Source organism: Aquarana catesbeiana, linkage group LG02 (assembly GCF_042186555.1).
Source record: "Aquarana catesbeiana isolate 2022-GZ linkage group LG02, ASM4218655v1, whole genome shotgun sequence".
NCBI lineage: Eukaryota > Metazoa > Chordata > Amphibia > Anura > Ranidae > Aquarana > Aquarana catesbeiana.
The window spans coordinates 757,428,223-757,716,580 of NC_133325.1; the positions used below are offsets into that span (position 1 = coordinate 757,428,223).

The 288,358-nt window shown below is 44.0% G+C and overlaps 1 protein-coding gene and 1 pseudogene across 2 annotated transcripts; both read left to right on the plus strand.

Annotated features, from left to right (window-relative positions):
* Positions 1 to 13,295: 13,295 nt before the first annotated feature.
* DOP1B (DOP1 leucine zipper like protein B) lies at positions 13,296 to 201,148 on the plus strand. Of its 2 annotated transcripts, none has more exons than XM_073617190.1 (37): positions 13,296 to 13,531; positions 58,258 to 58,419; positions 92,042 to 92,223; positions 94,493 to 94,663; positions 101,211 to 101,400; positions 103,066 to 103,164; positions 104,843 to 104,966; positions 106,894 to 107,003; positions 114,875 to 114,989; positions 118,691 to 118,811; positions 120,229 to 120,348; positions 123,991 to 124,090; positions 131,488 to 131,676; positions 136,920 to 137,580; positions 141,884 to 142,155; positions 144,331 to 144,483; positions 146,012 to 146,112; positions 147,153 to 147,343; positions 148,966 to 150,547; positions 151,577 to 151,691; positions 154,903 to 155,088; positions 155,381 to 155,506; positions 167,785 to 167,919; positions 168,025 to 168,080; positions 171,389 to 171,493; positions 172,386 to 172,452; positions 175,432 to 175,576; positions 176,939 to 177,024; positions 183,201 to 183,310; positions 185,435 to 185,581; positions 188,676 to 188,737; positions 189,523 to 189,651; positions 191,543 to 191,679; positions 194,448 to 194,503; positions 196,839 to 196,997; positions 198,141 to 198,270; positions 199,477 to 201,148. In XM_073617190.1, exons 2-37 carry the CDS (start codon positions 58,282 to 58,284, stop codon positions 199,729 to 199,731), a joined length of 6,825 nt encoding a protein of 2,274 aa, XP_073473291.1. In that variant the 5' UTR covers positions 13,296 to 13,531; positions 58,258 to 58,281; the 3' UTR covers positions 199,732 to 201,148. The 2 variants fall into 2 exon arrangements, with proteins under 2 accessions (XP_073473291.1, XP_073473292.1); XM_073617191.1 differs by having other exon boundaries at positions 13,297 to 13,531; positions 151,580 to 151,691.
* Positions 47,146 to 47,844, plus strand: LOC141130104 (ferritin heavy chain, oocyte isoform-like; annotated as a pseudogene).
* Positions 201,149 to 288,358: the final 87,210 nt, after the last annotated feature.

Here is a 288,358-nt window from a genome sequence, read left to right on the forward strand (position 1 = left end):
TTTTAAATACCATTTTCACTTTTATTTCTCCTTTTTTACATCTTAGTTCGATAATCTTGCACAGCCTCCTCCAGCCATTTCCTGCCTAAATGCATTCACACAATCAACAACACTGTCAACTTGACATGTATATGTTCCCCCTGTGTTCATATGGGTTATGTCTTGGCTGTTTTTAATCTGAATAGTTTTTTGTAATATGTTAGCACTATGTAAGGGTTTATGGCATAACACCATATCATATACAGTATTATATCACATCACACTATAAAATAACGGAAAATTTATTATCAAATACTTACTGTAATTTTCCTTTCCTGATGGACTCCATGGCAGCCTACGTGTGGGTTAACCCCACCTCCTCTCCAATGCTATAGGACCCGATACCCATAAATTTGAACTCACCACTAGGGACTGCGTTCCGTAACTAGCCAACTCTTTGACCAAATGGGTGGGAACTCCGTCTGCCATGGAGTCCATCAGGAAAGGAAAATTATGGTAAGTATTTGATAATACATTTTCCGTTTTCCTGACAGACTCCATGGCAGCCTACATGTGGGAAATAACTAGCCAGACCACACGGTGTGGGTATGCTGAACAAAAAGATTTAATTTGCCCTATCAACCGACGGGATTTTTAAACCAAAATTCACAGAAGATAGAGAAGCAGGATCTATACAGTAATGCGACATAAAAGGTATTAATGGAGGCCCAGGAGGCCACTTTGCAGATGACGCCTGGAGCCACGTGCCGGGCTGCTGCCCATGACGCCGCCATACCCCTGGTGGAATGTGTCGTCACCACCTCCGGAGGAGCCAAGCCCTTAGCTCTATAAGCCTGCTGAATGGACTGGACGATCCAGGCCACAATCGTTCTGGTTGTAGCTCGCTTCCCTCTGTTACTGCAGGAGTACAGAATGAACAGGTATTCAGAGCGTCTGAAGGAGGAAGTAGCTTGCAGGTATTCCTTCAGTATTTCACCAATATCCAGAGGATGAACCTCGGTAGATCCCGGAGACCTGAATGTAGGCAGGACGATTTCCTGGTTCTCATGGAACACTGAAGAGACTTTCAGATTTGAGCCGAGCATAGGGATGAGGACCACCTGGTCCGGGAAAAAAGTCAGGAATGGTTCTTCATGACCCAAGGAACTGATCTCAGAGATCCTCTTGGCCGAAGTGATAGCGACCAAGAAGGCGACTTTTACAGAGAGGCCTTTGATAGGAAGTGGGTTAGATCCCGTAATACTGAGTCCAGACAATGAGTCAAGAAGGAGGGGAAGATCCCGATGGGGAATCTTGGTCTCCTTTGGGGCCTGAGTCTTGATGCCCCACGAAAGAACTGCCGGATTAGTGGGTGAACAGACCATGATGTTCCGGAGAAGGCCGATAAAGCTGAGACTTGGACTCTAAGAGAGCTGATGGACAGAGACAGATCTAGGCCGGATTGAAGAAAGCTGAAGATATCTTGGATCTCTGGAACCCTAAATGATCTGCCCGTAGAGGATGAAAATTCGACAAACTTGGCCCATATTCTCTTATATATTTTATTTGTGCTTGCCTTTCTTGAGCCCATGAGGGTAGAAATTACTCTTGAAGCACACCCGAGAGATTCCAGCCTCTCCCTCTCAAGAACCAGACCATCAGTTTCAGTAATGCTGGACATGGGTGCAGGACTGCCCCCTGAGCAAGAAGGTCCGGCCTGAGAGGGAGAGGCACCGTGTCCCGGAAGTTGAGCTGGGTCAGGAGGGGAAACCATGGCCTGTTGGCCAGTAAGGTGCAATTACCACCACCTCGGCCGATTCTGCTTGAAGTCTCCGTAAGAACTTGAGGATGATCAGGAGAGGGGGAAACCCGTATGCCCTGAAGAAACTCCACTGATCTGTCAAGGCATCTATCCTGAAGGCCTGGCTGCAGCGGATTTGAGTATAGTACTTCTTGACCTTGAAGTTGCAGGGGGGTACGAATAGATCCACTTCGGGATCGACTCCCAGGGACAGGATCCACTCAAACGTCTGCACATGAAGAGACCACTCGTTGACCAGCTGGGACAAGAAGTCTGCCTGAACGTTCTGGGCTCCTGGGATGAAGACTGACGAAATATTGGCCAGGTTTTTCTTGGGCCCAAGACATAATGGGTTTGACCTCTTGGAGAAGGGTGGAGCTCCGAGTGCTCCCTTGTCCCCTCACATAGGAGACCGCTAGTACTAGATGGCTTTTCTCCAGGTTTAGGAGCCACCTGAAGTCGATCAGTGTGGAGATAACCTTCTCCTTGTGGAGCAACAATAGCTCCTTGTCCTGGGACAACAACAGAAGGTCGTCGAGGTAATGGTACAAGCGTATCCCTCTTGTTCTGATGAGAGCCACCATGGCCAGTAGAACCTTCTAAAACACTCGGGGAGAGGTTGTCAGCCCGAAAGGGAGGCAGGTAAACTGCAGATGTTCTTGCCCGACTTGGAACTGGAGGTATTTGCGTAATTGTCCTGCCACAGTCACATGGAAGTAAGCATCTTTTAGGTCGATTGAGATCAGCCAATCGCCTGGCTGCACAGCTTGCTGGATGGGAGACAGGGTCTCCATTTTGAACCTTTCGTACTTCATGAATTTGTTGAGGTAAGTTAGAGCTATTACTGGACACCATGAACCGTTTTTTATCCTTACTAAGAAAAGAGGGGAGTACACCCACTGGAACTCTTCGTCCGCTGGAACAAGCACCACCGCTTCCTGTGTTCTCAGCGAATCCACCTGCTTCTTTTCTTTTGATCGTGGTAGCAGGGTGGAAATAAATCTGGGGGGAAGAATACTGGGGAAGGACAATGTGTGGCCTGAGGATACCGTCTTCATGGTCCAGTAATCCGAGATTGAGGCCACCCAGAAGTGCCGGAAGAGAAGCAAACGAGCCCCCACCCGACGCGCCTGGGCAAGCCCAATCTCAAAATGGCTTAGCCGGCTCTTGTCCGCTGGACACCTGGCTTTTAGCAGACTTTCAGAAGGGAACCTGCCCTCTGTTCCAATTCCTTCTGAAGTCCTGGCCGGGCCTGTAAGAGCGTGCTTCCCTTGAACGCTCGTTACTGAGTCTTCTAAACTGAGGTCTCTTTTGACCAAACAGGCACCTATCCTGAAGCAGGAAGCCCGACTTCCTGCCGGTGGCCTGGGCTATAGCGCTGTCCAGCCTGTTACCAAATAGGGAATCCTACACCAGGCTTGTTTAGACACCAGATCAGCGGCCCAAGGCCCGCTTAGCCTTGACTGAGGACAGCATAGTCCAGGCCAGCAGATGGATACAATCGATAGAAGCCTTCCCCAGGAAGGCCGCTGCCAGTTTCAGTTCCTGGACTGCCGAGCCTGGGACTAACTCTTCTGAAACCCCTCTGAGTATGGAGTCCACATTCTCTGTCCAGGTTTCCATAGCCTTGGACATAGCCACTAGGGCCAGGGCGGGCTTGCAAGCCATACTGGCTAGCCCGTAGATTCTCTTGAGTTCTTGGTCTATTCTTCTCTCAAGACAGTCCTTGAAGGATACCGCATCCTGCAGGGGAAGAGTGACGTGTTTTGCCAGACGCATTAGTGCTGCATCCACGAGAGGAGTGTTTTCCAGATGTTTCACTTCCTCTGCCTTGAAGGGATAAAATCTAGAGGTTTTGCGTGACATAGAGGCTTTCTTATCTAATTTGCTCCATTCCTCGTCAATGACATCCCTCAATTCTGAAAGGAGCGGAAAGTTAGAACGTTACTTTCCCAAGTGTTTAAAGAACTTCCTTTGCTTAGCCGGCGGAGTAGAAGGGTCTTCCCATTTCAGGGCCTCCTTGACCGCTTTGACTACTGGGGGAACAAGAGCAAAGTCGAAACCCCTGGCAAACTCGTCTCCCTCTAGCTCACTGTCTGAAGATCTGGGAGAAGCATCGTAGGGCTGGAATGGGCCTGGATACTCCTGGGCCTCGTCAGCCAGGGAGCCAGATAGTGTGGTGGATTGGCTCCAAGTGCGGGTTGTACCCCACTCTTTTGGGAACTGCTGGACCACACGCTTGACAAGAGACTCCATCTGCTGGTTTTCTGTCTCTTTGCTTCCAACCTCACGGGCAAAGCATGAGTCACACAGTGACTTGCCCTCCGGAACATCCCCAGCAGGCTCTGCAATCAGAGCGGCTGTCCTGGCGGTGGGTGCAGTGACTGGAGGAGGAATGGGAACATCTCCTCTGATTATAGGAGCAATGGAAACATCTCCTCTGATTGGAGGAGGTATGGGAACATCTCCTCTGCTGTTGGGTCCAAGACGGAGAATCACGTCGGGACCTGAATGATGAGTGGTGATGTTGTGGCCTGGCAAGGTCTCTGTTGTTTTGAACCACGATTTGGCGGTCTTATCTGGAAGGGCTGAAGGAGAATAAAAACAGGGGGTGGGGGGGTGAGAACTGATGTTAAATGCATTCTCAGCCAATGGAAAGAATCTCAGTCCCACCCCCTCATCTGCACATACCTTGTGCGAGAGGGCTGGCCGCACGAAGGCGGTGACCTGTCCATGACTCCTGGATGGAACCCAAAGGAAGGAATCGCACGGGATTGCGGCAATATGCGGATATCGCTAGGACAAGCTACGGCACTAACAAAAACAAAGGGTAACCAAAAGGAACAAATTACATATTTGTATTTCCCCACACCTTTTTTTAAATTTATTTATTTATATATGCATATATAATTTTTTAAATATATCGATAGATAGAGATATATATATATATATATATATATATAGATAGAGAGATATATATATATATATATATATATATATATAGATATAGATATAGATATAGATATAGATATATATATATATATATATATATATATATAGATATATATATATAGATCTATATATAGATATATATATATATATATATCTATATATAGAGATATATATATATCTATATATAGATATATATATATCTATATATAGATATATAGATCTATATATAGATATATAGATCTATATATCTATATATATATCTATATATATATATATATATACAGGGGCTTACCTTGTCCCATGCAAAAAACCTGGGCTTCGGGGAGGCTGCAGCTCACTGCCTGTAGGAATCCCCACTAGGTAGAGGCTGACAGCTCTTTAAATCCCCCACCCGGATGACGTCACCGCCATCACCTCGCACCTGCCAAACGGCGCCTGTGCGACCTCTGGGTGCTCCGCCGTTCTGCGCATGCACGAGCCAAGCCTAGTGGTGAGTTAAAATGTATGCGTATAGGGTCCTATAGCATTGGAGAGGAGGCGGGGTTAACCCACATGTAGGCTGCCATGGAGTCTGTAAAAAAAAGTCTGCCATGGAGTCAGGAAATTGTAAACTTTAAGAACTATACACTTGTGTGTAGTTCCTCTAAAATACCCTAGATGGCAGCACAACATTTTATATATTGTTTCCCAGTTTCCCTAAAGAAGTGTCTTCCACCACATTTCTGTTGCATGTTTTTTGTAAGAATGAATAATCAATATGTCTGTAAATATTTTTCTATATAAGGCAGGGGTAGGCAACCTTTTGAGGACAGTGTGCCTAAAATGTTTTCAAAGTAATTGAGCGTGCCGATTTTATAACAAAAAAATGTCAACTTCACACTCTCAATCATGAAAAGGATTTTTTATAAAGTAAATGCTGTAAACTACTTCAGTAGTAGTGAGAAGTTAACATCCTGCACTCTCACGCCTCAGATCAGCCCCAATTCATGCACCTTCACACCTCAGATCACTGCCCCCCCTTCTCATCTGTCCCACCTCCGTACCACCCTGCTCTTCTGTCTCACCACTGTAACCCCCCTTCTCATCCCTCCTAACACTGAACTTATCTGCTCATCTGCCCCACCACTGTAACCCCCTTTCTGATCTGCTCCACCACTGTACCTCCTGCACATCTGTCCCGCCTCTGTTCCCCCTGCTCTTCTGCCCCACCACTGTAACCCCATGCTCATGTGTTTCACCGATGTACCTCCTTTCTCTCTGCACCCCTTTCTAATATACCCCATCACTGTACCCCCCCTCCTTTTCTGTCCCACCGCTGAACCCCTTCTCATCCCTCCCACCACTGTAAACCCTTGCTCTTCTGTCCCATCAATGTACCCCTTTTCTCATCTGTCCCACCACTGTACCTCCCTGCACATCTGCTCCACCGCCGTATCCCCATCCCCTTCTTCTCCACAGTGATTGTTTCCCTTGAGCCCTGTATATCTGCATCTCCATCTCAATAGGGGCATGGTCTGATGTTGTGATTATTCCTATTTTTGAGCCTACTATCCTGTCTAAAAGTCTATGGTCTACTAAGATGTAATCAATCCTAGAGTACGTCCGGTGCACAGGGGAGTAAAACGTATAGTCTCGTGTTTTACCATTCATGATCCTCCAAATGTCTACCAGTTGATTTTTATGTAGTTCCTGTTTTATCTTCTTCATCTGTCCGTTATTCGTCCCCTGTGCCCCGGACGTACTATCGATCTCTGGTTCCAAGCACATATTGAGGTCACCCATTACTATAAGTTCCCCCTTCCTAAAATCCATTAATTTCTCCAGTGTGTCCTTCAGGAACCTTACTGGGTTTTTATTAGGGGCGTATATGTTGGCGAGGGTGCATTCTATTTCTCCAAGTATTCCTCTGATGAATAAAAATCTCCCTCCTGGGTCCTGCATCATACCTCCTAATTTAAATTGTACTCCTTTAGCCAATCCTATCGCTACTCCCCTTGCTCTTTTCGATATTGCATCTCCATAGAACCAATTCGGGAATTCTTTTGATCTTAATCTAATATTTGATTCGTGTGTTAAATGGGTCTCCTGCAGGGACACCACCCCTGCTCCATAGGTTTTAAGTTCCCTCAAAATTTTATGCCTTTTTAAGTTTGAGTTTAACCCTTTTACGTTATAGGATAGGAATTTAAATGCTGTCATTTTTCTGGGTTTGCTATCTTTTGTACCTCTGGCCTACCTTGAATTACCCCTTTTTCTATCAATGCATATGCACAAATTACCCCCCCCACTCCCCATTCCCCCTCCTCCCCCCCCCTCCCTCCATCCATCCTCCCCCCTCCCCCCCCCCTCCCCTCCTGGCCCCAAGTGGGTCCCTAGTTTTCTCCATGCCCCGAACATCAGGGCAACCAACAGACCTGTTTGTACCACAATATGGGGCTCAGTATCCCCTCTCCCCCCCTCCCCCCCCTCCCCCTCCTCCCTCCATCCCCACCCATCCACCTTCCCCCTCCTCTCCCCACCTGGCCCTATATGAGCCCCTAGTTTGTCCGGCGCCCTGAAAATCAAGGTGTCTGACAAACCCACTTGTCCCAAGGTGTGGGACCCAGTGTAGCCTCTCACCCCTTCTTTAGATTGAAAATTTGAAGGGGTGTTAATCAGCCATCCTCTATTTTTAATGATCTGTGCATTCTATTTTTAATAATCCTCCTCCCCTCCCCCCTGAACAAGTAAAGCTTCTCCCCTCATATATTTTTTTTTTTTTTTTTTTTTCCCCTTTCTCCCCCCCCTCCCCCCTAGTCCCCCCCCATCCAACCCGGTATATCTGGTATCTGTAAGTCCAGTTTTCTACAGAACTCTTCTAGATCTTCTGGGAAGCGCAATTTTACTGATCTCCCCTCTTTGTATCCTATCAGGCAGGCTGGGAACCCCCAGCTGTATCTGATGTTTTGTTGTCTCATTTTTTCTAAGAGGGGTTTGAGGCATCTTCTTCTTGTCAAGGTTTCTTGGGATAAATCGGCATACACCTGTAACTCCGCTCCTTCATATGTCAAGGGTGGTTTTCCTCTTAATTTTCTCCAGATCTCCATTTTATCCTCATAAAATCTAAATCTAATAATAATGTCCCGTGGTCTCTCTTCTGGGTTTCGCCGGTATCCAACCCGATGTATTCTTTCTATTCTTAGGGGTTCTTCATCCTTTTTATCTATAAGGGAGCCTAGCAACATTATGCACATTTTCCTCAAATCTTCTCCCTCTTTTTCTGGGACTGATCGTAACCTTATATTCTGTCTTCTATTTCTATTTTCCTGGTCTTCCAGCTTATAGAGAATTTCCTTCTGGGTTTGTTGTGCTATTTTCATTTGCTGTTTAAGGGTTTCTAGTTCTTTCTTTTGATTTTCTACTATTTTTTCTGTTTCTTCTACCCTATCCAGGAGGCTTCCCAGATCTCCTCTCATCATATTGATGTCTGCTTTAATCGACTTTTCCAGTCTCAGTAACATCTCATTCATCTCTCCTTTTGTGGGGGGGAGAGACTCGGATGGTCTCCCCTCTATCCTACTACTTTCGGACTCCCCTTCTGATATAAAATCTTCCCTGGAGTGTTCTGGGGTCTCACCCGCCTTCTTATCTGTCCCTTTTTTATTTTCCACCTTTGCTTTTCCCTGCTTCTCCGCTTCCATATTTCTTGGGCTGGCTCCTTGTGTCATGTACTGCTTCAATGTACTGACCCCTGGTTTGTCTTTTGGAGATTTAGGGGCGCCCCCTCTTGTTGTTTTATTTGTGCTTTTACTCATCTTTGCCCTTCTTATCTCTCTTATCCGTTTACCCAGCCTTAATTCCCTGCTCTCCCTTAATTAGGGGGGAGCAGAATGTCTTACTGGAGCAGGGGGTACCGAGAGAGGTTTATGGGGATGGGTAGTAGAGGCAGAAGGTAAGAGAGCTGTTCCAGGGTTTACCTCCATCTAGGGATGTCCCATATGTCAATCCTGTTGTGTTTTATAGTGATTTAGATGTTTTCCCAGCTGATTATGTTTATTTATTTATTTATTTTTAAATGTTATACTTCTGGTGGTTTGTTGGTTCTTCCTAAACTTAGTTCTCCCTCTCTCCTCTACCCCTCTCCCACCACAGCTCTAATACAGATTTTAACCATTTATCTCTTATGCCGGTATGTATTCCTTTATCCTCCACAACTCAGCTACTTTATGCTGACAACATTAATGAGCTGATGATCACATATATTCTTTTATACTTCCCTGGCGTTTTTAAATGCAGTCCCTTGATGTTTTATCACAATTACCAACTTTCTCAATGATGTTCAGTTAAGTTATTTTCACTCAGAGTTTAAACTTCAGTATCTCCAGAATACACTTGACTTCTGTCCTTTAAGACTTTCACTTTTCATGCTGTTAATCAGTTCTCTCTCATCCATCCACCTCTCACCCTCTCCACTCTCCACTCTTACAGGTTCTGTGTCTCAGAGAAAAACTTCCTTTGATTCCTCCAGTGCTAATGGCTGAGGGCTACTGCAGACAATAAATCTTCTAGCCTGCCGTTTGGGAGACAGGGACGACGAGGGGGAGGAGGGGATCCCCATCCCCTTCTGTCACACTACTGAATCACCTTCTCATCTGTCCTAACACTGAATCCATCTGCTTATCTACCGGACCACTGTAACCTGCTTTCTCATCTGCCCCACCACTGTAATCCCCTGCTCATCTGTCCCACCAATACACCTCTTTTTACATCTGCCCCACTGCTCTACCCCCCTGCATTTCTTTCCCACTGCTGAACCCCCTTCTCATCTGCCCCAACACTGAAGCCCCCTGCTCTTCTGTCCCACTGCTGAACCCCCTTCTCATCTCTTCCACCACTGTACCCTCTTTTCACCTATGATATGTGTGATATGCAGAGTGGTGAAAGGAAGCAGAGATGAGACATCTACCTGTCCTGGCACATTCGACCTGCTGATCCAACTCTCATGTCCAGCCCACGTGGATGTATGTGATGTATGTGATGTATGTGATGTATGGGATGTATGTGATGTATGTGATGTCACATACAAGCATCTGGATTGGATGCGCAATGATGAGCTCAGGTCAGGGGTATTTTCTGAAAGCAGTGGGCCTGTATGCAGGATCATAAGTTGAGTCCCCGCAGCTGAGAAAAAGTGCAGCGCTCTGCGCCACAGGAAAAGTTGGGTGTGATTTTCATTGCGCTGAATACTGGCTGTGGCTTAAAGGAACACAAAGTGCCGGGGTTCAGTAGTAAGTGACGCAAAGGTTCAGGAATAATTTCAACAAAGTTCCCAGAAGCTCAACAGTAATTCCACAAACTGTCACCTGATTGGGGTTTTCTCAATCACAGTGAAATCCCTTCTTTCTGAGGTTGGTAGTGGCAACCAATCGAGTCATCTTCCTCCAGATGGTGGACAGGGCTAGCAGGACTGTGATTGGCTTTAGCAGTGGCCAATGACAGTCCTCCTCCTGGAAACAGGGGCCACCTCCCCTAGCAGAACTGCACCTAATCTCTTCCCATCACAAAAGCTGACGATCGCAGCTACAGCAAAGTTAGAGAACCAAACAATGTTTCTCATCTTTTACAATGTTGGTGGGCACAGAGCCTCCCCCTCAGTGCAGGTGCATTGTGGGGAATTCTGAAACTGGAATGCATTAGTGTCTCACTGACACTTCCCTGCACTGCTCTGCTGATGGGGAGGGTGTCGAGTGCCGGCAAAAGAGGCTTCGTGTGCTGGGGGTTGCCTACCCCTGATATAAGGATATGTTATAATTATATAGAAGCAATGATTACAGCTGTTGATAAACTGACTACAAGCATACCTCCACAACATTTTGAGATGGGAATGAAGGACACTTACTAGCAAATGTATGTAGGCATAGGACACGCCACCCGTCACACCCCCTTAAAGGAGAATTGACCTTTTTTTTTTTGTTAATTAAATCCACAAGTGCTTTTTTTTTAACCACTACTATTTCTTTATATTGGCTGTTAAAATTTACAAATGCAGCAATTTAGAATTTGGATGAAAGGTTTAACACTGGGAAACACTTTTTGAAGGATAAAAAGTGCATTTTATATACAACTATATAGATCAGACCAAAATGAGGGACTAATGAGGAGGAATGAGGGACAGAGGGACATTGTTCCAAATCACGAACAGTCCCTCGAAATCTGGGACAGTTGCTGTGTAAAGCGTCCAATTGTGACTAATCAAAATCCGCCGCACACACACACACACACACACACACAGGTCCCAGAAGATGGAAGGACCATCCAGAAAGTGCAGCCTGACTCACGCATGCGCAGGCTTCAATGGCTCATGGCTTCAATGCCAATTTCTCTTAGGCCACTTTCACACTGGGGCGCTTTACAGGCGTTTTAGCGCTAAAAATAGCTCCTGTAAAGCACCTCTCCTGTCACTCCAGTGTGAAAGTCCGAGTGCTTTCACATTGGGGCGGGAAAAAGTACCGCAAGCTGCATCTTTGGGGTGGTTTAGGAGCGGTGTATACACCGCTCCTAAACCGCTCTGCCCATTGAAATAAATGGGCAGCCCTGCCAAAGTGCCTGCAAAGCGCTTCAACAGCAGCGCTACATGGGTGGTATTAACCCCTTCTTCGGCCACTAGCGGGGCTTAAAAGCGCCCCGCTAGCCACCAAAAAGTGCAGCTAAAACTACGGTAAAGCACAGCTAAAACTAGCAGAGCTTTACCACCGACGCTCTCACAGCCCCAGTGTGAAAGTAGCCATAGTGAAGATGTCAGTGCCTGCACCTGAAGCTGATTTAAGAATTGGCTCTAGGTGCCGACATCGCGGGATCTCTGGACAGGTAAGTGTCCTTATATTAAAAGTCATCAACTACAGTATTTATATCTGCTGACTTTTTATTTGTTTTTTGGCCATCTAAATGCATCAAAAATACACCAGAGTGCATCTAAACGCATCAAAAATACACCACAGTGCATCTAAATGCATCAAAAATACACCATAGTGCATCTAAATGCATCAAAAATACACCAGAAAGCATTTAAAAGCATCAAAAATACACCAGAGAGCATCTAAACGCATCAAAAATATATCAGAGCACATCTAAATGCATCAAAATACACCACAGTGCATCTAAATGCATTTAAAATACACCATGCATGCATCTAAATGCATCGGAAATACACCAGAATGCATCTAAACGCATCAGAAATACACCAGAGTGCTTCTAAATGCATCAAAAATACACCAGAGAGCATTTAAAAATATCTAAATGCATCAAAAACACACCAGAGTGCATCTAAACGCATCACAAGTACACCACAGTGCATCTAAATGCATCAGAAATAAACCAGAGTGAATCTAAACGCATCAAAATACACAAGAGAGCATCTAAATGGCAGTTTAATGCATTTTCTGCATTAAGATAAAAAAGGTCCCAGTTTTTGTATCGCCCCTCCCCTGTATACTTTCCTGAGTCCTATCTCGATCCAGCTCTCTCCTCTGCCAGAGGCAGCAGAGAGAGAGAGCCATTGGCTGCTGCTGTCAATCCAATCCTGAGAGGAGGGAGCAGGGGGCGGGGCCCCAAGCTGTATGTGTCTATAGATGCACACAACCTGCCTCAGAAGCGAGTCCACAGGTGTACCCCAGTGGGAAGTGACTTCCTATGGTGGAGCTTAGACTGCTGGTGGGGGACCCCAAAATAAGAGGATCGGGGCCAATTTGTGCAATAACATTTCCCGATCTCTGCAGCTGTGCATCAGGAAATGTCTCACTGCTTGTGATTAGCGCTGTGCAGTGTCGACTTCCTGGCGGGCTCGGCGCGTGCAGCATGCGAACACGCCGGAGCTCATCCTTAGTTAAGGCAGTGCTGGAAAATAATGGTGACCACATAAAGTATTGACACTTTGGGCCGAATTTGGACATTTTCACTTAGGGGTGTACTCACTTTTGTTGCCAGCAGTTTAGACATTAATGGCTGTGTGTTGAGTTATTTTGAGGGGACAGCAAATTTACACTGTTATACAAGCTGTACACTCACTACTTTACATTGTAACAAAGTGTCATTTCTTCAGTGTTGTCACATGAAAAGATAGAAGAAAATATTTACAAAAATGTGAGGGGTGTACTCACTTGTGTGAGATATTGTATATCTATATATATATATATATATATATATATATATATATATATATACACACACACACACATCATCATCATCAGAAGATTTATAGAAATAAGAGCGTAGTGTCAGCCTGGAAATCAGGACACTGATTCCTCTTCTAGTAATCCCACAGCATCTGTCCAGCCTGCCTATAATCTGTACTGTACACAGTGCATGGGAGACTGGGAGCAATGCAGCCTCCATCACCCACATCTCTGCCTATATATATATATTTGTACACATATACAGTACAGGGTGCTCAGTGTCTGTGTTGGGAGGTGAACTGTGACATCACCAACAGAACCTGAACTACCAGCCTGCCTGGCAGACTGTACCATCTGCTCCACAGGGGGAGTTCTGGAGGACTGCCTCTAAACACAATCCGTCCTCCTCCCTGTTTTATAATGTTATCACAGTCTGGAAAGGAGTATGAGAGGGGGAAGTGACTGATACAGACATCCCAGTCCTTCGTGAGATCAGGATCTGTTTATGGTGATGTGTATTCCTGGTCCCCCCTCCTGATGGGAGTGGTTCGGTCCCCAGGCTGGCTGTGCTGTGCTGTCAGACCGGTAGTGTGGAGAGTGGAGAGGTGGATGAGTGTCCGGGGGAGAAGCCGGATCCGGGAGAGTGCAGGTGAGTGATCAGAGGACAGGTGTATCCTAATCATCCTCTACATACCGGCAATATACCCTGTGCTGTGCATTACCACCCCCCACCCTACTAATATCCCCTCCCATTACACTGACTCTGTAATACCCCCTTCTACTGCTTGTGCTTATATACCCCCCCATCCCTTTAAACCTGAACACGTATTAATTATATAGGCTCTGTGGCTAATTAAGGTGGTAATTAAATTCACTTGGTGCCTTATCTGCATTCAATTATCCTCCGAACCTGTGTAATTATTATGTGTTCGGGTTTAAAGGGATGAGGTGGCAACACCCCCCCCCCCCCCCCCCAACTACAGTGATTGTACTAATGCACCACCCATTACACTGATCGTATCAATATCCTCCATACTGACAGTTCTACAACCCCCCATTACACTGACTGTACCAATACCCCCCCCATACCGACTGTACTAATACCCTGATTGTACTAATAATGCCCCCACTACACTGATTGTACTAACACCCCCTCCCATTACACTGACTATACTAATACCCCCCCTATTATTATTATTATTATTATTCACGATTTATATAGCGCCAATAGTTTGCGCAGCGCTTTACATTGTAGAGTGGGGGGACAACACAATTACAATACAGTTCAATACAGAGGGGCTCTGCTTGTAGAGCTTACATTCTAAAGGGAGGGGGTGGTGGTACAAAAGTAATAGCTGCAGAGGATGATTTGATGGGGGTGGCTCAGGGACAGTTGTTAGGTGGGTGTGGGATAGGCTTCCCTGAATAAATGAGTTTTCAGGGATACACTGACCTACACTGACTATACCAGTACCCCCCATACTGACTGTACTAATACCACTCCCCCCCCCCACTACAGTGATGGCACTACTACCCCCTCTACACTGACTGTACTAATAATGCCCACCCTCCACTACACTGATTGTATTTTTACCCCCCCCCCCCCAACTCCAGTGATTGTACTACTACTTCCACCACACTGATTGTACTAACACCCCCTCCCATTACACTGACTGTACTAATACCCTCCCCACACTGACTACTAATATGCCTCCCCCCAACTACGGTGATAGCACTACTACCCCCACTACACTGATTCTAATACCCCCTTCCCCCCAACTACATTGATTTTACTACTACCCCCCCCCCCCCCCCCCCAAGTTACACTGATTATATTACTATCCATGCCCCCACATGTATCAATGCCCTCACTACATTACCACCTACACTAATGGTACTAATAGCCCCCCCCATCTACACTAATTGTACTAATAACCCCCACCTACACTGATTGTACTAATACCCCCCCCCATCTACACTAATTGTACCAATGCTCCCCACTCACTAGTAATCCTGGTGTCCACATGCTCTAGGCACCACAGGGGACACAGCTGATCGTCAGCTTTCATGAAACATCTGTAATAGATCAATTATTTATATTTACTATTTTTATCCTAATTGTTAAAGCTGAACTCTGGAGAAGAAGTAATTCCTTGTAGTGGTGCTCTGCCTGCACTGCAAGGGACAAATTGATTGTTTTATGTCTGGGGTACCAGCAACAAGGACTTTCACTTACCTGACCCTTCACACCCCCCCAGAAGTCAGCACTCCCCTCTTCTCCCTGACCCTCAGTGTCCTCATGTACAATGCAGAACTATTGGTCCTACGTTGTACTTTATATGAGAGTGCCAACCAGCACCTTGGAGAAGAGGCTGTGGGGGCTGAAGGGAAGGGTGGAGTTCAGCTTTTCATTACAACTGCATTATCTCTCTCTTTCTCTCTCTCTATATCTTTTTATCTATATATATATATATATATATATATATATATATATATATATATCTAGATATATATCTAGATATATATCTAGATATATATCTAGATATATTACAAGGCCTTTCACATGATTTCGCCAGAAATATTTCCCCATACGGGTAAAAAGTCATGAAAACAAAGTAGAGCTGCACAATTCTGGCCAAAATTAGAATCATGATTTTTTTTCTTTGAATAAAAAGATCACGATTCTCGCGACGTAAAATCTTTTATACTAGCAAAAAAATGGGCTAACTTTACTGGTTCATTTTTTTTTTTTAATTCATTAAAGTAATTTTTTCTATATAATGTTTGGGGTTTCTAGCAAAAAAAAATTTTTTAACTTGAAACCAACAAATGTCAGAAAAAGGTTTAGTGTTTAAGTGGTTAAACTTTTTTCACTTACACGAAGTCTATTCCATTGACAAATTGTTACAATGTTTATACTTAAGTTCAACTGATAAAAAATGTTTTGATTCTTGGCAGACTGCCCAACTTTTCTCTTCCTTTCGTTTGATGGCTGTGGCTTCAGAAGAGCAGAGAGAATTCTTTGCATAGGAAAGAATTGTGAAACACTTTAGTCAAGATCGCGATAACAATTCTTGATGATTAATTGTGCAGCTCTAAAACAAAGCAAGAAAACTGATAACTATGTAGATAAAGGTAAAGCACCCATTTGGGTCAGAGAAAACCGTTTAACTGCTTCCCGACCGCGCGCAGCTCTCGTTGCGGGCGGACGTCATATGACGTCCTCGCTTTCCTAGGCCACCAGGGGGCGCGCGCGCCGCCGGCGATCGCGCGCGCCCGCCGTGTCACTAGGCACCCGGTCCGCGTGCCCGGCGGCCGCGATGTCCGCCGGGCACCCGCGATTACCGGTAACACAGCAGGACCATGGATCTGTGTGTGTAAACACACAGATCCACGATCCTGTCAGAGGAGAGGAGACCGATGATGTGTTCCCAGTACAGCGGAACACTGATCGGTCTCCTCCCCCTACAGTTAGAATCACTCCCTAGCAACACAGTTAACCCCTCGATCACCACCCAGTGTTAACCCCTTCACTGCCTGTCACATTTATACAGTAATCAATGCATTTTTATAGCACGGATCGCTGTTTAAATGTGAATGGTCCCAAATATGTGTCAAAAGTGTCCGATGTGTCCGCCGCAATATCGCAGTCACAATAAAAATCGCAGATCGCCGCCATTACCAGTAAAAAAATTTAAAAAAAATAAAAATGTTATAAAACTATCCCCTATTTTGTAGACGCTATAACTTTTGCGCAAACCAATCAATATATGCTTATTGCGATTTTTTTTTTTACCAAAAATATGTACAAGAATACATATCGGCCTAAACTGAGAAAAAATTTGTTTTAAAGAAAAAAAAATTGGATATTTATTATCGCAAAAGGTCAAAATTATTGTGTTTTTTTTTAAACTTGTCACTCTTCTTTTGTTTATAGCGCAAAAAATAAAAAACGCAGAGGTGATCAAATACCACTAAAAGAAAGCTCTATTTGTGGGGAAAAAACAATAACAATATCATTTGGGTACAGTGTTGTATGACCGCGCAATTGTCATTCAAAGTGCGACAGCGCTGAAAGCTGAAAAATGGCTTGGGCAGGAAGGGGGCGAAAATGCCCAGTATTGAGGTGGTTAAAAATGTTGAATGTCACAAGCATCACATACTCTGACTATATTTTGCTTATAGCGGAGGTTTACACAAATATGATCCTCCACATTTCAGAACCCTCCCCCTTTCCGGTGTCACATTTAGCACCTTTCAGGGGGAAGGGGGTGCAGATACCTGTCTAAGACAGGTATTTGCACCCACTTCCAGGGATAGACTCCCACGGGAGTCTACGCCACTTCCCGCCCCCCCCCCCCCGCGCTGTCTGCTGGGACACACACGGGTCCCAAAGACAGCAGGGACCATTCGGATTGCGCAGCGTGACTCGCGCATGCGCAGTAGGGAACCGGGAAGTGAAGCCGCAAGGCTTCATTTCCTGATTCCCTTACCGAAGATGGCGGCGGCAGCATCCGAGGACCAAGGGACGGTTCGGCCCCGACATCTCTGGACCCTGGGACAGGTAAGTGTCCTTATTTTTAAAGTCAGCAGCTGCAGTATTTATAGCTGCTGACTTAAAAAAAAAAAAATTGCGGGACTTCCGCTTTAATCTGTTGATTTTCTATGAGTGTCGGCTCCGTCTAGTGCCCATAATGCAATATTTTCTTGATTGAAGTAAGTCATGAAAAAAACACACATTATAGCCACTAGATGGAGCTTACGATCATTGAAAATCAACATATAACAAATAGTGTAATCACTGAATTTTAGTAAAAGGAAACTTACCTGTCCAGGGATCCAGCGATGTCCTCAATTCTTCAATCGGCTTTGGGTGCAGACGCCGGCATCTGAAGTAAGGGAAACAGGAAGTGAAACTGATTCCCTACTGCGTATTCATGAGTTCTCTGCAACCTGTGATGTATCCCAGAAGACTACGGGGGAAGGCCGCGGCGATCCGAGCCAGAAATGGGTACCTGTCAAAATCAGCTGCCCTCTCACCCCCCCCCCCCCAAAAAAATGTGCCAAATGTGGCAGTGAAGGGCAGAAGGGTGCAAACAAACAAACGTCCCCTTTTGGGTGGAGCTCAGCGCCCACAGTATCTCATGCACAGGTACGTCATTTCGCACAGCCGGCCGCTCTGCCGCAATATATGTGCGGTGGGCGGTTCGGAAGTGGTTAAAGTTAATTTAAGGGGCACAAAGACACAATAAATTACCCAATTTTCTTGGCAAAATATAAAAGTTGAGGCTGCACCGAGTAAATAGATACCCAACATGTCAAACCTTAAATTTGTGTGCACCTGTGAAATGGCTTCAGTACCCTATATTTTCCAAAGGCAACACTTTAAAAACCCCCTATAGGTTTATCAGTTTAGTGTTACGGAGGAGGTCTGGTGCTGGAATTATTGCTCTCATTCCAGCATGTGCGTCGATGTGTAACATGTGTATCGCAATCAATGTTTTCATTAGTAGTCGCCCCGACGCAGGCATTTACGCTTGTAAGTGCATATTTGTGGGGAGGTGGGGTAATTTTATGTGCTTAGGTGTAACAATAATTTTTTACAATTAAACATTTTTTTTGTTTTTTTGTTTTTTTTATCACATAGGGGGACAAAAAGTCTTCTATGTGATGATTTTTTTTGGTGACAGGTTCTCTTTAAAACAAACAAACCTGCCTATGCAGGTAAGGGATTTTTGTAGATTAAAACAAACTGTGCAGCTCTGACTAAAGATGAATAATACCTTTTTGCTGTAGGTGTAGGCCTTTTACCTCATGAAGCCTGACTGGAATACAAACAGGAAGTTGCTAAGTACCTCCAGGATGTTGCTAAGTGAGGCCTAGTCATTACTGCTCACCTCCACCATGACAGGAGTGAGCTCTTTCTCTGGTTCCAACCCCCCTCACATACTCTTTCTCCCCCCTCACATACTCTTTCTCCCCCCTGATGCAGTAGCTCTGAGCTCAGCATTTGAGAGCTCACTCCTGTCATGGTGGAGGTGAGCAGTGATGGCTGGGCCTCACTTAGCAACATCCTGGTAGTATTCCAGGCATTATAAGTTATGAAAAATGGCCTACATCTATAGCAAGGGCTTTATTCAACTTTAGTCAGAGCTGCACAGATTGTTTTTAGCTACAATTGCCCCTTATCTGCATAGGCAGTTTTGTGGTAAAGGTAAAATATCCCTTTAACTACTTGCCACCCGTAGGACGTCCATGGACGTCCTCAAGTTGCAGTAGTTTTGCCGGGATGATGCCTACACCTACAGGCATCATCCCAGTATGGATCTATGGATCTCCTCCCTCTCTCCCCGGGTCCCTGGGTCCTCCTCCCTCTCTCCGGTGTCCTCCTCCCTTCTCTCCGGTGTCCTCCTCCCCTCTCTCTCGGGTGTCCTCCTCCCCTCTCTCTCGGGCGTCCTCCTCCCCCCTCTCTCGGGCGTCCTCCTCCCCTCTCTCTCGGGCGTCCTCCTCCCCTCTCTCTCGGGCGTCCTCCTCCCCTCTCTCTCGGGCGTCCTCCTCCCCTCTCTCTCGGGCGTCCTCCTCCCCTCTCTCTCGGGCGTCCTCCTCCCCTCTCTCTCGGGCGTCCTCCTCCCCTCTCTCTCGGGCGTCCTCCTCCCCTCTCTCTCGGGCGTCCTCCTCCCCTCCCTCTCGGGCGTCCTCCTCCCCTCCCTCTCGGGCGTCCTCCTCCCCTCCCTCTCGGGCGTCCTCCTCCCCTCCCTCTCGGGCGTCCTTCTCCCCCCCCTCTCTCGGGTGTCCGTCTCCCCCCCCCTCTCTCGGGTGTCCGTCTCCCCCCCCTCTCTCGGGTGTCCTTCTCCCCCCCCCTCTCTCGGGTGTCCTTCTCCCCCCCCCTCTCTCGGGTGTCCTTCTCCCCCCCCCCCTCTCTCGGGTGTCCTTCTCCCCCCCCCTCTCTCGGGTGTCCTTCTCCCCCCCCCCTCTCTCGGGTGTCCGTCTCCCCCCCCCCCCTCTCTCGGGTGTCCTTCTCCCCCCCCTCTCTCGGGTGTCCTTCTTCTCCCCCCCCCCTCTCTCGGGTGTCCTTCTCCCCCCCCCCTCTCGGGTGTCCTTCTCCCCCCCCCCTCTCTCGGGTGTCCTTCTCCCCCCCCCCTCTCTCGGGTGTCCTTCTCCCCCCCCCCTCTCTCGGGTGTCCTTCTCCCCCCCCCCTCTCTCGGGTGTCCTTCTCCCCCCCCCTCTCTCGGGTGTCCTTCTCCCCCCCCCCTCTCTCGGGTGTCCTTCTCCCTTCTCTCGGGTAGAGGTTGACCGATATGGGTTTTTCTCTGGCCGATGCCGATATTTAGAAATCGCGATGGCCGATTCTGATATGTGATGCCGATTTTTTTTTTTTTTTTTTTTTTCCCTTCATCTCATAAAATCTAACAGTTAGACCCCTTTCGCACTGGGGCGTTTTTCAGGCGCTTTTGGGCTAAAAATAGCGCCTGTAAAGTGCCTGCAAAACGACTCCCCTGCAGTCTCATAGGCGATGCGCTGGCAGGATGTTAAAAAAAAAGTCCTGCAAGCAGCATCTTTGGAGCGGTGCATACCGCTGCTCCACCACTCCTGCCCATTGAAATGAATGCTCACCGCTGACGAAGCGCTTGCTTCAGGGGAGCATTTAACCCCTTCCTCGGCTGCTAGCTGGGTTATAAGCGCTCCGCTAGCAGCCGAATAGCGCCGCTAAAATGACGGTAAAGCGCCGCTAAAACTAGCAGCGTTTTACCGTCAACGCATGCCTGCTCCAGTGTGCAAGCAACCTTAAGTAATAAGTGATACAGAAAATTTATTACATTTAAACATTTATCAAACAAAACCTCCAATCAGTTCGCTTGTATGTATAATTTAGATAACAAAAAAAAAAACTATATCGTAAATATTAAATACACAAGAACAGGTAATCAAAACTTTTGGACGAAAAAAAATGGGCTAACTTTCGTGCTTAGTTTTTTTTTAAATCTTTTTTTTTTTTTTTTTGTTAATTGTGTTTGAAAGACCGCAAATACCGTGTGACATAAAATATTGCAACAACCGCTATTTTATTCCCTAGGGTCTCTGCTAAAAAAAAATATATATATATATATATATATATATATATATATATAATGTTTGGGGTTCTAAGTGATTTTCTAGCAGAAAATACAGGATTTTTACTTGTAAGCAACAAATGTCAGAAAAGATTTAGTCTTTAAATGGTTAAACTGAGAACTTCTACACATGAAGTTCAGCTCATTGATAAAAGAACCTGAAGAGATACAATGTTTCTTCTCTCCTCCTCTGGGCAGCCTGCCAAATCTGATAAGAAGTCTCTTCAGAGAAAACTTCAGGCAACTTGCATTGACTTCTATTACAGAAGTCATTTGCAAGTCAAGGTGAAGTTATATCGGCCTTTTTTATCATCACAATCGGCCGATACAGATTAAGTAAAAAACGCCAAATATCGGCCGATATATCGGTCGACCTCTACACTCGGGTGTCCTTCTCCCCTCTCTCTCGGGTGTCCTCCTCCCCTCTCTCTCGGGTGTCCTCCTCCCCTCTCTCTCTCGGGTGTCCTTCTCCCTTCTCTCGGGTGTCCTCCTCCCCTCTCTCTCTCGGGTGTCCTTCTCCCTTCTCTCGGGTGTCCTCCTCCCCTCTCTCTCGGGTGTCCTCCTCCCCTCTCTCTTGGGTGTCGTCCTCCCCTCTCTCTCGGGTGTCGTCCTCCTCCCCTCTCTCTCGGGTGTCGTCCTCCTCCCCTCTCTCTCGGGTGTCGTCCTCCTCCCCTCTCTCTCGGGTGTCCTCCTTCCCTTCTCTGATGTCCCCCCCCTAAGCTGAGCCTGCTGAGTAAAGGCCTGGGGAATCTGTGTCCTTAGTTAGTCCCTTTGTCTGTCTTAAAGGAGAGATGTCAGGGGTCTGTTTAGACACCTGATATCTCACTAAAGCCCCCCCCCCCCCAACTGGGCTGATAAAAAAAAAAAAAAAAGAATTGTAATAAATAAATATTTAAAAATGAAACTGTAAAAACAATAAAAAAAAAACACACTGACACCTTCCACCACCCCACCACAAAAAAAAAGAAAGCATTGTAAAAAAAAATAACAAAATAATAAAAAAAAATTGTAAAAAATAGAATTGTAAAAATAAATTAAACTAGAAAAGGTACAATTTCTGGGGAAATTGTGAAAGTGTTCTTGCCTCTACAACTGGAGTGGGCGGAGTAACTGGGTGGGGTGGCTTGAGTAACTGTGAAAAGTGTTAAAAAGCTTAATATTTTAAAAAGTATAAATAGTAGTAAAACAGTTGAAGTCCCATGAGAGCTGAAAGAGCTGAACATTTTTTTCAAAAATAATATTTTTTTTTATAAATGAATTTTTTTTCAAAAAAGATTTTTTTTTTTCAAAAATGATTTTTTTTTTAAATGATTTTTTTTTTCAAAAATGATTTTTTTATTTTTTCAAAAAATTTTTTTTTCAAAAATATTTTTTTTTTCAAAAATATTTTTTTTTCAAAAATGATTTTATTTGTATTTTTTTCAAAAATTATTATTTTTTTTCAAAAATATTTTTTTTTTCAAAAATAATTTTTTTTTTTTCAAAAATATTTTTTTTTTTTTCAAAAATATTTTTTTTTTCAAAAATATTTTTTTTTTTTTTCAAAAATGATTTTTTTTTTTCAAAAATTATTTTTTTACTTTTTTCAAAAATTTTTTTTTTTTTTCAAAAATATTTTTTTTTTTACATGGGGCGGTCATAATGTTTTGGCTGATCATGGGGTGGTCATAATGTTTTGGCTGATCATGGGGTTGTCAGCTTTTGTCACTTCCCACTCTAGTTTTGAACATTTCGCCATTCATTCCTATGGGACCAATTTCGCCGCAAAAACGTCATTTCGTGAACCATTCGGCGAAACGTTCCACAAAGTAATAGCACACCATTCGGGAACAATCCGCACGTTTCGGTATATTACTTGTCTATGTAGTGTAAAAACTGTGGGAGGAGTTAGGGTGGTAAATTTGGCTATAATAATAAGAATAATATATATGTGAGATAACAGTAAGTGGTCTTGCTATGCAAGAACACTTAACTACTGACACAATCCACGCCTCATGAGTGCCCATCAGTGCTACATATTGGTGCCACTGTCACACGACATTAAAAAAAGTATCGGTAATCAGTATCGGCGAGTACTTGAAAAAAGTATCGATACTTGGACATGGTCTTAAAAAAGTGGTGTCTGTGCAACCTCATTAGGCATCTATTTACTAGGTGTAACATCATCTTTCACATTATACATTAAAATTGGGGTAAATATTGTGTTTTGTTTTTATTTAATTCATTAAAGTATTTTTTCCCCATTTTTTTTTTGTCCGCTCTCTTCCCTCCCCTCTACCCAGTGACGCCCACTATGCTTGTCCTTGGCCCGCAGATGACCAAGCGGAGCCTTGGATACATGGTGGGGCGGCGCAAGCGCTGGGTGTGTGGAAGCATTTGGGTGGGAAGCCCAGGCGCCAGGACACAATTTCTTGTCACCATGGCGACCTGGTACCTGTGATTTTTTTTCGAGCCCTGTATTAAGCAAAATACAGTCAGAAATCAAGATGGCTGGGGAAATGCTTGTGACATTTGTTCAGCAATGTTTTTCTCTTAAGAAATAGATCTCCATGTTTCCTCGTCTCCACCGACCCAGGTCCTTTGGTATGACGTGTAAAGTGGTAAAGTGGCAGAGCTCAACACTGTTCCCCTGTCCTTTGTACTCAGGTCCTCCACTGATCAATAAAATGGCAGTGCTCAGCATTATTCTACACATTACATTTCATGGCACAGAACTATTCAACTCCATTGTTACAAGTGAAAAGCTCAAATATGACACTAACGTTTATGATCACCCTTTCAGAAAAAAATAGACTAACGTTGTACAGCCTGCCCAGCACCCCCCCCCCCCCCAGTCCCCTTTGTACTGGAGATTTGAAATCCCCGCTCTTCTCCCTCTTCCCTGGACAGATCAGAGTGATGCTGATTGGTTAGCACTGGCACAGAGCATCGCTCCGTTCTGTCTCAGAAGTGCTGGACTGCTGCATCGGCTGTGTGGGCACCGGGGGGGGGTGTTGTACGGTGGTAATTTATAGTGGTGCACCAAAATAAAAATTATGGTGCCAAAAGAGTTTTTAAAAAAATATATATTTTTATAAATGTATTCTATTCGACTTTTTAATTAGTATCTTGAATTTAAATGAAAATATGAATTCATTTTGGTCTATTATCAGCACCTTTTTGAAGCGGTGTTAAAAATCCTGCTTGCTGTATTTTTGGCAAACCACACCAAAAACGCGCCTCCCCATTGAAATGCATTGAAAACGCAGTAAGAATGCATCAAAAATGCACCCATGTTGAGGTTTTTATGCATTTTTTGAGTCATGACCTATGAAAAACATTGCAGCAAAATCGCTGGCGTTTTTGGCAGCCATTATCAGCAATTTTTTTTTTCTTTCGGCACAATGCTGAAAACCCTATTCCTGGCCCATAAATTTCAGCGGCCAAAATTTTGGTGCATCACTAGTAATTAACTTTTCAATTTTTTTCTGAAAAGGTGAGCTAACCCTTTAACTGCCTCACATTCAGCCCCAGCATCCCTTTAAGTGTTTGTTTTTTTATGCCCAGAGGGCGAGAGGGACTGACTGATCACATGACCACGGAGATCGGCTGTCACAGTGGTCACATCGGGAGCCTGTCCCGCCGGCTCCCATCATTACTACAGACCAAAAGCTGTCTATGACATCTTGGTTACTGTGCTGGGAGTGTTGTTTTGGGTTTTTTCAAGTGTGGATTTTTTTTTTTTTTTTATTCAATTGGAAGTTAGTTTCTGGCAGGGGATGGGCAAGAAATTATGCAAAAACATGTGTTTTCAGGCGTTCTTATTTAAGTCTAGAGGGGCCAAAAATCCATTCCCCAAAGAAGCCTATGGAGCAACAAGCTTCTTTCAACACAGCGCTCAAGTTGACTAAGCCCATTTGAGTAAAACGTATTAGAGAGGCAGAGATTCTGATGTACACTGTCTTGCTGGAATAAAGTTTTGAAGGAAGTGATGTCACCGGGTTTCCTTACTATGGTGCTTATGAGGAGTGGGAATAGGCTGCACAGATCGGCATTTAATGCGCCCACAGCAGGGGGCAGTGTTGTGGAGCTTGGAAGCAGTGAGGCCCTCGAGAACCCACTCTTGATTGTAATTACAGCTTTAAGTCCTTTGGGGCCTCTACCTGCTGGACCTTGTAATGTTTGTCTATTCTTTGCTTTCGGAATGTCGGAAGAACAGTAGTTTCCAAGTCCTGCCACAGATTCTCAATTGGATTCTAAGATATTATGGTTCTTGGTTGTAAACCATCCAGTACACAGCTGGTCTTGTATGTTGAGGGTCGTTGTCCTGGTGGAAGATGAGCCTTTGCCCCAGCCATGGATCTCTTACAGACTAGAACATGTTTTCCTCTGCAATTGTTCTGTATTTGGCTCTATCCATCTTGCCTTCAACCCTGGTTGGTTTTCCAGTCTATGTGAATGAATAGTATCTCCACAAAATGTCCTGCCACCACCATGATCCATCACTGAGATGGTCTTCTCAAGTCAAGAATTGGTGGCATTCCACCACAACACAGCTTTTTTCACTTAGGCCAAAAATTTTAATTTTCATCTTACCAGAGCAGAAAATCTTGTTCCACCTTAGTCATGTCTTCCAAATGAGCAATGGCTTTCTTCTGTTGCTCCTCCATAAAGCCCAACTTTGTTTGATGAACGAGCTACATTTGTCTGATGTATGGTATCTACTATCTCTGCAATACTTCACAGTTACCCTGGACCTCCCTGGTTGCTTTTCTAATTGATGTCCACCTTCCCAGTCACCAAGTTTTGGAGGATGGTCTGCTCTAAGCTGAGCCATGGTTGTGCCATATCCTTTCTGTTTTATATTGGATTCAGTAATGCTCTGGAAACATTCAAGGTTTGATATTTTTTTCATTCCTTGCCTCTGGTTGATACTTTTCCAGATCTTTATCCCTGATTTTTTTTTTTTTTATTTCATCATAATTTCTTATTCTTTATGTGTGATAATGTTTAGTATGTTCTCTAACAAATTCTGATTGATTTGAGGTGGAGGCGGCGTGGTGACATCATGCTCTCCACCTCATCCAATCAGAGAATGCTTTGCGTCCATTGAGAAATTGCAAAGCGTTCTCCGAATGGTGCCTATGGAAAGCTGCAGCCTCAGTGTTCACAATGCAGCAGGGCAGCCACCCGATAGAATACCCGTAAGCTAAAGGAGATCACTGGAGTATAGTGATGTCTACTACATCGATTTCCAGCTTTTAGAGGGATCCCACTGGCATGGTATATGCATAGTTACATTGTTGCAAGCTGGTAAAAAAATGCCATACCTGGAATTCTTCTTTAACCACTTCCCGCCCGCCATACGTATATAAATATCCTCGGATGGGAAGGGTGCCATCACCCTCCCGCCGCCGCCACCTTCACTGGGCACTCCCATGCAATCGGGTATTACGGTAAGGATGCAACCGGTGGAATCTGGTTCCTGGGACACAGTGAGAGGAACAGATGTTGTTCCTTCCACTGTGTGACGTCAGAAACCAGAAGTGACGAGGAGTTTGTCTCTTCCGGTTTCGGTCCCATGTAAACAAGCTGTTACTGGCTTGTGAAAGCATCAGATCAAACTGATCTTGTTTCAAATGCAATTTAAAGAAAAAAAAAAAAAAAGAAAGAATTTTCATGAATGAATAAAAAAAAAAACCAGTAAAGTTAGCCCAGTTTTTTTGTATAATGTGAAAGATGATGTTACACCGAGTAAATAGATACCTAACATATAATGTTTCAAAAAATGCACACGCTCGTGGCATGACGACAAACTACGGTATAAATCTTTAAAAAAAAATTTTTACAGGTTACATGTTTAAAGTTACAGAGAAGGTCTAGTGCTAGAATTATTACATGTGTGGTTTGAACACCGTTTACATATGTGGGCGTGACTTACGTATGCGTTTGCTTCTGCGCGTGAGCTAAGAAAAAAAATGATTAAAGAGTGAAACAAGGATGGGGATTACATACCTAAAAAATGCTCCATTAAAAACAAATCGGCATCTTTCATATTTCATGGACTTCTTTTAAACCTTTTAACATTTCAGTTGAGTGATGGTCACACAAACATGGGGATTGTGCTAACTCCATGTATATAGTGACGCTACTGGAAAGTAAATCCATGACCCCAAGGCTGCAAGTTATTAAAGTACTAAAGTATTAAAGTAAGAACTGCACTAAATCTGAGCACCACATACCAAAAACACTATTTAAAGGGGTTGTAAAGGTTCGTGGTTTTTCACCTTAATGCATCCTATGCATTAAGTTGAGAAAACATCTGGCAGTCACCGGCCCCCCAGCTCCCCCATTTTACTTACCTGAACCCCTTAATCTTCTTCAGTGGGGATGCACCATCCTTCTCTCCACTGAGTCCCGGCTTTGATTGGATAGATTGATAGCAGCGCAGCCATTGGCTCCCGCTGCTGTCAATCAAGTCAATTGACCCGGGGACGGGGCTGAGTCATACATTCAGCTTCTGAATGACTCGGGAGCGCGCCCGCAAGGTAACCCCCCCGGGAGAGCGCTTCTCCTAGGGGGTTATCTGAAGTGAGGAGGAGCCGCGAGAGCCACCGGAGGACCCCAGAAGAGGATGTTCGGGGCCGCTCTGTGCAAAACGAGCTGCACAGTGGAGGTAATTATGACGTTTGTTATTTAAAAAAAACCAAAAAAACAAAGCTTTGGTATCACTTTAATTCATTTTTAATATTTAAAGCAAAATCCCCCATCCATCCATGTCTCTATGCTTTATTCTGCTAAGAAATTATTTTGAAAAACGCCCCCTGGCATTTCTAAGAGGGGCCATCTTAAATAAGGGCAGATGATTTCCAGTAGCAGGTACTTCCTGGAATCCATCTGCCCTTAGCTCAGGCATAGGCTGAGCTGAGAACCCTCCCTCCCCTCTTGAAGATTCCTGGGATGTATGACAACATTTGCCTAGGCCTGGAAATCAGGAAGTAACTGAAGAAATGTAAAAAAAAAAAGTTTAAAACAAGTAAATATAATATAATTTCCTATCTATTTACTAATGCTAGCAGTACGATGAAAAATAATCAATGTTGATTGAAAGAGTGAAGTTCCACTTTAACCACTTCCCTTACCCGCCCATAGTAATATGACGTCCGCAGGAGGGATCTCCCATCGGGAGCCGGTGCGCGTGCCCGGCGAAGTCCGCCGGGCACACGCGATTGCCCGATAACAGAGCAGGACCGTGGATCTGTGTGTGTAAATGCACAGATCCACGTCCTGTCAGGGGATTGGAGACTCATCGTGTGTTCCCAGTACAGAGGAACACCGATCGGTCTCCTCCCCTTGTGAGTCCCCTCCCCCTACAGTTAGAATCACTCCCTAGGTAACACATTTAACCCCTTGATCGCCCCCTAGTTTTAACTCCTTCCCTGCCAGTGACATTTATACAGTAATCAGTGCATTTTTATAGCAGTGATCGCTGTATAAATGTGAATGGTCCCAAAATAATGTCAAATGTGTCCGCCGCAGATCGCCGCCATTCATAGTAAAAAATAAAAATGCTATAAATCTATCCCCTATTTTGTAGACGCTATAACTTTTGCTCAAACCAAATCGATATACGCTTATTGCGATTTTATTTATTTTACCAAAAATATGTAGAAGAATACATATTGGACTAAACTGAGGAAAAAAATATATATCTGTTTTTTTTTTTTAAATTGGGATATTTATTATAGCAAAACGTAAAAAATATTGTGTTTTTTCTTTTTTCAAACTTGTCACTCTTCTTTTGTTTATAGCACAAACAATAAAAACCGCAGAGGTGATCAAATACCACCAAAAGAAAGCTCTATTTGTGGGGAAAAAAAAATGATAAAAAGTTCATATTGGTACTGTAATGAGCCCCTTGCTCGCTCGATTCCACTCTCCCGACACTCCTCTGCAGCTATAGAATCAGATTGCAGATCGCAACATCTGATTGTTCGGTCATCCGATGCTCCAGGATTAGAACTACAGCTATGTGCCGTTCTAGTCCAGTTGTGATAGCTCAGAACAAACACCAGGCAGGCTGTATGTAAGTTCAACCAGGAATATATCTTTATTGACAGGAATACAGTCTTATTTATACAATAAAAGAGGAGGTGCTGACCTCCTGCTCATATTACTCTAACAATACAGCTGTAACCTAATTAACCTAATTAACATGAGCTAATTAACTAATCCCTTTAGACAGCCTAGATGACTCAGACATGACCTTTTAAGCCAGACTGGCCGTCTTGTAGTTCAGAAAATCCAATCAACATTATCACAATAGCAGAGTTAATTAACACAAACAACAATGGGGATCTAATGAATCTTAGATCCCATACTAGAGACTTATTTACAATACACATTTTAGCAGACAACAGACAGGTAGCTGGAATTGATGACATTAGCATTTAACAGTAGGAGTCCCAACGGTATGAATCAGTCACTATTCCAATATGGCAAATCCAGAGTCCCCAGAGTCTGTGTGTCCTGGGGGACCAGGACCCGAATCCACAGTAATACCACCTCAAGGGTCCCCAGGCATACAGCTCACAAAGAGCACCGTTCCCCCAAATGCCAGGGCCCACGATCGATCGGCAAGAGTCTAGCATACAGTCCCCTCCAAAAGTCTCTCTCCCGGCTAGGTCTGTCACAGGTACAGTGTTGCATGACCGTGCAAATTGTCATTCAAAGTGCGGCAGCGCTGAAAACTGAAAATTGGCCTGGGCAGGAAGGGGGTGAAAATGCCCGGTATTGAAGTGGTTAAATCGGATCACTCTAGAATACAACTAGTGATATTACACGGGGCACTGATCATTCTTTGCAGAAGTCTTGCTCATGTACTGGGATTCTATGCCTTTCTGCATAGATAAGTGTGAGGCTCCTTCGTGGAAAATCCCTAATTGCACACAAATCGCAGCGTTCAGCTCATGTATTATTTTCCACTCACTAGCAAAAGAACTGTAATACATATTCAGTGATGATGTATATTCACAGAGTAATTATACATTCACCTGGAATTATTTTTTAATGCCCCTCTTATCTTTCCACTCCATTCTTCTTACGGTTGGTTGATAGTGAGGCGCATAGCACGCAAGGTACCCGATATTCGGAATTCTCCTCTCCGATGCTCTGGGTTGATGTAATTGATGACATTGGTGTGCAGCCGCCCTCCAGCTGGAGTGTCTTATAAAAGAGGCTTTGGGGGGGAACGACGCCCCCATGGAGGAGGCGGGCTGGAGCGAGGAATAATGTATTGCACCCTATTCTTCTACCCCTAAACGTAACTAGCATTGAACACTTTCAGTGTAGCAGGGGGGGGGGTGCAAGGGTCGTTTTTTGTAATTTACGGACTTCAGTTCACACTGCAATGCGGGAAACTGTTTCCTGTGCGTTTTCTGAACCGCATAGCAATCGCACTGTGTTCATTTGTTCTGCTGCGGGTGTCAATTAAAAGTTAACAACACCCTGAAGGAAGCACGCAAAATGCAGTGCGTTTGCCTAAACCAGTTCGAACAAAGAAAAGCTGCACCTTATTCATGCGGATGCGGTGCAATTTGTGCCATTCAAAATGAATGGCTCAAATCGCACCGCAGAGAATCACATGTGAATTGCATAGCTTTAACCACTTCAATACAGGGCACTTATACACCTTCCTGCCCAAGCCAATTTTCAGCTTTCAGCGCTGTCACACTTTGAATGACAATTGCGCGGTCATGCTACACTGTACCCAGATGAATTTTTTTATCGTTTTGTTCCCTTAAATAGAGCTTTCATTTGGTGGTATTTGATCACCTCTGCGATTTTTATTTTTTGCGCAACAAATAAAAAAAGACCGACAATTTTGAAAAAGAAAAGTTTTTCTTTTGTTTCTGTTAAAATTTTTTGAAAATTAGTATGTTTTCTTCTTCAATGACGGGCACTGGCACCGATGAGGGGCACTGATAGGTGGCACTGATAGATGGCACTGATAGGTGGCACGGATGGGCACTGATAGGTGGCACTGATGGACACTGATGGGTGGCATTGCTGGGCATCACTAATTTTTATTGTGCCATAGAGGTGCCAGTCAGTGCCCATTTGTGGGCACTGATTGGCATATGTTGGGTATTGATTTTCACATGTGGATGGCCATGAGGGATGTACCTGGCCATTCACATGTTAGGAGCTTCCCTGGTGGTCCTAGCGGCTTCCCTGGTGGTCTAGTGTGGGCATCCGAGGGGGGGTACCTTGATAAACAATCAGCGCAGACCCCCCCCCCCTGTCAGGAGAGCCACCGATCGGCTCTCCTCTACTCATATGATGCCCAGTCAGGATAACTGAACCACCACCCGGCCGTCATTTTGCCATAGGCCGGGCGGGAAGTGGTTAAGCACACTTTTTTTGTTTGTGTTTTACTCTTTCACTGCCTGAGCTGTTTTTATTTTGTGTACACATTTAAAAAATAATTTTAGGCCTGAAGATTACTTAAAACCCCCAAAACATTATAACTGAGTATTTTGGGAAAGCATAAAAGCAGAGACCCTGGAAAATAAAATGGTGGTAATTTCATTTTTTTAATGTCAATGGTTTTCCAAGCACAAAATTCCAGTAAAAAATAAACTAGTTATTTTTTTTTATTCTTTATTTTGATTTTCAACATACAACTTAAAGAGGAAGTAAACCCTGATTGGTTTTACTTCCTCTTAATTTTGTAGCCCATTATGTGTCACTTACCTGAAACCGAAGACTGCGATGTCACCACAGTCCCCACTAACAGCGAGCGTCCATCTTCACCCCTTTTCCTTCTGGGGCCGCGAACTCCGGCTCTGTGACTGGCCGGAGTCGCGGAACGTCACTCCCGCACATGTGTGCGGGAGCCGCCAGTCACGACATGGCACAATCTGCCCTTTTTAAAGTGCGCATGCGCCGTAGACATCGGCGCTCGTCTTTTTTATAAATATCTCCTAAACTGTGGAGGTTTCCAGCACCTACAGGTAAGCCTTAATATATGTTTTCCTGTAAGTAAAAGTGGTTGTACAGGGTGTACAACCACTTGAAGATCATTAAGAGCTATGTATTCAGAAAGGGGTAAACTTATTGGGTAGTTATCTACCTACGTTTGAAGGGTTAAACTTGATGTATCAACCTAACTGCTTACAGTGCCTTGAAAAAGTGTTCATACTATTCGTGCTAGGATGATTTTTATTTCCAGTGCCTGTGATTACAGTTTTGTTGTAAGTAGTTTTTGAATGGGCAGCTTCGGCAGCGCTGCCCATTCATTTGAAAGGGCAGGGCGGTTTGGGAGCGGTAAATGCAGCGCCCCAAAGATGCTGCTTGCAGGACTTTTTTTCCCGTTCCGCAAGTAAGGCTGAGGAAAAAATCGATTTAAAGCTTTTTTTAAGAAAATCGCAGATTTAAAAAAAAAAAAAAAAAATCTCTGAGCCCTACCCGCAAGCGCACCGCTCCAGTGTGAGAGCACTCGGACTTTCACACTGGGGTGGCTTGAGAGGCAGTTTTCAGGCGCTTTACAGGCGCTATTTCTAGCGCTAAAACACCTGAAAACTGCCTCAGTGTGTAAGGGGTCTTAGGGGTATCAGAGTAAAGGGGCTGAATACAAATGCACGCCACACTTTTCACATATTTATTTGTAAAAAATTTTGAAAACCATTTATCATTTTCCTTCCACTTCACAATTATGTGTCACTTTGTGTTGGTCTATCACATAAAATCCCAATAAAATACATTGACGTTTTTGGTTGTAATATGACAAAATATATGGACAATTTCAAGGGATATGAAGGCACTGTATGTATGAAAATGTCTCATCATATTATCCATTGTTTTTGGCCATGGTGGACTGAGGGATGCTTACTATAGACTGCCTCCTGGGTACTTTCAGGATTACTGGTAAGATGTGCATGTAGCATTGGGGGTTATTTACTAAAGGCAAATCCACTTTGCACTACAAGTGCAAAGTACACTTAAAATTGCACTGAAAGTGCACTTGGAAGTGCAGTCGCTGTAGATCCGAGAGGGACATGCAAGGAAAATAAAAAAAAACAGCATTTTAGCTTGGACATGATTGGATAATAAAATCAGCAGAGCTTCCCCTCATTTCAGATCTACCCCGTAGATTTACAGCAACTGCACTTCCAAGTGCACTTTCAGTGCAATTTTAAGTGCACTTTGCACTTGTAGTGCAAAGTGGATTTGCCTTTCGTAAATAACCCCCATTGTCTCTCCCCACAATAATGGCTTTAATTTGGTTATTTTTGGTTTTGATAAGCTCCCCAGATCCCTTATTCTATTTCCAGGCCATGTCCTCTTTTTCTAGTTATAGTAATTATTGTGTTTAATATCAAATACAGCTAATACACAGGAAGTACATTGCTAATATTTACTAGGGCCTTGCCCTTGTTCAGCAGCCTGCCTTTATAATAAATAGTGTGGTCTACCTTTAGTTACGTTATTTTGTGTAGCCTACAATGCTGCAGTCTAATTTTTTTTCTTTTTGTCCTTGGTAGGGCTATACGCAAACTTTTACCCCAGTTTAAGCGCAACTCCACCTTCATATCCCATTTTAAAATATGTCCATCCTCATACAAATATAAAAGACGCCTGCTGGGCTTTCCCATTGCTCAACCCAGGAGCTTAAAGAACGGGGCGTGCTAATGTTTTCTATGGTTGCAGTCTTGGTCCTACCACCTTCTGTTTTCTGCAGTGGTAATTTTGTTGCCGAAAATATTTTCGTCATAATTTTGATCAAAGGCGTGTTTCAACTGATGAAAATCTATTCCGAACGAACAAAAACAGAATAAAAATGTGGGGGAGGGATGTTTGCTAGATAAATATTTGCATGAATACTTGTACTCGTGCAAATGCTTCGATACTGCGGTGCGTTGTGATTTGAGCCCATACAATATGAATGGGTTCAAATCGCACTGCAAAGAATTGCATGTGATTTGAAAAGGAGTGTGGTGCAATTCCTGTCCAAATCGCATGCGGTTTCCTGCACCGCTCCAACCCAGGCTCAGGGGCTCAGCTGGGGGAAGAAGAGAAGGAGGAGGAGGTGGCCCTGACATCACTCGGCTACACCAAATTAACCCCGCTTGAGGAATGTGTAATCCCTGGGGACACCAGCACCGCGCCCCCTACTGGAACTACAGGCCGAGGTGTGCGTTGGAGGACTCGGGATCCGGAGTGTGCTGAGATCAATGGAGGAGATCATCCAGGCAGACTATGACTAAAACAAAAATTTAAATTTTACATCAAAATTCACACTGGTTTTCTGCAGTTCACTATGAGCCCATGAAAGGGTTGGGCAGCCTCAATGGGCAGTAATGAGGTATGGAAGGCTGGAGGGATGGTGGCACAAATGACTTGGTACTTCAATGTTACTGAAGTTCTTCATAGGAGGTCACTACAAACAAGTGGACTTGTATATGGCTACTTGTTGAACAGTGGTGGCTGGTGCTCCATTTTTTGGGGGTGGTCGGTCCGTCAGTCAAACCCCCCCCATCGCTTGGTTATCCAAACCCCCCCCATTGCTCACCCATCCGCCGACCAGCCCCGCACTTACCCCATCTAGGTTCCGGGCAGCTTCGGCTTCCCCCTGCATCCCCTCCTCTGCGTCTTCCCCCTGCATCTCCTCCTCTGCGTCTTCCCCCTGCATCTCCTCCTCTGCATCTTCCCCCTGCATCTCCTCCTCTGCGTCTTCCCCCTGCATCCCCTCCTCTGCGTCTTCCCCCTGCATCTCCTCCTCAGTGGCTTGCTCCTCGGCGGCCAATACGGTCGCTTCTTCTCTTGGCCAATCGGGTCTTTAAAGCCGCTTCCTGATTGGTCAGGAGGAAAGTCAGGAAAACAATAGGGAATATTATTCCCTTTTGTCACACAACTGGGTTGGCTCAGGGCGCAGTGCTTTGCACCCCGAGTCCACCCTTTTTTGAAGCCAATTGGAACCCCAGGCTCTAAACATGCGCTTAAAAAAACCCAAAAAAACCCATTGAAATCCATGCATCCCGTGTCCTGCGTGTAGATTAGGGGCGTGGCACATGGATTAGGAATGACAGTTCAGTGAATATTACTGCTCTACAATCCAGGTCGGGCTACTCTTGCTTGGAGGGTGACTGTCCAGCTCGACACTGAGAGGTCCGGGTGATGGCACTCCAGTATAATAGTTTAGAGAAGGGGATTCCAAACTTCCTAAACAAGGGGCCAGTTTATTGTCCTTCAGAGTTTGGGGGAGGTAGACTGGGTGGAGTCCTGAGGTCATTGGGAGTAAAGAGTGCCTCATCCTTCGTATTAGAGAGAGAAATAGTGTCCTATCATTGGTGTCAGTGTGAGAAATAGCGTCACATTGTTTTTTGTCAGTGGGGGGAAAAGTGCCTCATCATTGGTGTCAGTGGGAGGAATAGTGCCTCATCATTGGTGTCAGTGGGAGGAATAGTGCCCCATCATTGGTGTCAGTGGGAGGAATAGTGCCCCATCATTGGTGTCAGTGGGAGGAATAGTGCCCCATCATTGGTGTCAGTGGGAGGAATAGTACCCCAAGGGCTGGATAAAGACATGCAGATGGCCCAGTTTGGAGACCACTGGTCTAGTGCAAAATATAGTAAAATAATGTAGATAATCTTCTGAAGTGTTTTGGTCACCATATAGATCAGGATATCAGTCTGTGAATAAACGTTGGCAGCAGTATTGACTCATTACATTTGCATAGTACATACTGTATGCTGGCTGAGCTACCTGCTTCACAGTGCTACACAGCGACGGTCACAAAAGTAGATATTTCATTCAGGTGTATGCATCTTATGGCTATGAACAAAGCCTGCAAGGGCTGAAAGTGTCAGAAGTTTTGTAAATGGGATCTTTTACTCGATGGAAATTCGATAAATTAGTCTTTTAGGAGTATCAAACCCTGGGTCGCCGACCTTCCTTTAGGCCCGGTTCACACTGATGTGATAATCGCCTTAACTTTAGAGCACTTATCGCATCAGAAGTCGGACCCCATTCTGTGAAATGGAACCGTTCTAATCAGTGCAACTTGAGTCGCTCCGACTTCGACAAAAGGTTCCTGCACTACTTTTGGTCGGACTTTGGCACAACTTGCATTGGTTTCTGTTAAAGAAGTCGCATGCACGTCGTGCCGAGGTCGCGCTGGGGTCTGACTTCAAAGGCGTGTGACTTTGAAGTTGCAGGCAGTGTGAACCCAGCCTTAAAGTGGAGTTCCACACAAAAATGGAACTTCCACTTTTCGGAATCCTCCCCCCCTCCGGTGTCACATTTGGTACCTTTTCAGGGGGGAGCAGATGCGTGTCTAATACAGGTACTTTGCTCCCACTTCCGGGCATAGATAGCCGAGCCACCCGCGGGTATCTACACCACTTCCGGTGCCTTCTCCATCCCCCCCGCTGTCTTCTGGGAGACACACAGGTCCCAGAAGACAGCAGGGACCAGTGGGATTGTGCAGCACGAGTCGCGCATGCGCAGTAGGGAACCATGCTTCACTTCCTGATTCCACCCGAGAGACGGGTCGGTTTTCGGGTGCCGACATCGCGGGCGCCCTGGACAGGTAAGTGTCCTTATGTTAAAAGTCAGCAGCTGCAGTATTTGTAGCTGCTGACTTTAAAAAAATAAATACATTCAACGGAACTCCGCTCCGAACTGGGTGCCTGGTTTAAACAGCTTGTGGTTTCAACACAGGTGCTGATCTTTGCACCCAAAATAGGCAAAGAGGAGGCAACATACTCTATATTGTCAAAAGTATTGGGACGCCTGCCTTTACACACACATGAACTTTAATGACATCCCAGTCTTAGCCCGTAGGATTCAATATTGAGTTGGTCCACCCTTTGCAGCTATAACAGCTTCAACTCTTCTGGGAAGGCCGTCCACAAGGTTTAGGAGTGTGTCTATGGGAATGTTTGACCATTTCTCCAGAAGCGTATTTGTGAGGTCAGGCACTGATGTGGACTCGCAGTCACCACTCGAATTTAGAATTTATCCCAAAGGTGTTCTATCAGTTTGAGGTCAGGACTCTGTGCAGGCCAGTCAAGTTCTTCCACCCCAAACTCGCTCATCCATGTCTTTATGGACCTTGCTTTGTGCACTGGTCCAAATCATTTGGTGGAGGGGGGATTATGGTGAGGGGTTGTTTTTCAGGGGTTGAGCTTAACCCCTTAGTTCCAGTGAAGGGAACTCTTAAGGCATCAGCATACCAAGACATTTTGGACAATTTCATGCTCCCAACTTTGGGGATGTCCCCTTCCTGTTCTAACATGACTGCACACCAGTGCACAAAGCAAGGTCCATAAAGACATGGATGAGCGAGTTTGGGGTGGAAGAACTTGACTGTCCTGCGCAGAGTCCTGACCGCAACCCGATAGAACAACTTTGGGATGAATTAGAGTGGAGACTGTGAGCCAGGCCTTCTCGTCCAACATCAGTGCCTGACCTCACAAATGTGCTTCTGGAAGAATGGTCAAACATTCCCATAGACACACTCCTAAACCTTGTGGACAGCCTTCCCAGAAGAGTTGAAGCTGTTATAGCTGCAAAGGGTGGGCCAACTCAATATTGAACCCTACAGACTAAGACTGGGATGTCATTAAAGTTCATGTGCGTGTAAAGGCAGGCGTCCCAATACTTTTGACATTACAGTGTATCACCTCCCCTGTCCAATGCCTTCTGAAAAGTGCTCCATCACGGATCTCTTTTCAGAGGATTATCTGTGTTAGCCCCATGTATGACTGAGCCAAGGGAATTCTCCTTACTTTGGGAGATCTCCTCTCTACCTCCACATACATCCCTGGGACGGGAAGTGAAGGGAAATTTCCCCAGTGGTACACAGACAGCAAAAAAAAAAAAAAAAAACCCGGCAAGGGTTTCAACCCTTCCCTACACTATTCAAAATGAAAAAAAAACATTTTGTCTGTACTTGGACTTTACGCCTTGTTTGGAGCTGACTTGATGTGATAATGGAAGTACACAGAGCTGGTATTCCCGTGGTATGGAATATACCGGAAGTGCCTTATCTGTAGGCAGTATTGTGGATCTCAGACAAATATAAGTAGTTAATTATTTTACAAAGACTGATATCTGTACCATTCACCACCAGACCCCTTATCTTCACTTCTATTACTACAAGGAGGAAGTAGATCTTCTGTGAGGTTTTCGGTTCTGTGTGTGTCCCCAGAGAGATCTCTATTTCAGTGAGAATTCCCCTATGGGGGGGACACAGGTGGAAATGATGGAGTTTCTTCAAAACTAAAAACAGTTTGGCTGGTATAAAGTGAGCTTGGCATGTGCCACCCTGTGAATTCGAAGGCAGAGTAAATTAAACTTTCTTAGAAGAATCGAAGATCAGAACATTATTTATTTTTTTTTTTTTTTACCATTATTAAGTCAACATATTTAATTGGAATGCCCTTAATTTAACCACTTCAGCCCCGGAAGGATTTGCCCCCTTAATGACCAGAGCATTTTTTGCAATACGGCACTGCGTCGCTTTAACTGACAATTGCGCGGTCGTGCGATGCTGTATCCAAACAATTGATGCCATTTTTTTTCCACAAATAGAGCTTTCTTTTGGTGGTATTTGATCACCTCTGCGTTTTTTATTTTTTGCGCTGTAAACAAAAAAATTAGTTTTTTTTATTTATTTTTTTTATATGTATTATAGCAGAAAGTAAAAAAAAAATTTTTTTTTTTTTTAAATTGTCGTCAGAACATTATTTTTTTTTACCATTATTAAGTCAACATATTTGGAAAAAAAAAAAAAAACATTTTTTTTTACTTTCTGCTATAATACATATCCAAAAAAATCTACAAAAAAAACAAATTTATTCATCAGTTTAGGCCGATATATATTCTTCTACATATTTTTGGTAAAAAAAATCGCAATAGGCGTACAGTGTATATTGATTGGTTTGCGCAAAAGTTATCTCATCTACAAACTACAGGATAGATTTAGGGACTCTTATTTTTTTTTTACTGGTAATGGCGGCGGTCTGCAATTTATTTATTTTTTTTTATTAGCAGGACTGCAAAATTGTGGCGGACAATCTGACCCCAAATTACTCTTTATGGGGACCAGTGACATTATTACATTGATCGGTGCTAAAATAAAATGTACTGATCAATGTAAAATAAAAATGACACTGGCAGGGAAGAGATTAACACTAGGGGGCAATCAAGGGGTTAAGTGTGTTCTAACTGTAGGGGGGATGGGCTTACCGAAACATGACAGAGATCACTGCTCTCGATCACTGGGAACACTAGATCCCTGTCATGTCACTAGACAGAACAGGGAAATGCAATCGCCGGTCGTCGGCGGACATCGAGTCCGCGGGCATGCTCCCGCAGACTGCGGCAAGCGCATGCCCGCTATCATGCTTCTATGGAGGGACATACAAGTACACCCATTTGCGCAGCGGTGCCACTCTGCCAATGTATAGGCAGCACCAGTCGGCAAGTGGTTAAAGTGGTATTAAACCCAAAACCAAATAAAGGTATATAATGCAGCTTGGCAATCATTAGATGTGATGGCTGCATTCGTTTTCTGTTTTTTTTTTTTTTTTTTAGGCTTTTTTTTTCCCCCTCTGTTTTTACCTGGTGATCTGGCCAGTAACATAGCTCTTTTATTAAAGTGCCTCCACTCAAGTATGCTTTGTTATACCCATCTGTGGAACGGATTCATCCTCCGCATTGTGTAAAAAGTCTGTTTTTATTCCTGTCTTCTCTGTTCCTTCCCTTATTCCACTGTCTCCAACCCATCTCTTGATAGTACAGAGGCTAGGGGACAAGCTGCACATGCTCAGTTTGGTTTGTATTGCTAGAGAGTTTTTTTTTTTGGGGGGGGGGGGGTGCATGTGATCAGCACAGGGCCAATCGGCACTGTCCAGACAGAGGGTCAGGAGTCCTGCAGCCTCATAGGACAGTTAGAGTAGAATGAAAATTCCTCCTACAAGCTTTAACCAGAAACTAAATTAGAAAAAAATAGCTGTGTAGTACAGACTTACAGACTGTAGGAAGCAGGCACTACAGGAAGGGGGGAGGATTGGGGCGCTCCCTTGTCTCCCCCCCCCCCTTTCCTGACCTGCCGGGCTGCGTGCTCGGATAAGGGTCTGGTATGTATTTAGGGGGATTTTAAGGGGAACCCCCACGCCCAAAAAAAAAAAAAAAAAATCTTGCGAGGGTTCCCCTTAAAATTCATACCAAACTTGTGGCTTTTTTTTTTTTATTTAGGCGTCAGGTTCCCCTTCAAGATCCTCAGAGCACAAGTCACATGCCAAAGTCAGACCGGTTAAGATGATGATCCAACTTTGATCCGACTTCAGTGATATTCAATGGGCTGAAGTCGGACCAAAGTAGTATAGAAACCTTTTTCAAAGTCGGACCGACTTGTGTCGGACCAGTTAAGACGGCTCTCATAGTGAACTATTGATTTCTACACGTCATGCGACATGAGCTCTCAATGTTGGAGCGTTTGTTGTACCAGTTTTGAACCCAGCCTAAGGCCCCTTTCACACTTGTGTGACTTGTCCTGCCACTTGGGACCGCAAAGTCGCATGACAAGTCGTACCCCATGATTTCCAATGAATAACATTCATATCTGTGCGACTTCAAGTCACACTGATTTCAAAGTAGTCCTTGTACTACTTTGGTCTGACTTTTGATGCGAGTTGTGGTCCATAGACCTCAAGTTTACACAGGCATTCCTTGAAACTGCGGCAAAATCGCAGCCGCGAAATCGCGATAAGATTGCGTGACTTTCAATTTGCGGTAGTGTGAAAGGGGTCTTATGCAGTGTTTTAGCTGGAGGCAGATGGAAAAGGAATTCCTAGTTACATTTGTGTTTTTATTTCATATCTAAAGTTTAGTCACACTTCTTCTACACTACATTTTTCAACACTATGTTCTATAATAGTCTAATATATGGGGAAAAAACGCTGATTATTATGAGGAAATAAGGAGAAATTCAGAAAACAAAAAAGCAGTTATCTGGGGGAAAAAAAATACAGTACAAATGCCTCAGTATTTACACAGCCATCAAGAATAACCCGTTATGTGTCTAATGTGTGTATTTCCTATGACTGTCAGCTCCATCTAGAGGCCATAATGCAGTTTTTTTCCTTTTGATAATGTCATCAGGAAAATACTGTATTATGGTCACTAGATGGAGCTAACGATCATAGGAAATACACATGTGGGGATTATTTTTGATGGTTGTGCTAATGCAGTTACACAGTTCTTCTTTCTTCCTTCTTCTTCTTCTTCTTCTTCTTCTTTCTTCTTTCTTCTTTCTTCTTTCTTCCTTCTTCTTCTTCTTCTTTCTTCTTTCTTCTTTCTTCTTTCTTCTTTCTTCTTTCTTCTTTCTTCTTTCTTCTTTCTTCTTTCTTCTTCTTTCTTCTTTTCTTTCTTTCTTTTCTTTCTTCTTTTCTTTCTTTCTTTTCTTTCTTCTTTTCTTTCTTCTTTCTTCTTTTCTTTCTTCTTTCTTCTTTTCTTTCTTCTTTCTTCCTTTTCTTTTTTCTTCTTTTTCTTTATTTGGCTTTTCTGTTTCTGAAAATACTCTGAATTGAATTTTTATAATAAACGGAGAAGTGGGTACAAAAAAAAAAAAATAATAATGTAGTTTTAGTGTTTATAAGTAATATTATTTGAAATATTTTCTATTATTTACGCTGAGTACAGAGACATACATACGTCAGTACTGTACGATCAAATAAGCGTATATATTTTACAATAAGCACGAATATTTTAGATTTCATGATTGTTTGTTGTGGAGGGGAGGCTGCAAACATTCCTTTGGTTACCATGATTTGTTAACCACTTACCTACTGGGCACTTCCCCGCCTTCCTGCCCAGGGCAATTTTCAGCTTTCAGGGCTGTCACAGTTTGAATGACAATTGCGCGGTCATACAACACTGTACCCATATGACATTTTTATCATTTTCTTCACACAAATAGAGCTTTCTTTTGGGTTTTTTTTTTTACTAAAAAAAAAAAGGAAAAAAGACGGAAAATTAAAAAAAAAACGTTTTTCTGCATTTTGTCAGTAAATTTTGTAAATAAGAAATTGTTCTCCTTCACTGATGGGTGCTGATAGGCTGCACTGATGAGGTGGCACTTATGGGCACTGATTAGGTGGCACTGATGAGGAGATACTAATATGCTACACTGATAGGCAGGACTGATGGGTACGGGTAGGTTGCACTGATGGGTACGGATAGGCGGCACTGATGGGCAGCACGGATTGACGGCACTGATGGACACTGAAAGGTAGCAGTGACTGGCATCACTGATGGGCAGTGATTGGTGGCACTAGGGGGCTTTACTGTAATCAGGGCACTGATGATCTGTGCCCTGATCACAGATCCGGGTGTTTCCTACAAGAAGATGCTGCTGATCTGCTCTCCTCACCAAACACACTGTCAGTGGAGGCGATGAGAGCCTATCACCGGCACTTCCGTGTTTACATGTGACCAGCTGTGATTGGACACAGGCAATCACATGGTAAAAGAGCTGCGTGATCGGCTGTTTACAGAGCGGCCGTTCTTGGTGCCGCCATGTGACGTCCACCCAGAAGGAGAGCCGCACCGTCCCTCTGTCATTTGACGGTGGGCTGGCGGCAAGCAGTTAATCAGGTGTCTGTACAACTGTGCAAGATTGAAGGGATAGCTAGAGCTTTAAATCCAGACTAAAGCTTCGTACACACAATGAGAATATCGGACGAATGATCATCCGCTTTTCATTTTCTTTTTTTTTTTTTTTTTTTGTTTTTTTTTTTGTTACAAAAGTTCTCATATGACAGAATACAACTTCGGAAGTGATGTGATGTGTTGTATTGTAATCTTTTGTTTCTGAAAATGCGTGGTTTTGCTTTTACTGTGCTGAGTAAATGAAAATCATACGATCTGGTGTCATACGGGAATATTTTTTGTGTTTTGTCCCTTTTGGATAATTTCAGATGAACTGTCACGATCGGCTCTCAGAAGCTGTGTACTAACCATCAGATTATCGTATGATCACTTTGAGAGCGGTGTTTTTTTGTACGATTTTCTGATCACATGTACTAAACATGAGGGCTAGCCCACACTACAGAAACGCAGTCCAGATGTGTTCCAGATGTGTTTCTGCATGCACATTTTTTATGCATTTTTGATGCGTTACGGTGCATTTTTCTCCCCTCATTCTTTTTCTCCAAAGTTTTCGTTTTTTTTTTTTTTTTTTTTTTTTTTTTGCTGTAATGCACTCTGGTGTGGACTGTGAAAGCTATGTGACCACCGTACATGCTTTTTTGATGCAGGAAAAAAAAATGATCACGATTGGCTTTCGAAAGCTGTGTACTAACAATCACATTATCGTACGATCGCTTAAAAAGAGGTGTTTTTAGTTCAATTTTCTGATTGCGTTTACTAGGCATAAGGGCTAGTTCACACTACAGAAACAAAGTCCAGATGTGTTTCTGCATGCCATGCACATTTTTTAGGATTTTTTGATGCATTCTGGTGCATTTTTCCTCTTATTCTTTTTCTCCAAGGTTTCCTTTTTTTTTTTTTTTGTTTTGTTTTTTTGCTGTAATGCACACCTGTGTGAACTTTTCCATTGAAATCCATGTAACTTACTGTCCATGCATTTTTGTAGCAGAAAACAAACTGCACCAGACTGCATGTGGTATGAATTGGCCCTTAGGCTTGGCTCAACAGGCTGCCCTATGCACGAGAAACACAGAAAATAAAGTCTCTGGCCCTTTTTCAAAAACGCACCTCACCGAACCACCTTGTGTGCTCAAACACACCATGAACCTAACCATGTTGAGCACGTGAAAATGCGTGCATTTGCCGATGCGTGGGATTGCCATTAAAGTGGTTGTAAAATTCAGACATGAAATATGAACAAAGCAAATCCCTCTATAGTGGGGGGTTAGCAGCCTGTAGATCGCGATCGACCAGTGGATCGTGTCCAGGTGACTGGTAGATCACGGTCTGGGCTTGCTGACCCGCCATTCCAGAGCATTAAACAGAGTGCAATACAGAGGGACTACTTGTAAAGTTGGCGCTGTATTAGGAGCGCCGCATAGGCCGATGTCTCCTCTGTAGTGTCGACTCCTGTCCCATGCGGAGTGATACTCACTTCACTTCACCTCTTATTCCTGCTAGCGGTCTCCGGAGTGGTGCTAGCAGCAGGAAAGAAGAGATCTTCAGGTCAGTGTGAAGCAATACACCGGGCATAATAGTATAGGGCTGCTTTCACACTGATGTCCTGCGGTCTACCCTCACAGCGTGTGCAACCTTGTGCAGTACAGCAAATAAGCAGTTAAAGCAGGCAGTGTTGTGTTTCTTTCTCACCACCTGTTGTTAACCCCTTGGACCCTGCACCAGGTGACAGGTGGTGAAAATGCTATTAGTTGCCTCACCACTTGAGTTAAACCCATGATTGCTATGCAATTCACTTAATTGCAACACAGTAGTATGGCAATTAGAGCGTTTTTCTTTTTTTTTTGTTTTTTTTAAATTTCTTTTTATTAATGTTTTGCACAGTACAAAAATAAAAAGTAAACAACCCCACCACGCAGGGCGGGAATCGTGGAAAAGACCTAAACATCCCCCCAATCCAGGTTCACCACCCTGTGGACAAATCCACCTGCTCAGGTGCAAGTTCCTTAGACAAAATGGGGAAGTATTCCCACATCATAACATAGACATTAATACAGTGGAACCTTGGATCACAAGCACATTTTGTTCCAGAAAAATGCTTGTAATCCAAAGCACTTGTATATCAAAGAGAGTTTCCCCATTGGAGTCAATGGAAACAATGCAACGATAATTCGTTCCACAGTGACTGCTATTATATGCAGTACCGCATGTGGCCAGAGGTGGGGGGGCACCAGAGACACTCGGGAACGGAGTGTTTCCGAGTGTCTCCTAGCGGCTCAGAGTGACTTCGAGTGTAATGGGCGCCCCCCCGCACCTCTGGCCAAATGCAGTACTGCACACCCCATTGGCTTGAATCCTGCTCGTCTTGCGAGACAACGCTCGCGAACCAAGTCAGGATTTTTAAAAAATAATAGCTTGTATTGCGAAACGCTCGTAAACCGTGTTACTCGCAATCCGAGGTATTACTGTATAGCAACTTCACAGTTCTTATAATAGTAAGGCCAGCAATCATCTCCATATACATCTATCAAAGCAGCAGGCAATCTCCTAATAGCCCCAATGGTAGTGCAAGAATGAGCGAGCCCCATAGGCCCAAATCCATCACCATGCAGATAACCTCCTTCTTCATAATGGAATTTATACAGTCATTAGGCTACCAAAAGATCACCGTCTGACCAAATCTTCCAGACTTTGTCCAATTTCTTAGGACACCCTCCGCTCAGGTATGTTGCTTTAAAGAATGGAATTACTCTATTGGTGATTAGAGGTTTAAATCAGGTGTGAGGAGGCGACACTGTGCCCGGTGATCTTTGACTTCTCCCGTGTTGTTCCGGTAGATCTCCACCTTTTTAACCACTTCCAGCCCAAGGACGTCCTATGAGGGGACCCAGAGAAAGAATCTGCCGTCACCGGATGACGAGCATAGAGATTTCCGGTGACCAGATGGTCAGCAGTCATCTCTATGACCGTCGGATGCCCGGGCGTGACGTTATGACGTCACATCTGGGCCGCGGTTGCAGCTGAAAAGCACAGGATTGTTCTTTTTTTTTTTTTTTTTTTTTTTTGATCTCATGCTTTTCAGCCTGGAGGAGAGATGTGGGGTCTTATAGATTTATTTATTTATTATAGCAAAATGTAAAAAATATTGCGTTTTTTTCCAAATTGTCGCTCTTATTTTGTTTATAGCGCAAAAAATAAAAATCGCAGAGGCGATCAAATACCACCAAAAGAAAGCTCTATTTGTGGGGAAAAAAGGACGTCAATTTTGTTTGGGAGACACGTCGCACGACCGCGCAATTGTCAGTTAAAGCGACACAGTGCTCAATCGCAAAAAACGCTCTGGTCAGAAAGGGGGTAAAATCTTCTGGGGCTGAAGTGGTTAACTCAGGCCCATGATGTTGTTTCACATTCATGCAGCAGAGATAAGGAGCAGATATGGGTGGTAGCTGATCACACCCTCCATGTGGAATGTCCTTTCACATTGATCTGTAGCAGAACGTGAAGAATTGGCTTCATCAGTGCTTTTAAAATAGTCCCATTAATTCCGATAACAGAGCTGCATGGATTCCTGTCCTGGCGTCCTCCTCCATAGTGCTATCCCCTATAGAGCTCCGTCCCCTATAGAGCTCCGTCCCCTATAGAGCTCTGTCCCCTATAGAGCTCCATCCCAGCGGGAGGCTCTGTGTGCTGATAGGGAAGTCCCAGCATTGGTAAATATTTGATTGAAGTCCTCCCTGTATTTGATCTGTCTTTGTGACATCTGGAGAATATAGACACAGGACTGTGTTGAGAAATGTTTATGACGGGCGTATCTAAAAGAATAGGCGCGCTTTTAACACACCTAACCTCCTCTGCTACAGTGGGGACGAAAAGTATTCAGACCCCCTTAAATTTTTCACTCTTTGTTATATTGCAGCCATTTGCTAAAATCATTTAAGTTCATTTTTTTCCTCATTAATGTACACACAGCACCCCATATTGACAGAAAAACACAGAATTGTTGACATTTTTGCAGATTTATTAAAAAAGAAAAACTGAAATATCACATGGTCCTAAGTATTCAGACCCTTTGCTCAATATTTAGTAGAAGCCCCTTTTGATCTAATACAGCCATGAGTCTTTTTGGGAAAGATGCAACAAGTTTTTCACACCTGGATTTGGGGATCCTCTGCCATTCCTCCTTGCAGATCCTCTCCAGTTCTGTCAGGTTGGATGGTAAACGTTGGTGGACAGCCATTTTTAGGTCTCTCCAGAGATGCTCAATTGGGTTTAAGTCAGGGCTCTGGCTGGGCCATTCATGAACAGTCACGGAGTTGTTGTGAAGCCACTCCTTCGTTATTTTAGCTGTGTGCTTAGGGTCATTGTCTTGTTGGAAGGTAAACCTTCGGCCCAGTCTGAGGTCCTGAGCACTCTGGAGAAGGTTTTTGTCCAGGATATCCCTGTACTTGGCCGCATTCATCTTTCCCTCCATTGCAACCAGTCGTCCTGTCCCTGCAGCTGAAAAACACCCCCACCAGATTGCTCGTTCGTTGTAAAGATTATTGGGTTGGCGCTTCAACAGTGATTGAACGGAACCCGCCATTGGACACCATGAACTCCCAGGTTCGTCAGAATTTCCGCCAGGACTGCGAGGCCGCCCTCAACCGGCAGGTCAATCTGATCGTGACGATGTGGCATTGAGGAACTTTGCAAAATATTTTCTGCACCAATCCCATGAAGAACGTGAGCATGCAGAAAAACTTATGAAGATGCAGAATAAACGTGGAGGAAGGATATTTTTGCAGGGTGTGAAGAAGCCAGACCGTGATGAGTGGGGCAGTGGTTTGGAGGCTCTTGAATGTGCTCTGCAGCTGGAGAAAAATGTTAACCAGTCCCTTTTGGATGTGCACAAATTGGCTACAGAATACAATGACCCTCATCTTTGTGACTTCTTGGAAACCCATTACTTGGATGAGCAAGTGAAATCCATAAAGGAGCTTGGTGATCATGTGACCAACCTGCGCAAGATGGGAGCCCCACAAAGTGGCATGGTTGAATACCTCTTTGACAAACACACACTAGGGGAGTCCCATGACTGAGCTGTGTCCTGCTTCCTGCCCTCTTTATCTGTTCTATTTGTGAAATCTTTATTTATGTTTCTCTGCTATATTTTTGACACTAATAAAATTGTACAAGGTGAAAAAAAAAAAAAAAACACCCCCACAGCATGATGCTGCCACCACCATGCTTCCCTGTTGGGACTGTATTGGACAGGTGATGAGCAGTGCCTGGTTTTCGCCACACATACCGCTTAGAATTAAAGCCAAAAAGTTCTATCTTGGTCTCATCAGACCAGAGAATCTTATTTCTCACCATCTTGGAGTCCTTCAGGCGTTTTTTAGTAAACTCCATGTGGGCTTTCATGTGTCTTGCACTGAGGAGAGGCTTCCATCGGACCACTCTGCCATAAAGCCCCGACTGGTGGAGGGCTGCAGTGATGGTTGACTTTCTACAACTTTCTCCCATCTCCCGACTGCATCTCTGGAGCTCAGCCACAGCGATCTTTGGGTTCTTCTTTACCTCTCTCACCAAGGCTCTTCTCCCCCGATATACAAATACCGTACTGGTGACCCCTCAATAGGGATAAAACTTTTTCGCAGAAGAGAGTTTAACAAGACTCGTGGCCACTCATTAAAATTAGAAGAAAAGGCAGTGGTCTCAGCGGGGAACATTGATAGCTTCAAGAAACTATTAGATAAGCACCTGAATGACCGCAACATACAGGGATATATAATGTAATACTGACACATAATCACACACATAGGTTGGACTTGATGGACTTGTGTCTTTTTTCAACCTCACCTACTATGTAACTATGTAGCTCAGTTTGGCCAGACGGCCAGCTCTAGGAAGGGTTCTGGTCGTCCCAAACGTCTTCCATTTAAGGATTATGGAGGCCACTGTGCTCTTAGGAACCTTAAATGCAGCAGAAATTTTTTTGTAACCTTGGCCAGATCTGTGCCTTGCCACAATTCTGTCTCTGAGCTCTTCAGGCAGTTCCTTTGACCTCATGATTCTCATTTGCTCTGACATGCACTGTGAGCTGTAAGGTCTTATATAGATAGGTGTGTGGCTTTCCTAATCAAGTCCAATCAGTATAATCAAACACAGCTGGACTCAAATGAAGGTGTAGAACCATCTCAAGGATGATCAGAAGAAATGGACAGCACCTGAGTTAAATATATGAGTGTCACAGCAAAGGGTCTGAATACTTAGGACCATGTGATATTTCAGTTTTTCTTTTTTAATAAATCTGCAAAAATGTCAACAATTCTGTGTTTCTCTGTCAATATGGGGTGCTGTGTGTACATTAATGAGGAAAAAAATGAACTTAAGAGCCCTTTCACAATGAGCCGCCCATAGCAGCGGCGTTTTACCGTCGGATTAGCGGCGCATTTCGGCCGCTAGCGGGGCGCTTTTACCCCCCCGCTAGCAGCCAAGAAAGGGTTAAAACTGCCCGCAATGCACCGCAATAACGGCGTTTTGCTGGCGGTATCCCAGCGCTGCCCCATTGATTTCAATGGGGAACAGCGGTGGAGGAGCGGTAAACACACCGCTCCTTCACCGCTCCAAAGAAGCTGCTGGCAGGACTTTTTTTCCCGTCCTGCCAGCGCAGCGCTCCGGTGTGAAAGCCCTCAGGTTTTCACACTAGAGACAATGCTGCAGCTGTTTGAGGGCGGATTGCAGGCGCTATTTTTAACGCTATAGCGCCTGCAAAACGCCCTCGGTGTGAAAGGGGTCTTAATGATTTTAGCAAATGGCTGCAATATAACAAAGAGTGAAAAATTTAAGGGGGTCTGAATACTTTCCGTCCCCACTGTGTATCCAACCAAATCAGCAAGTTTGCAAGGGCAATGTTTTTTTCCTTGCTCTGGCTGTCCACGTAGAGCTGTGCCGACAGTTTGCAGTTGCACAGATGTTCTGCTGTGTTTTCCATAAAAAACAAAACTAGTTGTGAGGACACAACATCTGCTATGGTTGTAAATTGGAAACTCCGTCTGCCTCTGAGCTGTGAACAGAAATACCCAAATAGTGACAAAAGTCAGCCAGCCTTTGAAGTATTACGTAATACAGTTTTGAACTTTTGAATGTCCACTGGAGTTTTGATTCTTTTCTTTTTTTGTTTTGTTTTTTGTTTTTAGGTGTGTAACACCTCATTCATTTGTGCAGCTGCCACTGCTACCCCTCTGAAAAGCAATCCACTATATGTTGCTTTTCAGAGGCAGTTTGCAAGCGTTCAGGAGGCGATAGTCCCATCCCCTGAATAGCTTTTTTTTCCAGTCGAGGGAGATTTTGCATTAAAGTGTCACTAAACCCACATCATAAAAAAACTATGAATAGATGATGTATTACTCAGTCACTATGAGATTTGATTTCTGTGTTCTCCAAAAAAACCTGGTTGATCCCGCTGCTCTCTATCTCCACCTTCTGTCCATGTCCCCAATTCAGCTCAGGATTTTGCAGCTGTGGTGACAACGCTGCACATGCTCAGTATTCAGTGAGTTTCTATTCCCTATCAGATATAAGCAACCCATGTAACTATAGAGTCACACATTGGTAAATGACAGTCCGCTCCCTCCCGCCTCTATGCCCACTAACCAGCTAAACACAATGGGGGTGGGATATTACATGTAGATTAATAGAGACTTCACCTCCCTCTTATTCTAAGACACAGGCTGGAGGGGCGTGCCACAGCCTGTGACCGGCAGAAATCCGCCTACAACATGTTATTTCCACAAAATAATAAAGAATTTATTTCATATATATATATATATATATATCTATATCTATATAGATATAGATATATAGATATAGATATAGATATAGATATATATCTATATCTATATATATATATATATATATATATATATATATATATATAGAGAGAGAGAGAGATATAGATATCTATCTATCTATCTATATATATATATATATATATATATATATATATATATATTTGTATGACAGTTTAACCACCTTGCGTTGGTGCTATAGCCGAAAGACGGATGCAGCATGGACTTAATTTGCCGGGAGGGCGTCCATGGAAAAAAAGCCGATCACCGGCGGCTGTGAGAGGGACATCAGTCCCGATCGTGGAGAGCCTCTGCAGAGGCTTCTGTGGCCACCAGCACCACCTACCAGTGCCACCTACCAATGCCCATCATTGCCACCTACCAGTGCCCATCAGTGCCATCTTATCAGTGCCCATCAGTGCAGCCTCCTCAGCAAATATCAATGAAGGAGAAAAATGACCCGTTTGCAAAATTTTATAACAAACTATGAAACATAATTTTTTTTTTTTTCAAAAATTTCTGTCTTTTTTTTGTTTGATTAGCAAAAAATAAAAACCCAAGTGGTGATTAAATATCACCAAAAGAAAGCTCTAATTGTGTGAAAAAATGATAAAAATGTCATTTGAGTACAGTGTAGTATGACCGCGCAATTGTCATTCAAAGTGTGACAGCGCTGAAAGCTGAAGATTGGTCTGGGCAGGAGGGGGGTTTAAGTGCCCAGTAAGCAAGTGGTTAAAACAGTTTGATATTATTTATTTATTTATTTTTACTCGGTATTCCAAAGGCTGTTTTTTTTTTTTTTTTTTTTTTTTTGAACATGTGACCAGCAGCAGAGGACTAGAAGCTCCTCCTGCTTATGTTTCCCTGCAGACAGGCTGGGAAAGAGCTGGGTCATGTGACAGCTGTATATCGATTACGAAAAAGGTACTTCGATTGTAATTATTTTAATTAAAAAAAAAAAAAAAAAAAGTGTCATCATCCACATACAGAAATAGAAGGGAAAGTGTGTGTGTTTAGTATCAGTTTAAAATACCACACCGCAACCGAGAGCTTAGCGTTCGGCTTACGGTTGCATGGAGGTCCTCTTGCCCTCAGTGGGGTAGTTCTACAGATGGTGCCGCCTGTCCAGCTTGGACAGTGTTGTTGGCTTTTTTAAAGTGAGGTTCCACCCAAAAAAACAAATACCTGAAAAATTCTAAAAAAACAAAACAAAAAAACATTTGGATATTTTTTTTTTCACTTACATCTAAATGCTAGGTGGTCCCTCGTAGTCTGCCTCTTCCTTTGCCTGGGCTGGTGACATCACTTCCCCCTCGGCACAGGAAGGGCTCGGCTCTGCTCCCTCCCCCTTGTCAATCATCTGGGACCCATTACAGGTCCCAGGTGATTGAGCGGCCAATCGCGGCGCCGCTCACGCATGCGCAGTGGGTGCCAGGCTGTGAAGCCACAGCCCGGCGCCCACAGTTGAAATGCCGGCACTGACGAGCAGAGGGGGGGGGACGAGCGGGGCTTCGATCCCCTGCATCGCTGGACCCAGGGACAGGTAAGTGTCCAATTAAAAGTCAGCAGCTGCAGTATTTGTAGCTGCTGACTTTTAATTTTTTTTTTAATGGGCCCCCTGGGTGGAACTCCTCCTTTTAAGTTTAATGATATCCACCCAGAGGCAGCTAGATTTATTTACTGCGTCTGAGGAAATGACGGGCTGTCTGCCCACTCATATGCAGAATGAATGTAGAAACTAAAGGAGGGGGAGTTTCAGATAAGTTCTAGCTACATACATTGCTTTTTTTGCATAATGGGAAATCTTATTTATTAGCCGCTCAGGGGTAAACTGAATAAATTGACAGGTTTAGTAGAAAATCCTGTTAATTACAAATAGTCACACATTACCCTTCAATGAAGGTTGCACAGCTAGAATATTTATAAACCGATTAGCTGGATTACATCTGATTTCTATAGGGATTCATTTCTGTATTCTGTAAATCCACGAAGCCCATTATAATCCTAGAAAAAGGGCTGACCAGGAAACTTTCCTGTAGCTCAGACTGTCATCTTTGAGCTGCGGTGATATACAGCTGATTACTTCTGATCTGGATGGTAATGGATGGATGGGGTAAGGAGGACCAGGTCACATCTTGCACCAGGGCCCTCTGACTTTTAATTAGGTCTTTGCACAATATGAGGTCTTCACCAGCACAGACAGTCACAGATTGCAGTACAGCACTAGGGGAAGTGAGAAAGTCAACTGATTTTGAAACTCTATGCTGTTGACATATTAACCAAATCACAGAGAAGGAAGCATTATGTCACCAGCACACACCATGGCTCTGTAATCCAGCCTTTCTCAACTAGTGTTCCTTCCAGGGTGAATCTGATTTAACCACTTAAGGACCGAGCCTCTTTTTGAGATTTTGTAGTTTACAAGTTAAAAACTTTTTTTGCTAGAAAATTACTTAGAACCCCCAAACATTCTACATTTTTTTTTCTAACACCCTAGAGAATAAAATGGCGGTCGTTGCAATACTTTCTGTCACACTGTATTTGCACAGCGGTCTTACAAGCGCATTTTTTTTTTGGTACAAATACACTTTTTTTTTAATTCTCCCACGCGTGGAATGGCGACAAACTTTTACCCTTAAAAATCTCCATAGGCGACGTTTAAACAATTGTACAGGTTGCATGTTTTAAATTACAGAGAATTATTGCTCTTGCTCTACTGATTGCGTGGATACCTCTCACATGTGTGGTTTGAACACCGTTTTCATACTCACGTATGCGTTCGCTTCTGCACGCGAGCTCGGCGGGACGGGGCGCGTTTAAAACATTTTTTTTTCTTATTTATTTTACCTTTTTATTTTATTTTTTTTACACTGTTTTATAAAAATAAATTAAAAAAGTGTCACTTTTATTCCTATTACAACAAATGTAATAACCCTTGTAATAGAAAAAAAGCATGACAGGACCTCTTAAATATGAGATCTGGGGTCAAAAAGACCTCAGATTTCATATTTACACTAAAATGCATTAAAAGAAAAATTGTCATTTAAAAAACAAAAATTAAAAATGGCCCTTTAAGAGCTATGGGTGGAAGTGACGTTTTGACGTCACTTCCGCCCTGCAATGTTATGGAGACGGGTGGGGGCCATCTTCCCCTCACTGGTCTCCATGCCCAGCAAGGGTGAAGATCTGATCGCCTCCGCCGCTGCCGACGGCTCCGGGAAAGAGGCAGAGGGCATCGGAGTGTGGCGGGGGGGGGGGGGGGGGGGGCACCTCTCCCGCCGCCGATAAAAGTAAAAGAGACCACTCTTATCGGAAAGCAGACCACCGGACGAAGAAGAGGATACCGGGGTTATGGCAGCTAGTTGGTGCCATAACAACAATATTCCTCTTCAAAGTTTGGATGTATATTGGCGTGCGGCGGTCTGGAAGTGATTATATCATGATTTAAATCACTAGTAAAAAGGCTTGATTTAAATCATAGTTTCTAAAGAGCAACTGTCATCTCTGTCCTGCAGCGGCTCCTCCTCTGACCCGCTGTTGACTCACCAACAGTCCCATTCACTTTAATGGGACAGGTGGTGATGTGGCAGTGACACAACAAGGTGAGGGACATGGCGGCAGCAGGTGAGTGGATCCCCGCTAACAGGCGCTTCCATGATGCATCTGAAATGACAGGTGCTCTTTAAATGTAAGGACTTATGCTTGCTGGTAGTTAGGAAACCTTAATTTTGTTTGCAAATATTAAAGATTCTATTTGGAATAATAAGCTGTCGGGTTAGTAAAACAGCGATATCAGAACCGATTCAATCATACAGTTTGTAGTGTACATAGATTTGCAAAACAATGGGATAAAGGAATATTCCTGAATTTTGGTTTATCTCATGGTTACTGTGACATTGTGTGACTGCATCAATGTAGTGCATGTTATCTCAGTTTGCAGAGCTTGGATTCATTGAATAAGTTTACCAAACATTTTAATATTGCAGAATATACAGCCTCATGCTCCATTTCATGCTGAATAAACTAATTTATTAATGTATCTTAAATAGAAAACTATCTTTATATAGACTTTTGCTCCAAAAGCATTTTATTAAAATAAATTTGATAAAAATAAAAAAAAAAAAAAGCTATTTAAATCCAAAAAAATCTGATTTTTTTTATTTTTTATTTTTTTTAATCATTGATTTATATCCACCCTGGTTCCTTCAGAGGTCTCCGGGGGTTCAGCAACTTCTGCCTCTGCAATAAATAACCAATGACACCAGTGATGTTTTGGCTATCTGTAAGGGTTGGGGGGGTTTATTCCATCTTGTAACTAATGTAAAGAGCACTGACCACAAAAGTGAGTGACATTCTTCCCATTGAACACCAGTGCAATGAACCCTTCTTCCCATGGACCACCAGTGCAATGAGCCCTTCTGCTATTGACCACCAGTGCAATAAGCCCTTCTGTGTATTGACCACCATAGAAACATACAAAAGTGATGGCAGAAAAAGACCAAGTAGTCCATTGAGTCTGCCCGTTTTTTTCTTTGCTTTTTTTTTTGTTTTGTTTTGAGTATAGATCTACATTTTTTCCAAGCATGTTTGAAGCCATTTACTGTTGACTGACTCACTACGTCTGCTGGAAGTTTATTTCAAACATTAACTAACCTTTCAGTAAAATAATACTTTCTAAGATTAGTTTTGAACTTTCCTCCAGTGCAATGAGCCCTTCTTTCCACTGACCAGCAGTGACCACCCTGATTTATGCAGAATGGCCAACAAGCCCACAATTAAAAGCAAAGGTTGTTCTTCTCCCATTATCCACCAAAGTAAGGGCGTCCTTCACTGACCTTCAATGTAGGGTGGGCATCCTTCTCCACTGAGCTTCAATGTAGGGTGTCCTTCTCCACTGACCTTCAATGTAGGGGGTCCTTCTCCCCTGACCTTCAATGTAGGGGGTCCTTCTCCCCTGACCTTCAATGTAGGGGGTCCTTCTCCCCTGACCTTCAATGTAGGGGGTCCTTCTCCCCTGACCTTCAATGTAGGGGGTCCTTCTCCCCTGACCTTCAATGTAGGGGGTCCTTCTCCCCTGACCATCAATGTAGGGGGTCCTTCTCCCCTGACCATCAATGTAGGGGGTCCTTCTCCCCTGACCATCAATGTAGGGGGTCCTTCTCCCCTGACCATCAATGTAGGGGGTCCTTCTCCCCTGACCTTCAATGTAGGGTGGGCATCCTTCTCCACTGACCTTCATAGGGCATCCTTCTCCACTGACCTTCAATAGGGCATCCTTCTCCACTGAGCTTCAATGTAGGGTGTCCTTCTCCACTGACCTTCAATGTAGGGCGTCCGTCTCGCCTGTCCACCAAAGTAATTGGTCCTTCTCCACTGACCTTCAATAGGGCATCCTTCTCCACTGACTTTTAAAGTAGGGTGTCCTTGTCAACTGTTCACCAATGTAAGTGGTCCTTCTTCCCTGACCTTCAATGTAGGGCGTCCTCCATCACTGACCTTCAATGTAAGGAGGTCCTTCTCAACTGTCCACCAATGTAGGGGGTCCTTTTCCAGTGGCCTGCAATGAAAAGGGGTCCCAGTCTTTCTCAACTAGGGTTCCTCCCTGAGGTTGCTGGGGGAGGGTCCCTGAGCAATTGGGAACTTCTGCCTCTTAGATAGCCAAAACATCATTATTTGGTTAGTTATCTGTAAGGGATGGGGGGGGGGGAGGCATTGTTCCCTCTTGTGACTAATGTAAAGAGCATTCTTGACACTGACCACGAAATTGATTGGCGTTCTTCCCACTGACCACCAGTCCAATGAGCCCTTCTTTCCATGAATCTGTACAGAATGGCCAACAATTAAAAGCAAAAGTTGTTCTTTTCTCCCATTGTTCCCCGATGTAGGGGTCACTGACCTTCAATGTAAGGGGGTCGTTCTCCACTGTCCACCAATGAAGGGGGTCCTTTTTTACTGACATTCAATAAAAGGGTCCTTCTCCTTTGACTTTCAATGTAGAGGGGATCTTCTCCACTTTCCACCCTTGTACGGGGTCCTTCTCCACTGATCTTTAATGCAGGGGGTCCATTGTAGGAGGCCCTTCATTTAAGGGAATGCTGCAATTTTCACTTTCTGTATTGTGTTTCAAGCCATTTTTATTAGTTGAATGTAACTATTATTACCGAAAATAATTTTGTTGTACAGAGCAGTGTTTGATGTAAAATATACGAACTACACCATATTCCTGTTTTTTATTTATTCTTGTATGTCAGCTTACTGTTCATGCTAATGAACCCTGAGCTGTTGATATAGTAATTATTAGTAGTCCTGAGTCCTGGAAGTTTTCGATACAGGTGAAGGGGTCAACACAGGTGTGTTGCAATGCATGGCAGTGAACCATAGTGCACTGTGGCCTGTTACAGCAAACATTTTGTAACATCCAATTTTGAGACATTTTGATGTGGTGGAAGCTCATTTATTTCAATGGGCTGCCTTAATGCAACGCATGTTAACAGCAAGCATAAAGCATATGCATTAACTCACCACACAAATGTAAATGGTCTCTTAAAGTAGAAGGAAAGGCAATACAACTACAAGCTTTTAAATGTAGCCCTAGTGTTTTCTTTCTTTCACACAGTTTGGAATAAATCTCAATGCAAATACCCTTTTTAAAACATTTTTCCAAGCAGTCAAGCTATGGTCTGCAGTGGGATGACATCACAGCTCTAGGGATAACACCCTTATGTGCTCCTATGGGGGAGACTTGATATCTGACTTTATTCAATTACCCACTGCAGTTCTCCTATGCACTTGAGATGCCTTCTGGTCCACAGTGGCGCTTTTTTTAACTTTTTAAAAAAAATTTCAATTCTAGAATAGACACACATGATTTTTTTTTAACTTGCTTATCTCCTCAAGAAGTAGACCTTTGGTCCAAAAAATGCATAGAGCAGGGATGTCTGACTCGATTTAATCGTGGGCCGCATCAGCAGTATGTTTGTCCTCAAAGGGCCAGTTGTATCTGGGGTGCGCTATGCATAGATTGCAGGGTCCAGGATTACGCTATGCACAAAGTGTAGAGCACAAGAGTGCATTAAGTGCAGGGTTCAGGGGTGCCCTATGTGCAGGGTTCAGGGGTGCCCTATGTGCAGAGTTCAGGGGTGCCGTATGTGCAGAGTGCAGAGTTCAGGGGTGCCGTATGTGCAGAGTGCAGAGTTCAGGGGTGCCGTATGTAGAGAGTGCAGGGTTTAGGGGTGCGCAACATACAGAGTGCAGGGTTTAGGGGTACACCATGTACAAAGCTATCCCTTGTAAACACAGAAGACTTCTGTGTTTACAAGTAACAGTGGGGAGCGGGAGCAGAGGGTGAGAGTTGGAGGTGGCAGAATGGAGTTCTCCCACGTTCCAGCTGCAAAAATTGGTGGGAGGGCCGGATTTGGCCCACGGCCATGTGGCTTAGAAAGTTGGATACATACAGGCCTATCTGATACAATGGATAACGATTGTTACAATATATAATATATATATATTGTATATATAATATATATACAACCATTTCCTTACTACTATAATGTTGTAATGATAGGTTGATGGGTGTAAACCAGGTGGTGACAGCTCCAATACTGATGTTGGGTATTGTGCCAATAGTTTTATTATTGTCCTCTTTTAACAGATCTTTGGTTTCTAAAGAAAGAAGTTGAGTGTTTTTGAGATTTGGTACTGTGAATGTCCCATTCCTTTATTTTTTAAGCGAATATTGTACCTCAAGACAAACACACCTTTTGTTCTGTTTGTAGGGTGTCCTCCGGCAAGGATGAAAGATGGACCCAGAAGAGCAGGAGCTGCTGGGGGATTACAGATATAGAAATTACTCCTCAGTCATTGAAAAGGCTTTGAGAAACTTCGAGTCCTCTACAGAATGGGCTGATCTCATCTCATCGCTTGGAAAACTCAACAAGGTACGGGGAGGGCAAACGTAATTTTTACGGGAGTTCTGGGGAATGTGCCTAACAAAATGAGGAGCCATTTGTGGCTTATGGAAATTGTAGTCCTACCATTTAAAATACAAATTAACCCCTTGATCGCCCCCTAGTGTTAACCCCTTCCCTGCCAGTGACATTTATACAGTAATCAGCATTTTTATAGCACTGATCGCTGTATAATTGTCAATCGTCCCAAAAATGTGTCAGAAGTGTCAGATGTGTCCGCCATAATGTCGCAGTCATGATAAAAATGGCAGATCGCTGCCATTACTAGTAAAAAAAAAAAATAATAATAATAAAAATGCCATAAATGTATCTCCTATTTTGTAGACGCTATAACTTTTTTGCGCAAACCAATCAATTTACGCTTATTGTGATTTTTTTATTACCAAAAATATGTAGAAGAATATATATCAGCCTAAACTGAGAAAAAATGTGCTTTTTTTAAAAAAAAAAAAATTGGGGATATTCATTATAGCAAAAAGTACAAAATATTGTGTGTGGTTTTTTTTTTCAAAATTGTCGCTCTATTTTTTGTTTTTTAGTGCAAAAAAACCCCACAGAGGTGATCAAATACCACCAAAATAAAGCTCTATTTGTGGTAAAAAAAGGACGTCAATTTTGTTTGGGTACAGTGTCGCACGACCGCACAATTGTCAGTTAAAACAACACAGTGCCGTATCGCAAAAAAATGCTCTGGTCATTGAGCAGCCAAATTTTCCGGGGCTGAAGTGGTTAAAAATAGAAGAAGGTCTTTCCTCTTTGTTAATTGTGTAGGTATAGCACATAACCATCTTGCTGCCCTCTCAGGACTGTGGGTGTCCCTAGGCAAACTATAAAACAACAATAGAGAGGGCGCACCAACCTAGCGTATTACCATAACTCAATTTTATTAAATAAATAAGTAACAAGTGAATACTCACGAAGTCATGTCATGCATAGGCATATTTAAAAAGCTGATGAGACTGCCTCCAAACGTACGTCGCTGGACTTTCGTTGGTTATACCAGGATGATGCCTGCAGCTGCAGGCATCGCCCCAGTATCGTTTTTTAGAGCCGGTGGTTGGCTCTCTAGTAATAGCAATCATAACGGCTCACCAGCCACTTGATTGCTATTACAAGCAGCGGGAAGGGACAGCCCCCTCCCCCCCCGCCGCCTTCCGCGGCTCTCCCGTCCAACTGGGAGACCCGAGCATCGCTGGCTGGCCCGAAAGCCAAGGAAAGCCTGGATCGGCTTTGATCGGCTGTTCGTTATAGTAAATCAAAAGCGATGACGTAACATCATTTCCAGTTTATCTTCGGCACCATTTTTGGAAAATCAGAAGCATTTAAAAATACCAATCTTGGTGTTTTGAATGCTTTTAAGTACAGAGGAGAGATTTGGGCTCTCATAGACCTCAGATCTCTCCATAAAGAGGACCTGTCACATGCCTATTGCTGTCACAAGAATGTTTACATTCCTTGTGATAGCAATAAAAGTGATAATAAAAAAAAATGCCCCTGTCCTCCTGTGTTTGCACACAAAGACGAACGCGCGCTTTGGTCCCACACGCACGCAAACACTGATCATCCCACACATGTGAGGTATCGCCGCGAACGTCAGGTCATGGGCAGTAATTCTAGCACTAGACCTCCTCTGTAAATCTAAAGTGGTAACCTGTAAAGGCTTTCAAAGCGTCGCTTATGAATAGTAAATTTTACATCATTTGTCGCCTTTGTACGGGTGTGCGCAATTTTAAAGCATGACATGTTTGGTATCTATTTACTCGGTGTAGCTTCAGCTTTTATATTTTACAAAAATATTGGGTTATGTATTCAGTTTTTTGCATTATAATTTAAAAAAGTGATTTTTTTTTCCCCCCCGAGAAAAAATGCTTTTGATAAACTGCTGCGCAAATAACATGTGGCATAAAAAATTGCAAAACCCACCATATTCTCTAGGGCCTCTGCTTTAAAAAAAAAATATATAATGTTTGGGGGGCTCAAAGTAATTTTATAGCAAAAAAATACTGATTGTTACATGTGAAAAAAAGTGTGAGAAAAGGCCCGGACTTGAGGTAGTCAAAGCGGAGTTCCACCCAAAAGTGGAACTTCCACTCATTTGTCTCCTCTCCCCCTCTGGTGCCACAATTGGCACCTTTCAGGGGAGGGGGGACAGGATACCTGTCTTTGACAGGTATCCTGTTCCCACTCCTGGGAGACTGGGCCGCGGCCCGTGACATCACTGTGGGACTCCCTCCTCCTCTCCTAGTCGCCGGGCCAGTAGGAGAAAGGAGCGGAGCCTCGCGCATGTGCAGCAGGGTTTCCGGCGTGAAGCTGTAAGGCTATGCTGCCGGGTACCCTTACCCGCAATGGCTGCGTTGCCAACATTGCTGGACTCCAGGACAGGTAAGTGTCCTATTAAAATCCAGCAGCTGCAGTATGTGTAGCTGCTGGCTTTTAATTTTTTTTTTTTTTTTTTTTTTTTTGGGCGGAAAACCGCTTTAAACAGGCACTTATTTAAAAAAAAATGTACATAGCTATACTTGCGAAAGGGACCAGCCTGAAGTGATGTAACAGGACTTCATTTTCTGACTAAAGTTACACTTTAAGGGAAAAAAAAGATCACTTGTTCCCTGAATTGAAGTGAGGACACATCGCTCCATTGTGCTGGTCTGCATCCTGTTTGCACGCTTCAGCTTCCTGGTTTGAACTGTTTGTGTTTCCATGCATGAAGTCATCTCACCTCCCTGGGTTTCACCTATTCTTTGTATGGTTGTCAGACTGCACAGCACTCCGTGTCAGGGTGTCAGAGTATGCCAAGCTCCAAACTTGAAGAGGAGCCCCAGAGGCCCCCCCCCCCCAAAAAAAAAATTTAAGTCAGCAACTACAAATACTGTAGCTGCTGACTTTTAACATACGGACACTGTGCAGGGATCCAGCGATGTCCTCACCCGAGATGGTACTTGAATCAGCTTCGGGTGCAGGTGCCGGCATCTCAAATAAGGGAAACAGCCTAAAGTTGAATACTGTTTGCACATTTTGCATGAGCTGCAGCCATGTAGCCACATTCACTCCTCCTGGGATTGCACAGCTATGTTTACTTTCCTGGGTCAACAGAAAGTGAGGGGAATTCCCGTCTTAGAACATGTGTCCCCGTTGGAAGCTTTCCCCTTAAATATTGCTCTGGGGACAACTTTTTCGGCGTTAAAGGAATAGGTCCGTAGACAATATGGGGGTTAACGCAAATGCCGGTGCATACCCGCACACAACCATCCATTTCTAAGGGTGGCTATATGCAACACCTGGGCCTCCTGGCCACGGAAACGCACCCTTTTTTTAACGCTGTACGCGGCCCCACATGCCCGTCTGCGTTTGAAGGTTTGTTATCCAAGTCATGTTTTTCTTAGCACTTCACCAGCCTTTACTATACATAATACACTTTCATTTTCCCAGTAGATGTTTTCGTAATGCCACAAGGATGAGTCACGGGTCATTCCGCTGTAATGAAATCCTGGCACTGAGTCTAATGTCCAGGATGGAGTCAATGTGCATTCTTACTAATATCTGCTTGGCAGCTACTGTATAAAGTCAGCACTGAACCAGCCTGGAAAACATATTCTGGAAATATTAGTGGTGGAGTTATTTAAAAGTCTAAATATAACCTAGAACCTATTTTGTTTCAGAAGCCGAAAGGGCTGTTTTATATGAAAATTAGATGATCTTCTAAACCAGTGTTTCTCAATGTTTTTTCAATCGCCGCAGCCTTTAAAAGTATGCAAAATCCCAAGGCGCACCAAGTCTAAAATGGAATAATGTAAATGTTTCTTATCAATAGGAACCTGAGCCTGGGACGATGTACACTTTGATTAAATTAACTTCACATTAGGAACTCTCCTTCACGTCGGAGGTCCCCCCCCCCCTTCACGTCGGAGGTCCCCCCCCCCTTCACGTCGGAGGTTCCCCCCCCTTCACGTCGGAGGTTCCCCCCCCCCTTCACGTCAGAGGTTCCCCCCCCTTCACGTCAGAGGTTCCCCCCCCTTCACGTCGGAGGTTCCCCCCCCTTCACGTCGGAGGTTCCCCCCCCTTCACGTCTGAGGTTCCCCCTTCGTTTCATGGGCTCCCCCTTTGCGTCAGGGGTTCCCCCTTTGCGTCAGAGGTTCCCCCTTTGCGTCAGAGGCTCCCCCTTTGCGTCAGAGGCTCCCCCTTCTCATCAGGGGGAAGCCCCCCTTCGCGCCAGAGGTCCCCCATTTGCGCCAGAGGTTCCCTCTCTTTCCTCGTCAGAATTTCCTACTATGTCAGAGGACCCTCTATACATGAGAGCCCCCATCACACCAGAGTATTCCCATGACAGGGTACCTCCATCACATAATCCTTCTTCACATGAGAGCCCTACTTTTTGGCTGCAGCAGCAAGGCAAAGGGTGGGAGGTTGAGCAGGTCTGAAGGAGGCAGACTTCCATCCTCTCCTGAATGATCAGGGTAGCAATTCATGCTACCTGCTCTGGGTCAGCATCATGCCATGGTGTAAGCCAGGGGTCTCAAACTGGCGGCCCTCCAGCTGTTGCGAAACTACAAGTCCCATGACAGTTACAAGCATGACTCCCTCAGGCAGAGGCATGATGGGGCTTGTAGTTCCGCAACAGCTGGAGAGCCACCAGTTTGAGACCCCTTGTGTAGGCAGTAACACCATAGCAATGAATGACACTTTGTGTCCTGTCCAAGAGCATCATTGGTTGTTATGTTGCTAGTTCTGTGCTCGTAGCATCCCTGATGGTGGAGATAAGCCAAAAGCCCTTTTCTGTGTGCTGGTATAAAGTCTCGGCCCTCAGGATCAACCCACCAAGAGGCGAGCAATGACAAGAAAGTTTTGGTGGGGAAACTGTACAATATGGGAACAGCAAGAAAATAGTTATGTCCAGGCAGAGGTTGCAGCAATCAGTAGTCAAGGGACTGGTCCGGTCAAGGCAGGCGGCAATTTGGAGAGTAATCAGGTCCAGGCAGGGGTCAAGCCAGATGGCAAACAAGAGAGTAGTCAAGTTGAGGCAGTCAGCAAACAAGAGTGTAGTAGGGCCAGTCCAGGTTAGCAGGCAATGGGCAGGCAATCTTGCAGGTAAGTGTTATAGCTCTTTGTAACAAGGGGTAGCAGGTGAGAAGAAACAGCACCAGCTACTTTCAGGGCTGACACTTAAATACATTTTGGGCCAGAGGACAAAGGCCGTGTTGTTTCAGGGAGTTTTGGAGTCCTCTGCAAATACCACTGGAAGAACTGGCCAAGATTCCACAAGTAACATTGGATGTACTATCATAAGTTCTGGCGGTACTGTGAGGCCTCATTCACACATGGCGTTTCAATGGGTGCCCTACGTGAGACCTGTGTTTACCCGCATGGGGATGCACAGGTGTTCCATGCATCTCCGTGTAGACAGTCTCAATGCTGTCAATTGGGATGCAGTGGCTGCATGGACACAGCCGCTGCTCCCAATGTGACATTCATGTGGGTGCACAGCTCGAATGCATCCAGGATGTGTTTGGGGCCATGTACCCACACAGATGTCACATTGGTAGCAGCAGCTGTATCCATGCAGCCGCTGCGTCCCAATTGACAGGAATGGGACTGCCTGCACAAGGATGCACAGGTGTTCCATGCATCCCTGTGAAGGCCATCACATTGCTGTCAATTGGGACGCAGCGGCTGCATGGACATAGCCGTTGTCAATTGACCTGGCCGAGATTTTGCGAGTACCATTGAAAGTACTGGTGGGTACACAGGGATGCACAAGTGTTCTGTGTATCCTCATGCAGGCAGTATTAATGCTGTCAATTGGGACACAGTGGCTGCTCCAGTGTTAATTTCGTCAACGAAAACGTTTTTGTCAGCTGCATTTTTACAGTGGCGAAACTTAAACAAAAAATACATGCACGTTTTCACCCACTGACGAAAACTATGACGAAAGTCAAATCTGTTTTCATCAACTAATGAAAACGTGACAAAAATGTGAGTCGGGGACGTTTACCCTCGTGAACTAACTTCCGGTTTTCATGGAGCTCCACCTGCTTCCGCAGTCCGCTTCCAGCAAGAAAGCACACCGTGACAACTGCCAGAGACCTGGGAGAGAGAGCAGCACTATGCATTACAGGCCAGCCAGGCTGAGGTCTCCCGAGTCTCGACTCACGAGATGAACGCGCCGCCAGACGCCCAGGGCAGAGCAGACTGTGAGTGTGTACAGTTGTGAATTACAATTACAGCACAGCAGGCCTGAGGCCTCCCCTCAGGTCAGACTATTGTCCTGAGCACTGTGTGTGCAACTGTGCATTATAGGCCTCCTCTGACCACTGGCAGTGGCATCCAGGGCACTGTGGATTACAGGCCATCCCTTAGACCACCATCCAGTACTATGCAGCATTACAGGTCTCCTCAGTCCACCGTCCAGAGCACAGTGCAGCTTTACAGGCCTCCTCAGACCACCGTCCAGAGCACTATGCAGCATTACAGGCCTCCTCAGACCACCATCCAGAGCACTGTGCAGCATTACAGGCCTTGCACTGTGCGGCATTACAGGCCTCCTCAGACCACCATCCAGAGCACTGTGCAGCATTACAGGCCTCCTCAGACCACTGTCCAAAGCACTGTGCAGCATTACAGGCCTCCCCAGACCACCGTGCAGCATTACAGGTCTCCCCAGATCACTGTCCAGAGCACTGTGCAGCATTATAGGCCTCTTCAGACCACCATCCAGAGCACTGTGCAGCATTACAGGCCTCCTCAGACCACCATCCAGAGCACTGTGCAGCATTACAGGCCTCCTCAGACCACCGTCCAGAGCACTGTGCAGCATTACAGGCCTCCTCAGACCACCATCCAGAGTGGCTAAATATGAATCTGTGAGTTTGTTCAAACCTTAATACCATAAATAATAACATGATATTCATTTTTTTTTACTCCAGAACTGTATAATATATACTGTGTTTTAAAATTCTAGAGAAATGCTTAAAAAATACATTATTTAACTAAACACTGCCTCCACACTGCCAAACAGACCTACTTTATCACACTCGTTAACACCTTCTTATCCAGTCCACGTCAACTCTTCTCTACCTTCAACACTCTACTCTGTCCTTCACTGCCTCCATCCTCTAACTCACTCACTGCCCAGGAGATCGCCAATCACTTCAAAAATAAGATTGATACAATTCATGAGGAGATCTCCAACGCGCAGTAACCTCTCCCACTTAACACCTCATGTCCACAGATACAATCATTACTTCCCTCATTCAACCCTGCTAGTATTAATGAGGTTGCTAAACTTTTATCTAAAACTCATCTAACCACCTGCCCCCCTGGATCCTGCTCCCTCGAAAAATGCTACGCTCGCCCTCTGACTCGATTCTACACTCTCTAACTCACATTTTCAACCTCTCCCTCTCTTGTGGCATCTTCCCAAACTCTCTAAAACATATGCTAGTCACCCCCATACTTAAAAAGCCCTCACTGTACCCCACCAATCTCCTTACTCACCTTCTCCTCCAAACTTCTTGAAAGACTAGTCTACAACCGACTGAGCGACCATCTGACCATGAACAAACTTCTTGATCCCCTTCAGTCCAACACTTCATGGAAACTGCTCTCCTTAAAGTCTCACATGACCTACTAACGGCTAAAACCAGCGGACACTATTCTGTACTACTTCTCCTGGATCTATCTGCTGCCTTTGACACAGTGGACCACCCCCTCCACCTCAATAAACTCCACTCCTTTGGTCTCTGTGACTGTACTCTTCGTTGGTTCTCATCCTACTTATCCCACCGCTTCTTCAGTGTCCATTACAACTCTACTTTCTTCTCCTCTCTTCCTTTCTCCGTTGGGGTCCCCCAAGGTTCTGTTCTTGGACCTCTCCTTTTCTCAATCTACACCACCTCCCTGGGGCAGTTGATTGCCTCCCATGGCTTTCAATATCTCTACGCTGATGACACCGAAATCTATCTCTCCACCCCCCCCCAGCTCTCTTCATCGGTCTCCTCAGGCATCACCAACTTACTAGCAGACATATCAGCCTGGATGTCACATCACTTCCTCAAACTCAACCTATCCAAAACCGAGCTCATATTTCCTCCCCAAGGTGCCACTTCCCCTGATTTCTCTGTCAATATCAAAGGCTCAACTATCAACTTGTCCCCCCACGCCAAGGTCTTAGGTGTAATCCTGGACTCTGAACTAACCTTTTGGTCCCACATCCTATCGCTATCCAAAATTTGCCGCCTCAACCTCCGCAACATCTCCAAGATACACACCTTCCCAACCAATGTCACCACAAAGCTTCTAATCCACTCCCTGGTCATCTCTCGCCTTGACTACCGCAACTACCTCCTCATTGGTTTACCTCTAAATAGGCTATCCCCACTTCAGTCCATCATGAACGCTGTTGCCAGGCTCATCCACCTAACAAACGGCTTAGCGCCTGCTTTACCCCTCTGCCAATCCCTCCATTGGATGCCACTCAGCCAACTAATTAAATTCAAGATACTAACTATAACTTACAAAGCCATCCACAACCTGGCCCCCAGCTACATCACTAACCTAGTCTCAAAATACCAACGTAATCGTTCTCTTCCCTCCTCCCAAGACCTCCTGCTCTCAAACTCCCTTGTTACCTCATCCCATGCTTGCCTTCAGGACTTCTCCAGAGCCTCTCCTATCCTCTGGAATAATCTACCCTAATCTGTCCGATTTTCTCTTTGTCCACTTTCAGACGATCCCTGAAAACTCATCTCTTCAGAGAAGCCTATCTGGCCCCCACCTAACAACTGTACATTTATCTTCTCCATCAGCACATCGCCCACAGTTATTACCTCTTGTATCTCTTGACCTTCCCTCTTATATTATAAGCTCTAAGGAGCAGGGCCCTCTGATTTCTACTGTATTAAAGTGCATTGTATTTCTACCCTCAAGTTGTACAGCACTGCGTAAACTGTTGGCACTATATAAATCCTGTATAATAATAATCTAAAAAAAACAGATTCGATTTTAGTCGACTAAAATGTACTGCAGATTTAGTCTACTAAATACGACTAAAACAATTGCAGAAGACTAAAATGGGACTAAAATGACATTTTAATCCTAAGACTAAAACAAAATCGAAATTTGCTGCCAAAATTAACACTATGCTACTCCCAATGTTGCATTCGTGTGGGTACACAGCCCCGAATACCTGCACAGATGTCACATTGGGAGCAGCAGCTGTGTCTATGCAGCTCTATGTCACATTGGTTTCTATGCAGAGCTGTACCAGATTTTGCACTCTCCAGTTTTAGTACATCAAACCGGATATGTTTACAGTTGTAGTTGTATATGGAACAGCTTTCATGTTCCTCAGTCATCTAACATTCGTTCATGTTTTAATCCGGATTGCTTTCCCTATTAATGTGTTTACTGTTGGAGTTGGCCTTAGTCCTCTCTCGCTTGTAATGACGGGGTGTGCCTGGCAGTGTAAACACTCTTCAGCAGGATGTGGAAGGCTATTGTCCTGACTAACATGCTCTAGCAGCTTTTTGGAATGAAATTAAAGGGATATTCTCTTTCTGTGGGGTAAGCCTTTTCTGGCCCTTATTTAGTGCACTTATCCTTTCGTGCACCCTACCCAGTGCTCTCAAAAAAGGTCCTCCTAGATCAGTGATGGCGAACCTTGGCACCCCAGATGTTTTTGAACTACATTTCCCATGATACTCATGCACTCTGCAGTGTAGTTGAGCGTCATGGGAAATGAAGCTCCAAAACATCTGGGGTGCCAAGGTTCGCCATCACTGTCCTAGATCCTTATGTGCAGCCCACCTGGTATGTGCTCTATGGTCTCCATTCACTTTATTAGAAAGTCCTGTGCTGGTCTCTTTGGAGATGCAGAGGCTGTGTGGCATTGAGAAAGTGACACAGTGAAGACCACTGATACATCCACCTTTGCTGGGGGGGGGGGGGGGGGGTAGGCTCTGTAAGAGGTCCTGATTGTCTGACCCTACCGGAGTAGCCAGCCAGCACCTCCAGGGCACACCCCACTCCTTTTCAGACTGTATTTTTCTTGACATCAAAAGATCACGAGACCTAAAGTTTATGGTTAAAGCTGAACTCCAGGCATGACCTTTATTGCATATTTACATGGGTCCATCTTGGCACAATGTAAGTATGTGAGTAATATATCTCATACCTGATGGACTGCTGGAGAAGCTGACCATCCCTGTAGTACTCGGTGCTGCAATCTTCTGGGCCCTGTATTGAGCAGCTTGACCACAGAGGGTCACTTGCTTGGCTCTAGTGCATTTTAAAGAATGGTTTGTCTTTTTTTTTTTTTTTCCAAAGAATACAAGGCCTTCTTTGATTGGACAAGGTGAAAATAATGTCAGTGGCAGCAGTGCCAAGCAAGTGATCCCCTGTGGCCAGTGTGCAGAGGAAATGCCACTTGGCACAGGTAATTAAAGTGGGGTTCCATCCAAAAAAACAAACATAACTGAAAAATTCAAAAAAACAAAACAAAAAAAGATTTGGATATTTTTTTTTTTTAATTACCTCTAAATGCCTGTTGCTAGGTGGTCCCTCGTAGTCTGTCTCTTCCTTTGCCTGGGCTGGTGACATCACTTCCCCCCCAGGCACAGGAAGGGCTTAGCTCTGCTCCCTCCCTCCTGTCAATCATCTGGGACCCATTACAGGTCCCAGGTGATTGAGCGGCCAATCACGGCGCGCGGCGCCGCTCGCGCATGCGCAGTGGGTGCCAGGCTGTGAAGCCACAGCCCGGCGCCCACAGTTAAAATGCCGGAGCCGACGAGCGGAGGGGGGGGACGAGCGGGGCTTCGATCCCCCGCATCGCTGGACCCAGGGACAGGTAAGTGTCCAATTAAAGGTCAGCAGCTGCAGTATTTGTAGCTGCTGACTTTTAATTTTTTTTTTTTTTTTAATGGACCCCCTGGGTGGAACTCCTCTTTAAGGACCCTGAAGATTGTAGCTATCACTGTAGATGTCAATTTATGACAGTATGCAAAAAAAAGTTTGGCTTAATCTCAAGTCTGCTTTAAAGGAAACCTTTAATGGCTTTGGATCAATTATATTTCATATGTTCAATCTTTTTTTATCCAAAAATGTCGTTAGTGAGAAAGGATTCCCAGAGCATCATGGGGTAGCTTTACAGACAGCAAAACAGTAATCGTCTTATCTTAAGCAGCCCATAGACTGTGATTACTGCTGGCGGCTATAGCCACTGGTAGTAATCGCATATAAAAAATCCGACAGGCTGGTTGTACCGAAAACAGTCGATGGATCGACTTTGGTACAACCAGCCTGCCCATAGATAGATCAAATTGTGGCTGGTCCCTGCTGAACCGGCTGAGATTCGATCCATCTGTCGCCGACTTTGTTTTGTACAGCATGGGGCTGTAGTCATAGACTATGGGTTATATGCAGGCAAACATGGTCTAAGCCACGTGACCCGTGACACCACGTGTAGGGACAGGCACTGCCCACTGTCAGCAGTGTATGAGCTCGCCGCTAGTTTGGATACACTGTACTGCTCGTTTTTAACTATGTGAGTACCCTGTACATTGCTTATGTGAAATAAAGCCTTAAACTTACTTAAATTACTACACTATGGTACCTTCATCTCTCTATTTACCATGATGCCCCCAATGGATCTGAGGTCTGGTTAATGACAGTTCTAGGACCCCCCTGCACAGGAGACATCACAAGTGCTGTTTGATCTATGCTGTAACCTCAGTATAGTGAGGTAAGGGGCCACTATCTATCATTAGAGGATTGTTGCATGGAGAAGATCCCATTGTACACTGCACATCCACCACTCTTCTAAAGCATTATAGTTTTAATCCAGCTGCCCTCTGCACGTTTTTGTTTATTAAGCACAAACTGAAGCATTGAAGTCGCTCTTTTATGTTGCACTAAGTCACTGTTATTGAACTGTGTTATTTCAAGTTGGAGCACCCCCTGCTGGTGCTGGACACTTTATTTGCATGAAGCACATTTATGAAGATCACTTTGGACATCCAATGTAACACTGTATTTTATGGCATTTTTCGTTTTTAATTACTGAGTTGCTTTATCATCTTTTTATTTACTTATAAGAATCACTATTTATTGTATATTATTTACTCCTTAGCGCTTTATACTAGGATTTACCATCTCAGTGGCAATTTTTTATTTGTTAGAATTTTTATAGTCCATCCTTTACTTTACTTTTCTACTCAATTTTTTTCTCTCCGGACCCGAGCAGAGTCTTCACTATCATTGTACGCTGTAGTTAAACTGAGATTGTTATGCACACTGTTTTTTTTTTTTTTGGCGGACATCACCATTTTACACACTCATTATCTTTATGATTTTTTAATGTTGAATTTTCTATGCACTTATTGCTTGCACGTTTACATAGAGGCATACCTCTTTAGTATGATCTAGATTACCGCCCGTTGCCCCACTACAGGCAGCTAGCAAGCCCCTACCCATTACATCCTAGTACATCGAGATATTGCAGCACATTTTATTATTAGCGCAGCACCATCCCCACTTAACAGTTTATTTTAACACCAGGGTTTTAGGCTGGACCCCATGCGGTGCATGCTGCTTTTCCCTATCTAATATCATCCTACCACCTTTCCTTGGTAGCGCAGGAATAATATCTCCTACAAATATGGTCTTATACTATAGCCCTGTGTCCTGTACTGTACTCTAAGATAATGGGAATTTTGAATAACCTGTAAATTCCTTATCTTATTGGTACAATACAGAACACAGGGCTGTAACTCTAGACCATGGTAGCATGCATATGACCCATTGTATGACTACAGCCCTGTGTTCTGTACTGTACCAAAATAAGAAATTTACAAGTAAAGCCGGCCATAGACTGTTCGAATCTCGGCCGATTTCAGCAGGAATTGGCCAAGATTGGGATCATGTATGGGCAGGCTGAATGTACCCAAGTTGATGAATCAATCCATCAACTTGGGTCCAAGCAGCCCGTTGGATTTGACATGCAATTATTGCTAGTGACTATTATAGCAGCTAGCAGTAATCACTGTGTCCCCCCCCCCCCCCCCCCCACTGGGAGAACACAATGGCTCTGCAGGAGGTATTCCTCTATCAGCACAGTGTGCAACCCGTGGTTGCAGGAAAGAAAATTGCTCTATGGCTGGCTTAAAGCTTTTGTTACCCCAACACTTCAAATTCCTGATATGTGCCTGCTGTACCATGTACTTGTATGAGAAAGTATCCTGTTCTCTTTGTGGTGATCGTTTAGAATCACTTAAAGTGGTAGTAAACCCTGTCCTACCACTTGTACCTACAGGAAAACCTATAATAAGGCTTACCTGATAGTACTGTTAATATCTCCTAAACTTGCACAGTTTACGGCATCAATGCAGTGCCAGTTCTTACAATGCCGGACCTTAAGAGCCCGTGCCAGGAACGGCGGCTCCCACGTACATGTGCAGGAGTGACGTCATTGCGGCTTTGGCCAATCACATAGCTCGCGAACCTGGAAGACAGACAGGGGGGACACGTCAGCCCTCTCAGCAGTGACATTACAGCGCTGAAGGGCTTAGTTCCAAAGTGAGTATTTCATAATGTGCTAGTATGTGATGCATGCTAGCACATTATGCCATTGCCTTGCAGGTTTTTTTTTTTTTTTTTTTTGAACATCGGCTGTTTACAACTACTTTAAAGTGGAACTTCAGTCGTTTTTTCATCTTTCCATGTATTAAATCTTCTGCCCTTGTTGTTTTAACTTTGCATATTAAAACATTTTTTTCCTGCCAGTAAATACCTTATACAGCCCACTTCCTGTTTCTTGTCTGGAAAACAGCCTAGGCTTATGACATCACGCACAGCTCTCTCTTGTGAAAGTTTGCCAGGAAGGGAGGGGGGATGAGTCATAAGAGGGCTAATGAGAGCTGCAGAGCTGGAGGTGTGCCTCTGCGTGACTGTGTAAATCCAGGAAGTGAACAGGCAGCAGCTTCAGTTGCCCACAGTTAAAATTATTGCAGCCAGACTCAGTGGAGGGAGATTTTCTGCAGCATATTTGGCAAGTACAGAATCACAGTATATATACAGATATATATCTATATATTAAAAATATGCAAAGTGGTTGGAGGGAAGCTTCAGAATGGCAAATTATGTGAGCAGACTGCAGATCCCTTTTAAGTCAAAGTTAGCTTTTTTTTTTTCTGGTAGGCTGTCCCTCTGTGAAATCTCAACCTGAGGCCCTTGATTAGAGAGGAGTTGTTCACTTGTGTATATGAATCTCTTAGCTTGAGCTATTTAGTTCTGTTAACACCAAGAACAGATAGAGACAGAATAACCTGTTTTCTCAAACTAAGAATAGAAAATAGCAATATGCAGTATTTCATATTTACTCCGCCAAAAAATACGGTAGTTATACAGAAAAACAAACCTTAAAAAATGAAGGTTGTGTGGAAAAAAAAAAACAAAGTTTCAGTTGGCGGCTGTGCGTCTCTTTTCCAGCTGTTGTACCTAGAAAACCCTGCACATGCTGTACTTCCCCATACAAATTCAGCTGGTTTTCTGTTTTCTGTACTTCCCCTTAAAACCTTTGTTCTCAGAAAACAGCAAGCTCTTGAGTTTGTAGAAAACAATTGGGGGATTTGTGATTTCTGTTTAAAACTTGGAACCATTCAATGTTTTCATACGCCCTCCTTTTATTTACACTTTATTGAAATTTTTGCAGTAACAATACATGCAAAATGTATCACCGGGCAGAAGAAAGAGCAGGATAAGGCATAGAAAATGAGTTCTGTTCAGGGAATTAGATACAGGCATTTGTGAAAATAACAATACGTGTCAAAGTTCTGCTCTTTACTGGAAAATGTCACAGGAGAAAGTATTGCAGTAAAACCTTGGTTTGAGAGTAACTTGGTTAGAGAGCGTTTTGCAAGACAAGCGAAACTTGTAACTAAATTTTGACTTGATATACAAGTAGCGTCATGTCACAACTGAGTATAAAAGAGAAGAGAGGCGCCTCTAAGTGTAGCAATATGGTTACATTTAATGAACGTACAACATTTAGCAACTCACATGGTTGATGATTAAAAGAGGCACATATAAGTATGCAGGCATCTGGGGTAAAGCTGTCCACATAGACCATCCTACGCACCGCCATCGACGTCATTACTTCCACGCTGTGCGCCTCGCTTTCAGATCGTTCTACTGCAGGGTAGTCTTCTCGGTCACAATTGCAGACTGACAGCGGTGAGAGCCAGCCGCGCGGAGGATGATCTATGTAGACAGCTTTACCCCGGATGCCTGCATACTTAGATGTACCTCTTTTAATCGATCATGTGAGTTGCTAAATGTAGTACCTTCAGTAAATGTAACTAAAAAGGCTACACAAAGGCCTCATGCACACAAGACGCCGGTGCAAACTCTGCTGAACACGTTTTTAAAAGCTGAAACCGGCGTTTAGAAATGCCCGGTTTGCCTCGTTTAGCCGCGTTTTACCGAGTTTGCGTCTAGAAGCATCTGCAGAGCAGAGAATGACATTTTGCGACCCAACTTTGGGGCCCTGTATCTCGGGGCCAATTGGTGCTAGGAACCCCAAATTTGCATATGTTATAGTGTTAGCACACTAAATTTGGGGTTCCTAGCACCAAGTGACCCCGAGATACAGGGCCCCAAAGTCGGGTCGTAAAATGTTTAGCCGCTGAAACGTGGAAAACTTTTGCGTCTGAACCCATTTTTTTGCTTCTGGAAAAACGAGGTTAAACGCAACTGCCTAAAAACACCAAAAAACTAGACTGAGTACATGGACACATAGGATAACATTGAATTGGTTCAGGGGCAGTTGAAAAAAGTGTCCAAATGCCTCTGTACACGAGTTTAACAGCGTCTCATGTGCATGAGGCCTTAGAGGCGCCTCTCTTCTCTTTTATACTCTGTAGCTCCTGCTAGATTTTTCTTCTAATCCCCTTGTGGAGGCTTCCATTTGTGGATGGACATTTTATGGTTATACAACCTATCACATTGCTATAATCTTTTTATACGGACTATAAACTGAAGGACTTATGAATAAATGGTTGCGGAACGAATCATCTGAGTTTCCATTATTTCTTATGGGAAAATTCGCTTTGATTGAAGTGCTTTGGATTACAAGCATGTTTCCGAGAACGAATTATGCTCACAATCCAAGGTTTTACTGTAGTAAACCAGAAAATGATCATATCTGTGAGTGTGGTGCTATAAATGTGTGTGTCCTAAACTGGGCAGAAGCTTATAGATGGGAATGTACCCAGGGGAAGGTGCTGGCAACAAAGAACATGATCTAAGCTAGAATAATGTGGAGAGAATACACCTGCGGTATCTGTCCAGGGCCCCCAGATTTTTTGAAAAATTCATCTTCTCCAGTTTTACTGTGCAATTCATGAGATAAATGCATTCCATGAAGGATGGAGAGGGGTTGTTGCTTTCCAGTATATAAGGAGTGGTTTTCGAACCTGGAACAGTGCTCTATTAAGAGACAAAATGTTGTCCTTATCGGATATGAGCTAAGAGGTAAGGAGCAGAAAACGGATTTTGTGGTCGGATGGAATGGTCACATGAAAGACCATTTGCAAAATGTGTAGAACATCTTTAATTCATTTAAGCAGTGCCATATTCTATGGAGAAAAATTTACTTTTTTTGCATTTGGGACCGTCTGGCTCCTCAACCCTACCAAAGTCATATAAGTGCTTTTGGAGTATGGTGGGACCTAAGAACAATATACAGTTGTGCAAGTTTGCTTTTATACTTTTAAACCAACAGTATTGCGTTAAGTCATGCTGCCTCGTGTATGAAAGTGTTGGTTCTTCTGTCCTGGATATCACAGTATATCAGGCTGCCGTAGGCACAGATACATAGTTGAAGTGTAATTTATACTTAAATGCCATTACTATACAACACCACTATGGCAGCATTTGCTCCCTCTTGTACTAAAGTTCGGTGCTGCAAAGCCCTGCCCCTTCTCACCTTTATGCTTAGACTTACCCCCTCCCTCCATATTGCAAAGTTGTAGCAGAATACTAGAGTGCAACATCACACATTGGAGGACAATGTAGGAAATGGTCCTCCCTTACTAGGAATGCATGCATGTTTCAGGCTGGGTTCACACCATTGCGATTTGGATGCGGTTTCCCTGCATCCAATTCGCAAGAGAAGAGATTTTGACCGGCTCTCTAAGGAGCTGGTTAACATATCTCCGCTGCGGCTCCAGTGCGAATTTGCACATTAGCCCTGTGCGTCTTTTGGTCCGTTTCAGATCCGAATTCAGTCAATGGTGGTCAATGGGAAGAATGCTTTTTCTTCAGTTGGTGGTCAATGGGAAGAATGCTTCTTCTTCAGTTGGTGGTCAATGGGAAGAATGCTTCTTCTTCAGTTGGTGGTCAATGGGAAGAATGCTTCTTCTTCAGTTGGTGGTCAATGGGAAGAATGCTTCTTCTTCAGTTGGTGGTCAATGGGAAGAATGCTTCTTCTTCAGTTGGTGGTCAATGGGAAGAATGCTTCTTCCGTTGGAGGTCAATGGGAAGAATGCTTCTTCCGTTGGTCGTCAATGGGAAGAATGCTTCTTCCGTTGGTGGTCAATGGGAAGAATGCTTCTTCCGTTGGTGGTCAATGGGAAGAATGCTTCTTATAGTAGAAAACACCTGTAGTAATTCCAGGAGGTGGTGAGCAGTCTGTGCACTGGCTTGTAGTGTCCTCCTAGCACCTGAGCAAACCTGTAGATCAAAGAAAGCTGGCAGTTTGATCTTCCGCGATAAATGAGTTTATTCATCCAGGTCTGGTACAAAATAATACAGGGCTTACGCCTTTTTTGGCATGTAGACTTAATCATAGCCAATAACCAATAGCTATGATTAAGGCTACGCGCCAAAGAAAGGTCCCCCTGCAGCTGCACGTCCATGCTGTCCCTTGAATGGGTGTGTAAGTGTGTGTAGAAAAATTGGAATACCCTCAATTGGGACTTTAAATTAGCAACAACACTAGAAAGTGTAAGTGTGTGAGTGACAACCTCAGCCTGGACTCTGATCAGGCCACACCCACAACACGTTTCACTCCACTCCTGAAAGCTTAGTCATGGGAAACATGTATTATTTTGTACCACACCTGGATTAATTAACTCCTTTATTGCTGAAAATCAAGCTGCTCAGTGTGGTCTTTATGCCCAGTGTTTCAATGAGCACTACAAGATCCTAGTTGTGATGCCCATGTTAACAGTGTCTAATGAGCGTGCCTGGTCTTCTGTACCAACCAAGGAAAGAAAATTTGAGTAGTTACATATAGAAGTCAACGAGAACCCAGTTGTCTTTAGCCAGTCTGCACTTCAAAATGACAAATAAAATCTGATTGGTTGCTTTAGGTGTGAGATCCTTCCTTTTCTGGTCTTTTTAATTTTTTTTAGCAGCCTAAATATTAGATTTATAACTGTAATTTAAAAAAGAAGAGAAAAATACAGAATAAGCCTTCCTCGAAGTGTCACGTAATCCGATGCAAGAGTGGCAAGGCACCTTATGTAGGTCAAGTTGGTTCTGAACATAAAATTCAATGATCAGATAAGGGTTATCAGCATACTTCCTCTTCAGACTGAACTACATAGACTGGAGTGTTTGATAATTGTATTTCAGAACCAGACAAGATAGCCAACCAGCAAAAAGCCTTCCACTAGACCACTAGAAAGTATAGCATCTTGTCTTCACCACAAATCAAAAATCTAAACAAGAGATTTGTTCCTTGTTTAAAGCTGAACTCCAGGAAGATATAAAGCTCTCTCATTCACACATTAACCACTTCAGCCCCGGACCATTTGGCTGCCCAAAGACCAGAGCACTTTTTGCGACTCGGCACTGCATTGTTTTAACTGACGATTGCGCGGTCGTGCGACGTTGCTCCCAAACAAAATTGACGTCCTTTTTTCCCTACAAATGGAGCTTTCTTTTGGTGGTATTTGATCACGTTTGCGGTTTTTATTTTTTGCGCTATAAACAAAAATAGACGCAATATTTTTAACTTTTTGCTATAATAAATATCCCCCCAAAAAATATATAAAAAAACATTTTTTTCCCTCAGTTTAGGCCGATATGTATTTTTCTACATATTTTTGGTTAAAAAAAATCGCAATAAGCGTTTATTGATTGGTTTGCGCAAAAGTTATTGCGTCTACAAAATAGGGGATAGTTTTATGGCATTTTTATTAATATTTTTTTTTTTTACTAGTAATGACGGCGATCTGCGATTTTTATCATGACTGCGACATTATGGCGGACAGATAGGATACTTTTGGCGCTTTTTTGGGACCATTCACATTTATACAGCGATCAGTGCGATTTAAAAATGTACTGATTACTGTGTAAATGTGAATGGCAGTGAAGAGGTTAACCAGTAGGGGGTGCTGCAGGGGTTAAGTGTGTCCTAGGGATGTGTTCTAACTGTGGGGGGGATGGGCTACGTGTGACACGACACTGATCACCACTCCCGATTTACAGGGAGCTGTGATCAGTGTCCTCTCACTAGGAAGAATGGGGAAATGCCTTGGTTACATCGGCATTTCCCTGTTCTTCCTCTCTGTGAGACGGGTATCCCCGCGGACAACGAGTCCACAGGACCATCGATCACACTCGCGGAGCTCACGGCGGGCGTGCGCCCACAATGCTGCATCTCAAAGGGCAACATACAGGTACGTTAATATGCCTGTACGTGCCATTCTGCCGTCGTATATCTGCGTGAGCCGGTCGGCAAGTGGTTAAAGGCTAAGTTCACCTTTTTTTTTTTTTCTTCTAAATTCCAGCTCCCCTATGCACCAATATAGCATTCATGTACTTTTTTTTGCAAAAATATGAAAGCTTTCCATAAAATCTACAGTCACGTATCTTACTGTCCTCCATCCATGATTCCAAACGTATCTATTGCTTCTTTCTTGCGTCCTTACAGACTGTAGGTCATGACACCGGAAGGAGTTGACCAGCTGACCTCATTGGCACACACCCTGCATCATCCACCCTCCCACTCCCAGGTGCACATTTTTTAAATGAAATGCAATCAATCAGTGATCACCCTTCTCACTAAATACACAATATACAATCAGATTGCATAGTGTATGGCCATCTTTATACAAGTACATAGAAGGGAGTGGACAGAAACAATCAGCTGTCAAGCCCCGTTCACATCTCTGCATAGCGGGAACTCGCATTTCCCACATGCGTTTTTCTTACTGCGATTTTTGGTGCAGTGCATTTCTGAAATGCAAGGAAATGCACAGATGTGAATGGAGCCTCGTTGTTCTTGTGTTATCGCACCAATTTCACTTTCAGGCCCCATTCACATCCAGCATAGTGGGAGCGCACATTTTGTGTCTCCCTTTTCCTGTGACATGAATAGGGCAGCCTGCTGACTTCAATGGGCTGTGCTATATGTGGCTAATAGGACATGTTGGCGTTTTGTGGGGTGCGTGTTTTTTTACTGTGCATTTTTTACTGTGCATTTTGCAGCATTTGCCATTTGTTTTTTCACATACCAAAATGTGTGTTTGGTGTCTTGTTAATTAATGGCACTGAAAGCGCAACTAGTAATTTTAGGTGTATAAAGGTGGTCATACACTATGCAATCTCCTTTAGATCTGCCATCAATTATGTAGTGCAAGGGCCTGCCTGATTGGATACAGAGTGATTGGCTTGATAGGTGTTTCTTCCTATTATATAAATTTGGTGAATCTAAAGGAGATTGTACAATCAGATTGTATAGTGTATGGCCACCTTTATACACCTAGAATTACTAGTTGGGCTTTCAGTGCCATTAATTGGTAATGGCACATCTAACACAGAAGCAAACCTACATTTTGGCATGTGAAAAAACGAGTGGCAAATGCTGCAAAACGCACAGTAAAAACACGCACCCCACAAAACGCCAACGTGTCCTATTAGCCACGTATAGCACAGCCCTTTGAAGTCAGCAGGCTGCCCTATGCATGTCACAGGAAAAACGAAAAATGTGCGCTCCCACTATGCTAGATGTGAATGGGGCCTGAAAGTGAAATTAGTGCGATAACACAAGAACAACGAGATTTCATTCACATCTGTGTGTTTTCTTGCATTTTAGAAATGCACTACACCAAAAATCGCAGTAAAAAAACGCACCAAGCTCCGCTCTAAAAAAAAAGTTCTTTGGGGCGATTGCTGCGTGTAGGGCAGCCCATTCAGGTGGATGGGCTGCCCTATGTGTGATGAGTGAAAATGCTCCAAAACTCCTCCCCACCTCGCTAAAGAAAAAGAGATGTGAACGGGGCTTGACAGGTGAGTGTTTCTCTCCACTCCTTTCTATGTACTTGTATAAAGATGGCCATACACTATGCAATCTGATTGTGTATTTAGTGAGAAGGGTGATCACTGATTGATTGCATTTCATTTAAAAAAAAATGTGCACCTGGGAGTGGGTGGGTGGATGATGCAGAGTGTGTGCTAATGAGATCAGCTGGTCAACTCCTTCCTGTGTCATGACCTACAGTCTGTAAGGATGTAAGACAGAAGCAATAGATATGTTTGGAATCATGGACGGAGGACAGTAAGGTAGGTGTCTGTAGATTTTATGGAAAGCTTTGATATTTTTGAAAAAAAAAGTACATGAATGCTATATTGGTACATAGGGGAGCTGGAATTTAGAAAAAAAAAAAAAGGCGAACTTAGCCTTTAAATGTTCATTGTTTTAATTGCAAACAGTGCAAGTGTCAGAAACCATGAAATCAGACCGAGACAGAAGTACAGTTAAATCACACTTGTTTAATTATAAAAGTAAATAGAACACACGTAGTCAAAACATAGCCAGAGTTCAGGAACCGGAACGGATAGTCAGACAAGCCAAACGTCAGGGAGCCGGAGATGAGCGTAGTAAAACAGCAAGCAGGATCTAGAGCCAGAAGGGGTGTCAGCCAAGCAAGTCTTTTAACAGGAATGCAGGAGAGCGTCTCTGTGATGTTGACCAAGGCAAAGGCAGAGATCCTCTGGGCTGGACGGCTTAAGTAGGCAGGACTGACGAGCAGGATATCATCAACAGCTGAGTAACTGTGGAGAGATAGGAGCTGACAATTAGCCGACAGCTGAGCGGCCAGCTCAGAGAAGGAAGGGCTGAGTACAGCCCTGACAGCAAGTGCCTGAATTTGACTGGTTATCACACTCTTACAGTCCCTGTACAGCAGAGATCCAACTGGAAGAGGAAGAAGCCGCAGCACATAGAGCCAATCAGTGTGCTACAGTGCCCATGTGCTAAAAAGGGACATGCTCATAAGAGGAGAGTGTAGAGAAAGGAGCTTATTGATATGCTGCTTCTGTTTTCACTTTCCAGTTACAGGCCTGGGGAGGGACAAGACCTGTAGTGGTTACTTAACTGCAGCAAAGAAACATCAGGTCTCCTGCCCAGACAGAGCCATTTATTTCAGGCTTGTCGCTCTTCACCAGTGCAAGATATCGGAGGCACAGGTTCTATGCAGTAGGACTTCTACGGAGTCAGATCTGGATGCACAGGTTGACCCCAGGGGCAATAAATGAATTATTTGAATTGTTCGTTTATAATTCATGAATGAGGAATGGATATCTTACGTTTAGGATCTGTGATGGAAGCGATGACCAAAATGCTTTTTCCCAGAGAACAGATTTTCATCATGTAGGACTTGTACAGATGAGCTCTGATGGAGTCATTGGGGCTGAAAGGTCCGCTCTGCTAACTTTTGGCACAGAGATGTCGGCACAAGTGTGAGAATTTGGTGTGATTCTTCACTGTGCGGGATGAAGTTATGGTTGTCTTTTGTTTTAGAAGTTTGTGATTTTTAAACATTTTTTATTTACCCCTAAGCATTTATGATGTGCACAGCAGTGGTGGCCCGTCCATTAGGGGCGCCCGGGCTCCACCCCCTCTCTCCACGCCACCCCCCCCCCCCTATATGCAGTGGCTAGATCCATGCATAGCATGAATCCATCTACGGCCGCCGCAACCGCCCCCTATTCATGTGTCCACCCCCTATTCATGTGTCCGCCCCCTATTCATGTGTCCGCCCCCTATTCATGTGTCCGAACCCTTTCAGGGCACCGGACACTTGAATTACAGTGGGCAGGTTTTTTTTTTAAGCACCTGATTAGAGCCAGAGGCTCTAATAGGCCTCAAAATGGGGTGGGCTCAGGTCGCCGAGGATGCGCTCTGATCCCACCCCAGGTGTGTTGCAGGAGCAGGTAGGAAACCCATTTCCCGATTGGCTGAAATGTCAGGCGATCCTATTGGATGCCTAGCGCCGGGAGGAGCCGAGGGGAGACGCACCGCGGAAGCTGTTCCAGGAGAGGACACCGGAGCAGCTTTCCCCCGAGCCCACCGCGCTTAAGGGCGGGCGACCGCGCTGGAAGATGGCCGCATCAGCTTCAACCGCTGCTCTCACCACCGCCCGCATCCAGGGTAAGGACAGCGGGTGGGTTTTTTTTTGCTGGGAATGCCCGGGGTAGGGGCAGTTGTGCTAGTGCCGCGCCACCGGTGGCCCGGGGGGGGGGGGATGGTTGTTTGCCACCCCCAAAAAAGACCCTACCAGCCGCCACTGGTGCACAGCCTATTGCATTAGTGTGTGCACCCCAAAGTTTAAACACATAAGCGTGTGCATGTGTATATATGCTGCTGGTGTCAGTAGGGCAGAGTTTGGTATCAGTAGTTTTTATTATTTAATTCTTTGTTATTTTTTACAATTTTTTTTAGGAGCCCTGTTAAGGTGCTTTGGTGAAATATCAGGGGTCTAAAAAGGGGAAAGCTGCAGCACACCGGGTGATTAGAGTGTGTCCAGGCACACCTGGCGCACCCTGTGCGCAAGCCTATGGATGTACCTACATTCAATTAGCATAACTGTTTAAAATTGTATTTAAAAAGGGGACAATTATTGTGTTTGAACTGGTACCAAAAAGTTAACTTTTCCAAATATTAATTTAGTAATCCTGTGGGTATAATTGAGAAAAAGGCGCCACTACTCAAAATACTGCCACTGCGCCTCTGGATAGATAAAGAATATGTGGAAGCTGCCACTTAAAAGGATCAAATATAAAAGCTGAATTTTAACTACTGGTCAATCTGGGATAATGACACAAAGTCAAAATAGCGGCGCTAAATGTTTGTGCACAAGGAATATTAAATCCCCTAAAGTGACTGAAAAAAAACTCAAAATTACAAATGAGAATATAACTGACATGTACTAAAATATAATAAATGCTAAAGCAAAAAATTAACAATAGCACTAAACACCCTGTGACAAGTGAAGTGATATGATGTAGCTAGTAAAGCCACAAAAAAAAGAAAAAAAGTTTATATAAAATATTTAAAAAAAATTCCATAAATTATTGAAGAGGATCTATAGTCGATGTGAAGATCTCTTAATCCATTCACCACACCAATGTGTCTGTGATTCCACTCCCCTAAAGAAACGCACTCACCGAATTCCAATGCCTACATTCTCATGTTAGGCTAAAACGCATTTAAACCACATGGATAGGGTTTTAGAGCAAGCATCCAAAATCCAGCCGTGCGTCTCATATAATCTCCACATGTGAATGAAAGAAGTGTACCAATAGTGTAATACCGTAAAAAAAGCTTTATTGAAAACACTAAACAGCCTCCAAGATTTAAACTCGCATGGTAAAAGTTAAAAGATAGCAAAAGTGACTAAGGTAAGCCTTTCAAAGCTTCCAGAGCAGTGGATAAAACGGCCACGGTGGACCCAAGGTGTGCAGGCATAAGGTTGAATCTCACCCCTCCCTTGGTCCTGGATCTAAACCTGCTCGTCAACTTGCTGGTGTGTCAAGCACCGTCCTGCCTCAATGGTGTTGATTGACTAACAGCCACGCCCCCGACATGTTTCGTCACAAGGACTTACTCATGGGATTGGCTGAACGGCACGACAATCAGTCCTTATATACCCTAGTAGTAGGTCAGTGTTAGTACATACTCACGAAAAACAAAATAGTATCAGCGTTGTACGTAAATCGAAGGGTCCTCTGATTCAAATGGATGTCATATAACTACCTGACATGTTTCGGGGGGATGGTCCCCCTTCATCAGAGCAAATTTCCAGTTTTGCTCTGATGAAGGGGGGCTAAAAGAGTGTGTTTTGACTTCTCTAAACACTGAGAGTCACATACTGTATATTCTGGTAAGCGTATATATGTGCTTTGGTGGATGTAGCACAGGGTGTCTCACATATAAGAACATTTGAAGAGCGCTTCTCTTTGCAAAAGAGGCTTTTCATATTGGTGGATATAAACTTTTCGCTCTTCCATCGACATTTTATGCAGTACTGTTTATTTTTATGTATGTTTATTGTTGTACTTGATTTTCTATGAGTGCGGCATATGTTTATATTCGATCCATGTACATTGCAAGGATTTTAACAAACTTTGTTGCAAATTCCTGTCTTTTTGTTATTCTGAAGAAACAGCCGTTTATCTGTGTCCATGTGCTAAGTGAATGTGACTGGGAGTGATTTATAATTACATATCAACTGCTGCACTTGCAGGGTTCTAATGAGGAAAGTGGCAGGGTCTGCATCTTTTTAGATTAGGAATTCCCTTTGGGAGTATCTAAACTAAAATGTTTTTTGCGATAATGTCAAAAATCTGACTTGTACAGGCGGTCCCTGGGTTACGAACGATATAGGGGACTGTAGGTTTGTTCTGAAGTTGAATTTGTTTGTAAGTCGGAACTGTACATTTTTAAGTGTAACTCCAGCCTGTGCAGTGATGTGGGATGTTCCGGAAAAGATATATAAAAAAAATGGTTATGGTGAAAAGAATATTAAAATTGACTCAAAACTATTATAGTTTTCCTTGAAGCGGTGACTTTAATTCTGTTCTTAGAAGTGATGAACTTAGAAGTGATCAGACCTCTTGTAACTACAGTAGATGGATAATTGGATTTTGAATAGACTTCTCAGACGGATGTTCCTGGCTCGAGGTTCTGCTGAGGTCATCCATTTCTGACATGTTGCAATAAAATCTGTGTTTATCAGAGTCTGAAGGTGGAAGGGCGATTTGTGCCCTTAAGTTTGTCCGATCGATTATCGCACTTCGCTGTGTCATTTAGAGGCACCGTGAGAAATGCAGGAATTTTAATGGTCTGCGGCTTGTTCGCTAAGTATAGAATTCTCAGCCCGATGCCAAGTGGTCTTTGTTTAGAATCTGCTGAAGGTGTGCGGCTCCTAGCAAGGGATGATGGGAAATTTCTCTCAGGACTTATTCACACTAGTGGCGGCATGTTAAGGTGCCCGCTGGTGTGTGTTATACATACAGTGCCTTGCAAAAGTATTCACCCCCCCCCCCCTTGGCTTTTTACCTATTTTGTTACATCACAGCCTTTGGTTCAATGTTTTTTTAATCTGAATTATATGTGATGGATCAGAACACAATAGTCTAAGTTGGTGAAATAAAATTAGAAAAATACATACATAAAACTATTTTTCAGAAATAAAAAACTGTTAATTGGCATGTGCGCATGTATTCACCCCCTTTGTTATGAAGCCCATAAAAAGCTCTGGTGCAACCAATTACCTTCAGAAGTCACATAATCAGTGAAATGATGTCCACCTGTGTGCAATCTAAGTGTCACATGATCTGTCATTACATATACACACCTTTTTTGAAAGGCCCCAGAGGCTGCAACACCTAAGCAAGAGGCGCCACTAACAAAACACTGCCATGAAGACCAAGGAACTCTCCAAACAAGTAAGGGACAATGTTGTTGAGAAGTACAAGTCAGGATGATCCCTAGGAGCACCATCAAATCTATCATAACCAAATGGAAAGAACATGGCACAACAGCTAACCTGCCAAGAGACGGCCGCACACCAAAACTCACGGACCGGGCAAGGAGGGCATTAATCAGAGAGGCAGCACAGAGACCTAAGGTAACCCTGGAGGAGCTGCAGAGTTCCACAGCAGAGACTGGAGTATCTGTACATAGGACGACAATAAGCCGTACCCTCCATAGAGTTGGGCTTTATGGCAGAGTGGCCAGAAGAAAGCCATTACTTTCAAAAGAAAACAAAATGTCATGTTTTGAGTTTGCGAAAAGTCATGTGGGAGACTCCCAAAATGTATGGAGGAAGGTGCTCTGGTCTGATGAGACTAAATTTAAACTTTTTGGCCATCAAAGAAAACGTTATGTCTGGCACAAACCCAACACATCACATCACCCAAAGAACACCATCCCCACCATGAAACATGGCGGTGGCAGCATCATGCTGTGGGGATGTTTTTCAGCAGTTGGGACTGGGAAACTGGTCAGAGTTGAGGGAAAGATGGATGGTGCTAAATACAGGGATATTCTTGAGCAAAACCTGTACCACTCTGTGTGTGATTTGAGGCTAGGACGGAGGTTCACCTTCCAGAAGGACAATGACCCCAAACACACCGCTAAAGCAACACTTGAGTGGTTTAAGGGGAAACATGTAAATGTGTTGGAATGGCCTAGTCAAAGCCCAGACCCCAATCCAATAGAAAATCTGTGGTCAGACTTAGATTGCTGTTCACAAGCGCAAACAATCCAACTTGAAGAAGCTGGAGCAGTTTTGCAAGGAGGAATGGGCAAAAATCCCAGTGGTAAGATGTGGCAAGCTCATAGAAACTAATCCAAAGCGACTTGGAGCTGTGATAGCCGCAAAAGGTGGCTGTACAAAGTATTGACTTTAGGGGGTGGATAGTTATGCACATTGACTTTTTCTGTTATTTTGTCCTATTTGTTGTTTGCTTCACAATATAAAAAAAAAACATCTTCAAAAGTGTGGGCATGTTCTGTAAATGAAATGATGCAAATCCTCAAACAATCCATGGTAATTCCAGGTTGTGAGGCAACAAAACACGAAAAATGCCAAGGGGGTGAATACTTTTGCAAGGCACTGTACGTACTGCGATACATCTTAAAAAGCTTTTATTGCACTTTTTTTTAATGTTGTTCAACTTCACATTCTACGGAATGTGGCAAAACAGAATGTGCTACACAAAAATGCAACCTGCCATGCTTTTTTCACTGTGTTGTGTAATTAGCTTACCTATAGTATGTTGGGAATGTTTTGTCCAGTGATGTAATAGCCATAGCGGCCCATGCAGCTGCTATGGGGCCTGGAATCGGAGGGACCCTATTAGGGGTCAGGGGTCTTGCAGTCTCAGAGGTCAGTGAGAAAACTCCTTCTACAACAGGGGTAGGCAACCTGGGGCCCTCCAGCTGTTGCAGAACTACAACTCCCATCATGCCTCTGGGAGTAATTGCAACTGCCAGCCTTGCAATGCCTCATGGGAAATGTAGTTCCACAACAGCTGGAGGGCCTCAGGTTGCCTACCTCTGTTCTACAAGCTTTAACCTGTGCTTGGCTGAACACCGATAGAAGTCACAAGACTGTTATTAACTGCTGATGAGAAAAGGTATTTAGCAGTTTATATTTACTAAAATAATTGCATTTCCATGTTCTGTGTACTGTGGGAGACCAGATATAGTGAATGCAGGGTCCTGGGTTTAGTAACACTTTAATGCATACAAGGAAAAAAAAATGAAGGAAAACCTTGCTGCCTTGCCCAAAAAGTGAATCTTTAGACAGGCAAAGACCCAGCATGTTCAGAAGGAGGTCAGCAACAGCGGCCTATATAACGTTCATCTCAAAGGTTTCCTTTAAAGCCTCGTATACACGATCCAACAAAACCACTGACTTTTGTCCGAAGGGCGTTGGCCCAAACTTGTCTTGCATACAAACGGCAAGGAATTGTTGGCCAACAAATACAAACATAGTGACGTACTATGTTGTTTTTCAGCTCTTTAGCGCCACCCTTTGGGCTCCTTCTGCTAATTTCGTGTTAGTAGAAGTTTGGCGAGTGTTGATTCGTGCTTTTCATTCCGCGCTTTTCATTTCGTTTCTGAACGGCCATTCGCCAACCAGGCATGTTGTGGAATCGGAGGAGATAACGTGTTATTTATTATTGGCCTTGGAGTTATTGACATTATTTTTTGGTTGAATAATAATGATTTGATTTGGTATATTTTCTATATTTTTCTTCATTATTATGCCATTAAAAAAGAAGAGAAGGTACGCTGCATTTCTAGATTTCATAATTTGCCACGTCACGAATGTTAATTCTCCATTATGAACGCTAGTTTACAAGACCGACCGCTTCCGGCTCGTCCTTGCTTCCGAGCATGCGTGTTTGTACTTTAGACTTTTGTCCGACGGACTTGCGTACACACGCTCGGAAAGTTCAACAACAGACATTTGTCCGCGGAAAATTAGAAAACCTGCCATCCAACATTTGTCCGCGGAAAATCCGACAACAATTGTCCGATGGAGCGTACACACGGTCAGATTTACCACCAACAGGCTGTCATCGAACATTTCCCGTCGGAAAGTCCGATCGTGTGTACGCGGCTTTAGCACTTTCCACAGCCCACCAAGACATCACCGTAATTTTGTCAATATTTGGCACGCTATAACATCATTTTGGTTGGTGATCTGTAAAATATGGTAAAACATGGACAGTTCCTTTAAATACATCCACTGCTCCCCTCCCCCCAATGCCGGAATATTTGTGATTTACAAAGAAACAGAAGCAGGTTCTTCCACTGTGAAATCTGAAATGACAGCTTTTGTGAATACATGTGTGGGTCACGCCTCAGGCCGGTGCTATTAAAGAAAATAGGAAGTGAAGATTAACTAAAATGAAAGGTTTCTTTCTGTAGGCTGGAACCTGGTTTAGAGATGAAGTCATTGGTGTCAGTCATCCTCCACCTGTGTAGTGTGTGTCAGTGCTGATCAGTGCATGCGCTGCGTGTTCTGGGCGATCTGTTTACATTACATGGACACGCCGGAGCTGATTGTCACGAGCTGCAGACTGGATGAGCGAACCCAACATTTATTTGTATAGACCGGTGTTTCTCAACTCCAGTCCTCAAGGGGCCCCAACAGGTCATGTTTTCAGGATTTCCCTCAGATGAAACGGCTGTGGTAGTTACTAAGGCAGTAAAACTGATCAAATCACCTGTGCAAAATAGAAGGCCTGAAAACATGACCTGTTTCGTCAGATTAGGCGACCCGTCAGAATTTGTGACGTTCCGTCCCAGCCTCGAGGACTGGAGTTGAGAAACACTGGTATAGTGTGATGTAGTAACGCTCTTCAGGATTTGAACATACACAGCCTAGGAGAGGCTCAACAGAAGCCATGCTAACTTCGGTATACATGCTGTTTTGGGCTTAGCTAAATTAACCGATTGCCGCCCCCGCGTAACGTCATATGACGTCACGGACTTTGAGCGGTGATATCTGAATGATGCCTGTGTTTCATCAGATTTAGCAACCCGTCAGAATGATCGTTCTTATGGTGAAGGGAATCGCCGGTGTAGCGTCACATATGGCGACCCATCACATTTGGCTACCCGCTGGACTGCGCATGCGTGAAGCCGCCATATGCGTTCCAACACTGCGGCGATCTGCGCTTGCGCAGAATTTTGTGGCTACACCCCTGAGTCCAGGTTCAAGCCCCACCATCCAAGTGGACATAGAGTCAGATTATAATTTATGCTGAGCGAAGCGAGGCCGTGCCCGAAGCATGGCGAGCGAAGCGTGCCCGCGAGGGGCCCTGTGGCAAAGTGGTCTTGCAAACAGTGTTGGAACGCATATGGCGGCGTCACGCATGCGCACTCCAGTCGGTAGCAAAATGTGATGGGTAGCTGAATGTGACGTGACACCGGCTCTAAAAGACGCTATCTGAATGATGCCTGTAGCTGCAGATGTTTCGTCAGATTAGGCAACCTGTCAGAATTTGTAACGGAAGTGAGGTTCTGTCGCCGCCATCTTGCTACACCCCGCACTCCTCCACAGTAAGGATACACTGAGAAGGTGGCAGGCGGACATCTTGTTTCACCCACCGGAGTCTTGCATTTCACACTTATTTTTTACATTAAACTAAGCTTATATCGTGAAATACAGTATTTTGAAATCCGTCTGACTGTTTACAAGTTGAATTATAAAATCAGAGGTGTTCTGTCAGATTAGCAAACCTGTGGCATCAGCAGGTTTGTCTCTGCTTTAACGCATTTCGTCATCAAGACGTCATCTGACTTTTGATGTGCAGACCATCCAGCACGCTCCAGAAAGCTACACAGTGGCTAAATTATGGTTTGCTGCATAATTATTGTATGGGTGTAATTCATCACTTTGACACCCACCAGAGGGTGCAACACACCTATTCCACTTATTGTTTCTGGCGTACATCTTTATCTTTTAATTCATCACATAACTTTATATTACCAGGAACATTAAATTGTTTGCTGCATGATTATTGTATGGGTGCAGCTCATCACTATAACACCCACCAGAGGGTGTAACACGCTTATTTTATTTGTGATTTTTGGCGTATATTTTTATAATTTTAGTTACACAAATTTATATTATTAGGAACACTAAATTCCACCTTTTGTACACTTTGCTTTGTGACAGGCAGGGGGTGCAATCTTCTGATTTTAAAGCTGGTTAGAGATCCGAGTTTATCATTTTTTCCACCAATACATAAATCTTTCTGGCATAGGGCCTGACCCTATTAGGCAGAGGGTATAAAACCGGGTTTTACAGCTTCACTACGTCCTTTTTTTTTTTCTCACTTTTTATTTTTTCTCATCTGATATTTTGACATCTCACTATCTCTGCATAAGATTAGTGTTAAGCCAAAGGCACAGTTAAATCATCAGGCACTTTATCAAGAGGAGAATAGCACCATTCCTACACAGCTTTGTGACATGGTGCATTATCCTGCTGGAAGGAGCCATCAGAAGATGTGTACACTGTAGTCATAAAGGGATGGACATGGTCAGCAACAATACTCAGGTAGGCCGTGGTGTTTAAAAAATGCTCAATTGGTACCAAGGGGCCCAAAGTGTGCCAAGAAAATATCTCCCCCACCATTACACCCCCACCAGCCTGAACCGGTGATACAAGGCGGGATGGATCCATTATTTCATGTTGATTACGCCAAATTCTGACCCGACCATCTGAATGTCGCAGCTGAAATTGAGACTCATCAGACCAGGCAATGTATTCCCAATCTTCTATTGTCCAATTTCACTGATCCTGTGCGAATTGTAGCCTCAGTTTCCTGTTCTTAGCTAACAGGAGTGGCCCCCCGGTGTGGTCTTCTGCTGCTGTATCTTCTTCAAGGTTGGATGTGTTGTGAATTCAGAGATGGTATTCTGCATACCTTGGGTGTAACGAGGGGTTATTTTGAGTTACTGTTGCCTTTCTATCATCTCCAACCAGTCTGCCCCATTCTCCTCTGACATCAACAAGGCATTTCCATCCCACATCTGCCGCTCACTGGATATTTTCTCTTTTTCGGACCGTTCTCTGTAAACCCGAGAGATGGTTGTGCGTGATAATCCCAGTAGATCAGCAGTTTTTTAAACACTCAGGCCACCTGTCTGGCACCAACGACCATACCATGTTCAAAGTCACTTAAATCCCCTTTTTTCTCCATTCTGATGCTTGGTTTGACCCTCAGCAAGTCGTCTTCACAATGTCTAGATACCTAAATGCATTGAGTTGCTGCTATGTGATTGGCTGATTAGCAATTTGTGTTACCAAGCAATTGAACAGGTATGTACAAGTGTAAATAGCAAATACAAATAATAGAACACCAGACATGAATGTGGAAAAATGTGGGGTGCATCCTTTTATTGGGGTTTAAATCAAACTTCAAAGAGGTTCTTCAGTCTCTAGAAAAAAAAAAAAAAAAACAACAGCTACAAAAAATACTGTATGTATGCTGACTTAATATAAGGACACTTACCTGTCCAGGGATCCAGCGCGTGGTTGCAGCCAGACTCAGTGGAGGGAGATTTCTGCAGCATATTTGGCAAGTACAGAATCACAGTATATATAATATAATATGCAAAGTGGTTGGAGGGAAGCTTCAGAATGGCAAAGATGTTTTTATTACAAATTATGTGTATTTGACAAATATGCGGCAAAAATCTCCCTTCACTGAGTCTGGCTGCAACCATTTTAAATGTGGGCAGCTGAAGCTGCAGTCTGTTCACTTCCTGGATTTACACAGACACACAGAGGCACACCTCCAGCTCTGCAGCTCTCATTGGCCCTCTTATGACTCATTCCCCTTCCCTTCCTGGCAAACTCTCATGAGAGTGAGAGAGAGAGCGGTGCATGATGTGATAAGCCTAGGCTTTTTACCAGACAAGAAACATGAAGTGGGCTGTATAAGGGATTTACTGGCAGAAAAAAAAAATGTTTTACTATCCAAAGTTAAAACAACAAGGGCAGAAGATTTAATAGATGGAAAGATGAAAAAATGACCGAAGTTCCGTTTTAAGACTTGTGAAGCGAGGAGCTGGGGCAGCGCGGTGACATAACTACGTTGCAGATGGATAACCTTTACGAGCCATTTACCAGCTCCAGTAATCCTTTGTAAACACATAAATCGGTCCTGGTTTAGCATTATTCTCATTTGCTCTCACCATGTGACAAGAAATTGACAGCTTTTCGCTGACAAGAAATAAAGTTCACACCTTCAACCTTTTTTTTTTTTTATTTCGCAGGCCCTGCAGAGTAACTTGAAGTACTGCTTACTGCCAAGGCGTCTGATAATTAGCAAGAGGTTGGCACAATGCTTGCACCCAGCTCTACCCAGTGGAGTCCACCTGAAAGCCCTGGAGACCTATGAGATTATCTTCAAAATCATCGGAACAAAATGGCTGTCCAGAGACCTTTTCCTGTACAGGTAAAATATGTGTAAGGATTTACAAAGCAGGGCATATTCTCAAAGTGGTATTAAACGCAAAATGTATTATATTGCAGCTTTACCAATCATTAGATATGGTGGCTGCATAAGTTTTTCTTTTCTTTGGCTTTTTTCTCCTCTGTTTTTACCTGGTGATCTGGCCAGTAACACCGCTCCTGTATTAGTGAGACACAACTCTGGAGGAATGAGCTGGAGAGGCACACCAGGCAGCAGCAATGGAAGTCGGGGGGAAGGGGTGCTTAGAGTTACAGTGGAACCTTGGATTACAAGCATAATCCGTTCCAGGAGAATGCTTGTAATCCAAAGCACTTGCATAGCAAAGTGAGTTTCCCCATAGAAGTCAATGGAAATTAAGATAATTTGTTCCGCATTGACTTCTTTTACATGCAATACCGCATGTGGCCAGAAGGGGGGGGGGGGGCGCCGGAGGGCCTCAGAAATACTTGGGGACAGAGTGTTTCCGAGTATTTCTGAGTCATTCCGAGTATTTCCGAAGGGCTCCGAACCGTTCCGAGTGTCCCCAGCGCCCCCGCACCTCTGGCCAAATGCAGTACTGCACGCCCCATTAGCTTGAATTCTGCTCACTTTGCGAGACCACACTCGCAAACCAAGTCCGAATTTTAAAAAGTTGCTCGTCTCTCAAAACGCTTGTTAACCGCATGACTCGTAAACCAAGGTTCCACTGTGAATGAGTTAATAGATGTAGAACCACTAACAAACTGAAGCCAATTTCCAGCTCAGACTTTATAATCAGTTACATCAAACAGTTTTTTTTTTTTTTCTTTTGGGATAAAGGTTCTACATAAATACATAAAAGTTGATCATCATTTTAACCAACCCTTCTGTTAAGTGGTTTGTCTCGGCCATGTAAACTGATACATTCTGCTGGAGAGTTTGTGCGGTGATAAAGCGACAGATTTGCTGGCTGGATCACCAGGCAGAAATAGAAGAAAGAAAGCCTAAAAAAGAAAACGACTGCAGCCATCACATCTAAGAATTGGTGAGCTGCAATGTAATAAATATTTGCTATTGGGTTTAATACCACTTTAAAATACTGTATATCTAAATACATTTTTATTCATTTTAAAGGGATTTAGGAATTGTTTATACCCCTGTTGTTTTTTTTTTTTTTTTTTCTATGTCCCACTGAGGAGATTTCCTTTCATATTGTGTCCTGTAGGCAAAAATGGAGCGATGGGAAATCTCTCCAAATTGCGGGAAATCTCCTCTTTAGATATGTGGCCCTGGAACAGGTGCTGCTATATTAAAGTGATTGTAAAGGTTTGTTTTAAAAACTATGTGCGCTGGCCTGCGTTTTTCCACACTAGATAAATGCGGGGCACCGTTAGGGCACATAGAAAACAATTGTACTCTATTTGTTCTGTTCACACCACAATGCTGGCGTGACGTGCTGTGCGTAGTAGTGCCAAAACATGCAGCATGTCTGCATTTTTTTTTTTTTTTCACTGCATTGGATGGCACCATATTTCTAAGCACAGCAGCGCAATACACCACACTGCTGTGCAGGGACAATAATGAAGTATCATTGTGTTAGACTTAAAGCTGAGAAAAAAACAAGCAGTGTAGATGCCCTCTATCACAGTGCCTTAGATGATCTCACACTGCAGATATATAGCTATGAGGTTATATTCACAGTAGTGCTGAGGCATAGAAAGTGCACTACTGTTCTTTGATTAGGAATTCAAGGCAGCCCATAGATAGAGTGTGGTTTTTGTTTAACCAAAAGGTTGAATGGAAAAAAAAAAAAAAAAAAACTTGACTCGATTCCCCGGTCCACACACTCAATGTGGATGAAGGAATCCTCCTCCTTGAGCTATTGTATTCTGACAGCGGGATTTCCCCGCTGTCAGAATACAATGATCAGCATTGCAGGCTATAGCCTGCAGAGCTGATCGAGCAGAGAAAATCTGACAGAGCGGTTGTACAGAAGTGGAACAGAAGATTGACATCTGTACAACCGCAGATGTCTATACATGGATTGAAATTCATCCGGTCCCTGCTAAACCAGCCAAATTTCAATCCATGCATGGCCGACTTAAAACAAAAGGTAGATTTTTCAGGGTACCAGTTGGGCACAATTAACATTTCTACGTAGATGTTCCGTATATCATAGCAAATTTTCCGTTTTTGACTTTAGGTGAACTTTAACCTCAACTCTGTTCCTTGTTAATATACATTTTAGGATTTGCAGCTCTTAATCTTGTTTAATTGATGTTTTTTTCTACAGTTCGGGCCTCTTTCCACTGCTGTTCCATGCAGCCATGTCTGTGAAGCCCATTCTTCTGGGTCTGTATGAGACTTATTTCCTACCTCTTCAGAGGTCATTGCTGCCCAGTCTCCAGGCGTTCATCACTGGACTACTCCCGGGCCTGGAAGAAGGATCAGAAATTTATGACAGGTGGGAACTGAATGTCTGATTAATAGAGTTCTTGTCTAATGTACTTACTAGGAGTAGGAAAGCAAGGAGAAGCAGCATTTTCTAATTAAACCGTACACATAAGTATCAATTACAGAGGCTGTCATTGCTGATATCTTATAAAATACTAGTTGCCTGTTTCTTGCTTTCTGTGCACTGACCTTGAGCAAACAGATTAGAAAGAATGAAGCCAGCACTCCAGATCTGCATGCTTGTTTCATTTGGTGCCTTAAAGTGATTGTAAAGTTTTGCTTTAAAAAACAAAAAAAACAAACCTGTTATACTTACCTCTTCTGTGCAGTTGGTTTTGCACAGAGCAGCCCGGATCCTCCTCTTCTCAGGTCCCTCTTTGCTGCTCCTGGCCCCTCCCTCCTGATAAGTGCCCCCATAGACCAGCAGCTTGCTATGGGGGCACCTGAGCCGAGCTGCAGCCCTCTGTGCCCATTCAGACACGCAGCTGCCGTTCAGGCCCCGCCCCCCTCTCCCCTGATTGGCTAACTGACTTTGATTGACAGCCGCGGGAGCCAACTGTGCCGCGGCTGTGCTCCAGCCAATCAGAAGAGTCCCGGACGGCCGAGGAAATCGTGGACATGGCTGGACAGAAAAGGGGCTTCAGGGTAAGTGTTGGGGGGTGCTGGGGGGCCTGCTACATGTGGAAGGTTTTTTTTACTTAATGCATAGAATGCATTAAGATAAATAAAACTTTTGCCTTTACATCTGCAACTAGATCAGTATGGCAGCCAAGCAACCAGCATTTTCAAAAAGGGAGAGGTCAGGCGTGGCAGTCTTTGTATTTTCTCATTAAAGGGTAACTCCACTTTCATGGGGAAAAAAATAACAAATAAAGAAAAAATAATATAGCGTATACAAATGCGACATGAGTCATTGTAATTGAATGTTATTAAAAATTACCTTTCCTTTACAATCTACAGACACTGTGATTTTCTGAAAATGCAATATGGCTACCTGGAGGTGTTCTGTACACAAAATGTGTACAGAACGCCCCCCAGAAACATAATTTGCAGCTTGTGTGACAGACTCACTTATTTTCCTAGAAATCTACACTAAGATAGAAGTCAGATTTCAGGCATCCCCTGCAACAAAAATGTTGTTTTTAGTAAGATACTTCCAATAGGAAATCACATCTAAAGGGAAGCAGGCCCAGCAGCTTTCCTCATTAGTGCCCTGCAGGTGCAGCAGCTGATTGATAATTATGAAACCAGTCCCATTAGATTCACTTTCCACATGGACACAGACAAACACACAGGGATTTCTTCAGCATAACAACAGGTAGGAATCTCCAACAAAGTTTGTTAAAATCCTTGTAATGTACATAGATCACCCAGAGGGAAATGTTATTTTCTCAACTAAAGTGGAGTTACGCTTTAATGACCCCTTTCACACTCGGGCACTTTTCTAAAAATAGCGCCTGAAAAGCGCCTCTCACGTCTCCTCAGTGTGAAAGCCTGAGTGCTTTCAAACTGGAGCGGTGCACTTGCAGGATGGGAAAAAAAGTCCTGCAAGTAGCATCTTTGGAGCAGTGCTGGAGCGGTGTTTATACCGCTCCTAAAACACCTTGCCCATTGAAATGAATGGGTAGCACTGCCAAAGGGCCTGCAAAGCTCTTCGACAGCGCCGCAACACTGGCGCTTTTAAGCCTTTCTTCGGACGCTAGCGGGGGTTAAAAGCGCCGTCATAACAGCGGTAAAGCGCCACTATAACAGTGGTAAAGCGCTGCTAAAACTACCGGCGCTTTACCGCTAACGCCGACACTGCCCCAGTGTGAAAGTACCGTAAAGGTTTCTTTTAAGTATCGCAATTCCTTTCATGACTCAGAATACATAATCATAGACGGGAGGCTGAAACAGATCCACATGTTGGTGTGCTGAGTCAGCAAAGGCTGTGTGATGCTGAGGGCTAAGTGCATACTGCATTATAAAAGCTGAAATTGAATCTGCTTATGTTTTCTGGTTCTTCTTTTTTCTGTTTTCATTACATACCACATTTTAAACCTTGTGATGTCATCATTTGGGTCTCTGTGTTTATTTATGCAATACAGACAGATCGAGGCTGGTGGGAGGGGCCAGCAGGTTGTTGCTAAATACGTCCCAGCACCCTGCCTCAGAACTCATCTCAAGAGCCCTCAACCCTGGTGCAAGCAGTGGAGGGGTTATGGAAATCAAAATACCTTGTTTGGGGGAATGTCAGTCTGAAGGACTGGGCATTCCTAGGCAGTCTATAATGGTGTGCAGACCACCATAGGTGACACCCAAATGTGACGCTGAGCCTCCGTGATTTAAAGAACTATGAAAAGAAAGGGTCAGGGACAGTTTAGCTGGAAAGGAAAGCTAGATGATGCTGGATGTCTTCAACAAGGAAAAGGGGTGGGATCTATATGACTTTCTGCAGCCTCTAATGCTCACTGTGAGAATTGTAAAATCAGAGGAAGCAATTTCAATACAGAGAGGGAGCCTGTACAACTGTGCAAAACCAAAAGTAAGGCTTTAAAGTGGTAGTAAAGTGTAAACATTATTTTTTTTTTATGCTCTGCATTAAGGTAAAAAAATGCCCCACTGTCTCCCCTCCCTTCCCCCCCCCCCTTCTCCCCTCCCCCCCTTCTCCCCTCCCCTCCCCCTCCCCCCTTCTCCCCTCCCTTCCCTTCTCCTCTTCTCTCCCTCCCTTCTCCCCCTCCCCTCCCTCCCTCCCTCCCACTCCCTCCCTTCCCCACCCTCCCTTCCCCCACTCCCCTCCCTTCCCCCACTCCCCTCCCTTCCCTTTCCTTCCCTTCCCCCTCCCCTTCCCTCCTGCCCCTCACCTCCTCTCCCCTCCCCTCCCCTCCTGCCCCTCACCTTTCCCTCCCTTCCCCTTCCCTTCCCCTTCCCTTTCCCTTCCCTTTCCCTCCCCTCCCTAAACACTCACCTGGCTCCATGTCACTGCTCCAGGGCTCCAATATCACTCATTTCACTTCCTGCTTATACAGGAGAAACTGAGGGCAGCGGAGCCATAGGCTCCTGTTGCAGCCAGTCAAACTTCTGCCAGGAAGAAAGTAGACATTTCTTACTGGCTCTGTGTGTGTCTATGGACATACACAGCCTGGCCCAGGACTAGGGTTGCCACCTCATCCCTTTAAACCCGAACACATATGAATTACACAGGTTCTAAAGCTAATTTAATTCAGATAAGACACCAAGTGTGTATAATTACCACCTTAATCAGCCACACAACCTGTGTAATTTAATATGTGTTCGGTTTTAAAGGGATGAGGTGGCAACCCTACCCAGAACCCAAAGGGAGAGAGCATGCATGTGTGCCCCTGTAGTGCCTGGCTTGCTGCAGGAGGCGCCCAAAGCAGGGAGGAGCCGACAGCCAGAAGGAAAATGACCTTTCTGGGCAATAATGTTGCACAGTTGGTAAAAATTACTTCATTTTTTATTTAAAAAAAATACATAAAATTGCCTTTAGTGTTGTTATTTTACAATATTCTACAGGCAGCACAGTGACTAAGTGGTTAGCACTTCCGCTTAGCAGCACTAGGGTCATCGGTTTGAATCCCAACCACAGCACTACCTGCTTGGAGTTTGCATGTTCTCCCTGTGCCTGTGTGGGTTTCCTCCGGGTACTCCGGTTTCCTCCCACATTCCAAAGACATGCTGGTAGGTTCATTGGATCCTGTCTAAATTGACCCTCATATGTATACGTATGAATGTGAGTTAGGGACCTTAGATTGTAAGCTCCTTGAGGGTAGGGACTGATGTGAATGTACAATATATAGGTAAAGCACTGTGTAAATTTACAGCGCTATATACTGTAAGTACCTGTAATAAATAAATGTCTCATTCAAGAGGCATTCCAAGCAGAGGTCCCCTACGGCTCTTTCTTTGTTCCAGCACTCCCGTCATACCAAGACTGTACACTGGACTGCGCATGCAGCACAAAAACATGCTGCAGGCAGAAGAGTTTTTATTGCAGATTAAACAGAATGTCTTCTGCAATGAAAGCCTACTTGCTAGCATTGTTTTTTTTCTGCTGTCACAAGCTTTAGCAAGCGTTTAGTACTCATTTGCAAAGGTCAGCCTTGTAGTCTCTCAGAACTTGCTAAAGGCTTTCCAAGGGACCCGTCCAAATAAACTATGAGAGCTGCCATTGCCAACTTGTTTGTAAATGTCCTTAAATGCCCCCCCATATACTGTAGCTGCTGACTTTTAATATTAGGACACTTGCCTTTCTTGGGAGCCCACGATGTTGGCTCCCCAGCCATTTTTGGATCGGCTCTCGGGTGCTGCCGCCGCCATTCACGGTAAAGGAAACCGGCAGTGGAGCCTTTCCCTACCTTTTTTTTATACATAATTTTATTATATTAGGCTTTTTTATTAATAGTTTTTTGAAGTGCTTTTGCGTTAAAAGCACAAGAAAAGCAAAAGAAAAATGCATCCCTTTAAATTATATGTATGTCTTCACACTGCTCCGTTGTGGTGTAATGCACCTTCCCATTGAAATGCATTGAAAACGCAGCAAAAACGCACCCGTGTTATGGTAATAGCACGAAATATACAGCTACATTTTAAAAAAATATTTTTTTTTTTTACTATTTTGTGGCAGGTTTCCTTTGATAAGAAAAAAAAAATCAGAAGGTATCCATTACCATTTATCACCAAATGAAAGTCCAATGTGTCCTGAAAAAAAAAGATATACCTGTAATCCACCTGGATACACTAAGTAGTTGTAATAGTTACATAGTTAGTAAGGTTAAATAAAGACACCAGTCCATCCAGTTCAACCTGAGTAAGGGTGCGTGTCTACAATTGTCCCTATCCCTGTACATTGTGTCTCATTAAGATGCTTATCTATTATTATTATTTATTTAAAGTACCCATATAGCGCCGTCAATTTTACACAGCGCTCCACATATATATCACACACTCACATCGGTCCCTACCCTCAAGGAGCCCACAATCCAAGGTCCCCAACTCACACCCATATACCAAGGCCAAATTTGGACAGAAGCCAATTAACCTCCCAGCATGTCTTTGGAGTGTGGGTGGAAACCGGGGTACCCGGAGGAAACCCACGCAGGCACAGGGAGAACATGCAAACTCCAGGCAGGTAGTGTCGTGGTTGGGATTCGAACCAGCGACCCTTTTTACTGCTAGGCAAAAGTGCTATCCACTACACCACTGTGGCGCCCAAAATGATATGTGATGATATGTTGAGTTTTAGTAATGCTTGTCAAAGTTGCAAAATTGTGTGTTCAGGTGTTAGGATTCGTTTAACCCTTCTTCAAGAAGTGGTTAAAGTGTTACTAAACCCACAACAGTAAAATCAATCTGTATATGCAGTAAAGAATGCTTGTTATACTAACGGTGGAACCCAAGACCTCATACACACTATTAGATTTTCTGCAGATTTTTGTCTTCAGATTTACCAAAACCATATAATATGAGGTCAAACCTTAAGAGTTTCAACTTGTATGCAATCAGGCAGGCCCTTGTACTACATGGTTTTGGTAAATCTGAAGACGAAATTCTGCAGGAAATCTAATTGTGTGTATGGGGCTTTAAGGTTTGACCTCATATTATATGTTTTTTGGAAAATCTGCAGAAAATCTAATGGTGTGTATGGGGTCTAAGGGGGTTAATTCTGCAAATTGTCTAAAAAGTCAGGGGTCCTGCAGCCTCATAGGACCATCAGAGTAGAATAAAAACCCCTCTTACAAGCTTTAACTAGACACTGATAGACGTCACAAGACTGCTATATGCTGCTGATGAGAAAAGGTACCATATTTATCGGCGTATAACATGCACTTTTTCCCCCTGAAAATCAGGGGAAATCGCGTGAGCGTGTTATACGCCGATTTCTGCTGCCTCGGAGTGGAAGGAGGGGACGAGTGCCGCTGGATTACACAGAGCCGCGATCTCCTGTGTACCCGGCGCTCAGTCACACACAGTCCCGCCCCCCTGGCCCGGCATTGGACCACTGTTCTGTCTATCAGATGAGCCGGGAGGGACTGTGAGTGACTGAGGGCCGGGTATACAGGAGATTGCGGCTCTGTGTAATCCAGCGCTGGCGAGGCTGCAATGATCGGCAAAGATGAGGCTGTAGATGGACACAAAGCAGGCTGCAATGATGGGCGTGTTAGAGGCTGCAGATGGGCACTAAACAGGCTGCAATAATGGGCATATTAGAGGCTGCAGATGGGCATGGATCAGGCTGCATTGATGGGCACTGACCCTTATTCTGCTTCAAAGTCCTTTTATTTAAAATTTTATTTTTTTTCCTGAAACTTCCCTCTTAAAGTTAAGGTGCCTGTTATACGCCGATAAATACGATATTTATCAGTTTATATTTACTAAAATAATTGTATTTCCATGTTCTGTGTACTGTGGGGGACCAGATATAGTGAATGCAGGGTCCTGGGTTTAGTAACACTTTAAAGACTTGTGAATGGTTGTTTGCTGTGGCAAAGGCTTGCAGCACTGCTGGTCATATATATAGATCAGGCTGAACCTTCTGTGTTATTTGTACTTCTCAGGACAGACTTGTTGCTGCAGAAACTATCCATGGTGATCGGTCATGAAGTCTTCTACAGCTCCTTGTGGGGCAGCGTCTTGATCAGCAGCTCCATCCGCCTCCCCGCTTCCCTCTTTGTGGTCAGTCACATCAACAGAGACTTACCAGCCAAATCGCAAAGCTACATGCTGGGGAATGACAAGCAGCTGGCTGTGAGTATGACGGGTCATGTGACTTCTTGCACAATGCCATTAGGATAGGTTCACCCATTAGTTCCAGGAACAGGGTAGCATGTGCTCTTCTCATGGGAGGGGAGAGGAACATTAATTGTGCAAGCTCTTACACAGACTAAGGCTGGATTCACACTATTGCCGGCTGCGGCTCGCAGCAGGGGTCCGGTGTGTCCCAGTTCTCGGTTTCAGGGACAAGTTTTTGTCTGAATTTGGCCCTGAAACTGAGCCAAAGACACACAGGACTCCTGTGCAAGCCACTCCGGAGCCGACACAGATGTGTGAACTGTCTCCGCCATTACTAGTAAACATTACTAGTAAAAATATACACCTACCTCCCAACTTTTTGAGATGGGAACGAGGGACACCCATTAGCAAAAATATGTAACCATAGGACACACCCCCTAAAGGAGAATTCAAAAAAAAAAAAAGATTGGTTAAACCCACAAGTACTTTTTTTTTACCACTACTATTCCTTTATATTGCCTTTTGACTTATACAAATGCAACAATTTAGAAATTAGATGAAAGGTTCAGCACTGAAAAACACTATTTAAAAGATAAATAGTGCATTTTATATACATCTATATAAATCAGACCAAAATGAGGGACATATGAGGAGGAAACAGGGACAGAGGGACTTTGCTCCAAATCAGGGACAGTTGGGAGCTATGTATACGCTTATTGGCATTTTTTTAACCAGAAATATGTAGCAGAATACATATTGGCCTAAATTGATGAAGACATTGGATTTTTTATCATTTTTTTATTAATGAATATGATTTATAGCAGAAAGTAAAAAATATTATTTTTTTTTTTTTTTAATTTTGGGTCTTTTTTTGTTTATAGTGCAAAAAATAAAAAACACTGAGGATCAAATACCACAAAAAAAAGCTCTATTTGTGGGTAAAAAAGAACAAACATCTTATTTGGGTACAGCATCGCACGACCGTGCAAATGTCAGTTAAAGTAACGCAGTGCCCTATCGCATAAAATGGCCTAGACAGGAAGGGGGGTAAACCTTCCAGAGCTGAAGTGGTTAAGAATAACTTCGGGCCTCATTCACGGGGTGTGTCAATGTGTATGCACTTGCAAGGCTTTGTTCATCCCCCCCCCCTTTTGTTTGCTTTCCTGTGCAACCCCATGCAGGCAGTCCCATTGATGCCAAATGGGACGCAGTGGCTGCATGGACAGAGCTGCTGCTCCCAATATGACATCTATGCAGGTGCACAGCCCTGAACATACACACACTAAGTTCAGGGACATGCGCACACACCCACGCGGATGTCAAATTGGGGGGTAAACATGCCCTTGCACGAGTGTACGCATTGATCTGTTCCATGTGAAGGTGGTCTTGCTTGAATAGAATTTTTTTTTTTAACCAGAGTTTGCTGTCACTTTAGGGTTACGAACTTGAATAGACTGCTTTCTCAAACCAAAGTTTAGTACAACTTTACGTTCTGCAGCAGTTTTTTTTTTTTTACTAGGAAGCCATAGTTCTAGTATTTGCTTGACATAAATTGAATTCACAATCCACCAATTTGAATACCTTGAGCTCATGTTCCATAAAAGTTAAAATGTTCTTTTGCAATCTAAGCTGATCCCATTGTATGCAGACATTTAATATTTGTTTTCCTGTTCCATTTAGATGAAATCAGTTTGTATCTCTGTAATGGATTCAAATGTTCTTGTGCAGAGGAACACCTTGGAAATCCTGCTCTTCTTCTTCCCCTTCCACACATGTCTGGTAAGAGAAACTGATCTGGGTCCCGGAGAGGCACAATATATGATGGATTGTTTGCCAGCCTTTACCCTCATAAAACCACCCACACCCATTCCTGCATGATCAGCATTTTCTTAGATGTTAATGGAATAAATGTTAGTTAATTGCTAAAAGCTGTCAAACAAGCAGATTTTCCAGCAGATATCAAGGAGCTTGCCAAAAAAAGTTAAAACGAGCAACGATGGTTTTGATAAAAAAAATAAAAATAAAATGTATAGCATATATTTTTGCAATATAACACACTTTGTAAATAAAGGATCACTCCACCCTAAAACTGATAATTCAGTTATACATTAGGAGGACCTTGATGATCTGAATCGGCTTCTTGTTTGTCCTGCACGCTCCAACAGTGAGTCCTCAACATTGACCAGAGTCCTTAAATCGCAAAAATGGAACTTCCGCTGTCCAGATCCCCCCCCCCCCCCCACGGGCCCCCCCGCCCCGGGTGTCACATTTGGCACCTTTCAGGGGGGAGCAGATACCTGTGTAATCCAGGTATTTGCTCCCACTTATCCGCAGCGATCTACGCCATGTCCGGCCCTCCGCCCCACCATAACCCCCCCGCTGTCTTCTGGGAGACACACATGTCCCAGAAGACAGCAGGGACCTCTCAGAATGTGCAGCGTGACTCGCGCATGGGCAGTAGGGAAACAGGCTGTGAAGCCGCAAGGCTTCACTTCCTGATTCCCTTACATAAGATGCGGGCGCCTCCACCCGGAGCTGAGGGACGGGTCGGCTTCGGGTGAGGACATTGCGGCTGCCCTGGACAGGTAAGTGTCCTTATTTTAAAAGTCAGCAGCTGCAGTATTTGTAGCTGCTGACTTTTTAATTTTTTTTTTTCAGGCGGAACTGCCCTTTAATGTCCTCCTCCCTTGCTGTCCCTCACTTACTAATGAACACAGAAGTTCTCAGTCCTGAGCTCTTCTGTGTTCATTCTCAGACTGCATGAGATTGTAAACATCACAATCATGTTTACGCACCTCCTTGAGGACCAGTTTACACCAGAATGCAGTGCATGTTCCATGCGTGTTTCCTGCACCGCGTTCAAAACATGCTGTACTTGCGATCTGCAGCAGGTGTCAATGCAATGCTAACAACACCCAAAAAGAAGGTCGCAAATGCAGTGCATTTGCGTGCACTTGATTGCATGGTATGAAAGTACCATGCAATCTATTTGCTCTGCGTTTTGTAAAGTAGTGCATGCACTACTTCTGCTGCGGTCCGGCGCTATTTCAGCCTATTTAAATGGAAATGAACAGGCCCAGAGTATGAATTAACTCGAAGGTGCTTGGTACTTCCCTGTTCATTCAGAAAGTGAAGGAGGTCAGTAAGCATCTAAGGGGTTGGAGGAGGGCACACCATGAGCGGTGGTGGTGGCAGTTTGACCATACTGTCCAGTGCAGTCTATAATCAACGACCCGGTCAGACATGTCTCCTCTCTTCCTCAGCACTCCATGTGTGCAAGAAGATGCTTCTTATAAGGGGTCTAGCCTTTGTCTTGCCTATGCAGGAATTTCATAGACATCTCCTGATAGCAGCACACAGCTGTGTCCACTATTCTCCTGTGTCAAGTAAAGTAAAATTAGAGGTTGGTCAGCAATACACCAAATGACTTGTATCTCATTTATTTTTCTGTCTGTAGGATTCCAATATCTGCCCAATGTCACTCCAGCAGTCAGAAATCATCCACATCCTCTCTGCTGCTATCCAGACTGTCCTAAGAAGAGACATGTCTCTAAATAGGAGGCTGTTTGCATGGCTGCTGGGTAAGAAGACCTGTCACTAGAGATTCAAGCAAGCTTAGGGCCTTGTGTGTAAATTGTGTTATGAACAGGCCAGCTTTGTGCAGTCAATCTTCCAGTAAAGTAACATTGATAGCTGTTGGCAAAGCATTATTTATACTTAAAAGGCTAATATACTTACTGTACACTAAAAAGTGTGTATTATAGTGATAGATAAATTCATCAGCATTTTATTTTTGTAAGCTTTGTGACAGAGCAGCTGGAGAAAAAAAAAAAAAAAAACGAGACCCTAAAATGCATTTTTTTTAAATGAGTTTTATTATTAAAAAATACCTTACAGTGGAGGCTGACACAGGCAATGTTTTTACATTCCCAGAGTTCAGATTTAAATCTTCCTATTGTTATGAATATTTAAAAAACATTGATTTACATTTTTGACTGTCAGACTCTGCTTAGACTGATCAATGTAGAGATAATTTTAAAGACGTTTCTTGTTTTATTGTATGGTTTGTGTTTTGTTTTTTTTGTTTTTTTTATAAAAAATAAATGTTTTTATTACTTTTTTTTTTATAGTTAATGCTTAATACTTATACTCCCAACCAGAAGGTGGAGCTCTGGGCTCCACTTCACAGGTTTACTTTCACATAAAAAAAATACACTTGTTGTTTATAGATCTTAATAGCTATAACTTACACAACAGCACTGCTTCCTTCACCTACTTCTCTGCTCTGTTTAGAAGGTTACACTACAGATTTTGAAACAAAGAGAGATAGTCTAAAGGCAAACAGCTTCTGCTGTGCTTAGAAGACCCATAGTGCTTTTTGAGTGGACCATGTAAACAATATTTTTTTGTGAATGGAATAGTTTATATAAACAGTAAAAGATGCTAGGCATGAGTTTAAAAATGTATAAACCTGGTCCAATACTATTGTAGTTTCCCTCAATAATGTTGTATTAGACGTCGTGGAGCATATCTACCGTATATACTCGAGTATAAGCCGAGTTTTTTTTAGCACTTTTTTTTGTGCTGAAAATGCCCCCCTCCGCTTATACTCGAGTCAAGCGCTTTTCTGCAGCAGAGAATTACATTTTCCAAACCGACTTTGGGGCCCCGTATCTCAGGGCCACTTGGTGCTAGGAACCCCAAATTTGGTGTGCAAACCGAGTGGAACTACAACATATCCAAAGCTGGGGTTCCTAGCACCAAGTGGCCCAGAGATACGGGGCCCCAAAGTCGGTTCGGAAAATGTCAAGCACTTTTCTGCAGCAGAGAATGACATTTTCTGAACCGACTTTGGGGCCCCGTATCTCGGGGCCACTTGGTGCTAGGAACCCCTTTGGATATGTTGTAGTGCTAGTTCCACTGGGTTTGCACACCAAATTTGGGGTTCCTAGCACCAAGTGGCCCCGAGTAACAGGGCCGGAGATACGGGGCCCCAAAGTCGGTCAACTGTGTCCATCTGCAGCAATGTCATTTCGGGACGCTTTGGGCCTATGGCTGCAAATGGGCATTGTTGACCCTCTTTTCCACTTACAGTAGCTGCGCATTTCTCACCCTCGTCTTATACTCGAGTCAATAAGTTTTCCCAGTTTTTTGTGGTAAAATTAGGTGCCTCGGCTTATATTCGGGTCTGCTTATACTCGAGTATATACAGTATATCAGAAAAATTTCATTTTAGCACCCAAGGCAAAAAAAGCCAAAGTGATCACTTCAAGAAGAGCTTTTACTTAGCATAGGCCCTTTTTGACACCCTCAATGAACTCCCCCCCCCCTACTTCTGATGAAGGGCCCAAGGCAGCTACCTCTACTGGAAATAGAGTATATTTGGCATGGTGTATTGGTATATGATTGACCGAAGTGGGTTACATAATTGCTGTATGAAATGAAATCCAAAGTGTGGACTTACTACAGATGCAATGAGATATTTATATGCAGTGTTCACCATTGTAGGGTCGGATATTAAAGGCGGATTAGTAGCTCCAGAACTAAAGGCCTCTGTGGGAGAAGAAGAATACCTCTCCTGCTTTTTCTCCAAATACTCAAAAGACTTTTTGGTCCAGGTAAGGATGACATGCTACAATGTAAACTTCAGGCTACTCAAACATGTCAGCTCCAACTATATTACAGGGAATTCAGACCATATTGTGGACCAGACATTAGCAGTAACTCCTCTGGTTTAAAGTTAAAGTGGTTTTAAACCCCAGATATGAAATATGAACAAAGCATATCCCTCTATCCTGTGTACTTTTCTCAATCCAGAGCACTAAGTGGCATTTTTGTCTGCTGCCTCTTTTCTCTGCTATCAGCATGAATTACTTCTGACAAATTTTCCTGACACCAAGAGAAAAGTGGTGACAGGGGAAGGATGTCCAGCAGACTGACAGCCTCAGCTCTGTTCCTGTGTGCTGGGGGAGGGTGGGATCTCTCCCTCCAATCAGCTTTCAGAGCTCAGAGTGTAATTTCAGTTATCCGCCCCCTTTTTTCTGAACTTTCAGACAAGTCTTATCAGTTCTGACTTTGAATGGATGTAGAGAACAAAAGACTGCATATAAACAGGTACAACTTATGTAGGAGGATTTGTTTCATCTCTGTTTATCCCCTGAGGCCTGTCACTTCACTGGGTATATGCAATGGTTTACAACTACTTTAAAGTGGTTCTAAAGTCTGGACTTTTTTTTTCCTTAATGCATTTCCTGCATTAGGGTAAAAAATGCCCCTGTACCTATATTGCCTGCTCACTCCCCTTTATACTTAAGTATTTTCTTGATGTCCCATCTATAGTGGCTCTCTCCTCTCTCCCTAATCATAGAGGCAGTAGCAGGAGTCATTGGCCTCTGCTGCTGTCAATCAAATTCTATGAGCAGAGAGAGGGCGGCGGGGTTGAGGTGCGCTGTCTGTTTCTATGGATGCAGGCAGCATGGCTCGGGAGCAAGTCCATATTAGGGAGGAGCTTCCTATGGGGGCCCGTCGAGAAGAGTAGGATCAGAGAGCACCTGCAGGGGACCCAAGAAGATGAGGTTCGGGGCTGAACTATTTATAGTGCAATGATAATAGAAACTTTAGTACAGATCCTAACTTGCTTCTGCGCTGTAGTTTTGATGTAAGTCTTACCAGTGACCTTTTTAAACTTCTAAGTAAGACCGTAAGTCTTTTATTATAACCACATGACCATCCTCAGCACTGTTATAAGTCCTTTAAGTGATTGTAAAGGTTCTTTTTTTTAAATTTTTTTTATTTTGTTTTCTTTCTCGAACATCACGGGACACAGAGCCTCAGTAATTACTGATGGGTTATATAGGTATCACTGGTGATTGGACACTGGCACACCCTATCAGGAAGTTCAACCCCCTATATAATCCCTCCCCCTTGCAGGGATACCTCAGTTTTTACGCCAGTGTCTTAGGTGATGGACGTGTAAAGATGTCCTGTGCTGAGCTCCAAAGGAGAATATCCTGATATCCTATACTGGGGCAAGCCAGGCGAACCGGATGCATTCAAAGTGTCTTTTCATGGCCGAATTGAATGGTACCCGGGCCTCGTGTCCGAAGAAACGAGGTTTTACCCGTAATGCTTCTCTTTTTAGAGAGCTGGACCCCGCAGATCAGAAAATGGCTTTAAACTGCCTAATTTCTGGCGAGGTGCTTTACGGTCCCAGAACTGTTGGATCCCCCTACTGATGGGGGCCCCAGTCTCTGACGGTTTTTTCAAACGGAGCCCACCGTGAGAGGTGAAGATTGGGTCTGTGTAAACAGCACCCTGCGGCTGGATAAGGTAAGAGGAGATTCCACAGAATTTTTGAGTTCTAGTGGCTTTTCTCCTTTAAGGTAAATGCATGCTATGCCTATTGTGACCACCGGGGGCTGCCAAGAGCACAAACCTACACATGCTGACTGACTGTCTCAGGTGTTCAGTGCTGATTATGTCCCAGCATCTCAAAGCAGGCTGCAAGCAGGTAAGGTGGAAAGGGGGATTTCTCATGTTTGAATGTTCCCCCCAGGCTAGAGAGGGGCCACAGGGGTCTAGAAAGTGGTTATACCACCCGGGCTCTGCGGCCTAATGGCCACCATCTCTGAAGATAGCCGTTCAGGCAGATCTTGTTACCAGTCTCCCTCCTTCCCCCCCCCCCCCCCCCCATCCCCAGCCTTTTCTCCAGAAGCATGACAGGAGAGTCGGCAGTGCGGGAAGCGCTCGTTTTTTTCAAAACTCGAGGGGGGGGGGGCGGTAGAGGAGGGGGCGGGATGTCAGCACAGAGTGTTTAGACTCCCACTCAGGCCAGCTGCAGGCTATTAAAGGCACTCTGTACAGGTGCACTCAGCCTTCTGAGAGACACAGAGCTGACGGTCGCATGTAAAGTGGGACACAGGCATTCTCCTAGGCAGCATTTACTGAAGTAACACCAGACTGAGCATTGGGTAGCAAGGCTTTTAGCCAGACTACATCGCTCAGCGGGCAGTGTTCATTTGTATACCTCACACCTTGTTGCTTTGCACTATGGGTAGAAGAGGTTCAAGCACCCCAGGAACCAGAGACACTAGGGGATCTCGTTCAGGTTCTGAGGGCCCCCTGTCGACAGCATCCTCCCCCCCCTAAAGATGGGCCAGGAACGGCTAGCCAGGGAGAGCCATCGGGGTCAGGGGCTACACCTGCTTCTGGCACTTCAGCCCCTGTATATATTACACAAGAGGTTTTTTCCTCAACCATTAATGGTCTAGAGGAAAGATTAATGGCCGTGATTACGTCTTCACTCAGTGGAAGAAAACGCACTAGGCTTTCCTCTGTTCCCCAAGACCCTCAGACAGAGGAGCTCTGGGATAAAGGAGATGAATCCCTTTCAGAGGATCGGGATGGGATGGATGATTCCTCTTCGGAGGATTCAGTTGGAGAGGGACCCTCTGCGACTTCCCAAGAGGAGAAAGTCTTAGTGCAGATCCTCACTGGATTGGTCCGCTCCACATTTAAGTTGCCCATACCTGAAACTGCTAAAGAATCCTCTTCTGCTTTGGGGTCACTGAAACCTTTCCAAGCAGCACATGCTTTTCCTGTTCATACTTTACTTGAAAAGCTTATTTATTCTGAGTGGGATCACCCAGACAAACGTTTTTTTCCGCCAAGAAAGTTTTCAACACTTTATCCGATGGAAGAAAAGTTTATTAAAATGTGGGGAATACCGGCTATTGATGCCGCCATTTCCTCCGTAAATAATAGCCTGACTTGTCCTGTAGACAATGCTCAGGGATCCTGTAGATAAAAGGATGGAATCCCTATTGAAGGATGTTTTCTCCTTAGCAGGATCAGTGGCCCAACCTGCAGTAGCAGCGACTGGAGTCTGTCAATACTTAAGAGACCATGTTAAGCAGGTCATCAAAGTATTACCTGAACAGCAGGCCCAGGGGTTTGCTAACCTTCCAGCGGCCTTATGCTTTGTGGTTGACGCCATTAGAGATTCTATCGTGCAAACCTCCCGTCTTTCACTGGGGTTGGTGCATATACGTAGAATCCTATGGTTGAAAAATTGGTCAGCCGAAGCACCATGTAAGAAGCTACTGGCTGGGTTTCCATTTTGTGGTGCAAGGTTGTTTGGAGAGGACTTGGATAACTATATCAAGAGAATCTCTTGTGGGAAAAGCACTCTCTTACCTGTCAAGAAGAAGAGTAAGCGTCCCTCTTTCAAACTGACTCTTTCCCCAGCGCCGGGGGCTTCAGCCTCCAGGCAGTCTCGACGGCCGCCTCCATCGGGGTCCAGAGACAAGAGTCAACCCCAGGGACAAAAGAAGTCCTGGGGAAAGAAGCCTACTAGGCAAAACACTAAGACCTCTGCATGAGGGGGCGCCCCCGCTCACTCGAGTGGGGGGAAGACTGCGACAGTTCTCAGAGCTCTGGCACGAGGACTTCCAGGACAGATGGGTAGTCTCCACGGTAACCTTAGGGTACAAGCTGGAGTTTCAGGAATTCCCTTCTCCTCGGTTCCTCAGATCAAATGTTCCCAGAGACCCAGAGAAGAAGCAGTCGCTCCTTCTAGCGTTAGAGCGACTTTTGTCGCAGGAGGTCATTATGATAGTTCCCGCAAAGGACCAGGGATTGGGCTTCTATTCCAACCTTTTTACAGTCCAAAAGCCAAATGGGGATGTCAGGCCCATTTTGGACTTAAGGGATCTGAACCGATTCCTAAGGATTCAATCCTTCCGCATGGAATCAATTCGAACAGTAGTTCCCACCCTGCAGGGAGGAGAATTTCTGGCATCAATAGACATCAGAGATGCATATCTGCATGTGCCCATTTTTCCTGCTCATCAGAAGTTTCTGCGCTTCGAGGTAGGAGGGCGCCATTTCCAGTTTGTGGCTCTGCCTTTTGGGATAGCCACTGCACCTCGAGTGTTCACAAAGATCTTGGCTCCTCCTCTGGCCAGATTAAGGGCTCAGGGTATAGCTGTCATAGCATACCTAGACGACCTGCTCTTGATAGACCGGTCGGTAGCCTCTTTGAATGGAAACTTGAGGACCACGGTCAGGTATCTAGAACACCTGGGTTGGATCCTCAACTTAGAAAAGTCTTTCCTAAAACCAGTAAGAAGACTGAAGTATTTAGGTCTGATTATAGATACAAGCCAGGAGAAAATATTTCTACCCCAGGCAAAGATCACTGCTTTGAGAGAGCTGATTCTGACAGTAAGGACCAAGAAGGGTCCCTCAGTCCGCCTTTGTATGAGGCTACTAGGGAAGATGGTGTCTTCATTCGAAGCAGTTCCCTATGCTCAGTTTCACTCAAGAATGCTGCAACACAGTATTCTGTCGACCTGGAACAAGAAGGTTCAGGCATTAGACTTTCCGATGCACCTGTCGCATGCGGTGCGTCAGAGCCTCAATTGGTGGCTCATACCCGAAAACCTGCAGAAGGGGAAATCCTTTCTACCGGTTACCTGGACGGTGGTAACAACAGATGCCAGTCTGTCAGGTTGGGGAGCAGTTCTGGAACAGGCTGCGGTCCAAGGGGTATGGTCCAAGACAGAGAGGACCTTACCCATCAACATTCTGGAGATCCGGGCGATACATCTAGCTCTAAAAGCCTGGACTATCAGGCTACAGGGTTGTCCGGTCAGGATCCAGTCCGACAATGCCACAGCAGTGGCTTATGTCAATCATCAGGGAGGCACCCGGAGCCGAGCTGCTCAAAAAGAGGTGAACCAGATCTTAGTCTGGGCAGAGATGCATGTGCCATGCATATCGGCAGTTTTCATCCCGGGAATAGAGAATTGGCAGGCGGACTATCTAAGTCGCCAGCAGTTACTTCCAGGGGAATGGTCTCTGCATCCCGACGTCTTTTGGGCCATATGCCAAAGATGGGGGGTTCCAGATGTAGATCTCTTTGCATCCCGATTCAACAAAAAGATAGACAGATTTGTGGCAAGGACAAAAGATCCTCTTGCATGCGGGACGGATGCGTTGGTGATTCCGTGGCATCGGTTCTCACTGATTTACGCATTCCCGCCTATTCTGCTACTACCACGACTCCTTCGCAGGATCAGGCAGGAAAGGAAGTCGGTACTTCTGGTGGCCCCCGCTTGGCCCAGAAGGACTTGGTATGCAGAAATAGTAAGGATGACGGTGGGTTCCCCGTGGACCCTACCGGTACGCCCAGACCTGTTATCTCAGGGTCCAGTGTTCCATCCTGCCTTACAAACGCTAAATTTGACGGTTTGGCTATTGAGACCCACGTTCTGAAGAGTCGTGGGCTCTCAGGTCCTGTCATATCTACCTTGATTAATGCAAGGAAGCCAGCTTCCAGGATGATTTATCATAGAGTCTGGAAAGCTTATATAACCTGGTGTGAATCCAGAGGTTGGCATCCCAGGAAATATGTCATAGGTAGAATCCTTGATTTTCTACAGATGGGATTAGAGATGAAGCTGGCCTTGAGTACCATCAAGGGCCAGGTTTCTGCTTTATCAGTATTATTTCAGCGGCCACTTGCTTCGCATTCTTTGGTCCGAAACTTTATGCAGGGGGTGATGCGTCTTAATCCTCCGGTTAAAGCGCCCCTAAACCCCTGGGACTTGAATTTGGTCCTGGCTGTGTTACAGAAACAGCCTTTTGAACCAATAAGTCAGATTTCTTTGGTCTTGTTGACAAGGAAATACATTTTTCTGGTGGCCATCTCTTCTGCTAGAAGAGTATCAGAATTAGCAGCTCTTTCCTGTAAGGAGCCTTATTTGATTATACACAAGGATAGAGTGGTACTACGCCCTCATCCTAGTTTTTTACCGAAGGTGGTTTCTGATTTTCATTTAAACCAAGACATTGTTCTACCTTCCTTTTTTCCAGATCCCTGTTCTCCGGAAGAGAGATCTCTACATTCGTTGGATGTAGTAAGAGCAGTTAAGGCCTATCTAGGGGCAACTACTCAGATCCGCAAGACGGATGTTTTGTTTGTGCTGCCAGAGGGTCCCAATAGAGGACAGGCAGCGTCAAAAGCTACCATTTCTAAATGGATTCGACAGTTGATCATTCAAGCTTACGGTTTGAAACAGAAGATTCCTCCGTTTCAGATCAGGGCACATTCCACAAGGGCTATTGGTGCTTCTTGGGCAGTGCATCACCGGGCCTCTATGGCTCAAATCTGCAAGGCCGCAACCTGGTCTTCAGTTCATACATTCACCAGATTCTATCAGGTGGATGTGAGAAGGCATGAGGATATCGCCTTTGGGCGTAGTGTGCTGCAGGCAGCGGTACAGGGTCCTCAGGTCTGATTGCACCCTACTTGGTCGTGGTTCCCCCCCCTCAGGTAGCATTGCTCTGGGACATCCCATCAGTAATTACTGTGGCTCTGTGTCCCGTGATGTTCGAGAAAGAAAATAGGATTTTTAAAACAGCTTACCTGTAAAATCCTTTTCTTTCGAAGGACATCACGGGACACAGAGGTCCCGCCCCTCTTCTAATACACTATATTGCTTGGCTACAAAACTGAGGTATCCCTGCAAGGGGGAGGGATTATATAGGGGGTTGAACTTCCTGATAGGGTGTGCCAGTGTCCAATCACCAGTGATACCTATATAACCCATCAGTAATTACTGTGGCTCTGTGTCCCGTGATGTCCTTCGAAAGAAAAGGATTTTACAGGTAAGCTGTTTTAAAAATCCTATTTTTTACCACTTCAGCCCAGGAAGATTTTCCTGCTTAATGACCAGGCCATTTTTTGCGATTCCCCACTGTGTCGCTTTAACTGACAATTGCGCGGTCATGCGACGCTGTACCCAAGCAAAATTTACATCCCACAAATAGAACTTTCTTTTGGTGGTATTTGATCACCTCTGCGTTTTTTATTTTTTGCGCTATAAACCAAAAAACGCGACAATTTTGAAAATAAAACACAATATTTTTTACTTTCTGCTATAATAAATATCCCCAAAAATGTTTTAAAAAAACAAATTTCTTCATCAGTTTAGGCCAATATGTATTCTTCTACATATTTCTGGTAAAAATAAATTGCAATAAGTGTATATTCAAACCCAACGGACTCATAGTTCCAAACCAATGGATCCATTCCAGTCAGCTTCTAACTTCAGCTTGTTCAATTAAGCCCTCGTTCACATTGAACGCCGCTTTGAAATCACCCGACTTCATCTGAACTCGCACGATTTCAAAGCCGCATTTCAGTCCGACTTCGGGGGAGGGTGGGGCGACTTAAAAGACATCTGTGCGGATTTTCTAACTTCAGCTTGTTCAATTAAGCTTTGACAAACATCTTGGAAGCTGATTGGTTTCTATGCAGAGCTGCACCAGGTTTTGCACGCTCCTGTTTTAGTAAACCAATACCTATGCCTCTATTTTATTACAGTTCCACTTTGAGTACACATTTCTGTTGTAAAACAATGCTAAAAATGCTGACACCATATAAATAAAAGGTGATAACAATTCCACATATTTTTTCCTCCAGGCACTTATGCAGATATTACACCAGAATATCCTCTACTCGGATTCTGAACAAGGTCTGCACGTTTATCTGAAGCCTTTCCGAATCCTCCTCAGCCTTCTGGACAAGCCTGAGATAGGTAACATGTTTTGCACTTCCACAGCTTCATCAGTTGCTCATTACCTGCTGCTAATTTGTGTCGCGCAATGTGAAGCCTTCATCCTGATGTTATTTTACTTATTAAGATATTGAAATACATTTTTCTTAAAGCTGAATTCCTGGCAAGCAGCTAAATACATGTTTGCAGTACATATACGGCGACTGTGTTAGCTGCCAAAGGATTTGTAATTGGCGTTTAGCCAGTTTTGCGGTACAAACAGCTGTGCTACATACTAGAGCAAGATCCGCAACCTCAACTGCAGTAGCACAGCTTAATAAAGGACACAACCTTAGCCTGCAGATTGGAGCAGTATCTGCACACTTTGCTCTCTCCTCCTGTCAGCATATTCTTTATCTACACTATGGCAATTCATGATTGGCTGCTAGTGGTGCCTCTCTCAGTATGATAGATGCTGTGCAGGGGATTGCAGGAGGCTGATATCAAGACATACACCGTTCAGCCATACCATTATGGCCACTGACAGGTAATGTAAATAACATTGATTAGCTGGTGATAATGGCACCTGAAAGTGGGTGGGATATATTAGGCAGCAAGTGAACATGTTGTCCCTAAATTGATGTGTTGAAAGCAGAAAAAAAATGGTCATGCTTAAGGATTTGAGAGACTTTGACATGGGCCAAATTGTAATGGCTAGACATCTCCAGATGTCAATACATCTCCAAAACTGCAGCTCTTGTGGGATGTTTCTGGTCTGCAGTGGTCAGGACTGACCAGAAGTGGTCCAAGGAAGGAAAACCGGCAAATCAGTGACCGGGTCATGGGCGGCCCAGGCTCATTGATGCACGTGGGAGAGGTTGGCCCGTGTATTCCAATCCAGTAGAAGAGATACTGTAGCTCAAAATTGCTGAAAAGGTAATGTAGGTTCCAATATAAAGGTGTCAGAACACACAGTGCATCACAATTTGTTGTGTACAGGGCTGCGTAGCAGCAGTTTTTGCTGACAATACAAAAATAAGTAGGGCAATGGCTTCACAGCAGGAGATAAAAAATTTACAAGAAGACCTGAATAACATAATGGGGTGGGCAACTACATGGCAAATGATGTTCAATGTTGAAAAATGTAAAGTAATGCACTTGAGGGCTAAAAATATAAACGCAAGTCACTCACTAGGGGGGGGAAATCTGGGGGAATCCAGGAATGAGAAAGATCTATGGGGCCTGGTATAACACCGGCTGAGCAATAGCATGCAATGCCAAGCCGCAGCAAGCAAAGCCGGCAGAATATTAGCATGCATAAGAAAGGGATATACTCCAGAGATAAAACGATTAATCCTGCCACTTTATAAAACTCTGGTCCGGCCGCATCTGGAGTATTCTATCCAGTTCTGGTCACCGATCCTCAGGAAGGATGTGCTGGAACTGGAAAGAGGCCAGAGAAGGGCAACTAAATTAATAAGGTGACTGGAGGCACTTGATTATGAGAAACGACTACAAGCACTAAACATAAAGTAGAACTATGAGCATATTTTTTTTCCATTTTAGATAGAGCAAGGGAGGGTTATAACCCCTGTCAGATTTATTTTCGCCAACATTGTGGAGATTTCCCTTAATTTCCTGTCCCATAGTCAAACAGGAAGTGAGAAGAAATCCCTGCAAAGTAAGGAAATTCCTTGGGGACCCCCCAGGTCACCAGAACTAGTGTTCCCATTGGAATATTTCCCCTCTATTACTTTTCTGGGGACAGCCCAAAATTTGGGGATTTTCATTTACTTTCACTTTCAAAGATAAACATTAGAGAGGTTGAATCTCCATAAAGGGGGCACAAACAGCAATAAAAACAGACAGGTGTTCTAATCCATCTCTACTCTATCCAAAACTAAAAAAAAAAAAAAAAAAAAAAAGTTTTGCCTTTAGTTTTACTTTAATCTCCCTGGAGACGAGATGCTTGAGAAGAGATATGGTAGCAATATACAAATACCTCAATGGTGATCCTAGCGTAGGAAGAAAACTATTCAGTCCCAGGGAGTGTAAGAGGACATGGGGCCACACGATGAGATTGGAGGAGAAGCGGTTTAACTTAAGTTGTGTAGGGTTTTTTTTTTACTGTCGGGGCAATAAGGATATGGAACGCTCTTCAACAATCAGTGGTGTCAGTATTGATAGTTTTAATAGACTCTAGACATGCATCTTAGTGAACACAATATACCGGGATATGGGAAATGATTATTGATATGCACACCCACACAGGTTGAACTGCATAGTATAGGGCAGTGATGGCGAACCTTGGCACCCCAGATGTTTTGGAACTACATTTCCCATGATGCTCATGCACTCTGCTGTGTAGTTGAGTATAATGGGAAATGTACTTCCAAAACATCTGGGGTGCCAAGGTTCTCTATCACTGGACTAGTGTCTTTATTCAACCTTACCAACTATGAGACTGGTCAGGGTGCCCATGCTGACCCGTGTGCACAGCCAAAAGTGCCTAGAAAATGGGCACATGAGCATCAGAATTGGACCATGGAACAATGGAAGTAGGTGACCTGGTCTGATGAATCATGTTTTTTCATGTGGATGGCTGAGTGCGTGTGTGTCATTTACCTGGGCGAGTGATGGCAGCAGGATGGAGTATGGGAAGAAGTCAAGCCTGAGGAGGCAGTGTGATACTTTGGGCAATGTTCTATTGGGAAATCTTGGGTCCCGTCATTCATGTGAATGTTACTTGACACATACCACCTACCCTAAACGTTGTTGACCAAGCACACCCCTTCATGGAAATGGTACTTTTTTGATGACGGTGGTCTCTTTCAGCAGGATAATGCACCCTGCCACACTGCAAAAAAAGATTTAAGAATAGTTTGAGGAACATAACCATGAGTTCAAGGTGTTGACTTGGCCATCCGGATGCACTATGGGAAAAAGCCAAGCAGGCAGAGGAAATGTGATGCTTTGTCTGGTGAAGTCCATGCCTCATTGGGTCAGGGCTGCTTTGGCGGCAAAAGGGGGGGGCCTACTCAATATTTAGTGGGTGGTCATAATATTATGGCTGATCGGCGTACCGTGGATAAAAAAAAGTCTACACACCCCTGTTAATATCTCAGGTTTCTGTGATGTAAAAAAATGAGACAAAGATAAATAATTTCAGAACTTTTTCCACCTTTTAATGTGACCTATAAACTGTACAACTCAGTTGAAAAACAAATTGAAATCTTTTTAGGGAGCGGAAGTAAAAATAAAAAACAAAAATAATGTGGTTGCATAAGTGTGCACACCCTCTTATAACTGGGGATGTAGCTGTGTTCAGAATTAAGCAATCACATTCAAACTCATGTTAAATAGGAGTCAGTACACACCTGCCATCATTTAAAGTGCCTCTGATTAACCCCAAATAAAGTTCCCCTACTGATCACCATTTCTTAAACATTGTTTACTCCTAATGATGCTGGGGCATTTTCGACTCTCATTAAACACAGTCCGGCCCCCTGAAGGTCTGAAAGGGCCAGGGTAATCTGGCCCTTTGTTTGTAAAGTTTGGAGACCTCTGATCTAAATCACTGAGCGATATAAAATGTCAATATGTAGTTTGGATATCAAGCATCCACAAAAAACTGAAATACTTGGGGGAATTTGGGGGGTGGAGTCTGATTCTTTCATAATTTGTTTTGACGATTTGTCATATGCTGCATTTCTGATGATGTACCATTTTCAATTTTTAATCAGGTCCCCCTGTGGTGGGAGATTTGTTCCTGGAAGTAATCAGAGCCTTTTATGCGTACTGCCGGGATGCTCTGGGGACAGATATCAGGCTGAGTTATGGCCAGACTGGCAGCCAGCTCATAAGGTATTAATAGAATTGCACGGAAGTGCTAAGATCAGAATTCTTGTTATTTTTACTGTACCTTCCATTCAGAGCAGTACCAGTACATTGGAAGAAAAATAATAAATACGCAGCCCCGACTGACCACAATATAGACCCTGGGCAGTTTAGTGACTATTGTTTGTTTTGTATATATAAGGTAGAGCGAATTTTAGGTAAAGATGTTATTGCGTAGTTCGATTGATTCAGCTTGGACCAAAGTAACTATGCATTTTCCATACCTGTGGGATCCCTGTGAAAGCTGGAAATCACTGTAATAGTCACCACTACTGCCCTGCTGCATAATGACCAGCACAGGCACCATTCACAAAACGCCTTATACTTTTTTCAATGAATGCAAGGCATTCTCTGATTGGATGAGGGGGAGAGGCAGGGCAGTGATGTCACGATTTTCATCTCCGCCTACCTGAGAACGCCATTGCAACTATGCAAAAAAAAAATCCAGACCTGGAATTCAGCTTTATTGCTGACCTCCAGCCAGGAAAATAAACTCCTTATCCATTAGCCTGCCACCCACTCCCCAACATTTTACAGCTAGCTTTACATTTTGCTCGCAATATTTTCATCTGATGGGCTAGAGAACTATTAGTAAAGCTACCCTTACAATTTAAAAAGTAAACGGTCTTGCTGAACTCTGTGTATTTACTTTTACAATATATGGCCAAATCTTTATGGACACCTGACTATCATCCGAGGATGTTGGACAGTCCCAAACCATGGGTAAACAATATGGTGCTGGCTCCTTTTTGCTGCTATAACAGCCACCAGTCTTCTAGAAATTTGGAGTATACAGGTGGGAATTTGTGCCTATCCAGCCTTAAAAGCTTTTGTGAGGTCAGGCACTGATGTTGGACTAAAGACTTGGCTCACAAACAACGTTCCTATTCATCCCAAAGGTGCTCAGTAGGTTTGAAGTCAGGGCTCTGCACAGACCACTCAAGCTCCTCTGAATCAAACTACGTCTTAATGGAGCAAAAAAAAAAAAAATGGCCTTCTCCTAAACTGTTGCCAAGGTTTGAAGTGCACAATTGTCTAACATGTCTTTGTATGCTGTAGTATTAACAGTACCCTTTACTGGAAACACATGAGCTGAATAATTTGGAGGGTTGTCCACATACTGTACCTTTTGTGTGCACCACTCTTTCTGAGCTCTCATAAAGTTGTAAAGGGCCATTCCCTAAGACTAGAGATGCTCCAGATTTGTGGGATTGGTATTGTGTAGATTCAGTGAGGAAGATGTAGGAGGGTGGGTAAGTATAGTTTAAAGGAAAAAAACATTTTAAGGAAATTTTAGTTCTTTGTCCTTTTTTACAATTTGTCTGTTGCCATGACTTCACTAATTAAAATGAAAATATCTTATTGTGATAACTTTGTCTTTCAGTGCAATTAAGGAAAACAAGAATGCTTCAGAAATTGTGAAGACGGTCAATCTCCTCATCACATCTCTCAGCACAGACTTTCTATGGGATTACATGACTGTGTGCTTCGAGCAGAGCTTCAGGTACAGCCAACAGAGGAGAAATCAGCAGGGTATAGGTACAGGGTGCAAGCCACTACATAGAAATCTGTAGGGTGTTAGTACAGGGTGCAAGTCATTACATAGAAATCTGTAAGGTATTAATACAGGGTGAAAGTCATTACATAGAAAACTGTAGGGTATTAGTACAGGGTGCAAGTCTTTACATAGAAATCTGTAGGGTATTACTACAGGTTGGGGGTCATTACATAGAAATCTGTAGGGTTTTGCTACAGGGTGGGGGTTATTACATAGAAATCTGTAGGGTTTTGCTACAGGGTGGGGGTTATTACATAGAAATCTGTAGGGTGTTAGTACAGGGTGCAAGTCATTACATAGAAATCTGTAGGGAGTTAGTACAGGGTGCAAGTCATTAAATAGAAATCTGTAAGGTATTAATACAGGGTGAAAGTCATTACATAGAAAACTGTAGGGTATTAGTACAGGGTGCAAGTCTTTACATAGAAATCTGTAGGGTATTACTACAGGTTGGGTGTCATTACATAGAAATCTGTAGGGTTTTGCTACAGGGTGGGGGTCATTAAATAGAAATATGTAGGGTATTACTACAGGGTGCAGGGCATTACATAGAAACTGTGAGGTATTACTACAGGGGGCAGGTCATTACAGTGCATCCGGAAAGTATTCACAGCGCTTCATTTTTTCCACATTTTATGTTACAGCCAAAATTGATTAAATTCATTATTACAATACCCCATAGTGATAACGTGAAAGAAGTTTGTTTGAAATCTTTGCAAATTTATTAAAAATATAAAAGGAAAAAAATCCCATGTACATAAGTATTCACAGCCTTTGCTCAATAGTTTGGCGAAGCACCTTTGGCACCAATTACAGCCTCAAGTCTTTTTGAGTATGATGCTACAAGCCTGGCACACCTATTTTTGGACAGTTTCTCCCATTCTTTTTTGCAGGACCTCTCAAGCTCCATCAGGTTAGATGGGGAGTGTCGCTGCACAGTCATTTTCAGATCTCTCCAGAGATCGGGTTCAAGTCTGGGCTCTGGCTGGGCCACTCAAGGACATTCACAGAGTTGTCCCGTAGCCACTACTCTGTTATCTTGGCTGTGTGCTTAGGGTCATTGTCCTGTTGGAAGATGAATCTTCCCCCAGCCTGAGGTCCAGAGCGCTCTGGAGCAGGTTTTTCATCAAGGATGTTTCTGTACATTGCTGCATTCATCTTTCCCTCGATCCTGACTAGTCTCCCAGTTCCTGCCGCTGAAAAACATCTCCACAGCATGATGCTACCACCAGCAGGCTTCACTGTAGGGATGGTATTGGCTAGGTAATGAGCGGTGCCTGCTTTCCTCCAGGGCGCTTGCCATTCAGGCCAAAGAGTTCAATCTTTTTTTTCCCATCAGACCAGAGAATTTTGTTTCTCATGGTCTGAGAGTCCTTCAGGTGCCTTTTGGCAAACTCCAGACAGGCTGTCATGTGCCTTTTACTGAGAAGTGGCTTCTGTCTGGCCTCTCTACTATACAGGCCTGATTGCTGCAGTGCTGCAGACATTGTTGTTCTTCTGGAAGGTTCTCCTTTCTCCAAAGAGAAACAGTGAAGCTCTGTCAAAGTGACCATCGGGTTCTTGGTCATCTCCCTGACTAAGGCCAGTCTCCCCCAATCGCTCAGTTTGGCCAGGCGGCCCACTCTGGGAAGAGTCCTGGTGGCTCCAAACTTCTTCCATTTACGAATGATGGAGGCCGCTGTGGTCATTGAGACCTTCAATGCTGCAGAATTTTTTCTGTACCCTTCCCCAGATCTGCGCCTCCATACAATCCTGTCTCGGAGGTCTACAGACAATTTCTTGAACTTCATGGCTTGGTTTGTGCTCTGACATGCACGGTTAACTGTGGGACCTTATATAGACAGATGTGTGCCTTCCCAAATCATGTCCAATCAACTGAATTTACCATAGGTGGACTCCAATCAAGTTGTAGAAACATAAAAAATACATGGTGATGGGACTTTGACTTTGAACTCAAATATAGTAATAACGTAATATATAAAGTACAAATATTTCCACATTTTATTAAAAATGAATTTATAAGCATTCAATATACAGAACAGTACGTATTTCATATTCATAGTAGTACATGATGACAATTTTCGAAAATAGTAAAAACATACATTAAAAAGAGCTGACATGAGAAATTGATATGTTTTACAAAGTAATAAATTCATATTATTCTAATCCATGATAGTGTGGACATAAAAGATGCATGATTGGCACAAATTATAACCAACAGACTGTTTAAGCATCCTAAGACTCTACGCATTTTTTGGATCCCTGTCCACTTGATCAGGATTTTGATGCAAAAAGGTTTACGTCAGCTCAAAAAATAGACCCAGCCTTAAAGGAGGAGGGGTTTTTTTGGGGGTTATCAGACAACCATCTGTCCCGGGGCTGTGGGGGAGAAACCCATCCAGACCATGGGGAACAGCCTGAGGGTGGGTCAGGTGTGCATAGTGCAATCCTTGAGGTACAATATGTGATGAAGGCACATCTAGCCCATATTGATCTAGTGTCACAAGTGACCCATCCTGAAGTCTGTGCATGAGTTGTTCCATAGGATTGTGGTCCCCGAACCCCCACAAGTGAAGGTAGTGTAAATATTTGTTATTGTTCATCCAATTAGGGATGGAGGCATGTCACATGGGTTGCCTCAGATCACATTTCATTTTCTTTTCTCAAGTTGTAGAAACATCTCAAGGATGATCAGTGGAAACAGGATGCACCTGAGCTCAATTTTGAGTGCCATGGCAAAGGCTGTCAATACTTATGTACGTGTTTTTTTTTTCGTTTATTTTTAATACATTTTCAAAGATTTCATGCAAACGTCTTTTATGTTGTCACTATGGGGTATTGTTTGTAGAATTTTGAGGAAAACATTGAATTTAATCCATTGTGGAAAAAGGCTGTAACATAACAAAATATGGAAAAAAGTGAAGCGCTGTGAATACTTTCCGGATGCACTGTACATGGAAATCTGTGGGGTATTAGCACAGGGTGCAGGTCATTACATGGAAATCTGTAAGGTATAAGGTGCAGGGTGCTGGTCATTACATAGAAATCTGTGGGGTATAAAGTACAGGGTGCAGGTCATCATTTATGGGCACAGAGGCTGCATATGATGGGCACAGAGGCTGCATATGATGGGCACAGAGGCTGCATATGATGGGCACAGAGGCTGCATATGATGGGCACAGAGGCTGCATATGATGAGCACAGAGGCTGCATATGATGAGCACAGAGGCTGCATATGATGGGCACAGGCTGCATATGATGGGCACAGAGGCTACATATGATGGGCACAGGCTGCATATGATGGGCACAAGAAATCTGTAATGCAATGCTATTACGGAGTTCTTTCTGCAGCACTATGTACTATTTCGACAGAAACCATAGTGCACACCACGAGGCCTGCATTACATGAATGGCACATAACATCCAGGCCCAATGGGAAGTGAAAACTGTAGTAAAGCTGCCTCCTTTATAAATGGGTCTTTTGGTGCTGTGCTCCACATCTCTATATCTCTTGTTCAGATTTGTACAAAAGTCCAAACACCTATTCCTGTGGAATCAGTAATTATTCTCTGCCATTGCTTTTTGCAGAAAAAATGTGAACTCCACAGACAGTAAATACGTAGGCCGACCTCCCGGTGTGTCTGAAATCTGCACTCTGCTGGTCTTTCTGTTGGATGTCATTCCCCTGGTAAGGGAACTCTGGAACCATGTCTGTATCATTTGTTTCTCAGTGCTATTTGTGTGTCTGTCTATTTTTTCTGATATTCACATTTTCACATATAAACTTCTAATGTGTTTTTGCAAATTTCCTAGAACAATCTTAGACGACCGTGTGGAAGTTGTGTCTAAAGATGACAAGTAGTAGGACTAGTCACTAGTATTGTCAGTAGGCTCCCTGCCGCTGATTTTTTTCCCCCATTACTGATTTGCCATGCCTTGTTTTGCACGGTCTCTCTGTGGAGCCAGCCATCTTGGTAGCGGCGTTGGTTTTGCTTCCTCGTGTCAGAGCTTCCACCCTGATGACTTGTGATTTGATGACTGGGGGGGGGAATATTTAAGAAGCAGCATGATCGGTAAAGGGAACCCCAGATCCACATAATGATTGAAGCATAAGCAAGGAAATCCTTGCACTGCAAGTCCTGTCCTCTCCAGTAAGGAGAATAGTGAACAGCACAGTAAAGGCATCGCCAAATCATATCTGGTGAGACTAGCAGTCAGAGGCAACAGTGTGTTATATGATCTCACACTGCAAATGTACAGCTATGAGGTTTAAGGCACAGGAGTTGCACTGTTGTTTTTCAAGACAAAATGTAAATTTTCCAGGATACTGCTTAGGCCAGGGGTGTCCAAACTTTTTTCAAAGAGTGCCAGATTTGATGAATTGAACATGCGTGAGGGCCGACCATTTTGCCTGACATTTTTTAAGCATTAAAATTCGGTCTAAGTTATGGAGCACTAATACACTGCCCAACAAGAATTATCTTGCCTTTGTGGCTGTGTGTGGTGAAGAGATGGGCTTGGGCGTGTTATTTGGATATACCGTATTTATCGGCGTATAACACTCGCTTTAAAAAGGAAGTTTCAGGAAAAATTTTAAATCAAGAACTGTGAAGCAAAATAAGGGTCAGTGCCCATCAATGCAGCCTAATTAGTGCCATGAATGCAGCACCCACATTGACATGAATAAAGACTCACATCTGCCATGAATGCAGCACCCCTGTTGCCATGAATGCAGCACCCCCCCGTTTCCATGAATGCAGCACCCCTATTGACATGAATGCAGCACCCCCCGTTGCCATGAATGCAGCACCCCCCGTTGCCATGAATGCAGACTCACCACAGACTTGCCATCAGTGCAGCGTGATTCATGCCCATCTGCAGCCTTGGAGGAGACCGGGAGGGGCGGGACGAGCGCAAACAGACATACAGGAGAATTTGTTTTCTTGGCGGCCTCTTTAATAGAAAGTCCTACCTCCTTTGATGGACAAAACAGTTGTCCAATGGCAGTGCAGGAGACGGGACTTCCTTTTACAGGGGCTGCCGTGTAAACAGGAAATTCTCCTGTATGTACAGCTCTCGTCCCGCCCCCTCCCCGTCCCCTCCAAGGCAGCCAGCATATATATCTTTTGTGGCCCCTGGCGCTCGGGGATTCGTTGGGGGCCACAAAAGTTATACGATTGGCCCGCGGGCCGGACTTTGGACGTGCCTGGCTTAGGCACAATTAATATTTCTAGTAAATCTTCACTTTTTAAGTTCAGGTCCACTTTAATGTATTGTTCCACCCTAAATATGCTTTTGGTTACTATTATCAGGATCATTATTGTCATTATTTTGCTAACATGGCATAGATTTTCACAGGTGATGCTCTTGTGCTTCTAATGCCGCGTACACACGAGCGGACTTTATGGCAGACTTTGCCCGGCGGACTTTTCGACGGACTTTACGACGGACTTTCTGAATGAACGGACTTGCCTACACACAATCCACCAAAGTCCGTCGAATTCGTACGTGATGATGTACGACTGGACTAAAAGAAGGAAGTTGATAGCCAGTAGCCAATAGCTGCCCTAGCGTGGCTTTTTGTCCGTCGAACTAGCATACAGACGAGCGGACTTTTCGACCGGACTCGATTTGGACGGATTGATTGAAAACATGTTTCAAATCTAAGTCCATCCAACTTTTGAGAAAACAAAGTCCGCTGGAGCCCACACACGATCGAATTGTCCGACGAAATCCCGTCCGCCGGGCAAAGTCTGCCGTAAAGTCCGATTGTGTGTACGCGGCATAATATACTGTGTTTGTTAGGGTAAACCAGTCTTGAGACAAACTTGAAGGCTGTCATTGCTGATCTTTCCTCAAAATGCAGATCCAGAGTAAACATACAGATATGAACTTCTAATCGTTTCTGAAATCTCTATGTCACATAATTGTTCCAGGTTGGTGAGAATAACCTAGCTGGTCAGCGTGGCAGCCAGGCAGAAAGCATTTTCAGAAGTAGATCGGCAATAAAAGTCATTTTATTCCTCTTTAAAAGCTATGGGGCTGATTTACTAAAACTGGAGAGTGCAAAATTTGGTGCAGCTGTGCATGGTAGCCAATCAGCTTCTAGCTTCAGCTTGTCCAGTTAAAGTGGTTGTAAACCCTTTACACCAACTTTTGCCTACAGGTAAGCCTATAATATGGCTTGCCTGTAGCTACCGTGAATTTCTCCACAGTTTAAGAAATATTCACTGTATACGCATGTGCCGACGTTACATAGTAGGTGAGGTTGAAAAAAGACACAAGTCCATCAAGTCCAACCTATGTGTGTGATTATGTGTCAGTATTACATTACATATCCCTGTATATTGCGGTCATTCAGATGATTATCTAATAGTTTCTTGAAGCTATCAATGCTCCCCGCTGAGACCACCGCCTGTGGAAGGGAATTCCACATCCTTGCCGCTCTTACAGTAAAGAACCCTCTACGTAGTTTAAGGTTAAACCTCTTTTCTTCTAATTGTAATGAGTGGCCACGAGTCTTATTAAACTCTCTTCTGCGAAAAAGTTTTATCCCTATTGTGGGGTCACCAGTACAGTATTTGTAAATTGAAATCATATCCCCTCTCAAGCGTCTCTTCTCCAGAGAGAATAAGTTCAGTGCTCGCAACCTTTCCTCATAACTAAGATCCTCCAGACCCTTTATTAGCTTTGTTGCCCTTCTTTGTACTCGCTCCATTTCCAGTACGTCCCTCCTGAGGACTGGTGCCCAGAACTGGACAGCATACTCCAGGTGCGGGCGGACCAGAGTCTTGTAGAGCGGGAGAATTATCGTTTTATCTCTGCAGTTGATCCCCCTTTTAATGCATGCCAATATTCTGTTTGCTTTATTAGCAGCAGCTTGGCATTGCATGCCATTGCTGAGCCTATCATCCACTAGGACCCCCAGGTCCTTTTCCATCCTAGATTCCCCCAGAGGTTCTCCCCCCAGTGTATAGATTGCATTCATATTTTTGCCACCCAAATGCATTATTTTACATTTTTCTACATTGAACCTCATTTGCCATGTAGTCGCCCACCCCATTAATTTGTTCAGGTCTTTTTGCAAGATTTCTACATCCTGCGGAGAAGTTATTGCCCTGCTTAGCTTAGTATCGTCTGCAAATACAGAGATTGAACTGTTTATCCCATCCTCCAGGTCATTTATGAACAAATTAAATAGGATTGGTCCCAGCACAGAACCGTGGGGAACCCCACTACCCACCCCTGACCATTCTGAGTACTCCCCATTTATCACCACCCTCTGAACACGCCCTTGTAGCCAGTTTTCAATCCATGTACTCACCCTATGGTCCATGCCAACGCACCTTATTTTGTACAGTAAACGTTTATGGGGAACTGTGTCAAATGCTTTTGCAAAATCCAGATACACCACGTCTACGGGCCTTCCTTTATCTAGATGGCAACTCACCTCCTCATAGAAGGTTAATAGATTGGTTTGGCAAGAACGATTCTTCATGAATCCATGCTGATTACTGCTAATGATATCATTCTTATTACTAAAATCTTGTACATAGTCCCTTATCATCCCCTCCAAGAGTTTACATACTATTGATGTTAGGCTAACTGGTCTGTAATTCCCAGGGATGTTTTTTGGGCCCTTTTTAAATATTGGTGCTACATTGGCTTTTTTCCAATCAGCTGGTACCATTCCAGTCAATAGACTGTCTGTAAAAATTAGGAACAACGGTCTGGCAATCACCTGACTGAGTTCCCTAAGTACCCTCGGATGCAAGCCATCTGGTCCCGGTGATTTATTAATGTTAAGTTTCTCAAGTCTAATTTTAATTCCGTCCTCTGTTAACCATGTAGGTGCTTCCTGTGTTGTGTCATGAGGATAAACACTGCAGTTTTGGTTACTGAAGCCCCCCGATTCACTCGTGAAGACTGAGGAGAAGAATAAATTCAATACCTTTGCCATCTCCCCATCCTTTGTAACCAGATGTCCTTCCTCATTCTTTATGGGGCCAATATGGTCTGTCCTCCCTTTTTTACTGTTTACATACTTAAAGAATTTCTTGGGATTTTTTTTGCTCTCCTCCGCTATGTGTCTTTCATGTTCTATCTTAGCCAACCTAATTGCACCCTTACATTTCTTATTGCATTCTTTATAAATTCTGAATGCTGTGGATGATCCCTCAACCTTGTATTTTTTGAAGGCCTTCTCCTTTGCTTTTATATGCATTTTTACATTGGAGTTAAGCCATCCAGGATGTTTGTTCGCTCTTTTAAATTTATTACCCAATGGGATACATTGGCTAATGCCCTTATTTAATATGCTCTTAAAGCAAACCCATCTCTCCTCCGTATTCTTTGTTCCTAATATTTTATCCCAATTTATGCCTTTTAGCAAGGTTTGTAGTTTAGGGAAGTTGGCTCTTTTGAAATTCAGTGTCTTTGTGTTCCCTTCATGTCTCCTATTTGTGTGATTTATACTGAAACTAATTGACCTGTGATCGCTGTTACCTAAATTGCCCCGTATTTCCACATCTGTTATCAGGTCTGTATTGTTGGTAATCAGTAGATCTAGTAATGTTTTATTTCTAGTTGGTGCGTCTACCATCTGACCCATAAAATTGTCCTGCAAGACACTAAGGAACTGGCGAGCCTTAAATGAATGCGCGGTTCCCTCCGCCCAGTCTATGTCTGGATAATTAAAATCCCCCATTATGATAACACTTCCCATCCTTGCTGCTAATCCAATTTGTGATAGGAGATCCGTCTCCACTTCCTCCCTCAGGTTAGGGGGCCTATAGCATACTCCCAGTTTTATTTTCCCCTTAGCTTCATCCCTTTGGAGCTCTACCCATAAAGATTCCACCTCCTCCCTAGCCCCCTCAGTGATGTCATCTCTCACATTCACTTGTACATTATTCTTGATATATAGGCATACCCCTCCCCCTTTTTTACTCTCTCTGTCCTTGCGGTATAGGGTATACCCTTGAATGTTTGCCAGCCAATCATGAGAGCTGTTGAACCAGGTCTCTGAAATTCCCACAAAATCCAAATCCTCCTTGTACAACAGTATCTCTAGTTCACCCATCTTGTCCGCCAGGCTCCTGGCATTGGTCATCGGCACATGCGCACTGAAGAGACGGCTCGTACGTGCCGTTTCCTCAGCTAGTGTGGCATTACCGACGGCTCCCGCGCGCATTCGCAGGAGAGACGTCATCGCTGCCCCGGCCAGTCACAGCGCCGGAGCCCGAGATACCCGGAAGTAACTACGGGAGACATGCCGCCAGCCAAAGCGGTGTGCCGGGGCCGCTGCGGTGGCTTCGATCTAAGGTAAAGTATATCACAATGAGCTAGTATGCGATGCATACTAGCTCATTATGCCTTTGTCTTACAGGTTTTTTCTTTCTTGTCCCCATGGGTTTACAACCACTTTAAGCTTTGGCAATAAGGCCTCATGCACACTGGAAGTTTTTACAGCTGCTATTGTTGGCTTCAGATGTTTTTTTCTGCAGCCAGTAAACTCTCCATCATGTTATCCTATGTGTCCATACACACACAGGCTTTTATCAGCCGTCTTTGGCAGGGGTGTTTTCTGGCTTGAAAAACCCCCAGAACTAGTGGGTTTTAAGAGGAGTTTTTCAGCTGTAAAAACATTCTACCTGATAAAGGCTAAAAAATGCGGCTATTCTGCGTTTATCAGCGTTTTTGAGCCTTAAGCTTTTATGGGAGTATTTGCTAAAAAAAAAACGTAAAAAAACACTGATACTCATTTTACAGCTACAGATTTCTACAGCTAATGATACTGGCTTTTTTATAACGTCCAGTGTGCATGAGGCCTAAAACCTGGAAGCTGATTGGTTCCTATGCAGAGCTGCACCAGATTTTGCACTCTAGTAAATCATCTCCTGTGTGTCCACAGCCAGTCCCGGAGTTTCATTGAAATGTCACATTTATTACATTTTCTTTATTAACAATTTCATTATTTAAAGGGGTTGTAAAGTCAGAAGGTTTTTTTATCTTAATGTGTACTATGCATTTAGATGATAAAAAAAAAACTTCTGTGTGCAGCAGCCCCCCCTAATACTTACCCGAGCCCCATCTCTATCCAGCGATGTTGCAGGAGAGTCTCGGCTGCCCGTGACTCTCCCTCCTCATTGGCTGAGACAGCAGCATGGTGCCATTGGCTCACACTGCTGTCAATTAAAGTCAGTGAGCCATTGAGGAGAGGGGGGGGAGGGGCTGAACCGCGTCTCTTTATCTGAATGGACACACAGAGCAGTGGCTCAGCTCGAGTGCCCCCATAGCAAGCTGCTTGCTGTGGGGGCAGAAGGGGAGGGGCCAGGAGCGCCGACGAGGGAACTGGGAGGAGGAGGATCTGGGCTGCTCTATGTAAAACTATTACACAGAGTAGGTAAGTATGACATGTTTGTTATTTTTAAATGAAAAAAAGCTTAGACTTTATCACTTTAAAGTGGTGTTCAACCCACAATTTTTTTTTTTTTTAAAGTCATCAGCTACAAACACTGTAGTGGCTGACATTTAATAAGGACCCTTACCTGTCCAGGGAGCCCGCATTGTCGGCCCACCCGAGGCCGATCTGTCCACCGGACCAGGTGCAGCCGCCGCCGCCATTCTAATTAAGGGAAACAGGCAGTGGAGCCTTGCGGCTTCACTGCCCATTTCCTACTGCTCATGCGCGTTGTGAATGGCCGGCTGTCTTCTGGGACGCACACAAGTCCCAGAAGACATCGGGGGGGCTCGCCAAAGAAGAGGAAATGACGTCCTGCGCCGCGGACCGGCTGGATCGAAAAGTACAGGCTGTACTTCATAAAAAGGTAAGTTAGAAAAAAAAATTTTTTAACTAGCCAAAAACGAGGGGTGGAGAAGGTGGTCTTTCATTTAAGACCACCTCTCAAAAGTGGGTGGAACTCCGCTTTAATCAGACTTAACTTGATGATGTTGACAGTGCAAATGTTCTTTATCATTTTAATCATCATTTTTTATCATTCTAATCCTATTTTTGTTTGCTTCCTTTGTGAAGTGGACAGGTCACAGTGAAAAGCTGACAGCTGTCGTCCTTCTTTGTTTCAGGAACTGTATTCTGAGGTGCAGACGCAGTACCTGCCGCAGATGCTCAGTTACATGGCGCAGTCCCTCTCCGAGAACATGAACAGCCTCAGTCTGCCAGAACTGACACAGGCTCTGAAGACTTGCTTCAAGGTGCTCAGCAAAGTGCAGATGCCCCCTGCTTACCTGGATGAGTCCATGAGTCCGGATGCTGTAAGCTTTTTGTTTTTTCTTTTAACCACCAACATTCAGTTATTATATTACATGATTAATGTATGGATAATCAAAAATTTAGTTTTTAAAAGCCTGTACTGTATATTTTTAGATATTTAAGAGGACAGCTATCCTAGTCCTATTTAGTGATGCCAGCAAAATCCTAAGGGCCCTTATACACTAGTGCCTCGTGGTAACATTCACTATTCACTACTTCATTATTGCAACATGCGGCAACACATGTAAGATGCTCATTTTGCATGGCACCCAATGCAATTCTCTTACGACAGAATAGCATTTCTGAAGTGATGTAATGTGTTGTAATGTATTTGTATTCTCAGACGAAAATTGTACTGATTAAACGAAAATCGAACGATCTGGTATCGTACGAGAAAAAGTTTTGTGTTTGTCCCTTCAGAAAATTTTGGACGACAGCTGTGTACTAACGATCAGATTACCGTAGATCGCTTTGAAAGCGGTATTTTTTGTATAATATTTTGATCGTATGGGGCATAAAAAGGAAGTAAACCATGATGTGTTTTACTTCCTCCTTTTTCCCCTGCAAAGTAAAAGCATAATGGCCTAGTATGCATCACACACTAGCCCATTATATGACACTTTTAGTATGCATCGCACACTAGCCCATTATATGACACTTTTAGTATGCATCGCACACTAGCCCATTATATGACACTTTTAGTATGCATCGCACACTAGCCCATTATATGACACTTTTAGTATGCATCGCACACTAGCCCATTATATGACACTTTTAGTATGCATCGCACACTAGCCCATTATATGACACTTTTAGTATGCATCGCACACTAGCCCATTATATGACACTTTTGGTATGCATCGCACACTAGCCCATTATATGACGCTTTTAGTATGCATCGCACACTAGCCCATTATATGACACTTTTAGTATGCATCGCACACTAGCCCATTATATGACACTTTTGGTATGCATCGCACACTAGCCCATTATATGACGCTTTTAGTATGCATCGCACACTAGCCCATTATATGACACTTTTAGTATGCATCGCACACTAGCCCATTATATGACACTTTTAGTATGCATCGCACACTAGCCCATTATATGACACTTTTAGTATGCATCGCACACTAGCCCATTATATGACACTTTTGGTATGCATCGCACACTAGCCCATTATATGACGCTTTTAGTATGCATCGCACACTAGCCCATTATATGACGCTTTTAGTATGCATCGCACACTAGCCCATTATATGACACTTTTAGTATGCATCGCACACTAGCCCATTATATGACACTTTTAGTATGCATCGCACACTAGCCCATTATATGACACTTTTAGTATGCATCGCACACTAGCCCATTATATGACACTTTTGGTATGCATCGCACACTAGCCCATTATATGACACTTTTAGTATGCATCGCACACTAGCCCATTATATGACACTTTTAGTATGCATCGCACACTAGCCCATTATATGACACTTTTAGTATGCATCGCACACTAGCCCATTATATGACACTTTTAGTATGCATCGCACACTAGCCCATTATATGACACTTTTGGTATGCATCGCACACTAGCCCATTATATGACGCTTTTGGTATGCATCGCACACTAGCCCATTATATGACACTTTTGGTATGCATCGCACACTAGCCCATTATGACACTTTTAGTATGCATCGCACACTAGCCCATTATATGACACTTACCTGCAAACGAAGCCTGTGTTGTCCCCGCTGGTGGCCGCATCCATCTTCACCCCTCTTCCTCCCAGGGCCGCGGACTCCGGTTCTGTGACTGGCCGGAGTCGCGTCAGTCATGGCACTTGCTAGTGAAGAAACGACATGGAGGGCCGTTACTTCACAGCGCATGCGCCGATGATGTTGGCGCAAGCGTATTTACAGTACCTACTGGTAAGTCTTATTTTAAGGCTTACCTGTAGGTACAAGTGGTGTAACAGGGTTTACAACCACTTTAACAGGCCTACTAATGACACATTGACATCCCTACACTTTGTTGTGCATTAGTTAAAGGACACTTTCACTTGCTGCCACCTATAGGATTTTCCTGGAATAGCAGCTGTGGCTTGTTACATATCAGTTGGTGAGAGTAATATAAGGCAGATTAGAGTGTACACAAGGCTTTGTTTCTGAAGGAAAATTTAGGTTTTTTTCCTCCATTCACTATCATTATAAACATACAATGGGATGATGGATCCTCTTTGTAAAGTAGCAATTTCATTTTCATCTTAAAAAAAAATCTTTTTAGCCCCCGTTCACACAGGTGTGACTTGTCATGCGATTTCACAGGTCCAAATTGCATGACAAGTGGCACCCTATTGTCAGCAATGGAACCATTCAAATCGGTGCCACTTTGAATTTGTGATGCTGGTGCCGCACCGTCTAGACATCTGTGCATGAAGTCGCATGGATGTCAGCCACGTTGCACCCGAAGTCGAACTGACCAGTGGCTTTGAAATCGTGCGATTTCAAAGCCGCGTTCGGTGTGAACGGGGGCTTAAAGCAGACTAAAAAAAAAAATTCTTGCAGTGTCGCACTGCAGGGGTTAAATGCTTGTTATGTCTTTTGGGGACCTTATTCCTCGCTCCCTTGCCCACTGGCAGTCTTCTCTCCAATGCTCAGGTCTGTTTACAGAGGAGTGCTGGGAGCATAAAATGCTGTCCTGGTCCTGGCAGGCTGGGCTGTGTAAAGTATATTCCTTCTCATTAAACGGGGTAATGAAAACTAAGATAGGTGGGGATCAAACAATTACCAGTAAAGGCACAGTTACACTTTGAAGAGAACCTGTCAGGGCAGGAAAGGAGAGGATATGGGTGTTGCTGTTTCTGGCTTGCTTTTTAAACATGTAAGTTTTATTAGCTGTCTAGCCAACCTTGGTTTTATTTTCTAGTAACTCACCGACCCGCAACAAACGTAAGAGTACAGAAAAGTACAGTACAGATACTTTTGAGACTTCACTGGCTGCATACTTCCTCCTGCCCATTGGTTTATTAGGCGCTTAAAAACAAGCCGGTGATGGTAGCTCTTGGCAGGTTCACGTTAAAACAGAACTAAAGTTAAAAAAACGAAAAAAATTGCAAACAGGCAGGGTCTTTATTGCAGAAGGGACATGCAATGTCTCTTCTGCAAAAAAACACTTACCTGTCTATTTACAATCCGCTGCAAAATTAGGCTCCGTTCACATCTTGGCGTTCTGGATTGCGGGCGGAATCGACCGCGATTCTGTCCACGATCCGGAATCACTGCGGGACGCCCGTGCGATCCCCGTCACTTCCAATGGCACCCCGATCGTGGTAAAATCAGAAACAGAACCGTGGGACGCCTGTCGCCCAAAAGAAGTTTTTGTACTTCTTTTGGGGCGACAGGCACCCCACGATTGTTTGTGCAATTTTACCGCGATTCGGGGGCAAAATCGCATCGCGATCGGGGTGCCATTGGAAGAGACCGGGATTGCACAGGGCGTCCCACGATTTGCCGCGTTTCCGGATCGCGGGCAGAATCGTGGCGATTCCAGGAACGCCAAGATGCGAACGGAGCCTGAGCGGCAGGAGGTACAGTAAACTGAGCTTGAAGTGTGCCGGGATGATTCCATTCCCGTGCATGCGCAGGAGTGACGTCATCCTGTGTCAGTCAATGAAAACATCCAAAGACTGGAGAGAAGATGCAAACGCTAGTGAGGGGGCGCAAGCTTCGGACCATTGGAGCTAAAGTAAGTATGTGTGCCTTGAGTTCCGCTGTAAAGTCTAACTGAACTGTCCATTTAAATCCGCTAATTACACTCTAGGTGTGTCAAAACAAAATGTGCAAATTATTACAGTTTGTTTCCTTTAGAAAGCAGTCACAGCCTGAGTAGAGAAGTTCATACTCCTTGATGATTGGCGAATTCTAGCTCTGACTCAGTAAGGGATGTGTCGGACCTCTTCAGAGAGACCACTGCTTCCATCAGGAGAACATAGAGTCCTTTTGTGCAGCATGCTGGCAGGGCACAGGCTTTTCTACTCAGGCTGTGGATGCTTTCTAACAAATTGACTTGGCCTGTGTTCACACTTGTGCGATGTAGACACCGCATGTGATTCATACAGGAATTGCATTCCTGTGCACGTTACATGCGATGTCTGTGCGGTGCGATTTCAGCCATACATTCAGTATGGCTGAAATTGCATCGGCACCAAAATGGTGCAGAATCCTTTTTTTTTTACCCCACACCTGAGTCACATTGCATGAATGTTCACACCCATGCAATGCGTTTCGAGATCTGTTTGGGGGTGTCGTTAAGATAACATTGACACCCGCAGCAGGTCGCATGGACGCTGTGCGATTGCAGTGCGATGCGGGAAACATAAGTGTGAACCAGGGCTTAAACTGAAAGCTTAGTTGGGTTTTAAAAGACTTCAGAAAACAGGTAAAGTTGAAATTTAGGCCGTCTATGGGGGTCTTTAGGCTTGAATGCATTCTGATAATTAGGACAATTGCAACTAAAGTGGTATAGCTGGTGAAGCAGCGGAGTCCAGAAAATTAAAATTGGAGACACTCGACTCGATTTGTTTTGGATTATTGGCTTAAAGAAATTTAAGCAAGAGGTGTAGAATGAAAGCCAGGCAGCCAGCATTTTCAGAAGGAGAACTCTGTGATTGCATCCTCTGTGTTTCCCTATTAAAAAAAAAAATACCTTTTTAAGGAAAGATTGTTTTTGAGATTCGTGCCTTTTTTTATTTTGTCTTCTTAGAGCGGAACTTCGGTCATTTTTTTTCTTCTTTCCATCTATTAAATCTTCTGCCCTTGTTGTTTTAACTTTGGATAGTAAAAATAGTTTTTTCTGCCAGTAAATCCCTTATACAGCCCACTTCCTGTTTCTTGTCTGGTAAAAACCCTAGGCTTATGACATCATGCACAGCTCTCTCACTCTGGTGAGAGTTTACCAGGAAGGGAGGGAGTCATAAAAGGGCCAATGAGAGCTGCAGAGCTGGAAGTGTGTGTCTGTGTAAATCCAGGAAGTGAACAGACCGCAGCTTCAGCTGCCCACAGTTAAAATGGATGCAGCCAGACTCAGTGGAGGGAGATTTCTGCAGCATATTTGGCAAGTACAGAATCACAGTATATATAACATAATTGGTTGGAGGGAAGCTTCAGAATGGCAGAGATGTTTTTATTACAAATTATGTGAGCAGACTGCAGTTCCTCTTTAATCCATGCTCCTATATTTTTTCCAGAGTCCATCAAAAGAATCTGTGAAATTGAAACAGAATGGGGATGCGGAGGTGGAGATTGCAGAAGAGGACCCCGTCTACCCTCCTCTGAAATCTGAAGATAGCGGCATTGGCCTTAGTGCCTCCACCCCGGAGCTCGCCGGGTACTTGCGTATGCCCAGAGTGTGCCCAGAAAAGGGAGATGTCTGGAAAAAGGGCGGCAGCATTCAGAAGACACTACACTGCATACAAGATCTCATAGCCACCTTTGCCAGCAAACATCTGTTTGGAATTCAGCTGCAGACTCAAAAAAATGGCACCCAGGTGACCCCAGAGAAGCAGGAAGCTGTGAAGAAAAGGGGAGCGTGGGAGACAAAACAGATGACGGCACCACAATTCAAGCAAATGCTGACCGAATTCTTCACACCGTGGCCTTCCGTGTCTAAACAGAAAGGAGATAAGGTGGAATTTTCCCCGTCTGGCTCTCCTAGCAGGAAAATTAATAAGGGGGCCGCGCAAGAGTGGGACATCGACCGCATCATCCAGAACATGGGGGACATGTCTGAGGACTGCCGAGAGGCCTTCGCTGCTGCCTGCCAGTTCCTGCTGGACTGCGCTACCTTTCCTGTCTACCTGTCTGAGGATGAAACTGAACAGCTGTACTCTGCTCTCTGCCAAGTACCTGGTATGAGGTGTTGGGAATACACATGATGGTCCCAGCTGGGAACCATCAGCACTATAGACAGTGGCCATTTCAGGCAGGATGGTCATAGCTAGGCCCTATTAATGCTAAAGACAGTGACCATTTTAGGAAGAATGGTCATAGCTAGGCCCTATTAAGGCTATAGACAGTGGCCACTTTAAGAAGGATGGTCCTAGCTAGGCCCTATCAACGCTTTAGACAGTGGCCATTTCAGGCAGGATGGTCATAGCTAGGCCCTATTAATGCTAAAGACAGTGACCATTTTAGGAAGAATGGTCATAGCTAGGCCCTAGCAAGGCTATAGACAGTGGCCACTTTAAGAAGGATGGTCATCGCTAGGCCCCATCAACGCTATAGACAGTGGCCATTTCAGGCAGGATGGTCATAGCTAGGCCCTATCAGTGCTATAGACAGTGACCATTTTAGGAAGAATGGTCATAGCTAGGCCCTATTAAGGCTATAGACAGTGGCCACTTTAAGAAGGATGGTCCTAGCTAGGCCCTATCAACGCTTTAGACAGTGGCCATTTCAGGCAGGATGGTCCTAGCTAGGCCCTATCAACGCTATAGACAGTGGCCATTTTAGGAAGGGTGTTCCTAGCTAGGCCCTATCAATGCTAATGATGGGCCATTTTATGCAGGTTGGTCCTAGCTAGGCCCTATCAACGCTATAGACAGTGGCCACTTTAAGAAGGATGGTCATAGCTAGGCCCTATCAACGCTATAGACAGTGACCATTTTAGGAAGGATGGTTATAACTGGCCCTATCAATGCTATAGACAGTGGCCATTTCAGGCAGGATGGTCCTAGCAAGCCCTATCAACGCTATAGACAGTGGCCATTTTAGGAAGGGTGTTCCTAGCTAGGCCCCATCAATGCTAATGACGGGCCATTTTAGGCAGGTTGGTCCTAGCTAGGCCCTATCAATGCCAATGACAGGCCAATTTTTTATAAAATGTTGTAGAATAAAAATCCCAACCACAGAGGAGAAGTAAAATTGCAAGGAGAGTCATAGGTCCACAGAGAAATGTCTAATGTGGCTTTAAAAACATTTTGCAGACCGCCTCTGCCATTTAATGTTTGAAAAACCTCACTAGCCAAATTTTAGATACGTGGTTGGTTGTATGAACACAAATGAATTTTAATTTAAACTTTGGCAAAACAACAGGTTTACTTTAATATCCCCTCCCCAGCAGAAAATTCAGATTTTCTTTTCACTCCCCCACTGCTCCATTCAGCCCTCAGAAGCAAGGAAAGGGAAGCCTTGTATAATCCTGGAGCAGCTCTAATCTAAGATTACGGAGGGCTGAGGGCGCTTTCCTTACCCCCAAGTGACAGCCCTGAGCCCATCACCAAGTACCAATGCAATGATGAGTAGAAGGCGCGAATCACATACTCCTCCATACCATACGTATTTCTGTTTGCTCCTGGTAGCTGAATGGAGTTGTGGGGGAGCATAGAAAACATGAATTCTTCTGGGTATGGGGGCATTAAAGCACACCTGTTACATTGATCGCATTTCCCTCCTCTAGCCACCTCTGGACTAAAACTCAACTGCAGACTAAGCAGACAATGTCTTAACCCAGGAGGCATGTGTATTTTTTTAAATAAGAAATAAAGTTTATTGAATAAACTAAGACAGGTTCCAGAACACATCTATGTCACAATATAAAAATGCCGCAGATCATTCTTCAGTGGGACATACAATGATACAAGTTACCTAGTAATGAAACAGGGAATCACCCCCGCTGTGGTAGTCAGACCAATGAGCAATCTACAGGAAATGCAAACAATCATACATATATTCAGCCCTAACCCATTCAGTCAATGCAAGATCAACTCCACCGGTGCTAGGCCTGGTATAGACAACCATCCATCCCACACTCTGTTGGCATGTGTATTCCTATTTGAATCTTGGCGTATTTGTGTGTATCTTCCAGATTTGTGCAGCAATCCAGCCTATAACATCTACTGTGCTTTCCCTCTGTGCAGGAGCTTTCTGTAATAAGGACTGATAACTGCTGCTCTCCCTCCTTGTGCAGGGTGCCTGGTCTTGTCTCCGCCCCCTCCTGCAGTTTTCTGTAGTGGGTGGAACCTGCTGGGTCCCTCCCACAGCTCAACCTCCTGCACAGGCTATGTACAGCACAGTTATGATGTCACGGCTATCACTGCTACTTTTACCAGGTAATATGTGGTTTTGCAAGGGCCCTTGAGGATTAGAAAAAAAATCTGCTCCTGCAATGAGGTCCCCTGTACTGCAAGAGTTAAATGCTTGTTATGTCTATTGATGCCGGATTAAGGAAAAATCATTACCTTAGTCCTTGCCCCAGCAGGGTATCTCAATCAGTGTGACTGGTCCCCCAGAGTCTCCTCTCTAAGCCACTCATGACCACATTCTTGCTCCCTCCATGTACAATGCAGGGTCAGTGGCTCTGCATTGTACATGATGATGCCAAGGGACTGGCTACAGACCAGAGCAATGGGGAGAAGATGACAGCGCTGGAACCAACCAGTGTGGGATTGGGAAAGTACCGTGTTTCCCCGAAAGTAGGACCTACCCCGAAAATAAGACCTAGCGTTATTTTCCAGGAAGGCTGAAATATGAGCCCTAGGTTTGAAAAATGCCTGTAAAATCCTATAATCCATGCTATTACAGTAGTAAATAATGTACAATGTGTGCGTTTCTATAATATACTTGTGCCAAATACCTTCGGTACAGCGCCACTCGGTGGTCAGCTGACCTCCCGCTGATCTCCTCCTCTTCTCCCAGCTGTCAGCAGAGGATCTCGGCTCCTCCCTCTGCAGTGCTCAGAGCAGGGAAGAGAGCTCCGGCAGATCACGGAAGCATCGAGCAGTGCTATACCGAAAGCATTTGGCCCAAGTATATTACAGAAACACACACATTGTACAATATATACTACTGTAATAGAGTGGATTATAGGATTTTACAAGGTTTTTTTTAATTATTATTATTCAGGATTTATATAGCACCAACAGTTTACGCAGCGCTTTACAATATAAAAGGGAGACAATACAGTTATAATACAATAAAATACAAGAGGATTAGGAGGGCCCTGCTCAGAAGAGCTTACAATCTAATAGGGTGGGGCAGGTGGTACAAAAGGTTGTAACTGTGGGGAATGAGTTGGTGGAAGTGGTAGGAGATTAGTTAGAGATGTGATAGGCTTTCCTGAAGAGATGAGTTTTCAGAGATCGCCTGAAGGTAGCAAGAGTAGGAGATAGCCGGATAGATGGAGGTAGCGAGTTCCAGGTTTTTTTCACTTGGTTCACACTGGGGATTCCTGACAGGCAGGGAGGAAGAGGGGGAGAGAAGACAGGACATTACATGGTAAGTCCTACCCCAAAAATAAGGCCTACTGTGTTTTTGGTTGCCAAAATTAACATAAGACCTGGGCTTATTTTCAGGGAAACACGGTAAAACAATGGCTGTTCCTGTACCTAGTAGACATAACGAGCAGTGTGTGTGGTGGTGTCCAACTGCAAGGTTAGATTTTTTTTTATTTTTTTATTTCCAGGATTGGGTTTAAAATTAAAGTTTTCTTCCCAGAGTTCAGCTTTAAGGATTTTGGCAGTAGACAAACTGCTGGGAAGAGGGGGGGAGAGGGGGGTGCGATGGATGAAAAGAGAAGTCAGAAGACTGTAGATGAGATAATGTAACCCAATCTTTCCTCCTCCTTGTCTGGTAATCTGGTAAATTATATATAGCATATTATATATTTATATATATATATATATTAAATATATCCCACACCCACATAACTGTCCCTGAGCCACCCCCATCAAATCATTCTTTGCAGCTATTACCTTTTGTACCACCACCCCCTCCCTTTAGAATGTAAGCTCTACGAGCGGGGCCCTCCTGTACCTTTTGTATTGAACTGTACTGTAATTGTGTTGTCCCCCTTATACATTGTGAAGCGCTGCGTAAACTGTTGGCGCTATATAAATCTCGTATAATAATAATAATATAACATAATTTATATTATATATAAATACATATCCCATGATGCTTACAGTAACGTATTATAGCATTATTTAGTACTTAATAAGAATAATTACATGACACATAGGTATGAGCTTATACACAAGGACATCATCTTTTCAGGTGTACCTAGGACAGGATGATGTCTGCATAAAAGTCTACAAATAAAAATAAATGCTGGGTGGGAACAGTTCCATGTCAGCAAACACTATTATCGATTCTATATAAATGTACTTTGAAATGGATCCACCAGTTCCACCTAACGATCTCCTGTTTGCTCCAGGTTCAGGTGACGCTGGCTTCCCTCTGTGGTTCAAGTCCCTGATGACCGTGTGCTGCTGTGTGAAGGATTGTTATATACAGAATGTCGCCATTTCCACTCTACTGGAGGTAGTTAACCATTCGCAGTCTCTGTCTCTCGTCATGGATGACAGAATGAAACGCTCCAAGACGTCCGGGTATAATGCAGTCTTCGGGAAGTTACAGATGGTCACCGTTCCACCCATCTCACCAGGAATCCTTAAACTCATAGCTGACAAGACCGATTTCTACCCTGTAAGTTTTCTCACTATTCAAGTGTCAGTTGGTTAAGAAATATTGGACCTGTCATGATCCTATTCTGCAAACAGTCACAGCACTTTGATTATTCATATACAGGTGCATCTAAAAAAATTAGAATATCATCAAAAAGTTTATTTATTTCAGTAATTCAATTCAAAAAGTAAATCTCATATACGGTATTTTCTATAGATGCTCTACACACAGAGTGATATATTTCAAGCATTTCTTTCTTTTTAATTATGGCGATTATGGCTTACAGCTAGTGAAAACCCAAAATTTAGTATTTGCGAAAATTAGAATATTACATAAGACCAATAAAAAAAGTATTTTAATACAGAAATATTGGCTTACTGAAAAGTATGTCCATGTACAGTATAGTATGTACTCAATACTCGGTCGGGGCTCCTTTTGCATGAATTACTGCATCAATTCGGCATGTATAAATCTTGAAAACTTTAGCCAACCAGCAAGTTTATCACCTGTTTGCTAATTCATCTAATCAAAATATGTAAGAATTAGCACATTTTATCTTGGAGCTCGATAATTTCCAAAAAAATGTAGTCCAGTGTTATTTGTTCTTGCAGCAACCTGGAAAGCATTGCACCCAAGATCAGTGAATCAGGGGTGCAATGTCAGATTTCTGCAGACAAGCCCTAAGGGCTTTCTGCCCATACCTCCATACAGGCTGTCAGTTTGAAAACTGCAGGGCTTGTGAATAAGCTACATAAGCGCTTATCAGCGCCCTCGCAGTTCATTCAGAACTATAAGCCATCAGCTGGGGTGGATGGTGGTAGTTGTAGTTTCATTCTTTCATTCATGGGACACTTTGAATGAATGATGCAGCCATGTGGGTGGAGTCTTGCACAACCTCTCGCTCTTTTCTAAAAGTAACAGCGGGTGTGGGGAGAAGAGCCCCTGTCCGCTGTCACAAGGAGGTGGGGATTGGGGGGACGGGCGTCAGGAGCTGGAACATGTTCCATGTTCCACCCTAAATATTGGTGGAACATGGAACATGTTCCAAAAGGTAAACTTATTGAGATTGTGAGGAAGTCCTTTTAAGAATTGCTAAAATAAATCTATTACAGAGAAAGTATAGGTTGACGTTTTGTAGCTACGTCACCACTTCCTGGAGGTATGTGACATCCCAATTCATATTGGTTCAGTATACTCAGTAGTTGCCCCTACAATATCTAGTTAGTTATTTTGTATATTTTATGGGGCAGATGTCTGACCCTCACTTTCACTGTGGCTAAACGTAAAGGCTAATGTTAATACTACAGCATACAAAGACATTTGTGCACTTCCAACCTTGCCGTAACAGTTTGCGGAAGGTTCTTTTCTGTTGCAACATGACTGTGCCCCTGTGTACAAAACCAGCACTGTAAAGACAAGGTTTAATGAATTTGGAAGTGGCCTGCACAGAGCCCTGACCTCAACCCTACTGAACACTTTTGGGATAAGTTGGAACGCTGATTGTGAGCCAGATCTACCCAATCTCTTTTGGCTGAATGAACACAAATTCCCACAGATACTTCAAAATCTTGTGGAAAGCCTTCCCTGAAGGCATTGTGCTGGAGCTTGACCCCCACCATACACGCTTAGGACTTGAGAGAGAGTGGGGTTGACTTACTAAAACTGGAGAGTAAAAAATCTGGTGCAGCTATGCAGCTTCTAACTTCAGGTTTTTCAATTAAGCTTTGACAAGAAAAAAAAAAACTGGAAGCTGATTGATTACTATACAGAGCTAAACTTGATTTTGCACTCTCCAGTTTTAGGAAATCTCCCCCATGTGTGAAGGCAAACAGCTTGTCTGCCCTTACACACCCCCTGTGACTTCTCATTGCTAACACTCAATCTGAAGTGTAAGGCTCAGGGAAAGAAAAAGCTAAGTAAAAGGGCATGTATGAATATTTATAAATAAATCTGCGCACTTTTAATAACTACACTAAAGACTGAATACTGTATTCAGATGTGTCCTCATTCAGGACTCTAACCCTTAGTTTGTAGCTCATGTGTCAAAACCTTTTGGTGTTTGTACTCAGGAATCATTTTATTTTTATGTGCTGCCCTAAATGTGTGCAGAAGAGGGCGAGATGCCATTTTAAACCGTGCATTTTTCACATGCCAGTTGTTTTTTGGTGAGATGATATAACCTTGTTCTCCCGGCAGAGAGTGGCTCATGTCCTATGGAATCAGCTAAACATGGAGACCAGAGAGCATCATATCACCTGTGTGGAGCTTTTCTACCGTCTGCATTGCCTGGCCCCATCTGCTAACATCTGCGAGGAGATCATCTGCCAGACCCTGCTTGACAATGATAAGGTAATGCTCAGGTTTTTCTCTGGGGCCAATACTAGAACTCAGGACAGTGGCTCACTGACACTATGCATCCCTGAACAATGACTCACAAACAAGATCCTAGAGCAAAGATACGCTGACACTTAGGATCCCAGGTCAATTACACACACTGATACTGGGGATCCCATAATAATGACACACTGACGCTGATGATCCCAGAACAAATAACATGAAATCGGGGATCCCAGAACAATGACACACTCACACTGAGGATCCCAGAACAATGACACACTAACATCATGGATCCCAACATTGACGCAGTGACATGGGAGATCACAGAACAATGACAAACTGAGGATCCCAGAACAATGACACACTAACATCATGGATCCCAACATTGACGCAGTGACATGGGAGATCACAGAACAATGACAAACTGAGGATCCCAGAACAATGACACACTGACATCATGGATCCCAACAATGACACACTGACATCATGGATCCCAACATTGACGCAATGACATAGGGGATCACAGAACAATGACACACTGAGACTTGGGATCCATGAACAATGACGCATTGACACTTGAAGAGCCAGAACCTTGACACATGGTTATTGGGATCCCAGAACAATGACACAATGACCCTGAGGATCCCAGGACAATGACACACTGACACCGGGGATCACAGGACAATGCCACACTGAGATCATGGATCCCAGAACAATGACACACAGACATTGGGAATCCCAGAACAATGACACACTGACACTTGGGATCCTGGAACTGATGGCACACTGACACTGAGGATCACAGAACAATGACACACTGACACTTGGGATCCATGAATAAAAGCCAGAACCGTGGGTTATTGCGATCCAAGAACAATGACACAATGACCCTGAGGATCCCAGGACAATGGAACACTAACACCAGAACGATGACACACTGACATTGGGATCCCAGAACAATAGCACACTGAGTCTGAGGATCCCAGAACAATGACACACTAACACTGTAGATCCAGGCCAATGACACATTGAACACTTGAGATTTCAGAACAATGGCACACTGACAGTGGGAACCCCAGAACATTGTCTTACTAACAGTGGACATCCCAGGTCAATAACACACTGACCCTTGAGATCCCAGAACACTGACCCTGTGGCTCCCAGAATAATACCACACTGACACTGGAGATACCAGAACAATGACACACTGACACTTTGGAATTCCAGAAAAATGGCACACTGATAGTGGATATCTTGGAACAATGACAAACTGACAATGGGCATCCCAGAGCAATGGCACAATGCTGGACCTTCCAGAAGAATGGTACAATGACACTTTGGTTCCCAGCAAAATGTCACACTGATGCCTTGGATCCCATAACAATGACCCACTGGCACTTGGGATCCAGGAATAATGGCACACTAAGGCTTAAGATCCATGAATAATGGCACACTGACATGGCCAACATGTGATGTCATTGAGTATTGCTGTGTTAACACTTGAAGATGTATATTCTATTTTTTGCATCTTTCATCTCAGGTGACTAGGTTGGAAGCTTTGTTCCGATTCTCAGTAATCTGGCACCTGACAAGAGAAATACAAGGCAGCCGTGTCACTTCTCACAACCGATCCTTTGACAGGTGACTGAAATACAAATAAGATCAAAACTTTTTTTTAATCTGACACTACAGGCCTATATTTTGCTCTAAGGCCTCATTTAGACGTGTGGTTGGGGTGGAGGGGGAATGCATGGTCAGAATGCGTTTTTGGCACCCACCAACCACCCCCTCCCTTAAGCTGCAATAGGCAGCAGACGAGGGGTTATTAATGAATGAATGAGTGACTTGTATTGCAACCGTGGCAAAGTGTACATGGCATGTAGTGATCAACGGCAGCAAGCCCACCAAGAGCGGCACATTTAGGCAAACAGCATCTTGCAGCATGTTGGCAAGAATGGGGTTAAAACAGGCAGTGAGGAGGCATCAGATTGATTTCTCATCAGTCAGTAGCCTCTGAAGCGCAATCCAAAACTGGATCATGCTTCAGAAAAAAAGAAGATTAGACTCGCGTCTGAATCTATGTCTAGGCCTCTATTTCTCTGTGACTTCCATTTTGTTTTCTTAGCAACAATTTTATGATATAATGAATATAAGGGATGGTGTGTTGTTGTTATTAATACGGGTACCAAAAACTGTAGTAAGCGTGCATGGACAAAAGCTTAGGGTTATTTTTCTTACACGGCTAATTATTTTTTTCATGGTATTTGCAATTGGAAGCTGGTTGATTCACCTGCCATAGTTATAAAACATATTTACTTGCTGACCGTTTTTCCACAGATATGCATTTCCCATTGTTTAATGACAGAAATAAAATATAGTTTACCATTGCTTCCCGTCTTTAAAAAAAAATACTAGGTACCTGGCTGCCTTTGGCTTCAGGACTTTCTGAATTACTGACACTGAACCCACATGCTGCAAGTAAACTCAGGGTGAAATCAGAAATCCTGACTTGGAAATGTGTTTCAGGTCATTGACTCAGACAGCATTGAAGCCAGAGGGGTTACATGACAGCCAGATAAGTAGCATTTTCAGAAGGAAAGGTCGAAAACGGAAACCTACTGTATTGGTTGATGAGGCTGCACCTACCTGTATTAGTTATTGACATCTCTTCTCCTCTGCAGGTCCCTGTTTGTTGTCCTGGACAGCCTGAACTGTACTGATGGAGCTATTGGTGCAGCCGCTCAGGGCTGGCTGGTGCGTGCCCTATCTTTGAATGATGTTGCTCGGATTCTGGAACCCGTGTTATTGCTGCTGCTCCATCCCAAGACACAGAGGACATCTATCCATTGCATTAAGCAGAAGAACTCCTCAGGTATAATATGAAGCTGACAATTTTCTTTAGTTACAATTAAAGTAGAAGTTCAGCTTAAGACTAACTAATGCCGCGTACACACGATCGGATTTTCCAACAACAAATGTTGGATGTGAGCTTGTTGGCGGAAAGTCCGACCGTGTGTGCGCTCCATCAAACATTTGTTGTCGGACTTTCCGTCAACAAATGTTGGCTAGCAGGTTCTCACATTTTCCGCCAACAAATGTTTTTTCCGATTGTGTGTACAGAAAAAAGTCCACGCATGCTCGGAATCCAGTACGAGCCGGAAGCGCTCGGTCTTGTAAAATTAGCGTTCGGAATGGAGAGATCACATACATCTTGTACGTCACAACGTTCGTAATTGTTAGCCAACATTTGTGTGACCGTGTGTATGCAAGACAAGTTGGAGCCAACAACATTCAAACAAAAATCCACAGTTTTGTTGTCGGAAAGTCCGATCGTGTGTACGGGACATTACTCTAAATCTACTCACAGCAACAGTCTAAGACTAACCGATCTACAGTAGCCCTGTAAAGAAGAAATCTCTATACATACCTTTTCTCAAGCCGCTCCTGTCCGGTCCCCCGCTGAGCTGTCAGCGAAGGCTTCTCTGTGTGGGAAAGTGCAGAAGAGGCAGCCGACAACGGAAGCCCCATAGTACCTCTATGGGTAACATCACTTCCCAGGCATTTCCCAGCCGTTGCCAGTTATCGATCATCAGGAATAAAAGAGTTCTCCATGTCCTCATAAGCTACATTAGGGCTACCTGTCACTATCTTGCCCTCACTCGACTTCCTGCCTAGCCATCAGCTGCGTCGGATTGGTTCCGGGCTTACAGATGGCTCCGGTAAGCTCGGAAATTACCGGGAACCTATAAAGTTATCTTGTGGCGAATCTGCCACTGGGACCACTTTTATCAGAAAGCTGGCCGCCTAATAAAAAAAGATACCGGGGTTATGGCAGCTTGCTGCTGCCATAACCCCGGCATTTAACATCAAATTAATGACGTATATTTACAGTTAGGTGGTCGGCAAGTGGTTAAAGAACTATCATTTCAATTTGTTTACATTGTTGTGCCCCCAATGAGACAAGGGACATGTAGTCCTATCTACCTCTAGGTCTAGTTATGAAGGCTGACCTGCCCCGCCCCCCTCTCCTCCCTGCAGGGCAAATCCAACAGCCGCTTGGAAGGAGATGGATCCTTTGTATTTGCAGCTTGCCTCAGCTCAGAGCATTTTCCAGAGACAAGCTGCAGCAAGATGAATGCGGAGAGACGCGAGCCCCCTCCACAGCCCAGCGCTCCACTGAGCACTGGGATTGACATTCACCAGCTTTCTGCTCAGGGAGCTCCAAGAACTGAGCGATCGTCTGTGTTTGATCACTCAGTTCTCAGCCTTAGAGCCAGCGCGGGGACAGATGCAGCATCAGACTGATGCTGCATTCACCTAGGTAAGTATGAATCTACAATAAAAAAAAAATCCCATACTTCTCTTTAAAAGAGGCAGCAAGAGAGGTGTGGGAAGCACAAATCCATATAATGAATTTTCCCTGAGCAATCTTGCTATATAAATGAGGTACACGTATCAAACAATACCTTTATTTATCTTTTTCTTTACTTGTAGAAGAAATCAGCTACTGGTGCAGAAGGAAAAGATCTTCATTAAAAGACACTGCAGGAATTTATGAGTTTCCAGAGAGCAATTCTGAAGAAAACTTTCCCCAGTTTACCACAGTTGACAGAGAGGCCATTTGGGCTGAGGTTGAGAAGGATCCTGAAAGGATGAAGAATGAATGGGCCTCAAATAACACTGAGCCTCTATTCTGTAGGCACAATGACCAGGAAGACAGTGAACACACAGAATCCGCAGACACCAGCATTGGGCAAAGCGTCAGTGAAAACTCTTCTTTATTTACACCTAGTTCTGCAGACATCAGTAATGACCAAGCATGCAGTGACAACATAGATGGTCACACTTCTTCTAGGCCTCCTTGGCAGCCCAACATGTCCTCTGTGGATGCATCTAGGCCTAATGCATTGTTAAACTTGGTACGTACTGAGTCTGATGTGACACAAACCTCAGAATCTCTCTCTAGTGACGATGAAGCAGAAGTGGAACTTCAGCTCATCAAAAGCACCAAACTTTTAAAACAGCAAAAAGAGAAAGAGGAGATGATTGAGGCCTTGTTCAAACACATCCTCCTCTACCTACAACCCTATGACTCTAAGAGAGTATTGTATGCCTTCTCTGTTCTGGAAGCTGTTCTCAAAACAAATCCAAAGGAGTTTATTGAAGCTGTAGCTAGTACCAGCATGGACACTAGCTCCACCGCACACCTTAACTTAATTTACAACCTTCTTGCACGCCACCAAGAGGCCCTAGTTGGCCAAAGCTTTTATGGCAAGCTTCAGACCCAGTCTCCATCAATGTGCCCTCATTCTTTGCTGATTGAACTGTTGACGTACCTTTGCTTGAGTTTCCTACGTTCCTATTACCCCTGTTACCTCAAAGTCAGTCATAAGGATGTCCTCGGCAATCGGGATGTCCAAGTGAAGAGTGTGGAAGTCCTTATTAGGGTGATGTCACAGTTGGCCGCTGTGGCCAAGAACTCAGAGGGTAAAAACGTTGACTTCATCCATAGCCTGCTTGAGAGATGCAAAGTCCAAGAGTTTGTTCTTCTGTCTTTGTCTGCTTCCATGTACACAAGTCAGAAGAAATATGAATTAGTGTCCCTTGGGGGAAACAAAGACCTAGGAGAAGAAGGATTGTTTGAAGAGAGTGTTATAAATTTTGGTCAGGACCAGATTTGGAGTGAACATCCTCTTCAAATTGAGCTGCTGAAACTGCTCCAGGTTCTGATTGTTCTTGAACATCATCTACGTCAACTTCAAGAGGACCAAGACACACCGGTGGACCTCTCTAAGGAATGGCATCGGGGGGTGAATTTCCAGCAGTCTATAAATGCTATGCAGTATGTACAGTCACATGCAATCACGTCGCAGGGCTTGTTTGTCTCTGCTGTTGTGAGGGCACTGCGTCCGGAGTATGGCTATGGAATGCACCCTCCCTGGGTGGCCCTGGTCACGTCCTCACTGCCTTATTTTGGAAAATCTCTGGGCTTAACTGTAGCTCCATTTGTTGCACAAATATGTAAGAACTTAGATGAACTTGTGAAGCAGTATGAAAACGAGTCAGTAAAAATAAGGTAAGTTTAGGTGTGCTTAACTCTTTACTCCATTTATTTCTTTGGCATCTTAATAGATTTATTGTTTTAGACACATATAATTAAATAGAAAGTAAAGCTAAAATCTTAAATACACAGTTCAAACATTTTTAGAAAATATTATACATGCCAAAAGATTTGTTATGAGCATTCATTTGTGATCCACTCTGTCCGGGTGTGTAAACGGGTGCATAGCAGGTGACGCAACCACTTTTCCGAACCTTGGATTTCCCTTCCTTCTGGGTGCTTATTGAGCAGTATTGATAATATGTAAATTATACACAGAGAGTATGGAATATGCATTCATAAAGGGTATCACATGGGAAGTAGATAAACACATTGGAAGTATATAGATATAGACTTGCCCAAACCCCCCTACATTATATAACATGGTATAGGATATTATAAATTATTATTGTTATTATTATTTTTATTTTGTTTGTTTAGGGGAGAGGAGAGGAGAGGTAAGGGGAAGGATAAGGGAAGGGAGGGAAGGGGAGGATGGAGGGAGGGGGAGGGGGAGAAGAGGAAGGAAGGAGAAGAGGGGGGAGGGAAGGAGGTAGGAAGGACAGGGGGGAAGAAAGGAAAGGGAAAGGAAAAGAAAAGGAAGGAGGTTGTGTGTCTCTCCCGACCCTTGAGAAATAGAAGAGAAGTATATTGAAAGATATGTAAAGTTAGCTGAGAAATATTTTTTGGGTTTCTCAGAGCCTACATATTGCTTCCATACAAGATAGTGCTGTATGGTGGCAGTGCCCCAATATTAATTTTAAATTGTGGGTGTATGAGTGAGGTGGGATGGATGGTAAGAATGAAGTGTATACAATTAAAAGATGATAATATACCAAATATAAGGACTGCTGCTGAGTATCACCAAGGAAAACTAGTCCCTAGAGGTAGGAGGAAGGGGCATATTAGATAATATGTTAGTACCATCCCTTGTGCTGATTGGAAAAAAAAATAGCCTTCAACATTTCTCAGAATTTTTATCCCTTTTTCCTTATTTTCCCCAAACAGCACGTCATGTAAGCGAGAGAACATTTCCCCCGATTACCCACTCACACTACTGGAGGGCCTTACCAACATCGGTCATTTCTGCCTTCTGGATCATCCCACGCAAACAAAGAAGGTATCGTTTTTATTCATTAATCTTTTTGTCTGCAAGTAATAACAGTAACCAACATTTGTAGGTAATATTTTTACTGTTTCATACCATCTATACATCTATCGCAGCCAGTAATGTTTATACCTTCCAAAGGATTTGTCGTTTTGTCTAGCTGGTCCAGAGATTCAGATAGCCCAGCAGCATAGCCACGTTGATGAACTCACTTCTCTCTACTGCAATTAAAGTGGCACTAGCCACAAAAACAAAGATTTAATATACTGCAGCTTACCAATGCTTCAATGTATTGGCTGCATTAGTTTTCTTTTTTTAGCACTTTTTCCAATATTTTCATCTGGTAATTTACTGTGTCAAGTACATCTAAATTTGCTAGTGCATTTAACACTATCCACTCCCCAGATGCTGCAGTCCTAGGGTGTCTCTGTTCCTCCTGCATTGGAGTGGAGCCACCCTAAGACAGGGATTGTGTTACTAGCCACATCACAAAAGGTGAAAACAGCCTAACAGGGAAAAAAGCCTAAAAAAGAAAACAAATGCAGCCTGAATATTTTCAGCAGAACCCCCGGGATTTTCAAAAAATCCCCCACAGAAAACACTAAATAGTTATTACATTTGTGAAATTTTTTACCGTTTTAAATGATACGACTGACTGAATTTTTAGGAAGTCAGTTTCGTGATTCAAAAAATGCATCATTTTTTCTGGCAGGGAGGATCTCTTAGAACATATAAATAAGAAAGAAGTGCACTCGCATAGCCACATCCGTAAATAGAGGGGGTAAACAAAGAAAAAGGAATACTATAACAGTAGACCTCAGTCGGACTTTGGAGGCATAGGAAACAACAAAGAGGTATAGAGAATAACAATATTTATTGAAAAGTACATAACATATATAGAACATCGGAAAAAAAAGTTAAAAATCATGTATACAAATATATAATGTACAGTGAGCCCTTGTGTATCTACGCGTTTCGCCGTGAGCCTTCTTCAGGACACAGTCAAGGTTCTACAGATAGCACATAGAGAGAACGAATCTCACTGTCTGAAAATAGAACATATACATTTTAAAATGCAAATAACAATACAACAATATACACTTAAAAACATTGGTCTTGTTCAATAAAGAAAAAGCCAAAGTTCGACTGAGGTCTACTGTTATAGTATTCCTTTTTCTTTGTTTACCCCGATCTTTTAGAACAGTAATTGCATCATATCCTCTTCTCTCTCACTAAGTGTAATCAGCCTACATTTCCCATGAATCCTTGGGATGGGAGTGAATGTGGGAGGTTCACTAGACTTGTACATGTGAACTCGCTCACTTCAACATATATCACACACCTCATTCTGCAGCCAGCAAGCCATACATAATACACAGTATGATAGGTTACAGCCTTATAAATGCAAACCAGTGCAACATGTCAGGCACCACCAGAGCCGAATGTCAGGCACCACCAGAGCCGAATGTCAGGCACCACCAGAGCCGAATGTCAGGCACCACCAGAGCCGAATGTCAGGGACCACCAGAGCCAAATGTCAGGGACCACCAGAGCCGAATGTCAGGCACCACCAGAGCCGAATGTCAGGGACCACCAGAGCCGAATGTCAGTCCCTCATGTCAGTCCCACCAGTGCAGAGCGGGGATTATTATTAGTATAGATTCCCTTTAAATCTGCTAAATACATTCTAGGAGCACCTCCACTCCCCCCTCCTGCCTGCTATCTCCGTGCAGAGCAGGGATTATTATCAGTAATCACTTGTATGACACAACAGGGATCTCTCATTGTGTCAGGTATTGTATACGAGAACATGGCTCGCTGATGCCCCGCCTCCCGCCGTTATAATTGACAGCGCACTGTGCCAATAACAGCACAATTGGCACAGTGTGCTGTAAATCATAACGGCGGGAGGCGGGGCATCAGCGATCCGTGTCCCCGCATACAATACCTGACACAGTGGGAGATCCCTGTTGTGTCATACAAGTGATTACTGATAATAATCCCCGCTCTGCACGGACATGGTGGAGGGGGGGGGGGCGAATAGAGGGGCGGACCACCAGGCAGGGAGGAGAGAGAAGGAGGACACCCCTCCATAGGCAGATCAGACGGGGGCTGGGAGACGCCCACTACATTGGCAAAAAAAAAAAATTTTTGAATGCAATCTTTGGTTGAAAAAGTTGTGTTACTGTAGAGAAAAAGTATGCATTTTAATATGCAATTCTTCCTGTATAAAATACACAAAAATGATTATTCTGGTACAAAGAACTGCAAAGTTATTTACAAACGAATAACATAAATATTACATTTTTAATTTAACAATAAAAAACAAACAAACAAAATAAATAAAACAGAAAAAAATATCAAAGGTTAAAAAATAGAAATAAAAAAAAAATCTGCAGGAAAAAAATAGGGAGAAGGGGAAGGGGGGTTAATTAAGGTTGATTAGAGTAAAATAAGGGTTTTTAAAAGAGAAGTTTGGGAATACAGAAAAACAAACATTCATGCTCACCTAGGTGGATGCAGGATCGGTCCAATGCTGCATCCGTCCCCACTGCTTCTAAGACCAAGAACTAAGCTACCAAAAGCGCTAATCGCTCAGTACTCGGCCTTCAATGAGCAGAGTGATTGTCAGTCACCGGCTCTCTGCTCTGTCCCTCCAGCTCTCACTGGTGCACCGGGCTGTGCAGGAGGTGGGAGTGGCTGAGTCAGCTGCTGATCCAGGTATCTGGGTGGATCCTGACTGTAAAGTTGGGATCTTTCCCAAGCCGGGACAGACTCAGTGACGTCAGCCTACAGCGGGCTTTAGTCCACCGTTGGCTGAAAACGGGTCACAGGACTGCAGAATGAAGCCATTGGCTTATGCTGCTGTGAATTACATCCTGTGATGAATAGAGCAGGGGGTGGGGCTGAGGTGCTTTGTGTGTGTGTGTCAATGGACACACACAGCACAGCTCGGGAGCGAGTGCACATGAGTGCCCGCATAGCAAATGGCTTGCTATAAAGGTACTCTGAAGGGAGGAGATGCCAGGAGCGCCAAGAAGAGGAGGCGGCATTGCACAAAGCAGGTAAGTATAACATGTTTGTTTTGTTTTTTGTTTTTAATCCCTTTACAATCACTTTAATATGCGGAAATATAGCTTTTTGATATTCTTTTCTCCTTATAGCTCTCAGATCTGTGCCAATGAGATGCAAATATTTATGTTACCTTGTATTGTCCTCCTAGTCATCCGCGTTTGACCCCGCTAATCTGAAGAACGCTCGGAACACTCTACTTGAAGAACTTCCGCGAATTGTTAATAGTCTTTCCCTTCTTTGGAGTGTCATCACCAAGCAGGAGCGGGAGAAGAGGCCCTCTGATCTTCTGGGAACCATTAAAGCTTCTTCATCTGTCTATTTCAAAACCACTAAAGTAAGGAAAAATGTCATTTATCAAATGCACATCATTTGTAACGGAACGCTGTACTATTTATCCCCATATATATGTATCCAAACTTATACTGAATCTATTCCATGCAGCCTTTCTCTGCTTTGGTCTGCAGCACTTTTTTCTGCTTGTAGGGCATGCTGGAGTGGACTTACCATGAACCTCTTCCATGCATTAATTTTGTTTTAGAGCTTGAGCTGTTTTTTCCAACACAGAAAAGCATAGTCTGATGCCCTAGAGATATGTTGTACTTTTTCATTTTTGCTTAATTTTGCAGACATTGAAGCAGAAAATTTTAGAATTTCTGAATCCACTGACAGGACATTTGGGGGTTCAGCTGATAGCGGCCGTTGCTGCTGTCTGGAAGAGGAAGAGGTTCAACAAGGCACAGAGTAAATCCAAGGTAACTCATAGCATTAGATATGGTTCTGTTGTATTGATTGTAGTGTCTTCTTGTACCTTTTAAATATGTGCTGATAAATGTTCTCTTCTAAAATCAACCTGCTTTAACCACTTCAGCCCTGGAAGATTTTACCCCCTTTCTGACCAGAGCACTTTTTGCGATTCGGCACTGCCTTGCTTTAACTGACAATTGCGCGGTCTTGCTGAGTTGCACCCAAACAAAATTGGCATCCTTTTTTTCCCACAAATAGATCTTTCTTTTGGTGGTATTTGATCACCTCTGCGGTTTTTATTTTTTGCGCTGTAAACAAAAAAAGAGCAACAATTTTGAAAAACTGCAATATTTTTTACTTTTTGCTATAATAAATATCCCCCAAAAATATATTTAAAAAAGTTTTTTCCTCAGTTTAGGCTGATATGTATTCTTCTACATATTTTTGGTAAAAAAAAAATTGCAATAAGCGTATATTGATTGGTTTGCGCAAAAGTTATAGCGTCTTCAAAATAGGGTATAGTTTTATGGCATTTTTATTATTAATTTTTTTTTTTATTAGTAATGGCGGCGATCTGCGATTTTTATCATGACTGCGACATTATGGCGGATACATCGGATACTTTTGACACTATTTTGGGACCATTGGCATTTATACAGTGACCAGTGCTATAAAAATGCACTGATTCCTGTGTAAATGACACTTGCAGGGAAGGGGTTAACCACTAGGGGGCGATGAAGGGTTTAAGTGTGTCCTAGGAAATGATTCTAACTGTGGGGGGGATGGGCTACAACTCACATGACAGCGATCACTGCTCCCGATGACAGGGAGCAGTGATCTCTGTCATGTCACAAGGCAGAACGGGGGAAATGCCTTGTTTACATAGGCACTTCCCCGTTCTGCGGCTCCGTGACACGATCGCCGGGAGACCGGTGGACATAGAGTCCGCGGGTCCCGCGGGCACAGTCACGCTGTACGCGGCGGGTGCGCGCCCGCTAACCCCGCCAATTAAAGGGGACGTACAGGTATGCCTATTTGCCCACCGCTGCCATTGTGCCGACGTATATCGGCGTGCAGCGGTCAGCAAGTGGTTAACCACTTACCGCCCGGCCTATATCATAATGATAGCCGGGCAGTGGTTCAGTTATCCTGACTGGACGTCATATGACGTCCAGCAGGGTAACAGCCGCCACGCGCCCGTGGGGGCATGCATCACGGCGATTGGTGGTGTGGTGTGTCAGTCTGACACACCGCTACACCGATCTCGGTAAAGAGCCTCTGACAGAGGCTCTTTACCATGTGATCAACTGTGTCCAATGACAGCTGATCACGATGTAAACAGGAAGAGCCGTAGATCGGCTTTTCCTCACTCGCTCTGACAGACGCGAGTAGAGGAGAGCCGATTGGCGGCTTTCCTGACAGGGGGGGTCGGGGCTGATTGTTTATCAGCGCAGCCCCCCTCGGATGCCCTCACTGGACCACCAGGGAAGCCCCTAACATGTGGATGGCCAGGTACATCCCCATGGCCATCCACATGTGCCAACATATGCCAATCAGACTGGCACCATTATAGTACAAATAAAATCAGTGATGCCCAGCAATGCCACCCGTCAGTGGCCATCAGTGCCCACCTCTCATTGCCCATCCGTGCCACCTATGTGCCCATCAGTGCCACCTCATCGGTGCTGCCTTATCAGTGCCCATCAGTGCAGCCATATCAGTGCCCGTCAGTGAAGAAGAAAACGTAGTTATTTACAAAAAATTTTAACAGAATCAATGAAAAACTTCTTTTTTTTTTTCCCCAAAACTTTCAGTCTTTTTTTATTTGTTGCGCAAAAAATAAAAATCGCAGAGGTGATCAAATACCACCTGTTATGGAAATGATTAAGAGCTACAATCGAGCTCAAGGTTATCTGCTGCTGTCTCTAATTTGAAAAGTGTAGATATGCATGCATATAAAAGTAAACACACTGAGACACGCTCAGTTTCGTTACTGTTACACTTCTCCTTTATTCAAGGCGGTGTTAATGTTTTATACACACAAATACGTCATTGCTATGTCAGTCTAATAGGTACATCTCATTGGTCAAGATAGAAAAGAAGATGGATAATTTTCATAACGAGGTTTGGCTCTCTTTGTTCTTATCTCCAGTTCCGCGTTCTTCTGTGTGTGGGAGGTAGGGGGTACACGCCATTTTGAGAAAATATAGGAACAGAGCAAATCTGTATACTTATATAATGAGTAAGGAGAAAAATATGTATGCACATAAGAAAATAGACATTTTCAGATTACTATTATTATTATCTACATCACATTCCTTCACAATCCCCCCTAAAATGACTATTTTCTCTTTTCTGTCCCTAATACTAAAGGTCCTACTTTTTTAGCCTGGCCCTTCTCCTCAGCAACTCTTTTAGGCTGTATATAGAATTGGGCAGCAACTGTTCACTTCCCTCCTCGATACAGCTGGAGAGGTGCAGTCAGGCGCTATCTATCCCTATAACCCTATAGGATTGTGAGATTATGGACAGGGAGTGACTGTAGAGGAGTGAAGGGTTTGTCATCTTCCATCATAAGGAGGTCCTCTTCTTCTTGGTGGAGAAATGTAGGTGTGCTATTGTCTACAGCCTTGCTCATTAACTTTTTTACAAAAGGTAGAATACAGCATATAATCAGGGCTAAAAGGACCAGGATTATTAATACCGTTACCCGTATCTGGGCGAGCACCTTCTGCCACCCACTCATCCAGCTAAAATATTGGTCCCATGGGTCTGTGATACCTGAGTTCTTCTTCAACTCTAGTGACAGATCTTCTAATTTCTTTATAGCTAAAGTAACCTTACCATTTGGGCCAGTATTATCAGGAATGTATGTACAACAGGTTCCCGGTTTTTCCTATGATTTTACAAAACACCTCCTTTCCCCACTAGCACCATGTCTAAGGCCATCAGGTCCTGGAATGTCATGTAGGAAGTGGGGGCTAGCTGGTCAGCAATTCCCTGGAGGGCGTCTTTAGAGTAATTTACAAATCTCTGTTGGTTATAATAAGTGTAGTGTCAGGTCACCTAGAGGCTGGGTGACAGATGCACACCGTTGGGATCAGGAGTGCACCGCAAGGTAGTAGACCCTACGGCTGACTGCTGCGGATTGTACCCTGGGAGGTTCAGGAATCAGGTCTACTGGATCACTGACACAGATCCCACTGGGAGCTAGAGCATAGATTCCCCAGGGCGCGGAGTCTAAGAGCCAGCAGGTGTTCACCAGAGCCTCTAGTGGTGAGGATGGACTGCGCTGCAGTCTGGCTCCAGGTCGCGGCCCCCAGGGTCTCACAGCTCACGCTCACGGTAGACTACAGGAGCAGAGGAAGGAGGGAGCTGGCTGGAACATCAGGGTCGCAGGCAGACAGGGATGGCCGGGAACAGGCCAAAGTCGGTAACAGAAATCAGATGTAGGAAACATAGCAAGTACACACATAGGCTAACACACAGTGGTTGATCAGCACTGCTGGCTTGCAGTGCACAGGTTAATATAGGGTTCCCTGATAGGGCCTGGGGTGGGGCCATGCTTAGAGGGGAGGTTACAAAAGCAGTCAGGTGAGGGTCAGCTGGTCTCTAGAGATGAACACATGGAGACAGGTAAGCTGATCGACAAACTCTATTGCATAACCATGACATGTAGTTAATTCAATCTACATTCTTGCTGACAGTTGTTATGGGGATCAAAGACTCAAAACCAGCTTTTACCTGATCCCTGCCTTTAAACTCATCAGGGACCCCCCTTGTAACCCCTATGACATGTATGTATACATGAGGATCAAAGCTTCCGGAGAGAGCTGCTCGCTTCCTCCTCTGACTGTGTGCTGGGTCAGTGCATGTATCAGGGGTATCTTTGGTTAGGATATGGGGGCTTTCTATTTTCATCTTTTTTGTCTAATGCACTCTGTGGTCGCCCAGTCTGGCCCTGTGTTCCAACCCACTGGCCCCCACAGAAACCACAACTCTGTCCCCAGTAACTGTCTGTGTGGCATACATATATGTCCTTACCGTCAGGGATATCACTGTACCAATGGCATCACCATGAAGGGTCAAACGGACAAGGTACTATGTCACAGTAATCTAAGGTAAAGGTGGTCACATGTGTACCTGAAGAGTTACACCAAAACATAATTATGTTATCATTTTTGTGATGGCCACCTCCTGGGCCCCTCCCCCCTAGATCAAACAGAAAAAGGATATGCAGCACCCGAAAACACGCTCTCCTGCAGTGATAAGCGTGCATTCAGGTGTTCTTCCTGGCCAACTTGACTGAGGTGGCTGTGGTCAGCAAAACTTGGAATGGACCATCATAACTTGGCTCAAGGATCTCCAGACAGTAGTTGGTGTGTTCCTGTATCTGATTCAGGATCTGGAATGGAAGAAAACACCTGGACATGCATTCAGGTTAATTCTCGTGATAATGTGGTTACATAATTAGTCAACACATCAGACTGCAACTGTAACTGTTGTGGAAAGTAACAACCAAGTCTGGGGGCTGAACCAAACAAAATTTCATAAGGGGATAGGGCATGTTTCCCCTGGGGGTGTGTCTGACACTGAACAGGGCAATGGGCTAACTGTCTGGCCAACTCATGTTAGTCTCTTGGGCCATCTTTAACATCCTGTTTTTAGTGTCCCATTCATCCTTTCTACCTTCCCGCTACTTTGAGGGTGGTATGGGATGTGTAGTGCCAACTGAACCCCCAGTGCTGCCCAAATCTCTTTAGTAAGGGTTGTTGTTAGGGCTGGTCCCTGATCTCTCAATATCACCTCTGGGACCCCAAATCTACATACTATCTCACTCAGTAGTTTCTTAGCTGTGGTCCTGGCAGTCGTGACCACTTCCACTAGGGCGTTTTCAAATCTGTCACTTCTTGGCACTTGAGAATGATCAATTTGCATCCTCTGGAATGGGGTATAGGGCTTTTGCCAGGTGCTTCTTCTGTGCATTCTGGGTTACATTTGGTGCAGATAATGCATGATCTGCAGAAGCTGTCGGTCAGTGGAGTAACTCTTGGTGCAACACTTGTTGATAAGAGAGTTCATAAAAGTCTTTGTCAAGTGGGCAGCTCCATGTGCCCATTGCACCACGGCTGGGTACATACTCCTGGGTAGACAAGGCTTCTTGTTGCACTCGAATAGTCCATTTCTGAGAGTTGTTCCTCTCCGTTTCCAGCTTTCCTTCTTATCCGGACTTGCTGTTTCCTGTAGTTCTTTTAGATAAACTCTGTCCACTGGGAAAGTCTGTAAGGTAAGCACGGGGTGGTCTTCTTCTACCACCCTGCTGTCCACTTCCCGCGGACCACCAGCTGTCTGTTTGGCAGCTGTATTGGCTCGATGATTGCCTTAAGCTTCTTTTGAGTTCATTTTGTCGTGTGCTTTTACTCAGAATAGTCACTTGGGTTGGGAGAAGCAAGGCATCAATCAAGTTTTCACAGGTGTTCCTGCAGCCATCAGGAATCCTCTGTCCTAGATAACACCATAATCATGGGCAATGCTGAAAGCATATCTTGAGTTCATATGAATGTTGGCTCTTTTTCCCTCTGCCCATTTACGTGCTGTAGTAAGTGCTTACAGCTCTGCATCCTGTGTAGACATCACCGGTGGTAAGGCTTCAACTTGTAGAACAGTGTTTTCAGTGGTGACCGCGTGTCCTGTGCGGTCACGGGGGTGACAAGTCAAGACTCTACTCCTCCTCCTCCTTTCCCCCCTCGAGAAGTGGAAGAAGGGTGGTAGGGTTCAGTGTTTGACAACTTAATAGAGTAATGCTGTCCAGTAGGAGGGAACACAGGAGTCTCAAGTGTCTGGTAGTGGACAAGTGTTTCGGCTGGATCTTGGTTGAATATGGCAACAACGTCATGGGGAACAAGCAGAACGAGGCAGTGTCCGAGGACCAAGTTCAAAGTTTTGTCAAGCAAAGCTTGTGTAGCAAATCCAGCTCGGAGACACAATAGGCCTCCTCTTGCTACCGCATCCAGCAGACAGGAATAATATCCTATGGGGCGTAGGCTGATGCCGTGTGATTGGGTGAGTACACCTGCAGCATGTCCCAGACGTTCGGATACAAAGAGCTTGAGCGTTTTGTCGTAGGCTGGGAGCCCTAGCGCCGGGGGTGGCGCACTCAAGGGTTTCAAACTTTAGATATTTCTTCAGGAGACATCTGGAAGGGTCTGATTGCAGAGCATCAGTAGGAAGGCTTCTGGAATCCATGCTCTGCACTAGGAAATTAGTCCAAGGAAAATGACAGGTGTTGAGCACCACTGCAATTTGGGCTTTGAGGCTCTGCAGCCCTGGTTGGCAAGATAGCACAACAGGCTTTCTGAGGTGACTTCAACAGGGGGTAAGTCAGCTACACAAAGGAGAAGGTCATCAACATGTTGGAAGAGAATCACTTCCGGGTGTTCCTTTTGTCATGTGTCAAGGATGATAGCCATAGCTTTTGCAAACTGGCTTGGAAAGTTCTGTGCCCCTTGTGGCACAACTGTTTAGGTATGTTGCCGTTTCTTTCCGTGGATGAATGCGAAAAGGTACCAGCAGAAGGGGTGAGGGTGGACACTGAAGAAAACGTTTGTAAGGTCCACCTCTGTGAGGTATTTTGCAGTCAAAGGCATCCACAGTAGGTACCTGGTTCTCTTTTTAGGATTCTCTTCTTGGGGTTATTGTGGTTTCCGGGGCAATGAAGCGCCCTCTTTTAGCTTGACTGAAACTGGTGGCACCTTTAAGTTACCGTTGTCTCCCGGTCCTGTGGACCATAGGCACGCAGGGATTCTGTCAAGTACTTCCTGCAGTATTGAACTTGAAGTTTTTTTTTTCTTCATTAAGTGTCATCAGGAGAGGCAGAGAACACAAAGCAGATGAGTCTTCTAAAGATAGGGGAGTATGTAACTTCACCCCCCTTCAGGCGTGTCCTGATTGAGGCCTGTAGTCTGGACAACACATCAGCTCCTAGTAGATTCAAGGGACATGTAGAGGACACCACAAATCTGGCAAACAAATCAGGAAGTGGACTGGAGCGGGGCACCCCATCCATTCCTACGCAGGAAACATCAATAGTGGAAAGGAAAGAATTATTAGGCAGATTCACCACCCTCAACACACTTTTGGCTGCACCCCTGTCCATCTCTGGGACATCTTGGGGCTCTGCATTCTTTTTTGAAGTGACCCCGTTTCCCACAGTTGTAACAGGTGATCCTTTCCCTGGTATTGGGCAGTGGTGGTGGACTAGTGTAGGCGGGATCTTCGTCATGGGTTACCATGAGGGGCGTTGGTTTTTTACCTTTTTGATTTTCTATACCTCTGGTCACCAACAATAAATCAGACATTTTCATTGAATGGTATTCAGGGCGGGCCACCATCAGGCCTTTTCTGATATCCTCTCTGAGCCCTGAAACAAAAGCAGTTGATAACATGTGTGTGTGTGCCTTTTATGAGTCTAGCATGATACTTCTTCACAGACTCCCCTTTATCTTGGGTAATATCTTGGATTGTGGTCTTCTGATCCGTCAACTTCTCCTTTGCCCAGTCGTGGAGTTGTGCACAGAACTCCACGCCTGAGGTGTAGGAAGTGGCACTTGTCAGGCAGGCATCATTGAAGGCCATCTGCATGACTGGCCAAAAGACATATCCTGCTTTGATTTGGCATAGGCTGATCAAGTCTCTCCAGGCAGCTGAGTAAGTTTCTTGTATTTGCACTATCCTGTGGTAGAAGGGAATTGGCTGCTTCTCTGGGTCAGGCAGACTTGTCACTAAGGCCGCTGCTTGTGATAGAGTAAAAGCGACATACATCACTGGTGCCCCTTCTGGTAACCGAGACTGTTGTTGGGGCGAGGGCTGACAAGAGGCACTGTTCTTTACGGTTGCCAGCATGTGTTTGAGATCCTCTCGGAACTGAGAGTCTGGAGCCGGATTGGGGGTTAAATCAGTGGGTGGCCTTGCTGCCTGCTGTCGGGCTTCCCACTCAGATGCTTCTTCATCATTAACATATCCAGCCTGGGAATGTGATGCTCCCGTATTGGGGAAGACAGGTGTGTGGTATGAACCATCTTGGTTTAAAACAGGGAGGGCTGGGTACAGGCTGTTTAAGCTTACTGGGTGTACCAAGATGGCCGCCGGCAGGAAGTGCACTGGACTGGGTAGAAAGTGAAGGCATGGGTGCACTAAGATGGCCGCCGGGCTGAGTTGTCACAGTGGGTTGTGCTTGGGTGGTGAGAAAGGAGTGGTTGTTAGACGGAGGGCAGTGCTGTCCCTCCCCTCCTTTGTTTCAGGTTCCAACATATTATCAGTTTTGTGATAAACATACATAATACAATCGCCATCTTTCTTAACTTCCTTTATCCAATATCACTTTCTGTTTCTCGGCTAACGGCTTGAGAGGGGAATACATACAACCAAGGAGTTAATATTTTTCTCAGCGTTCTTATCAGCAAATTCCTTCGGTGGGAGCTCATAAGACTAATGTACGGTTAATCTCAGAACAAGAACAAACACATTAGGGGTAGTGAGGAGCAACGGCCCGCGACCCAACAGATCTCCCGGGCAGCCCCCCTCCGACTTTAACCAGTCCCCACCCCCTCTCGTGTATATAGCAAACAATAAACCACAAATACAATCACGACAGGACATTACACCTGCCACTCTCTGAACCGTAAAGCCTCAGCAGGCTAAGATAAACGCAAGGGCAGACCACCCTGCAAAAATAAACCCGTTTATAGACGTTTTTCTACAGCTCTACACCAAGAGGCCGACAACTCTTCTTGGGGTGAGTCCTCTGTAACACTTTCAGACTGCAAAGCCAGCAGCTGAGATAACTCTCAAAGGTTCCTTGAACCTAGAGTACACCTGTCTATAAACGACTGCTACAAAAAAACTATCTCACTCCAGAGGCCAACAGCTCGTCTGGAGATGAGACCATACATTCACGCATGTAGCACTTTTAGACTGCTGAGTTTCGTAACCCAAAGAATGACAGACAGTGAACAAAAAATACAGTCAGCAGAAACCCATTGGCAGGTTCGTTAAACAACCTCAGGCGAGGAAATACCTGCCTCTAAGACAGTCTCAGCATACCGACAGAATCCAGCCGTCAACCGAAAGATAAGAGAGTCGTACAGTGGTAAGAATATAAATCAACTCACCGGTACTGTTAGGGCTGCGCAAACCCCACTCTCATTAATCAGTTAACGCCCGAATGCTTGTCGCGGTATAACTTCGACCGTAGCCTGAGGTCCCGGGTTTCGGCACCAACTGTTATGGAAATGATTAAGAGCTACAATCGAGCTCAAGGTTATCTGCTGCTGTCTCTAATTTGAAAAGTGTAGATATGCATGCATATAAAAGTAAACACACTGAGACACGCTCAGTTTCGTTACTGTTACACTTCTCCTTTATTCAAGGCGGTGTTAATGTTTTATACACACAAATACGTCATTGCTATGTCAGTCTAATAGGTACATCTCATTGGTCAAGATAGAAAAGAAGATGGATAATTTTCATAACGAGGTTTGGCTCTCTTTGTTCTTATCTCCAGTTCCGCGTTCTTCTGTGTGTGGGAGGTAGGGGGTACACGCCATTTTGAGAAAATATAGGAACAGAGCAAATCTGTATACTTATATAATGAGTAAGGAGAAAAATATGTATGCACATAAGAAAATAGACATTTTCAGATTACTATTATTATTATCTACATCACATTCCTTCACACACCAAAAGAACAAATTTGTGGGAACAAAATGATAGAAAATTTGTATTGGTACAGTGTTGTATGACCGCGCAATTGTCATTCAAATTGCGACAGCGCTGAAAGCTAAAAATTGGCCTGGGCAGGAAGGGGTATAAGTGCCGGTATTGAAGTGGTTAAAGTGTATCTAAACCCCAAACTGAAAATGTAATATATTGCAGCTTATGTAGTCCTTGGTGTGGTGGCTGTGTTCATATTTATTTTTCAAGCTTCTTTTGCTTTATTTTCACCTGGTAATCAAGCAATTAATACACTTTTTGGGGAGATTTACTAAAACTGGAGAGAGGAAAATCTGGTGCAGCTCTACATATAAACCAATCAGCAGCTGTGTATGGTAGCCAATTAGCTTCAGCTTGTTCAATTAAGCTTTGACAAAACAAAATGGAAGCTGTTGGTTTCTATGCAGAGCTGCACAAGATTTTGCCCCCTCCAGTTTTAGTAAATCAACCCCACTCTGTTCATGGGTGGCTACATCCTGAACTGTATCTATGGAGGGAGTCATGGTTGTCTCCCTTGGCTGCTCTCTCCTGATTATGGACTACAAATATGTCAGAATGTCTTCATCTTCATCACATAGGGTACAGGGCAATTAGTAGTTTACAGAAGATGGCTATGAAGGAAGATTTTCTTTGGTGCAGCTCACGGGAAGTGATTAGGACACTGCATTTCTGGTAGGATCAACAGGTATTTTCTTTATTTGCTAAAAATGTTCTTAGCTTGAAAAAAGCCAACTAATGCAGCCACACCATCTAAGGACTGTAGGCTACAATATATTGTGTTTTTGCTCTTATTTAGTTAGCATTTAATGTTATTTACCAGAACTGGATGTCTAAGATCGCCCCCCCTCTACATAACAACCTCATCGGCAGATATCGCCCAAATTGTCCTCTCTGCCCCTCCCAAGACCTCCTCCTTGTTATCTCCTCCCATGCTCGCCTCCAGGACTTCTCCAGAGCCTCTCCCATCCTCTGGAACTCCCTGCCCCAGTATGTTCGGTCAGCTCCTACCCTGTCCACCATTAGGCAATCCATAAAAATATATTCAGGGAAGCCCACCCTACGTTGACCTAAGAACTGTACCCGAGTCACTGCCATCAGATCATTCCCGCAGCTATTACCTTTTGTAACACCTCCCCTCCTCCCTTTAAACTGTAAGCTCCATGAGCAAGGCCCTCCTGTCCCTTCTGTATTGAACTGTATTGTAATTGTACTGTCCTCCCTCTACATTGTAAAGCGCTGCGCAAACTGTTGGCACAAAATAAGTCCCGTATTATAATAATAATAATAATATATGGTTATGATATAAAGTCAAAATATAAATTTTATTAATTCTCCAAGTCTGTACAGATATGCAGCATGCCTGGCTGCAGCGGTGTCCTGAGCAGCCTGAGAGGGATAATTATCAATGATGTTTTTTTAATTTAAATCGATTTTCTGGATTTTTATCAAATTTATTTTAATAAAATGCTTTTGGAGTAAAAATCTATCTAAAGATATAGTTTTCTATTTAAGATACATTAATAATTTAGTTTATTCAGCATGAAATGGAGCTTAGTTATGTAGCATGAGGCTGTATATTCTGCAATATTTACATAAACTCATTCAATGAATCCAAGCCCTGCAAGCTGAGATAACATGCACTGACTGCATGCAATGTCACAGTAACCATGAAATAAAACAAAGTTCAGGAATATTCCTTTATCCCATTGTTTTGCAAATCTATGTACACCACAAACTGTATGATTGAATCAGTTCTGATATCACTGTTTTACTGACCTGACAGCTTATTATTCTAAATAGGAAACCTTAATTTTGTTTGTAAATATTAAAGATTATAACTACCAGCAAGAATGAGTCCTTACATTTAAAGAGCACCTGTCATTTCAGATCCATCATGGCAGTGCCTGTTAGCTGGCATCCACTCAGCTGCTGCCGCCACGTCCCTCACCTTGTTGTGTCACTGCCGCATCACCAGCCATTCTATTAAAGTGAATGGGACTGTCGGTGAGTCAACAGCGGGTCAGAGGAGGAGCCGCTGCGGGACAGAGATGACAGTTGCTCTTTAAAAATGATGATTTAAATCGAGTGGATTTAAATCAAGCCCATTTACTAGTGATTTAAATCATGATTTAAATCGACTTAATTTAAATCAGATCCACCCTGATGGGAAATAAAGCATGCAGGATGTAGGGCTGAACCAAAGCAGAGCAAATAGCTGAGGTCAGGCCTATGGACTGTAATCACGGAGTCAAACAACGAGCCCCGGCTTGCCTCCTCCTGCCTCACATTTCCTGTGGACCCCCAAAATACAGAGTGCTCTGCTCTGCTCTGCTTTTTGGCTCTTATCCACCTCTTCCCACCTTTATTAGTAAGGCTGCCTATCACAATGATGGGTCTGCAATTAGGCTCGTGAGATGTCAAAGGGTGAGCCAGCAACCAAGAAACTGGTCAACATTTACAAAACTATCATCCCAAATACTACAGAGCCATTCAATATTCTTTTTTGTTCCTGTAGATCTTACCAGTACCCAGTGACTCCCAGCTGACCTTAGTTGACCTTGTGTGCGCCTTAAAAACACTGAAGACTGACACCATATTGCAACTGGTCAAAGAGGTCGTCAAAAAGCCTCCTCAGATAAAAGGAGAAGAGGTAACTCCGCTGGTGTAGGCCGTTCCTGTGATCTCAGAGCATCATTTTCCTGTGGGACACCCACTGATCCTAATTCATTTATGTTTTTCTGTCTTTCTTCTTCAGAAGTCCTCATTGGTTGATATTCCAATGCTGCAGTTCAGCTATGCTTTTATACAAAGGTAACCCAATCCTGGTGAATGAATATTTGACATAAAATACTATATATATATATATTGATCTCACTGATGTTTTTTTTTTTTTTTTGTAAGTACTGGGTGCTGATGTTCGTTTCAGTCTGCCAAAGTCAGAAATGTTCATGGTGTTGGAATAGGTACATTTTCTGTAAAGCAGGCAAATAACGTTTGAGGATATGGATTTGTTCCAGTATTTAAGTATGACTGTTTTGGCAGCAGTTTAAGGGGACCTCAATTGAAGTTAAAGCAGAGCTCCACCCAAAAGGTGAAGTTCCGCTTTAAGTACTCCTCCCCCTTTACTGTCACTTTTGGCATGTACCGTATTTATCGGCGTATAACACGCACATTCATTTTAAGAGGGAAGTTTCAGGAAAAAAACGTAAATTTTAAATAAGGAACTTTGAAGCAAAATAAGGGTCAGTGTCCATCTGCAGCCTCACCATTGCCATCAATGTAGCCTAATCAATGGCCATCTGCAGCCTCACAAGTGTAATCAATGCAGCCTCATCAGTCCACATCAATACAGCTTCACCATTGCCATTAATGCAGCAGCCTCACCATTGCCATTAATGCAGCAGCCTCACCATTGCCATCAATGTAGCCTGATCAATGCCCATCTGCAGCCTCACAAGTGTCATCAGTGCAGCCTCATCAGTCCACATCAATGCAGCCTTATCAGTCCACATCAATGCAGCAGCCTCACCATTGCCACCAATGCAGCAGCCTCACCATTGCCACCAATGCAGCAGCCTCACCATTGCCACCAATGCAGCAGCCTCACCATTGCCACCAATGCAGCAGCCTCACCATTGCCACCAATGCAGCAGCCTCACCATTGCCACCAATGCAGCAGCCTCACCATTGCCACCAATGCAGCAGCCTCGCCATTGCCACCAATGCAGCAGCCTCACCATTTCCACCAATGCAGCAGCCTCACTATTGCTACCAATGTAGCAGCCTCACCATTGCCACCAATGTAGCAGCCTCACCATTGCCACCAATGCAGCAGCCTCACCATTGCCACCAATGCAGCAGCCTCACCATTGCCACCAATGCAGCAGCCTCACCATTGCCACCAATACAGCAGCCTCACCATTGCCACCAATGCAGCAGCCTCACCATTGCCACCAATGCAGCCTGATCGATGCCCATCTGCAGGCTAGAGGGGACAGGGAGGAGGGCGGGACGAGCCCCGACAGATTACATACAGTGAGAATCTCCTATGATAGACAGAACAGTGGTCCAATGGCGGCCCAGGAGATGGGGTTTCCTATTACAGAGGCCGCCAAGTAAGCCGGAGATTCTCACTGTATGTAATCTGACGGCGCTTGTCCCGCCCCCCTCCCTGTCCCCTCTGAGGCAGCTAAAATTGAAGTATTGGCATATAACACGCACACGCTGTTTGCACCCGATTTTCAGGGTGAAAAAGTGCGTGTTATACGCCAATTAATACAGTAATTGTTTTTTTGTAGGGGTAAACGCATACCTAGTTTTGATTTAGTTCTCCTCCCTCCCTGCAGTCATCTGGGCAGGCCTTGCGGTGCAACTCGTACATGCGCAGTGCGCACCCGGCTGTGAAGCCACAAGCTGTCACAGCCAGGTGCCCACAGTTGAAATGCTGGCAAGAGAAGAGTGAGAGAAGCGATGGCTCAGGTGAGCACATCGCTGGATGGTGGGACAGGTGAGTGTGTTTTATTTAAGGTCAGCAGCTACACTTTGTAGCTGCTGACTTTTTAATAAACATAGAACCGACTGGAGCTCCTCTTTAACCACTTCAGCCCAGGAAGAATTTACCCCCTTAATGACCAGAGCATTTTTTGCGATATGGAACTGCGTCTCTTTAACTGACAATTGCGCGGTCGTGCGACGTTGCACCCAAACAAAATTGAGGTCCTTTTTTTCCCTCAAATAGAGCTTTCTTTTGGTGGTATTTGATCACCTCTGCGGTTTTTATTTTTTGCGGTTTTTATTTTTTGCGGTTTTTATTTTTTGCGCTATAAACGAAAAAAAGAGCCACAATTTTGAAATAAAAGCAATATTTTTTACTTTTTGCTATAATAAATATCCCCAAAACATATATTTAAAAAAAAACAAATTTCTTCCTCAGTTTAGGCCGATACGTATTCTTCTACATATTTTTGGTAAAAAAAAAAAAAAAAAATTGCAATAAGCGTATATTGATTGGTTTGCACAAAAGTTATAGCGTCTACAAAATAGGGGTTAGTTTTATGGCATTTTTATTTTTTTTCATTAGTAATGGTGGCGATCTGCAATTTTTAGCAGGACTGTGACATTGCGGCGGACAGATCGGACACTTTTGACACTATTTTGGGACCGTTGACATTTATACAGCAATCAGTGCTAAAAATAGCCACTGATTACTGTATAAATGTCACTGGCAGGGAAGAGGTCAAACACTAGGGGGCGATCAAGGGGTTAAGTGTGTTCCCTCAGTGTGTTCTAACTGTAGGGGGGAATGGGCTCGCTAGAACATGACAGAGATCACTGGGAGCAGTAGATCCCTGTCTTGTTACTAGGCAGAACAGACAAATGCCTTGTTTACATAGGCATCTCCCTGTTCTGCCTCCCTGTGCCACGATTGTGGGCCACCGGCGGACGTCATGTCCGCGGAAGCGCTTGCGTTCGCTCGCTAGCCTGTGATGACTGAGGGATGTACGGGTATGCCCATTTGCGCAGCCGTGCCATTCTGCCATATCGTGGCTATATCGTGCAGCAGTCAGCAAGCGGTTTAGATATTATAGGGAACATTTAGAAATGTTAATTATGCCTAAGCAGTACCATGGAAAATGTACCAAGACTAACAGCACACTTCCTTGTATGTGAGCGTGCCTAGACATTTCTGTACTTACACCCTCACAGCTCTATTTCTGCAGTGTGACATCTAAGGCACTGCTACCTCTGACCGTTTTACCAAATTTAGAGGTGACACCACTGTGCTGCTTACTGTTCTCCTTGCTGGAGGCTCTGAAATGAGTGGTAACTTGTAAAGTCTTTTAAACCGTTGCCTATGAATTGTAAAATGTACGCCGTTTGTCGCCGTTGCGCAGGTGTGCGCAATTTTAAAGCGGCTGGGATGGGAAAAAATTAAGATGGGGGGGGCGCCTGAGTTTAGTCTTGCGAAAGGCAGCCCAAAACGAAAATACACAACTGTTCACAAGAGTGAATGTATCCTTATTGAAAAAAGTTCCAGCCATGGGTTTTGGGTGGAGCAGCCTTAAGTGGATGGGTGGGATTGAAGGATACAAAATTGATTTTTATTATTGTTCTTTCAGGCTTTCACCATCTGAAATGCAGGAAAATTTCCAACCATTACTCACACTGCTGAAGGAGTCCGTTTCTCTAAATCTGGCACCACCTGGTTACTTCCTTCTCTTAAGGTAGACCATACTTCCTATAGATACCGCTGATGAAAGTTCAAAAGCTGAACTCCAAGCAAATAGCTAAATACCTGCATGTAAGACATATATGGGACCTAGTTTATCCGCTGAAGGATTTATATTTCTGTCCGTCCAGATCTGAGGTTAACACAGCTTCTGCCACACAGCCCAGCCAGCCTGGAGACCTGACTTTTCTTAACTACAGTTAAGTAATACACCTAGGTCTTGTCCCCGCCCCCAGCCTGTGACTGGACAGAGAAGGAGAAGCAGCAGACTGATAAGCTCATCTCTTTCGTTCTGCCCTCTCCTCAGCACATCACTTGTTAGCACATAAACATTGCAGCACAGCAGATTGGTTCCTTGTGCTGCTTCTCCCTCTTCCATTCTGAGCTCTGATGTACAGGGACTGCGAGAGGCTGATACCAGATCAAGTCAGGTACTTATACTAGTTTCTTTTACAAACACACTTAACGATTTTTAAATGAGCACAAACCTACAGATAACTTAAAATTAATTGACAAAAGTTTAACCCTTCCCTACTCTAAAACTAAAATAAAATGTTACTAATTACTATATAACTAGCCACTGTTGTATTGGAAATTGTCTCTTCTATAGCGAAAATGATTTGATGATTTCCACTTGAGGACAAGTTGCATGGCACTCCTTTTTTTTTTTTTGCTCAAAATATTCTGTGAGAATGTTTGCTTTGCACGCTGTTAGTGCCCTAATTGGCACCATTGCTACAGCACTACCAAGAAGGATTTTTTATGTGCTTCGTACAGCCCTTTGGAATAGGTTATCCAATAAATTTCCTCTAATGGTCCTGTTTCATCTGTAGGTCAGGGTGTGTAAGTGTCTAGGTATCTTATGCTGTACATATATCTCCTTCCAGCATGTTGAATGACTTTGTAACCAGGACTCCAAACCTAGAAAACAAGAAGGACCAGAAGGATTTGCAGGTAAGCCATACAAGAACCTTGATTCCTGTCTGTGCTGATGAAACCTGCTTGGGGCAAAGCACAGTTTCACTATAGGCTCCGTTATGTGCAGTCCTGAAATGCCAGGCGATCCAGAGAACACTGTGGGCACTATGCATCGTAATTGGCACTATGCAGTGCAGCCCTGCCTGTCCTTTTCCCATGTAACCCTCTCCCCGTTTTCTTGATATGTCATGGCGGATGCCAAAGGACATGCCACTGTGACATACAGTAGTGTGCAAATGTTTTAGGCAGGTATAAAAAAAAATGCTGTAAATTAAGAATGCTTTCAAAAATAGAAAGGTTCATTGTTTATTTACTTTCCATTTTGTTAATTGATAAAAATAAACAGAAGAGAAATCCAAATCAGATCAATATTTGGTGTTACCACCCTTTGCCTTCAAAACGGCATTAGTTCTTCTAGGTACACTTGCACACAGTTTTTGAAGGAACTCGCCAGGTAGGTTGTTACAAACATCTTGGGGAACTAACCACAGGTCTTCCGTGGATGTAGGTTACCTCAGATCCTTCTGTCTCTTCATGTAATCCCAGACAGACTCCAGGATGCGGAGATCAAGGCTCTGTGGGTGGCCAAATCATCACTTCCAGGACTCCTTGTTCTTCTTTACACTGAAAATAGTTTTAATGAAATTAGCTGTATGTTTGGGGTCATTGTCCTGCTTCTGAATAGATTTGGGACCAATCACATGTCTCCCAGATGGTATGGAATAATTGATAAGTATCTCAACATTGAGGACACCATTGATCCTGACCAAATCTCCAACTCCATTTGTAGAAATGCAGCCCGAAACTTGCAGGAACCTCCACCATGCTGTTGTCTGCAGACACTCATTATTGTACCGCTCTCCATCCCTTCAGTGAACAAACTGACTCCTGCTACAGTCAAATATTTCACATTTTAACTCATCAGTCCAGAGCACCTGCTGCCATTTTTCTGCACCCCACTTCCAATTTTTTGTGCATAGTTGAGTCTCTTAGCCTTGTTTCCATGTCAGAGGTAGGGCTTTTTGTCTGCAATTCTTACACGAAGACCACTTCTGGCCAGACTTCTCCGGACAGTAGATGGGTGTACCTGGGTCCAACTGGTTTCCTCCAGTTCCGTGCTGTTGGCACTGCTGGACATCTTCTGATGTTGAAGGGAAGTAAGCATGAAGTGTCTTTCATCTGCTGGCCTTGGCCGACCACTGTGTCTACGGTCCTACGGCACATTTTGAAACCCCAGTCTGCTTTGAATTCTTTCCCTGGGTCTGACCTTTCTGATGCAGTACAACTACCTTGTGTCTTGTTGCTGTGCTCAGTCTTGTCATAGTTTATGCCCTGTGACATGAAGCATGTCTTCCACAAGCCGCCTACACAGTTGTTTCTGATTCAGTGAATGACTATGTTTCAACCTACATATGAAATTTATGATCAATAGCACCTGCTTGGTGTAATTGGTTAATCATACACCTGATTCTAATCCTACAAAATCCCTGTCTTTGTGCAAGTGTGCCAAGTGTAAAGCCTCGTACACACGATCAGACTTTCCGACGGGAAATGTGTGATGACAGGCTGTTGGCGAAAAATCCGAACATTTGTACGCTCCATCGGACAATTGTTGTCGGATTTTCCACGGACAAATGTTGGATGGCAATTTTTAAAATTTTCCGTGGACAAATGTCTGTTGTCGGATTTTTCGAGCATGTGTACACAAGTCCATCGGACAAAAGTCCAAAGTACAAAACACGCATGCTCTGAAGCAAGGATGAGCCAGAAGCAGTCGGTCTTGTAAACTAGCGTTCATAATGGAGAATTAACATTCGTGACGTGGCAAATTATGAAACCTCCAAATGCAGCGCACAATTCTCTTCTTCTTTAATGGGATAATAATGAAGCTGCTTTGCTGGTGATACTGATGGAGTTATTACAAACGAATTTTCAAAGGCTTTTTTTTCTAGTGATATCAAGAATAATATTATTATGCTTTTTTTTTTTTTTATTTGGGCAAGTTACCACAACACCATTATCCCGTAGTTTTTGAGATCAAATATACAACTATGTTGGTGTCCCTTGTCATTTTTACATTGTATTTTTTAAAATGTAACTGCCGACTCCCAAACTGTCATTTGAAGTAAAACACATAGCCAAGTATTATTCTACACATTTTTTTTATTGTGCATTAAAAAAAGAAAACAAAATTAGACATGCTATCTGCCAATAGAACTTAACCAAAAAGTGCATTCTATGCATCCAAAAATGTAGAAAATATACCAAATCAAATCATTATTCAACCAATAAAATAATGTCAAAGCAGTAACTCCAAGGCCAATAATAAATAACACGTTATCTCCTCCGATTCCCCAACATGTCTGGTTGACAAACGTCCGTTCAGAAACAAAATGAAAAGCACGAAATTAAAAGCGCGAACCGAAACGCGTTAAATGAAAAGCGCGAAAAGAAAAGCGCGAAACGACACTCACCAAACTTCTACTAACAAGATATTAGCAGAAGGAGCCCAAAGGGTGGCACTAAAGACCTGAAAAACCACGTTTGTGATTGTTGGCCAACAATTGTGTGCCGTGTGTATGCAAGACAAGTTTGGGCAAACGCCCTTCGGACAAAAGTCCACGGTTTTGTTGGCCAACAATACGATCGTGTGTACAAGGCTTAAGAATTGATGCTGGTTTGAAGCCAAAGAGTAGTCACACCAAATATTAATTTGATTTAGATTTTTCGTCTGTACGCTTACTTTGCACTTTGTAAATTGATAAAAATAAACAATACAATATATATTTTTGAAAGCATTCTTACTTTACAGTATTTCTTTACACCCGCCTAAAACTTTTGTACTGTACATAAACGGCAAGTATAAGATTTGACATTCCTATTGCTACTGTCCAAGGATGTCAGTTCATACATGTACCACCACATACTAAAGATAAACTATGTAAACTGCTACAGGAGGTGACACAGAAGATCCTGGAGTCGGTGGGAAACGTGGCTGGCTCCTCCTTAGAACAGACCAGCTGGCTGAGCAGGAACTTGGAGGTGAAGGCCCAGCCACAGGTGGCTCTGGATGATGCAGATGGTGATGAAGAGCTCAATGGTAAGATGGTAGTAAGATTATGAGCTTCTGTATCTTTCTTTTTGATGCTTTGTCCACAGGCTTTTGTTGACATCAGATGGATTTTGTACTCCCATACAAGTCTATGGGAATGCAAACCCCTCTTGAAGCAGCTCCAGAAGGAGGTTAACTTCAAGTCAAATGCATCTGTCAAAAAATTCTGAACGATCTCATAAGCATCTCAAACTGATGTCATCAAAACAAGTACGAAGAACCAAAACACAGAGGTGTGAATGTGCCCAAAATGATAATATACGAATGATTTTGATTTATCAGTTGTGATGTTTACAAGAAAGTTTTTTATGATTTATACGTTTCAGAGGCACTTTTACAATTAATAATAAGTAACAGTTTTTGGTGCGACTATTTCAGGCTTAACTTAGTTTATGTACTACAACTAGTAGTGGCCTTCTATTTTACACAGTTGCTCCTCATTAGTCTTTGTTGACTTCTGCTTGGATTGCTCCAAAAATATATCTTATTCAAAATACAACATTATCTTATCTTGATTCCTAAAGGTTCACATACTTATGCTTCCTATATGTCATAAAAGAGTAGGTAATGAGAGAACCCTTTTCTGCTTCAAAAGTATTAGACATATAATTGTACAACTCACAATGGGGTAGAGCATTTCACAAAGGCTTGTGCCAAAGTTACGATGCAGAGATTGTTTAACATCAGAGAGCAGTAAAGGGTACCAAGGGTTACAGAAACTTTGTATAACTAAAACCTGATCAGAGAGGCAACCTCATACCTAAGGAAAGTGAGCAGCAGGAATGTGCACTCCTCATCTGGGGAACACATGTCATAAGCGTTGGTAAACCCTAAAAAGATTTGGTAAAGATAAAGAGGGGCAACCACCATCTCAAGGTGCCCCGTTAGAAGGGAGACAGATGTAAGGCGATAAGCCCTATATGGAAACATGGCATAACTTGGAAGGCTTTAGAAAGGAGAGCAGAAGATAAGAATGGGAAGAAGAAAGAAAGAGTGGAGGGAGGAGAATAATAAGAAAAGGAAGAAAATAAATATTAAAAAAAGGGGGTGTAAGGTAGTGGAGGAGGGGTAAGGGGTGAGTGGGAGCAGGACTAAGGAGGATTCCACTCCCAAGAGTCATTTGGGTTGCCCCCCCTCCCTCCAGCCATTGGAGATCCAGAGGTTCCAGATTTTCTTGAATTTCTTAACCTTGCTGCCATTTTATCGTTAATCAAGTGCCACATCAGCTTAGTTTTGATCTGTGTTTTAGGCGCAACCCCCATTAGAGACCTATTTAGAAATAGCTCAGTTTAGATCTTCTCATTCCTTCATGTCTGTCATGGTTGAATTTTAAATATTTTTCCCACACAGAGGAAAATGCCGCAGCTCAATCATCCATGGTCTCTGCCTCCGCGCCATCTGTATACAGTGTGCACGCCCTCTCCATGCTCGCAGAGGTGAGCACTATTCTCTCTCAGCACTGTCTTAATGTAGACCTATTGGTGAATCCAGTACACAGTATGGTTACACATATATTTAGGACAGAAGTCTTTGGAAATGTCTGATTTTTAATAAATTGTGAAATTTTGATTAGTAATGGAATGTTTGCAGCAGACTGACAACAGTATTATCACATGTGTATTTTCTCATTACCATAAGATCAAACATTCATGCACATGCATGTATAGATTTGACATGACATTTAATGAGTTTGGTAGCATAATCTTAAAATTATCTGATATTGTCACATTTTGGCATATTTTGGGACACAGACCTCAAAGAGAAACACAATAAAGGGTTTAATCTTATTCCCACTGTGATCAAAACTAAAATGAAAAAAAAATAATTAACTGGAGTTGGGCTTTAAAGAAACCCTGGCAGATCTAAAAACATATGAAAACGTATACGCGCCTGTTGGTGGTCTGTGTCTCCTACCTGTGCTTTATTCTAGCTCTGCAGCCGCCTCCAGAGTTTTTCAAAGGATCAGATGCCTGTGTTCATCAATGCGCTTTTTGTTTCTATCCTCTGACTCCTACATCACTGCTGTGTCCTGTCGGTTTGGAAGAAGGAACTATAACGCATAACTGGGGACACAGGCATAACAGAAGTATGCAATGATAAAGAGACTGAAGAAGGGTGCAGCACTAAAATAGAGAGGAGGTAAAAGACGCTAACCACCGGAAAGGTTTACAAATTAGGTTTATGTAAAGGCATTTGCTAAAACATATTCCCCATTAATCTTGATAAACTGAATGCAAATGTATTTTCTTTCTCGTCAATTGAGGCACACCGGACGTCTTTCACTTTTGGGTTATACTGCCTACAAGAAAAGAGACCCTGGTAAACAAAAAACTGTAGGTCAGCCCAGGATGCACCTCCTACTATCAGCATGCCTCCGTTTTTTGCTAGTACTTTGCTATTAAAAGACTAAGGCCCCTTTCACACTGGTGGAATCCTCCAACAAATCCATCTGCTCAGCAGGGGATCTCTCTGCTGATCCTTGCTGAGCAGGTAAATGACAGGTCCATGTCCACACGGACACAGCCCGCTGTCCTCTATGGGCTGTCAAAAAGAAATGGACCGTTTTGTCCGTTTCCATCTGACTGTCATCCAGTCCTCACCTGCCTGTTTTTAGCGGACAGGATCGGATGTTGGCGAGTGTCAATGGACACGTAACCGCTGACATCCGCCACTCCATAGAGAGCAATTGATGGTCCGATCAGGTCCACCTGAAGAACTGACAGGCTGACCCGATCGGCCTGTCCGTGTGAGAGGGGCCTAATTTATATTTGTCATTTTTTTCTCTTCAATTAAGACTCTTCTGTTGTAATTTTTCAGCTCAGCTTATCCTTAGCTTGGCTTTGGAGGGCCACGGCCCGACCCCGCTAGACTAAGACACTTTCCAGACCCCATTGTAAGAACAAGTTAGCTGCAGAGAGCTTTCCAGGCCCAGGATTGTTGGCATTGCCTCAGTGCTTGCCCTGTCTCTGATGACCCACTCTGTGAGGAGGCCAGTCAGAGTGAACACTGGAATTTCCCTCATTTGTTCAGATTGCTGGGTGACTTTAAAATTCCCGCTTTCTGCTGATTCTCATTGCAGAAAGGGTTCACCTGCTACTGTTTGGGTTTTGTGAATACCTAAGCCATGCCTCTTGCCTGAGCTATGTTGTTTCACCACCACTTAGTTGCAATATCTCTGATTCTCCAAAAAAAGGATGGACAGTTCCCCTGTTCTGAGTTCCCTTGCTTCACACTCTGCTAACAGCTTTGATGCCACTTGCAGCATGCCCACTGAATACAGCCTGCAATGATGTCCTTTGATCCTAAAGTCTGTGCCATCTTTTGAGTCTTCCCTAGCTCCATCAGGCATGGGCGTTTCTTTGCCCTTACTTGAGTTCTGCAGATCTTTATGGCCCTAATCACACAGCTGTTTGATAATTCTGAACACAGAGGCCACAAGTGTGCTCCTATAACTTCCTCCACATATTCTGTATCTGATATGCCTTGGGTCATAACAGCCTCTGAGCTATCAGCTGATGAGGCTTAGTCTGATTCTGAGTCACTCCAGTCCTTACAAACCTGCCACTGAGGAGTCATGGTCATCTTCCTACTTCCCCTAACTGAAAGAGACATTTTTTGTCTCTCTCTATTGACATGGTGCACTCCACACTGAAACTAGAGTATCAGTCTTTTGCTTTACCCAGTGCTGTACCTAGTCTGGAAGTCTGGAACATCGTGCTAGCCATTGGGCTCATGTGCATAACAATGCATGTTTGCCCATGTAAAAGCCTAACTAGACGTGCTAAATTGTGCACACATACATGGGTTTCTTTAGAGCACCTAAGACCGCCAAGACTTTTCCAGTGCACTCACTGTTCCAAATATTTCCATATGTACATTAGCCTTGTAACCATTTGAAGAGTAATTTGTTAAAAGTGGTCTGCTCCCACTGTAAGTCTGGCAGTGTCCCGCCTTAACAAAGCGACCACCATTTCACGTGTAAGACACACCTGTTTTCAAGAACACCACTGATAATTGGTTGGTAGTCCTTCTGTGTTCTCTTTGGCTGGCTATGCTCAATGGCTATTAGAAGAGAACCAGTCGATCCCTTGGTCATAGAACTTTTGGAGAAAATGGCTGTAGCAGTGATAGGTTGATGAAGGTTTCCCATCTCATTTCCCACATGAGAAAGTGGTTAAAATTTTGGACTGTTGGACCTGCATCCAAGAGGTACTTTCTCCGCATGGCTTTTAAGGGACATGGCTTTCAAAGGATGTCTTCAAGTCTACGCTGGATGCATCTGTGGACATTAAAGACGTGTACCTACATGTCCCTATATTTCCAGGTCATCAGTGCTTCCTATGCTTTGCTGTGGGGCCCCTACACTACCAGTTCATGGCCCTGCCCTTCAGCCTTTTATCTGCACTTCAGATGTTCACTAAGGTGCTGGCTCCACTACTAGCCCTACTGTGCTCTTGGGGCATCCCCATTGTGGGTTACTTAGACAACTTTCTGCTGGGGGAACAGCCAGCACTAAGAATGAGCTCAGGCGTGTTCGCAACCGCATGTGCAGAGCCCGCCAGGAAGTCGGCACTGCTCAGAGCTAATCACAGGCAGTGAGACATTTCCCGATCTCTCCAGCCATGGATCAGGGATATGTCTCACTGCTTGTGATAAGCGCTCCGCAGTGCCGACTTCCTGACGGGCTCTGCACGTGCGGTTGCAAACACGCCTGAGCTCATCCTTAGTCAGCACTGGTTCCCGTACACAACAGAGCCTTCACTGTCCAGACATTACAATAGTTTGGGTGGCTGCTGAAGTTTCAGAAATCAGCACTGGAACCAACTCGCCACTGGGATTATCTGGGTCTATTCCTTAACACAGTTCAGGCCAAAGTTTTTCTTCCTCGGGAATAACTTCAAATTCTCTGATCTCATGTTCTTCAGTTCAGGAGTCATCTAACTTTTTGCTTTTGCATGAGACTCCTCTATCTGATGGTAAACTCCTTTAAGGCACTTCCATTTGCCCAGTTTCCCCCCAGGCCCCTAGAATCCCACATTCTCTTGTCATGAGTCAGTCTAGTCCCAGAACAGACTGAATTGTCTGATACTGTGGGCCGGGTTATCCCTGGCTTGTTGGCTCAGGAATTGGCTTTGGAATCTTAGGCACCTTGTCGGGGCAGGAGAATTTGTCAAGGTAGAAGTCTTATCTCCCAATCAACATCCTGGAGCTTCAGGCAAATTGGCTGTCTCTGCAGCGTTAGACCATCCTGCTGGAGTGACGTCCAATCTGGATTCAGTCAGACAATGACACAGTTGTGGCAAATATATATCTGGTTGTGACAAGAGAAGTAGATCGCATTCTATCCTGGGCAGAACTTTCCAACATGCAGACTTATGGACTCGGGAGAGTGTACAGTATATGTTTTCCGGAGCCTGTGTCACAGGTGGGGGACAAGGGATGTGGATCTCCCGGCTTCCCAAGTTTAACAACAAACTGGACAGGTTTGTCTCAAGGTACAGGGATCCTCAAGCAGAAGCAGTGGGTGCTCTGGTTGATCTTTGTGATCAATACACGCTGTTCTATGCCCTTGCTTTTACCTGAAACTTCTTCCTTATCTGCTTCACAGGATCCAGCTGGGGGCCATTCTTTTGATCCTTAAACCGTCTCATGCGGATGTGGTACGCAGACCTAGGAGGACTCCAGACAGATGCAGATCTTCTTCTTCTTCTGATAGACCGATTTACCATTCTGTTTCATGAATGCTGGCTTTAACAGCATGGCTGTTGAAGCTCAGATGGTGGGAGACAGTGAATTTCTGACCTGATCATTTCTACAATGGTGAAAGTTATGATGTCTGCTTCCTACAAGCTCTATCAGCAGACATATATAGCATATTTCACTTCGTATGAGTTTCTCTGTAGGACGAATGCTCTCCTTATGCACTGGCATTTGGCTCTCAGCACGATAAAAGGTCAATCTCCTGCCCTTTTTATCTTGTTTCAGAGACCAATGGCCTGTGACTCCTTGATTAAGACCTTTGTACAAGGTGGGATGAGTGTCTGAACTGGCGCCTTATCCGTTAAATAACCTTTTCTGGTTTTGCATAGGAATAAGGTTGTGTTGAGGCCCCAGAACGTCATTTCTGTCTAAGGTAATTCCTTCCTCATCAACCTCATCATTCTCCCATTCCTCTAAAGGGTTCCACTTCACCAGAAGGAAAATTCCCACCGTCGTCTGCTAATAGCCCTGGTTGTATGTTGTGAGAATCTATTTCTTAGGCATTGCTTCTTTCAGAAAGACAAAATCCCTATTTTGTCATCGGATGGTCCCAGTAAGGGTGCGACGGCTTCTCATTTCATAATTTATAGGTGGTTCAGACAGACCATCATTCAAGCTTACGGTCTCAAGGATTGGGTTTCAACTTTTTCCATAAAGGGGCACTCTACTAGATCTGTGTGTTCTTCTAGGACCTTTTGGGCATCAAGCAACTTTTTCCCAGATTTGTAAGGCTGCCACCTGATCTAATGTTAACACGTTCTGAAAGTTCTGCCAAGTGGATGCAGGGTACTCACCTGGTACAAGTTCCAGGCGTACGGTCCTTTGACGCCTTTGAGCTGCAGGCAATACCCAATTTTCTGTTGTTTTCCTGTGCTTGTTTACATTTTTGCTGTGTTGTCCACCCATCAGTCGGACTACTTTTGGGCATGCCAGGGTGAAGGACTTTGTGTGTCTTCCCCGTCTGTGTTTATGATCATGCTACTGGTACTGCTTTGCTACATAACTGAGGCATACTAGTAGCGTTAGGGGTTATCCTGGGCTGGTCTACAGTTTTCTGGGGGGGGGTTTTGCCAGTATCCAATCTATCTGTAGGCAGCAGTATAACTCAAAAATTTAAAGCAGTATGAAACTCAAAACAAAAATTAAATATGTTGCAGCTTACCAACAGCTGTTTTTACCTGGTGATCTGTCCAGTAATACACCTCCTGTATTAGACTGCCCCCACTCTGGATGAATGAGCACAGGGGGCAGTTTGGACAGCAAATGTGGCAGCCTGGGGGGAGGGGATGTTAGATGGACTAGCAGATTTAAATACATTAACAAATTGTTAGCCAAACTCCAGCTAACACTTTATAAGCAGTTGCAACAAACATTGTTTTCGTTTTGGGATAAAGGTTTTAAATAAATGAAAGCTGATCATTTTCAGCACCCCTGTCAGTGGTGAATGGTTTGTCTCAACCCTGTAACTGCAGACAGCTTGTTCTTTGGAAAAAACAACAGACGTACTGGCCAGATCACCAGATGAAAATAGAAGAAAGAAAGCCTAAAAAGAAAATGAATGCAGCCATCACATCTAAGACTGGATAAGCTGCAATATAATGTTTTATTTTGGGTTTAATACTGCTTTAAGATTTCCTGTGTCCAAATGGACCTCAAGAAAAAAGGATTTTATGGTGAGTACAAAAATCCTATTATTTGATGACTCAAAACAATAGCAAACTTTGAAGTGTCTGAAAGCTTGAAGTGTCTTCATTGACTAACAAAAATGGGGAAGGTTTAGCTTTTCTCTGCATGTGATGTAAAGATAAATTGTCTGCTAAGAGGTCTCACTCAGATCTTTGTTCCTTTGAAGGTTCTGGCCACATTGCTGGACATGGTTTACCGAAGTGATGAAAAGGAGAAAGCTGTTCCGCTAATATCCCGCCTCCTGTACTACGTCTTTCCCTATTTAAGAAATCATAGGTAATTACACAGAAAAAACACACTGGTCTCAGACACTTTTTTGAATTTTTTGTACTTACAAAAGTTTTGTTCTTGTGTAATGTAACTAAACTGCTTGTTGTAACATTTAGGCCAATTTCACACTGGCATTAAGAGCAGGCGTTTGAGGGGTGGTAAAAACAAATGATACAATGGACAGCACACAGTGCTGTTCACACTATCAAAACATGAAGCGTACTTTTCTACTCTTTTGGTTTTCTCACCGGACCGGGTTTATAGAACCGGACCAGTCTTTCCTCATTCTGGTTATTATAAACAACAACAAAAAAAAAAAAGTAGGAGACAGGGCATATGGAGCCATATTTCTGAGTAATGATACACTTATCCTAATCAGATAACCACATTACAAATAGTGGCACATGTCAGATACAATGGATACCACCAGGAATACTTAATCTTGCATTTTAGCTCTGGCTAAAGGGGCTTCATGCTTTCACTCCATATTGTATTCAGCAATATTCCAATGTAATGCTCTTTCATGTGTCTATGATGAATAATGATATAACTTGCTTTGTTGTCTGGTTATGTGTATACCTGTTTCCTGAAATAAATAAAAAATTAAAAAAAAAAAAAAAAAAAAAAAAAAACATGAAGCGTTGGCAACGCTTCAAAATTGAAGCCTCACGTCAAATCAGGATGCAGTTGAAGCCTTTCAACACCTCCCATTCAAGTCTATGGTAACGCTTCACAAACGCTCTGGCAGGCATTTGCGGTGCGGTTGCAGGGCGTTAATATTAGTTTATTTCCTGTAATGTCTCTTCCCATTTAAAAATATTTGTGGAGAGGTTTTAACGCGCCTTAACGCTCATCAGATGCTTCTAAACTGCTCATAGGGTGTTTGGGGGGGCGTTTTTAACTTGTCATTAACGCTTGTAAAACGACAGTCTAACGCCAATACTAAAGCTCATTAACGTGAGTCTAACGCCCATGCTAACACTATAGGAGCATTTGTTAAGCGCTAGAAATGTAGTCTGAACAAGCCCTTAGGGTTAGGGCTAGTTGACACCAGAACCCAGTGTGAGAAGCCCACGTTCTGTGCACATTTCTAAATGCACTGCACGTGCGATCTGCAGCAGGTGTCAGTGTTAACTTAATGACACCTCAAACGCAGGTCACAAACGGTGCGTTTGCCTGCACGGATCGCACGGTACACTAGAGCCATGGGATCCGGTTGCTGTGTGTTTATAAAGAAGAGGAAGAGGATGATCGGGGCCACTCTGTGCAAAATGCGCTGTACAGTGGAGGTAAGTATAACATGTTTGTTATTTAAAAAAAAAATATATACTATATGATAAATTTAAAGGAACGGTAGATGTACCAGCAAGAGCAGCGTGGTCATGTGATATAGGGCCAATCTCAGATGAACAATGGGCATCGGCACCGTCGGTAACATCCCTGTCATCTCTATCCCCAACACAAATATTCATATTACACAGGGCTCATTATACACCAGAGAAATGATTTAAATGGAAATGTAGAAATACAGCCCAATGCCCTAGATGTAAAGGGAGTCCGGCGAACTTAATCCATATGTTATAGAGATGCCCCAAGCTCCATCGCTGTTGGCATGAAGTGATATCAATGATTAATAGTGCTTTTGGGACCAGGATGTCTCCTGAACCGGGAGGCTGCCTTTTGGGTATCCTAGACGAATGGGATATCCCGGGGGAATACAGGATATCATTAACTAGAACTCATAGCGCAAAAGTATTGATCATCAAGCCCACCTACAATAGCGGAATGGAAGATACAAATAAGGGAAACATTAGTTAAGGAAAAGTATATATTTTTACACAGAGGCTGCCCAGGGAACTTTGAAAAGATATGGAGAAGATGGACGGACATTTTGGATATATAATGTGACGGGAGAGAGGAGAGGGGGGAGCGCTTTTATGAGGGGTTTGTTTTTTGTTTTTTTTCCCACCCCATCTTATTTCGTGCCGGGGTTGTATGTTAGGTGTATGTTGTCTGTGATGGTTTTGTATATTGTATGAAAAAGAAATAATAAAGAATGATCTGATTCTAAAATTAAAAAAAAAAAAAAAAATGAACCGTTACAATCACTTTAATGTCTTGTTATTCCAGTGCATATAATGCTCCGAGTTTTCGTGCTGGTGCCCAGCTTCTCAGCAGCCTCAGTGGCTATGCCTACACCAAACGAGCCTGGAAGAAGGAGGTCCTCGACTTGTACATGGACCCGGGATTTTTCCAGATGGACACATCGTGCCTTCAGTAAGAGGATAAGATCGTATAAATAAGATAAAGCAGTATGTTCTAAAGCAGGGATATGCAATTAGCGGACCTCCAGCTGTTGCAAAATTTCAAGTCCCATCATGCCTCTGCCTCTGGGTGCCATGCTTGTGGCTGTCAGAGTCTTGCTATGCCTCACAGGACTTGTAGTTCTCCAACATCTGGAGGTCCGTTAATTGCATATCCCTGTTCCAAAGGTTAAAATGACCCTGTTATGTCATAAACAAAATAATAATTTTACTACTTAGCTGTCTGAACTGCCATTCTCCTATCTATTCCCAGGATACTATGAGGCACCCAACGGTTCCTTATCTGGCAGGATTGCCCCTCTTTTAGAAAAAAATAATCCCTTTGTCCATCTTGTCTCCTCTCTTGTCCCTCTTTTTGGCCTGATGTATAAACCTTTATAATTAAAATTATTGTTGTTATTCAGATTTGGATTTTATAGCGCCAATAGTTTGCACAGCGCTTTACAACATGAGGACAGACAGTACAGTTACAATACAATTCAATACAGGAGGAATCAGAGGGCCCTACTCTATAGAGCTTAGAATGTACTATTTAGCTACTAAAACTGTTATGATACACTAAATCTTTTATCCATCCTCTAAATTGTTGAATTCTTTATTTTGAAAAGCCAGCATAAAGGAAAAGTATATGTTATATTATTAATCCTTCTTGGTTTATATAACTGGGGATGTGTCCTTTACCTACAATACATGCTTTTTGCTAAAAAGTGTCTTTTTCTTATCTCAAAAAGTTGGGAGGAACATGGCACACTTTCAGGTTTGTTTGATTCCTGGTTCCACATTGTGCTGTGATTCCTTGTGCTGTGATTCCTTCAATAGGAATCAGCAGATTCCCATGGAGTCGGTTGGTTGCAGGCTGGTTGGTAAGTTGAGCAGGGAATTAGTCTATAGGTTGTTTTGTAGGTTGGTCCATAAGTTGAGCAGGGAATTTCTCTATTGGTTGTTTGTAGGCTGGTCAGTAAGTTGAGCAGGGAATTTCTCTACAGTTATAGGTGAGGACAGTGGCCATTTGTTTGTACTGTTCAAATATTGGTGAAGGGACCCACTGGACACCTTTGCTGCCATAGTGCTATGTGCTGGGTGCCCAGTGCGCCTCTGTACCTTTAGGGAGGGGTGGGCGGACTCCCTCCAGGCTCATCAGCCCTCTGTCTATCCATTATAATTCATGTGCTTCCACTGTGGAGGCTCTCAAAATTTAGAGTTAGGACTACAGAAAATACTGGGGTGCCTTGACTCTGTAGCTTACACCTGTATTTGCAAATGTGTGCAGACTAAACCACTGTTTTTAGAGAGGTTGTAAACCTCTCTGTGTCACTTATACCTATAGGTAAGCCTATAATAAGGCTTATCTATAGGTACTGTAAATATCTCCTAAATGTGCGCCGTTTAGGAGATACTTGCTGTACACTGCGCCGATGATGTCATCGGGGCATACACTTTGAAGAAACGGCCCTCCACGCCGTTTCTTCACTAGCAAGTGCTGTGACTGACGGCTCCCGTGCGCATGCCTTAGAAGGAAGAGAGGCAAAGATGGATGCGGCCACCAGCGGAGACAGCGCGGGTTTCATTTGCAGGTACTAGCCACATAGTGGGCTAGTATGCAATGCATACTAGCCCATTATGCTTTTACTTTGCAGGGGAAAAAAAGAGGAAGTAAAACCCATCAGGGTTTACTTCCTCTTTAATGCATACTGTTAGAAAGGATAATTCTGTTGGTTGCAGGCTGGTCGGTAAGTTAAGCAGGGAGTTCCTCTGGTTTTGTTTTGCATGCGTCACCCTTCCATGTGCTCCTTGCTGCAAAGGCCAGTTATAGGTGAGGGCAGTGGCCATTTGTTCCTTCCATAGGTCCCTATGTCATTACCATGTTCCATAATGGCATAGGAGCCAGAGGGGGGGAATCCACTAAATGCAGATGAGGGGGTCACTTTAAGCTTCATGCTTGTTTTCACCAGATGCTTGTTTCAGTATTTTACAGCACTTACAAAACACATAGACATTAGGAAATGCATTGTTTTCAACAGCATCTGCAGATTGATGTATTGCGGCCTATGCATATCAGATCATGGTGAACTGGCTTCCTCTAGTTTATGGATTCATTAAAGTTACAGGACTCTGAGATGAATGTTAAAAGAGAAGTGCAGGGTTGTAAAAACAAACACACATACTTAGGTGGATACAGCATTGATCTGATGCTGCATCTGTCCCCGCCTCCTCTTCATGGAGACCTGAGCGATCAGAGACCATTGATTGTTCAGTTCTCACTCTTCAGTGAGCAGAGAGCTGGTGACTCAGTCACCCTCTCTCTGCTCTTGCCCTCCAGCGCTCACTGGAGCCTGAGCTTTGAAGGGGGAGGGAGCCGCTGGCTCGGGCTCTCAGCAGTGCACTGAGAGGCAGAGCAAGCTGCCATTCCTGCGTAGATCCCAACATTAAAGTCAGGCTCTCTACAGAGTATGGCCTTGCTGGGTGACATCACCTGACAGCGGACTTTAGCCCTCTGATGGCTGAATACGGGTCACAGGAGTGCAGAACGAAGTGCACTCTTGTGATCCTCAGGAGAAGTAGGGCCAAAAGAGCTTTGGTCCGACTTCTTCAATATTCCCCTGACAGCCACTGATGGGCATATATTTGTGATGATTATAACCACAGATTGTGACACACAGATTTGGATGAATTCCCTGGTAATACTTGCCTCCTAATTCCCCACTTGATGTCATGCAGGTAGGCTTATTCAGTAAAGCAGCGTTCAGTACCATAGCGACTGATTGGAGTGAGGAAGGCGGGGCTTCATATAACAATGAATTGGCGGTAATTCGGTTGCCATTTAGTCACATTCTTCTTTGTGCTGCTTGACATATTACCAAATGTATATAAAGAAAAGTGCAGCTGCAGGATACCTTCCTCATAGGTTTTATATTCACAATTTTCATTTTTATTTTTGTACACCTAGCGCAAATTTTTTCCTTTTAGAATAATATTACCAAATGTTCTTGTGTTATGTAACATTTTGGCCTTCTCTTTATTGATTCATCTTTATTCTTACTCTTTAGTTGGAAGTCAATCATTGATCACCTTTTGACGCATGAGAAAACTATGTTTAAGGATCTGATGAGTAAGTGCTCTGCCTTTTCTTTTTACATTTTTTAAACTGAAATCTCTGTGCAAACGCTGCATAAAGGGAACACTGCTTTTGTAAGCTTTGGATGAAGTTGGAAAGATTTAGAACCATTGTTACGTTTTTATTGCTGTCTGTACTCCACTGATTCAGCCCACTTCTTTTCCTGGTGTTGTCAGCAGAAAGTAAGGGAAAATCCAAATTTTTGCTGGGGGTTGGGGGAAATTTGATGGGGTGACATTTTTGGTAACAATTGTTGGATTTTCATTTTGCTGAGATTTGCTCACTTGTCTTCAGGACAGAAAGTAGGGGCGGCACAGTGGTGTAGTGGTAGCACTCTCACCTAGCAGTAAGAAGGGTCGCTGGTTTGAATCCCAACCAGGACACTACCTGCCTGGAGTTTGCATGTTCTCCCTGTGCCTGCGTGGGTTTCCTCCGGGTACTCCGGTTTCCTCCCACACTCCAAAGACATGCTGGTAGGTTAATTGGCTTCTGTCTAAATTGTCCCTAGTATGTATGAATGTGAGTTAGGGACCTTAGATTGTAAGCTCCTTGAGGGTAGGGACTGATGTGAATGTACAATGTATATGTAAAGCGCTGCGTAAATTGACGGCGCTATATAAGTACCTGAAATAAATAATAATAAATAAAGTGAAACCAAGAAAATCTTACAGGTTGATGTAAATGGATTTGCTAAATTAGAGGCATCTGCATTTGCATCAAAAGTGCATCTGATTTAGAATTTGCTCAGTTAATCTTCCTCTTTTGTATTTCCTCTATAGCGATGCCAAGCAGTTCACTGAAGCTCTACCCCAGCAGCGAACAGAAGGCCATGTTACTGAAACGACAGGGCTTTGCCGTTTTCAGCGGAGAACTGGACCAGTACCATTTGTACCTTCCTCTTATACAAGGTACTTTCCCACCGCTGTCTGACGGCCAGGAGCAAGATGGTGTGACCGCCATGAGCTGGTCTATAAATGCTTTTATGTAGATATTATATTTCTGATGACAGATTTGCAGTATTTAAAGTGGTTGTAAAGATAAAGAAATATTACTGCCAGCCCCTCTGTTCTATCAATCCATCCTACACTGTGTAAATGTTTATTTAAAACGATGCCTGTAAATACCTAATCTCAGGTGTTTTTATGGCCTGAGCGCTCACGTGACCTCCGGCCGCTCTCCTCTCCCAGTCTAAGAGCTACAGCAGGAGGGGCCGAGATCCCCCTCTGATGGCAGCTGGGGAGGTCCCGTGATCACTGTGCTGGCCGCTCAGTTACTCCCCCTGTAGCTTTTAGATGGGGGAGGAGAGCAGCCAGAGGTCACGTGACCGGCTATAAAAAAAAATTGAGATAAGGTATTTACAGGTATCATTTTATACAAACCTTTACACAGTGTAGGATGGATTGCTAGAACAGAGGGGCTGGCGGTAATATTACTTTACCTTTTACTGCCAGCTACTAATAGCGGCAGGAGGGGGGGACAGAGATGGCTCTGGAGCCCACAGGAGCTGACAGGCAGGGAGGGGGAGAGTGCAGAGCAGCGGGATGACTGAGACATGTAACCTGACCACGGTAATCATGGATCAGCAGCCCTAATTACAGTGGTCAGCAGACTAAGAGGGACACAGGAACTGGTAAGATCAACCAGGTTTTTTACAGCTTAGAGAGAGACAGATTAGACAGCACACTGTTCTGTTAATCTGCTATAAGGTAACAGGATCTTTTTTTTTTTTTTTTAATTAGGGTTACAACCTCTTTAACCAATTTTGATATTATGTCACATACTGTGTACTTTTGTGATTACAACAGTGATTTGTAATAAAGTAAGTACAAACAGAGGATCACAAAAAGAACATAAGGTACAAAAAGAGGTTTTGTTGTCCCCCATAATACAAAGTGTAACAGAACATAATGGACATGAAAAGAAAAGAGAAACGTCACCAATTAGGCATAGACTTGAGATTACAAGTAGATATCCTCGAGTGCCTCTCAAGAGAGAGGCCATAGTGATCCCAAGAGACATACAGGGATTGATTTGCTAAAGGCAAACTGCACTGTGCAGTTGCTCCAGAGCTTAGAGATTGAGGTAAAGCTTCATTATACAAAGATTACCCAATCACATGGAAGGACAATAAAAAACAGCATTTTTGCTTGCACATGATTGGAAAATGGAAATCAGCAGAGCTTCTGCTCATTTACCAAGCTCTGGAGCAGCTGCATTCACAGAGTGCCACTGCAGTTTGCAAAGTGCACGGTCTATCTGCCTTTAGTAAATCAACCCCAGAGTGTTAACAACAGCTACAAGAGAAGAGCGTGAGTACCAGGTACACAATATTCATGGACATTAGGAATGTAAGAAAGAAGTACACAAAGCAAATCAAATTGGGCTGCAAGCTATTCAAGGGATTGACTACTCAAGTGTAGTATATTCACACACACACATTGCGGTAGAATGTAATGATCCCAAACCTTATTGTGTTTAGATGGGCAGCCCCTGTGAATGTATAAAAATTTCTTGTAGGGCAGAATATTATTAATTTCCCGAATCCAAGCTGTCACATAAGGGGGTACAGCCCTCATCCACTGTCTTGCTTTAAGTTTTCTAGCTGTGTAAGAACATTTTGGTGTATTTGTCAAGGATTGGGCTTAAGAAAAAGACATAAAAAACACTGTTTAGGGTGCAAGGTTAATGGAGAACCCATGGATGTGTCCAGAATCCCAGGGTGATATGACAAACCCATAGTAGATGATAAAAGGTACCAGAACAAAGGTTAATATACTGTGTACTTTTGGTTATCCTTAGAGCGTCTGACAGAAAATATTCGTGTAGGACAGACGGCTATAATGGCGGCTCAGATGTTCCTGTTTTTCCGTGTTTTGTTACTGAGAATTTCGCAGCAGCATCTTACCTCGTTGTGGCCAATTATGGTGACTGAATTGGTAAGTAAGCCGGGACCCATGCTTCCGTTTTCAGTTTTATTGATATACCAGGATTCATAAAAGACCTTCACTTGTAAACATGCCTTGATTAGGGGATGGTAGGATTGTTTCCAGATGATCCGATCCCTGCAAGATCCAGCAGTTGGGGGTAGATGTTGTGACAGATGATGTCAGCATTGTAAAGTGTCCAAAAGTGTCACGTGCTTTCATTGGATACATCAGAAGCAGTGCATGTTATCCTTCTTGCCTATATTGTCAATGTTGGGGGGCCTGGCCACCTTTACACTAATAGCATATATTTTAATCCTTGCCGCAGTACTTAATAGTTAAAAAAAAGTAAAAGACCCTCATATTTATCACTGTATATGATAAATTACATTACAGTAATAAATAGCAAGCGTTTGATTGGGCTTTACATTATCCAATAAATGGAATGCACTTAAAGCGGTTCTCCTGCCCCCCCACAGAAGAATTAAGTCAGCAGCTTCACATACTGTAGCTGTTGACTTTTAATATTAGGACACTTACCTGTCCTGGAATCCAGCGGTGTCAGCGCCCCAGCCATCGGACTCGGGTGCTGCCGCCACCATAGCCTTTAAGGGAAACCGGCAGTGAACCCTTTGCGGCTTCACAGCCGATTCCCTGCTGCGCAAGCCGGAAGTGCACTGCGCTTTCTGAATGGCTCGGAGGTGGGGAGCCAAACTTCTGACGTACCTCGCAGCAGTGAGGTCCAACGAAAGTGGGGACAGGTACCTACCAAAAACAGGTACCTGCTCTCCCCCGAAAGGTGCCAATTGTGGCACCAGAGGGGGAGACAGATAAGCGGAGCTTCCACTTTTGGGTGGAGCTCCGCTTTAAACTCCTATCTTTCTGCATTGATCAATATCTTACACCGTAGAACACTCCATTGCTATTCAAATGAGGTAGAATTAGAACAGATAGTCTAGAATTGGCAACTGTAAGATACAAAATGACCTGCAAATTTAACCAGTTGTGGAATTAGGCAAGCTACACACGCCTGGAAAAAATATTTAATAAATAAAACTGCCAAGCTAGAAAGAAAAGTCAATATTTTATTTGGAAATAATGTTGCACTGTTTTTAACCGGAATCATAATTTTGTAATGTTAAACAGAACAAATTCTGGAATAAAATGTATGCTTTTTTTTTTTGGTCTGTGGTAACAATTTTTTTCTAAGGTAACTGATTAAAGTAGAAAGGTGTAATTTTTTTAGTTTTGTTACATTTTTGTCTATTAATTGCATATACCGTATTTATCGGCGTATAACACGCACCCCAATTTAGGAGGGAATTTTAAGGAAAAAAAAAACTTTTAGGAGGGAAGTTGAAGGGAAAAAAACTTACATTTAAATGCCCATCATTGCAGCCTTGTCAGTGCAGCCTTGTCAGTGCAGCCATGTCAGTGCAGCCATGTCAGTGCAGCCATGTCAGTGCAGCCTTCCCCAGTGCAGCCTTCCCCAGTGCAGTCTTGTCAGTGCAGCCTTGTCAGTGCAGCCTTCCCCAGTGCAGCCTTCCCCAGTGCAGCCTTGTCAGTGCAGCCTTGTCAGTGCAGCCTTGTCAGTGCAGCCTTGTCAGTGCAGCCATGTCAGTGCAGCCTTGTCAGTGCAGCCTTGTCAGTGCAGCCATGTCAGTGCAGCCTTGTCAGTGCTGCCTTCCCCAGTGCTGCCTTCCCCAGTGCTGCCTTCCCCAGTGCAGCCTTCCCCAGTGCAGCCTTCCCCAGTGCAGCCTTCCCCAGTGCAGCCTTGTCAGTGCAGCCTTGTCAGTGCAGCCTTTCCCCAGTGCAGCCTTTCCCCAGTGCAGCCTTTCCCCAGTGCAGCCTTTCCCCAGTGCAGCCTTTCCCCAGTGCAGCCTTTCCCCAGTGCAGCCTTGCCCCAGTGCAGCCTTCCCCAGTGCAGCCTTGCCCCAGTGCAGCCTTCGATCCCCCTATCCCTGCTTCCTGGGCTTCAAAATCGCCGACCGCGATTTGAAAATGGCGCCGCCGGCGCCGAAATACACAGAGCCGGTCCTCGGCTCTTTCCGGCGGCTCTCGTTCACTTTCGGCGCCACTCGTAGTCCCGAGCGGAGCTATCCGAGTAGGTTCGGATAGCTCCGCTCGGGACTACGAGTGGAGCCGAAAGTAAACGAGAGCCGCCGGAAAGAGCCGAGGACCGGCTCTGTGTATTTCGGCGCCGGCGGCACCATTTTCAAATCGCGGTCTGCGATTTTTAAGTTTTGACAGCTCGGGATCGCAGGGGATCGGCGTATAACACGCACCTGCGACTTTCCCCTGATTTTAAGGGGAAAAAAGTGCGTGTTATACGCCGATAAATACGGTATATATAGATATATCTATATATCTAGATATATCTAGATATATATCTAGATATATCTATATATATATATATATATATATATATATATATATATATATGTATGTGTATTACTTAATTATCTTTAGTAATGACAAAGTTATTGCCTAATAGACAGACCCAAAGCAGAAATGTATATTGTTTTGGATTTGTTAATAGCCTTTTTTGCTGACCGGTTCATTTTAGATGGCCAGAATGCAGGATGTCTGATAATCTAGCATCCTTATATCTTTTTTTGGACCTCCAGACTCCATTTTCAAGTACACCTCTTTACATTCCTCTAGGTACTTTCCTTTTAAATATATCAAGACTTTGTTTATGACCGGGTCCTGTAACCTTTCAGGTTGCATGAGCTGTCATAAATCCTGTAAATTGATGCAATATATATTCTTGTTTTCAGATACACGTGTTTGTTCAACTACTAGAGGATTTGGTGGAAGAGGAGACAACATCAAAGTAAGAGATGTCAGGGTTACGTTTTTTTGCAACAATGGGCATCATTCATCCAATTGTCAGATAGGAGTATCTCACACACTCTAGGAAATGGAAGGGAGAATAGAAGAAGATTAATAAGCTATGTACGATGCAGGCATTTCTTGTTTTACTATATATATATACCTAATGTAACAGGCTTAAAGGGGTTGTAAACCTCATGTTTTTTTATGCATTAGGGTGAAAAACCTTCTCTCATGCTGCCGCCCCCCAGACCCCCCTGTTTTACTTACCTGAGCCCCGTCTTTGGCTGGTGTCTTGTTTCCTGATTGGATAGATAGTAGCGCAGCCTTTGGCTCCTGCTGCTGTCAATCAAATCCAATGACGCGGGGGCCAGGGGCCGGGGCCAAGTCCTGCTTTCTGCGTCAATAGACGCAGAAGCGGGACCCAGGAGCACACCCGCACGGGTGTCCCAAAAGAGAGCTCTTCTCCGACAGGGCACTCGAGAAGAGGAGGAGCCACCAGCACCGCTGAGGGACCCCAGAAGAGGAGGACCGGGGCCACACTGTGCAAAATCAGCTGCACAGAGGAGGCAAGTATGACATGTTTGTTATTTAAAAATTAAAATAAAAAACGAGGGTTTAGTAACCCTTTAAAGGGACATTCCCTCTGGAGGCAATATTTCAGGTGTAGGTGAAGCCTGGTTAGTTAATCCACCCACTTCTTTAATCTCCCAGGATCACTTTACCTCTGGTCTGCTATATAGTCTCATTAGGGTCTCTTTTCTGTTAAGCCCTGTACACACAGGCCGAATAACGGGAAATAGCGGCTGGTTAAAAAGAAAAAAAAAAACGGCCGACATTCAGCCTGTGTGTATGTTGGTCTGTCCGACAGAAGCCGGCCAAGCATGCTGGAAAACCAGCATCAGACCGACTCCAGATCAGCGTTCTCAGCCAATGGCAGAGAGTGCTGATCGGAGTGTTCTGGCGGGGAGCTCAGCGTGTTAGCACAGCGGCTCCGACCGGAGCTGACTGTTTTTTTCGTTCGACCCATGGGATTGAATGAAAAAAAACGAATGGTGTGTACCCAGCTTTCGTTCCATCTCCATATTAAAGTGGAGTTCCACCCAGAAATGGAACTTCAGCTGATCCAGTCCACCTTTCACATTTGGCACCTTTCAGGGGGGAGGGGGGAGCAGATACCTGTCTAATCCAGGTATTTGTTCCCACTTCCGGCGAAAGATCGCCACAGTATCTGCGATGATCTACGCCAGTGTTTCTCAACTCCAGTCCTCAAGGCACACCAACAGGTCATGTTTTCAGGATTTCCACTATTTTGCACAGGTGATTTGATCAGTGTCATTGCCTTAGTAATTACCACAGCCGTTTCTTCTGAGGGAAATCCTGAAAACATGACCTGTTGGTGCGCCTTGAGGACTGGAGTTGAGAAACACTGATCTACGCCATGTCTGCCCCCCCCCCTCCATTCCCCCCCGCTTACTTCCAGGAGACACACAGGTCCCAGTACATGCGCAGTAGGGAAACAGGCTGTGAAGCCGCAAGGCTTCACTTCCTGATTCCCTTACTTAAGATGCCGGCACCTCCACCCGGAGGAACGGGTCGGCTTTGGGTGAGGACATCGCGGGCGCCCTGGACAGGTAAGTGTCCTTATTTTAAAAGTCAGCAGCTGCAGTATTTGTTGCTGCGGACTTTAAATTTTTTTTTTTGCAGGCGGAACTCCGCTTTATTAAAAGAAAAGGGAGACACAACAAGAAGAGGTGACCACTAAACAGAATGAAGGCTCACCGATTAGCGCTGCAATTTGGCAGCTCAGTTTGACCAGGGACATTGTCTCGATGGAGTTTGTATGATCTCCCTGTTTTTGTTCCAACCTTTCCCCTCTCTGCCTGGGGTTCAATTTTAAGGTATTTGCAGTATGTCTGCTAAAATATAGCATAGTAAGAATAATATATCTGGTAAGTGGACAGAGCTAGGGAGTATTCATGCTAAAATTTGGCCAGAGTCCCAAGAAAATACCAGTAACAAATGGGTATTCAATATGCCAATGTCTTTCTGAAATTACTGAAATAATTAATTAATTGTAGCAACCAATCAGAATCCTTGTCTCATTTTCAAACCTGAACTGCAAAAATAACAGAAGCTCTATAGTTGCTATGGGCAAACTTTTTTTTTTCCTGCATCACACTTTCATGCATTAAACCTTCATGGGGCCCACACACAAGACAGTTTGATCATTCTATCAGACTATTAGAACCACGGAAGGTCCCACTTTCCCTGGTAAGCACATGCATTGCATCTTGTGTCCTGTTATTGCTTCACTTAACTTTTTTTCCTAATAGGAATAGCAAGACAAACAAACAGAAAGCTGCCATGGCAGAGAGCAACGGGCCTGTGTATGTGGAGATCCAGCAGAACAGCTTGGACATGTATTTATCTGCGTGCAAGTTCCTCGACACCGCACTTTCCTTTCCCCCGGATAGGATGCCACTGTTTCAGATGTAAGTCCCTTTTGGACTGTGTTGGACTTTCCCTAAGGGCACTATCTGCATAACTGTTGTATGTTCTCCCTGTGTTTGGATTTCCTGCAATTTTCAAGTTTCTTTCCACAACCCCCGAAACATAACTGGGTTTTAACCACTGCCAGGTCAATTTGGAACAAGTCTGTACATGAGCATGATTATAGACATTAGAGAAGCCCTTCTAAATCTTTCTACCCCAGGGGAACTGTTGAAATAATTTTCAGGTGTCAGTCAATCCACCTCATACTAAAATGTTTATCTGCAGCTCACTGTACATTTGCAAGACCAGCAAGTTGGATGTAACATACCTCCCAACATTTTGAGATGGGAATGAGGGACACCCACTAGCAAATGTATGTAGGCATAGGACACACCCCCTTTTAAAGGAGAATTAACCTAAAAAAAAAAAGTTTAAATCCACGAGGGCTTTTTTTTAGCACTATTATTCCTTTATATTTGCTTTTAAAATTTACAAATGTAGCAATTTAGAATTTGGATGAAAGGTTTAGCGCTGGGAAACACTTTTTGAAAGATAAAAAGTGCATTTTATATACTATATAGATCAGACCAAAATGAGGGACAAATGAGGAAAGAGGGACATTGCTCCAAATCAGGGACAGTCCCTCGAAATCAGGGACAGTTGGGAGCTATGGATATAATAATAAATAAAAGAATAACATAAGTTAGAAAGACTGACTCGCTTATTGGTGGTCAGTTGAGAAATTTCTTTCTTGCACTGGTGATCAGTGAATTGTCCCCTTACATTTATGGTTAGTGGAAGATGCGTCTTTCCTACATTGGTGGACAATGCGTGGAAGACGCCCTTAAATTATGGTCAGTGAGATAGTTTCCCTATTACATTCTGTTCAGTGGGAGGAAGAATGCCCCTAACATTGGTGGTCAGTGAAAAGTATGTCAAAGGTAATAAGATCATTGGCGTTGAGCTTCTTGCTCTAGCCAATGGAGTTGGCCCTGGAAGTTTGCAGGCACCTTCCGGTTGAAGGTCAGTCTGCCCCTCCTGATGGAGCCCCTAATGATAAAAGCCCATTTACAAGGATTATTAACTGTATCTTTTAATCATTGATGATCTGGTAATTTGGCTTTGTTCTCATTACTGTGCAGGTACAGATGGGCGTTTGTCCCTGAGGTTGACACAGAGGCCTGTGTTATCCCCACAGAAGTGGTAGAGAACCACCAAGAATGCAAACCTCATGTCGTTCGGATATTGGAACTTATGAAGTTCAGGTTTGGGGTGAGTATTTACCTGGGAGCTTTCATTCATCTTTCTTAACTTAAAGAGAAAACACCATTGGGGACATTTATCAGACCCGCCATTTTTTAATGGAAGAGCTCTGCAAAGGCAGCTTCTATATTTCCTTTAAAAATTACTGTGTGATTTTTTTTTTTCTTTACAATTAATCTGCCAGTATACTTGTTCTAATGCAGGTCATTGATTTCTTTGAAGAAATTTTCTCTTTTTTCAAAATCGTTAGCAATTGTAGAGGGGGGTGCATGGGTGAGTGAGTTGGTTGTTCATATCGCCGTTGGACTTGGAAGTGGTTATACCGGGATGATGCCTGTGGCTGCTACCGTTACCATGTTTTAGAGCTGACAGTCGGCTCGCTTGTAAAAGCAATCCTAATGGCTAACTAGCCACTGGATTGGTTTTACAAGCAGCGGGAGGAGACACGGCTTTACCAGGATCTTGGGTCCCGACTGGATCGGCTTTGTTCGGCTCTGGTTACCTGGAAGCGATGATCTGACATCACTTCCCGTTTACCTGGATGTAAATGGCGCCATTTTCAAAAATCAAAAGCATTTGAACACACCGATCTTGGTGTGTTCAAATGCTTTTAAGGGCGGAGGAGGGATGTTGGGTCAGATCATGGGCAGTAATTCTAGCACCAGACCTTACATGTAAATCTAAAGTGGTAACCTGTAAAGGCTGTTAAACAGTCCCAGATGGGTAGTAAAATGTACGACGTTTGTCGTCATCGCACGGGCGTGCACAGTTTTAAAGCATGACATGTATGATATCTATTTACGTGGCGTAACATCATCTTTTATAATTTACCAAAAAATTGGGTTATGTGTTATTTTTTTCTGCATTCAATTTAAAAAAAGTGTATTTTTCCCCTAAAAAATTGTGTTTGAAAAGCCACTGTGCAAATACTGTGTGACATTAAAAAAATCGCAAAACCCACCAATTTATTCTCTAGGGCCTCTGCTTAAAAAATATATAATGTTTGGGCGATTTAAGACATTTCCCAGCAAAAAATACTGACTGTTACATGTAAACAATAAGTGCTAGAAAAGGCCTGGTCTTCAGGTGGATATATAAAATATTAGTCATACACAGGTGTACATTGAGTGTCAACTTTTTTCTTTTTAGGATTTCAAAGTGGGTCAGATTGCTTGTATGGTAATAATTATACTTATGCTGTCTCCTTTATCTCAGGAACATGTCGTTGAAGACTCCAGTTTTAGGAGAAATGAGTTCCCTCTCCTCAGTCTTCATTCTATATCGAAGATCACCCAGCTCATGCCATTTTTCAGGACACTAAGTTATGTGTTTAAGGCAAAGGGAAGAAGTTCTGGAACAGCACAAAGTCTCTATGGCTCTGTGGAATACCCAGTGGAAGACACTACAAGGGTGATGAAGGAACTTGAGGAAAATGTGGAATATGACATCTTAGAGAGCATGGGAAATTAATCAGATGGAATCCATTGAACTATGTGGTAGCCTATAACTATGACCTGTACTGAAATCAAGGTTTCCTTAATGGAGATAATGTGACTTAAAAGCTTTCCAACACAATGAAGAAACAATATTTGCTTGTTAGATAAAAGTATAAATGTAAATATATTGAATTTTAATGTGAAAGAAGCTGCGAAGGGACATTTTAGATTAAGTACTTCTGTGAAAATCCACAAGATATAGGAGGCACTTATGTGTGTGATACATAATATGAAGGTACAGAAGCAGAGAGGTGTGGTCCAAAGCAACCAATGGGATTCTTGCTTTCATTTTTTAATCTACACATGAAAAATGACATCAAGAGTTTGATTGGTTGCTGTGAGCAGTATAGACCATTGCCTTTGTTTTTACACATACAAACCATTGTATCTATATATACATATATGGGCTATAAACCAATAGGATAATAGCTGGAGGGAAAAAAAAGCACTGTATTAGGCCAGGTACTCATATAGGCTGAAGATATTCCAAGTACAGGGTCGTGGGAAGAGATTATTTTAGCACGATTGCTAGACTTTTTGACCAGTCTTTGCCATAGGAAATTAAGGGAACCATTCATTTACTCCTAAAGCTAGGTTCACACTGCCGTAATTATGGTTTTGATCCAACTTTCAGTTCGATTATGTAGAGCTACTTGGATACAACTTTGATAAGGTTTGTATATTCTATGGGGCCAAAATTGCACATAAATCGCATTGAAGTAGTATAGAAACCTTTTCTTTAGCCGCTCCATTCAGAGCCGCATTGATGTGAAGGGACGCCATTGAAAACAATGTGATTTCCATTGTCATACGATTCTGTGCAACTCAAGCAACATCTGAAATCAAACTAGAGTGAACCAGGTCTAAATCACAGTATACAATGCTGTAGCTAAAGATGAGAAAAAATTGTGCAAGCTGGGTAAATCTGATACATTCAAGGTGAGTTTGCCAGTTCTCTTACCTGCTCCACACAATTCATAAATTCTGGCAAACAGGGTTCATGAATCAACATGGATGAATATGGACCATACAAATTAGCACACATATATTAAAAAAGAGCAATTCATCTGAAAACTCTCACATGGATTTAGTTTTCCTCAATTCGGTTTGATCATCTATTTTCGCAATATGTTAAGACAGATAACAGCAGCAGTACTCAACTATTATTTCAAGGACAGGCTGATCATCTTCTCCTATGGCTACTATAACTGGACAGTGCTGGTCTGGAATCCTCATCCGTTTCTGTAAAATTTCCAACATTCCTATTATAGAACTGTAATAGTCTAAGTTATTCTTCCTAATTTGCACTAATGTTTCAAGCATTTGTAGTAAATATTATGTCACCAATTTAATGTTGGTGAAAAAATAGCTAATAAAATTGTCCCAAAGAAGTTTTTGAGCATGTTCTATCTGTATACAAATAATATTGTATTTATTATACCAACACATATTGTATTTAGTACTAATGAGATCAATGAGTTCTTATGTCTTGTCACCTTTAGCCATATTGAGAAAAACTTGTAGACCCCTATCACACCTAAACTGAGTAACTGGACACCCCGTTCCAAAACCAAATGCATGAATATGTAGTTGCTTTCCACCCTACCATGCACACTGCCACTACAACAGCCTCCACTTTCCTGGGAAAGCTTTTTTGGGTGTGCTTGTATAGGCATTAGTGCCTACTGAGCCAAGAGCATTTGTGAGGTCAGGTACTGATGTTGGATGAGAATAGCTGGTCCACATTTGGCCTTCCAATTTATCTCAAGGAGTTATGTGCAGTCCACTTAAGTTTCTTGAAACCAAGCTGGTCAAACCCCACCAATTCTACACTTCTTTTTCGGTCATGCCCCTTCAACAGAAGCCGGCTGGACCAGCTATAGTACCCATGGACTGAATGTGGGCCAGTTTCTATTGAACCTGCCAATGCCGCCCGACATTTGGCCCGTGTGTATGGGGCTTTAGAAAAACTAAGTGCAGGAGTGCATGTGTGAATGAGGCCTAACTGTATGAAGTTCTCCAAGGCCCCATTCATGCTTGCACTCCTGTGTTTAGCTTTTATAAAAGTAGAAGTTCTTTGGGAAGTGTAAAATACTTCAATGCTTCCCAGATCACTTTTTCCTGCATTTAGAAGTTCCTGCTTTAAAGCAAGTTTAGCAGAGTTTACATCAGTATAGACAGTTACAGTTTCTAATCAGATTATGGCTGCACAGAATTCTATTTTTCTCTAAGCGCAGGTATATTGAACATTCCTAAATGCAGCTAATTGCCCAGTGTGAATGATGCCATTGAGAAATCATTACCTGCATTTATACTGTGTAGCACTACCCCCATAAGAACCACTGGTAATTTTCCGGGATCTTTCCTAGTTTCAGCCCAGCAGCCAGGCACACCGTATTTCTCACAGCCAGGTGCACAATTTCCACTTGTTACTCCAATGACCAGTCTAGGGGTTGTAGTGTTTTTTGTTGTATTATTTTAGTTTAGGAACTTTGATAAGAGAAGGGATATGGTAGGATACTCCAAATTAAACTATTCACACATAGGACAGAGGACAACTTTCTTAGCAGAACTGTGTAGCAGACTATACAAGACTGGGCAAAGTCCCTTGCAAAGGGAAGGAATTGAGTGGACCCTGCTCTTCAAGACACCAGCTGGTGTCCCCTTTAGCTTATACCCAGCAGCTGACTTCTAGCACCCAGAGGGTGATTCAGCAGCGCCAGTCTCTAGGATCCCTTCTAGGATGTGTACTCACAAGGTCCTGGCCGCAGGTCACCTACCTCCATGATACCAGACAGAATACATGGACTTCCTCCCTCAGTCAAGCTCTCAGGAGAACCATGGGTTTCAGTATTCAGGCCCTCAGGTCACCCACCTGAGGCCGCAGGGTAGCTTGTGCTGGGGAGAGGCGACAGGCCCCTCCCCAACTGGACCTCTCCTCTGAGGAAAGAGACCCAGATCCCATGTGCTCACTGAATGTAAATAGTGCACCCAGCATGCTCAGGGGCACCGCTCCCTGTGATTTGCTGGGATGGCATTCCTATTCATGTTGCTGATCTGCATGGGTCACTCCTGTTTACCCAGAACCTTCCAAGGCTGCCTGGATACAATTTTTGCTTTTCTGTTAGGTAAAACCTAGCAGCTTGTCTGCTTATCAGTAAGGATGGGCTCAGGTGTGTTTACACACTCCACGTGCAGAGCTCGCCAGGAAGTCGGCAAGGTGCTGCGCTAATCACAAGCAGTGAGACATTTTCCCGATGTGCAGCTGCAGAGATCGGAAATGTCTCACTGCCTGTGATTAGCGCAGCGCCGTGTTGACTCCCTGGCGGGCTCTGCACGTGAAGTGTGCGAACACGTCCGAGCCCATCCTTACTTATCCTGGTAAGCAGGAGACCACACTATGCTAAACTATCTACATCCTAGCACCTATCTAAGAGGGTGCTTTAATTGTTTTAGAAATGTGTTATAAAAGCATATAAATGCATGTTTGACACTGCAAGTGTGAATGAGGCCTTGGTGTCCTTATGGAAGGTGGCAAAGAAATATGTGGCCAATTGGAACACCACTGTAATTCGTCTCTTCAAGTCTACCTAATCCTGGCTGTTGGATGCCTCTGCTGGACTTTCATTTAGAGAAACATGCTACCTAAACATATTATGCTCTTGCACACATTACCAAAAGTACAATGAACTCCTGAATATAGGAGAGCCACATGGGAAAATATGTGGGGAGTGATGTAAGGCCCACAGTCATACTGGAAATCATCTTCCTTTCTATGTGGTTGGTTATCAAACTTATTGCTGCTGATAAAGGAACAGAAAGTGATGACTGTGATTACGATTATGCAGCTAGAGCGAATTGTGAGATACGGTATAGACAATAAGGCTGATTTACTAAAGGATTTAAAAATCTTCACTTAAACTATAATTGTTTACTATAGTTATCCAATCTTATGCAGCTAAAACAAGTAAACATTATTCTTTTATTTAAAACCTCCTACAACTCTCTGATCATGCCAATGTGTCATGATCTGTAGCAGGGGTTACCTAAGACCCAAAAAGTATTTCAAGGGTTTCTCCAGGGTCAAAAAGTTGAGAAAGGCTGCTGCAAACGCTCTCCTGTTCATTAGAGGTATGTATTTTTGTAGACATAATAAGAAGGACATTGGGAGAAGGAGGTGGATGTTGGAGGAATAAGATGGACACTAGGGGTAGTAGACAGACAGTAGGGGTGGCTGGTCATTTGGGATAGGAGATGGCCATTGGGGCTTGGGATTTGACATGGTGTATAGAAGATGGACTTTGGAGGTAGAACGATATTGATAATAACAGGACATTGGAAGTAGGGAATGGACACTGGGGGCAACAGTACATTGGGGTAGGAGACAGACATCAAGGGTAAGATGACATTGGGGCACGTGATTAACACTCACCAAAGGTGATAGACACAAAGGGCAAGATATGGATATTAGGGGTAGGAGATAAACACTAATGCCCCGTACACACGGTCGGACTTTGTTCGGACATTCCGACAACAAAATCCTAGGATTTTTTCCGACGGATGTTGGCTCAAACTTGTCTTGCATACACATGGTCACACAAAGTTGTTGGAAAATCTGATCATTCTGAACGCGGTGACGTAAAACACGTACGTCGGGACTATAAATGGGGCAGTAGCCAATAGCTTTCATCTCTTTATTTATTCTGAGCATGCGTGGCACTTTGTCCGTCGGATTTGTGTACACACGATTGAAATTTCTGACAACGGATTTTGTTGTCGGAAAATTTTATAGCAAGCTCTCAAACTTTGTGTGTCGGAAAATCCGATGGAAAATGTCCGATGGAGCCCACACACGGTCGGAATTTCCGACAACACGTTCCGATCTGACATTTTCCATCGGAAAATCCGACCGTGTGTACGGGGCATAAGGGTGAGAGATGCACAATGGGGGTGGGAGATAGACACTGGCTATAAGTGATAGACATTGGGGTAAGTGATGGACATCGGGAGTTAGTGATGGATATTCTGGGTATGAGCTGGACATACGGGGTAGGAGATGAGTACTAGGCATAAGATGTGGACATTTGGGGTAAGATAAAGACATTGAGATTAGGTGATGAACAATGGGGGTAAGAGATGGACACTAGGTGTAGGAGATGCACACTGGAACAGGGTATGGAACTTGGGATAGGAGATGAACATGGGAGGTAGGAGAAGGACACAAAGGGCAGGGAGGGGTAGGAGATGATCATTGGGGGTGGGTAATGGATACTGGGGGTAGGAGGACATTGGGGTTAAGGATTTTGACATTAGGGATAAGGTATGGGATAAAGAAATTGGGAGCAGGTTATGAACACTGGTGATAGGAGATGGACACTGGGGCTAGAGATTTGACAGTGGGGATGGACATTGGATGTAGAAAGACACTGATGATAATAGACATTGGAGGAAAGAGGATATTGGGGGTAGAAGATGGACATTGGGGTAGCAGGACACTGGAGTAAGAGGCGGACATTGTTGGTAGGAAATAGACATTGGGAGCAGGAGAACACTCGGTGTAGGTGATAGACACAAAGGGTAAGAAATGGGGAGGGGGGAAATGGACATTGGGGGTACAAAAAGGACACTGGAGATAAGAAATAGACATTAGGGGTGGGTGATAGAAACATGGGAGTACGTGATGGACTTTGGGGGTAGGAGATGGATATATGAGGTAGGAGATGGCCATTAAGGGAAAGATAAAAACATTAGGAATGGGTAATGAACACTCGGGGGTTAGGAGATTGCCAATGGGGGTATGAGATGGACACTGGGGGTAAGAGGACATTGGGGCTAGGGATTTGACATTAAGAATATGAGATAGACATTTGATGAAGAAGGACGTTGATGATAACAGGACATTAGAAATAGTAAATGGACATTGGGGGAGGGGGGGCAAGAAGGTATTGTGGGTAGAAGAGGGACATTGGGTTAGGGGATGGACAATGTTGGTAGGAGACAGACATTTAGGGTAAGATGACAATGGGGACAGCAGATGAAGTCTTGGTGTAAGTGATAGGCACAGAGATTAAGAGATGGGCATTGGAATAGGAGATGAAAACTAGGGGTGGGAGCTGGATACTGGAGATATGATGTAGAGGGTAGTAGGTGATGGACTTTGGGGGTAGAAGATGTACACTGAGGGTAGGTGATAGACTTTGGGGGTAGAAGATGTATACTGGGGGTAGGTGGTGGACTTTGGGGGTAGGAGTTGGACATTGGGAGTAGGGTATGGACACAGGGGGTAGATGAAAGCTAGGGGTGGAAGATGTACACTGGGAGTAGGATATGGACACTGTGGATGGGAGATGTACTCTAGGAGTAGGATATGGACACTAGGAGGATAGGATATGGACACTGGGGATAGGAGATGTACACTGGGAGTAGGATATGGACACTAGGAGTGAGAGAAGTACATTGGGGGGTAGGATATGCACACTGGGGGTAGGATATGCACACTGGGGATAGGAGATGTACATTGGGAGTAGGAAATGGACACTGGGGGGGTAGGAGATGGACACAGGGGGTAGGAGATGGACACAGGGGGTAGGAGATGGACACAGGGGGTAGGAGATGGACACAGGGGGTAGGAGATGGACACTGGGGACAGGAGTTGTACACTGGGGTTAAGAGATGGACACTGGGAGTAGGAGACGGACAACTGGGGGTAGGAGATGGACAACTGGGGGTAGGAGATGGACATTGGGGCTAAGAGATGATGGACACTGGGAGTAGATGACAGCTAGAGGTGGAAGATGGAAATGAAGATAGGGAATAGACTATGGGTGGTAGGTGGTGAAGGTGGGGAGTAGGTAATGAAGGCTGGGGGTAGGAGCTGTAAACTCGGGGTAGGTAGAAACATTCTTAACTTCTAACTAAACTTCCTGTTTTCTCTGCTCCATTAAAAATCAGCAATCTTCCAGGAGGTGACAGAAGTCTAGCAATCTGCGCTATACATCTCCGCATGGGTCGCCCTGAGCCCCCCGTCCGCGCCCCCAACACCAGCTTCACCTGACGTCACGTGCCAGTGCAGAGACCGCGAGCCGCGATTGATCTTTCTGAAGCCCCGCCCCGTTCCTCGGCGTTCAATATTCCCGCTCAGGTGAGGCGGAAGGAGCGGAGGGAATGAAGTCAGGTGAGGCGGTGTGAAGAATGGTCTTCTATGGTGTGAGCGGAGTGATAGACCGGAATGTGTTGGTGGGTGAGCGGGCTGGCTGGGTGTGTTTGTTATATAACCGGACTGAGCTGTTCCCTATTTGCAGAGACGTCTCCGGTCTCTTCCTCTATTCTCTGTGTGTTCGCTATGAATCATAGAACAATGACATGTGTCTATAGGGAAAGGACACAGGAATGTATGATGGGCCCCCTTCTCATAATGTCAGGTGGGACTTTCTCTCGGCTCACAATGTCTGGAAGCATTTGAAGACAATGATCAGAAATCCCACCCATGAGGAAGACAGCGATCCCACCCATGAGGAAGACAGCGATCCCACCCATGAGGAAGACAGCGATCCCATCCATGAGGAAGACAGCGATCCCACCCATGAGGAAGACAGTGATCCCATCCATGAGGAAGACAGTGGTCCAACTTTCCTTTTTAACTCTCCCTCTTTTAGGACAGATGTTCAGACCCCTATAATAAATGTAATATACACTATATTGCCAAAAGTATTGGGACACCTGCCTTTACACACACATGAACTTTAATGGCATCCCAGTCTTAGTCTGTAGGGTTCAATATTGATTTGGCCCACCCTTTGCAGCTATAACAGCTTCAACTCTTCTGGGAAGGCTGTCCACAAGGTTTAGGAGTGTGTCTATGGGAATGTCTGACCATTCTTCCAGAAGCGCATTTGTGAGGTCAGGCACTGATGTTGGATGGGAAGGCCTGGCTCGCAGTCTCCGCTCTAATTCATCCCAAAGGTGTTCTATCAGGTTGAGGTCAGGACTCTGTGCAGGCCAGTCAAGTCCCCCCAAAACTTGCTCATCCATGTCTTTATGGACCTTGCTTTGTGCACTGGTCCAAATCCTTTGGTGGAGGGGGAAATATCATGTGGGGTTGCTTTTCAGGGGTTGGGCTTGGCCCCTTAGTTCCAGTGAAGGGAAGTCTTAAGGCGTCAGCATACCAAGACATTTTGGACAATTTCATGCTCCCAACTTTTTTGGGAACAGTTTGGGGATGGCCCCTTCCTGTTCCAACATAACTGTACACCAGTGCACAAAGCAAGGTCCATAAAGACATGGATGAGCGTGTTTGGGGTGGAGGAACTTGACTGGCCTGCACAGAGTCCTGACCTCAACCAGATAGAACACCTTTGGGATGAATTAGAGCAGAGACTGCGAGCCAGACCTTCTCGTCCAACATCAGTGCCTGACCTCACAAATGCACTTCTGGAAGAATGGTCAAACATTCCCATAGACACACTCCTAAACCTTGTGGACAGCCTTCCCAGAAGAGTTGAAGCTGTTATCGCTGCAAAGGGTGGGACAACTTAATTTGGCACAGTATCAGAGCGAATCCCGCAGTTCTGACAAAATGTTGAACCTGGCAGAATGAGCAACCCGTGTCACTTCCATTTTCTTTAAACCATCATGAATTGCAGATTTTGCGAACTGCTGTTTATTTTCACAAATTGCTGTTTGGACACAACACCGGCAACCATGTAGAGTATTATGAGCGGAGATTATTACTCTGCTCTGAAACTAACCAAGAAAATGGCCGCCTCCCAGGCGGTGACAACTTTGTCCTTGTTAGCGGCTGAGCTGTGAAAACAGCAAAATCTTCCTGACAGCAATTTGTCCAAATCAGCAATTACTGATGGTTTAACTACTTACCTACAGGGCACTTACACCCCGTCCTGCCCAGGCCATTTTTCAGCTTTCAGTGCTGTCGCACTTTGAATGACACTTGCGCGGTCATACTACACTGTACCCAAACAAGTTTTTTATCATTTTCTTCACACAAATAGAGCTTTCTTTTGGTGGTATGTAATCACTGCTGGGTTTTTTATTTTTTTACAAAAAAAAAATTTGAAAAAAAATAGTTTTTTACTTTTTTTCTGTCAGTATATTTTGTAACTAAGTAATTTTTCGCCTTCACTGATGTGCGCTGATGAGGCGGCACTGATAGGCTGAACTGGTGGGCATTGATGAGGTGGCACTTATGGGCACTGATGAGGTGGCACTGACGAGGAGGCACGAATATGCCACACTTATGGGCACTGATAGGTGGCACTGATATGTGGCATTGATGAGCACTGATAGGTGGCACTGATATGTGGCATTGATGAGCACTAATAGGCGGCACTGGTGGGCACCGATAGGTGGCAGTGGCGGGCACTGAGAGGTGGCACTGGTGAGCATGGATAGGCCGGCACTGATGGGCATTGATGGGCGGCACTGATGGGCATTGATGGACAGCAGTGATGGGCAGCACTGATAGGCGGTACTAATTGCCAGCACTGGCATGGCTAATGGGCACTGATTTGTAGCAGTGTGGGCACTGATTGCTGCCACTGGTGGGCTCTGATCACTGGCATTGGTGGGCACTGTATGCTGGCATTGGTGGGCACTGTATGCTGGCATTGGTGGGCATGGCATTTTATTGATTTGTTGCACTTTATTTATATCTTGTAATGAGGGCACTGATGATCAGTGCCCTGATTACTTCCCTAGCTGTCCCCCTGTGAGGAGATGCCGCTGATCGGCTCTCCTCTCCTCGCACTCTGTCAGTGTGAGGCGAGGAGAGCTGATTTCTGGCATCTCCGTGTTTACATGTGATCGGCTGTGATTGGACACAGCCGATCACATGGTTAAAGAGTTGCGGACGCGGTTCTTTACACAGATCAGTGTCACACCCTGTCCTAGCAACACGGTGCGGCCACAATCGCCGCGGGGCGCGCGAGAGCGGCCGTTCTGTGCCGCCGTCATATGATGGCGGCCCAGAACAAGTGCTGCACCGCCCCACCGTCATCTGACGGAAGGCGGGCGGCAACTGGTTAAAGAAAGCTGAAGTGACGTGGTTCGATTTTCTGACGAGTTGCCTATTTTGTCAGGACGTCGGCTATTATCTCCGACGCACTGCGCATGCGCGGTCACAACAGCTGATCTGGAAATCAGCTGTTGTGCCGTTCTGTACTGCGCATGCACATTTTTCGATAGAGGGCACTATTCGACAGAACACCAGCCTTACTATTGTTTTCAGAGGCTAGCATTCACAGCAATGTGCCAATAGCGAGGGAAGAGGGGATGCGCAGAGCAAGAGATGTTCGAGGTCAGAGCCTGTAATGAGCCTGTGCATTACACCCTTGATGCACTGATTACGGTCGCAAAGCTCTGCAGGCCTGAATGCAATATTGTAATAAATGCGTATTTTTATTTTATCCTTGCTGGTGCATTTATTAATTTTCTTTCAAAAGGTAGACTTCTGCCTCGTACACACGGTCTGATTTTCCTACGGAAAATGTTTGATGTGAGCTTGTTGTCGGAAATTCGGACCGTGTGTAGGCTCCATCGGACATTTCCCATCAGAATTTCCGTCACACAAAATTTGAGATCTGAATCTCAAATTTTCCGACAACAAAATCCGTTGTCGTAAATTCCGATCGTGTGTACACAATTCCGACGCACAAAGTTCCACGCATTCTCGGAATCAAGCAGAAGAGCCGCACTGGGCTGCTGAACTTCATTTTTCTCAGCTCCTCGTACGTGTTGTACGTCACCGCGTACTTGACGTTCGGAATTTCCGACAAGATTTGTGCGACCGTGTGTATGCAAGACAAGTTTGAGCAAACATCCGTCGGAAAAAATCCATGGATTTTGTTGTCGGAAAATCCTATCGTGTGTACAGGACATAAGTCTTTAGGTGATTTTAAAGAAAAGGGTTGCAAATGTAGGCTCGCGTTTGTGGAATGAAAAAAACGGCATGTGACTCATAATGGAAATGTGTAGCTGTGTCAAGGAAATCCTACAGGAAGCAATATCAGCAAACGCTGGAGGACCTTCCCCTCCCCTCTGCAGTGTAAATTAGCTCTCACACAGGCTGGCAGATTTGCTTTCATTTTCATTTTTATGTCCTGCAGCTTGTGATGCTAGGAATGCAAAACCATCTATTATTTATTTGAGTCATCAAGGCGGGCCTGTGCTGGAGATTCTCATTGGACTGCGATTTGTCTTTGTTCTGTTTACATCTGTGATCTCACCGCTCATTTTCTGCCAGCAGAGCTCGGCCGCATGCAAATGTTACTCCGGCTTGCAGGATGAGCCTCGGCTTCCAGTACATTTGTGTGACATCTCTATGAGCTGAAACTGTAAATGTGTATTTTTTTTTTTTTTTTAAGTAAAGAGTAACTGGAGCCTTTGAAATAAATAAAAATGGCTGGCTGTTCTATAGCCTGACGGATACCCAGAATTCTATGCCCTGTCATTGCAGTTGCACCCTCCTTGCTGAAACGGAATCACAAAGCTCTTCAGTGATTGCCATAGACCAGTGCAGAGCTAAGGTGGAGGGTGACAGTAGGCTGATATCAAAGTACTTAGCCGTATGTAAAAATTACAGCTAACAGTTAAATATTTTTACATTTTTTTTTATAACTATTTCTAAATGACAGACACTTAACCTACCTGGCGGTATGATTATTTCGGATTTTAGGTGCTGAAAGCGGTACAATTATTTTGCATGGAAATTTGGCGTTTTATATTGTAGGTCTGTAAATCTTAACAATAACACACTTAAATCTGTCCAAACAAGAGTCTAGTAGATATCCCGGGTATGATAAAGTTTGAAACACAAAAACATAAATTATAATATAATAAATAAAAATAAATAATTAAAAAAAAAATAGTAATAAAATAAATTTCCCCACAATTCACTATCGCTCAATTCTGCAAGTGTTCTAATTTATTATCGCTGTTTTCTAGCTGGTCTAAAGCCACTTTTGACGTAAAGGGACACTTTTTGGTTGCTATGGACAATCTCCAGTTTCCAGGCAGAAAGAACAGTATATATCATATAAAACTGCATGCAGGGCATGGGCCAAAGCACTGGGGACAAAAGGGATGTGAAATCATTTCATACAGTACTGTAATCTGTAAGATTACAGTACTGTATGTGTTATGATTTTTACTTTTTTTTTAATTTGCCGCCAGGCTCCGCCCCCGTGCGTCGCCCCGCTCGCAGGGAACGGAGCCTGGCACGGAGAGGCTTCGGAGGAGGACGGAGCCCTCGGACACTGCGGGTGACATCGCAGGATCCTGGGGACAAGGTAAGTAAAGCCACCCCAGGATCCTGCAATGCGATCCCGAGTGTGGCTCGGGGTTACCGCTAATGGTACTGAATTTTAACCCCGAGCCACACTCGGGAATACCGCCAGGGAGGCTACACAGCATTATATGGTGTCTAATTTATATTGGCCAGGAGTTTTGGTTCATTGTGGGCTTTTTGGAATTTAAAGCTGTATTCCAGGCAAATATAAACGACACATGTTAATGCAGCTCTGTATTCATTAGCATATTATTAAAGTGACACTAATGCCGCGTACACACGACCGGACTTTCCGGCATACTTTGCCCGGCGGACTTTTCAACGGACTTTCCGAATGAACGGACTTGCCTACACACGATCAACAAAAGTCCAACGGATTCGTACGTGATGACGTACGACCGGACTGAAACAAGGAAGTTCATAGCCAGTAGCCAATAGCTGCCCTAGCCTCGGTTTTTGTCCGTCGTACTAGCATACAGACGAGCGGACTTTTCGACCGGACTCGGGTCCGTCGGATAGATTTGAAACATGTTTCAAATCTAAGTCCGTCAAACTTTTGAGAAAACAAAGCCTGCTGGAGCCCACACACGATCGAATTGTCTGACGAAATCCGGTACGCCGGACCAAGTATGCCGTAAAGTCCGCTCGCGTGTACGCGGCATCAGGGGGTTAGGGGGTTATTTACTAAAGGAAACTCCACTTTGCACTGCAAGTGCACTTGGAAGTAAAGTCGCTGTAGATCCGAGGGGGACATGCGAGGAAAATAAAAAACAGCATTTTAGCTTGCACATGATTGGAAGATAAAATCAGCAGAGCTTCCCCTCATTTCAGATCTACCCCTTAGATTTACAGCGACTGCACTTCCAAGTGCACTTTCAGTACACCTGCAGTGCAAAGTGGATTTGCCTTTCGTAAATAACCACCAAAATGAGATCTTTATTCTCCAAAAAAATCCATACACATCCACTACGTAAAGAATATTGTAAACCCAATATTTCATATTCCTGATCTGTGCCTGCTGTACCATGTTCTTGTATGAGACAGTCTCCAGTTCTCTTTGTATTGCATCCTTTGCGTGAAATCCCTAATGTTCCTTCCAGTCCTTCTGCATTCCTATGAAAAACTGACCACACTAGGGATGGGGACACAGCGTGGTCAGTTTTCTAGCTAATTTAATGGTCATGGACTGACATGAACCCCCCCTCCACAGCAATTCACTGGGGAGAACAGTGTGCAGCTGTTTCTCCCCCCTCAGCTCCTTATGCAGCTGAGAACAGAGAGGGAATGTGATTACTTAAAAAAGGGGATAAATGTATTTATGATATCTTATTAAATATACACAAATGTTTTGCCTTTCATTTCAAGTTTAAACTGTATGGGCTGTTTTACAAGGTGAGGGTTTACATGGGCTTTAACGGTTAGGTTTATCTTCTAAACATGTTACATGATACACTCGTATTTAGGGTGCAACGTGTAACAAGTTCATGAAGACACCCCTCCCCTATTAATCCCCCCTTTTCCTGTGACAGTGGGCGGGGGTTCTTCTCTCCCGCAGCCGCTATTATGTTTAAAATTGGCATGGGTGTCAGGGACTCGCCATAGCACAGCCGAAGTTTCAAGGCAAAGGCAGCTATGCATGCGCAAATGTGGCCCTGCAGGTGCCCGTCTCGCCGGGCACAGGTGCAGGAATATGCGCAATGCACACAAATATTTGCATGCAAATGCGAACGCTTATGCGCATGCTCGCACCTGTCAGCCATTAACACTGGCGCCAAATGTCCTATATAAGGGCAGCAGTTGCAATAGTGCATTGCTGTCTGATCTGCAGCTTTACTCATATTCCTGTTCCTGTGCTCTGTATTTGATTCCTGTGTTATCCTGACCACACTTGCATTCCACCTGTCCTGACTTCGTTATACCTTCTCATCTGCCTGTTATCCTGTTGGCAACCTCTGCCTGCATCTTGACCATTCTCTACCTGTCGTTTATGCTTATATATATTATGCTTATATCTAGGGCTGGGAGATTTTCTTAAAAAAAAAAAAAATCTTCGATTCTCTTAAAAAAAACTCGATTCACGATTTTTTTTTTCTTTGGAAACCGCGCCGGTCCTGAGGCATGAGCTTTTAGGCGAGGCCGCGGCTCCGGCCTAGTCGGCGGCGTCCGGCCTTGCGGACTAGGCCGAAGCCGCGGCCTCGCCTAAAAACTCCCTGCCCACAGCTACTCAGAACCGGCGCGGTGTCAGCGCCGGTCCTGAGGCGCTGCGGGCATGAGTTTTTAGGCGAGGCTTCGGCCTAGTCCACGGCGTCCGGCCAAAGCCGCGGACTAGGCCGAAGCCGCGGCCTTGCCTAAAAACTCATGCCCGCAGCGCCTCAGGACCGGTGCGTTGAAGAAAAAAAATCTAAAAAAATCGATTTGCTTAAAATTTGAATCGATTTGACCTCTCAACTCGATTCAAGATTTAAATCGATTTTTTCCCCAGCCCTACTTATATCTGATCATCTGTTGCTGACCTGGCTTGACTGACCCCGCATCCAGTTATCCATCTGTCCTGCTCTGCATAGTACATAGTGCCTGGTCCCATATCTGCTGTCCCTTTTGCTCTCCAGTCCAGCTTTGGTGATGCACCTGCCACACACCTCTGCAACCAATGGAAGATCTTGCAGGCACTTACCTTAACGCGTTCTTGCTGCCACTTCCGCAACACCAGTGGCCATTGAGCTGGGGCTGTACGAGAGGTCTCCCTCTACACGTTAGGCTGTGCCGTAAGGTACGTGACAGTGGGGCTTCAACTGCATACTGCAGGAACATGTGAATGAAGAAACCACAGGTCCCGTCTGAAACAGCAGCAAGCAACTTGTAATTCTCAATGGACAGCGAGGACACTGATGAACGCCCTCGTAGTTCATTAACACTTCCTCAAGCTTTCAAACAGACAGCCCGTACAGAGGTACAGGTAAGAAAGCTGGAGGATGTGCCTGCAGGAGAGTGACATTACACCTGCAATCCAATGATTGTGGGTGCAATGCTCTGCAGACTCCTGTGAAAAAAAAAATTCCCTGCAATGAACGTAGCCACCCTGTAACAGGAAGTCGAATCACAGCAGCAAAATAAAAAAAAAAAAAGATCTGAAGGAGGCTTAGAATAATACTTTTTGAATGAAAGGAGACATTCAGGCTTCCACCACAGAAGTTCCACAGTAGTCGTCATCTTTCAGCAGCTGGGTCTAGACCGGCATTTGTCTCTAATTACTATTAAGGGCCAAGTTTTTCTCTCAGAGACAGTTGGCCTCTCACTGCTTGAGACCTTTGAACAGGGAGTCTCCTGCTTTTTCCCCTGTGACTCAGTGGAATCTAAATCTGGTTCTATGTGCACTTTACAACCCACTGTTTGAAGCAGTTAGAGACAAACACTCCTCTTTCTACCTTTCTGCTCTCACCCATAAGGTGGTATTCCTTATAGCCATAACCTCTGCAAGGTGAGTGTCTAAACTGGTGGCCATATACTGAAAAGAACCCTTATTGGTTCTGCATAGGGACAAGCTGGTGTTGGTCTAGGAGTTCATTCCTGCCTAAGTTGGTTTCACCTCAACCAGGACATTGTTCTTAGGTCCCTTTGTCCATCTCCAGTTCACCAAATGGAAATCTCCCTTACATGTTTGTCAAAGTTTTAAAGGAAAAACTTTTTTTTATTTGTTTTTGATTCACCCTCTCTTTTAGTCCTATTTACCATTTTCACCGAAAGTGAAAGTAAAAGAAAATCCCAAATTTTGGGTTGTCTCTAGAACAAGAATAGTGGAGATATCTTCAAATTGGGTCACTAGTTCTGGTGAATCTGATGACAACCACGTATTTGCTCACTTAAGTATATTCTCACACTTTCTGTTTTGGCTATGCAACAGGAATTGAGGGAGAATCACCACAATGGGGACATGGATGGCAAAAATAAACCTTACAGGGGTTAAAACCCTTCTTTACTCTATCCAAAAAGTTTTGCCTTAAGTTCTGCTTTAAGTTCTACCATGTGAATGTTGTAGTCTCATGATGCAAGTTTCAGACGTATGGTCCCTCAGGCGGCTCTTTGAGCTGCAGGCAGTCCCCAGTTTTGGGTTGTATTCTTGGGCCCATGGCGTTTGCTGTGTTGCTCACCCCTCCATTGGACTGCTTTTTGGGCATCCGCAAGGCGAAAGCTTACCTATATCAATCAGTGGACGAAAAAGAAAACTAAGATTTTTGTACTCAAAGTCCTTTTCTATTTCCTCCACTGCCTTTGGACCTGCCCTGTTATCCGGGCCTTTTGGTCTGAGGTCAACACCTTTGTCTCCTCAACCCTGGGCTTGCCTAATATTTCCCACCCTAAAAACTGTCTCCTTGGTATTTTTAGAGACCTGTCCATTTCCAAGTATGAGAAGCGCTTACTGCAAATATTATATTTTTATGCTAAAAAGACCCTCCTACTTACGTAGAAAAGTGTCAATGTCCCAACTATACCCATGTGGCTAGAATTAATTAACAATAGCCTTTCATTTTATAACTTACAGATGAACTTCGGAGGAAGCCTAGTTTGTTCGATGCTTTTTGGGATTGCTGACTCTCTAGCCTGCTTACTCTTGCCTCTGTTACTCAAGACAGCTACTAATTCTATTTACTCTTTGCTACGACCCAAAGTATTTGGTGTATCTGTGCGACTACTCTTGTATGACTTGTTAAGCATTGAGAAACAGCTCGGGGTTTTTTCTCTGTAATAGTTATTTTTAGTATTTTATACTTTTATATATATAAATGTATCCTTATACATTGTATCCTTATCCTTTTCTTATCCATTTCTTGGAGTCCATTGAGGGGCATAGGTCCCACCCCTCAGCATTTATGATCATACTCTCAGTATTGCTTGCTACAAAACTGAGGCACCCTTGTAGTTATCCAGGGTTGGCCTACAGATTTTTGGTTTGTTAGTGTCTAATCCTCTATTAGGCAGCAGTATATACTGAAGGTGAAAGACTTTCCGTGTCCCCCACTGAACTCAAGAAAAGGATTTCAATATACACCATATGTCCCCTTTGATCAGGGATTTTCAAACTGCAGGCCATGGGCCAAAGATTGTATGCAGTCTTCTGATGTAAGGGGTGATTCTGATGCAAGCGGGAACTCTGAAGTAAGGGAAACTCCATGGTAGGGGGGGACTTTGACAAGGACTCTGATGTAATGGGGGTGCTGATGAGGTCTCTGATGTAAGAGGGAACTTCGATAGGCTCAAGTTTATTTGCTTTGATTTTTTCGGCCTGTGAATATTTGTAAAATACACAATGTGGCCCTTGTACTTTAAAGTTTGGAGACCCCTGCCTTTGATGAACTAAAGTTTGCTATCACCTCTTGTATCTACAGGCAAAAATGTCCAACTACTTGCGAACTCCTTCCAACCTGTGTTAAAGAGCCTCATGTGGCTTTATCAGAAACTATTGCCAATGGTGATTTTGGTTGTGCAGATGCTTACTTTGGTCACTGAAGAAGACGGCATGTCAAAGCTTAATACTGATAATTTCAGAGCCTAGGGCAGCCCTGATTCTTCTGAAGGGCTAAACACGGACACCATGGCTGAAGCTGCTTACAGAATGGTATCAAATGAGAAACAAGAAGGTTCCAATATTGATCACACCTACTGCATTGCACTCTTTACACAAAACGAGCCCCTTCACCAATTGAACCGCCATATTACTCAACATGCTATGGACACTGGCAAAGATTTTGACTGTAACGGCTGTAAAATGCTCACGATGAAGGTAAAACATCTTAAGGATAAGTTGGCTGTATTAGCCCAACAAGAAAAGAAAGAGACTTCCCAGGCTTGTATCCAGATGGATCTGATGGCAGTGACAACACAAAAAAATTTGAACAAGCAGTTGATGTCCAAGTACGAACAGGCCCTGAAAGAGATCCACAAGTGGAAAGTTCAGTGCAAAACACTTCAGAAACTGAAATCTGAGCCAAGTACCACACCGACAAAAGAGACAGACGTCAACAGCAGGAGTGAGGTGGATAAAGTATACTGCCAGCTTGCAGCTTGTTGTACTGAACGGGATCAGTATAAGTCTGAGGTATATTACTGTTTGGATGTTGTTGATGGAAATGCTTATATACTGTAGATCAGGGATCTCCAAACTACAGCCCTCCAGCTGTTGCGGAACTGCATGTCCCATTGTAAAACTGTGACATTCACAGACATGACTAGGCACGATGGGAATTGTAGTTCCTGAACAGCTGGAGAGCCGTAGTTTGGAGACCCCTGATGTAGATCGTCTTTTCTCAACTAGAGTTGCACAGGATCCTAGGGTTCCTCCAAGGGTGGCTAGTGGTTTCTTAAATAATGTGCATTTGTCTCTTAGTTAAGCAACCCCCTAACACTTTTAGATATCTATAAGAAACATTCTTCCCACTGAAAGGGGGGCTCTTCCCATCGACCAACAATATAAGGGAATCTTTCTTCTACTGCCCACCAATGTAAAAGGATCATTTTCAGACTGAGGACCAATCTAAGGGGTCCTTCTCCTTTCACCACTAGTGGAGGCTTTATACTTTATTCTAATGTAAAGCCTATCCCACACCCACATAACTGTCCCCGAGCCACCCCCATCAAATCATTCTCTGCAGCTATTACCTTTTGTACCACCACCCCCTCCCTTTAGAATGTAAGCTCTACGAGCAGGGCCCTCCTGTACCTTTTGTATTGAACTGTACTGTAGTTTTGTTGTCCCCCCTATAGATTGTAAGGCGCTGCGTAAACTGTTGGCGCTATATAAATCTCGTATAATAATGTAAGGCCCCTTTCACCCGACCGTTCCTTTTAGGTCCAGCTGACAGTTTTTCAGGCGGACCTGATCAAACGGTCCATTCACCCCTATGGACTGGCGGGTGTAAATGAAATTGTGCCCATTTACACCCGCCTACCGTTGATCTGGTCCACTAAAAACAAACAGAAGGGGATTTGTTTGCCTCCTGTAGACAGATCGGAGGTAGTCAGTTGTAAATGGACTCTACTTTCTGTTTACACCCAGCCACCCAATGCAGCAGAATGGGCTCTGTCCGTGTCCGCTGTACAGAAACTGTGCGGACATGGACCTGTCATCCCCCTGCTCTGCGCAGATCAGCAGGGCGTCAGCTCTCTTGCTGATCAAAACGGAAGGCACCGTGTGAAAGGGGCCTTAGGGTGCACTTTTTCCCTGACCAATAATGCATGTGGGCAATATTCCACTGACTACCAATGTAAGCCAATGAAATGGGGAACATTTACCAATTCTGTTGCATGGCAATGCAAAGCTAAAAAGGATTGGCAAGCTGCGTGATGACACAGATTTGATACAAGGTTACAGCCTGAGTGATTAATTCCTCCATTTGTTGTGACTGTGGCTAAATGAAACCAGACCCTGACCACTTATTAATTATGCATCTGTACAGAGTGGAAATCTGTCTCATCTTCATTAATAAATCTGTATTCAGCTGGACATAAACTATACAATTTGATTGCACAATCTCTTTTAGCTTTACCAAAACTATGTAATATGAAGGCAAACCTGCACAATCCTTTTAGCTAGTATCAAACCAGGCAGGCCCTTATACTACGTACTTCATAGTAGATCTAAAGGAGATTGTACAATGAGATTATATGGTGTATGGTCTGTTGCACTTGGTGTCCAGGATTACAGACACAAAGGTGTAATCTGACAGAGTCTTAAAGTGATTCTAACGTCTCAAGGTTTTTTACCTTCATGCATTCTTGCATTCTATGCATGAAGGTAAAAAACCTTCTCTGTGCAGCAGGCCTCCCTAATACCTACCTGTTCCCCATCGCGATCCAGTGATGAGACAAGAGCCCCGCCTCCTGGTGTACTCTTCCTCCTCTTTGGCTGAGACAGCAGCGGGAGCCATTGGCTTGGGAGTGAGCCTGCTCTGTTGCCCCTATTCAGGGCCGGTACAAGGCAGGGGCGGAGAGGGCACGTGCCCTGGGCGGTACCATTTGGTATAGGGGGGGGGGGCGCAGCTGTGCGCTCCTGCATGATCCTCCCTTCCCTTCCCTCAGCACACAACTACACTTTTACTCCCCTACGGAGGAGTCCCGTTGTCTCTGCCAGCGCCGCGACGTCACTCACGGACGGAGGCGAGGTGGGAGGACGCAGAGAGGAGCGCAGGGAGGCGGGAGCTGAGCTGTGTCGTGTCGGCGCGCTGTCTGTCTCAAGCGGAGCCGAGCTGAGGAACTGCTGCCTGGCTGGATTCAATCTGGAAGGTAGAAGAGCGCAGTGCCAGTGTTCTGACTCAGATATTTAGCAGTGGTGGTCACTGGTCATTAACCTCGCCTCCTCCCCTCCCCCCAATCCAGACATTTATTAATCTGTTTTTTAGTGTTTACTTACACAAGTTCAGACTCATAACTTCTGAGTCTGAACTTGTGTAAGTAAACACTAAAAAACAGATTAATAAATGGCTGGATTGGGGGGAGGGGAGGAGGCTGAGGCGAGGTTAATGACCAGTGACCACCACTGCTGAATACCCCACAATACTGTGCAATACTCTGCAATACCCCACAATACTGTGCAATACTCTGCAATACCCCACAACACTGTGCAATACTCTGCAATACCCCGCAGCACTGTGCCATACTCTGCAATACCCCGCAATACTCTGCAATACCCCGCAGTACTCTGCAATACCCCGCAATACTTTGCAATACTCTGCAATAGCCTCCAATACTCTGCAATACCCCGCAACACTGTGCAATACTCTGCAATACCCTGCAATACCCCGCAATACTTTGCAATACTCTGCAATAGCCCCCAATACTCTGCAATACCCCACAATACTGTACAATACTCTGCAATACCCTGAAATACTCTGCAATACCCCACAATACTGTGCAATACTCTGCAATACCCCACAATACTGTGCAATACTCTGCAATACCCTGAAATACTCTGCAATACCCCGCAACACTGTGCAATACTCTGCAATACCCCGCAACACTGTGCAATACTCTGCAATACCCCCACAATACTGTGCAATACTCTGCAATACCCCGCAATACTGTGCAATGCTCTGCAATGACGACATTGATTCTTTATTAAAACCGGGGGGGGGGCGCAGTTTGCCATCTTCGCCCTGGGCACCAAATGGCCTTGTCCCAGCACTGCCCCTATTGCAAGCTGCTTGCTCTGGGGGCACTCGACAGAAGGGCGAGGTCAGGAAGAAGAGGAGGATTGGGGCTGCTTTGTGCAAAACCACTGCACAGAGCAGGTACTGTAAGTATAACATGTTTTTTATTTTTAAAATAAAAATAAAAAGCCTTTAATAGCACTTTAACTAAAGAAGAGCCAGGAGTTGATTTACTAAAGCTGGAGAGTGCAAAATCTGGTGCAGCTTCGCAAAGAAACCAATCAGCTTCCAGTTTTTTGTTTTTTTTTGTCAAAGCTTAATTGAACAAGCTGAAGTTAGAAGCCGATTGGCTACAATTTGCAGCCGCACCAGCTGCGACCACGGCTCACAGCAGGGGGTCTGGTGTGTCCCTGTTCACAAATTCAGGTGCAAATCAGGTCCAAAGTTTTTGCCTGAATTCGCACCTAAATCTGCACCAAAGACCCACAGGACCCTTTCCAAATGCGGAACGCGGCCGCCCCGGAGGTGTGTGAACCTGCTCCATTGAGAGCCGGTCACACTCTCCTGGCATGCAATTCGCATAAGTGTGAACCCAGCCTAAAACTTACATGTAGTAGTTAAAGGAAAGGTAAACAGACCGAAGCTTTCAGTGCTGAGAAAAAGAGATCATGTGCAGTGTAGAATATCCTACTCACCTCCTGGTTTCTGCATTCAAGATGCTGACCTTCAAACACATTAGACTACGCTTCTCTGTCCGAAACATGTGAGTATCAGGATCTTGGGAACCCACACCGAAAGAACAATGGATGGCTCTCCAGATTCCTACGCGCCCAAATCCTTTGTCTCACACTAAAGGTGCAAGCTTGGGGAGAGCCTTTCCTGACTCAATGCATGCAATGCAACGAGGAGAAAAACTCTGGGTGCCGCAAACCAACAAAGCCACAGTCACTAAAGTAAAAGCAGCCTCAGTCCAGCTCCATCAAGACCATGCCCCCGATGCGTTTCACTCTGCCCATGGGGCTTTGTCATGGAGGTCAGTATCTTGCATGCAAAAAATGTGAGGCGATTAGGAGATTCTAAACCACACACAATGTCAGGGTTCTTACCTTGGCAGGCGGGGCGCCCGCGGTGGTGTGCGTCAGGGTGCGTTGGCGCGCGCGTTTCTGCAGACCTCGCCGTGCGGGCTCCTCGCGGCGCTGGTGTGTGTGTCCGGGATCGTTCCACTGTGCACGCCGGTGTGCGGGGGCGGGCGCGCGTGCCTGTGTGTGCCGGGGCGCGCGCGTGCACGTCGTTTGGCGCCAAAAGCCCTATTTAAGCCAGTAAGTTCTGGTGATCAGTGCTGCCTAATCAACAGCTAGTAGTTCCAGAGCCTGACCGTGTACCTTGTTTGTTCCTGTTATACCTACTGACCCGGCCTTGTCCCCCGACCACTCTCTGAACTCTGCCTGCACCGACCTTTGCTTGTTTGACCATCCGCTTGCCTGTTCCACTGTACCTCTGCCGTCTGCCTGTTGCCAAACCCGGCCTGTCTCCTGACCATCCATCTGCCTGCTCCCTGGGATCCTGTCAGCCTGTCTGCAGTCTTCCTGCCTGCTGTCCACACCAGCCTGCTCTGCTCAGTGAAGGTGCTCCAGTCTACTCAGTCTTTGCTACAGTTAACCCTGTGACACCCGGACAACAATACCTGAACAGCCATACAGGCCTTCATACCACTCCGTACTGTTGTACCCCCTGTTTACTCTATCAGGGGGCCAATAGTCGGAGGGTAAGGGAGCCTACCCTCTGCCCGACAGGACTCGCCGGTCTGGTAAGTAGGAGCCTGATAGTATTAGGCAGCCATGACCGAGTCCGGGCAGGGGGCCTCCCCCATGGATGAACTTTGCCGACATTTGGCGGGTCTAACCCAGGCAGTGAAAAGCCTACAAGAGGGGTATTCCAGCTTGGAAGAACGGGTGCAGGCTCTGTCCGCACCTACCGGTCCACCAGGGTCCGCAGCAGCCACCTCAACACCTTCTGTGGTCATGTTACCTCCTGAGCCCAAAGTACCAGTACCCGAAAGATTTCTCGGAGACCGGAGTAAGTATCGTGCCTTCCGGAATGCTTGCAACCTGTACTTCGCCCTTCAGCCACGCACGTTCTCCCTGGAAGCCACTAAGGTGGGCTTTGTTATTTCCTTACTGTCTGGTGAACCACAAACATGGGCCCACCGGCTCCTGGAGCAAAAATCTGTCGTCTTGGATAGTCTGGAGGCCTTCTTTGGAGCCATGTCCCAACTATACGAAGACCCCCAGCTCACTGCCACCGCAGAAGCTTCCTTACAGGCCCTTCGTCAAGGCCGCCGAGCAGCTGAAGACTATGCCGTCGAGTTCAGACGCTGGAGTTCTGACACGGCTTGGAATGACGCTGCATTGCGCCATCAGTTCAGGATGGGGTTGTCAGAACCTCTCAAAGATGAGTTGGCACGAGTAGGGGTACCACAGACCCTGGAAGACCTTATCAATCTGTCTATCCAAATAGACCGTAGACTGCGAGAACGACGTACCGAAAGAACCACCAGTACCTTTCGTCCTACCTGGATGATTCCACAAGTACCCTGTCCTCCCAGTAGATCTCCTGCTCCACCACCTGCCTCAACCTATGATGCACCTGAACCAATGCAGCTTGGTCTGTTCCGTCCTTCTTTGACTCCAGAGGAGAAGACACGTAGGCGGGCACACAACCTCTGCCTCTACTGCGGGGAATCGGGGCACTACGCCAGCGGTTGCCCCAACAAGATGCGTAAGTGTCGTTCTGATGTTCGTACCTGTGCTACTATTGTACCCTCTTTGGGCACGCACCTAACCATTTCTGTCACTTTACAGCTTCCCGGAAAGGCCATCCAAGTCCCAGCTATCATTGATTCTGGAGCCTGCAGCTGTTTTATTGACCGGACCTTTGCCTTTCAACATGCCATTCCTCTCCAAACCAAAACTCAAAGCCTTGCTGTTCATCTCGCTGACGGTTCTGCTCTCCGCTCCGGCCCAGTCACTCAGGAGACTGTCCCTTTAGAAGCCATCATGGGCCAGCAACACCATGAATATCTCTGTCTGGACGCCATCTCGTCCCCCCTCTTTCCAGTTATTCTTGGAATACCTTGGCTACAAGCGCACAACCCCCAAATCAACTGGGCTTCAGGTAATGTCGAGTTCCTCTCTGGATACTGTCTTCAACACTGCTTGCAAGGGACAGGCCGTGAGGTTGCCCAACTCCTCTGTCTACATCCAGATGTTGATCTGCTTCAAGCTATTCCTGAGCCTTACCAAGACTTTGCGGATGTGTTTAGCAAGAAGGGGGCAGAATTACTACCACCACACAGGCCCTACGACTGCCCAATTGAATTGCTTCCTGGAACCGAGGTACCTTTTGGCCGGATCTTCCCCTTGACTGAGCAGGAACTGGGCACCCTGAAGCAGTACTTGGATGAAAATCTGAAAAAGAAATTTATCCGCCCGTCCACCTCTCCGGCCGGTGCGGGTTTATTTTTTGTGGAAAAGAAGGATCATTCCCTGCGGCCATGTATTGATTACCGCGAACTGAACAAGATCACGATTAAAAATCGCTACCCGCTCCCTCTGGTACCTGAGTTATTCCAAAGGCTGGGCACTGCCAGAATCTTTACTAAACTGGATCTCCGGGGTGCTTATAACTTAATCCGCATCCGAGAGGGTGACGAGTAGAAGACTGCGTTTCGCACTCGTTTCGGGCATTTTGAGTACCAGGTCATGCCCTTTGGTCTTTGTAATGCCCCGGCTACGTTCCAGCACTTTGTGAACGACATCTTTAGAGATATCCTGGACCTTTATGTCATCGTTTATCTGGACGATATACTCATCTTCTCCTCTTCTTTGGCGGATCATCGCAGGCACGTCAGGAATGTTCTCGTCCGGCTCAGGCAACATGGCTTATACGCTAAACTAGATAAATGTGAGTTCGAACGCCAGAGTATTCAGTTCTTGGGACTCATTATTTCTGTTGAAGGAATCAAGATGGACCCACAAAAAGTATCGGCCATCCTGGACTGGCCGGCTCCTACAGACAAGAAAGGAGTCCAACGTTTCGTAGGATTTTCCAACTTTTACAGGAAATTCATTAAAGACTTTTCTAAGATCATTGCACCAATAACGGAACTTACTAAACAGGGGGCACGATTCTGTTGGTCATCCCAAGCACAGGCAGCGTTCGAGAAATTAAAGGGACTGTTTACTTCTGCCTCTATTCTCAAGCACCCGGATCCTGCGTTACCGTTTGTACTGGAAGTGGATGCTTCGGAGATCGCAGTGGGGGCAGTACTTTCTCAACGTCAGGGCCCCAAGGCCCTCTTGTTTCCTGTAGCATTCTTTTCCCGTAAACTCTCATCATCTGAGAGAAATTATGATGTCGGAGACCGGGAACTGTTGGCCATCAAAGCGGCTTTGGAAGAATGGCGCTATCTACTAGAGGGTGCGGTACATCCGGTTCTCATCTTTACCGACCACAAGAACTTGGAATACTTAAGAGCAGCCAAGCGACTCAGACCACGACAGGCTAGATGGGCACTTTTTTTTCCCGCTTCTCCTTTCATATCACGTACAGGCCCGGATCCAAGAATGGAAAACCTGATGCTCTATCACGGATGTTCCACGACTCCAAGGAAAGTACTCCTCCTGATACTATTCTGCCTGCAGGTAGTTTCTTACTTCTCCAGGGAGATTTAATTTCCAGGATTAAACAGGCCTCCTCTGAAATTCCTCTACCTACTGGAACCAGTTTAAATGATGGTGTCAGAGTATCTAATTGACCAGACTGTGTGGACTGCACAGAGGAGACCAGAAACACATGTAAGTGAAATGGTGTTTATTAACAAGTGATAAGTAAAAGGAAAACAGTGCAAAACCCACACAACAACCCACTACAAACAACAATATATATATATATAAGTAAATGGAGATACCGTAATCGTAAACAAGCCAAGCCAAGGTCATACACAGGGAAGTCAGCTGATGGGGTACAGGGCAGGGATCCAAGGGAGCCAGGAACAGAAGGGACAGGACTAGGAAGGCCTCAGGATAGGGATTGGATCAGATCAGGACAAGGCAGATAGCAGGCTCAAGGTCAAACAGGCAGCAAGGTCAGAACGCAGGGAGAGAGAGAGATACCAAGGCAAGCCTATGAGGGCTTGCCGGGTATTTGTAAGGCTGTGGTAATTGACCTCATGTCACAGCTGAGCGCAGTGTGAGCTGTTTGCTCCACACTGCCAGAGTGCACCCGCTGGTTGACGCCGGTACTATGGCCCGAGGATGCAACAGTGCCACCAGCAGGAAAGACCTCTTACTGCAGGTCCTAGGTGTTGGAAGACACCTGCTGATGGACACTGGTACTGCGATCCAAGAGACCGATAGCGCCACCAACGGGTAGACCTTCTCATGACAGTACCCCCCCCTAAAGGAGCGGCCTCCGGACGCTCCAACAAGGTGCATCTGTTCAAAGTTCATGGCCTCCAACTGAACAGATGAGGACACATCAGGCCGGGCATCGGGTACATCAACCTGGACAGTGGGTACTGCTGGCATGTCAGAGTCATTAAGCTGGGCAGCAGACGACAGGAACCACTTGAGCTGGGCAGCAGACGGCAGGAACCACTTGAGCTGGGCAGCAGACGGCAGGAACCACTTGAGCTGGGCAGCAGACGGCAGGAACCACTTGAGCTGGGCAGCAGACGGCAGGAACCACTTGAGCTGGGCAGCAGACGGCAGGAACCACTTGAGCTGGGCAGCAGACGGCAGGAACCACTTGAGCTGGGCAGCAGACGGCAGGAACCACTTGAGCTGGGCAGCAGACGGCAGGAACCACTTGAGCTGGGCAGCAGACGGCAGGAACCACTTGAGCTGGGCAGCAGATGGCAGGAACCACTTGAGCTGGGCAGCAAACGGCAGGAACCACTTGAGCTGGGCAGCAGACGGCAGGAACCACTTGAGCTGGGCAGCAGACGACAGGAAACACTTGAGCTGGGCAGCAGACGACAGGAAACACTTGAGCTGGGCAGCAGACGACAGGAAACACTTGAGCTGGGCAGCAGACGACAGGAAACACTTGAGCTGGGCAGCAGACGACAGGAAACACTTGAGCTGGGCAGCAGACGACAGGAAACACTTGAGCTGGGCAGCAGACGACAGGAAACACTTGAGCTGGGCAGCAGACGACAGGAAACACTTGAGCTGGGCAGCAGACGGCAGGAACCACTTGAGCTGGGCAGCAGACGACAGAAACCACTTGAGCTGGGCAGCAGACGACAGGAACCACTTGAGCTGGGCAGCAGACGACAGGAACCACTTGAGCTGGAGGGCAGACACCCGAACATCAGGCTGGAGGGCTGGAACATCAGACTGGAAAGCTGGAACATCCGACTTGGAAGCTGGCACATCAGACTGAGAAGCTGGCACATCAGACTGGGAAGCAATCTTCGAGATATCAGGCTGGAAGGCAAGCTGCAAGACATCAGGCTGGGAAGCTGGTACCGCAAACTGGGAAGCTGGCACATCAATCTGGGAAGCTGGCACATCAATCTGGGAAGCTGGCACATCAATCTGGGAAGCTGGCACATCAATCTGGGAAGCTGGCACATCAATCTGGGAAGCTGGCACATCAGACTGGGAAGCTGGCACATCAGACTGGGAAGCTGGCACATCAGACTGGTAGGTAGGCATCAAGACATCAGGCTGGAAGACAAGCTGCAAGGCATCAGGCTGGGAAGCTGGCACATCAATCTGGGAAGCTGGCACATCAATCTGGGAAGCTGGCACATCAATCTGGGAAGCTGGCACATCAGTCTGGGAAGCTGGCACATCAGTCTGGGAAGCTGGCACATCAGTCTGGGAAGCTGGCACATCAGACTGGTAGGTAGGCATCAAGACATCGGGCTGGAAGGCAAGCTGCAAGACATCCGGCTGGAAGGCAGGGACATCGAGCTGGAAGGCCGGCATCGGGACGACAGACTGGGAGGCAGGCACATCAGACTGTAAAGCTGGAACGTCAGACTGCAAAGCTGGAACGTCAGACTGCAAAGCTGGAACGTCAGACTGCAAAGCTGGAACGTCAGACTGCAAAGCTGGAACGTCAGACTGCAAAGCTGGAACGTCAGACTGGAAAGCTGGAACGTCAGACTGGAAAGCTGGAACGTCAGACTGGAAAGCTGGAACCTCAGACTGGAAAGCTGGAACCTCAGACTGGAGAGCGGGCACAGGCTGAAAAGCAGGCACCGGGACTTCAGACTGGAAGGCAGGGACATCGAGCTGGAAGGCAGGCATCGGGACAACAGACTGGGAGGCAGGCACATCAGACTGTAAAGTGGGAGCGGGTTGGGTTACTGGCAAGATGGTGTGGGTCGGGAAGAATTTTTGTTTCTTTTTTGGTTTAGCCCGTGCAGTCTTGTATGTAGGTGCAGGGCTGTAAGAAAAGAAAGTAGCTGGGCAGAAGGAAGACCAAGGAACTGTAGCTAGAGAGGGGTTTTGTGGGACTGTTACAGTTGAAGGAGAAGAGAAAGGTGAATTGAAGGCAGGATAGGTGCGACACTTGGAGACTGGGTGGTAGTATTGGGTAGGGAGCTGGTTAAACTGGGTAGTAGCTGAGGTTGCCATGAGTGACGGGGAGATAGATTTTTTGGAAGGTAGATGATTAATGGCAGGGCTGGAATATTGTGGTTTAGCTAAAGACAGGAGATCTGACCATGCCTGCAGCAAAGGTTGAACAAACGCTGATTTACACACAGCCTGACTAACCAAAGATTGTACTGAATAAATGCAATCAGATAACACCTGCTGGGAACAAGCGGAAGGAAGGAAGCCGGATCATCCTCTAACAACCATATCAGGGATTCAACCTGGTCACAACTGAAAGGAGGGGAGAAATCGTCACTACCTTCAGGAATGCATGACAAAGCTGACTTTGTACATAATTGGATCAAAGGCTGAACATCCTCAAATAACATATGACCTCGATCTACAAGTAAATGGGCGGTTTGTATCGTTTCCAGCAGTTGGTCTCGGGTCCAATCTTTAAGAGTCTGACAACAATATTCATTATCCTCTGCCGCCAGCAGAGAATAATAGACAATTTCATCAAAGTCCATTTTGCGCGCCCACCGTAACAGGACGGTTTCTCAGTGCAGCCACGTCTGGTCAGGGATGGCCTTGGTATACTGTCAGAGTATCTAATTGACCAGACTGTGTGGACTGCACAGAGGAGACCAGAAACACATGTAAGTGAAATGGTGTTTATTAACAAGTGATAAGTAAAAGGAAAACAGTGCAAAACCCACACAACAACCCACTACAAACAACAATATATATATATAAGTAAATGGAGATACCGTAATCGTAAACAAGCCAAGCCAAGGTCATACACAGGGAAGTCAGCAGATGGGGTACAGGGCAGGGATCCAAGGGAGCCAGGAACAGAAGGGACAGGACTAGGAAGGCCTCAGGATAGGGATTGGATCAGATCAGGACAAGGCAGATAGCAGGCTCAAGGTCAAACAGGCAGCAAGGTCAGAACGCAGGGAGAGAGAGAGATACCATGGCAAGCCTATGAGGGCTTGCCGGGTATTTGTAAGGCTGTGGTAATTGACCTCATGTCACAGCTGAGCGCAGTGTGAGCTGTTTGCTCCACACTGCCAGAGTGCACCCGCTGGTTGACGCCGGTACTACGGCCCGAGGATGCAACAGTGCCACCAGCAGGAAAGACCTCTTACTGCAGGTCCTAGGTGTTGGAAGACACCTGCTGATGGACACTGGTACTGCGATCCAAGAGACTGATAGCGCCACCAACGGGTAGACCTTCTCATGACAGATGGGTTGCTCTGGCATGAAGGCAAGATTTTCGTACCTGAAAGATGTAGGGTACTGGTACTGGAACTATGTCATGACCACAAGCTGGCGGGTCACTTCGGAGCCCGGAAAACCTCAGAATTGGTGCTACGCACCTTTTGGTGGCCATGTCTTCTGGAGGACTGTAAGAGGTATGTGGGTTCTTGCCGCACTTGTGCCCGGAATAAATGCAACCGCTCAAAGGCCTGGGGTTTATTGAGACCCTTACCGATTCCTGACAGGCCTTGGAGAATGCTATCAATGGATTTCATTGTGGAGTTACCCCCCTCTGAAGGTTTCTCAACCATCTTTGTGGTGATTGATAGGCTATCCAAGATGGCACACTTCATCCCTATGAAGGGTACTCCCACAGCCGTAGAAACGGCGAAGATATTTGTCAAGGAAGTAGTAAGGTTACATGGGGTGCCCGCGAATATCGTATCCGACCGAGGTGTTCAATTTACCTCCCGGTTTTGGAGAGCACTGTGTGCCGCTTTGGAAATTGAATTGGCGTTCTCCTCGGCCTACCACCCTCAGACGAACGGCCAGACAGAAAGAACTAACCAGACGCTGGAGCAATACCTCCGTTGTTTTTCTGTATTTACTCAAGACGACTGGGTGTCCTTGTTACCAGTCGCCGAATTCTCATATAACAACTCCCTACACTCTGCCATCAACCAGACTCCTTTCTTTGCGAATTATGGATTCAATCCTTCTTTCCTTCCCAGTTCTATCCCGGAATGTTCTCTACCCGCAGTAACGGAAACAATGGAGTTCTTTTCTAGTAACTGTAAGATCTTGCAGGAAACCATGGCCCAATCCCAGGCTTCCTTCAAGAGGATGTTCGATAAGAAAAGGCGAGGAGAACTCGTCCTTGAACCTGGCAACCAAGTATGGCTCTCTACAACTAATCTAAAGTTGGCTTGTCCCTCCAAAAAGTTGGGACCTAAGTTTCTGGGCCCATTTCGGGTGAAGAGAAAGGTGAATGATGTTGCTTTTGAACTTAGTCTGCCAGAGTCCCTTAGAATCCACCCGGTCTTCCACGTTTCATTACTGAAATCAGTTATCCACGATCCTTTTCCTGACCGTAAGGCCAAGCCACCGGAGGCTGTTTTGGTCAACAGTGAGGAGGAGTTCGAAGTCGAGGCAATCTTGGACTGTAGGAAAAGGCAGAATCAGCTCCAGTACCTCATCAAATGGAAGGGGTATGGACCCGAGGATAATTCCTGGGAACCCGAAGGTAACCTGCATGCCAACGAATTGCTACAAACCTTCAAGAACTCCCATGCTCCCAGGCTGGCCCAGCTGGGCATCCGGAGGCTGCCCTTGAGGAGGGGGCACTGTCAGGGTTCTTACCTTGGCAGGCGGGGCGCCCGCGGTGGTGTGCATCAGGGTGCGTTGGCGCGCGCGTTTCTGCGGACCTCGCCGTGCGGGCTCCTCGCGGCGCCGGTGTGTGTGTCCGGGATCGTTCCACTGTGCACGCCGGTGTGCGGGGGCGCGCGCGCGGGCGTTGGCGGGCGCGCATGCCTGTGTGTGCCGGGGCGCGCGCGTGCACGTCGTTTGGCGCCAAAAGCCCTATTTAAGCCAGTAAGTTCTGGTGATCAGTGCTGCTTAATCAACAGCTAGTAGTTCCAGAGCCTGACTGTGTACCTTGTTTGTTCCTGTTATACCTACTGACCCGGCCTTGTCCCCCGACCACTCTCTGAACTCTGCCTGCACCGACCTTTGCTTGTTTGACCATCCGCTTGCCTGTTCCACTGTACCTCTGCCGTCTGCCTGTTGCCAAACCCGGCCTGTCTCCTGACCATCCATCTGCCTGCTCCCTGGGATCCTGTCAGCCTGTCTGCAGTCTTCCTGCCTGTTGTCCACACCAGCCTGCTCTGCTCAGTGAAGGTGCTCCAGTCTACTCAGTCTTTGCTACAGTTAACCCTGTGACACCCGGACAACAATACCTGAACAGCCATACAGGCCTTCATACCACTCCGTACTGTTGTACCCCCTGTTTACTCTATCAGGGGGCCGATAGTCGGAGGGTAAGGGAGCCTACCCTCTGCCCGACAGGACTCGCCGGTCTGGTAAGTAGGAGCCTGATACACAATTTCCTTTTCCCATCTCTTTTCATTTGGCTTTGGCTTTCCAATTTTTAACATTACAACAAATGTAGTCATTTGTGCAATCTGGCGGGTTCATTTTATTTTACATTATACTTTCCCTGACAAAAGCCTTTAAGAGCAGTCACAGAGTGATGACTGACATGATCACCCCAACCAGGACACGCAATATGTAGATTCTGGATTCAAGATTTTGCTCTGGAAAGGCTTCCACATCCTTCAGTGCAGCTTACCATGCCAGTAGCCCTGCAGAGGGTACTGTATGTAGCAGAACTGGAGTAAAAGGGGTTGTAAAAGTTTTTTTTGTTTTTTTTAAATAACAATAATGTCATACTTACCTCCTCTGTGCAAGGGTTTTGCACAGAGTGGCCCCGATCCTGCTCTTTTGGGGTCCCCCAGCCGCGCTCCTGGCTCCTCCTCTTCTTGGGTGCCCCCACAGAGAGCCGCTTTCCCTCAGGACACTCGTGCGGGTGCACTCCCGAGTCCTGCTGCTGCGTCCATTGACACAGACAGCAGGACTCAGCCCTGCCCCCTGGCTGCCGTGTCACTGTATTTGATTGACAGCAGCGGGAGTCAATGGCTCCTGCTGCTATCAAGCTATCCAATGAGGACCCGAGACAGCGGCTGGAGCTGCTGTGCTCGCCGCTGGAATGATTGGGTTCAGGTAAGTAAAAGGGGGGCTCTGGGGGGCTGCTGCACTACAGAAGGTTTTTCACCTTTATACATAGAATGCATTAGGGTGAAAAACCTTGAGGGTTTACAACCCCTTTAAGTCTTTACATTTTGGATAAATATAAATGAAATCTATAAATTTCTAGTATATATTATTTGGTTGATAATAATTGTGCTGCACTTTTAAATGTAACACATTTAAGGTGGATGTGGGAACACATAACAGTATACAACAGCAATATATAAGGTTTTGATGCATATGTAATTTTTGGTAGTGCAGGGGAAAATGTTTTACTTTTGAAATAGAAATCATATGAATTTCAAATTTTGGGGGGTATCTAGATCACTTTATGGGGGTGTTTCATGTCTATTTTACTCTATGTGATTGCCACAGGTTGAGCAGCTAAAGCAACAGATATCACAAATGGATTCTGAAATGAGGCAATTTAGGAGTCAAGTGGAACAGCTAAGGAAGGAAACACAGAACACAGCCTTAGCCAGTACATCAAGAGATGAAAGGTATTCCCAGCTCTTTGTATAGAGCCTTCATTCGTTTTAACATATCACAATATTATGTGGTACTGACTTTTATACAGGTTCATTCATACATGCAGCTTTCCCTTGCGCCCCTAGACAAAACGAGCAGTTACCTCATGCAGTACGGGCAGTGCTCCACTGCATGGAAGAACAAAACATTTTTCATGGAGCTCTTCTTTAATATAATATATTTCATTAAAGCTTTCATTTTTTCATGATATTCAGTAGGGGTGTTAAAAATAATTGTATAATTGATGCATCGCAATTCAGCCTTCAACGATTCAGCATCGATGCGGAGAACGACTGAATCGCAATTGTATCGATGATGTCATCTCTCAGAGTCCATCCTTCCCTCCCTCCTCCTCTCTGCCTGTCACAGAGCTTGCATCAAAAATGCAAAGCGTGGCCGCTCACCACTGCCTGGATCACACACAGCGGGCATCCCCCGCGTTGTCACGAAGCTTTAATATGGATATCCCAGCACGCCCATCCTCTTCTCCTTCCTCCTATTCCAGCGGCCGCTGTAACAAAGTCCCACCTCCTAGACTGTGATAGGCAGCACATTGATTCAAGTTTCTGGCATTGGATCAGTGTGCCGCCTATTACAGTCTAGGTTGCGTGACTTTTTTACAGCGGTCGCTAGAGGAAGAGGAGGATGGGCGCTTCCGGGATATCCATATCAAAGCTCCTTGACACAGCGGGAGATGCCCGCTGTGTGTGATCCAAGCAATGGTGAGTCTGCAATTGATGGGCACAGTCAGTGAGGCTGCAATTGATGGGCACAGTGAGGCTGCAGTTGATGGGCACAGTGAGGCTGCATTTGACGGGCACAGTGAGGCTGCATTTGATGGGCACAGTGAGGCTGCATTTGACGGGCACAGTGAGGCTGCATTTGATGGGCACAGTGAGGGTGCATTTGATGAGTACGGTCAGACTGCATTTGATGGGCACAGTAAGACTGCATTTGATGGGCACAGTCAGGCTACATTTGATGGGCACAGTCGTGCTGCATTTATTGATGGGCACAGTCAGGCTGTATTTGATGGGCACTGGTGAGGCTGCATTGATGAGCCCAGTGAAGCTGCATTGATGGGCACCGTGAGGCTGCAATTAACAGGCACAGTGAGGCTGAAATTGATGGGCACAGTGAGGCTGCATTTGATGGGCACTGGGGAGGCTGCATTTGATGGGCACAGTGAGCCTGCATTTAATGGGCACAGTGAGGCTGCAATTGATGGGCACATTGAGGCTGCATTTGATGGCACAGTGAGGCTGCATTTGATGGGCACAGTGAGGCTGCATTTGATGGGCACAGTGAGGCTGAAATTGATGAGCACAGTGAGGCTGCATTTGATGGGCACAGTGAGGCTGCATTTGATGAGTACGGTCAGACTGCATTTGATGGGCACAGTAAGACTGCATTTGATGGGCACAGTCAGGCTACATTTGATGGGCACAGTCGTGCTGCATTTATTGATGGGCACAGTCAGGCTGTATTTGATGGGCAGTGGTGAGGCTGCATTGATGAGCCCAGTGAAGCTGCATTGATGGGCACCATGAGGCTGCAATTGACAGGCACAGTGAGGCTGAAATTGATGGGCACAGTGAGGCTGCATTTGATGGGCACTGGTGAAGCTGCATTTGATGGGCACTGGTGAGGCTGCATTTGATGGGCACATTGAGCCTGCATTTAATGGGCACAGTGAGGCTGCAATTGATGGGCACAGTGAGGCTGCATTTGATGGCACAGTGAGGCTGCATTTGATGGGCACAGTGAGGCTGCAATTGATGGGCACAGTGAGGTTACATTTAATGGGCACAGTGAGGTTGCATTTGATGGGCACAGTGAGGTTGAAATTGGTGGGCACAGCGAGGTTGCATTTGGTGGGCACAGTGAGGCTGTGTTTGATGGGCACAGTGAGACTGCATTTGATGGGCACAGTGAGGCTGCATTTGATGTGCACTGGTGAGGCTGCATTTGATGGGCACAGTGAGGCTGCCTTTTATGAGCACTGATGAGGCTGCACTGATGGGTTTTGATGAAAACCATGGGCATTAGGCAGTAATCGTGATGCATCATGGAATCTAATCGAATCGTTGACATGATAATATTAATTTAATTTGAATCGTGAGACCAGTGAAGATGCGCAGCTCTAATATTTCGACAGTACACAATCATGATCACAGATCATCTCCCGCTGTATGTGACCCAGGCAATGGTGAGTCTGCAATTGATAGGCGCAGTGAGGCTGCAATTGACAGGCACAGTAAGGCTGCAATTGACTGGCACAGTGAAGCTGCATTTGATGGGCACAGTGAGGCTGCATTTGATGGGCACAGTGGGGCTGCAATTGACAGGGCACAGTGAGGCTGCAATTGACAGGGCACAGTGAGGCTACAATTGACAGGGCACAGTGAGGCTGCATTGATAGGCACACTGAAACCGCAATTGATGGGCACAGTGAGGCTGCATTGATGGGCACAGTGAGGCTGAATTTACGGGCATATTGAGACTGCAATTGATGGGCACAGTGAGGCTGCATTTGATGGGCACAGTCAGGCTGCATTTATTGATGGGCATAGTGAGGCTGCATTGATGGGCACAGTCAGGCTGCATTTGATGGGCACAGTCCGGCTGCATTTGATGGGCACAGTGAGACTGCAATTGATGGGCACAGCCAGGCTGCATTTGATGGGCACAGTCAGGCTACCTTTGATGGGCACAGTCAGGCTGCATTTATTGATGGGCACAGTCAGGCTGCATTTATTTGTGGGCACAGTCAGGCTGCATTTGATGGGCCCAGTAAATCAATAGAGGCTGCATTGATAGGTCCAGTGAGGCAGCATTGATGGGCACCGTGAGGCTGCAATTGACGGGCACAGTGAGGCTGCAATTGACGGGCACAGTGAGGCTGCAATTGACGGGCACAGTGAGGCTGCAATTGATGGGCACAGTCAGGCTGCATTTGATGGGCACAGTCAGGCTGCATTTGATGGGCACTGGTGAGGCTGAATTTGATGGGCACAGTGAGGCTGCAATTGATGGGCACATTAAAGCTCTGTTTCATGAGCACTGATGAGGCTGCACTGATGGGTTTTTGATTAAAACCATGGGCATTAGACAGTAATCGTGATGCATCGCGGAATCGAATCGTTGACATGATAATCGTAATTGAATCGATGAGACCAGTGAAGATGCGCAGCTCTAATATTCAGACAGTACACAATCATGGGTTAGAAACCCTAACATCTTCTTTAGACCGTGTGTTAAACCCTGCACTGAAAGGAGCAGTACCAGCCACATACCTCTTTTGTCAGGCTAACGCTTGGCGTTCCCAAAGCCCATTGGCATATCTGGCAGCCGGCCTTCTATTGTGAGGCATAAACAAAACTGGAAAATATTTTTGGAAGCCAACATTTTTATTTTTTTTTGTTTTTGTTAGTTGGGGGACACAGACTTACCTCTAGCTTATATGGCCGGTGTATTGGATGCTGGAGGCTATAAGTAGCTGCTTCTACTCTATGGGCTATACTCCTATTCTCAACATTAGTCCCAAGGATATGGTTGGAGATTGCTAACAACATGAAATTATATATAACATGACTTCAAATATTGTCATTTTTATATTTATATAACTAATATATATATATATATATATATATATATATATATATATATATATATATATATATATATATATATATATAAAAGGGTTCTTGTTTAATTCTGGAAAATTAAATTGTTGCCTATGAATATTTTGTATTATAATTTTCAGCCACCAGATGGCACTCTAGACTCCCTCTGATAGGATTGCCCGGCTATCCTTATCTGCCTTCCTCAATAAGCCTGTTGTTTACTGAGCTATTGCTGAAATAAAACACACAGCTGAATGAGTCAGAGCGGTGACTCATCCCCCTCCTCTCCCCCTCCCCCCTCCTCTCCCCCTCCCCCCTCCTCTCCCCCTCCCCCCTCCTCTCTCTAGTTTCCATCAGCAGTTTGGATCAGAGAGATACAGTCTGAAAGGAAACAGCCTGCTGTGCTCTCTCTCTCTCTCTATCTCTCTATCTCTCTCTATCTCTATATCTCTCTCTCTATATCTCTCTCTCTTTAGAAAACCCAAAATGCTGTGTGAACCCTGCGTCATGAGTGCCTCTTGTGTTGTATGTTTATTTATATAAAAAAAAAAAAGGGCTTTCTATAAATAAAAAAACAAAAAAACAGATATATCATCTTTAAAAAAAAAAAACAAAATAAAATTCAAACCATTCTTGTTCCTGCCCAGACCAATTTTCAGCTTTGAGCACTGTCGCATTTTGAATGACAATTGCGCGGTCATACAAGACTGAATACAAATTACATTTTTTTCACACAAATAAAGCTTTCTTTTGGTGATATTTAATCACTGGTGGGTTTTTTATTTTTTGCAAAAAAAAAAAAAGAAAGAAAGAAAAAATACCAAAATTAAAAAAAAATAAATAGTTTGTTAGCAAATTTTGAAAACAGATAATTTTTCTCCTTCATTGATGTGCGCTGTGATGAGGCTGCACTGATGGGCACTGATAGGTTGCACTGATTTGCACTGATAAGGCAGCACTGATGGGCACTGAACGATGGCACTGATGGGTACTGATAGGTGCCACTGATGATCGATGATGGGTGGCACTGATGGGCACTGATAGGTGCCACTGATGATCGATGATGGGTGGCACTGATAGGTGCCACTGATGATCGATGATGGGTGGCACTGATAGGTGCCACTGATGATCAATGATGGGTGGCACTGGTAGGCAGTGATAGGTGGCATTGCTAGGTGGCACTGGTGGGCACAGATGAGGCAGCCATGGCTCTCTGTGTGGGGGACTGATCTCCCTCTGACAGAAGCCGGTGATTGGCTTTTTCTTTCCCTCGCGCTGACATCGTGAGAAAAAAAGAAAAAACGATTACCGATCTTCTGTTTACATCACGTAATCAGCTGTCATTGGCTGACAGCTGATCACCTAGTATGGGGCCGAGATCTTACTCCGATCTGTGATCAGCCGAGTCTTATAGACTTGGTGATCACAGGGCGCGTCGCGGGCACCCAGGTAACTCTTGCATGTGAGGACATCCTACGACGGCCTCCCGGCAATTAAGGTCCGTGCTGTAGCCGTCATTCAGCTATAGTGCGGGAGGAGGTTAGAATAATCTTAGAAGGCTCCATCACACTCAGTTTGCCCACCAGGCCACTTCTCCAAGCTTCCCTAGCTTTGTGACATCCATTGGCATTTTATCTACAGCTACATCAATGGCACTGATATTGTCAAGCTGTAAGCTTCCTTTGCTGGCAGTGTACTTAAAGTGTGTCAAGGCAAAAAAAAAAGAAAAAAAAACACATTGTGCAGTACATTCAACAAGGTCCTCTGCAACCCAAGGAGAAGATGCCAAACTGCCCCCCTCCCCAAGCTGAGCTGCATGACATATCCATAGCTACAGTAGGTTTGACGGCATGATGATAGTCCTGATTGCCACCACTACAAATAAATAAATGAATTGAATGGGGGAGGGGATTTTGCGATGTGGTTAAACGAATGGGATTTAGTCATAATGGGCACTTATGACACAAAGCCAAGATTTCATCAATATAGAGATATCCAAAATGTGTTCTTTCTCTTGGAAACTACGGTAGATTATAGATTATATTCACAAAGCACTGGAGTTACCTCTAATGCCCCGTACACACGGTCGGATTTTCCGATGGAAAATGTGTGATAGGACCTTGTTGTCGGTAATTCCGACCGTGTGTGGGCTCCATCACACATTTTCCATCGGATTTTCCGACACACAAAGTTTGAGAGCAGGATATAAAATTTTCCGACAACAAAATCCGTTGTCGGAATTTCCGATCGTGTGTACACAAATCCAACGGACAAAGTGCCACGCATGCTCAGAATAAATAAAGAGATGAAAGCTATTGGCTACTGCCCCGTTTATAGTCCCGACGTACGTGTTTTACATCACCGCATTCAGAACGATCGGATTTTCCGACAACTTTGTCTGACCGTGTGTATGCAAGACAAATTTGAGCCAACATCCTTCGGAAATAATCCTAGGATTTTGTTGTCGGAATGTCCGATCAATGTCCGACCGTGTGTATTAGGCTGGGTTCACGTCTATGCTGTTTGCTTTTGATTCATTTCTGCGGTGCGATTTGCATTTTTGCGCACGCGTTTTTTGACGCATTGTGCTATTTATATGCTTTTTTTTTTTTTTATTTGCCAATTTGTTGTTGGGCAGACTAAAAAGAAACAGAAAAAATGCACTTTGTGCTTTTCTGTAGCTTTTCTATTGAAGTTTATTAAACAAAAGAGTTCAGTTTTTAAAAAAGTCCCTGACCTTTTCCAAAAATGCAGTGGCTAAAAAAAAAGGATAGATGCCAACGTGTACCATGGGAAATCATGTTAAATGGGCTGTAGTGCGTTTGTGCAAAAAGCACTAAAAAAAACGCATAGGTGTGAACCAGGCCTTAAAGTGGATGTAAACCCGATTCATTAAATTTGAGCTGGGCACATATATCTGCAGTGTTTTCTTATCTCTCTTCAAAGCCCTAAGTCTTGTGGCTTTTTCCTGCTCTGATCTTCTGTTATCAGCATGATAACTTCTGACAAGTTCTTTGTCAACTGTGATAAAACCCAGCCTGAATTTTGTGTCATGGTGGGTGCTATAAATACATTAGCAGAGAGCTGGTCTATTCACAGCACAGCTCTGCAAGTCTCTGCCTATGTGTGGGGAGGAGGTGTGTGTCTATGTGTGGGGAGGGGGTGTGTGCCTTTCCTCCAATAAGCTGTCTCACAGTGTATGGCAAGATTCCACACCCACAAGTGAATCAGGAAGAGAAAATTCTAACAGGACATGCACTTTTTAAACAGTATAAAAAGCCGAAGACAGCAGATATACATGTAACACTTATGTAGGGAGATTTGTTTCATCCCTGTGTATCATTCAGTGGCAGCTGGTGCTCAAAATTTTTTGGGGGGGCGAAAACAAACTGAAAAATTCTGGGGAAAAAAAACATCAATTGCAGCCTCGCTGTGCCCATCAAACGCAGCCACTGTGCCCATTAAACGCTGCCACTGTGCCCAACAAACGCAGCGCTACCACTGTGCCCATCAAATGCTGCCACTGTGCCCATCAAATGCTGACACTGCGCCCATCAAATGCTCCCACTGTGCCCATCAAATACCACCACTATGCCATCAAATGCTCCTACTGTGCCCATCAAATACCACCACTGTGCCATCAAATGCTCCCACTGTGCCCATCCAATGCTCCCACTGTGCCCATCAAATGCTCCCACTGTGCCCATCAAATGCTGCCACTGTGCCATCAAATGCTCCCACTGTGCCCATCAAATTCTCCCACTGTGCCCATCGAATGCTGCCATTGTGCCTCTCCACCCGCCATCTGCCCCAAACTTACCCTGTCTTGGTGGGGCAGTGGGTGACGGTGGCAGGCTGCAAGCGGTGTCCTTCATGTACTCGATGCCTTCTCCCGTGACTGTCCTCTCCTATGATTGGACACGTGATAGGCATCCAATCACGGCGCCTGTCGTTACAGGTAACAGACCCCAGCAACTGATTGGCGGAGAGGCGGTTCAGTGTTAGGAAAGCGAATATTCATTCGCTTTTCTAACACAGCTGGGTGAACTGCGAGCGCCAAGCATGGCGTTCGCTGTTTACCTTTTTTGACGCCTATTAGAGCCTATGGCTCAGGTGCTTCAAAAACACCCCTCACCTCTGTAATTCAGGCGCCCGGTGCCTGAAAAGGGGCCAGGCGCCTGAATAGGTGGTGGCAGTCGGCCATGGATATCTATTGGTGATAGAGGGGGTGGCTGGAGAGAGGGGAAGGCGTCTGTGCGCCCGCCACAGGTATCATCTAAGGCTGTTCACTTCATTGGGTATATGTGAGGGTTCCAACTAAAAATAAAGAGCTTTCCAAGCTCAAACTTACCAACCAGCCAGCGACCAACCGACTTGACCTTTCTAACAGTATGCATTAAGAACAGGGGTTTAGTTACACACATTTGCAAATACATGCGTAAGCTGCAGGCCCCGCCAAGGCACCCTGTTTCCTGCAGTCCCTAACTACTGAAAGTCTCCATCTTGCAAGCACATGCATTTATAATGGATAAGTAGGGGACAGGATAGGTAGGAGCCACCCCTCCTTAACCGGCTCAATACTGGGCATTTTCACCCCCTTCCTTCCCAGGCCAATTTTTAGTTTTCAGCGCTATCGCACGTTAAACGACAATTGCGTCCTTTTTTCCCCACAAATAGAGCTTTCATTTGGTGGTATTTGATCACCTCTGCGGTTTTTGTTTTTTGCGCTATAAACAAAAGAAGAGCGACAATTTTGAAAAAAACACAATACTTTTTGCTATAATAAATATCCCAATTTAAAAAAAAACAAACAAATTTTTTCCTCAGTTTCGGCCGATACGTATTCTTCTACATATTTTTGGTAAAAAAAAATCGCAATAAGCGTATATTGATTGGTTTGCGCAAAAGTTATAGCGTCTAAAAAATACAGGATAGATTTATGGCATTTTTTAAAAAAATATATTTTTTTTTTTTTTTTTTTACTAGTAATAGCGACGATCGCGATTTTTTTTCGTGACTGTGACATTATGGCGGACACATCAGGCACTTTTGGCACATTTTTGGGACCATTCACATTTATACAGCGATCAATGCTATAAAATTGCATTGATTACTGTATAAATGTGACGCAGTGAAGGGGTTAACCACTAGGGGGACACAAGGGGTTAAATATGTTTCCTAGGGAATGATTCTAACTGTAGGGGGAGGGGACGTACAAGGGGAGGAGACCGATCAGTGTTCCTCTGTACTGGGAACACATGATGGCTCTCCTCTCAACTGACAGGACGTGGATCTGTGTGTTTACACACACAGATCCACGGTCCGGCCCGGCTAACGGGCAATCGCGTGTGCCCGGCAGACATCACGGCCGCCGGGCACACGCACCGGGTCCCGAGCAACGCGGCGGGCGTGCGCGCCCCCTAGGCGGCCGGGAAGCCCAGGCCGTCATATGACGCCCACCCAGGATGGGAGATCCCATCTGTGGACGTCATTTGACAATAGCCGGGTAGGGAAGTGGTTAAAGGTACAGGGTCACACTGAACACCCAGCTTTTTGTAGATGTGAGGGTTTACATCCACTTTAAAGATTAATTAAAGACATCGGAATGTGTGCAGCTTGGATCAATGTAACTATGTACTGTATATGCCATACCTGGCTGACTCTGCTAGAAATCACTAAAATAGACAGCGCTACTACAGTGATCTCCACTTGTTTCACCCGGATTCACTCAGACAGTTCTGGTTTTGAATTATGTGTTCAGGTTTCAGGCGGGCTGAAACCCGGACACATTATTCAGACCGGACTGTGGCTCCCCAAGTAACCAAGATAGTCACACACAAATCTGTTGCTATCCGGGCGCTGCGGGTGTCTGTATGGGGGCAGTTTTGGAATCACTGGGGGCAGGGTGATAATGTCAGCAATAGCAGTTTGGCCACGAACACTGTTTGCTGCAGCACACTATGCACACCACATGACTACTCTCCATGGGGCACCCAAAGGTGTCCCAGGCTGCTAAAATGTTTGGGTTTGGCTTGAAGAAATGGTGGCAACCCTATTCCAGGTCCTGTGCTGAGTGCCTGATGTCCTATGAATACACTGGTGCCATTCAGAGACTTTTCTGTATGAATTGAAAATGTTCTTTGATTGGACGAGGTTGAAATCAAGATGTCACCCCCCCCTTATCACTTCTCCACCTCGTCCAATCAGAGAACTCTTTGCATTAATTCAGAAGATGCAAAGTATTCTCTGAATGGTACCCATGCTGAGCAGCCGACCTCCTGTATTCACAAGGCATCAGGCCGGCTGCTGAGTAGTGGAGTAGTGGTGTCTAGTTCAGCGATTTCCAGCGACATCGACCAGGTATGTCCTATACATAGTTACATTGCTTCCAGCTGGACCAGTGTAACCATGTACAGTCAGTTCCATAAATATTGGGACATCGACACAATTCTAATCTTTTTGGCTCTATACACCACCACAATAGAGTTGAAATGAAACGAACAAGATGTGTTTTAACTGCAGACTTTTAGCTTTAATTTGAGGGTATTTACATCCAAATCAGGTGAACGGTGTAGGAATTACAATAGTTTGTATATGTGCCTCCCACTTTTTAAGGGACCAAAAGTAATGGGACAATTGGCTGCTCAGCTGTTCCATGGCCAGGTGTGTTTTTCCCTCACTATCCCATTTAAAAGGAGCGGATAAAAGGTCCAGAGTTCATTTCAAGTGTGCTATTTGCATTTGGAATCTGTTGCTGTCAACTCTCAATATGAGATCCAAAGAGCTGTCACTTATCAGTGAAGCAAGCCATCATTAGGCTGAAAAAAAACAAAACAAACCCATCAGAGAGATAGCAAAAACATTAGGTGTTGCCAAATCAACTGTTTGGAACATCCTTAAAAATAAAGAACGCACCAGTGAGTTCAGCAACACCAAAAGACCCGGAAGACCACGGAAAACAACTGTGGTGGATGACTGAAGAATTCTTTCCCTGGTGAAGAAAACACCCTTCACAACAGTTGGCCAGATCAAGAACACTCTCCAGGAGGTAGGTGTATGTGTGGTAAAGTCTACAATCAAGAGAAGACTTCACCAGAGTGAATACAGAGGGTTCACCACAAGGTGTAAACCATTGGTGAGCCTCAAAAACAGGAAGGCCAGATTAGAGTTCGCCAAACATCTAAAAAAGCCTTCACAGTTCTGGAACAACATCCTATGGACAGATGAGACCAAGATCAACTTGTACCAGAGTGATGGAAAGAGAAGAGTATGGAGAAGGAAAGGAACTGCTTATGATCCAAAGCCTACCACCTCATCAGTGAAGCATGGTGGTGGTAGTGTCATGGTGTGGGCATGTATGGCTGCCAATGGAAGTGGTTCTCTTGTATTTATTGATGATGTGATTGCTGACAAAAGCAGCAGGATGAATTCTGAAGTGTTTCGGGCAATATTATCTGCTCATATTCAGGAAAATGCTTCAGAACTCATTGGGTGGCGCTTCACAGTGCAGATGGACAATGACTCAAAGCATACTGCGAAAGCAACCAAATAGTTTTTTAAGGGAAGGAAGTGGAATGTTAAGCAATGGCCAAGTCAATCACCTGATCTGAATCCGATTGAGCATGCATTTCACTTGCTGAAGACAAAACTAAAGGGAAAATGCCCCAAGAACAAGCAGGAACTGAAGACAGTTGCAGTAGAGGCCTGGCAGAGCCTCACCAGGGATGAAACCCAACGTCTGGTGATGTCTATGCATTCCAGACTTCAGGCTGTAATTGACTGCAAAGGATTTGCAACCAAGTATTAAAAAGTGAAAGTTTGATGGATGATTGTTAATCTGTCCCATTACTTTTGGTCCCTTAAAAAGTGGGTGGCACATATACAAACTGTTGTAATTCCTACACCATTCACCTGATTTGGATGTAAATACCCTCAAATTAAAGCTGAAAGTCTGCAGTTAAAGCACATCTTGTTTGTTTCATTTCAAATCCATTGTGGTGGTGTATAGAGCCAAAAAGGTTAGAATTGTGTTGATATCCCAATATTTATGGACCTGACTGTATATCATGCCTGGAATTCATCTTTAACTTTGTTTTTTTATGAGAAGGGAGAGCTGGAGCAGAGGAAAGCTCCTAATCCAGTAGGTTACTTGTGAAGGTTTATTGGCACTTCAAGGATTGTTTTCTTTAGAGAACCTTGATGGTTAGCTCAGCAGAGAGAGGGAGGAGTGCAGCACAATAACCATGCATTGCTTTCTCCCTGTATATGAGTGGCTATAAAAAAAAGGGCCCAGGAGAAAGGGATTCATGATTACAGGTGTTCCATTTCAGATTTTTCCTGGCTGAGATCGGCTAATCACCACCATTCTCTTACAAAAACAATACTGGAAGCCACAGTAAATCTTGATGTTTTAAACCTGCTTGTTTGTAAGCTTCCCCTTGCATTTCCTCCTCATATCACAATACAAAACAGGGGGATTAACTATAAGCATAGCAACCCATGCAGATGTTATAAGGTCTGGAGGGAATAAGATGGCCAAGATGGAATCTTAAAGGGTTGGTAAAAACAAACCTTAGGTTTGGATTTATTTTTAAAAAATTCATTATTTTTTTTAAAGTGTTTGTTTATGCTAATAAGATAACAACCCAGACTTCAAAAACGAAAAAGCAATCAGCGCAGCCACAAACGATCAAAATCATATATAAGCAGTGAAAAATAAGTTGAAAGCTAAAACATCGTTAGAGTGATTCCACTACACCCTCAGAAACTAAACATATCTAATCAAATGATATCGCGCAACTTTACATAATTGCATTTACATAATTACATAATATCCTTCAAATTAAATACCCAAATTCCATAATAAAATAAAGTCCATAAAAATAATTCAAACCACCAGCCTGAAAATGGTGCACAATATCTTCTCAGGGTAATGTATCTGTTGTGCCTTGCTTGCATAAACCTCTTGCTGTAAATTAAATGCTCACATTCATTTTTTTACCTCTAAAGATATAATGAGTTCAATATACACTTTCTGCCACCCTCTGGACAATCTTTGTGATCAGATTTCAAATACACTGGTTACCCTCACCGCATGCGCCATTCAGGTATATATGGCATGTAAAAATAAAAGAATAGGACCACTAGTGCTCTCCGTCTAAAGTATTTATTAGCGTTAAAATGATTACTGAGGAAGTCCTTTGAAGGGGACGTAACGCGTATGGGGGCGGGGGTAGAGCCATGCTCATGATGTCATCCCACAGCCATATTGTTTGAGGGAGAGTGAAGTGGTGTGGTTGAATCTGAACTGTCTATGTTTATATGCGATTTTCAAAGCGCTTGCAACTAGTGAGTGTTTTTAATGCTAATACTGTAAATACTTTACACAGAGAGCACTATTAGTCCCATTCTTTTATTTTCACATGCCATATATACCTGAATGGTGCATGCTGTGAGGATAACCAGTATGTTTGAGATCTGATCTCAAAGACTGCCCAGAGGGTAGCAGAAAGCATATTTTGACCTTATGGATGACCAAAAATGGATGTAAGCATTTCATTTACAACACGAGGTGCACGCATAGCACAATAGATACTTGACCCCAAGAAGATATTGTGCACCATTTTCACATTGATGGTTTCAAATATTTTCATGGACCTTATTTTAATGAAATGTGGGTGTTTCATATGAAGAATATAGTACAATTATGTAGAGTTATGCTACATCGTTTGATTGTATGTTTTAACAGCCCAGACTTCACACGCTCAGGTCACTCAAGAAAAGTATATAGCTCACATTTCTGTGCACTCATATGAGACAACAGTTACTACAAACCAAAGAAATGCACATTTCGACCTATAGGAGGTTACTAATTTAAGGATAGCCCATTCCCATTGTCGTCTTCCAAATCAGATCACCAAATGCATCTATCCAAAGTTGTAAAATGATTGAGATCAAGATCTGCTATATATCCTATATTTAATATCTTATTAAGTATGGCTAAAAGACCATCAACTAGACTCACCAACTGAGAGAAATGTGTGCCTTCCCAGTTTACAATGATAGTTTTCCCAGTGTAGAACAGTACTAGACAAAATAAGGTCTTTAGCCCAAGATTCAAGGGTGTCTGTAGACCCAGTAGACCAACTTCTGGGGTTTTGGGACCCCAATACAGTAACATAAACCTGTCTCTAAAAATTTGAGTCCAGAATGTAGAAACTTGAGGACATGTCCAAATCATGTTGAACATGTCCACAGGCGATACAGAACATCTTTGACATGCAGCATCAACTATTAAGCTTTTTTTGTAGCCTTTCCAGGGTTTAATATAATTTGTGTATGAATTTAAATTGAATAGGTTTGTCAGAAGTACCAATAGTCCCCTTGAACCAAATCAATTCAATATTGTTCCAGTGGTCATCGTCCAAGAATGGGTACCAGGGCTGGGCTTTTAGCAGCTCTCTTCTCAGTGCTCCGGCTGCTTGGCTCTCTGATAATTACCTGCCACTCATTGTTTCCACATTGACTCACCTGGTTACCATTACCTGCCTCATTAATTCAGCCTACAGCCAATCCCTTTTGGCTATTTAAACTGCTGTGCTCATTCCTTTGATGCCTTCGCTTTGGTCAACATATCCAGTGTGTCTCTGTGCTGTGTTCCTGTTTGACTTTGCCTGGCTGACGTTTCTTCTGGTTCCTGATCTTTGGTTTCTGACTACACCTGATTCCGGCTCGTCTGATTACCCATTTTGACTTCCTAACCCTTCCTTCCTTCTTAACTACGTTCCTGATTTGTGTTATTTTACTATTACATTAAAGGTGTGATTTTACCTGCATTTTCTTTCTCTGCCTGGTTCATTGTCCCTGATAATGGGATAATAAAATCTATTTTCTATCAATAGAATCAAAAGTATCAATCTGTCCACCCAAACCAGTTCAAGTGTCAATTACATTTGTTTTAGTGAGTGAGGGTGGCCACCAATGTTAGCAACTATTAATAGGGGTAGTATATAAACATGTAAATTCTCATATCAGGGTTAAATGAGAAGTGCGGGAGTACAAAAAAATACTTAAACCTACATACTTACCTACCTGCTGCAGCATCAATCTGATACTGCAGCTGTCACCCGCCAGCTCTAAGCCTGAGGGCTGAGTGTACATATGTATTACTAGAGTAGGACCCACTAATTCGGGGTACTTTGTCGCAGTAAGTGGGCTTAGCACTATATGACCATATAGTGTGACCAAACCCCCGTAATTTTTGAATATGTTCAGGTGTTTTTAACTAGCCTTGCGGGAAATGTCATTCTTGAATGTGTGCGCTGTAAAATATTTTGTACATATGACAGCTGATCACACAGTTCTCAGTCCACTTTGAGCAGAGAGCAGTGACTGTCAGTCACTGCTCTCTGCTCTGCCTCTTCAGCACTCGCTAGGAAGGGGGTGGAAGTGGCTGGCTCAGGCTCTCAGCGGCCCCTGGAGAAGCTGAGCCAGCTGCTGATCAGGCATCTGGGTGGATCCTTACATTATTGTGGGGATACTTCCAGTGCTTGGGGCTGCTCTGTGACCGTCAGCTGACAGCGGGCTTTAGTAACAACAGCTGCAGTTTTGTTCATTGATGAATACTTGTATAATTTTATCCTAACTTTATTGTTTAAAACAGAGAATGCAGAGTACCAATGGAGCTAGAAGATGATGATGGAATCATGCATGCAATCTACAGAAAGTCTCATAAAAGGCAAGTGTGGGTACCTGCAAACACCTCCACATTTATGACCACATCAGCAAATCTGGCCTGGGGCCTTTGCTAGCTTTCAGTGTATTATCTCACCTGAGAGTTGGGCTTGATTTGGTCCTCCAGCTGATATTTTTTTAAATTTTCGCAGGGTTCCCCCTTCAAGATTCTCAGCACACAAGTCGCACCGCAAGTCGGATCCTCTTGATCCGACTTCTGGTGCGACCTCTATTCAAATCAATGGGCTCCCATAGGGAACCATTGTTTTGGAATAGAGACAGAAACGCCGGACAAGGCTTAACACAGCGTTAAGCCTCGTTAATTCGCGTTTAACACCTTTTGCCGGCGTCTGACGTTTTTACAGCTCTAGCGTTGGAGCCTCAGAACGCACTGGTCCTGGGTTTTTTTGCAGCTTAAAAATGGCTATGCCATTTACAGCTCAAAAACGCCTATGCCATTTACAGCTCAAAAATGCCATGGTGGGCATGAGGCCATAGACCAACATGGAGAGGCATTTTTAAGCTGCAAAAAACGCTCAAAAAAGCGGCTGTAAAAACGTCCGTGTGCATGAGGCCTAATATGGTAGCAGCATAAGGATTAAAAATAGTCAATGTTGATTGAGAGAGTGAAGTTCCCCTTACACATACCTGACAGTAAAATTGATGGAGACATTTATCATCTCTCTCATTTGATTATCTTCAACACTGTCATCTCTTGTCACTACAGGCATAAATGTCCACATTCTCCTGAACTCAATCCAGCTCCTGTTAAAAAGCCTCATGTGTCTGTATCAGAGACTGGTGTTCTTCCATATGGCAATTATAATAATGATCATTTTACCATCTGTGAAAAAGACAGCACACCCAACCCCAACATGGCCATCACTGGTCTTGAAAGGTTGACTACAGGAAGCACATCTACAGTCAGCACCCAGACTACCCGAGCAGTAATGAATATAAAAACTGAATGTGGTGGCTACATAAACGTCCATGCAGGCCAGCAAGTTCCAGATACAAGTGATTATTACTATTGTAATGGTACCACCACAAAAATGAAGCTTCTTCACCAAAGTTCCGTACCTGCTGTAGACCTGGACAAAAAATACTACTATAAACATTTTGAAGAACTTCGTGTCAAGGTGAAGCATCTAGAAAATCTGTTAGCTGCAACGCTAGTCCAGCAAGTGAAGAAAAAGACTTCCCAGGCAATCCAGACCGATCCCATATCAGAGCCCATGCAAGACAGTTCCAGGACGCAGTTGGTGTCACAGTATGAACAAGTGATTAAAGAGGTCCAAATCCTGAAGCATCTGTACAACACATTACAGAAACAAGAATCTAAACTAGGGTCCACCCCAGCAAAAAAGGCTAAAGTCCAGAGCATGAGTGAGGTGGACAAAATGGCAATCCAGGTCGACCAAGTGGTACGCCAGCTTGACGCTTGCTGCACTGAGCGGGATCTTTATAAGTCTGAGGTATGTTTGTGCCTGGAAAACATGGAGTATGTAAGATATTACCCTAAAGTAGAATATTGCTTGTACATGTGTAAGGGCCCATCGCAGCATACAAAATCGCACTGCTGTTCTTTGCACTGTGCTGCTGAAAAATGCTGCATACACAGTTTTTCGATCTTTGATCTGTTGTGGTGCATTAGGCAGCCCAATGAAGAGGCTGTGCTAACACAACACACTTTAACAAATGAAGCATTTTAACCACTTCAATACTGGGCACTTTTACCCCCTTCCAGCCCAGGCCAATTTTTTAGCTTTCAGTGCTGTTACACTTTGAATGACAATTGTACGGTCATGCTACACTGTACCCATATAAAATTTGTATCTCTTTTTTTTTCACACAAATAGCGATTTCTTTTGGTGGTATTTAATCACCCCTTGGTTTTTTATTTTTTGCTAAACAAATTAAAAAAGACAGAAAATTTTGAAAAAAAAAGCAGTTTTTCATAGTTTATTATAAAATTTATCAAACAGGTAATTTTTCTCCTTCACTGATGTGTGCTGATAGACACTGACAGGCGGCACTGATGGGCACTGATGAGGAAGCACTTATCAGGCGGCACTGATAGGTGGCACTGATGGGCACTGATAGGTGGAGGTGGCACTGATGAGGCTGCACTGATGGGCACTGATAGGCAGGACTAATTGTCACTGATAGGTGGCACTGATAGGTGACACTGATGGGCACTGTAAGGTGACACTGATGGGCACTGTAAGGTGACACTGATTGGCAGCACTGGTGGGCACTGATTGGCAGTACTGGTGGGCACTCCCTTTAACACAAGCCAGTTATTGGCTATCCCCTCTTCATGCTGTCATTGGACACAGCTAAACACGTGGTAAAGGGTCGCTGTAATTGGCTCTTTACCCCAATCTGTGATCAGCTGCGTCCTAAAGACACAGCAATCACAGAGCGCACCGCAGGGGATGCGCAGGCAGCACAATCACAGGAGGACGTTCTCTTGGCAAGGTAAGCCCACACTGTAGCCATCTTTCGGCTATAGCGCAGGCATGAATATGTTAATGTGTGTGTTTAATACACCACAGTGCCCCAGAGTGGTGTCATTGGGCCTCTATTCCAGGCATAAAAATCTTAGTGCTTAAAGATGACATCCTGGCTAAGCAAATATTGGCAAACTACAATGGCCATGTGTATTTGTTCTTAGGTCTTGGTACCTTTGTATATTTCCTTCCAGATCTGTGCAGTAATTCACCATTAAATAACCTCTGCAATTTTCCCCTCTGGAGGAGTTTGCTGTAATAGCCACTTCCACACCGGGTCATTTCTGGCACCTTTTATTGTTTTTATGTAACAAACGGTATTTTAGAACCCCTAAGTATTATATATTTTTTAAAGCATATGCCCTAAAGAATAAATTGGTGGGTTTTGCAATTTTGTATGTCACACAGTATTTGCGCACCGGATATACAAATGCAGTTTTTTGGAAGAAAAAAAAAGTTTTTTATTTTTAATGCAAAAAAACACAATACATAACCCAATTGTTTGTAAAATGTAGAAGATGATTCTACGGCAAGTAAATAGAGATACCAAACATGTGACACAATTTTAAAAATGTGCACGCCTGTGCAACGGCGGCAAAGGGTGAACATTTTACTATCCATAGGCAACAGTTTAAAAGCCTTTACAGGTTACCATTTTAGAGTTACAAAAAAAATCTGGTGCCCATGATCTGCCGTTTGCGGTGATACCTCGCATGTGTGGGACGATCGCTGTTTGAGTGCATGGGGGACTGATGTGTGCACTCACCTTTGCGCAGGGGGACATGGGCACTTTAATTTTTTTTTTTTAAATATTATTTTTTTATGTTTACACTGTTGCTTTCATTTTTATCTTTATTTTTTATCACTTTTATTGCTGTCACAAGGAATGTAAACATCCTTTGTGACAGCAATAGGCATGTGGCAGGTACTCTTTATGGAGAGATCTGGGGTCTATAAGACCCCAATTCCCTTCTCTGCCCTTAAAAGCATTCAAAACACCAAGATCTGTGTTTTTGAATAATTTCATTTTTCAAAAAATGGCGCAGTTGACATCCAGTTAAACTGGTACTGATGTCAGGTCCCACGGAATTCAGCGGGAGGGAGAGCATCCCCTCTCGCTGCTTGTAAAAGCAGTTCAGTGGTTAGTTAGTCTCTAGGATTGCTTTTACAAGAACGCTGACCATCAACTCGAACGTCGCTGTTTCAAAAGTGGATAAGGACCAGTCACTGCTGCTCTCTCTCCTTGTGCAGGATGACTGGTCTTCTCTCCGACCCCATTGTAGTATTTGCATGGAGCCTGTAGTGGGTAAACCTGCTGGGTTCCTCCAACATCTCTGTTCTCTGCACAGGATATAGTATGTATAAAACAGTAATAAAGTCACCACTATTTACCAGGCAATATCTGGGTCATTTGGTGTACACAAAGTGGATTTATGTCCATTAGGGCTATTATGTATCATAGTAAAATTAAAGTCTTTATATCCAGAGTTGAGGATTGATTGGAGGTGTGCCTTTTTATAAAAATTAAAATGTAATCTTTCGTCAACAATAATTTCTATGCAGCTCATGCTTTTAGTGATGCACATAGAAAGAGTACATAGAGTGGACAAAGCAGTTTTAAACAAGTCATACCCAGGAGCAGGGGGATCAGTGGATTCCTGCCAGATGGTCATGAGCTAGCTTGCTGTACTTGGGCTTCTAGAGATGCCTTCTTTGATATAAATCTGAACATAAAGGATCCTGTAGCTATGAACTAGCAGAGCAAGTAAAAGGTTAAGTTTGCATATATGCTTGACTTGCCTGGATAGAATGGGTTTTAAAGTACACTTATCCTTTGACTTTATCAAGATAGCCAGTCCAGCTGTTTATTCTAAAAGATTAGGTTTCTAGTGATAGTCCTAAAAAAACTATTTAAAGTGATACTAAACACACACTGTTTAATTTACATTGCCCCCTTCTAATTCTGTATACAGATGATGGCACTGTAATTATTTTAATAAAAAAAATAAAAATCTAAGTACCTTTTTCCTAATCGATATACAGCTGTCACATGACTCAGCTCTTTCCCAGTGTCAGAAACCATGAAATCAGACCGAGAAAGAAGTACAGTTAAATCACACTTGTTTAATAATAAAAGTAAAAAGAACAAACGTAGTCAAAACATAGCCAGAGTTCAGTAACCAGAACGGATAATCAGCCAAGCCAGAAGTCAGGGATCAATGTAGTGGCACAGCAAGCAGGATCTGGTGCCAGAAGACTCTATAGTCACATGAGCCACTCGGATGTGATAGGGAGGAAATGCTCAGCATAGAAACTCATTAAAAACTGAGCATGTGCAGAGTTGTACTACGGCTGCAAATTCTCTATCTGAACTGAGGACTTGGACAGAAGGTTGAGATGGAGAACAGCAGGATCAACCAGGTTTTATGCAGAATACAGAAAACGAATGTCATAGTGACTATGAACAGCATGGAATACACCATTTATTGATAGTTTTTTATGATGTGGGTTTAGTCCCTTTTTAAGCTAAGGAAAAAAACCACAATAACAGATATTGCTATCTGCTTTCCGTTATATGTTGGTCAGATATGCCTGCGGCTGTCTGCATTTTGCAGCCCATTGATAAAATGCAGATCACTCCATGGATGGAGTAGAGCTGGTCATGTGTGACTTTGGCAGGTCATGTATCTGAAGTCTGGACTCTCCTACCAGGTTTTTTCCCACAACTCTCTTAAAGCAAAATTTAAAGCATGACATATTAGGTATCTATTTACTTGGCGTAACATCGTATTTCACATTGTACACAAAATTGGGCTAACTTTACTGTTTTTGGGGTTTTTTAGTCAAAAAAGTGTATTTTTTCCAAAGAAATTGCATTAGTAAGACTGCTGCGCAAATACGGTGCAACATAAAATATTGCAACGATTGCCATTTTATTCTCTGGGGTCGCTGCTAAAATATATATATATAATATTTGGGGTTCTAAGTAATTTTCTAGCAAAAAATACAATTTTAAACTTGTAAGCAAAAAGTTCCAGAAAACGCCTGGTCTTAAAGGGGTTGTAAAGTCTCAAGGTTTTTTACCTTAATGCATTCTATGCTTTAAGGTTGAAAAACCTTCTGTGCTGCAGCTGCCCCCAGAGCCCCTTTTTGCTTACATGAACCTGTCTGTACAAGCGACACGCACCAGCCACTGTCTTTGTCCTCATTGGGTAGATTGATAGCAGCAGGAGCCATTTGTTCCTGTTCTACTTACTTGCAATGGCAACAGGTATGCCATAGACCCTGGCACCCAACTTTTCTCTTGTATCATGGCACAAGTCACACAACATGAATTCACTGACACTGGTACCACTAAGCCACTAAGCTGCTGTCAATCAAATCCAGTGACACGAGAGTGGGGGGGCGGGGCCGAGTCCTGCTGTTTGTGTCAATGGACACAGCAGTGGGACTCGTGAGTGCGCCCGTACAGGTGCCCCCAGGGAAAGCGGCACCCGATGAAGAGGAGGAACCAGGACCACTGACGCGGCACCACAGAAAAGGAGGATCGGGGCTGCTCTGTGAAAAACCCTTGCACAAAGCAGGTAAGTATAAGATGTTTGTTATTTAAAATAAAATAAAAACTAACCTTTACAATCACTTTAAAGTGGACGGGGGGATGTAGAATAGGTTGGGGGGACATTTTTTACAAAAATGCAGAGAATGCAAGGTAAAAAAAAAAAAGAAAGAACCGTTAGAACTACTTTAAATGCCCCCAATACTGTGGTGTTCGCATATGGCTGCAGGAATCGTTATTTGTCGTTGCAGTCCTGGCTTCTACTGCACGCTGCAAGCTTCTGTTTGAATGTTGGCAATGGCTAATCAGAAGTCTAGAAACAGCCAAACACAGTAATGGGAACAGGTATGCCATAGACACTGACACCCAACTTTACTCTTGTATCATGGCACCAGTCACACAACATGACTACACTGACACTGGTACCACTAAGCCACTGCAGTAACATAGGGTTACTCTACTAAAGGCAAATAGGCTGTTCACTTTCCAAGGAAATTTGCCCCAGAGCTTGAAAATTCACTTTGCAAAGATTCACGTGCAAGGAAAATTAAAAAAAACAAAACAAAACATAATTTTTGCTTGCACATCATTGAATGATGGAAGTCAGCAACGCTTCACCTCATGCACTAAGCACTACGGCAGATTGCCTTGCAAAGTAGAATGCTGATTCGCTCTTAGTAAACCAACCCCACAATATCTTACTGGTAACGTGAAAAATGTACACCCACGCTAGAGCAAATGAATCAGGACTGGAGGATGTAAAGTATGTTTAGGATTATAGACACTTTCTTGATCTTTCTCTGATTTCCGCAGGTTGAGCAGTTAAACCAACAGAATTCACAGTTGGAGTCTGAAAAAAGCCAACTTAGGACTGAAGTGGAGAAGCTAAGGGTGACCCAGAACACAACCTCAACCAATACTTCAAGAAATAAAAGGTATTATCTGCCTATTGCCTTTTTTGTTTTCATGATCAAATTACTATTCAGTTCCAACATATTTTGCATATGGTACCACTTTGCAGATGACACCAAGCTGGAATAACGTCCTTACAGGATGTCTCCAACTTACATGCCAACCTCAATGCACTGTCTAATTGGGCAACTATGTGCCAAATGAGCTTTAATGTTGATAAATGTAAAGTTATGGACTTGGGGACTAAGAATATGCATTATACATACTAAGGGGAGTACAACTGTGGAATAAATGGTGGAGAAGGATCTGGGGGTTTTGGTAGATCATAAGCTCAATAATAACATGCAATGCCAAGCTGCAGTTTCCATAGTGAGCAAAATCCTTTCTTGTATTAAGGGAGTTATGGACTCCAGTGAGAGAGATATCATTTTGCTCCTGGACAAATCACTAGTAAGACCTCATCTAGAATATGCAGTTCAGTTTTGGGCACCAGTTCTCAAAAAGGATATCGAGGAACTGGAGAAAGTGCAGAGAAGGGCAACCAAACTGATAAGAGGCATGGAGTAGCTCAGCTATGAGGAAAGATTAGAGGAACTGAATTTATTCTCTCTTGAGAAGAGGAGATTAATGCCTAGTACACATAGGCCGGCTCAGTAAAAAACGACTGACATTCGGTCTGTGTGCATGTCAGGAGGTTTGAACTGTTAGCGTGTACCAGGCTTAAGGGACGATATGATAAGTGGTCCATATAGTGAACTTGGTGTTGAGTTATTCACTTAATCATCACAGAAGGGGGCACTCCTTATGTCTGGAGGAAACCAGATTTAATCTTCAAATACAAAAGGTTTTTTCACAGTAAGAGATGTGAAATAGACTCCCTCAAGATTTGGTTCTGGCCAACTCAGTAGATTGCTTTAAAAAAAGGCCTGGATTATTTCCTAAATGTACATAATATAACTGGGTATTACCATTTATGACTAAAGTTGATCCAGGGAATATTCGATTTCCTCTTGGGGGATCAGGAAGGATTTTTTTTCCCCTGCTGGAGCAAATTGGATCATTCCTTATTGGGGTTTTTTTGCCTTCCTCTGGATCAACTGTATAGGATTGTGTATATGGGATTGTATACAGTAATTGTTTTCCCCCTTTTTATTGGTTAAACAAGATAGACTTGTATCTTTTTTTCAACCAGACTAACTATGTAACTGTTGATATAAGAATGCATCTGTAGAGCTTACACTCTAATATAGCACCCAAGCCATGCACAAAGCTGGTTTAGGGTCAGTTCACACTGGTGGGATGCCAGACATCGCATGTGATTCGCACCACATTGCTGTGCAGATCCCATGCGATGTCTGTGCAATGCAAATTCAGCCATAAAAACTGTATGGTTGAATTTGCATTGCATTCAGACCTAGTGTGTGCTGTAGAAGTGAAGGAATAGGAAAATAAGGGTGTTGGCTTTAGCAGTCAATTGCATTCCAGGTTGATCAATAGCTCACATTTTCATGCAGGACCCTTTTTTTTGTCCGCACCAGAAGCGGATCGCATGGGTGTAAACACCCATGTGATCTGATTCCTGTTCGAATTCACAGTTCGCTCTGCGAACCAATCTGGGGGTGTCATTAACTTTGTATTGACACCCGCAGCGTTTCCCAGAGGGCAGTGTGTACTGCCGGCGATTCAGGTGTGATGCTGGAACTGGATTTGCAGGGTTTCCCGCATCGCACCAGTGTGAACCGAGCCTTTTCTTTGAATTGTAGGTGAAAAACTGGAGGGTATTTTCAATGAGTCCCTTCCATGTCAGGATTAGCTTAGCTGCTGCTCACTCACGTGAAATGGAATTTGATCCCTTTACAGACTCTCTCAGCCTTATGCCTCCTGTAGTTGGCTCCTACTCCTACTTCTAAGGTTTGTAAGCCAATGTGAGGGTTTACAGCATTCTTTGATTTAGTGATGAGCTCTGTCTTTCGCAAAGCTTTATAGCTATTCATGTGTAAAAAAAAAAAGTGTACTAACATCTCTATGTGTATCTAATCTCTCTTTAATAAAATGAACTAGTGGACAAGTTTAACCGCTTGCCGACCGGCTCAAGCCGATATACTGCGGCAGAAGGGCACGTACAGGCAGATTAACGTACCTTTACGTTGCCCTTTAAGAGGCGGTTTGCAGGGGCACGCGCCGCAACCTCTGTGAGTGTGATCGCGGGTACCGCGGACTCTATGTCCGCGGGGATACCCGCGATCGTCTCACGGAGAGGAAGAACGGGGAAATGCTGATGTAAACAAGCATTTCCCTGTTCTGCCTAGTGACAGGACACTGATCACCGCTCCCTGTAATCGGGAGCGGTGATCAGTGTCGTGTCACACATAGCCCATCCCCCCACAGTTAGAATCACTCCCTAGGACACACTTAACCCCTACAGCGCCACCTAGAGGTTAACCCCTTCACTGCCAGTCACATTTACACAGTAATCAATGCATTTTTAATTGCCCTGATCGCTGTATAAATGTGAATGGTCCAAAAAATCGCACCAAAAGTGTCCGATCTGTCCGCCATAATGTCGCAGTCACAATAAAAGTCGCTGATCGCCGCCATTACTAGTAAAAAAAAAAATATTCATAAAAATGCCATAAAACTATCCCCTATTTTGTAGATGCTATAACTTCTGCGCAAACCAATCAATAAACGCTTATTGCGATTTTTTTTTTTACCAAAAATATGTAGAAGAATACGTATCGGCCTAAACTGAGGAAAAAAAAAATTTTAATATATTTTTTAGGGATATTTATTATAGCAAAAGTAGAAAATAATGCGTTTTTTTTTTTTCAAAATTGTCGCTATTTTTTTGTTTATAGCGCAAAAAATAAAAAACGCTGAGGTGATCAGATACCACCAAAAGAAAGCTCTATTTGTGGGGGAAAAAGGACGTCAATTTTGTTTGGGAGCCACGTCGCACGACCGCGCAATTGTCAGTTAAAGCGACGCAGTGCCGATTTGCAAAAAGTGCTCTGGTCTTTGGGCAGCCAAATGGTCCGGGGGTTAAGTGGTTAAGTTGAACTAAAGTCCCAAAAAATTCCTAGGAGGTAGATTTTTTAATTTTTTGGGTTTGTCGCTTCTGCTAAAAAAAAAAAAAAAAAAAAAATCCTTCTTTTTACCTAACAATTTTATTTTCTGTGTGCACTGCACAATGCAGTGTAAACATTCGATCCATTCCCGACATCTGTAAAATTTCAAGAATGGAGCCAGGATAATGTAAATCTAATCACATCATTAGTGGCAGCCCAGTAGCCAAAAGTAAGAGGTCTCCCGTTCAGAAGATGTGCTTGAGGTGGCGGCGGTGACAGCAAAAGTGGATCTGTCAGCGCTGGAGGACAGCAGATTAGGAGGAAGGTCCTCCATAATGTGATGTTATGCTGGGTACATCATGGAAAGATCCCCCCTCCAGCCAGCACAGAGGATAGAATTTCTATCGCCAGCTCCACTCAGCTTTTGTATGGGTCAACAAAGCCCCCCCCACCAGGTTTTGTTTCTTTGTAGTTTCAGTCTTGGAGATCCCCTACAATGTACAGTGCCTTGAAAAAGTATTCATACCCCGTGACATGTTCCACATTTTGTCATGTTACAACCAAAAACATAAATGAATTTTATTGGGATTTTATGTGATAGGCCAATGCAAAGTGGCACATAATTGTGAAGTGGAAGGAAAATGATAAATGTTTTTTCAAAATTAAAAAAAAAAAATGTTGAAAAGTGTGGCGTGCATTTGTATTCAGCCCCCTTTACTCTGATACCCCTAACTAAAATCTAGTGGAACCAATTGCCTTCAGAAGTCACCTAATTAGTACATAGAGTCCACCTGTGTGTAATTTAATCTCAGTATAAATACAGCTGTTCTGTGAAGCCCTCAGAGGTTTGTTAGAGAACCTTAGTGAACAAACAGCATCATGAAGGCCAAGGAGAAGTTTAGAGCGGGGTTAGGTTATAAAAAAATATCCCAAGCTTTGAACATCTCAAGGAGCACTGTTCAATCCATCATCTGAAAATGTAAACAGTATGGCACAACTACAAACCTACCAAGACATGGCCGACCACCTAAGCTAACAGGCTGGGCAAGGAGAGCATTAATCAGAGAAGCAGCCAAGAGGCCCATGGTAACTCTGGAGGAGCTGCAGAGATCCACAGCTCGGGTGGGAGAATCTGTCCACAGGACAACTATTAGTTGTGCTCTCCACAAATCTGGCCTTTATGGAAGAGTGGCAAAAAGAAAGCCATTGTCGAAAGAAAGCGATAAGAAGTCAGTTTGCAGTTTGCGAGAAGCCATGTGGGGGACACAGCAAACATGTGAAAGAAGGTGCTCTGGTCAGATGAGACTAAAATTTTACTTTTTGGCCTAAAAGCAAAACACTATGTGTGGCAGAAAACTAACACTGCACATCACCCTGAACACACCATCCCCACTGTGAAACATGGTGGTGGCAACACCATGTTGTGGGGATGCTTTTCTTCAGCAGGGACAGGGAAGCTGGTTAGAGTTGATGGGAAGATGGAGCCAAAATACAGGGCAATCTAAGAAGAAAACCTGTCTGCAAAAGACTTGAGATTGGGGCGGAGGTTCACCTTCTAGCAAGACAATGACCCTAAACATACAGTCAGAGGTACAATGGAATGGTTTAGATCAAAGCATATTCATGTGTTAGAATGACCCAGTCAAAGTCCAGACCTAAATCCAATTGAGAATCTGTGGAAAGACTTGAAAATTGCTGTTCACAGACGCTCTTCATCCAATCTGACAGAGCTTGAGCTATTTTGCAAAGAAGAGAGGGGAAAATGTCACTCTCTAGATGTACAAAGCTGGTAGAGACATCCCCAAAAAGACTTGCAGCTGTAATTGCAGCAAAAGGAGGTTCTACAAAGTATTGACTCAGGGGGGCTGAATACAAATGGACGCCACACTTTTCACATATTTATTTGTAAAATACCGTAATTTTGAAAAACATTTATCATTTTCCTTAGCGCTAACACTCACGCATGCACCATACCCGTCCCTTAGTGGTATAGTGTCTGAACAGATCAATATCTGATCTGATCAGAACTATATTAGCGTCCCCAGCAGTATAGGATTCCCAAAAATGCAGTGTTAGCGGGATCAGCCCAGATACCTGCTAGCACCTGCGTTTTGCCCCTCCGCCCAGCCCACCCAAGTGCAGTATCGATCGATCACTGTCACTTACAAAAACACAACACACATAACTGCAGCTTTTGCAGAGTCAGGCCTGATCCCTGCGAACGCTAACAGTTTTTTTGGTAGTGTTTGAATCAGTCGCTGACAGTCAGAAGCTTTTTTTACCTGTGAATAAATTAATTAGGAAGGTCTGCGTTTAGGACGTGTGTGAAGGTTGCATCCTCCCCAAAAAAAACCCGTAAGAGGGCTCTAGAATATAAAAAGAAAGAAAATATGAGGGGGCGAGTGGCGCTATCTATATATAAAATAGTGCTCTACCAAATCACTCTGTTATAAGCAGAGGATCACTATACTATCATGATATTTACGTTTGGATGTTTTATGCACTGATATAAGGAGAGGATTTATTTTTATGTTACACTAATTTGTAAGCCATTACACTTCTGGTGATAACTCCTCCTGTGTAGGATTGGTGCCCACACCTAGAGGGCCTTAGTACTCACCTACTGGGGTAGGTGAGGTGTGATAACCATTACACTATCACCTTTCTGGTAACTGTTTTGTTTTAATATATTCCACAATAGCACTGTGTCTTTTAATATTTAGCCACTATAGAGTGATTTGGTAGAGCACTTTTTTACCTGTGAGTCTCACTAGTGTACCAGTAAATTCAGAGACCAAAATGTCAAATCGAAGGTACAGTAGTGAAGAGGCCTACACGTTTCTGAGCATGACAGATAGTGAAGAGGAAGTCACTCATCTGTCAGATTTAAGCTCAGAATACGAACCTGTAGAGGACAGCGACTCCATGACAGATAGCTCTGACGACGGAGTTGTGGTCCCTGTCAAGGTCAGGCGTACAAGACCCCGTTCTTCTGCTGTCGTTGAGGTGCAAGAACCGCAGGGCTCTCGTATGGAGCAGAGATCCAGTACTAGCGCCGCTCATCCTTATGGTGAACTGGCAAGCACCAGCGGCCTAGTACACCCTGGTCGTACATCCAGCACTGCAGTATCACGTGGGGACATGGCGAGTCCCATAAGTGCAGTTCAAGCTGGCGAGGTGGCTAGCACGAGTAGTGTCCTGCTGCCACCAAGAAGAAGACAAAGACAGGACCGTCGAGCCCATAGTGCCCTTCCTGCTGCATTCGCCAATCCTAATTGAGAGCCCACCACTTCTGCAGCATCCGTACTTCCACCATTCACTGGCCAACCTGGAATTCAGGTGGAAACAGTTGATTTTACGTCACTTGATTTTTAGTCGCTGTTTTTCACCGAAGATCTCTATAGATCTATTGTGGACCAAAGCAATTTATATGTTGGTCAATTCATCACCGCTAATCCCCAGCTGACCCTTGCCAGAGATTGGAAACCAATCACGGTTTCCGAATTTAAGATCTTCCTGGGCCTATCCCTCCTCATGGGCATAACTAAAAAGAGTGAGTTGCGGTCATATTGGTCCACTGACCCAATTCACCATATGCCGTGTTCTCTGCCTCCATGACCAGGACACGATACGAGCAGATTTTGCGGTTCATGCACTTCAATGATAAGGAACTATGTCGTCCTCGCTGTGACCCTGAATTTGACTGGCTCTACAAGATTCGGCCCCTCGTAAACCACTTCAACCAACGATTTGCAGCCTTGTTTGCTCCCCATCAATTTGTCTGCGTTGATGAGTCCCTGATTATGCTTGCTAGCCGCTTGTCATTCATACAGTATCTTCCCAGCAAGCGTGCCAGATTTGGGGTCAAGATGTATAAACTCTGTGACAGGGCCACAGGCTATACATATAGATTTATGGTTTATGAGGGAAGAGATAGTTACGTAGAGTCGGAGAACTGCCCAGACTGCATAGGGAGCGCTGGTAAGATTGTGTGGGACTTGGTATCATCCTTATTCGGAAAGTGGTACCACTTGTATGTGGACAATTATTACACAAGCGTGCCACTTTTTAGTCACATGTTTGATCATCAAATTGGCGCAAGTGGCACCGTGCGATGTAGTCGCCGGGGCTTACCCCAGCGGCTTGTAGATTCCTGTCTTAGGCTGGGGGAGAGAGCCTGCTTAAGATGTAATAATTTGCTCGCTGTGAAGTGGAGGGATAATAAGAATGTTTTCGTTCTTTCCTCCCTTCATGCAGACACGACTGTCCAAATTCCTATGGCAACTGGTGTTGTGGAGAAACCCCTCTGTATCCATGAATATAACCTTAATAAGGGAGGGGTGGACCTCAAAGACCAGTTGTTGGCGCCGTACCTAATTTGCTTTAAGGCCAGACGCTGGTACAAAAAAGTGTCTATATTTATTCCAATTGGCTCTGCTGAATGCTTTTGTGCTATACAGAGCTTCAGGACGAACTGGATCCTTCCTTAAATTCCAGGAAGAGATCATCACAGCCCTTCTGTTTCCAGACGGTGCTGTGGCCCAACTTCCCAATCCAAATGCAGTAAGCCAGCTGCCTGAGAGGCATTTTCCGCATGTCCTCTCTGGTACCCCTACCCAAAGAAATCCCCAAAGAAGATGTGTCTGTAGAAAGCGTGGATATAGGCGTGACACCCACTTTTATTGTCCCTCCTGTCCTGACCAACCTGGTCTTTGCATTGGTGACTGTTTTGAACTCTACCACACACTAATTGAGTATTAGCGTAGGGTACAGCACTACACAGTCCTAGGCACACGTACACAGGGTCTCGAAAGATGTGATGGCCATCACATTTTGAGAGACCCTAATCTGCAACGTTCAGTTTAAAGTTTTTATAAAGTGAAAAAAAAAAAAAGGCACACAAAAACACAAATAAAAAATATGAAAGCCAAAAATAGTTGTGGCTTTATTTTTCTTCTCTCTCTCTATTGTTCTATTTCTTATGTTCGCTCTCTACTGTCCGCTCTACTGTTCGCTCACTATTGTTCTATATCTATGGTTCTCTCTCTGTTTTATTTTTACTATGTTTTATTGTATTTGCTTTGCAGGTATAGTATGTTATACTGTAATGTTTGTTTTATTGTTAACCATCATTTGCTTATCAGGTACGCCATTCAGCTGCAGTACGGGTTTATTTATTCTGACAACAGCAGCGTTTGCTCCCACAATACATAAAGCCGTGACTCCAGTGCTGTCGGAGGTGATTTCAGCACCACAGTTAAAAAAAAAGAGCATATATGCCGAAGCATGGGGGCAGGGGTGGAGGAGCGATTTGCTCCTAACATTAGGAGCGGATTGCCCCCATGTTTAGGCATATATTTTTAGGCTCAGATTGTGTTCAAAAATGTTTTATTTTGACTATGTTTTATTGTATTTACTTTGCAGGTATGGTAAGTCTTACTGTTATACTGTAGTGTTACTTTGTTTTATTGTTAACCATCATTTGCTTAGCAGGTACGCCATTCAGCTGCAGCACTGATTTATTTATCTTGACAGCAACCCACATTGCTCCCACGATATGTAAATCAGCGACTCCAGCGCTGTAGGAGGTGATTTCACCATTACAATATATGCCCAACAAGGACTAGCCACGTACTGGTATGTTGCTGAACTTTGAGTGGTTATAATACCAGAATGATCATCTTGGTATCATTCTTTTCAGCCAGCGGTTAGCTTTCATGTAAAAGCCATACTTGCGGCTAATTATTCTCTAGACTGTGAGTACACCCCTCACATTTTTGTAAATATTCTATTATATCTTTTCATGTGACAACACTGATGAAATTACACTTTGCTACAATGTAAAGTAGTGAGTGTATAGCTTGTATAACAGTGTAAATTTGCTGTCCCCCCAAAATAACTCAACACACAGACATTAATGTCTACACCCCTGAGTGAAAATGTCCAAATTGGGCCCAATTAGCCATTTTCCCTCCCCGGTGTCATGTGACTTGTTAGTGTTACAAGGTCTCAGGTGTGAATGGAGAGCAGGTGTGTTAAATTTGGTGTTATCGGTCTCACTCTCTCATACTGGTCACTGGAAGTTCAACATCGCACCTCATGGCAAAGTACTCTCTGAGGATCTGAAAAAAATAATTGTTGCTCTACATAAAGATGGCCTAGGCTATAAGAAGATTGCCAAGATCCTGGAACTAACCTGCAGCACAGTGGCCAAGACCATACAGCAGTTTAACAGGACAGGTTCCACTCAGAACAGACCTCGCCATGCTCAATCAAAGAAGTTGAGTGCACATGCCTGGCATCATATCCAGAGGTTGTCTTTGGGAAATAAACATATGAGTGCTGCCAGCATTGGTGCAGAGGTTGAAGGGGTGGGGAGTCAGCCTGTCAGTGTTCAGACCATATGCCGTACACTGCATCAAATTGGTCTGCATGGCTCTGTCGTCCCAGAAGGAAGCCTCTTATAAAGATGATGCACAAGAAAGTCCGCAAACAATTTGCTGAAGACAAGCAGAGTAAGGACATGGATTACTGGAACCATGTCCTGTGGTCTGAAGAGACCAAGATAAACTTATTTGGTTCAGATGGTGTCAAGCGTGTGTGGCAGCAACCAGGTGAGGAGTACAAAGACAAGTGTGTCTTGTCTACAGTCAAGCATGGTGGTGGGAGTGTCATGGTCTGGGGCTGCATGAGTGCTGCCGACACTGGGGAGCTACAGTTCATTGAGGGAACTATGAATGCCAACATGTACTGTGACATACTGAAGCAGAGCATGATCCCCTCACTTCAGAGACTGGGCTGCAGGGCAGTATTTCAACATAACAACCCCAAACACACCTCCAAGACGACAACTGCCTTGCTAAAGAAGCTGAGGGTAAAGGTGATGGACTGGCCAAGCATGTCTCCAGACCTAAACCCTATTGAGCATCTGTGGGACATCCTCAAACGGAAGGTGGAGGAGCGCAAGGTCTCTAACATCCACCAGCTCTGTGATGTCATCATGGAGGAGTGGAAGAGGACTCCAGTGGCAACCTGTGAAGCTCTGGTGAACTCCATGCCCAAGAGGGTTAAGGCAGTGCTGGAAAATAATGGTGGCAACACAAAATATTGACACTAGTGCCCTATTTGGACATTTCCACTTAGGGGTGTACTCACTTTTGTTGCCAGAGGTTTAGACATTAATGGCTGTGTGTTGAGGAATTTTCAGGGGACAGCCATTTTACGCTGTTATACAAGCTGTACATTCAATACTTTACATTGTAGCAAAGTGTAATTTCTTCAGTGTTTTCACATGAAAAGATATAATAAAATATTTACAAAAATGTGAGGGGTGTACTCACTTCTGTGAGATACTGTATGTAAACAGCAATTGCACCATGCATGTGAGGTAACACCGTGAAGGTCAGATCGAGGGCAGTCATTTTAGCAGTAGACCTCCTCTGTAAATCTAAAGTGGCAACCTGTAAAGGTTTTTAAAGGCTTTTAAAAATGTATGTAGTTTGTCACCGCTGCACGTTTCTGCGCAATTTTAAAGCATGTCGTGTGTGGTATCCATGTACTCGGCCTAAGATCATCTTTTTTATTCCATCAAACATTTGGGTGATATAGTGTGTTTTGGTGCATTAAAATTAAAAAAAGTGTTTTTTTCCAAAAAAAAATGCATTTGAAAAATCGCTGCAGAAATACTGTGAGAAAAAAAAGTTGCAGCACCCACCATTTTAATCTGTAGGGCCTTTGCTTTAAAAAAAAAGATATAATGTCTGGGGGTTCAAAGTAAATTTTCTAGCAAAAAAATATATTTTTTCTTGTAAACAAAAAGTGTCAGAACTGGCTTTGTCTTCAAGTGGTTAGAAGAGTGGGTGATGTGTGACATAAGCTTCTAAATGTTGTGCATAAAATGCCAGGACAGTTCAAAATCCCCCCAAATAACCCGTTTTTAGAAAGTAGACCCTCCAAGCTATTTGCTGAAAGGCATTTCGAGTTCATGGAATATTTTATATTGTGACACAAGTTTCGGGAAAATTACAAACTTTTTTTCGGGGTCCTGTACGCAGTTAGGCTCCCAAAAAGTCTCACATATGAGGTACCCCCACACTCAAAGGGGAAGCAGCAGAACAAATTTTGGGGTGTAATTCCACATATAACCATGGCACATGTATGCAATATATCATTTAGTGACAACTTTGTGTAATTTTTTTTTTTTTTTTAGTCATTTTTCAATCACTTGTGACAATAAAATAAAATATTCAATGGGCTCAACATGCCTCTCAGCAATTTCCTTGGGGTGTCTACTTTCCAAAATGGGGTCATTTGGGGGGGGTTTGTACTGCCCTGCCATTTTAGCACCTCAAGAAATGAGTTGGGCAGTCATAAACTAAAAGCTGCGTAAATTCCAGAAAATGTACCCTAGTTTGTAAACACTATAACTTTTGCGCAAACCAATAAATATACGTTTATTGACATTTTTTTTACCATAGACATGTGGCTGAATACATTTTGGCCTAAATGTATGACTAAAATTGAGTTTATTGGATTTTTTTATAACAAAAATTAGAAAATATCGTTATTTTTCGAACGTTTCAGTCTTTTTTCGTTTATATCACCAAAAATAAAAATCGCAGAGGCAATCAAATACCATCAAAAGAAAGCTCTATTTGTGGGAAAAAAGGATGCAAATTTTTTTTGGGTACAACAGTGCATGACGGCGCAATTACCAGTTAAAGCAGCGCAGTGCCAAATTGTAAAAAGTGCTCTGGTCATTGAGCAGCCAAATCTTCCGAGGCTGAAGTGGTTAAAGGGGTATGAATACTTTTTCAAGGCACTGTAGATTAGCTTGTACACCCTGATAAAGTGCACCTGTGTACAGACTATGGACATATACTGTATATACATACATATTCTTGGCAATAAACAGCTTTTACGGCTAAGTGCTCTTTTTGAGAAAAATAACAAATGTACATATTTTTGCAGGAAACAAATGTGTATTTATCAGTTTTTCCCGCAGAAGCATTGTACTTGTAATCAGTGGATCAGGCATAGGCGTGCGCACAGGAGCTCTCTACTGCCCTAGCTACCCTCAGTAGGCTCACCTCTAAGAAGTCCCTGACAGGCAAAGCAAGCATATCAGAGCATAGCTCCCAACTGTCCCTCTTTTGAAACAAAAAAGACTTTTGAGACTTTTTTCAGATCCCCGTCCTCCGGGTCGACCCAAGACATTGTGCTACCTGGGACCAAAAATGAAATGCTGCCCCCCCCCCCTCAAAAAAAATATGATGCCCACCAAAAGGCCCCCACATTCATTATTTTATATCATGATAACTAAAGGGAACTGGTCATGGCGGTCTACATGTATAGGAGTAGAAAGAGGACCTGTCATGGCACTATACATGTATATAGGAGTATAAAGAGGACCTGTCATGGCTCTATACATACATTGTTATATAAAATGAAATAGTTCAACTCACCATAATGCAGAATCAGTGGGAGCCCCGAGTGTGTCACTTGCCACCGTCGCCTGCCACCAGATGCAGATTGTCACTTGCCATGTCACCTGCTACATGTTGCGGATTGTTATTTGCCACATGTTGCGGATTGTCACTTGCCACGCCACCTGCCACACATTGCGGATTGTCACTTGCCAAAGGTTGTGGATTGTCACTTGCCACATTACCTGCCACATGTTGCGGATTCCACACGTTGTGAATTGTCACTTGCCACGTCACCTGCCACACGTTGCGGATTGTCACTTGCCACATCACCTACCACCAGATGCGGATTGTCACTTGCCACAAGTTGAAGGATTGTCACTTGCCACATCACCTGCCACACGTTGTGGCTGGTCACTTGTCATGTCACCTGCCACACTTTGCGGATTGTCACTTGCCACATCACCTGCCACATGTTGTGGATTGTCACTTGCCATGTCACCTGCCACACTTTGCGGATTGTCACTTGCCTGCTACAATTGTCACTCGCTGTGTCACTTGCCTGCTAAGATGCAGATTGTCACTTGCTGTGTCCCAGAGTGAAGTCAGACAGCAGAAAGATGATGTAATCTCTCTGCTGCCCTCAGCTGCGCAGTGAGGGCAGAACTGCAGTGATGCAGGGTGGGTGGTGAGAGATGATGTCATCTCTCTGCTCCCCCTCCCGCCGGCCCGTCGATTGGCCAGCCCGCCTGCTCATCTGCGGACTGTCCTGTTCGCCGGCTTACCCATCAAGCTGCCCGCTCACTTAGCCGCCGAATCGCCCGCCGGCTCACTTACCCGCCGAGCTGTCCTCCCGCTCACTCACCCGCCGGCCCACAGCTGCTGCCCCACATGCCTGACGAAGGGGTCCTGCGCGGCCCCGAAACGTTGCACCTTCCTTTGTGATGTGACTTCTTTTCCTTAAAACCTTTTGGAGGAATAATTGCTGATCCATGGTGTGCTGGCGAATATGTACGTATGTTTGATGCTTCCAGGACCCAACTGGTAATTGCTGCAGCACCCACCATTTTATGAGCCATTTTTACCAGGAACGTGTGTGATAGGAATATTGATCAGACCTCTTAAAGTGCCGCCTGGGAAAATGGTCCCACTGGATTGGGCCGGCCCTGCCTGTCCTTTGTGCAGACTCAGTTGTCACTCTTTTTGGTCTGATGTGTACAACTCTTTACAAAAATGTACTATTTTACTACCAAAAGTGTTATGTTGTACGAAGCGTTTTATCCAACCTCTAAATTATTGCATTTGTTATTATGAAAAGCCAATAAAAAGGAAAATTTGTGGTCAAAGAGTAGCTAATACCTAGTACACACTAGCAGGCTGAATGGAAAAAAACTGAGGAGCTCGCTGTACTTACTATGCGATGTTAGTACTGCGATCTCCCCGCTGAGCTATTGTGTTCTGACAGGGGGAGTGCCAGAACACACCGGTCAGCCATAGGCTGCCAGCGCTGATTGGATGTTGGTTTTTCAGCATGCCCTTCAACAGTTGCCAGCTGCTCGCCTGTCTTCTGTCGGACAGGCTGATCTACTCACATGCCGAATGTTGGCCGGTTTCTGTTGAACCGGCCAATATTTTGCCCATCTGTACCAGGCTTTAGCCAATCATTTGCTGCATATTTGATCTGTGTGACCCTTGTAATTGGGCCGTGGCAGGGACGTGTCCTTTGCCTACATACTGTGTGCTAAAAGGTGTCCCTTTTAGGAAGTTGGGAGGTACAGCACCTAAGTTGGATTGGTTACAGCACCTAATTTAGTTAAAGTGGAGCGCCACCCAAAAGGGGAAGCTCTGCTTGTCTGCCTCATCCCCCCTCCGCTGCCATATTTGAATCCTTTTGTGGGGGGACCGGTTACCTGGTTACCCCTCCCACTTCCGGCTCAGTTCGCCACGGTTAACTGAGCCGGAAGTTTGCCCCCCCCTCCTACCCCCGTAGTCGGCCCATTCACAGCGTGCTTTGCGCATGTGCAGTAGGGAACCGGCTGTGAAGCCGCAAGTCTTCACTGCTGGTTTCCCTTATCGAGATGGTGGTGGCAGCACCCGATAGCCAATTGAAAAATCTTCTCGGCTGAGGACACCGCCGAATACCTGGACAGGTAAGTACTCTAATATTAAAAGTCAGCAGGTACAGTATTTGTAGTTGCTGACTTTTATTTTTTTTTTCTGAAAGAGCCTGGAGCTCCTCTTTAACTCCGATGAGGCCTGATTGTTTTATGGTCGAAGGCAAGAATGCTTCAAACTACTGGACCTTCCTATATATCAGCTTAAACTGGTTTGAAAACAATAATTTACTTTTCTGTAAATATGAAACAGTATAAATGTGCTAGACACATGAAAACTTACTTTCATGTAGACAATACTATCATATTGGAGGTTTATAGCATCACTGTAAAGTTTAACTTTCATTAATGTTCTAAGCAAGGCTTATTTTTTTATTTTATTTTTTATTCTTACTTGCATAATTGTTGTCTTTCCAGCACAAAGCTCTGGAACCTCAGAATGAATGTGGCCCGCTTACTGACCATACTAAGTCCAGATCAGAATTTTGGAAACTGTGATGCTGATGCCTTTGATGACATTTTACAGCAAGTGCTGAATCAGAAATAAGGCAATGAGAAATTCTGTGGTCACCAATGCAGCGCTGCTTGTCTGACTTGAACTACGATACCTGTATTCACACCGATCAGTAGAAAGATCAAATTTGAGAATTAGTTTTTATATATATATATATATGTATATATATATATATATATATATATATATATATATATATATATATATATATATATATACATATATATATATATATATGTATATATATATATACATATATATATATATATATATATATATATATATATACATATATATATATATATATATATATATATATATATATATATATACATATATATATATATATATATATATATATATATATATATATATATATATATATATATATATATATATATATATATATGGTACTGTATAGAGATTTGAAAATGTTGGGCTGTATTTTTCATTGGTACACCACAACTGAACATTTTGTTAAATTTAGTTAAAGACATTATATACAGTATGCATCAAAACAAAAGGTTTGCAAAGACTTTCCGTTTGTTTTCTTTAAAAATTTGCCACAGTCTGAAGCCGGGTACACACTAGTCGTTTTTTTTTTCCTTCAACCCCATGCAAAGTTAGTACAGCGATCTCCCCCGCTGAGCTGTTGTGTTCTGACAGGGGGGCAGCCCCCCCCCCCCCCCCCCCCACGCTGGAACACTTTGATCAGTGTTCTCTGACCCATTGGCTGAGTGCGCTGATCGGGAGTCAGTCGGCTGCTGGTTTTTCAGCATGCATGTCCGACAGATGTCAGCCAAACAGCCAGCTTCTGTCGGACAGACCGACATACACAAAGACAAAATTTCGGCCGTTTTTTTTTTTTTTTTTGAATCAGCAAATGTCTCCCGACATTCTGCCCATGTGGACAGGGCATGCTGAAGAGTGGCACCCTCCATCTCAGTGTGGAAGCAGTGATCTCTTTGCAGAGGTCTGTCACTTATCCCCCTTCCAGATAAGTAAGGCTGTCCGTACTTTATCCAATTTTCTTATTCAATTTCCTTTAGATTTACCCTCAACTATGTAGTGCAAGGGCCTGCCTGATTGGATACAAATTGGAAGTGTTTAGGTTTGACCTCATATAGTTTTGGTAAATTTAAAGGAAAATTGTATAATATATGGCCAGCCTTAAGCCTAGTACACACGGGCCAAATATTCAATAGAAACCGTCCGACATTCGGCCAGTGTGTATGGCAGCCTGCCAGACAGAAGCTAGTCATTCTATTAAAGACTCATGAGATTTAGGAAAAAGGTGTGCTGACCGACTCCCAGTCAGCACTCTCAGCCAATGAGTGTTTTGGGGGTGGGGGTGGGGGGGCTCCTCCCTGTCAGAACACAATAGCACAGCAGTGGAGATTGCTGTACTAACATATGTTTGTTAGTACAGCGGCTTTGACCTGAACTGTCAGTTTTTGTTTCAGGTTGAACCAAAAAAAAAAAAAAACTAGTGGTGTGTACTAGGGTTTCGAGATAGAGCTCCTCAATCAGAAGGAAGCATGAGCTTTGCTGATTGCAGGGCCAGTGGTCTGACTCAGTAGTGGAATTGTTGGACCTCTGTAATAAGACCACGGCTTACCTTCTACCAGGGTTATGCAATTAGCTGACCTCCAGCTGTTACAGAACTACAAGTCCCGTGAGGCATAGCAAGACTCTGACAGCCACAAGCATGACACCCAGAGGCGGAGGCATGATGGGACTTGTAGTTTTGCAACAGCTGGAGGTCCGCTAATTGCAAATCCCTGCCTTATGCCATGGCTGCTTTAGAAAGAAAATTAACTGTAAGGCTTCGTTCACAGTAGTGCGATTTCTGATGTGACTTGAGTCACACAGAATTGCATGCGGAAGGAAATTACATTGTTTTCAATGGTACATGTTCGCATCAATACAACTCACCACGGCGCGATTTTGGAGAAGCTTTCTGTACTATTTTGGTGCGATTCCAGCACAATTTTGGCCCTATAGAATTTGCAAACCGCTTTAAAGTAGCATTCAAGGTGCATGACATAATTGCACCGAGAGTGAGATCGAAATCTGATGGTGTAAATCAAGGCAAAGACATTGAACACCTTCTGTTTTGATGCAATACATTTAGCTGATTTTGCTGATGGACTTTAAGTTGTCAGAAAAAAACAGGTAAAAACATGGTACAATGTCATGTAGCAAATACTCACAGGGTTTTATCTATCAATGTTTTCGTCCGAGATTCACCCAATTTTCACATAAAATTCAATTAAAAAATGCATGAATCTTGAGTGAAAAAAACATTGATAAACGGACCCCAAGGATTTTAAAAAGGTTAATGTGCAAATTTTAGATAAAGTTAGTTTAATCTCGCACACCATAGATTGTTTCCATATTATGTTTATTTCCTGGCCATTTGAAGAATCTCTCTGCCTAAAAATGATATATTCCTGAAAGCCCCGGGTACCTTCCTCATAAATTTTAATAGCTCAGCTTGGAGGGGGCCAATCTTACTTTTTGTAATGGCTGCCAAATAATTCCCAGCAGCTTTTATAAAGTCCATGGCTGGAACCCGCTGTTCTCTGTGACAGCAGCAATCTCTGTGCTGCGGTCCGACATACACCCCCCCACCCCCCCGGGTGAATCACATCTAGTGCCAGGCAATCAGCAGCGAGTGTGAGCTTTGCTAAATGCCAAGTATCTGTCTGTGAGTCACCAGCGGGCATTTTGGACCATAGCCAAGAAAGCAGCAGGTCCTCTCTGCGGCTTCTTGCCCAGCCATAGACTTTACAGCTGCTGTTACTTTACCTATTATACAGGATTTACTCTATATAGCGCCAACAGTTTGCGCTGCTACTATCGGACAAGTTTGTTGTTTGTTTTAAAGATACAAGAATTAGCCTTTGATGGAAGATAGATAGATCGTTTTTGAAATACATAAAATCTGGCTTTAGGTGTCCTTTGACTCTGGGGATAAAACTATCTGCCCACATTATAAGCGTCCTTAAAGATTTAAAGTGATACTAAAGGTTCCTATTTTCCCCTGAAATAAAAAATGGCTTACACTTACCTGCTCTGTGTAAGGCTCCATGCACACTGGACGTTAAAATAACTTTATAAAAACGCCAACGTTTTTTGCAATAGCATTTATTAACGTTTTTCCGCGTCAAAAACATTAAAAACTGCTGGTGAGCCACGTTTTTGAGCGTTTATCGAAGCTTATCAGCGTTTATGAGCATTTGGCGGTTTTTTTTGTGGTCAGAAAAACGACTCCTGGACGCGATTTTATGGCATTCAGAAAACAGCCCATAAACACCACTGCTGATAAAAGTTCAAAAACATGGACACATAGGATAACATAGAGGGGAGTTTATGGGCTGTTAAAAAAAAAAAACGCCCAAACTCCAAAAAAACGTCCATTTATGAGCTCCAGTGTGCATAGAGCCATAGGATATTGCACAAAGAGGCTCCTTACCTCCTCTTCTGGAGTTCCTTGCTGGTGTTGTTTTACTCCTTCTCTCCTGCATTTGCCCCCATAGCAAGCCATGTTCTATGAGGGGCACACGGGCAGGCGCGCTCCTGAGGAGGGCTGTACGCAACCATAGACACACACAGCACGGCTCAGCCACATTCTGCTCCCTTCACACTGGATTCGACTACCGGCAGCAGGAGCCAATGACTCCCACTGCTCTCAGTCTGTCCTGTGAGAGCAGAAAAGGAGACCAGCACTGCTGCAGACAGGCTGGACGGAGAGCGTACTCAGGTAAGTATTTAAAGTGGTTGTAAAGTCAGAAGGTTTTTTATTATCTTAATGCATTCTATGCATTAAGATAAAAAGCCTTCTGTGTGCAGCAGCCCCCCTCATACTTACCTGAACCCCATCTCTGTCCAGCGATGTCCACAAGTGTCTCAGCCGTCCGGGACTCTCCCTCCTGATTGACTGAGACACAACAGCTGAGCAATTGGCTCCTGCTGCTGTCAATCAAAGTCAATTAGCCAATCAGGAGAGAGAGGGGGCGGAGCCAAACCGCAGCATGGTGTCTGAGTGGACACATGGAGCTATGACTCGGCTCAGGTGCCCCCATAGCAAGTTGCTTGCTGTGGGATCACTCAACAGGAAAGAGGGGCCAGGAACATAGAACAGGCACCCGAGAAGAGGAGGATCCGAGTTGTTCTGTGCAAATCCACTACACACAGCAGTTAGGTATAACATGTTTATTATTTTTATAGAAAAAAAAAAACGAGACTTAACAATCACTTTAAGGAGCAGGGAGGAAAGGAACAGCAAGTGAAAGTTTTTTTTTTTTTATCTTAAAGTGGAAGCACACTGCATATGAGCACCACAAACCAAAAACGCTATTTGATTCATTTTTTAATGTTCAAAGCAAACTCCCCCATCCATTCATGTCTCCATGCTTTATTTTGTCAATAAAACACCCCCCCCCCCACCTCCCTAGCATTTCTGGCTGTGGCCATCTTGAGTAAGGGCAGATGATTCATTTAGCATTTACTTCCTGGAATCCCTCTGCCCTTAGCTCATGCATGTAGGAGGTTGTGCTTAGTTGAAAAAAACCCTCCTCCCCTACTAAGGAGTCTTGTAATGTATGACATCATTTGCCTAGGCCTGGAAACCAGGAAGTAACTGAAGAAATGTTAAAAAAAGAAAAGAAATTTGAAACAGCATAAGGATTTAAATTTAGAGAGTGAAGTTCCGTTTTAATGCAGGTAAAGCATTAAAGGGGTTGTAAAGGTTCCCGTTTTTTCACCTTAATGCATCCTATGCATTAAGGTGAAAAAATATCCGATGCTTACTGGCCCCCCAGCCCCCCCGTTTACTTACCCGAGTCTTCGAAAGTCCCGCATCGAGAACGCGCTGGATTTCGGCCCGGTCTTCTCGGCTCTTCATTGGATAGATTTATAGCAGCGCAGCCATTGGCTCGCGCAGCTGTCAATCAAATCCAATCACGCGGGGGGGGGGCGGGGCCGCTATGGACGCCGAATACAGGACTCGGGAGCGTGCCCGCAAGGTAACCCCCTGGGAGATCGCTTCTCCCAAGGGGTTATCTGAGGCGGGGAGGGGCTAGGAGAGCCACCGGGGGACCCCAGAAAACGCCATTTGGGGCCACTCTGTGCAAAACAAGCTGCACAGTGGAGGTAAGTATGACATGCTTGTTATTTTTAAAACAATAAAAATCGAACCTTTAGTGTCACTTTAAGGTAAAAAGAAACTTTTGACATTGGAACCACTTTAAAGGTAATGCCTGGTAGCTTTTTACATAATTTTCTGTATTGTTATCAGCACTGTATAATAAAAATGTAAATATCATTTATCTTTAATAGATTTTTTTATAATTTACAGGAAAGAGAATAAAAAAATAACAAACCATAAAGGCACAATGCCTAGGAGATCACAGGAAATGATTACAGAAAATAGTACATAGAGATCTCAGCACACAATACAATTTTCTTACAATGGCATAACTGTATCCTATATAGGTGTAATCTGTAGCATTTGTTGTGTCCAATCAAATATTACTCATTCTGTAGGAGTACATTAAACACAGGTAGTACTAAAATGGTGGTTACAGGGCATGAGAAGCAACAGTAGAAAGGAAAGGTATGGCCAGGGTGTGTACTGTCCAACAGAAGCATTCGATTTCCTTACAAATTAAATTCTGCTCCCATTTTGTAGGTGAGTGGAGTAAAGTAAAGCCTAATGCCGCGTACACACGAGCGGACTTTTCGAACGGACTTTCGGCGGATCTCCAATGGACTGACGTGATGATGTACGACCGGACTAAAATAAGGAAGTTGATAGCCAATAGCTGCCCTACCATCAGTTTTCATCCGTCGGACTAGCATACAGACGAGCGGACTTTTCGATAGGAACTGGGTCCAGCGGAGTTACAACGTAAAGATTTGAAACATCTTCCAAATCTAAAGTCCGCCAGATTTTCGACCGAAAAAGTCCGCTGCAGGTCCGATGAAGCCCACACACGGCCGAATTGTCCGCCGGGCTCGGTCCGTCGGACCAGTCCGGTCGAAAGGTCCGCTTGTGTGTACGCGGCATAATATACACTATCAGTTTTTTTTGTTCAATCCGAAAAAAAACCTGACAGCTCAGGTTGGAGTCGTCGTACTAACAATCCGATGTTGGTACAGCGATCTCCGCTGCTGAGCTATTGTGTTCTGACAGGAGGATGCCCCCCCCCCCGCCATAACACTCCGGTCAGCGCTCTCAGCCATTGGTTTTCCAGCATGCTCATACATCAGAAGCCGACCATTAGGACTGGCTGCCATACGCACGGGTCAAATGTCAGCCGGGTTCTTTTGAACCGGCTGATGTGTCGCCCATCATTCGGCCCGTGTGTACTAGGCTTAAGTGTCAGTTGGGCTTAAAGGTGACATCCTCTGTTTTTTGTTTTAAATTAGGGAGCGCTATTATCGGATTCCTAAGCTGACCAGAGATTCAGCCAGCTCAGCAGGAATCAGCCAAATTTCAGTCGATGTCTGGATATTCCTGTTTGACATGAGCGCATCGTTAGATTTGTGAAATATGTAGAATAAATATAGACAAGATCGGGAGCAGAAGGCCTTTCCAATGTATAAAGAGAGTAGGCTTGCGGGGATCTGGGTTAATAGTGTGATTCTGTAAACCTTGGCGTGCGCTTGGTACATGGGGTCGAAGCCCACTTGATCTTTCCGTATGAGGCTGCATATTACAGAGTTTGGTCTGATAACAAGAATCTTTGCTAAAATGTTCATATTTATGTTATTATTATACAAGATTTATATAGCGCCAACAGTTTGCGCAGTTCTTTACAACATGAGAGCAGACAGTACAGTTACAATACAGGAGGAATCAGAGGGCCCTGCTCATTAGTGATTACAGTCATATTAGAGATATCGATCTGAAGTTGAACCACTGGAAGGTGTCTACTTTGGACTTGGGTATCACACATATTGATGCAGTTAAGGACCACCAACTAAATGCCCCACCTTGCCCAACACCATTAAAGACTTCTCATAGTAAGAGGCTAAGAAATCATCTGGTCCCTTTACTGACTTCTGATGCAAAACTATGTAGACTTTCTGCAATGTAATGCTTGTGAATTGTTCTGCCTCTTTGTTCATTGTATAACTACATTTTCTGTTATAAAACCTCAATAAAATTATTAAAACTGAAATCATTGGGTCCCGCTTTTTTGTTTAGCTTACATGTCTTAATGGTCAGTTGTATTTTTAGGGCTTTGGCTTTCTAAATAGTTCTCTTTGAGAATCCAACAATGTAGGAAGATCGAGGTGGGCAAAAAGTCAGTATATAGTTTAGATAATTGGTGGTGAAAAATGTCTAATGCCGCGTACACACGATCGGACTTCTCGTCGGAAAAAGATATGACGGCTTTTCTGACGGGATTCCGCTCAAGTTTGCCTTGCATACACACGGTCACACAAAAGTTCGCTGAAGTTACGACCGTCAAGAACACGGTGACGTACAACACTACGACGAGCCAAGAAAATGAAGTTCAATGCTTCCGAGCATGCTGCGAATTGTTTCCGAGCATGCGTAGGAATTTTGCGCATCGGAATTGCCACAGATGATCGGATAGGGACTTTTTCCGACCGAAAAATGCTGGCTGGAATTCCGCCATCAAAAGTCCGATGGAGCATACACACGGTCGCATTTTCCGACGAAAAAGTCTCATCGGTCTTTTGCGGGACGTTATTCCGACGTGTCTACGCGGCATAAAAATGTAACAGGACTGTAAGTGCCAGTATTTATATGAAGCTAAAGAGTTTGTAAGTTGGATCATGGTGCTCAGAAGTAAAATTTCTGGGCTTTTCTGGCTAAATGTCTCTGGCTTGTCCTGTTAATAGAAGAGTGATGTTCTGTCTTGCACATTCCAATTTTTTAAATTTATTTAGGATTTTGATGGATCCGTTTTATATAGAGCTGCACGATTCTGAATAAAATGAGATTATAAAATGATTTTTTTGCTTAGAATAAAGAAAAACATCATCTTTCACATTATACAAAAAAATAGGACTAACCTTACTGTTTATTTAATTTTATTTATTTTTTTAATTCATTGAAGTGTATTTTTTTTTCCAAAAAATTGCGTTTGAAAGACCGCTGCGCAAATACAGTGTGACATAATATATTTCAACAAGGGCCATTTTATTCTCTAAGGTCTCTGCTAAAAAATATATATATATAATGTTTGGGGGTTCTAAGTAATTTTTGAACAAAAAATATGGATTTTAACTTGTAAGCAAGAAAAAGGCTAATGCCGCGTACAGACGATCGGACATTCCGACAACAAAATCCTGGATTTATTTCCGACGGATGTTGGCTCAAACTTGTCTTGCATACACACGGTCACACAAATATTGTCGGAAATTCCGATCGCCAAGAATGCGGTGACGTACAACACTACGACGACCCGAGAAAAATTAAGTTCAATAGCCAGTGCGGCTTTTCTGCTTGATTCCGAGCATGCATGGAATTTTGTGCGTCGGAATTGTGTACACACGATCAGAATTTACAACAACGGATTTTGTTGTTGGAAAATTTGAGATCCAGCTCTCAAATTTTTGTTGTTGGAAATTTCCGATAACAAATGTCCGATGGAGCCTACACGCGGTTGGAATTTCCGACAACAAGCTCACATCGAACATTTGTTGTCGGAAATTCCGACCGTGTGTACGCGGCATTAGTCTTTAAAGCGGACCTGCAGTAATTATTTCAACTTTCCATCTATAAAATCTTGTTGTATTAACTTTGGATAGTAAAACATTTTTTTTCTGCCAGTAAATACCTTATACAGCCCACTTCCTGTTTCTTGTCTGGTAAAAAGCCTAGGCTTATGACCTCATGCACAGCTCTCTCTCCCTCGTGAGAGTTTGCCAAAAAGGGAGGGGGGAATGAGTCATAGGAGGGCCAATGAAAGCTGCAGAGCTGTAGGTGTGCCTCTGCGTGTCTGTGTAAAACCAGGAAGTGAACAGGCAGCAGCTTCAGCTGCCCACGTGTAAAATGGTTGCAGCCAGACTCAGTGGAGAGAGATTTCTGCAGCATATTTGGCAAGTACAGAATCACAGTATATATAAAATAATATAGAAAGTGGCTGGAGGGAAGCTTCAGAATGGCAAAGATGTTTTTATTACAAATTATGTGAGCAGACTGCAGTTCCTCTTTAGGTGGTTAAACCAACCTCATTTACAGACCGAAATTCATCCCTTTAATCTAAAAGAACAAAATTATACATTGTTTCTTTTTATCTCAGCGCTGAGCAATGTTGTAATAAGCTTTGCCGGCTTTTTTTTTGACAGCTCTGAGCAGCGAACTGCTCTACACTTGTTATATGAATCGTGGAAATGCCAGATTAAGATCGAGAGGGGGGTTGAATCGAGATCACGATTTTTTAACAACTTAATCGTGCAGCTCTAGTTTTATATGACTTGCAGGACTGGAAATCTTGTTCCAATTGTCATGTAAGAATGTGACATTCTTTCACTTTTATGATAAGAAGTCAATTAAATGAGCTTTCCCCCAAATAATTGGTTTGTAGGCTTCCCATACCATAAAGGGTGATATATTTGGATTGATATGGAATTTTATAGATAGGCAACTCTTATCATATTGATTAGCGGTTCCAAATTAATAACAACTACTGCAGTAGCGAACAGACACAAAAGATACACTCCGCATCTTTCCAAATAACTGTTCTGCCTTATTATGATGCAATTGAAGGTTTTTATACACATGATTACGTAGGTATCACATTAATATTACAGTTGTACATTTATGGTAACAAGGGGCGTAACATAGGCAGGCTAATTCTAATCAGGACTCAAAAGAATGCCAACATGTAATGAAAACATTATTAGTGCCGTGTGCACAGTGAGGGCAGTGTGCAATACATACGAAGTAGAATACAATTATATACAGAACTTACAAATTTCTCTTTTGATCAATATTTTGATCACTAACCATACCTGCTATCACCTTTAACCTGGAACCTCTACACGCTTAGGTGGAGGTAGTCCTGGCCAAAGAGGCAAAACTCCATTGTGGAGAATATAATAGCTGAGCAACTTTTTCATTACAAAATGATTTTTCATTGTGAAAAACAAATGATTGATAAGACATATTTACAGAGTACTGGCTGTACACTCCTGTGGCCAGAATGGCCTTCTAGCTTAATTGTTGGCATGCGGATTTATCAGCATATGTAAACACAGACAATTCTACATAAAATGGAAGACGTGCAAAAGACAAATATGACTTCAACATGGCTAAACTACTTTTCAAATCACTAAATCACTATATATATATATATATATATATATATATATATATATATATATGTATTTGAATAAATAGTACCCTAGACTATGATTCCAAGAGGGAAACATAGAGATTTCTTTAATTTAGTAATTTTTGCAGTGTCTGGTGTGGATCCAGGTGACTTTTCCTTCAAGTTTTGCAAAACTGTACATGAAATATATACTGTATTGTCTGCAAACATTTCCTTATATATAAATGTCTCTTAACAATCCACAAGTCACCTGGCTTTAGTTTATGATATCCTTCCAAACTTTTATGCCCCGTACACACGGTCGGACATTGATCGGACATTCCGACAACAAAATCCTAGGATTTTTTCCGACGGATGTTGGCTCAAACTTGTCTTGCATACACACGATCACACAAAGTTGTCGGAAAATCTGATCATTCTGAACGTGGTGGCGTAAAACACGTACGTCGGGACTATAAACGGGGCAGTAGCCAATAGCTTTCATCTCTTTATTTATTCTGAGCATGCGTGGCACTTTGTGCGTCGGATTTGTGTACACACCATCGGAAATTCCGACAACGGATTTTGTTGTCGGAAAATTTTATAGCCTGCTCTCAAACTTTGTGTGTCGGAAAATCCGATGGAAAAAGTCCAATGGAGCCCACACACGGTCGGAATATCCGACAACACGCTCCGATTGCACATTTTCCGTCGGAAAATCCGACCGTGTGTAGGGGCATAAGAATCTGGAATTGGGGAGAAAACACTCAGCAACATTCTTTGTGAGATCCGAATGGAGGACTTCAGCTGCTGAGACAAAATATAAGCAAGTGAGTAACACACTCCCAAACCAAATCCCATAGGGAGAGAGTCCAACATCCCCTTAGGGGCTTGATAAAATATAAGGAAACATTCAGGCAAAAGTTTTCTAGTTTCATACTCTACTTTTTCCGCTACATTGTAGACAGTAGTGGGGCAAAAATAAAACCTCAAAACTTCTAGTAAGGACTCTCCTATAAAAACAATTTCCTCTGTTACTCTCTTTAGATTCTGCACTCTGTACTTACAAACTACTCCTGATAACACTTTTTACTGTGGCCTTTGCAGTAGCATTTGCCACTGGACATCCAAAACATTTTTGTAATCTCTGGAAGGGATGTTCAGCTATTGGTAACACCTTTGATAACAGGTAAAACAAGAAGTGGTATGTTATAAAAACAACTGTGGAGAACCCTGGCTCTATCCCACGCTCATTTACTAAGGCAGCCATAACTGCTTGTGACTGATGACACGGTACATTTGTCAAGCTGGAGGGAAAAGTGTGGCTGGCAGACCTGAAAGATCAAATTTTTCCAAAGTCCTGTTTTATAAGAAGTTGTCCCCTGTGGACCACTTGTTCTTCTCGTTCTGGGGTCCTTAAATTTGAATTATTAATCCCAACTATACTGGGCCAGAACTAGGGTGGAATCTGTGAGTTGCACAGACCCATCAAGTGTCCGGGGCTGTAAATGCAGCATCCTTAGTCACCTGGTCTGCTTCCATGTGTGAGTTTTAATGTTAGTATGGCTACCTCAGCAAGAAGCTGGAAGGCTGAAAACAGCTAATCAAATTAACTTGGCATGCTTGATTGGTTTACCTGCCGAAGTAAAAACAAACTTCTGGCCCTTCAAATGGAACCAAAAGCTCTCTATATATCGATGATCCATATAAATATATATACTCTTTTTATAGCTCACAGGCTGGCTAAAACATGGAGCTCTGCTTCTTGAGCTGGGGGAAAAGGATCCAATGACTCTGAATACAGAGTGTTCTTTTGGTGGATAAACTGCATACTCAGTATGGGTATTGCCATCCTCTGTATAAACCCGGGATCAAATCTACAAAAAATTAAATATCTGGATCTTCTGGGAGAGTGTCCTGCGCTGGGCTCACAGCAGCTTATTCCTACGTCATCAATTTAACACATGTGGTTTCCTTTGTCTCCAGCCTCCTCCAATAGAGGCAATACGATGGCTGGATTCAAATGTACGCATTTTTCTTTGTTTGGTTTTGTACATAAACAAACAAAACAAATTCATATTTTGAACCTTTCATTAGACAAACATTTAGTTAGCTGTATAATTGCTGCGCAGAATGTGGGACCATTAACAATTAAATATTTGACCAAAATAATGTCTGTAACTTTGTCGAATAGCACATTTGCATGAAGCTACAGCTCTGATATATCAGGGTGAACCCTTCATTACTGGGTCCAGCTTGAATAAATATATTACAATGGCTTGTTTTCTATGATGCTGTTTGTTGTAAGAACTCCAGTTTAATGTTTCAAAAAGACTTTTTCCTGGCAATATTATAATTTCTCATTGCTTGCTCTGTTGTTAGTTTAAGCTAGATAACACAAGTCCTTAGTTTCCATCTGACATTATTTTCCTGATGTCATAACATAATAAATGATAACAATACCCTGCGGTCATGCAGAAATGTCCATAAATCCAAAATATTCTGCTTATACCACGGCCCTTACAAGGAAAAGGGGCACATCATTTCACAATCCACACATTCTGCTTTGGATTTCAAAAATAAAGATAAATAAAAACAAAAGGACCAACAATCTGTATATGACAGAACAGAAAGCTCTCAGCCAGATCAAAAACGATACAACTGGCTGCAGGTGGGATCTATCCTAACTGGGTGTGTGGACTTGATGTGATGGGTCTGTTATATTTAAATTGTATTTATTATTGCTCTCACATCATGGACCGCACATCAAGTTATTATCAGACCTTTAGATTTCATTTTTGTAGAAAAACGTATGTATCCCATCCATCTTGGCTTTGTTAAATATTATGACAGCTGTATTCCAATTAACAACCCCATCTTAATCTTTTTTTCCTCTCAATAAGGGTTTATTATATAAATGTAAATTTACAAAATTGTTATCTTAATCTAAACTAATCCCATCTTCCAAATTTCCCCAATAACCTAGATTTAATTTCCAACCAAAGGTTGTCTAAACCAGTTACAATATATCTATATTATTAATAAACTTGTTAAGCTCATATCAGAAATTAATACTCAAGTGATAATCTCAATATCACACCCTAATTCTAATATATATCCACAGATATATTTCCTTAAAGGAGGACATTTTACTTAATTTCCCTTTTTTAAATGCACCGTTTCCACTATCAAAGGATATTCAGTTTGTGTAATACACGGTTAATAGTAACCTTCATTTTACCGTGTTTGGAAAACAGATTCAAAATAATTGTGATCACATTGTTTATCATTAGATTAATGAACTCTGCACATTTTTTATGATATACACGTAGTCATATCATGGGTGTCCTTGTCACTAATGTCTCATCCCAGCACATTCTCTTATGAGACAGTGAAAAGGGAGGGGGTCTGCAGAGAGCTAACATCACACACAAGATGTAGAACTAAAGGTTCCAGCATTCACACACATATCATTGCTTAAAAAAAGGGGTTTTATGACTGGGTAGTCCTCGTTATAATACGGCACCTCATCCCAATGAAAGTGGTAACAATGGTAAAGAGAGATAAGGGGATTATCGCGGTGCCAGACAATTATTGGAAAACATTGATTAAAAGTTATAATGTTTTATTAACAAACAATTTAAAAGAGTATATAATAATTATACACATTAAGGGTGTGAACATCCAGAAAGGGAAATATACAAAACAAACTATACAGCAATGTTACAAAACCCAGCCTATGGCGTGGTGGCAGGTCTTGTAAACAGGTATTGAAGTCCTACATGTTTTGGCAAAATTGGCTTCCTCAGGGACAGTTGGTTATACCTGTATTAGTATCCTGAATTCTATAATAAAAAAAGACAATCAGAAAAGATATAACAGTGTGTATCTCAAGCTAACAAGATAAAAATGAAATGAGTATTTATTATAGGGCTGTCAGACATGATCACAGATCTCCCTACATATAAAGATTGTTGGGGCGAATGGCCATCCCAGACACCATCACCCAAGAAACAACTCTCCACCCAGCGGGTGACCCCAAAAGAGATCCTCATAGCCCTAAATGGTAAAATACCTACCAGTGGGTCACAGGGGGTGGGCGTAACAGTCCCCCGGGTGAATTCAAGGCTCCACTGCGCAAATAGGAGGCTGCAGGGGGCAAAAAAGAGGGCCTGGCAAATAAAGAGAATTTTGTGTGAATTATATGGTTCTGGTGAACCCCAGAGACAATCTGGGTATACCCCCTTGCCTCTAAACTACTTTATCTAGCAGATGTACTACATATACCTGTGAACAGCACTATTTTCCTTTTCTTATCTATAGCACTCCGATGGACAGTAGACAGTGGCGACATAACATATAACCACCAATTAATACAGTTCGATTAAGGGAAGTAAATTAGGTACCCTTTGTCCCGAAAATGCCTTACCGATCAAGGAAGTCTGATTATCAGAAATTCCCGGATCCTCTCAAGCTCCTCGTTTCGGGTTCTCAGGGTCACCTGTAAATCCCCTCCTGGCTGGCTCGCCATCTGTTATGGAATTTTATAGATAGGCAACTCCTATCCTCATATTGATTAGTGGTTCCAAATTAATAATAACTACTGCAGTAGACACAAAAGATACACTCCACATCTTTCCAAATAACTGTTCTGCCTTATTATGACGCAATTGAAGGTTTTTATACACATGATTACGTAGGTATCACATTAATATTACAATTATACGTTTATAGTAACAGGGGGCGTAACATAGGTAGACTAATTCTAATCAGAACTCGAAAGAATGCAAACATGTAATGAAAACATTAGTACGGTGTGCACAGTGAGGGCAGTGTGCAATACATACAAAATAGAATACAATTATATACAGAACTTACAAATTTCCTTTACAGGATTATAGTTATTAACTATATATTCTTGGACATATTGTTGTCTAATAAAACAGGTGGATGCATCGGTTAGTAAGGAAATATACAGGGTTCAAGGGTTTTCTGCATGCCTGGGAGAAAGAGAAGACAAAACTGAGCATACGGTCTTAACTGAGCCTTTGCAGTCCTCTGCTGATGATGTATGATTAAAACAACATATATAGGGGACCATGGGAGCTCTCACATTTCTCTACCTCTCAGGATGTACTTGCATACTGTTGTTACCAAAAACGTATTTATTTGTGTTCTCATTCCTACACATTCCTGTGTTGTAGAACCGATCATTCTATTGTTTTGATGAAAATGTTAATAAAGATATATTCAACCTAAAACAACAGATATGGTAATTTAAAGAGGAAGTAAACCCCTCTTTATTCCCCTGCAAAGTAAAAGCATAATGGGCTAGTATGCATCGTATATATATATTATGTGGCACTTACCTGCAAACGATGTCCCCTCTGGTGGAAGCATCCATCTTCGCCCCTCTTCCTTTCGAAGCTGCGGACTCCGGCTCTGTGACTGGCCAGAGCCGCCAGTCACAGCACATGCTGAGGCAGAAATGGCACTGACATAATTGGCGCACTACAGGGTAAATATCTCCTAAACGGTTCACGTTTAGGAGATATTTTCAGTACATATAGGTAAGCCTTATTATAGGTTTACCTATATGTAAAAATGTCTCAGGGGGGTTTACAACCACTTTGAGACTCAGTCTCAACAGAGGATGCATGTTGCAGGGAAAAGAGCCAAGAAGAGCAACCAAAGTCACATGTGATCCTACTGACCAATGAAGATCCCTAGTAGACATCTGGAGGTCTAATGGTTGTAGATATAACCCTGGCAATAGTAAAATATAACATTTACTCCAGGTGAGGTAAACTGTAGCAAAGAAAGGAGAAATAGTTTCCAAAGGCACTAAGAAAAGCACAGTGCAGTATAGGGTGCCCACCATGAGCCATAGGCTTCAGGCTGTAGACATAAGTTCTAGTGACTATATTCAGCCCAAAACATCAAACTCTATATGGGGACATTTCAGCAATGCATGGAAATCTACCTTTAGTCTCTCAGTCCATGACCCTGCATTCTCATTTTCATTTTGGGCAGGAGGCTTGAAAGTTGGTGCCAGGTTGGTCTACATCTATATAGCTCAGATCAGTCAGCCTAAAACAAGCTTTTTTTTTTTTTTGCATAATCTGTTTTTTTATTTTAAACATATATTTTACAGAAATAAAGGTGCAGCGCCTTAATATAGCAACAGCAAATTAAGTAATCAGGTAAATGAATAAATTAAAACATCCACTATAAATCATATGCATAAAAAAGTGGAAATCACACAAAAAAACGCATAAATAAATTAAAAAGTCCTTTTACGCCAGAAATGTCCATATATTGCTTCCACCATCCAAAAAAGGGGACACCATATGCAAGGATGAGAACGCACTCACCAGCTCACTACCTGCCAATGCAGCAAGTCACACTTTGGAAATCAATCTCATCTTCCACTCTATGGACATTCAGCTGCATCCATCTACCTTAGGTCCTCTGACTGTAGCAGCAGCAGTCCACCACAGGGGGGGGGGGATTTGGAAAAGCCAACAACGCCACTAGATGGAAAAGAAGCGCTCATGCAAAGAGCCAAATACCAAACCAGTCCAGATATAGTGTAGTAATTTATTATTGATGCATGAGAATCATATAAAAACATCCAGATGCTAAGTAGTAAAAACATATACAGCAGTGCACTTATTCAGATGGTCGCCAGTCCAGAAACTGGAAGTGGCGACGTGACATCAGCGTATAGCCCCACCCCTAACGCGTTTCATGCCAACGCACGTCTTCAGTGGATGAACATTTTCACTAGCGTAGATAGTCTCCATTTGTAGGGGTTGTGATGATGATTCAAAATGTTCAGGCATGGTGTAAGAGCACGATGGTAGCGGGTGCAAGGTCAGTAAATAACTGGTAGTTGTTACCTTGGAGGGATAACAATGCTTGGGAAGACTTCTCCCATGGTAGCTGTAGAAGACATTTTTTAGATCTGTATTAAAGATGTTTCAATATGATGTCCCTCAGAGTTCCTGAGGGTCTTTTCTTGACAAGTGTCCCGTTAAAGAAGGGGAATTGACTGAATGATTAGAAAGAGGGTTGTTTTACCTTGAATGTAATTAAACAGGTGCAAGTTTGGGTTAACAATGCAAACAGGGTCAAATTTACAAAAGGGTGGGCATGCAGTAAGGAATCATGTTAAACCGAATAGGTA

Bases quoted from the DNA above. Each gene is read 5' to 3' on its own strand.
- DOP1B (XM_073617190.1), top strand. From the start codon at position 58,282: ATGGACCCAGAAGAGCAGGAGCTGCTGGGGGATTACAGATATAGAAAT. The intron at 107,004-114,874 runs GTAAGGATGACA...TTTTTCCTCCAG, and splicing joins CAAAAGACTTTTTGGTCCAG to GCACTTATGCAGATATTACA. The intron at 194,504-196,838 runs GTAAGAGATGTC...TTTTCCTAATAG, and splicing joins GAAGAGGAGACAACATCAAA to GAATAGCAAGACAAACAAAC.